At 34.4% G+C, this 288,358-nt stretch overlaps 1 protein-coding gene across 1 annotated transcript; it reads left to right on the top strand.

The window, feature by feature from the left end:
* Positions 1–19,114: 19,114 nt before the first annotated feature.
* Positions 19,115–21,247, top strand: LOC131668052 (mucin-2-like). Its single transcript, XM_058941886.1, has 2 exons — positions 19,115–20,395; positions 20,630–21,247. The coding sequence occupies exons 1-2, from the start codon at positions 19,115–19,117 to the stop codon at positions 21,245–21,247; spliced, it is 1,899 nt and encodes a 632-aa protein (XP_058797869.1).
* Positions 21,248–288,358: the final 267,111 nt, after the last annotated feature.

Genomic DNA, 288,358 nt, shown 5'->3' with positions numbered 1-288,358 from the left:
GGGGGTAAGTGAGTGAAGTTAATGAGGGAGTGTTGAGAGGTGAGTTGGTTAATCGGTGGGTATGCGAGTAGAATGAATCAGAGGATGGGGTTGATCACATGGTACGCGAGTGGGGTCAATCAGGGGGTGGGGTTGATCAGGGGGTATATGTACCAGGTTAATCAGGTGGTATGCGAGTGGGGCTAATCAGGGGATTAATCAGGAAGTCGATTAGGAGGTATGCATATGGAGTTAATCACTGGGTATTTAAGAGATACGAGGTGTGTTCAAAAAATAACGAGAATTTTCGTTTTATGAAAAAAATATTTATTTATTCATCTACATTAATGTTGTCGCTTTCAAAGTAGTCCCCTTCGGATACAATAAACTTATGCCAACGCTTTTTCCAATCCTCGAAATACTTTTGAAACTCGATCTTTGTAACAGCTTTTAGCTCTTTCAGCGATTCGCTTTTAATGTCATCTATGCTTGTAAAACGACGGCCTTTTAATGTTCTCTTTATTTTTGGAAATAGAAAAAAGTCACATGGAGCCATATCTGGCGAATATGGAGGCTGAGGCATCGTTACAGTTTCGTTTTTGGCCAAAAATTCACGAACAAGCAATGAAGTGTGAGCAGGCGCATTATCGTGATGCAAAAGCCATGACTTGTTTTGCCACAAATCCGGGCGTTTTTTTCGGATTGCTTCACGCAAACGACGTTGAACTTGTAGGTAGTACTGCTTATTGATTGTTTGACCTTGTGGCAAGAATTCATAATGCACTATGCCATTAAAATCGAAGAACACAGTGAGCATAACCTTCACATTCGACCGCACTTGTCGAGCCTTTTTCGGTCTTGGCGATCCAGAATGCCTCCACTGGGACGATTGAGCCTTAGTTTCGACATCATATCCATAGACCCATGTTTCGTCACCTGTTATAACACGTTTTAGTAGTTCTGCATCGTTATTGACTTCATTTAGCGACTCCTGAGCAACTTCCATTCGCCGCTGTTTTTGTTCGAAATTCAACAATTTTGGAACGAATTTTGCTGCCACACGTTTCATACCCAAAACATTCGAAAAAATTTGATGGTATGAGCCAACTGATATGCCAACATCATCAGCGACTTCTCTGATTGTGATTCGGCGATCGTTCATAACCATTTCTTTCACTTTTTTCACGTTTTCATCGGTTGTTGATGTGCTTGGGCGTCCGGGTCGTTCGTCATCTTCAACGTTTCCGTGGCCATCTTGGAAACGCTTATACCACTCATAAATCCTTGCTTTACTCATAGCAGACTCACTATATGCCTTTGTTAACATTTGACAAACTTTACTACACTTTATTTCATTTTTTACGCAAAATTTAATACAAATTCTTTGATCCATTTTTTTTCACAAACGAAAATCGCCGAGCTCGAAAAACACGTCTAACGTTAGCGGCTGCCACTTAAAAAGTAAGCAATGAATATTGCTGAAAATTTTATCGTACTTCAGGGGCATGTGTACCAACATAATAAAAAAAAATTTTATACAAGCGGACTCTCCAAACCCGCGAAATTTAAAAATTCTCGTTACTTTTTGAACACACCTTGTATACCGGAACGCTTTAAGTTTATTCGTATTATTTTTCACAAGATAGATCGTTTTATAATTTTTTTATGATTCGTCTTTGAATTCGACGGTAAAAATATATGCTGTAAAGACAGTTTTACCCCTGTAAAACGTAGGGCTGGCAAACCTTAGTGACAAAACCTGTATGGTTACGTTTCTCTTTTATATAGATTTTTTCACTAATTTGTTTGTCGAAAAACGGTCATAAATTCCAAAGATATTACTGTAACAATAATTTAGGGTGGCTTTTGAGGGTGGTTTCCAGATTCCAAATTCCTTTTCTATCACAACAACAGTATAATTCTTTCATCAATTTTTAAGCGTCATAACAAATGAAAAATCAGCGATATTGATGATTGACAACTATTAATATAGCAATACTAGGGTTTAGGGGTGGTCCACCCTCGAACTATTCAATAACGAAAAAACTCCGAAGCTGGTCAATATTATTTTATCATTTTCTAGATGAAAATTTATTTTTTAATTTTTATGGTAATTTCGTGATTTTTTACACGAAAAATCCAATCGAAAGGGATTGTTCTTTCCCTTTACATCGCAGGGGTTGCAAACCTTAGCAACAAAACCTATATAGTTAAATTCACTTTTTTATAACGAATTTTTCAAATATTTGTTGACGAAAAATATTAATATTGCTAACAGACTAACTAAAATATTGCTGTAACAGTGCTTTAGGGGTAGTTTTTGAGGCTGGTCTTCAGCCCTTACATTTTTTTTCCTATAGACTAACAGTGTCATAGTCTAGCCCACTTTTAATCGTCATAGCATTTGGAAAATCAGCAAAATTGGTGATCGGCAACTATTCATACAGTATTAATAGGGTTTAGGAACAGATCACCGTCAAAATACATAAAAATGAAAAAATGCCGAAACACGTAAATTTTGTTTTATCATTTCCTAGATAAAAATTTATTTTTCAATTTTTTTATGATAATTATGTGATTCCATGTACGAAAAATTTACGCAAATATGTAGTTTTTCTCCTGTACATCGTAAGGGTTGCAACCCTCGTGTTCCAAACTATGCGGTTTCGTTGTTTTTTAAGTAAGAAATTTTTTCCATTTTGTTTCATCAAAAAAGATTCATTACAACGGAAGTTACTGCTGTTTAACTGTTTTTAGGGGTGACATTTGAGGGTGGTTTTCACCTCCTAGATAGCTTTTTCCGCCGATAAAAATATAAGTATCTCTTATTTTTTTATAAAGTATAATATTGCAATGAATTTGAAGGCGGACGATTGAGAATGTTCCCTTGTTAGAAAAATTCTTCTCTTTTTTTCTTATTAAAGTTTAAAAAGGCATATATGAGTATAAAAATAAATAAGTTTATTATTAGTAAAATATTAAATAGTGGTTTAGAGCTTCGAACGACGTTTGTAGCTGATGTAAAATCTTGTATACTATCAATTGGAATTGGAAATTGGTATAATTCAGATAAAAGTGGGTTCCAATTAAAAATGCATGCTGAAAGTACATTAGCAGTTATTACTTGTTATTACTTGTTATTACTCGATCCGATACTGAATTGGATACTGAGAAAAAGTTGTAGAAGAAATTATGCCAAAAAAATAAAAATTGTTATAAGGAGACCCAATTGAAATACTAGCCTGGTGATAATTTATCGATGCGGGAATGATTGATATGGTTTTATAAGTAAAATTTCACGAGAAAGTCAATGGTGGAGTCCAAAAGAATCGAAAGATATTTTTCTTCGTTTTTTTTAAAAAACATTTTGGTTTTGAATTTTTATTTTTCGACCTAAATCAGTTACAGCTTCATCCAAACGTGATGTGGTTTATAATCATTCAAAGAACATGAAATATTAATAACTGCGGGACTAGTTCCATTTTTACTGCTGTCTTAATTGTCACTCTGCCGCGCTGTCCTATATGGACGCGGCTAACGATCGTGCGGCGCACCGAAGAATGTAGATAAATTTGTATTCTTCTTTCAAATACATTTATTTTCCAGATCAGATGACTAATGGGTTATGATGTACATTATATTTAAGAATTATAAAAATGCAATCTATAGTTTATAATCAGCTTTCTTCACCAAGACATAAAAATATGTTTGAATATTCCTGGTAGAAAAGCGATTACATTAATGAAAACCCGGATAAATTTGAAAATCCTGTTAGGTTCAGTTTTAAAGATTCTTGCAATATAAAGTACTAAATAGAAGGATGTAACAATATTGCTATTATATGATGAAGTTGGTATTATAACGAGTGTGAATGATACTCGTTATGTCACTCTTTCCCATATTCTAATTCATTAATATAAGTCATATGTATATTATATGTCATTTTAATTTCAGTAGACTGGTAGGTAACAGAGGGAGAGTAGGATGGCGAGAGAGAGAGACGGTTCGACTATCGAACGCGCGGACCGCGAGGAGGGCGCTAGATTCTCTTGGCGCGACAGATTCGGCTATCGTTCTTCACCGCGAGCGCACGCTTTGGCTGTCGATTTAATAGTCGAGTCCGTAAATCCTGGATAGCGTGATCTAGAGTGTGCAGTGTGAGAGTTTTTGAGCTGATTAATCGTGCGAGTGTGGAGCGTGTGAGTGACGGCCTACCGCCACCGGCGCCAGCCTATTCGGGCCTATTATTTAATTACAGTTTGTAATTCGAGCGCCTATTCAGGCATATTATTTAATTACAGTTTGTAATTCGAGCGCCTATTGCGAACCGATCTTCAAGGGGCAGCAACTTGTAAGTACTGCTGCGTACCTCACTCCCTCTCCCAATTCAGCTTCTTGCTTTCTCTCTCTCCTTTTTGCTTCGCCTCTCTTATATTATTTTTGTTAACGTTTATTCGTTATTCTAATAAATAACACGCCTATTTCTTAACGCACATCCGTTTTATTCCGTCCTTCCTTCTATCTTCTCGACCATTTACTCTCACGTTTAGGCGTGTGAGTCTTACGCCGCAACCTGGCATTGGAGCCACAACGCCCCGACAACACCTGACGTGCCGAGCTGTTCCTGCTTAACCGAGCCCGGATTCTTTGCCTGCGTTATCCGCAAATCCTCATATCTTAATTTTTATATCAACGGGACTGTTCCCCGTTACAGTGTGAAAACTTATCATGTTTTAAGCAATTTTTTAAAGATTTTATCATTGTTGTCAATGCTTTGTGGAATAAGATACTATGACTCAATTATGAAAAAAAATAATATAAAAAAATAATAATATAAAAGAATAATATAATATAAAAAAATAATAATAATATAAAAAATGATAATATAAGATATAATTGTTGATTTATTTTATTTAAAAATATTCATTAAATATCTGATTGTGATCCGAAGTGACCTATTAATACTACTATTGCAAAAAATATATAGTATGTTTAATTTTGATTTATTCTGTTATATTCTGTTCTTAATAAATCTTAAGAAAAAAATTAACATTTAATTACCAAATATGGTCACCACTTTCAGGGGTTAATAATGCTTGCAGGGATCTACTTCAAAAACCATAAAACGCGTTAACAATAGAGCAAATAGAAATGCTTTTCTTAATATTGTTGAGTTCGGCCTTTGGTTCTCGCAAAAAAAGTGAATACAATTCTAGTTTTAATAAAATATAAAATAAAGGTTGTAACCCTCTGGGTCATTAATACGCCTAATATTTTAGACTTCTTAGAACAAATATTCTCTACTTTGTTTTAGGAAAAAATATTCATTAGATACTGAATTATAATAAGAAAACGATTTTAAGGATAAGATTTAGGGATTTAGGAGTGGTTTTCTACCCTTAAAAGTGGATGTCGGCACAAAAAATGAAAAATACGAGTCTCTTGTTTTGTCGAGAACTACAACATATCGAAACATTATTGAAATCGGTACGGTCCGGGGGGAGTTTCCTTGTTAGTAACATAATATATAATTTGATGTAAATAATATAGAATAGTAGTAAAAAATATAGCAATTATTTTTAATATTCTCTTAATTTGTTTAATATATATTTTTTCCAAAAATCACTATGTAATTTAATGAAAAAATTATTGTTTCAGATGCCAAACTGTGTGGTGCACTAATGCTATAAATGTGTACTTAGATAAAAATATGAATGCTTATAGATGCTCCAAATGTAATAATTACTCTACTTTTACCAAAAAACATCAGAATATTTTAAAACAATGTATAATCCACTATGCTCGTGGTATTACTGTATATGACAGATGTAGAGGTCCAGAAGCGGCACATCATATTCTACTGGCACTTAAAATTTTTCATTACATTGCATTACCTCCGTTTCGATTTACTCATTTAGCCGAAATCGCTTTGCAATATAGTTTTATGAGAAATAAATATCTATGCACAGATTTATAAAAACAAATTATAAATTTTTTCATCTTGTATAAAATAAGTATTCATATTTATAGATCAAGAATAGAATAAATAAAATGTGAGGAATTTGAACAGCTTTTATTTTCTGCATTCAGATTTTGATTATTTTGAAAACTTTTTTTTTTAATTGAAAAAACCAAAAAAAACTACTTTTTTTTAAAAATCAAATTTCTCAAAAAACGAATCTTCGGTTTTTTTGAATTTTGGATATATTTTTCAGGACGTCATAAGCTATCTTTCTGGCAAATGGCAATATGACATTTTTCCGCGTCCCCGAGAGCCTTGCAAAAAAAATGACTACTTTCACGTGTTTCAGCCCTATTGTGGGCCATGTGCAAAATCTATATTATTCTTTCAAACAGATGCAATCATCTTAGAGTTTGCTAAATAAATGTTTAATACGTATACTTGAAAGTGTTGTCAACATTAATTGGAATTTAATCAGCTTGACTACTTTATTTTCACGAAGAGTTGCGTTATATCATTTTGAAATACGGGGATAAATCGGTGAACATGGCTCTATTTTGAAAATTGAATTCCTTAAATACATCATGATTAATTTCCTTGAATTTCGGATATATTGTTCAGGGCCTTATGAGCTATATGTCCACTGAACGGCACAATGCCATTTTGCCCCGTTCGTGAGAAACTGTCTGCTGATTTTTATATCATTCAGTGTTTTATGCGCTATGTAAAAGCATATTGTATTGTTGTATATTAAAATTTCAGCGCATATAAATTAATGGTCGAAGGTAAGTCAATAAGAAATGTGTTTAGAAATAAAATTGGCAAGTAATAGTTACATAAAATACATTATTTTATTTAAAACTGATATTTTACAATCATTTGAGAATTTTTACTTAAATGACGAGTAATAATGGAAATGTAAATAATATTATAACAATAACAGACCGCCAGACACGCTCATTATTGTTCAGCATATAACTTTAAGCCACTCATGCTTGTTCGTTTTTCTCATAGTTCGTTCAACATTGGTATTGCCTTCATTATCTGACTTGCGGATTACTCGCCAAATATTTATCGCGAATGCCATAAATTGATTGATCTTCTTTCCACTCCACAACCTTATCAGCTCGGAATTTCTGAAGTTTTTCAGTTTTCAAAAGCATTCTTCTTATTTTACTTGTATATTTATTTACATATGTTACAAAATCATTAGCATTTTTTATACATTCAGTCGGCGATGATGACAAGTTATGCGTTGTAGCGTAATGTTTTAATAAACCTCCTATGCCGTCATATGCTCCCTTTCCATACCCCGTCGCAGAAAAAATCCACTTGCCTGTATCGACATTGCTTCCTAATTCGCGAAACTGAAACCAATTTTTAAAATGCGCAGCTGCGCCGTCTGAAATTATTGTAATGTCTTTTTCGTCGCCCTTAATTAAGTCAATACATTCACGCTTTACCATTTCCATCGCTGCTATCGCAAAAGCCGTATCATGTTTCCTATCATTACTGATAATGCCGAAGCTTACAGTATTTTTTCCAATGTAACAAACAGATTTGAAAATAGAAATTTGTGTATTAGTCCAGAGATACCTCTGGGTTGCATCTTTCTGAATTACAGCCCAATTCTCTGCGAAATCCCTATGTAAAATTAAACGATTGATATTTGCAAGACCATCTTGGTTTTCTAATTTGATTTCATTTTGCTGGAGTTGCTTTATCCATCTGTGATTGCTAATGAGATTAGCGCAACTGTTTAGTTCTTTAAAAAATACGTTTAAAGTACACATTTTTTTTCACAAGATCATTTTTTGCCCATACTGCAAAAGTAATTTCATCATAAATTACATCGTCTTCTAATTGAAAATTTGCCTCTGTTATAATTTTATTATTACAATCTTGATATTCGTGAGAAACGCAGGTATCATTCATTTCAGAGCAAACAATCATTGATAAGAGCTCTTGTTTAAGAATCGAAAATTCAGAGCTTTTTTTTTAAAGCATTTTTTTAATGCAGTTGACATAAGGTCAAAATTTGCATAATAAACGCATAAACATGCATTATTATTTAAAGGTTGAGGCATAACCCATTTCGGTCGTAAATCATAAAACTTAAATCTTGAAATGGACATTTCCAGACGCTGTTTTTTGAATAGATCGTAAATTTCTTTGATACTGCGAGTAAGAAAACGTTTAACTTTCTTTTCGACAACTCCGTTGATCTTGACATTTACTACATCGTTTTTGTTAGAGCTTTGTCGTGAACAATCAAAATCGTCGTCTAGATAATATTTTTCTACTAGCTTGAAAGTTTCAGCGTCTAAAAGATTTCCAGAATACGGATCTGGTTTACCGTATATACCTTAACTTTCTACAAGCTGTCGCGAAGCTTTAATCATATGATCAGTAGTTCTATTTATGTTCGATATAATATACCTTTTTGAAAGACTACACGGTACTAAAGTTAACAAACGTACGTAAGTTAGATCCTCGTTTTTTAAAGCGAAACTGAAATTCTCATTCCATTCATCACGTACTTTACAAACGTTAAACGTTACTTTATCTCTTGTAACATCACGTAGTTTCATAATTTTACAATCGACTTCGTCATAAAAGGTGTTGAAAAGTTGCTTACGTTTACGATTGACGTAGTTCGGCAATGCTGACGGCTCGACGCTCGAAGAACGTTTGAATAGCGATAGAGCAAATTTGTTCGTAACAAGAATATCACATCCACTTCTTCATACAACTGGATACTGACAACTGATGCTTGCGAATCTGCCGGCAGTGAACTTTAACCCTAGCGTTTAGGTGGAAGCTTCTGTTGGTGTTAAATCTTGCACTTCTTGAAAATTTTTTTCAGATACGATCTTGAGTTTTTCATAGCAACCATATTAATTATGTAATAATAACATATTAATTATTTTTATGTAATGACATACATAGCTATCTTCAGTAACATCCTTGCCTCAATATTATTCAGACATTAGACTTTCAGACGCTTATGTTCTTCATAGACGACTTTTTTGTGGGTATCGCCAAAATCTGGACACTTTCTTCCTCTTCGTAAATCAAACGTCCCCTTTTCCTTATCGTTCAATTGAATCTGAAAATATGAAAAATGAGAAATTTCAAAGTTTTGTAATGCGGTGCATTACAAGGCCTTTTCAGAGAGCGTTGCGCTATTTGCAACACCTCAGAAAAGGCCATTCCTGTCCCTTGCCGCCCCGTAGCCAGCTGAAAATACGTAATTAAAACGCGCCTAATGCGAAAATCATATTTTCCCTTACATGCCAACCACGACTAAGTAAACAATGAAAACAGGCGAGCTGTCGCGATCCGACGGATGAAAAAAAAAAGAGAGCGCACGAGAGAGAGAACACATGCACACACTCCTGACCACGTGTTGCCGGCGGGCAAGAAAAACAAGAAAACTTGACAGAAAAGTGCAGCGGAGATGCACGTAACGACACGTACCGACCCGTTACACTCCCAGACACTGACACTGACACCCGGAGCACGCTGACATTCATGGGGCGAACAGAAAATCGCCGATGAAGCGGCAGCCGGCAATCAGCTGAGTCAGGCTGCTGCGCACCATCGACGACACCCTGAACGCCACACACACACTTGATATGAACTACTGCCGACACTCACACACAACACTCCGAAACCGCACACGACCGAAAAACGGAGCGCTCCAGGAGGCGCTACGATTACCGGCACCGAGACACGAGGTGCACGCGTTAAAGAGTAGGCGGCCATTTTGGAGCGCTAAGCTAGGTAGAACGGCAGCGCGGTAGACTAAGCGGGAGTGCGAGCGAGATAGACTAATTAAGGGGAAGAGAGAGCGAGATAGATAGATTACTAAAGGCGCGCCTATAGTTGACTCAAAATTACGATATTTATTTGTACGCGTATGCGAATTAATTGTAAATAAATGTAAAGCGATTTAAAACTTGTTTTAAATTTAGAACTGACTTAAATTAAATGTATTAATTATAATTGAACCGTATCGTACGGATTAAATAATGTATGTAATTTCGCACGCTCTTATATATACTTGAAAGCGATAAGCCGCGCATTTATTGAAATTAATAGCTAGCCGATGAAATTTGAAACTCTGACGAAATTTGTTGATGACGTCACGACCAATAGGCAAATCGTTAGGATATTTGATTTCCGTCCTCATCAAAATTCCGACAAGAGTAGGGATGAATCTCTCTCTTAGATTAAATGCTGACCGACCTAGTGGGGGGTGAGAGAGGGTAAAAATTGATGCGTAATAGATAAGACGAGGGGCGCTGTTACCTTCTTAATTTATATATTGACCAATAACGACACACTCGGAGGGCGCTACCGATATCCGAATTTACATATCGGCCAATAATAGTGTTTCTTCTCGGAAAGAGGAGAGAATGAGAGATCTTTGACCGCGGAGAACCGTTTCTCTTCCATTTTGCCACTGGATCTCGCCAAGGACAGTTCCGAGCGTAGATAGCAAATCGAGCATATTTCTTTGTGAAGGATTTATCGCCGCATTATTCCCAAGTAAGTAGTTGAAGTGTGACTGACCTTCGCGAATAGTTAGGGCACTAGGATACGGGTAGGCCGTAATTCGCCGAGGCGCGTGGATCCGTTGCGGTCGTGATTGCGAGTTCTGACCGAAGCGCGTTGACCTTCCGCCATTTCAGTGCGCGGTGTATGGCTTTACGAATAAATAAAGTTAACTTGATATTGCGTCCCGATAATTTCACCTAAGTTCCAATTTTCCTCTGCAAATTATATTCAGCCGCGGACGGAATCTTATAAGTAAAATTTGAATTAATTTTCTATTTACGGTAACGAAACGTACGATTCGACGAAACACGACCTGAAACAAAGGAGTGAGAACTAAGCGGCCGGATATCCTCTGTGGTTCTGCTGGAAGCAGGATATTGGATAAAGGATTGATTTGAACGAGAATGTCAGGACAAACATCGTCGGAGCTTTAAGTGATTTTTTTTTAAGTTTCGAACAGTTTTGAAATTTTGAAATTTCATCGCCCGCTCTGCGCAGTCGCACGGCGGGCAATTCTACCGACGAATTCGCCGTTGACTCGATTTTCCAACGATCACTGTAGGTAAGGGCGGTGATCTGACACCCTGCTACCAAAGTTAGGAAAATCACGTCCAACGAAAATTGGTGTTAGCGATTTTAGCTGGTGAGGCCTACGCCCCCCGAAATCCCCTTTCACAAATGGCGCCCAACTTAGTTTCGAAATTCGTCGAATCCGTTTCGTTTAGCTAGTGTAGCTGACCGTTTATATTGAAATTTAAATCTGACCGTTTATATTAAAATTTAAATTTAAAAAAATATTTATTCTGACCATTTTATTGATATTATTTGTATTTTATGTGGAAATTATATATTAATGCATGTTTATGTTATTTAAAGTTCTGATAATTCAGAACAATCATATATTTAATCAATTATTTTCAGCAAATTTTCTGACCATCAGTATACAATACTGATAATTAAATTTTCTGACCATCAGTATACAATACTGATAAGCAAATTTTCTGACCATCAGTATACAATACTGATAATTAAATTTTCTGACCATCAGTATACAATACTGATAAGCAAATTTTCTGACCATCAGTATTAACTGATAACCAGTATTTTCTGACAATCAGTATTAACTGATAACAGGTAATTTTCTGACCCTCAGTAAATTAAGTACAGAATACGAACAACTATATTCCAATTTAATAGTATTATGTAAATTAACTGATACAGTATCATAATAAAATCAAGATGAGATAAAATCTGACCGATCCTACAAAATTAAGTGAAATTCAAGTTCGAAACTTCGAAAACAGAGCTATATTGCAGATTCACAGCAAACTGAAAATTCAACTGTCAAGTGCTGACAATCCAGACTGTACAGTATGAATACGCGTCAGTAAACTCTAACAGTTTAGAGCCTGACCATTCAAGTTTGTGAATATTGCGTAGCTTGCATTTCAAAACCAGATTCTGACAGTTCAGATTTTGGAGAAGTTCGGATTGACTACTTCCAAATTCAGATAGATTAATTCAACAGTTTGAATTTAGTATTAAGAATTTGGAAAACTCGGATCTGGTAGGAGCGGACTGATAAAATATAGATTTACAAAGCACTTTGATATTGAAATAGACATTAATCAAAATGGTGGTAGTACATGATGACATTCCAACTAATACACCAATTAAACTGCCATTATCAAATGCTGACCTACTACACATATTAAAGAAGAATAAAATAGCCCGAGATGTGGCAAACAGGATAGCTGACAACACAGAGGAAGAAATTCGTAATGAATTACGCCAAGGAGGATGGCGAATATCGAACGATGACAATATAGACCGACTAGAGCTACTGAGATGGGTAATCCGAGAACAAAGACTCTCAGCTAACCCGTCCATGACTCGCAGCCAAAGAATTGATACTTTTCCGCCATTTGCAAGAATGCTTTGGAACGAAGACCAAGAAACTGACTCTAATAAAACGACCAACCAGCCTCCGAAAACAAATACAACAGAGGCAACCTCAACAGCAGGTGAAGAACTAGAAACTGACGAACGTCGGGTGGTAGATACAAATCAATTAATTGATTTACCACTCGAAATGGATGTTATTCGTCGACAAGCAACACCACCGAAACAACTCCACGCAACTTCGCCGACATTAACTTGGAATCAGACTAATGAGGCGGTATTAACTAATACCAATAGACGAACAACGAGGAATAGAGAAACGGAAATAGCTCAGATCACCTCAGAGGAAGATTATTCCCGAACACAGACATTGCATTCGCCGTCATACAACAGACCTCGTAAAATGCGTACCAGACAATCAAATTGGTCTGACAGCAACTCTGAATCACCATCAGAAATAGAACGGAAAAGACGCAGGAGACCGAAACCACTACTCAAAGAACGAGTAACCTGGGCTGTTTCCAGGGAAGCTCACGGTCCCTCGAGTATTAACAAGACCGATTACAGACCACAGTTAGCCACAGCCAAGCCGACCAGGGCCAAGCTTGCAACAATAGATGAGCCTGTAAAGAGGAATAAAACAGGTCCAGACAAAAATTATACTCCTACGATAAAGTCCATACAGAACACAGCAGAGATATATAAAGATCAGTCAATTCGTCATAACAAAAAGTATGCAGACGAAAAAGAATTTTCTGACGACGTTAAGAAGAAAATAAAAGTAAGAGATTCCCTCAGAAATTATTCACACCGACCAATTAGCCCCCTCGACTCATCAATGGAGACTTATAGGGATAAGAATAACCACAGACGAACTGAACAATCCGGAAGAAGGAAATATGTAAATAGACATTCAGACTCGTATAGTGAAAATGATACGTCTGATAACAGTTGTTACTCTAAAAAACAACAATTTCATCATTCAGACCGTAGACGATCACGAACTGTCCACCGGCATAGAAAAAATAGAAGGTACTCATCAGGAAGTGAATCTGACCTTGAACAACGGCATAGACGTTCACATCACCAAATAAACTATCACTCCCGATCACGATCACGATCACGGTCACGATCTGGATACAGGAACATACAATTAGGTCATCGTTACTCTCGTGAACAATGGCGAGAACCACCCAGACATTATTCTGACACGGAGAGCTCGGATTCATCATCCGAATCAGAATATGAGTCGAGGCATAGTTCGCGCAGGCTAAGAGAGCGAGACTACGACACGGCCCGACGAGATCTTCGTAATATTAAATTATTAGAGAGCCGTAAAATAAGATTTAATGGCACAGACGGCCCAGAAGAATTTATTAGCCAAATCGAAGACCAGAAAAGACGTGTTAGAATGACAAGTGAGGACCTGCTGCAAGCAATAACGGCCGTATTTTCCAAAGAAGTTAATTCATGGTACCGAGGGATATCCAAGGAAATTTACTCATGGCGAGACCTGAAAAGAGCCCTGCGAGACCACTATGGCAGACGTATGACCGATGATGATATTGAAGAAGAACTTAGACGACGGACACAAAATGAAGGTGAATCGATAACAGATTACCTGAACGCCTTCCGATACATAGCCAGCCATTTGAAGCGTCCTATTTCCTTGAGACAACAAATTAAAATCGCTAGACGAGGACTCCTTCCGACATACCGAAAATACATGTCTGATAAACGGATAGAAAAATTCAGGGATCTGACATATTACGGCCGAAAATGGGAAGATTTGGAGGAAATGGATGAACAATACCATCCGCCTTCAACAAAAACACATTTCCCAGCAGCAGCACCAAAAACCAATAAGAGGATAGCAAAAACCTCAACGGTACAGAAAAATGAAACAAAACCTGACAATACACGTGAAAATCCTCAAAATAATAACAGAAAAGACAAGACAAATAAAACAAAACAAAATAATACACAACAACAGACCAAGCAAGAAAAAATATATGCTACACCCATGATGGCACAAATTGCAGCATACCAAGGACCACACCAATACTTGGGCTTCCCACCAATCAAACAAGAACGACCATGGACAAGCCAAGAAAGATCACAGACAGCAAACAACAATCAGATAAATGACAGAATAAATTATCGGAACCAACAGAGACAAAGTTACAACCAAGGTCAACAAACACCGACATCAAATGGAGTGGAAACAAGATGGAATCTGCCCTCACTGATACCATTCCAAAACAATCAAACAGACAATGATAATACAGTGAATAATGATAATCAGACCGACAGACAAAACAGAGAACCATGCAAATGCTGCCAAGGTGATCATAACTACCGACAATGCCCAAAGAACCCTTGTTTCTTCTGTTACCAACCAGGTCATTATGCAGCATCCTGCCCAAAAAGAGAATCTTTATTCCCAAAAACAGGACCAAGAATAAGACAGACACATTGCCAAGTTTGTAAAAACATAGGCTCGCCTTTTGACTTTTGCAAATTTTGCCAACATATTCGTTCTGAGTTGTTGGGAAACGCGCTAGGTGGGGAGCAGACGAGCCCACTGCCTCCCCCCGATTCCCAATAATGGGCCAACATGACCATATAGAGGAAATAACCATGAAAATGGCCTCCCATATAGAAATTGATACGGACTCAGAAGAAAATACTCGCCCAATATGGGAAAGATCATCAGATGACGATAGAGGGATAAACAACCAGACATCAGAGGAAGATGAAAACTGCACTGACAGACATACCACTCCAATAAATGGGCAAGAATTATCCTGGATTGATGAGGAACCACTCAATAAGTTACTGAAACGCCTCAAGGATCAAGAGACGTTACTATTTGACATGGATGGGGAAATACAAAACAGTGAACAGTCAGTGGAAAACCTAACATTTCCACCAGCCGAAAAAGTAATAGTAATGAACGACATCGACCATCAGATTCCAACAATAACAGACCAAATAATAGAACTCCCAGACAAAATAGATACTGTTATACCTGAAGAAAAACCTGAAGGAACGCCTAAAAGAATAATAAAAACCGTGAAATTCCTAGACAAGGAAGAGATAATACAAACAATAGACGAAGAACCTACAATACCCTCACAATCAGACCTACCAACAGCTAAGGAACCTGATAAAAGACAACAGAAAGCTTTAGATGAGACTAAAGACAAAAGCAAGACAGCGACATTGACCGCACCTCCACAGTCGATAGGAGGGTTAAGCTCAGACAGCAGGTGTTTCATACCAATTAATATTGGTAATATAGCATATGACGCCCTAGTTGACTCAGGAGCAGAACTCTCACTAGTAGGACCGGAAATAACAGACAGATTCAAAGAAAGATTAACGCCTAGTTGCACTACAATCCAAGGAATCACGGGAAAAACCGAGAAAACCATAGGCGAACTTCCCCTACAGATTGATTTCGATGGACATACACAGAAATTTAGATTTAAGGCAATGAAAAACCTACCTGGACCGCCAATTATCTTAGGTCTAGATTTCCTGACACAGTGGAACATGCTTATACTCTTCCGAGAAAGAAAATGGAGAGTACATAATGGCAAATGGCATCATCTACAACCTAGACAACCGACACAACGAGAAGCTTTCTACGCAGAATGCGCTGGCCTAACAGAAATTACACCTGACCAAACTAAACGAATCAAAGAAATAACGGACCGTTTAATACCACCTATGACTGACAAACTAGGAAGAACACCGATAGTAAAGCACATAATAGATGTAGGTGATAGCCAACCAATAAGACAAGGTCTACGACGAATGTCACCAGCAATACAAAAAATAGTACGAACGGAAATAAGGAAAATGTACGAAATGGGCATTATCCGACCGTCCAAAAGTGCATGGCGTAGTGCCCCAGTAATGATAAGGAAACCTGACGGTTCCTGGAGATTCTGCATTGACTTTCGCGACTTGAATAAGGTTACAAGGAAAGACGCATATCCACTGCCTAACATGGATTCAATATTAGACAAATTACGACACGCCAAATATATTAGCAAAATTGACCTTAAACAGGCCTACTTCCAAGTAGCCCTAGATGAAAACAGCTGCGAATATACAGCTTTTGCAAGCCCAGGTGAAGGATTATGGGAGTTCATAGTTATGCCATTCGGACTCGTCAATGCCCCAGCGACCTTTCAACGATTAGCTGACGCATTATTTGGACCTGACTGGGAACCTCAAGTATTTCCATACCTTGATGACATTATTATAGCAACCAAGACCTTCGACGAACATACCAAATATTTAGAATTAGTACTACGCCGAATTAATGAAGCTGGACTGCAGATAAACGAGAAGAAATGTGAATTCGGCTGCACTCGTCTCAATTACTTAGGCTTTTTATTAGACCAAGAAGGATTACGACCTGATACAGACCGAACCAAGACAGTACTTGAGTTTCCAAGACCCAAAACAGTAAAGCAATTACGTAGCTTTCTAGGGATGGTCGAATGGTACTCTAGATTTATAAAAAATTGCTCAGAAATAAAAATACCGCTACAAAAGTTACTAAAGAAACATCAAGTATTTAATTGGGAAACTGACCAACAAGAAGCGTTTGACAAGCTAAAAAGAGCATTAACGGAAGCCCCAGTATTAGCAAGACCAGACTTTGCACGACCATTTACGGTTCAAACAGATGCAAGTGATTTTGCGATTGGAGCTGTGTTGACTCAAAACTTTGATGACGGCGAACACCCAATAGCATATATTAGCCGAACGCTGACTGGACCAGAACGAAATTACTCTGTGACTGAAAAGGAACTGCTGTCAATTATGTATGCCATCAAGAAATTGAGACCTTACCTTGAGGGGTATGATTATACAGTTATTACCGACCATTCAGCCCTAGTATATCTGTTTAATATAAAAGAACCGAAAGGTAGACTAGGAAGATGGATATGTGACCTTATGCAAGAACGAGTGACCTTCAAACATCGTAAAGGCACAATGCACAAAGTACCAGACGCCCTATCACGAATTAATGAAGAAGCTAATAAAATCTCAGCCTTTACAACAGTGCAAGATAATTGGTATTTAAAAAGACGTAAAGAGATAAAAGATAAGCCGGAAAAATATCCTGACTGGAAAATTGAAGATAACATGATATATTACAGTAGATCAGACCCAATTATGGACCCGGTAACTAATGGAGAAACAGAATGGAAACTAGTGGTACCTGACGAATATAAGATGGAAATATTGAGGAATGCACACTGCCTACCAGTAGCGGGACACCTAGGAATAGAGAAAACATATATGAGGATCGCTACGGAATATTACTGGCGAGGAATGTATACTGACACCTATAACTTTGTCACAAAGTGCCCATTATGTCAGAAATTTAAAACCAATCAACAAGGTCCACAAGGTCTCATGGGACGACGTAATGTAAACCGACCATGGGTCATAGTAGCAGCCGACACCATGGAATTCCCACGGAGCAAAACACAGAATAAATACCTATTAGTTTTCCAACATCTCTTCACACGTTGGATAGAAATGAAACCGGTACGTTCCGCAGATGGAAAAACCGTTGCAAAAGCACTGGAAGAGTTGATAATATTCAGATGGGAAACACCTGATTACTTATTGACCGACAACGGGAAAGAATATGTTAATAAGCACTTAGACAGCATGTTAAATGAATATGGGATTAAACACAACACGACAGTCCCGTACCATCCACAGGCCAATCCAGTCGAGAGAAGTAATAGGACAATAAAAACAATGATAGCGACGTACGTAGAAAATGACCACCGAAATTGGGATAAACATATCAACGAACTCAGACACGCCATAAATACAGCAATACAATCTACCACGAAAGCATCCCCAGCATTTCTAAATTATGGTAGACAACCAAGATTGATAAAAAGCTTACGAAGGAAGATAGAATCAAATGAAATAGAACCGACACTGACACCAAATGAATGGACGGAAAGGTTGAAGAGACTAAGAGACCTACATGAGTTTGTTGAGAAGATTATTGAAAATTCACACGATAAAATGGCTGACCGATTCAATACTGGAAGAAAGTTGACCGAATATAAAACCGGAGACCTAGTATTAATCAAAACACATCACCTATCGAATGCAGCGAATAAGTTTTCGCCCAAATTAAGCGAAAAATATGAAGGACCGTTTAAGTTACAACAAAAGCTCTCAGACACAGTATTTACTATCGAAACGATGACAAAGCGGAAAGTTGGCAAGGTACACGTGGAACAGCTAAAACCGTTTAAAAGCGCTGACAACAACAACTACGACATTAAACCCTGCCAAGAAAACAAGCAAACAGAAAAATACAAAACAGACAATAAGATATTGAATAAGAAGATTGAAACTGACCATAGAGACTAAAAGAAACCAACCCTAACCTTGACAGGATAACTTTTATCCTAATAACCTAGCAACAATTAACGACCACAATACCCACTAAAACCGTTATTAGACCGCATGTGTATCTCCAAGGTGATGGTTGTGTTGTCTGACAAGTCTGGACAGGCAAGCCTCTCCAGGCATAAGGGGGAGGTAAAGCCGGTGGCTATGACCCCCAGGAAAGATTCCAGTGACTGCATGCACTGTGCTGTCCCGACCCATGACCTATGACCTGGTACTAAATTTATTTTCTTTCAGAAAATGGCACCGAGCATTCTAATCGCCAAGAAGAAGGGTCTGAGCATGGTGGTGAAGATCCCGCTGACCGCAATCCCCAGGACCATCATGGGGACCAGGGCGCGGCAGATCAAGCCAGCTCAGACCCGGGAGACGGACGGCGAAGAGGAGAGCCTTCGCCTGCAGGCACTCTCCACCATGCCGGGGTACCAGGAGGGAGTGGGGGCTCAGGCCATCGAGCCCACCACAACCCACTCGACAGAAGACCCGTCGTCCTGGTACATCCAGGACATGGTGGACGAGATAGAGCGGGAGAAGGCTCGCCTGGAGGTCACGGAGGCGGAGGACCAGCGACCGCCGCGCCCCCTCCCGGTGGGACAAGAGCGGGAGCGCCTCCTCCGCTGGGCCCTCACGTTCCAGACCCGCGTTCCTGAAGCGGACTGGCGACGGGAGGAGCGTCAGCGGATGGAGGTTGTTCGGGCCATCCGCGAAGAGGCCGGTGCGGCGGTTGAGGAGGAGGACGGCGGAGCAGTCGAGACCCTATCTGAGCATGGGACCTCCAAGTCCCATTGCTCAGATACCTCTAAGGGTTCCCGGCTGTCATTGGATGGACAGGCGGAAAAAGAACTGGCGGACTACCTGGGCGGCGACGCGGAGTCGGTACCAGATGGGAAGGGGGAAGTCACCAACCCCCAACCTACTGGACCATCGACTCCGCCCCCAACACTCCGTCGCCCAAGAGTGGTACCATCACCACTCTCCACCGCCACCGCCTGGACCACCATCGCTGAGAACACCACCACCTCAGCCACCGCCGGAACCACCATCACCTCAACCTCCGCCCGGAACACCACCACCTCAGCCGCCGCCTGGACACCGACCACCCTGACCATGACCACCAGCGCCCGGAACACCACCACCTCAGCCACCGCCTGGATGACCACCACACTGACCACGACCACCACCTCACCGACCACTCTGACCACCAGACCAATTCCGACCACCACCTCACCGACCACACTGACCACCACCGCTCTAACCACTACAACCACCATCAATGCCCGACCACTGACCGACCCCGGAAAAACAATACAGCCAGCAATATCCAGAAACCGAGGTCACCCTGGCTGGCTGCCGGTGACCTCGGCAACTCCAAGGACCGACAGAGTACCGACCAACCCACGACAGACCACGCCCAGGGTGGACCCGGTCGACAGGCCGGAGATACAGAACCTGCACTACCGGACGGCCAGCGGGAAACGCCGCAAGTACAACCCGCGGCGGCATCTTGAACTGGACGACCTGGTGGGTGCGGGTGATGAATCCGGGGAGGGGTCCGATTACGATCTACCAGGACCCCCCATCGACCGGGTTAGGCAGACCACCGCCAAAATGCCATCCTGGGGCAGCCTGCCTCGTCGAACAGGGGCAGGCTTCGGACATCTGACGGAGATTCCGACGGACCCCACAGTTGACCCACCATTCCGTGCCTGCTTCAACTGATGGCAACTGGACCACAATTTTGGGAACTGCCCAAAGCCTAAAGATGGGCAGTTCTGCGGAAACTGTGGTCGCAGGGGTGTGGATGTGTTCAACTGCCCGAGGTGTGCCAAGGCTTATGAGCGGAGGCACACACCTTCGGGTAGGAACAATCCGGTGGACCCACCAGCTACCCCACCGAGGCATCCACACCCGCCTAGCGGCCGGAGGGGATGGGCGGACGAGGGCATAATACCATCCACCTCGTCCGGGTCCGGATGGGATAGACGACCACCGGACCACTATACGGAACAACATGCTAGCCGAGACCCCAACCGAAACACCGACCACGCTGACAATCGACCACTGACCGATCGACCCCGAGACCTGGAAGAATCGCCACCCTCCTACCAGGAAGCCACTCGAGGTCGATCACCGACCAGACGACCGACCTCCAGCACCGGGGCGATACCCCGCACCAGACTCCCTACCTCATCGGCCAGGCCATCGGCGGAGGAACGAGCGAGAGAACTGGTGCGGAGGCCCAGGAACCGGGCGTCAGAAGATGAGGCCGACGCTGACCTGCGCCTGAGGGAGCTACAACAGCTCCAACGCGCCCTCCAGGAACTGGAAGAGAGGGAGTGGCGCGATCGCTCCCGCAGGCGCGGGTATCACTGACTTGAAAAAAAAAAAAAAAAAAAAAATGGAGACCTGACCAAAATAAATGCCAGGGTTATACCCTGGCTTAACATATCCGACCGGCCATTTATTTAAAGACCTGACCTTTCTGACCAACCAATAGCTCGTAAAAATCCAGTGACATCAACGAAAGGATGCAGCCAAGCAGACCAATTCGACCAGGCGTCCAATGATAGCAGACCATGGTACCAGGGGGGGAAACCCTAACAGGTAAGATCCAGACATACGGGGTAAGCTGAGAACGTGGCGGCGAGAACAAGGGAAACGGCAAACGGACGGTACACCTGGTAGTGTACCGGCTTAGGGGGGGGTTCTGTAATGCGGTGCATTACAAGGCCTTTTCAGAGAGCGTTGCGCTATTTGCAACACCTCAGAAAAGGCCATTCCTGTCCCTTGCCGCCCCGTAGCCAGCTGAAAATACGTAATTAAAACGCGCCTAATGCGAAAATCATATTTTCCCTTACATGCCAACCACGACTAAGTAAACAATGAAAACAGGCGAGCTGTCGCGATCCGACGGATGAAAAAAAAAAGAGAGCGCACGAGAGAGAGAACACATGCACACACTCCTGACCACGTGTTGCCGGCGGGCAAGAAAAACAAGAAAACTTGACAGAAAAGTGCAGCGGAGATGCACGTAACGACACGTACCGACCCGTTACACTCCCAGACACTGACACTGACACCCGGAGCACGCTGACATTCATGGGGCGAACAGAAAATCGCCGATGAAGCGGCAGCCGGCAATCAGCTGAGTCAGGCTGCTGCGCACCATCGACGACACCCTGAACGCCACACACACACTTGATATGAACTACTGCCGACACTCACACACAACACTCCGAAACCGCACACGACCGAAAAACGGAGCGCTCCAGGAGGCGCTACGATTACCGGCACCGAGACACGAGGTGCACGCGTTAAAGAGTAGGCGGCCATTTTGGAGCGCTAAGCTAGGTAGAACGGCAGCGCGGTAGACTAAGCGGGAGTGCGAGCGAGATAGACTAATTAAGGGGAAGAGAGAGCGAGATAGATAGATTACTAAAGGCGCGCCTATAGTTGACTCAAAATTACGATATTTATTTGTACGCGTATGCGAATTAATTGTAAATAAATGTAAAGCGATTTAAAACTTGTTTTAAATTTAGAACTGACTTAAATTAAATGTATTAATTATAATTGAACCGTATCGTACGGATTAAATAATGTATGTAATTTCGCACGCTCTTATATATACTTGAAAGCGATAAGCCGCGCATTTATTGAAATTAATAGCTAGCCGATGAAATTTGAAACTCTGACGAAATTTGTTGATGACGTCACGACCAATAGGCAAATCGTTAGGATATTTGATTTCCGTCCTCATCAAAATTCCGACAAGAGTAGGGATGAATCTCTCTCTTAGATTAAATGCTGACCGACCTAGTGGGGGGTGAGAGAGGGTAAAAATTGATGCGTAATAGATAAGACGAGGGGCGCTGTTACCTTCTTAATTTATATATTGACCAATAACGACACACTCGGAGGGCGCTACCGATATCCGAATTTACATATCGGCCAATAATAGTGTTTCTTCTCGGAAAGAGGAGAGAATGAGAGATCTTTGACCGCGGAGAACCGTTTCTCTTCCATTTTGCCACTGGATCTCGCCAAGGACAGTTCCGAGCGTAGATAGCAAATCGAGCATATTTCTTTGTGAAGGATTTATCGCCGCATTATTCCCAAGTAAGTAGTTGAAGTGTGACTGACCTTCGCGAATAGTTAGGGCACTAGGATACGGGTAGGCCGTAATTCGCCGAGGCGCGTGGATCCGTCGCGGTCGTGATTGCGAGTTCTGACCGAAGCGCGTTGACCTTCCGCCATTTCAGTGCGCGGTGTATGGCTTTACGAATAAATAAAGTTAACTTGATATTGCGTCCCGATAATTTCACCTAAGTTCCAATTTTCCTCTGCAAATTATTTTCAGCCGCGGACGGAATCTTATAAGTAAAATTTGAATTAATTTTCTATTTACGGTAACGAAACGTACGATTCGACGAAACACGACCTGAAACAAAGGAGTGAGAACTAAGCGGCCGGATATCCTCTGTGGTTCTGCTGGAAGCAGGATATTGGATAAAGGATTGATTTGAACGAGAATGTCAGGACAAACATCGTCGGAGCTTTAAGTGATTTTTTTTTAAGTTTCGAACAGTTTTGAAATTTTGAAATTTCATCGCCCGCTCTGCGCAGTCGCACGGCGGGCAATTCTACCGACGAATTCGCCGTTGACTCGATTTTCCAACGATCACTGTAGGTAAGGGCGGTGATCTGACACCCTGCTACCAAAGTTAGGAAAATCACGTCCAACGAAAATTGGTGTTAGCGATTTTAGCTGGTGAGGCCTACGCCCCCCGAAATCCCCTTTCACAGTTTAATTATTTATAATCGTATTAATTTTAAGTATATGTAATTTTTATGCCATAATTTTGAAATAAACTGAAAATATAAGCACACAATAAATAAAATCATTAAGAAGAAATCTTTCCATTTTGGCGTATTTAAAAATATAAATTTTATTCGGAATAAATAATAATCAAAAATAAATTTATTCTTCAACTTCCGCGTATTATACGTAAAATATCATCAAACATCGATCGATATTCAAATTGTGAAATGAAAACTATCATTTACTTGTTATCACTAGAAAATCGATGTTGCAGAAGAATATTTATAACTTTATTCTACATTGACAAAATCACATAGACGAATTTGCGTCGATCATGCAAACTCCAAACACTTATAATAGAAACGTTACTATGCACCAGTCGTCAGAAATAATGTCTTGTTTGCATGAGAGCTGAGAGAAAAATGAAGAAGTATAAGAAACCATACTGGCTATTCCAAAATATTTATTTATCCCCACGCTCACCCTCGTTCGTCTCCTGGTTGCCAAATTTTGTTTTAAGGCCTGTAACCTTGTATAAAATGCATCGGTGCTACTGACGAACTAGAGCTCAGAAACTGCGAGTCATTAGGGAGTCTTAATCCCTCGAACGTGCTCGGGCCTGGATTTTTTTTATGGGCCCTTTGTCACAGCAGTTGTGAAGCGACGTGTCGGCACTAATTTCAATAATCTTAGGCATAATATTTTAAGATTTAGACAATTTCGAGGTGAGAGTAGTTGGCTATAAGCATATTGACTTTTGTACATAACGTACATATACATACACGGCTAAATCACATAAAAATCGCCATTTACTTTGCAAGACAGTTTCTCGCAAATGGGGCACAATGATATTGTGCCGTTCGGTGGACATTAGCTCATAAGGCAACATATTAAAAATTCAAGGAAATTATAGGTGATGTATTGCGGTCCTTCGGCTGGTAGACATTACGAATGAAAACACCTTGAAAATTTGCAATTTTTAGTATTTAAATATATTTTTTTATATTGTCATCAGTCATTGCTCGATTAGATAAAGCTACTTCAAGCTTTTTCTTTTTTTTTAAATCTTTTCCACTTTCATATGGTTTCAGATTATTATTACCTTTACCATGCGGTTTCGAAACAAGTCCTTTACCAATAGCTTCCATAGTTTTATGTGTCTATGACTTATAGAAATCTCTTTCAATTCATTTTGAGCTGTCTTAGCACTATTAATGACTTTTGAGTCAGCTTCTCCAGCTAGAGCTCCAGTGACGCGCAAAGCGACAAATAACGGAATTAAAAAAGGTAGAGCTACACCCACTTTATTTGGAATTGATACAATACAAAGCATATATACGAGGGTGGTCCGATAAGTACTTAGCCTCACCGCCCGATGGCGCCACTCTCGCAAAAGAAATATTCTATCACGTAGTACAACCTTCTCAATGGTTACTGCCAAGATTTCAGCGGGATCGGAGTTGTAGTTTATTTTTGAGAGCGTGTGAAAGCAAGTATGTCCGTTGATTTTTGAAAAATGGAAAAAGAGTAGTATCGCTCGGTGATTCGATTCTTGTTTTTGGAAGGGAAATCGCGCAGCGAAATCAAAAAGCGCTTGGATGCTGTGTACGGTGACTCTTCTCCTTCGATGGCGACCGTCAAAAATTGGTTTAACGAGTTTCAACGTGATCGCACGTCGATTTTTGAAGAGCCACGTCTAGGTGCACCGAAAACGGCTACCACGGAGCCGTGACAACGGATAACGTGACAAAAATTCACGATCTCGTATTGGCAGATCAACGATTGAAGGTGCACGAGATAGCTCAGATCGTAGACATCTCAAAAGACCGCGTGTGTCATGTCCTGCATGAAATTTTGAACATGAGAAAGCTGTCGGCGCGATGGATGCCGCGTTTGCTCACTCCAGACAACAAGCGCAACCGTGAAACAACTTCAGAGCAATGTCTGACGCTGTTTAAGCGCAATCCGAAGGAGTTTCTGCGTCGTTTCGTGACAGTCGACGAAACATGGAACCACTGGTATACACCAGAGACCAAGGAATAGTCGAAACAGTGGACTTTACCCGGCGAAAGTGCTCCGAAGAAGGCGAAGACTGCCCCATCGGCCGGAAAGGTGATGGCCACTGTTTTCTGGGATTCATAAGATGTGATCTACATCGACTACCTGGAGAGGGGCAAAATGGTCACAGGGCTGTACTATGCCGAATTATTGGACCGATTCAATGTCGAATTGCAGAAAAAACGGCCCCATTAGGCGAAGAATAAAGTGCTATTCCACCATGACAACGCACCGGCTCACACCTCCGCTACGCCATGGACAAATTGGTCGAATTAGGCTACGAACTGCTGCCCCATCCACCGTATTCTCCAGATTTAGCCCGAATGTATCGAACTAAAAGGAGACTATGTTGAAAAATATAACGCCACTTTTCCAAAATTTTCGTTTTTCTTTTGTAGGCTAAGTACTTATCGGACCGCCCTCGTATATATATTTTTTTGCCACCAGCTGCCTTCACAACTTTTTTAGCAGTTTTTATAGCCAAATAACAAACAACAAAGAGTGATCTGTTACTAGACACCACATTTCTCGAGGCAGCATTAATAATTTTTAATTTTCACATTTTTCTTTCCTCATGGTTGATAATTTCTCAGTACTGGCCTCGTTTCTTTCCTCGTTTTGCAATTTTAACACCTATACCAAGCTTACTTTTAACTGTCATTACGTTGGCTATAGCAAACAGCAATGTAGCTTTTTCCCCAAAACTACTATTTTTCTCTCGCACTCTATTATTAGCCTGTTAGCCAAAATTTTTTCGGCTTCATTTCTCGCAGTAATGTTCTTGTGAATATGAAACATATTTACAATGATCATATTAACTCAGATATGACTTTTGAGAAGTTTAAAGCAATTTGTTCAAAATGATGGATAGACGATAATCATGGGTTTTATCGATAGAGATAGATCAATCAATCATGGACGGTATAGAAAGGGATTTGATTCTTTCGCTATAAATATAGCGGAGTGAACGAATGAAGATTACTTAACTTTAGAAATTACAAGTGTTAACATGGCTGATTTTAAAAGAGAAAAGAAGGTGCTTGAGCAATTACCTGAGGCTCGTGATGCCATGAGACGTAAGTATCAACTAATAAAACGTGACAAAGGTAATTTAGAACAGACATTGAATAAAACTTTTAAACCTATGATTGAACCATTGACGAAGCTTGTAGAAATAGCTACTGATGAAACAAACGCTACTGCTGAACCGGCAACGAAAAAGGAGAAGAAAATCAGGGTCGACAAAGTTTTGAAGTCAAGAGCAATGGCTGACACTTCCGATAAATCTAGATATTCCAATAGTAATACTAATGAATTAAATTCTACATTGAAGTCGTTTGATTGTGAGTCCGCTATTTCTACTGATGATGAAGATGACGAATTTGATAATGTATAATCATCAGTCGATACAACTGCTATAAATTTAAACCAAACTACCTCAAATGTATCTATAGAACAGCAGCGTCAGCTATTGAATGATTCAATTGTAGGAAACTATGTTCGACATTTGCATGAACCTCAACAGAAAAGTAATTTAGACACGACATTTAGTTTCGGCCTACAAGAAAATACATATATCATAGAAAATTCTTCAATACTCCGGAAACGGTAACGTAATTCTGAATGATAAAACATACAACAAGACATATGGTTTAATGGAAATTCTCTTTTGTAAAGAATCCAATTCTAAATTAATCAGCTCATGAGATATTGAAAATTATATAAAAAATCGTAAGAGATATGAAGCAAATGGTAATAAGCATGTAAACAGATTCAAAAAGTACATTCCTCTAAATTTATCTTTGAGTAGGAGTACTAAGATGCAAAAATTGACTATTAATGGAAGATGTCTTTTAGCTAACTATAAAATAGCAAGAAAAAAAATATTATTTCGCTATGTGTGATGATCCAAACGAGCTCGTTGATCGAATATAATTGCTTATTGCCGAACAAACCGCTGGTAATTCTGTCATCTTAATGAAATTCATTCAAACATTGAAGAATTGCGTGAAGCTGTCTATATATATATTAAGAGAATCCTGAATATTTGTCAGTATTAAAATGAGTATCGATGTGTTTGATCATAAACTGAATAAAAAGGACGGTCATCGAGGTCCTGCTGGCGTAGTGATAAAATCTCAGAAGATAGTCAGTACGATGCAGACAACAAGACGATTTATAATATTGCTTATTCTTATAAAGTAAACGACGCAGTAAACTTAAACTTTGTTAACCCATTAACGACCAAAATGCTCAATTTTTTTGTCGAATTTCAACGCGTTTTTTTCGGTAGTCATAGGTCTAAGAAATTTTGGCAAACACGTATTTGGATGGAAAATTTAAGGCTCTTTCAGAATCTTTTTTCAAAATTGCGATTGATTGCGTTATAAAAAAGTTATAGCCAATTAAACAATAAAAACCTGAAAAATTTTGCGAAAAATAAAGTTTGCGATTTTTTTTAGCAATGTTAACGCTAAAAAATCATCAAACAAATATGATCAAAGGTGATCACGACTATTAAAGTATCTTCAGGAATTTTGATGCAATTTTTGAACCACTTCTTCCAACAAAATGGAGGCAAAATAAAAAAAATCCATAAAAAACATTTCTCATTTTTTATCTCGGAAACCATTCAGTTTAGATGAAAAGTTCATTGAACAAAAAAGTCTTAGAATTAAACGAGAAATACGCCTGAATTTTTTCAGAATTTTCCGAGGTGATTTTTGAATTTTCGGAGAATACGGAAAATCCATTTTTCCAAAATCATCTCCAAAAATTCTGAAAAAATTCATGCGTGTTCCTTGATAAATTCTAAGACTTTTTGTTCCATAAACTTTTTCTCCAAACTCAATAGTTTTCGAGATAAAAAACGTTCTACTCTTAGCATGACCCAGAGATAACGACGAGGACGTAGTAGAATTAGGTCTCCTTTGGGGTGCTTGATTTGAGTGAGTCCTCTTGCCTCTCACTTTTCGAGGTACTAGATTTAAGTGAGTCCCTTTGCCTCTCACTGCAATACGAATTTTTCAGTGTTCTTTTTGAAACATTCAACACAAATCGATAAATCACATTTTTCACAGATAATTCTCGTTCTTACGGGACAATAAGAACAAAGTTTGAGTTTTGTTTGTTTGGACATATTGTGTTTCTCTTTTTTGTATTGTCTCTGCGGCATGTAATTTTTAGTTATTAAAATTGCAAAATCTTTTGCTCCAATCAATCGAAACTCAACATAATACATTATCCAAACATCGAATTTCACGCTATGTACGAATCCGGGGACAAAAAGAGGGGTTTCCATTACAAAAAACACTTCAACCTTGAAATGACCTTCAAGGTGAGGTTAAAGGTCAAAGATTTTTGGTGCATTGGATGGCCTACTCTGTTCTGAACAAATTTTGTAGAGGTCATTTTTCGATATCTTAAAAATTAAAAAAACGTGTTAAGGCAGTTTATTAAACATTTGACCTTAAATCGACCTTCTCAAGGCCATGAAAAAAAAATTTTAAATATCTTTGTGGACGAAAAATTTCCCGCTCTTTTCGAATCCGATGTCAAAAATAGGGTTTGGGTTCCCATTTAAAAAAAACAATTCGACCTTCAAATGACCTTGAAAACGATGTTCAAGGTCAAAACTAATTATACAGATAGATGGCCCCCTTTGTCGTAAACAACTTTCATCTGAAACATTTTTCACAAAAATACGAATTTTCGATTTAAAAATGGCTGTATGGATGGTCTGGAACACCCGGTATATATATATATATATGTTATAGACGCTAATAGCCCTCGGAAAAGGTATTTCAACTTTTTTTCCTTCTTGCTTACTATATCTCTTTGAAAAGAATAATGGAGTTACCCCTGCAGCAGTAGAAATAATCGAAACTGGTTTTGAATCCATCACAGTGATGTAATTTATACCACTGTTCTTATCGTGCTTCACGGCATACTCACCTCTTTGAGTTTTTTTATTTAGAACATTTTTATCTTTGACTATCTTCTCTAATAGTACCTGTACATTTTAGCCCAAGCTTCTTCAAATGCACAGCGAGATCTAAGCTTGTGAAATAATTATCAAAATAAAGATGAAACATAGATATTTTGCCCGGAGGTATAACACGAAAAAATTTTTCTAGTAAATTCATGACACCGCGAGAACCTAATGCACACTAACTAAATTTACTTCCCGTTGTAGAATTTTTTCCGCAGTATAAGTCAATACCTAATACAAAACCATCGGAAGTACAAAGACCCCAGAATTTGAGACCAAATCGTATGGGTTTTTCTCGAATGAATTGTTTTAGAACCGTCCTCCCATAAGACTTAGCCATCATTTCATCGATGGAAAGAGCAGTTCTCCACACACCGAACTTCATAATATTAATTTCAAATAGGTTTAATAGTGACGGACATGCCAAGCATAGTCAGTTGGATTTTTATCTTTCGTTTGTGAATATTTTAATTTTGATTTGATCTCTTCAAACTTATTACGTGACATAGCAGAAGAAACAACGTTACAAGATAAAAAGGGATCACGTGACCAGTAATCCCTCTGAGATTTCCTTTTGTTGAATGAAGTCAAAATGATTATTCCCACGAATGAATTTATTTATTTTTGTCTTTTAACTTTAAATCAAAATTATTTTCTTTGTAAGCATCTATAATATATTGCTTCATTTCAGTTGAGAAAAATATTTCAAACAGTTCTACTGGCTCCATTTCTTGTATTTTATTTTTTACCGAGTCTTTCAATAAAATTTTGTCTTTCAAATTATCATTATACTTTTTTTCTCCTTCCATCCACTGGAGTTCATGCGGTCTTTCTAATTTAGTTTGAGTTTCAGTATATGTTTTAGAAGCTTCTGTGTATATTAGAAATATTATACTATATATATTAGAAATTACATCATCCAAACCAGTATCGAAATCTGATCCATCAGAACCAGAATTATCAGGATTTGGCAGGGTAACTATATCATCGTAAGTGTTCTTTGAAGTATCAATTTCGTACATTTCATGGGAGCGAGTGGAGCGTCTTTTACGTTTTTGCGACCTGTTATATAAAATAATAAAAATACCTAATGAAAATAATTACTACAGTTTTCAATGCTTCTTGTCAAACCTAGACAAGAAAAAAATAATCTAAAAAATAATCTTTTCGATTCTATTTAATGTATGGTCTCAAAATAACAAGAGACTAGTAAGTAATAAAAATGAGCTCACATACAATTTTCTGAATTGCTTTTTTGATATGTGTAGTATATTAGTATACGCTATAGAAACTGCACTTGTATACACATAAAAAGGCAAAACATTATTATATTATTGTTGAATGGCTGTGCTTCTTCTGTATCAAAAATATTAACGCTGCTAGGATTATATCCTAACTCACTTTTGATCTCGAAAATTATTGAGTTTAGAGGAAAAGTTTATAGAACAAAAAGTCTTAGAATTCATCAAGGAACATGCCTGAATTTTTTCAGAATTTTTGGAAATGATTTTCGAAAAATGGAGTTTCCGTATTCTCGAAAATTCAAAAATCGCCTCGGAAAATTCTGAAAAAATTCTGGCATATTTCTCGTTTAATCCTAAGACTTTTTTGTTCAATGAACTTTTTATCTAAAATTAATAGTTTTCGAGTAAAAAATGAGAAATGTTTTTTATGGATTTTTTTTATTTTGCCACTATTTTGTTGGAAGAAGTGGTTAAAAAATTCCACCAAAATTCCTGGAGATACTTTGATAGTCGTGATCACCTCTGATTATTTTTTTTATGATTTTTTAGCGGTAACATTGCTAAAAAAAATCGCAAACTTGATTTTTCGTAAAATTTTTCAGGTTTTTATTGTATCTTTCTATAACTTTTTTATAACGCAATCAATCGCAATTTTGAAAAAAGATTCTGAAAGAGCGTTAAATTTTCCATCCAAATACGTGTTTGCAAAAATTTCTTAGGCCTATGACTACCGAAAAAAACGCGTTGAAAATCGACAAAAAAATTGAGCATTTTGGTCGTTAATGGATTAATCAGTTGATTGAAACTGAAATAAATAGTTTCAAGAGTATGACAACTCAATTGCAGAAAAATTTTAGTGACTGAAAGCAACAGAATGATGAGTTTTTGCAATACATAAAAAGAGATTAACAGTATTTTAAGCAACAGTATCATCAGGAGCGTTGATGTATTTGGACGAGAATTAAAGGGCTCTTATAGCTATAAATCCACTGAAAATGATCAATACGATATTGATAACAAAAGTATTTATAAATTTGCTGATCCTCAGAAGAATAACATTGCAGTTATTATTTTTACAAAGGCTGTGTAAAACTAGCGAAGCTAAGATTACTGCGGTCATGAATGTAACAGGTAATCTTCAAAAATCTATAAATAAAATACATCAAGAAGCGAATGGAAAAATAGAAGACGATAAAGAAATTTTCCAATTTCTTCCTTTGCTTAATCTTCTTCAACATCCGTAATAAATATGGAACATAAAAGAGTAGTTCATGAGCTGCATAAACTAACACGTCGAACTATCTACGTGGAAAAGTCGAGATACGTGCAATAGATGAGATATGGCAAGCTGACCTTATCGAGATGCAACGTTATTCGAGAGAAAAAAAGGGCTTTCGTGTATTAACAGGAACAAGCGTCGGCGCTGCTATCAAACTTACCGACTTATGTCGCATCTAACGATCGCTCGATGAATTTTAAAACGGATTCTTAAAGATAAAATGTCAAGGAATACAAAAAAAAAAGAATTTTTAAAATAAAATAAAACTTTTTGAGATATGAGCAATCGTTTAAAAAAATGTTAATAACTTTTGGAAAAATTAATATTAAAGTATTGTTGGCATAATATCATTAAAGTACACCCTTTTATGCGTAATATAAAAAAAATTCGTTTCGATATTTTAATGGTTGCGGAGATATAAATTTTTGAAAATTTTTAGTCAAAAATTTTCAATTGTTTATACCTCTTAATATAATTATATATATATATATATATATATATATATATTTATTTATTTATTTATTTATTTATTTACAACATATGTTACATTTGGATGTTCTATATCTTACATTACTATTTGTGTCTCGTATCCAGTTTGTGTAGCTGATGATGTATGTGTTTTGTGTGTGTTTGTATGTATGTGTGTGTATGTATGTAGGTGTGTCTGCAACTCTTGTGTCTCCGTCTTCTGCGCCTGTTTGTTCCTGTTTTCTTCCTATTTTTCTGTTGATTACTCTTCTCTTCCTCTCTCTCTCCAAGATCTGCTTTTTCCACTCTTCTGTTTTTCTCTTTCTTGAATATTTTCTTTTCAACTTTTTACTTTGTTACTTTCTTTTGCTTTTTTTTTACCTTTCCCTTTCCTTTGCTTTTGCTCTCATTCTGCTATCATTTCATCTATCTTTCTCCTTGTTAGAGCTTTGACACCTTTTTCTTATTTCCTATTGCTCCCTCTGGCTTTCCTTTCCTCAACCTCACTTATTTTTCCTTAGTATCTTCTAATTTAACTTTTTCTTTCTCTTCTTCGATTCTTCTTCTTTTCCATTTTGGTCCATCCTCCAATACCTCCTTCCTCTCGCTTGTGTAGTTGATAGTACTTGTGTTTTGTGTGTGTGTGTGCATGTGTATGTTTATGTTTGCGTGTGTGTGCGTGTTTTGTGTGTATGTGTGTGTATGTGTGTGTATGTATGTGCCTGCGAGTCTTGCTTCTCTGTCTTCTGTTTCCGTCTCTTCTTAGGGTCTTGCAGTTTCGTCTTCTTGTTTTTCTTTTTCTTTCTTCTCTTCGTTTCTTCTTCTTTTCCATTTTATCTCCATCATCCACGCTATCTTTTCTTTGCTTCCTATTATTATTTCTTCCTATCCATCCCCTTCCTTTCTGCTTTTTTCATATTTTTCTACTATGTGCTTCCAATTTTCTTCCTCTTTCATGCACATTCTGCATCTCTTATTTTCTTTTTTTTTCCAATACCTGCTTCTTCTCGTTTCATTATCTAACTTAAACCTTTCCCTTATTTGTAGACCTTTTATTCTTCCATCTCCTTGAATTTCCTTTAACCTATACCTTTTCATTTCTTCTTTCAGTTCTTTCCACTCGTTTATGTATCTTGATTTTTCTAGTTTTTCTTCTAGTTCATTTTCTTCTTTTTTCTTTAGCTCATCTCCTATTTCTTCCCGAAACTCTTCCCTCATTTCATCTCCCTCTTCCCTCTCTCTGTATATTTTACTTTTTTCTAGCCTTTCCTCTCTCTCCTCCTTCTTACCCTTTTTATCTTTTTCATTTCTTTTCCTTTTCTTTAGTTCTCTCCATGCTTCTTTTTTTATTGAGCCATCTCTTTCCTCTCTTACTTTGTTTTCATACCTCATTGTTCTTTCTAATTCTGTTTCTTTCATTCTTTGTCTTCCTGTTTCCCATCGTATTAAGTAACTTGGCTTGTTTCTATCTAATCCCAATACCCACTTTATTTAGTATTTTAGTTGTAGTCTCTCTATTTCTTCATATCTCTTGCATCCCCAGATTTCTGCTCCATACATAATCACGCTTTTCACCAGTGCATAGAATAGGTTCATCCTTAGCTCCCAATTTTCTCTAAGTCTTCCGAGTCCCATATTTATTTTCCCTTCTACCTTCTTTATCTGCTTTTTATTTCCTTTATTTCTGATTATCAGATATCCTAAGTAGTTGTACTCTTTAACCATCTCTATCTTCTCACCTTCCCATTCGATATCTTCTTCCGTCCCCCTTCCTCCACCGCTTCTGCATTTCATCATCTTTGATTTTCCTACATTTAACTCTAATCCCCTTTCTTCCAGGTATCTTTTTAATTTTTTCAGCATTGCTTTCATTCCATTTTCACTCTTTGCCATCATCATTATATCATCTGCATATCCTAATTTCCATATTTTCTTCCTTCCTATCACTACCCCTCCTTCCTGCACCTGCTTGATCTTCTGTTCCTGGTCGGCGAAGGTAAGATTAAATAGCGTGGTGGTCAAAGGGCACCCTTGCCTTACGCCTTTGTAAGTCTCAAACTCTCCAATTATTTCTTCTCCAACTTTTACCTTACTCCCTGTTTTCTTGTATATTTCTTCTATTCTTTCCCTAATTTTTCTAATTATCCCTTTCTCTTTCATTGTTTCCCATATTTTCTTCCTCTTTATCTTATCAAAAGCGGCTTTCATGTCGGCAAAGAATACAAACAGTTTTCCTCCTTTTTCCCTTATTTCCTTCCCTATTATTGTTTTTAATATATATATATTGCGTCCATTGTTCCTCTTTTCTTCCTAAATCCCATCTGCGTATCGCTTGGCGTTTCTTTAGCTTCTAGTTCTCTTTCCAGCTTTTTCCTCAGTATTTCCGCACATATTTTATATCCCGTGTCCATCAGCGTTATTTCGCTATAATTTCCTACTTCTTCTTTTCTCCCTTTCTTTTTAATATATATTGGTATATTATTCCCTTCCTCAATTCTTCCGGATATCCTTCTCCGCTCCATATTCAGTTTAAGCATTTTGTCATATCTTTTATCAAGCCTTCCGTGCCTTCCACCCACGCTTCATTTGCTATACCATCTTCTGTCACCTTTTTCTTTTTCATTTTTCTTATTACCTCTTTTACTTCTCTTTCTTTGATTTCTTCACCTTCCTCTTCTTCGCTGTCTTCGGTTTCTTCCTCTTTGCTTTCTTCCTTTTCTTTCTCTCACAGTTGTTCCTTGAAGTACTTTAACCATTCTTCTTTTCCTATATTTTCATCTAACCCAATTCTTTTCTTCCTATTGCCATTCACTTTATCCCAGAATTTTCTTCTCGTCTTATCTTTTTTATTTCTTCTGCCACTCTTTTCCCCTCATCTTCTTTTGCTTTTCTTATTTCCTCTCTCTATTCTCTCTTTGCTTCTAGGTATTTGCCTCGGTCTCCTTCCCCTTTTCTTACCTTATTTAACTCTGCCATCACCCTATCCCTTTTTATCTTACATTCTTTTCTCCACCAGCTTTTTTTCGATCCTTTTTTTTTTCCTTATCTTTTTTCTGCAACTGCGTTCTTCACTCTATTTTTTATCTCTTTCCATTTTTCTGTTCCCTCTATTGCGTCTATCCATCTCTGATACTCCCTTATACTTTCTTCGCTCCAGTCGTCTATCATTCTTTCTTCCTCTTCTTTTCTTTCTTCCGCTATTTTGTCTCCCCATCCCACCTCTATTGGTAAGTGGTCCGACTTTACCCTCTCTTTTTTGTTTTTTTATTTTTTTTTATTTTTTATTTTATGGACGGACCCTTTTATTACCATTCAAACACTACATAAAGTCGGCCCGCGCGTTTGTTTACATTGACGCTCGCTCGTCGGCAACACGTATTGCCGGGACGCTCGCTGCTCTTTGTTATTAGAGCCGCTACATGCACGTTTCGAATATCGGAAATTAATTATTAATCATGCAACCGCGATCGCGAAATTAAGCTGGCCAGCTTACCTTATTATTGCAGGCGATCGAAGGAAACACGGATAAATCACACGGAGCGGAACAGTTTTTGAATGTTTGTCGCCGGTCGCGAACGCGCGCACACGGTTATGGTTTCGCCCTCGATGGCAAAACCTCCCACACACTTTCTTGACCTGGCTCCGAACTGGCAGTCGTATGGCACCTTGGTGGCAACGATCGTAGATGGCTGATACTGGTCCGGATATTCTTCTCCCAATCTAACTCAAGCGGCACTCGAATTGACAGCGGCGAAATAGAAAAGGCGAACGGGCGTGTTGACGGTTGACGCTTCACTTTTTCGGTTTCAATCGCGCGCGTTCCGTCTGCTCGCGTGCCGAATTCCTTCGTTACGAATTTCGTCCCCCTAGGCAGGTGCTGCCCTCACAGGCAACAATTAAGTTATATTATCAGCGCTAATTTGACGTTTACCGTCACAATATCTATATATATACATTTAACTATTTATTTAATTATTGCGAACTGTTTAATACAATTATTAATTATAATTTGTAATATAACATTTGTAATTTAATATATTGTTAATAATTCTTAGTAATGATTTTATTATAGAAAACCAATTTCCTCTCTGCATTCATAAGAGCTTGAGACCTTCATGTGAATAATATTTTGGTTTATATTAACATGGCTGCATTAGAATCGGTTTATTTACTTCAGTTTTTTCACTGTTTTATTTTATTTCATTGTAGAACAAAATGCGGATTGTTTAAAATATAAATCTATAAATAATCAATCAATTCTTTATTTTCATGATTAATATTTTCAATAATTATAATATTCAATAAATGTTAAAAGCAATCATTTAAAATAACTGAAATTTCTAGATTTATATCAATCTTAGTCCAACGACTTACTGTTTTTACAACTTTTAATTTTCAGATAGAAATCTGATTTTGTAGCTGAAACTGAATAGACCATGAGTTTGATGATTATATAAGTACTTTGGAAGTTTTATTTGATTTTAAAATATTTCCTACAAAGTTTACAAATAGATAATTCGTTTTCTCCTGGTTCATTTTCAATTTTTCTTTTTTTAAACCGCCTGTTAACTGCAACATTCTCTTCTTCATCTGTATCAATACTTGTGTACTGCAAACATCTTTTTTCACATTTCCGTCTGCAATATTTGCATTGGATTGAATCCGATTTTATATTAGAAAAGCAACACATACATACGAGGGTGGTCCGATAAGTACTTAGCCTCACCGCCCGATGGCGCCACTCTCGCAAAAGAAATATTCTATCACGAAGTACAACCTTCTCGATGGTTACTGTCAAGATTTCAGCCAGATCGGAGTTGTAGTTTATTTTTGAGAGCGTGTGAAAGCAAGTATGTCCGTTGATTTTTGAAAAATGGAAAAAGAGCAGTATCGGTCGGTGATTCTTCTCCTTCGATGGCGACTGTCAAAAATTGGTTTAACGAGTTTCAACGTGGTCGCAAGTCGAGTTTTGAAGAGCCACGTCCAGGTGCTCCGAAAACGGCGACTACGGAGGATAACGTAACAAAAATTCACGATCTCGTATTGGCAGATCGACGATTGAAGGTACGCGAGATAGCTAAGATCGTAGGCATCTCAAAAGACGGCGTGGGTCATGTTCTGCATGAAATTTTGGGTATGAGAAAGCTGTCGACTCGATGGGTGCCGCGTTTGCTCACTCCGGACAACAAGCGCAACCGTGAGACAACTTCAGAGCAATGTCTGACACTGTTTAAGCGCAATCCGAAGAAGTTTCTGCGTCGTTTCGTGATAGTCGACGAAACATGGATCCACTGGTATACACCAGAGACCAAGGAACAGTCGAAACAGTGGACTTTACTCGGCGAAAGTGCTCCGAAGAAGGCGAAGACTGCCCCATCGGCCCGAAAGGTGATGGCCACCGTTTTCTGGGATTCACAAGGTGTGATCTACATCGACTACCTGGAGAGGGGCAAAACGGTCACAGGGCTGTACTATGCCGAATAATTGGACCGATTCGACGTCGAATTGCAGAAAAAATGACTCCATTTGGCGAAGAAAAAAGTGCTCTTCCACCATGACTACGCACCGGCTCGCACCTCCGCCGTCGCTATGGCCAAATTGGTCGAATTAGGCTACGAACTGCTGCCCCATCCACCGTATTCTCCAGATTTAGCCCCGTGCGACTTCTTTTTGTTTCCAAACTTGAAAAAGTCACTCGCCGGGCAGAAATTTGAGTCCAATGAGGAGGTAATCGCTGCCACGGAAGCCTACTTTTCAGACATCGAGGAAACGTATTTTTCAGATGGGTTAAAGAAGTTGGGGCATCGCTGGGCCAAGTGTAATATTAACGATGTATTATCTGTAGATGTATAAGTTACACCTTTTCATTCATCTATACAGCTACATAAGAATTTATAACCATACCATTTATCCATATTATATTTTTTAGTGCATGAAATTCTTGAGCTCTTAATTTGTTCATTATTACTAATTTCTGACTTTTATATTTAGTTACAGCAACATTATAAGAACGAGAATTAAAGTAATAATTTGCATCTTTGACAACTTTATTTGGATACTTTTCTACAACTCTTTTTTCATTATTTTCATCGTGTTCCACGTATTCAGTACTATTTTTTTGTATATCTTCTTTCATCTGTTCTTCTGAATGATTATCAATATTCATATTATTAATTTTTACATCCTGTGTTGGAATTGTCTCACGCGTCATTTCTTTGTCTTTGTTAGTAAGATCTATTATGTCAAGATTTTGACAATCATCTCCTTCGAATTTTCTTCTGTTCGTTGATTTATCTAATTTCTTCTTTTTATCGGTCGCCGTCAGAGCACGCATTTGCAAATAATTTTCTGATGTTTTCTGTGCCATCAACTCTATTTTCGCCGCAGTTATACTACTTTTACTTATTTTTCTTTCATTAATCTGCACTTTCTGTAACTCTTTTGTTTCCAAATCATTCTTTAAGTTTTCTTCTACTTTACGTAATTTTTTTGCTTCATGAATAAAAATGATGATGATTCATTAAGATGGTTCTTTTTAGCATGCTTTTTGATATTTATATTAGTATCTGCTGATGACTTTCTATCCCACGTCTCTTGTAAGTACGGATTAGCAACATTTGCTGGATATTTAACTTTCTTATTCGATAATCTGGTTCCTTTTATATATGGGTTGAGTTTAATGAAAGCTGCCATTTCTTGTCTGCTTTTATCTAGTATGCGTATTACATCACCAATACAAGACCTAGTATTTCCATTCAGAACTTTATTTTTCATAACTTTTGTGGAACTTTCGATGTAAACATTGCTTACTTTTGAGATAGTGTTATCTACTAAATCCAAATCTAATCCACTCCACATTACTATATACGGAATCCATTTTTTTATAGCGTATTCAACAAATTCTGGAGCAAAGTATTTATTCGATACTGTTTTTGGAATTTCCTCTTCGCATTGTATTTTACTACCGTAGATTGCAATATATTTCTGGTAATAACGTTCATAAAATGGTGATTGTTTGTAGGTGGCACGGTTAAATAAATCTTCACTAGCCACTATCTCAAAATCTTCATTTGTGTTGACAACATCCCGTTCACTTTCTTTATAGTTGTCATCTTCAAGTTTCGGGATTAAATCTGATTTTTTAATCAATAATGACTGCAATGCATTGATACTATCATTCGCATTTTTTTCTTCTGTAGTCAGTAAAACGTTACAAATCTGTTGAAATATTTCGTCATTTTCAACAAGATTTCTGCACAAGATTAATAAACAAATGCAATCTAACAAGAAGCTATGTACGTTCCTTTTTTCTTTTTGGTCGTACATTTTATTATGTACAAAACGTGAAAAATTGACTTTCAAGGATCGTGAAACTGCGTGTGCGAAGTGAGCGCAGCATATTTTTACAATAAGAAATCCTTTAGGTCGTAATACACCTTCTGCACAGAAAGTATACAAAATGGCTATATACTTCGGTAATAGAATATTGTTCCATTCTAACAGCAATGAGTGAATGAAACCCATCACCAATCAGTAACTATACATCGTAAAATTGGCCATCTTTTTAATTTTTCCATTACAAAATTTCTGTATTCTTTTAGCTATTTACTAATTGATGAAACACCATGTTCAGATATGATCATATACGTTATTTTGACTATTGCTGCATCATGTCTTATTAATATATTATAGTAATAGATCTTCTTACAATTCAGGTCCTGTGGATTACGTATTACAGATCCCGTCGCATCTATATGAAGTATTGCATTTTTTATTTCTGCTAATACATTCAACTCTTGTTCTGCATGCGTGATAGCAGTTAATGGCAGTTGTACTATTCGCAAAAAAGGATCTTTTAGTTTTGCATGTTCCATCCACAATTGAAAAAGATCGGATAAATCCATTGACTCCGATTTACACCGATTTTTTGTTTTTAATTCAGATACGGCCTTATAGACTGTTGACGTTTAGACTCAGACAATTCAAAGTCGCTGTCTATACTTTCTGACTTACGAAAGAAATTTTTACGTGAAACTGGTTTTATTTCTCTCTTCCATTATTTTTACCTTCATTTCACCAGTCGGGAATTTCACAACACTTTCTATATTAATCTTATTATTTTTATATACAAAGGAATAAGGATCATCAATTTCCTTTTCACTTGTATATTTTTCTATTTGTATATCTTCTAAAATTGCTGCAGGATCATCTCTATTGTCTCAATAGTAAGGGGTGTCTTTCAATATTTTATCCAAGACAACCCAATGACTTTCCACCAGATTCCCAAGCAATAAAATATAGAAGCAAAGTTGATCTTCAGAGTCAGCTGTATTTTCATCTACTTTAGTTATATTCAAGTCACTTGGTTTTTTAATAAAAACTTTCATATTAACTCCATATAACTTGATGAAAACTCCTATTTCATACAAAGTCCCGTATTCTCCTAATTTTCCCATTACGTTGTTATAATGAGTAGCATCACTATATTTAACGATACTAGGATTAGAATAAATCACCGAGGATAATTCTGATTCCCAGATTTTCGTTGTGTAATCAACTATACATTGTCTCACTTTTTCATGATAAGATTGATCAACATACAAAAAGTCAGATAAATATCTAAATAAACAATTTCCAATACCAATAATATTTTTTTGTCTCTAATGGTGCAAGCCATCAGACTCAACGATATCTTCTAATTTATTTTCTATTTCTTCACTTGAAACTTCACTATTTTTTATAACTTCACTTGTATCTTCAGAAAGTTTTTGCTCCTTATTAATATTATTAAATGAGTTAAGCTCATTGTTAGATGAATACTGTAATTTACAGTTATCATTAAACTCTTTTTTTTGATCTTCAGTTACTATCCGTCTTTACTTTTTATTAAACAAACCGATTCTTTATTATTAACTGTACTACATTTACCTACCATAAGATGTTCGACCTCAGCGTAGTTCTGAGTTTGGTTTTGTCCATAGATACTTAATTTTTTTCACAAACCCGCTGTCATCTTTCTTCTTTGTACTCTTACAAATCTACAGAGAAACGAAATTAAATTAACATAAAAAATTTTTATGGACATCTACATTTAGTCGGATGTCTATCTACATAAAATTGTTTAATAAAAGAATTTCTAGTTATAATATAAAATTAATCACATATTGACTGGCTGTCGAGTATCTATAATTATATAGTAAGAATGTAGGAAGAGATAATTAATGAAAATAATTTGGACAATTTTGTATCTATTAACGAGAACCTGAAGAAACAGAAATATGAAACAAGCTTTTACTTCGTGGAAGGAAAATATATTAAGTAACGTTCAACATTCTATCTAAAAACATATTTGAAATCTCAAATGATTTTAATTTGTGGATTGAGGGATCACGTGATGTGACGACGTAGAATTAGCGAGATATTTGAAGTTTTTCATTAAATTTTTCAATTCCAATTTAAAGTAAATTACATGACAATGAAGATTGTCTAAATATACCATTACGTTGTTTGCTTACAGTTTCAGCAATTATTATTAAAAATATTTTAGCACACTTATTCGTGAAAAAAAACATAATAACGTCTGTTAATGTGCGGTATTGTCAACTAAAAATATTGATTGATTAAGACATGAATTGATATAGGCGACATGAAAATAAAAAATACCAGTTTGTAAATATGACAAATGAGTGTTTATAAAGTACAGTTGATGCTATATTAAATATAATGATGATGAAAAATATGAACTTTGAATATTATTCCAGAATCCAAATTCGGGATAAAAAACAGGGGTTTCCATTTAAAAAAAACAAAGTTGACATTCAAATAACCTTGAAACTAAAGATTAAAGTCAAGTTGGAGGTCACCATCGGCAGTCCCCCTCCGAATCCTAAAACTTTTATCCGAACTTTTTTTCGCTATCATGCTTCCGAAATGAAATAATTGGCCACCTCAATTAAAATAATTCACCCTGTATAACAATAATATCTACTTGCACGGCAAGTTTCGTTTGTCGCACTCCCTAAGAACCACTCCTCTAGCTACTTCAAACGGCGAATTCCAAAGTATTATTTATAGCATTACCTAGCAACACAATTTTTTTTTCTAAAGATGGTTTTTCCAATAGATATTGGTTAGATCTATATGCATGCCAAGATTCGTTTGTCGCACGTCCTAATACTTACCCCTACAGCCTTTAGGAATGTTCAGCTTCGTCTTCTTGCTTTTCTTTTTCTTTCTTCTCTTCGTTTCTTCTTCTTTTCCATTTTATCTCCATCATCCACGCTATCTTTTCTTTGCTTCCTATTATTATTTCTTCCCATTCTTCCCCTTCCTTTCTGCTTTTTTCATATTTTTCTACTATGTGCTTCCAATTTTCTTCCTCTTTCATGCACATTCTGCATCTCTTATTTTCTTTTTTTTTCCAATACCTGCTTCTTCTCGTTTCATTATCTAACTTAAACCTTTCCCTTATTTGTAGACCTTTTATTCTTCCCTCTCCTTGAATTTCCTTTAACCTATACCTTTTCATTTCTTCTTTCAGTTCTTTACACTCGTTTATGTATCTTGATTTTTCTAGTTTTTCTTCTAGTTCTTTTTCTTCTTTTTTCTTTAGCTCATCTCCTATTTCTTCCCAAAACTCTTCGCTCATTTCATCTCCCTCTTCCCTCTCTCTGTATATTTTATTTTTTTCTAGCCTTTCCTCTCTCTCCTCCTTCTTACCCTTTTTATCTTTTTCATTTCTTTCCCTTTTCTTTAGTTCTCTCCATGCTTCTTTTTTTATTGAGCCATCTCTTTCCTCTCTTACTTTGTTTTCATACCTCATTGTTCTTTCTAATTCTGTTTCTTTCATTCTTTGTCTTCCTGTTTCCCATCGTATTAAGTAACTTGGCTTGTTTCTATCTAATCCCAATACCCACTTTATTTAGTATTTTAGTTGTAGTCTCTCTATTTCTTCATATCTCTTCCATCCCCAGATTTCTGCTCCATACATAATCACGCTTTTCACCAGTGCATAGAATAGGTTCATCCTTAGCTCCCAATTTTCTCTAAGTCTTCCGAGTCCCATATTTATTTTCCCTTCTACCTTCTTTATCTGCTTTCTATTTCCTTTATTTCTGATTATCAGATATCCCAGGTAGTTGTACTCTAACCATCTCTATCTTTTCACCCTCCCATTCGAATTCTTCTTCCTCCCTCCTTCCTCCTCCTCTCCTGCATTACATCATCTTTGATTTTCCTAAATTTAACTCTAATCCCCTTTCTTCCAGGTACTTTTTTAATTTTTTCAGCATTGCTTTAATTCCACTTTCACTCTTTGCCATCATCACTATATCATCTGCATATCCTAATGTCCATATTTTCTTCCTTTCTATCACTACCCCTCCTTCTTGCACTTGTTTGATCTTGACTTCCAGGTCGGCAAAGGTAAGATTAAATAGCGTAGTGCTCAAAGGGCACCCTTGCCTTATGCCTTTGTAAGTCTCAAACTCCCCAATTATTTCTCCACCAACTTTTACCTTACTCCCTGTTTTCTTGTATATTTCTTCTATTCTTTTCCTATTTTTTCTATTTATCCCTTTCTGTTTCATTGTTTCCCATATTTTCTTCCTCATTATCTTGTCAAAAGCGATCTTCATGTCGGCAAAGAATACAAACAGTTTTCCTCCTTTTACCCTTATTTCCTTCCCTATTATTGTTTTTAATATATATTGTGACGGTAAACGTCAAATTAGCGCTGATTATTTAGCTTAGTTGCTGCCTGTGAGGGCAGCACCTGCCGGGGGGACGAAATTCGTAACTAAGGAATTCGGCACGCGAGGAGACGGAACGCGTGCGATTGAATTCGAACCAGTGAAGCTTAGACCATCGTTGTGTCCGCCCGCTTTCGCTATCGTTATCGCCGATTCACGAGCCATCAACGTCAACGCATCAAAACAGCAGCAGCCAATTAACCGAGATTGCAGCCGCCAAGGTGCCATTCAGCTACCAGTTCGAGGCCAGGACGAGTGTGTGTGTGAGGTTTAACTATAAAATTAACTATACTTCAGATTATCTACAACCCAAGAAAAATGTAAGAATATGCCAAATTTGTGAAGAACACGGACATGAAGCTTTAAACTGCAACACGTTCGTGAACAAACAAAAATTATGTAATTTTTGTAATAAAACAGGTCACGATACAAATAGTTGCTTTGCTAAAATTAGGTTAGATAACCTAACTTGTCAAATATGCGGAAAAAAAGGACATAATGCACGCGAATGTAAATCGAGATTACAATGCCAAATTTGTAATAAGATGGGACACGCTGCTAAAGAGTGTAGGAATAGAATTAGGACACAGGCTAAACATGAAATAAAATGCCAATTATGCAATAATTTGGGACACAGTGCTCAAAGTTGTCGAGATATAGAAAGGATACAAGTAAATAGCGAAATCGTATGACAACTTTGCAATAACAGAGGACATACTGCAAAAGATTGTAAAACTAAAACTCCTAATTTTAACAATAATCAATTTCTAGCTAGTCAACCTCCTTTTAATAGATTTGATAAATCTAAAATAGAATGCCTTTTCTGTAAAAATGTGGGCACATAATGGCTGATTGCTATAAGAAGAAATGGGTAGATGGTCAGAACCAGGGAAACGACAAGCCGTCCTCTGTAATTCCGACACAGAGGACGAATATGACTCGGATAGACAACAACGAAGAATCAGAGGATGTTCGACTATTCCCATAGAAAGTCAACCTCGATTTGCCGCCAAAGTACCCATAATAAGTGTCAGTTTTTTTGGAACTATATATGATACCATGTTAGACAGCGGATCAGAAGTTAATATTATGAAGATTGAAGTATTACAACAATATTTAGAATACGTGGACATGACTAAGCGACACACATTGAAAGGTATTGGTCTAGAAAGTTTTCAAACCGTAGGAATAATTACTCTCTATGTGTATGGAAGGGAAACTGAATTTTTAATAGTTAAGAATGATTTCCTAATTCTCTGTGATATAGTAATAGGAGCAAGTTATCTTTCATCCAACAAAATAATTCTTTATTTCGAAACCAGACAGTTCATCCTACCAGATAGAACAATAAATTTCAAAAAAGTCAAAGATTTAGTTTATACTGGTATCTGCTGCATGTATAATGTCAAAGATGAATCAAAAATAGACCGAGTTATTCCAAGAATCGAGGTAAAGAATCCACCCACTGGCTCGAAGGAATATTTTCTAATAGACACAGGATCAGAATGTAATTTGATTAAAAAGGGTAATAGTATTAACCTGGTAATAGTATTGACGATTCACTCATCATTAACCTAAAAGGAATAGGTAGAAATATGTAACTAACTCTGGGAATAACAGAAATTAAACTTTTCGATACGGATACAATTTTCCATGTAGTCGAAGATAGTTTTGAAATGATTCATCCTGGAATATTAAGTGCCGTATTTTTTGAAGACAGTAAAGCAAGAATAAACTTCAAAGATAATACTTTTGAAGTTAAAAATTTCCTAGTACCTTTAATCATAGAAACATTGGACAAGAAACTTACACAGGAAGAATTCGATAAACTATTACAGGAATTAATCCCTATGGAAGTACCTAGTTTCACAGTACGCCATGTATTTAATATATCTCAGAGTGAAATCTTTCAAGACCTTAACATTGAGGAATTTGACGATGTCGATTTTAACATAGCCGAGTTATACATCGAAGAAGAAACAAACGATGTTGAGAAAAAAATAGAAGATCATCTGGAATTGGGTCATTTAGATAACACAGAAAAAGAATATGTAATAGACTTGGTCAATAAAGTCGCCGATGTTTTTTACTTGCCTGGAGACAAACTACCAGGTACTGAATTAGTAATGCATGAAATACATACTGTTGATGACATACCCGTGAATTGTAAACAATACCAGTTCCCACATGCAATGAAAGATAAGCTTAATTATCATATTGACAAATTATTGAAAGCTGGTATCATTAAAGAATCTAATTCACCGTATAATATACCTGTGTGGATAGTTCCAAAAGCTACAGATCCGAACGGCAGAATGGTGCTCGACATGAGAGGGCTTAACGAAAAAACCGTAGCAGATTCTTATCCTATTCCAAATATCACACAGATATTTAACCAAGTAGAAGGAGCTAAGTTTTATTCCGTGCTCGATCTCGCAATAGGATTCTATCAAATTAAGATGCACCCAAAAGACGTTCATAAAACAGCGTTTAGTACCCCCTTCGGTCATTACGAATTTGTCCGCATGCCATTTGGTTTAAAGAATGCACCTACAACCTTCCAACGGCTTATGGATACTTTATTACGCGGACTACAAGGTCTCGATTTGTTTGTTTACCTAGATGACATAGTCATTTATGCTAACAATATTGAAGAACACGATCGGAAATTTAAGTTACTAGTCGAACGGTTAATAGAAGCAAGACTGAAATTACAAATTAATAAATGTAAATTCCTCATGCGAAAAGTCAGCTACTTAGGGCACCTTATAAGTGAAGATGGTCTAGAAGTAGATCCCAAAAAGGTTGAATCCGTACAAAAATTCCAAAGACCAAAAACCGTTAAAAACGTCCGCCAATTCTTAGGACTAGCTGGGTACTATAGACGCTTCATCAAAGAATTTGCCAAGATAGCTAAACCATTAACTAAATTATTACAAAAAGATATGAAGTTCGAATGGAATGAGAAAGCCGAAAAAGCATTTATTGAATTGAAAGAGATGTTAAGTAATGCACCTCTTTTACAATTCCCTGATTTGTCCAAAGGGTATAACATACGTACCGATGCCTCTGGCACTGCTATCGCTGGAATATTATCACAAGGCCCGATCGGATCCGGCCGTCCTATTGCATATTTTTCTAGAGTTCTGCGTGAACTATGAAGTATATGAAAAGGAAGCCTTAGCGATCATACAGAGTGTCAAAGCTTTCAAATCCTATGTATATGACCGGCCTATCCAAATTATTACCGACCATTAGCCATTAGTTTGGTTTGAAACAGCAGATTTAAATACGCGAGTACAAAAATGGCGATTTTGGTTATCACAATTTAAGTACAAAATAATTTACACCAAAGGAAAATTTAATGCCGCAGCAGATGCACTCTCAATAAATCCAGCAGATGTAAATATTATTGAAAAAGCGCCCCCTTTTCAAGAGATTTTACCCGAAATCGAATTAGGAAATCTAGTAGTGAACATCACCAATAGTTTGATCGAAAAAGAATTCGAATTTCTTATCGATACAATCTCCAGTGTAAATATAATCAAAATCAGTTCTATACCCAATGGATTATTAATTAAGCTGAATAAAGAAATATTACTACAAGGACTTTTTTCAGATAATATCGTAGTAACACACTATACAGAATTGGCCATATTAGGACGCACTTTTGAATTTTATGCAGTAGAAGATAAATATGATTTGCCGTATCATGGAATCCTTGGCTCCAAATTTTTATATGAAATACGAAGTAGAATAGATTTTGATAAATTATAGTTAACACACTCAGGAATAGTCACACCGCTTAAGTCAGTATATAGCAAAAACAATGAAACAGAATTCAGGGCAATGCGTAATATCAATTTACACATTGTCAAAGATGATTTGATGTTAGTGGATTCATACATTCGTAATCTCGAATGTCGGATACAACTCTCAATTAATACAATATGTGAACAAAGTATAATTAAGAAACAATATGTAACTGAAACGGAGAAGATAGATGAAAGCGACCGAATTATCTTACAAGATATTAGTGGGAAAACCTATCAAACACTTGGTACCATACAAATAGAAATCTTTTCCATAATAAATAAATTTTGCATAGTACCCAATGACTTTCCTATAAATTCCGAAGGATTACTAGGAATTGATTATCTCATCAGGAGTAAAGCGGCACTAAATTTCAACACCAGAACAATGCGCCTTGGAAGTATGATTATCCCATTTCGTATACGGAATATTATAAATGACAATCAAGACTCTTGTAAAAACTTACTCCCACAAACAAGCCGTGAAATCACGGAAATAAATATAATGACACGAGGACAAAAACAAAGATTAGAAAATTTACCATCTTTTATACCTACCCCACCGACTGTTAACGAAATGATGAGTCCTGAGATACGACCCCGAGGAAGGCCTCGCAAAAATCCACTCCAAATTCCCGAAAACACAGAACCAGCGCCAATCGAATCATCTCAGCCACCGGAAAGCCATTCTAAAAAACCTCGAGGCAGACCAAAGAAGATACAATCATCTTCGACAAGTGAAGAAGAACGGGATCATGCCAATGCTTCTACCAATCTGACAATGAATCGATTCTTAGTGACTTCGATGAATCCTCAACTGGGCACACTAAACTGGTTAAGATCAAGGATTCAATCCATATGCGTACCGACAACGTAGTTTATTTTATTGATAGTAATGGCGCACCATGCGACGAAGGCGCCAAAATGATGATCGAAAACAATCAGATAGAAGGTAAACAGATTATTAACGTAGGAGAAGTTGTGAAAGAAAGAAAAGGAAAAAAATACTATCGTTTCGGACTCTGTATATGCGGAGAACGCCCGGAGTCATTGAGTCATTTAAGAGACAATATGCTTACAACTTTGAATATATTGAGAGATATGTTGATTAACCTAAAGCTAACGGAAATTTGTATCGCCAAAAGTAAAGAGATAAGAAATCTAGAATGGGAAGAAGTAGTAAATTTATTGGATACTGTCTTCAGAAATACAGGAATAACGATCTTAATATGTATGAATTGCCTTGAGTATGTGCCTTTAGAGAGACGTAATATAGTATTTTACGAATGTCATCAATCTCCGATCGGAGGACATCGTGGTGTTTCTAAAACATTTTATCGAATACGACAGAATTTATATTGGGAGAATTTGAAGGAAGATATTCAAAGACGAATACAACAATGCCTTGAGTGTCAGTTAAAGAAATTAAATCGCCTACAGACCAAACAACCTATGGTAATCACCGATACCTGTGCCGCTACTTTTGATAAAATAGCAATGGATATTGTAGGACCCTTGAAGAAAACCCCGAAGAACAATGAATACATTTTAACTATGCAAGACCAATTAAGTAAGTTTTGCCTAGCCGTACCTCTAGTCGACACTTCATCCACAACGATCGCCGATGCATTCATAAAGAAATTCATTTGTATATTTGGTTGTCCAAAATCCATTTTAACTGATCAAGGAAGAAATTTCTTGAGTAATTTGATGAGCCGTATAGCTAAACGTTTCAAGATTAAGAAATTAAAGACCACAGCTTTTCATCCACAATCTAATGGTTCGCTTGAACGCTCCCATCATGTTTTGGCAGAATTTCTGAAACAATATACCAACAGCGATAACAATTGGGACGAATGGTTAGACTTAGCCATACTGAATTATAATACTTGTGTTCAAGAGAGTACCAAACACACTCCTTATGAAGTCGTTTTTGGCAGATTAGCTAGACTGCCCTCAAGTTATCCGTTACAAGAAGGAGATTTATTGCCTACTTATAAAGGGTACATTACAGAGTTAGTCACCCGAATAACAGGAATTCAAAAGTTGGCATACGACAATTTAATAGCATCAAAAGAAAAATCAAAGAAATATTATGACAGACACCTTAATCCAAAAAATTTTAAGCTTGGGGATTTTGTATTTTTGAAAAGTGGTCCAAAACCCGGTAAATTAAATCATTATTCAGGCCCTTTTAAAATAATAGGAATTTTACCGAAAAACAATGTCAAAATACAAATGAAAAAAGGAACCAAAGTAGTTCACGCGAATAGGCTTAGAATATCGTATATTAATAATAATAATAACAATAATAATAACAATTCATAAAAAGGAGGAAAGGTATAAAACTAGAAAAAAAAATTTATAAATAAATCATATAGATATAATGAACAATATCATTTCCAGTAAAATAATAATAGTAAAATAATAGTAATAAAATAATAGTAAGAATAAATAGAAATAAATATACCGAATTAATCATTGGTTTTCCGTTCCAGCAATTAATAGTTAACATAAGAATTAACATTATTTATTTTTCAGAAAATGGATATGAATAAATTTGGATTTTACATATTAATCTTATCTACCATTCCATATCAAGGCCAAGCCATCATAGGATACGATTGCGGAGCGAGATCATTAAATATTACCACTGTTTCTTTGCTTGGCGTAGAAGAATGCGATATACCTCCCGGAAAAATTAATAGCACTCAGATCCATGTAGTTATTACAGTTGAACCAATTCGAGGAAGTACACGTGATACAATGCAAGATACAACTACAACGTCACATTTATCATTGTGGAATGCACTTTCATAGTTCGGCTGTCAAAGATGGAATACACGAATATATGATCGAGATCAGCCAAAAACGTTGTTCAGACTTGTATAATACCGGCACATTATATTTCGATGAAATACGTGTACTACGCGATATTAAAATTAACCAAACCACAATCTGACCCTTAACACTAGCTGGTAGTTTAAAAATCGATGGTAGTTGCAACGGTGGTGTGTATTCTGATGCATATGGTACTTGGGAGAATGTTGTAGTTCAAGGTTTAGTAAAAATAACCGTGCAAGATTATACTGCACCAGTTGACTTAAATAACGATCAAGTTAGACTACGCTCAGCTATCAAATGCACATGAACTGAAGAAACCTGTATAGACCCGGAAGGACGTAATACTTTCTGGAAAACGATACCACGAGACATATGTAAATTCAATCATTACGGGATATTATATGAAGGAATAGCTAACAAAATAATAGACGAGCACCAAAACCGTATAACAAAAGATAACAAAAGATCTTGATAACAAAAGATATTACCTTCGCCTTAATGGCCAAAGGGAAAAGACAAATGGATATGACTGTGGATATGAAATAGTTCAAACAGAACAATCCAAAATTATTCATTTTTGAATCCACTAAAGGAGTCTCAACCTTTGCCGTAGCAAAGAAATTATCATTAAGTAATTTAGACATATTTGCGTACGTTAATTCTAAATTTGTATTCGTCGAGCGTTATATCAAAAATCAAATAGATAGTTTGTATAGAGATGTAGTTGTACAGCGTTGTAGACAAGAACGCGAAATTTTAAAAAATGCTTTAGCAATAGCCACGTATTCACCTGATCAATTCGCGTATAATTTGATGAAAGGACCTGGATATATGGCGGTAACGGCTGGCGAAGTAGTTCACGTCGTCAAATGTATCCCGGTAGACGTAAAGATTTCGCCGGGGACCGAATGTTATGAAGAATTAAATGTAGTCCATAACAATATCACCAAATTTATGACACCTAAAACACATATTCTCAAGACTCAAGGAACAATAGTGGATTGTAACGCTTTACTGTCCACTCACTTTTATGTCAACGAAAATTGGTATAAGTTCATGCCACGTCCTGTAGACGCCAGAACACCAGAGATTTTGAAGCCTTTTGCCCAAATGACATGGAAATATCAAGATATTCCAACTCTCGCTACAAGTGGTGAACTGAAATACTGAAATACTGAACAAGATCTGCAGGATCTTCTAAATCGAATCATGTATCCTCTCGAACAATCAGCTGTCATCAATGATGTTGCTCGAGAAATCAAAGGGCATGAGATGAAAGATCAAGAAGGAGTAATTCATAAATTGCTCAATGAGAACACTTTAGAACGCTTAGTTCATACCACTTGGAACCGAATGTGGGGTAAATTCATGACGTTTGGAACGTTCAGTGCAGGAGTGATAGCTATCCTTTTTATTATACAAATAATTAAAAAGGTGATAGAAATCTTTATCAACGGCATGGCTCTGCATAGTATTTATGGGTGGTTCTACCAACTTTTTGGAGCCATATGGAATAGCCTCACAACTTTCCTTATCCACTTAGGCCATTCAATGCAGAAGGAAAATGAAAAATCCCAGGAAGAAGCAAATAGAGTTCCTATGCCAATACAGATACCCCATTACATACCAGTTAAGGCTCAAGAAACAGATGCCAACGTACCAAAAGAATCTCCAGTGTCATCAATCCAAACTAACAATAGTTTCTTTTCTCGACAATAAATGTTAATAAATCTTGGTTGCCATGCTCTACAATTACATCTTAATTAGCGATTACTTTGCCTCGCTGCGCTCCTTAAGTAACCGTTTAAGTGGGGGGGTGTAACGTCGGGCCGTTTATTATCAATAAATTATTTTTCCCTCATGTACTTTTGCGTAGCTTAAATTTTAACTCCGTAAATGAGCAAAGGGAGAGCATTCAGCTGAAGCGGCTGGAGGACACGTGTAAATAGCCGTCCCTTTGTCGCGCGCTTTCCAAATTTTACCTCGAAAGATCGTAAAGTTTTTTTGAGTAGGTTTAGATATAGAGTAAAGGAGCCGCGGAATTCCGCCTGCATCCTGTTATTCGATTTCTCCCAAAAGTTTCCCACTTTTAGAAGATAAAACTTTTGCTATATAAAAAAAAATCTTAATAATTAATTTTACACAAATGAATCGGGAAAATAACAGCATGATAGGAAAATTTCGCAGCTTCTTGAAACCTCCCATACTCTTTTTGATTAGAAACATAGTTACCGCGCAATCATCGAAAATATCTCAAAGTTTTGAAATTATAAATTAGAAAATGAGATAAATAAACGAAAAACAGTTACTTGAATGAATTTTAGCAAATCAGTTATACAGTCCACAATTAAATAATGCCCCTTTTGTCTTAATAACTAAACTAGCCGTGCCGGCCTGTGAGAGCCTGGCACAGCGTACAAGCCGCGAGTAGCCGTAAGATGAGAATTCAAGAGAGAGAGATTAGAGAATGACCTGACGATTGTGGATTTCCTTCGATGCAGTGCCTTGCCGATGACGGAGATATGGCCCTGCAGGCTAATCTGTGGTTGGAAGGGCTAGCTGAAGTGATAGGCTGGATCCGGGCAGATTACTAATGCCGTCACGGTCTCCTCGCCTTATCTTGCTGACTGCAGGGGGGGTCTATGCACCTCTCTCTGCTGTGGGCAACTTTTTACTGGCCAGTATAATTCCGAGTGCGTGAGAGACTGCTCCTCACGCTCTCCCCACTCACTTGCCTAATCGGCGGCACGCGGCACCGTCGAGCGCGGGCAGTGTCACGCGCCTGCCTGCACTATAGCCGCATTCTTTTCATTCTGTCTTTTCTCTCTCTTTTTCTCTCTCTCCTTTTCTCTCTTACAAGAGCGCATATTACTGCGCGCTCTTGTTGACCAATGCTGCTGCCTCTCCATATCTTTCCTCTTCTTTCTTGTTGCGGCAGCAATGCTGAAAATACAAAGGCTGGCATCAGGCACGTAAACTATGCGCCAGAGGTCTGCCACGAGTCCTTGCCGATGGTAGAGAGATAAGCGACGCACGGTGCAGGTCAAATGAACCAGCACCGTTACAGCCCCTCCGAAGGCCGAAGTTCTGCTCAAGACAACAAGGCCTTACTCCAACCTCAAGACTCTCCCTATCATCCTTTCGGCACAGACTCACGACTTGGCCCGGCGCAACAGTAGCTTAGCTTATAGTAATTTGATAAACATAAGACTAGCTTAATTCTAGGTCAACATAAGAACAAACTAAGGTTTAGTTTAATAACAACGACTAAATTTACAAGGGTTAATCACAAGGGCAAACGCGGAGTCCACATAGTTTTAAAGAAAATAAATTAAATCATCGGGTCGACAACGCGCCAAGGCGAACCGTGCACGTGTTCCCCTCCTAAGAATACTATACCTTAAAGCTCGACGACTATTTCTTAACCTCCAGGTACTTAAGCCTGAGGGCCCTAAGCTCCTCGGCTACAGGTGCGAGAGCGCCAACACCGCTGAGCCGATGACCAACCGCAGCAGTCTCCGTCACCGGGGGCGCCTCCGACGTATCCACCGGAGCAGTCTTCGATATATCCATCGGGGCGACCCCCAACGAAAACGGATCGGAATCATCCCGCGACCGCGGCTCCGCGTCGTTCGTTTGTTGACGAGCGCTTTTGCGTGCCAGCCTTCCGATAAGCTTTTCCCGATCGATGACGCGGTTTTCGCGGGACCTCAGGAGTAGTGACCGAGGAGGCCGCTCGTCCCGTCGTTACAGGCTCCTGACCTTGAGGAACCTGCTGTAGCGCCGGTCTGTCTTGTGGGACAGACGGCTCACTCAAAGCCGGAGCCAGGGCATCCCGGTTAGAGCTAATCTTTGCCTGCTCCGGCGAATATGCTAGGCGACACCGCGGGCAATCACTGACGATTGTGTCCAACCGCCCGCAGTTGCGGCAGTAATCGCGCCTGAGCGGCGGCTGCACGCAGTCGGCCCTGCGATGGGAGCACGTCCGGCAATTGAAGCACCTGAACGGTGGGAGATCTAAACGATCATCCCACGGCACAGGCGCCAGCCCCCGGAGGAAGGATCCCCTCGCAAACCCGAACCCCACACCTGGAACGCCAGCCCTATCCGGCACTCTCGCCGGGGCCGACTCGACTGGGCGCCTTTCCCCGCGCCTTACAGGCTGGGCAGCCTCGGATGATGTTGAGGCATGCTTAGTTGTCGGCACGGGGAGGATGGGTAACGAGGCCGGAGAAGACGACGGCTGACTTGCCAACCGACTCGCACCGGCTACAGAAAGTTGGCCGATTTCCAATGACGCAACGTCTGCAGCCAAGGGAGCCAATAGCGGGGGCACCGGGTTTCCCGAGTGCAACGGCGACTCGATGTTGCAAGAAGACATGTCGAACCGCGCTCGTCGTCGCCTCCTCCCCGCGTTCACGCGTTCCTCGTGTTCACGTCTCCGCTCATCAGCTGAGTAACCAGCAGGCGCAAAACCACCCAGTCTACCAGTTCTTACGAACTGATAGGCCGGATCTAGTCTCTGGAGCGCAAGAGGCTTCCATGGCAAGGGTTCATGCACGTGCCTTTGAGGTGCCAATCGAGGCACCTCAGAGGCCCGCGGAATCTCCCTTGTCGAATCACCATCCTCGTCCAATATCTCTAGTACCCCGTTGGTGCCTAAGGAACCCAACAAAGGGCTAAGGTGTCCGACTCGTCCCCGCGAATTCGCGCGCGTCCTGATGACCCTCCCGAAAGTCGGTCTTGGGGCGTGACCGATCGAAACATGTCGTCGATCCGGTGACGGTCCCAAACGGGCATCAGCAACGACCGGTGGCTGATACAGGCCTTCTGCGGCGGAGGCCACGCGCGATCTCTCCGCTGCTTCACGTATCGCGAGAGACGTGAGGCGATAAGACGCGCACTTGCGTACGGCCTCTCCTCAGTACCGTACTAGAGCGGCCAAACGCAACGTCGTAGAAGTGGCCTTGCCCTTTTTAAGGCTCACCAAGCCTGACGCCTCGTAGGGAAGTGGACTCACTGGTAACGGTGGCGGAGTCGGCACTCCTCGCGACCCGAGGCTGGCACTAACAACCGTTTCACTCAAGACGCCAGGAAGCTGTGGCGGAGCCTCGACCAGAGCGGCCGCCTGCTCTTCCTGTGAAGGAAAAGCGGCTAGCCCCTCGGTCTGGCTCAACTCCTCAGCTTCCCACTCTGTCGACTGCCGCGACACGTCATGGGTGTTCATCCCGATCGCGGTAGATGACTGTGCGGCTCAGTCAGGCTCAAAGGGTGCTGTGGCTGCTAGATCCATCGTCCTTTTTGTGCAACGTCGTTACCGACACCTTCAAATGAAACAACGGACATTTAAGTTATTACATCTCTAAACTACATACCTCATTATTTTCAGCGTGAACGTTATGCCTAATCTCCTTTAACCTTTCGAGGTGTAAGGTATCGCTTTAATTCGGATACATGCACTCGCGCACTACGATGTTTGCTATCCGTTTGCAAATCGTATACTTTCGGTGATAGCACTCTAACGATTTCATACGGACCGTCATACTTAGCGTTTTTACCCGCGGCAGCGTTAGAGAGCGAATGGACTTTCCGCCAGACTAAGTCTCCGACTTGGAAAAGTACTTGCTTTCTACCTCTATCATATTGACGCTTTTGCTTTTCTTGAGCTTCTTCAATATGTTTCGCCACTAGGTCTCGAAGCGCGTTCAATCGCGTTAGCCTATCCGTCCACTCTTGCGTATCAATTTTCGTAATAGGCAACTTCTTTTCTAACTCCCTTTTAAGACTTTTAACCGGCCAAAGATCTCTACCAAAGTTTAAGAACGCCGGCGATACCTTAGTCGACGACTGCGTCGCGGTATTTAAAGCGTGCCTAAACTCGTGCAATTAACGGTCCCAGCTTCTGTGGTCTTTATCAACGAACATAGCAATCATAGTTTTCAGCGTCTTATTGACGCGTTCAACCGGATTGCTCTGCTGATGATATGCGGGGCACAACACGTGCTCGATGCCATGCTCCCGCAATATACCCTGGAAGATCACGCTCTTATATGCTTTCGCATTGTCGCGTTTCCCATCTAAATAGAATTAATTCTTCCAAGGCAGCGGCGAGAGCAGGCCCGTCTGCCGACCTAAGCGGTTTCAATTCTATCCACTTAGTGAATAGATCTTGAAACACGACCATATATACCGAAACCTGTTTTTGCTGCGCGGTAGCTCGACTACGTCCGTGGCTACTACGGCCCAGGGGCGTTCTACTGCACGTTTTCCCATTAGACCGAGCGGTGCCTGTTGTACAGTCTTGTACTCCTGGCACTTTTTACACTCGGAAATGAAGGTACTAACGTCGTACCAAACGCCCGGCCAGTAATACTCACGTGCTATCCTATCGTAAGTCTTTTCCCGGCCTAAATGTCCAGAGGAAGGCTCGAGCTGAAACTCGAGTACCCACCTCTCTAACCGACCCGTAAGTTCTCTTTTATTCAAAATTTTCGTGAGCGCGCTATGATCAGTAACTACAATAAAGTGTGACCCTTATAGAATATAACCCGTATACAGATACGGTCTAAACTTCTTTACCGCGAATAGGACGGCTAAAAACTCTATCTCACTAACCGTGTAGTTACGCTCATGAGTGTTAAGCATTCGGCTGGCATAGCATATCGGATGCTCGCCATCGTCGAATATTTGGACTAAACACGCGCCAACCGCAAAAGATGAACCATCGCAACGTAAAGTCTGGGCGCGCAAGAACAGGCGCCTCAGTCAATGCGCGCTTCAATCTTTCAAATGCAACTTGCTGGGCTTCACCCCAATCTTACGGTTGATCTTTACGAATTAATTTTGTTATAGGAACTTTGATATCACTTTCGTGTTCAATAAACCTAGCGTACCAGCCCTCCATTCCGAGAAAGCGACGCAACTGAGCTACGTTGTTCGGGGCCGGATAGTCTACAATCGGTTGCACCTTATTATCGTCCGGACGTAAACCCTCACTGTCTAAGCGATAGCCCAAGTATGTCACTTCTGTACAAAAGAATTCCGACTTCTCGAGATTAATTTCCAAACCTACACTTACTAGTCTTTTCAGCACCTTTTCTAACCAGAACACATGACTTTGAAAATCAGCGCTAACTATCAATAAATCATCGAGGTACCAGAAAACATGCGGTTCGTATTCAGGTCCGAAAAGTGCATCCATGACTCTCATGAATGTTGCCGGCGCGTTTACCAAACCGAACGGCATCCTTTCAAACTCCCAGAGACCTAATCCCGGTACTGCAAAAGCTGTATACTGCTTGCTCGATTGCGAGAGCGGAATTTGCCAGAATGCTAACTTTAGATCGATTTTCGAAAGATGAACCGCGCCAACACGACCTATCCAAAATTGAGTTCATGCCCGGCATTAGATACGCATCAATCTTCGTTACTTTATTGACCGGCCTAAAGTCTAAACAAAGTCTGTAACCTCCGTCTTGTTTCCGTACAACTACTGGCGCACTACTTCATTGGCTGTTCGACGGCCTAATTATCTTTGCTTTCCACAAGCGCATCGTTTCCTCCTGTGTAAAAGCCAAGATTTTCGGTGACATTCGACGCATTGGGGTTTTAATCGGGCGCACATCACCTACATCGATAATATGCTCGATAACATTTGTGACAGCCGGCGAGTCTCCGGGCTCAGGGACGATCCGGCGAACGAGCGCCATGATCGTCTCGCGCTGAGTTTCCTCGTACCTATTTAAACCTGCCCATTCAGCGTACACGTCAACTGCCTCGCTATTCGTATCGGCTAGTTGACACCAATCGTTTTGATCGCCTGACCGCCAGGCACGATTTCCGAAATTAATGTTAATATCCCATTTATTTCAAAAATCCGCGCCTAATATAAGATCGTGTTTTAGAGTTGACACGGCCGTTGCGGTAAGCCAAGCGAATCTACCACCGATTTCAAAACACAGTCTAAGGTCGCCCAATATTCGTGGCTTTTCACCTGAAATACCTTGAATAAATATCGTAGGTGGCTTTAAACGTTCCTCATACCTTTGTGCAAGCCTCGGTCCTATAACTGATACTTGAGCATCCGAGTCTAACAGCGCGGTATAGACTTCGTTGCCTATTTCTACCTTCAAGAAAAACCTATTCTCGACCACGGCTACTAGTGCTTCATCCGACTCTCCCGTTTTTAGTAAAAGTACTGAGCTATCCTCAGTCTCCCCCCTCACCGAAACGGACGGTGCGTCTGTACAGACAACCGGACGCTTACCCAAAACTGTAGTGTTAGCGGGTTCGTTAAATATCTGTGTATTTTCTATACGCGAATTTATTGAGTCCGCTACGTCATTAGATGTGTAGGAGTCCACATTCAGCTGAGTTTTGTTCTTTCCGACCGCATCCCACGCGTCGTACTTGAACAAAGTTCCGCTTGTCGTCTCGTCCCGCTGTTCATGACCGGCCCTAGCACTAACACGTTGAACTGAGGCTTTTCCGCCGTGTGAAATGCTCGATTCTTGGTTCTCTGGCTTTAGGGGCCCGTCCAACGCGGAGGAAATGAACTCTCCACTAATCGCGAGGTTCGGTCTCTCCAGCTTCTCGTCAGCTTCATCGTAAACGACTCCACTACCCGGCCTACAAACGACATGCTTACTTTCGTTTGCATCCGACTTCTCACCTAATACACTACTTTCAACGCGATCGAAATTCCTTATTTTCGACGCGCCAACCCAGCTACCTTGTTTTTTTAACTGCTCCTCTATGCATACCGCCCGTTCGATTTGCTTTAAGCAGGAGTCGCTGAGCGGTCGGCGGCTCCCGCACCCGAGTTTTCCTGTTTTACTTGACTACAAGTCGGACAATTTCGGAAGACAAACCCAACGGTCCCACAAACCTGACACTCCGGCTTGGCCTCCGTCGGTCTCAGCGGGCAATTGTTTGCATAGTGCCCTGGTTGTCGGCACTTATAGCAAACAATCGGCTGCGAATTCTACGCAGCCGGGCACTGAGACCTCTGATGGCCAACCAGGCCACACGAGAAACACGCGCCTGCAAAAAGACGTTGTCCTCTCGCAGCACCTGTTTGAGCGCCATTAGCTTGTCCACGCTGTTGTGGAATCAAACTCGGCGCAGAAAACATCGGCAGTAGGGCGGCCGGCGGCTGCGCTGCAACGTTCGGTTGCGCAGCCTGCTGCGAAGAGCGGTTCGTCGCCTACGGCTTCGTGTTTTGGGCATTAGCCGCGGCAACCTCGCTCTTCGGCCCTTTGCCCTTGGCCTTTGCCTTTTTTTTGTTAGCGCGCGTTTCTTTAGCCGGTTCTACTGTTAAAACCTCATCTAATTCGCTCGCGACCTGTTGTACCGCAACGACTGCTTTTTTTCCGGCCAGTTTCTTAGGCTCGGTATAAGCAGACTCCGGCACGAGCGTAACGTCTGCACCTGGTGGACGCTGCCACCTTTTCCAGCCCGCCATACGGTCTTCTAGAGCTAATCCTGCCTCTTTAAATTGACTTAAATTTTTAAAGCTTTTTGTCTCTAGAAAGCGCTTGTACTGAGGGTATAGCCCTTCCACAATGATAGATACTTGTCTTTTATCGGATACCGGAGGATCGAAGCGTCTTAAAATCAATTGGAAAGCAGCTACATAATCCTAAATACGTTCGCGCTCTCCTTGCGACCTCTGTCTCAGCTCTCTGTACAGCTGTTCGCGAGTAAGCCGACGACAAAAGTTAGCCGAAAAACACTTTCTAAATTCGATGAAATTTGCCTACTGTTTACGATTAAGTTCATACCATGAACGCGCCTTGCCCCGAAAGGTAGTGCCAATAGCGTTTAGCATTTCTTCGTCCGAAATACTATAGTAGCGCTGACAGTCTTATAGCCCTGATAAATAGCTCATCGCGTTCATGTCGTCATCGCCCGAGAAACGAAGCGACCATGCTGTCAGCGCACTAACACCATCGGCCGGCACGCCATTTATATACTTAACGCGTTTCCGGCTTTTTTCTCTTCTTTTAGTTTTGATCGGCCTGTCGCCATGATGCAACACGCTTTCCTTGCGATCCCCATCTCTGACTCGAGGGAGCTCGAGAGGTCAACCGTGCTGCCATGGTCCGGCAAAATTTTTGTTTTCGCCTTGACCGGCCTGCTCTTTGACACTCTCGTGGAAGCTCTAGACTCCGAGCTCGAGCCTACTTTGTCTAATTCTGATGCGCGTGCGCGTTCACTACAGGGTGCGCGTACAGCCCTTTCCCATTCACGAACCCAGGTCTCTGTGTCAGGTTGCGGGGGCGATCTATAAATAGTTTCGAGAAGAGCTGTTTGGGAATAATATCTGATTCGTCGGCCTTTCTCCTCGCGGAAGAACGCCTGGGTGAATCTGATAGACGGGGCCGGCGGCCGGTGGCACATTCAGCGCCGCGCGGCCGGCCGACGGTTCGGCCTGGAACGGCCGTTGAGCCTGTTGCACAGCCTGATTCGCTCCTCCATGCACTGCTTCTCTCTCTACCCTATATAATGCCTTAGTACCGTTAGTGATACCTTGTTGCACCTCCCGCCGGTAAATCCATCGTGGGACTGCTGTTATTGCGTCCGAAACCTGACTAAAAGTACCATTGCTGCGTCTTTCTAACTCGGGCGCAGTCGCAACGCGTCCGCCTACCTCTGGTGTTATCGCACTAGCGGTAGCGGTGGCGGGTAGAATTTCTTCCTCTGGGATGGGAGTGATAGCCCTTTCACCCGGCGGCCGAATTGGCTCAGGCAGAACGGCAACGCGTTCAGGTGATCGCGTCGCCTGTCCTGCTGATCGCCATTCTGCCGCCTTTGGCGGCGCAATCCTAACCGATTCGACCGTCCTATTCTCGCTCTCTTCGCTATTAATTGCCTTATGCATCGGCTCGTCGCGCGTTATATCAGGCACGCGACCCGACGCAAAATCGCTCAGCTGTAAAGGCGACCCAAGTTCTGTCCTCTCCGACGCGATCGTGAAGAGCAAGTACCTCTCCCTAAGTTCGTCCATGTCGCCGTGTAACGCTAACACACGGTAACGCATTAACTCAAGTAGGGAAACCGGCTCCGTCGAATCGATGCGGCGATTGACTTCCTTAACGCGGAAATCGCGAAGCAACCTACGCATCGCAAGCCAGTCGAGCGCGGCCAGTGTCACGCGTCTGCCTGCACTATAGCCGCATTCTTTGCTTTCTCTCTTTTCTCTCTCTTTTTCTCTCTCTCCTTTTCTCTCTTACAAGAGCGCATATTACTGCGCGCTCTTGTTGAACAATGCTACTGCCTCTCTCTATATTTCCTCTTCTTTCTTGTTACGGCAGCGATGCTGAAAATACAAAGGCTGGCATCAGGCACGTAAACTATGCGCCAGAGGTCTGCCACGAGTCCTTGCCGATGGTAGAGAGAGATAAGGGACGCACGGTGCAGGTCAAATCAACCGGCACCGTTACAATTAGCCACTCCTTATTTTAATTTTTTTGCATAACATTATTGAATATCATATAAAGAACTGGTATACAAAGTTTCAGCGAGCGGAACGATACACAATTACCACTAAGTTAATTTAACAACAACTAATCAAATATAGGGAAAAGCAAGTTTTTAGGTTACCAATTGTTATTAGCCACACCTTTTTCTAGTTTTTTTGCATAACATTATTGAATGTCATAAAGAACTGGTGTACAGAGTTTGAGCGAGCGGAACGATACAAATTTCCCCTAAGTTAATTTAACAACTAATCAAATATAGGGAATGCGCAGGTTTTAGACTGCCAATTGTTATTAGCCACTCCTTTTTTAACTGTTTTTGAATAACATTATTGAATGTCACATAAAAGAACTGGTGTACAATATTTGATGGCGCGGATCGATACACAACGATCCTTAAGTTAATTTAACAACTAATCAAATATAGGGAATGCTCAGGTTTTAGGCTGCCAATTGTTATTAGCCATTCCTTTTTCTAGTTTTTTTGCATAACATTATTTAATTATTGAATGTTATTGAATGTCACATAAAGAACTGGTGTACAAAATTTGATGGCGCGGAACAATACACAATTATCCCTAAGTTAATTTAGCAACTAATCAAATATAGGGAATACGCAGGTTCTAGGCTACCAATGGTTATCAGCCACTCCTTTTTCTAGTTTTTCTGCATAACATTATTGAATGTTACATAAAGAACTGGTGTACAAGGTTTGAGCCAGCGGAACGATACACATTTACCCTTAAGTTAATGTAACAACTAATCAAATATAGGGAATGCGCAGGTTTCAGGCTGCCAATTGTTATTAGCCTTTCCTTTTTTTAATTTTTTTGTATAACATTATTGAATGTCACATAAAGAACTGGTGTACAAAATTTGATGGCGCGGAACGATACACAATTACCCCAAAGTTAATTTAGCAACTAATCAAATATAGGGAATGCTCAGGTTTTAGGCTGCCAATTGTTATTAGCCACTCCTTTTTCTAGTTTTTTTGCATAACATTATTTAATTATTGAATGTTATTGAATGTCACATAAAGAACTGGTGTACAAAATTTGATGGCGCGGAACAATATGCAACTATCCTTAAGTTAATTTAGCAACTAATCAAATATAGGGAATGCGCAGGTTTTAGGTTACCAATTGTTATTAGCCACACCTTTTTCTAGTTTTTTGCATAACATTATTGAATGTCATAAAGAACTGGTGTACAGAGTTTGAGCGAGCGGAACGATACACAATTTCCCCTAAGTTAATTTAGCAACTAATCAAATATAGGGAATGCGCAGGTTTTAGGCTACCAATGGTTATCAGCAACTCCTTTTTCTAGTTTTTCTGCATAACATTATTGATTGTTACATAAAGAACTGGTGTACAGAGTTAGAGAGAGCGGAACAATATGCAACTATCCTTAAGTTAATTTAACAACTAATCAAATATAGGGAATGCGCAGGTTTTAGGCTGCGAATTGTTATTAGCCACTCCTTTTTTTAATTTTTTGCATAACTTTATTTAATTATTGAATATTATTGAATGTCATATAAAGAACTGGTGTACAGAGTTAGAGAGAGCGGAACAATATGCAACTATCCTTAAGTTAATTTAGCAACTAATCAAATATAGGGAATGCGCAGGTTTTAGGTTACCAATTGTTATTAGCCACACCTTTTTCTAGTTTTTTTGCATAACATTATTGAATGTCATAAAGAACTGGTGTACAGAGTTTGAGCGAGCGGAACAATACACAATTTCCCCTAAGTTAATTTAACAACTAATCAAATATAGGGAATGCGCAGGTTTTAGACTGCCAATTGTTATTAGCCATTCCTTTTTCTAGTTTTTTTGCATAAAATTATTTAATTATTGAATGTTATTGAATGTCACATAAAGAACTGGTGTACAAAATTTGATGGCGGGGAACAATAAACAATTACCCCTAAGTTAATTTAGCAACTAATCAAATATAGGGAATACGCAGGTTCTAGGCTACCAGTGGTTATCAGCCACTCCTTTTTTAAATTTTTTTGCATAACATTATTTAATTATTGAATGTTATTGAATGTCATATAAAGAACTGGTGTACAGAGTTAGAGAGAGCGGAACAATATGCAACTATCCTTAAGTTAATTTAGCAACTAATCAAATATAGGGAATGCGCAGGTTTTAGGTTACCAATTGTTATTAGCCACACCTTTTTCTAGTTTTTTTGCATAACATTATTGAATGTCATAAAGAACTGGTGTACAGAGTTTGAGCGAGCGGAACAATACACAATTTCCCCTAAGTTAATTTAACAACTAATCAAATATAGGGAATGCGCAGGTTTTAGACTGCCAATTGTTATTAGCCATTCCTTTTTCTAGTTTTTTTGCATAAAATTATTTAATTATTGAATGTTATTGAATGTCACATAAAGAACTTGTGTACAAAATTTGATGGCGCGGAACAATACACAATTACCCCTAAGTTAATTTAGCAACTAATCAAATATAGGGAATGCGCAGGTTTTAGGCTGCCAGTTGTTATCAGCCACTCCTTTTTCTAGTTTTTTTGCATAAAATTATTTAATTATTGAATGTTATTGAATGTTACATAAAGAACTGGTGTACAAAATTTGATGGCGGGGAACGATACACATTTACCCTTAAGTTAATGTAACAACTAATCAAATATAGGGAATGCGCAGGTTTTAAGCTGCCAATTGTTATCAGCCACTCCTTTATCTAGTTTTTTTGCATATCATTATTGATAGTCATATAGAGGACTGATGTAGAAAGTTTGAACTAGCGGAACGATACACAATAACCCGTAAGTTAATTTAACAACTAATAAAATATAGGGAATAGCAAGTTTTTAGGTTACCAATTGTTATTAGCCAATACTTTTTCTAGTTTTTTTGCATAACATTATAGAAAGTCATATATAGGACTGGTGTAGAAAATTTGAGGTAGCGGAACGATACACAATTACCCTTAAGTTAATTTAACAACAACTCATCAAATATAGCGAATAGCAAGTTTTTAGATTACCAATTGTTATTAGCCAATCTTTTTTCTAGTTTTTTTGCAAAACATTTTTGAAAGTCATATAGAGGAGTGGTGTAGAAAGTTTGAGCTAGCGGTACGATACACTATTAATTCTAATCTTTAACAACTAATCAAATATAGAGCATAGCAAGTTTTTATGTTACCAATTGTTATTAGCCACTCCTTTTTTTAATTTTTTGCATAACATTATTGAATATCATATAAAGAACTGGTATACAAAGTTTCAGCGAGCGGAACGATACACAATTACCACTAAGTTAATTTAACAACAACTAATCAAATATAGGGAAAAGCAAGTTTTTAGGTTACCAATTGTTATTAGCCACACCTTTTTCTAGTTTTTTTGCATAACATTATTGAATGTCATAAAGAACTGGTGTACAGAGTTTGAGCGAGCGGAACGATACAAATTTCCCCTAAGTTAATTTAACAACTAATCAAATATAGGGAATGCGCAGGTTTTAGACTGCCAATTGTTATTAGCCACTCCTTTTTTAACTGTTTTTGAATAACATTATTGAATGTCACATAAAAGAACTGGTGTACAATATTTGATGGCGCGGATCGATACACAACTATCCTTAAGTTAATTTAACAACTAATCAAATATAGGGAATGCTCAGGTTTTAGGCTGCCAATTGTTATTAGCCATTCCTTTTTCTAGTTTTTTTGCATAACATTATTTAATTATTGAATGTTATTGAATGTCACATAAAGAACTGGTGTACAAAATTTGATGGCGCGGAACAATACACAATTATCCCTAAGTTAATTTAGCAACTAATCAAATATAGGGAATACGCAGGTTCTAGGCTACCAATGGTTATCAGCCACTCCTTTTTCTAGTTTTTCTGCATAACATTATTGAATGTTACATAAAGAACTGGTGTACAAGGTTTGAGCCAGCGGAACGATACACATTTACCCTTAAGTTAATGTAACAACTAATCAAATATAGGGAATGCGCAGGTTTCAGGCTGCCAATTGTTATTAGCCTTTCCTTTTTTTAATTTTTTTGTATAACATTATTGAATGTCACATAAAGAACTGGTGTACAAAATTTGATGGCGCGGAACGATACACAATTACCCCAAAGTTAATTTAGCAACTAATCAAATATAGGGAATGCTCAGGTTTTAGGCTGCCAATTGTTATTAGCCACTCCTTTTTCTAGTTTTTTTGCATAACATTATTTAATTATTGAATGTTATTGAATGTCACATAAAGAACTGGTGTACAAAATTTGATGGCGCGGAACAATATGCAACTATCCTTAAGTTAATTTAGCAACTAATCAAATATAGGGAATGCGCAGGTTTTAGGTTACCAATTGTTATTAGCCACACCTTTTTCTAGTTTTTTGCATAACATTATTGAATGTCATAAAGAACTGGTGTACAGAGTTTGAGCGAGCGGAACGATACACAATTTCCCCTAAGTTAATTTAGCAACTAATCAAATATAGGGAATGCGCAGGTTTTAGGCTACCAATGGTTATCAGCAACTCCTTTTTCTAGTTTTTCTGCATAACATTATTGATTGTTACATAAAGAACTGGTGTACAGAGTTAGAGAGAGCGGAACAATATGCAACTATCCTTAAGTTAATTTAACAACTAATCAAATATAGGGAATGCGCAGGTTTTAGGCTGCGAATTGTTATTAGCCACTCCTTTTTTTAATTTTTTGCATAACTTTATTTAATTATTGAATATTATTGAATGTCATATAAAGAACTGGTGTACAGAGTTAGAGAGAGCGGAACAATATGCAACTATCCTTAAGTTAATTTAGCAACTAATCAAATATAGGGAATGCGCAGGTTTTAGGTTACCAATTGTTATTAGCCACACCTTTTTCTAGTTTTTTTGCATAACATTATTGAATGTCATAAAGAACTGGTGTACAGAGTTAGAGCGAGCGGAACAATACACAATTTCCCCTAAGTTAATTTAACAACTAATCAAATATAGGGAATGCGCAGGTTTTAGACTGCCAATTGTTATTAGCCATTCCTTTTTCTAGTTTTTTTGCATAAAATTATTTAATTATTGAATGTTATTGAATGTCACATAAAGAACTGGTGTACAAAATTTGATGGCGGGGAACAATAAACAATTACCCCTAAGTTAATTTAGCAACTAATCAAATATAGGGAATACGCAGGTTCTAGGCTACCAGTGGTTATCAGCCACTCCTTTTTTTAATTTTTTTGCATAACATTATTTAATTATTGAATGTTATTGAATGTCATATAAAGAACTGGTGTACAGAGTTAGAGAGAGCGGAACAATATGCAACTATCCTTAAGTTAATTTAGCAACTAATCAAATATAGGGAATGCGCAGGTTTTAGGTTACCAATTGTTATTAGCCACACCTTTTTCTAGTTTTTTTGCATAACATTATTGAATGTCATAAAGAACTGGTGTACAGAGTTTGAGCGAGCGGAACAATACACAATTTCCCCTAAGTTAATTTAACAACTAATCAAATATAGGGAATGCGCAGGTTTTAGACTGCCAATTGTTATTAGCCATTCCTTTTTCTAGTTTTTTTGCATAAAATTATTTAATTATTGAATGTTATTGAATGTCACATAAAGAACTTGTGTACAAAATTTGATGGCGCGGAACAATACACAATTACCCCTAAGTTAATTTAGCAACTAATCAAATATAGGGAATGCGCAGGTTTTAGGCTGCCAGTTGTTATCAGCCACTCCTTTTTCTAGTTTTTTTGCATAAAATTATTTAATTATTGAATGTTATTGAATGTTACATAAAGAACTGGTGTACAAAATTTGATGGCGGGGAACGATACACATTTACCCTTAAGTTAATGTAACAACTAATCAAATATAGGGAATGCGCAGGTTTTAAGCTGCCAATTGTTATCAGCCACTCCTTTATCTAGTTTTTTTGCATATCATTATTGATAGTCATATAGAGGACTGATGTAGAAAGTTTGAACTAGCGGAACGATACACAATAACCCGTAAGTTAATTTAACAACTAATAAAATATAGGGAATAGCAAGTTTTTAGGTTACCAATTGTTATTAGCCAATACTTTTTCTAGTTTTTTTGCATAACATTATAGAAAGTCATATATAGGACTGGTGTAGAAAATTTGAGGTAGCGGAACGATACACAATTACCCTTAAGTTAATTTAACAACAACTCATCAAATATAGCGAATAGCAAGTTTTTAGATTACCAATTGTTATTAGCCAATCTTTTTTCTAGTTTTTTTGCAAAACATTTTTGAAAGTCATATAGAGGAGTGGTGTAGAAAGTTTGAGCTAGCGGTACGATACACTATTAATTCTAATCTTTAACAACTAATCAAATATAGAGCATAGCAAGTTTTTATGTTACCAATTGTTATTAGCCACTCCTTTTTTTAATTTTTTGCATAACATTATTGAATGTCACATAAAGAACAGGTGTACAGAGTTTGAGCGAGCGGAACAATACACAATTACCCCTAAGTTAATTTAACAACTAATCAAATATAGGGAATGCTCAGGTTTTAGGCTACCAATGGTTATCAGCCACTCCTTTTTCTAGTTTTTCTGCATAACATTATTGAATATTACATAAAGAACTGGTGTACAAGGTTTGAGCTAGCGGAACGATACGCAATTACCCCTAAGTTAATTTAACAACTAATCAAATATAGGGAATGCGCAGGTTTTAGGCTGCGAATTGTTATTAGCCACTCCTTTTTTTAATTTTTTTGCATAACTTTATTTAATTATTGAATATTATTGAATGTCATATAAAGAACTGGTGTACAGAGTTAGAGAGAGCGGAACAATATGCAACTATCCTTAAGTTAATTTAGCAACTAATCAAATATAGGGAATGCGCAGGTTTTAGGCTGCCAGTTGTTATCAGCCACTCCTTTTTCTAGTTTTTTTGCATAACATTATTGATAGTCATATAAAGAACTGGTGTACAAGGTTTGAGCCAGCGTAACGATACACAATTATCCCTATGTTAATTTAACAACTACTCATCAAATATAGCGAATAGCAAGTTTTTAGATTACCAATTGTTATTAGCCACTCCTTTTTCTAGTTTTTCTGCATAACATTATTGAATGTTACATAAAGAACTGGTGTACAAGGTTTGAGCCAGCGGAACGATACACATTTACCCTTAAGTTAATGTAACAACTAATCAAATATAGGGAATGCGCAGGTTTCAGGCTGCCAATTGTTATTAGCCATTCCTTTTTCTAGTTTTTTTGCATAAAATTATTTAATTATTGAATGTTATTGAATGTCACATAAAGAACTGGTGTACAAAATTTGATGGCGCGGAACGATACACAATTTCCCCTAAGTTAATTTAACAACTAATCAAATATAGGGAATGCGCAGGTTTTAGACTGCCAATTGTTATTAGCCATTCCTTTTTCTAGTTTTTTTGCATAAAATTATTTAATTATTGAATGTTATTGAATGTCACATAAAGAACTTGTGTACAAAATTTGATGGCGCGGAACAATACACAATTACCCCTAAGTTAATTTAGCAACTAATCAAATATAGGGAATGCGCAGGTTTTAGGCTGCCAGTTGTTATCAGCCACTCCTTTTTCTAGTTTTTTTGCATAAAATTATTTAATTATTGAATGTTATTGAATGTTACATAAAGAACTGGTGTACAAAATTTGATGGCGGGGAACGATACACATTTACCCTTAAGTTAATGTGACAACTAATCAAATATAGGGAATGCGGAGGTTTTAAGCTGCCAATTGTTATCAGCCACTCCTTTATCTAGTTTTTTTGCATATCATTATTGATAGTCATATAGAGGACTGATGTAGAAAGTTTGAACTAGCGGAACGATACACAATAACCCGTAAGTTAATTTAACAACTAATAAAATATAGGGAATAGCAAGTTTTTAGGTTACCAATTGTTATTAGCCAATACTTTTTCTAGTTTTTTTGCATAACATTATAGAAAGTCATATATAGGACTGGTGTAGAAAATTTGAGGTAGCGGAACGATACACAATTACCCTTAAGTTAATTTAACAACAACTCATCAAATATAGCGAATAGCAAGTTTTTAGATTACCAATTGTTATTAGCCAATCTTTTTTCTAGTTTTTTTGCAAAACATTTTTGAAAGTCATATAGAGGAGTGGTGTAGAAAGTTTGAGCTAGCGGTACGATACACTATTAATTCTAATCTTTAACAACTAATCAAATATAGAGCATAGCAAGTTTTTATGTTACCAATTGTTATTAGCCACTCCTTTTTTTAATTTTTTGCATAACATTATTGAATGTCACATAAAGAACAGGTGTACAGAGTTTGAGCGAGCGGAACAATACACAATTACCCCTAAGTTAATTTAACAACTAATCAAATATAGGGAATGCTCAGGTTTTAGGCTACCAATGGTTATCAGCCACTCCTTTTTCTAGTTTTTCTGCATAACATTATTGAATATTACATAAAGAACTGGTGTACAAGGTTTGAGCTAGCGGAACGATACGCAATTACCCCTAAGTTAATTTAACAACTAATCAAATATAGGGAATGCGCAGGTTTTAGGCTGCGAATTGTTATTAGCCACTCCTTTTTTTAATTTTTTTGCATAACTTTATTTAATTATTGAATATTATTGAATGTCATATAAAGAACTGGTGTACAGAGTTAGAGAGAGCGGAACAATATGCAACTATCCTTAAGTTAATTTAGCAACTAATCAAATATAGGGAATGCGCAGGTTTTAGGCTGCCAGTTGTTATCAGCCACTCCTTTTTCTAGTTTTTTTGCATAACATTATTGATAGTCATATAAAGAACTGGTGTACAAGGTTTGAGCCAGCGTAACGATACACAATTATCCCTATGTTAATTTAACAACTACTCATCAAATATAGCGAATAGCAAGTTTTTAGATTACCAATTGTTATTAGCCACTCCTTTTTCTAGTTTTTCTGCATAACATTATTGAATGTTACATAAAGAACTGGTGTACAAGGTTTGAGCCAGCGGAACGATACACATTTACCCTTAAGTTAATGTAACAACTAATCAAATATAGGGAATGCGCAGGTTTCAGGCTGTCAATTGTTATTAGCCTTTCCTTTTTTTAATTTTTTTGTATAACATTATTGAATGTCACATAAAGAACTGGTGTACAAAATTTGATGGCGCGGAACGATACACAATTACCCCAAAGTTAATTTAGCAACTAATCAAATATAGGGAATGCTCAGGTTTTAGGCTGCCAATTGTTATTAGCCACTCCTTTTTCTAGTTTTTTTGCATAACATTATTTAATTATTGAATGTTATTGAATGTCACATAAAGAACTGGTGTACAAAATTTGATGGCGCGGAACAATATGCAACTATCCTTAAGTTAATTTAGCAACTAATCAAATATAGGGAATGCGCAGGTTTTAGGTTACCAATTGTTATTAGCCACAACTTTTTCTAGTTTTTTTGCATAACATTATTGAATGTCATAAAGAACTGGTGTACAGAGTTTGAGCGAGCGGAACGATACACAATTTCCCCTAAGTTAATTTAGCAACTAATCAAATATAGGGAATGCGCAGGTTTTAGGCTACCAATGGTTATCAGCCACTCCTTTTTCTAGTTTTTCTGCATAACATTATTGATTGTTACATAAAGAACTGGTGTACAGAGTTAGAGAGAGCGGAACAATATGCAACTATCCTTAAGTTAATTTAACAACTAATCAAATATAGGGAATGCGCAGGTTTTAGGCTGCGAATTGTTATTAGCCACTCCTTTTTTTAATTTTTTGCATAACTTTATTTAATTATTGAATATTATTGAATGTCATATAAAGAACTGGTGTACAGAGTTAGAGAGAGCCGATCAATATGCAACTGTCCTTAAGTTAATTTAGCAACTAATCAAATATAGGAAATGCGCAGGTTTTAGGCTGCGAATTGTTATTAGCCACACCTTTTTCTAGTTTTTTTGCATAACATTATTGAATGTCATAAAGAACTGGTGTACAGAGTTTGAGCGAGCGGAACAATACACAATTTCCCCTAAGTTAATTTAACAACTAATCAAATATAGGGAATGCGCAGGTTTTAGACTGCCAATTGTTATTAGCCATTCCTTTTTCTAGTTTTTTTGCATAAAATTATTTAATTATTGAATGTTATTGAATGTCACATAAAGAACTGGTGTACAAAATTTGATGGCGGGGAACAATACACAATTACCCCTAAGTTAATTTAGCAACTAATCAAATATAGGGAATGCGCAGGTTTTAGGCTGCCAGTTGTTATCAGCCACTCCTTTTTCTAGTTTTTTTGCATAACATTATTGATAGTCATATAAAGAACTGGTGTACAAGGTTTGAGCCAGCGTAACGATACACAATTATCCCTATGTTAATTTAACAACTACTCATCAAATATAGCGAATAGCAAGTTTTTAGATTACCAATTGTTATTAGCCACTCCTTTTTTTAATTTTTTTGCATAACTTTATTTAATTATTGAATATTATTGAATGTCATATAAAGAACTGGTGTACAGAGTTAGAGAGAGCCGATCAATATGCAACTGTCCTTAAGTTAATTTAGCAACTAATCAAATATAGGAAATGCGCAGGTTTTAGGCTGCGAATTGTTATTAGGCACTCCTTTTTTTAATTTTTTTGCAATACATCATTTAATTATTGAATGTTATTGAATGTCACATAAAGAACTGCTGTACAAAATTTGATGGCGCGGAACGATACACAATTACCCCGAAGTTAATTTAGCAACTAATCAAATATCGGGAATGCTCAGGTTTAAGGCTGCCAATTGTTATTAGCCATTCCTTTTTCTAGTTTTTTTGCATAAAATTATTTAATTATTGAATGTTATTGAATGTTACATAAAGAACTGGTGTACAAAATTTGATGGCGGGGAACGATACACATTTACCCTTAAGTTAATGTAACAACTAATCAAATATAGGGAATGCGCAGGTTTTAAGCTGCCAATTGTTATCAGCCACTCCTTTATCTAGTTTTTTTGCATATCATTATTGATAGTCATATAGAGGACTGATGTAGAAAGTTTGAACTAGCGGAACGATACACAATAACCCGTAAGTTAATTTAACAACTAATAAAATATAGGGAATAGCAAGTTTTTAGGTTACCAATTGTTATTAGCCAATACTTTTTCTAGTTTTTTTGCATAACATTATAGAAAGTCATATATAGGACTGGTGTAGAAAATTTGAGGTAGCGGAACGATACACAATTACCCTTAAGTTAATTTAACAACAACTCATCAAATATAGCGAATAGCAAGTTTTTAGATTACCAATTGTTATTAGCCAATCTTTTTTCTAGTTTTTTTGCATAACATTTTTGAAAGTCATATAGAGGAGTGGTGTAGAAAGTTTGAGCTAGCGGTACGATACACTATTAATTCTAATCTTTAACAACTAATCAAATATAGAGCATAGCAAGTTTTTATGTTACCAATTGTTATTAGCCACTCCTTTTTTTAATTTTTTGCATAACATTATTGAATGTCACATAAAGAACAGGTGTACAGAGTTTGAGCGAGCGGAACAATACACAATTACCCCTAAGTTAATTTAACAACTAATCAAATATAGGGAATGCTCAGGTTTTAGGCTACCAATGGTTATCAGCCACTCCTTTTTCTAGTTTTTCTGCATAACATTATTGAATATTACATAAAGAACTGGTGTACAAGGTTTGAGCTAGCGGAACGATACGCAATTACCCCTAAGTTAATTTAACAACTAATCAAATATAGGGAATGCGCAGGTTTTAGGCTGCGAATTGTTATCAGCCACTCCTTTTTTTAATTTTTTTGCATAACTTTATTTAATTATTGAATATTATTGAATGTCATATAAAGAACTGGTGTACAGAGTTAGAGAGAGCGGAACAATATGCAACTATCCTTAAGTTAATTTAGCAACTAATCAAATATAGGGAATGCGCAGGTTTTAGGCTGCCAGTTGTTATCAGCCACTCCTTTTTCTAGTTTTTTTGCATAACATTATTGATAGTCATATAAAGAACTGGTGTACAAGGTTTGAGCCAGCGGAACAATACACAATTACCCCTAAGTTAATTTAACAACTAATCAAATATAGGGAATGCTCAGGTTTTAGGCTACCAATGGTTATCAGCCACTCCTTTTTCTAGTTTTTCTGCATAACATTATTGAATATTACATAAAGAACTGGTGTACAAGGTTTGAGCTAGCGGAACGATACGCAATTACCCCTAAGTTAATTTAACAACTAATCAAATATAGGGAATGCGCAGGTTTTAGGCTGCGAATTGTTATCAGCCACTCCTTTTTCTAGTTTTTTTGCATAACATTATTGATAGTCATATAAAGAACTGGTGTACAAGGTTTGAGCCAGCGTAACGATACACAATTATCCCTATGTTAATTTAACAACTACTCATCAAATATAGCGAATAGCAAGTTTTTAGATTACCAATTGTTATTAGCCACTCCTTTTTTTAATTTTTTTGCATAACATTATTTAATTATTGATCTTTATTGAATGTCATATAAAGAACTGGTGTACAGAGTTTGAGCGAGCGGATCGATACACCATTACCCCTAAGTTAATTTAACAACTAATCAAATATAGGGAATGCGCAGGTTTTAGACTGCGAATTGTTATTAGGCACTCCTTTTTTTAATTTTTTTGCAATACATCATTTAATTATTGAATGTTATTGAATGTCACATAAAGAACTGCTGTACAAAATTTGATGGCGCGGAACGATACACAATTACCCCTAAGTTAATTTAGCAACTAATCAAATATAGGGAATACGCAGGTTCTAGGCTACCAATGGTTATCAGCCACTCCTTTTTCTAGTTTTTCTGCATAACATTATTTAATTATTGAATGTTATTGAATGTCATATAAAGAACTGGTGTACAGAGTTAGAGAGAGCGGAACAATATGCAACTATCCTTAAGTTAATTTAGCAACTAATCAAATATAGGGAATGCGCAGGTTTTAGGTTACCAATTGTTATTAGCCACACCTTTTTCTAGTTTTTTTGCATAACATTATTGAATGTCATAAAGAACTGGTGTACAGAGTTTGAGCGAGCGGAACAATACACAATTTCCCCTAAGTTAATTTAACAACTAATCAAATATAGGGAATGCGCAGGTTTTAGACTGCCAATTGTTATTAGGCACTCCTTTTTTTAATTTTTTTGCAATACATCATTTAATTATTGAATGTTATTGAATGTCACATAAAGAACTGCTGTACAAAATTTGATGGCGCGGAACGATACACAATTACCCCTAAGTTAATTTAGCAACTAATCAAATATAGGGAATACGCAGGTTCTAGGCTACCAATGGTTATCAGCCACTCCTTTTTCTAGTTTTTCTGCATAACATTATTTAATTATTGAATGTTATTGAATGTCATATAAAGAACTGGTGTACAGAGTTAGAGAGAGCGGAACAATATGCAACTATCCTTAAGTTAATTTAGCAACTAATCAAATATAGGGAATGCGCAGGTTTTAGGTTACCAATTGTTATTAGCCACACCTTTTTCTAGTTTTTTTGCATAACATTATTGAATGTCATAAAGAACTGGTGTACAGAGTTTGAGCGAGCGGAACAATACACAATTTCCCCTAAGTTAATTTAACAACTAATCAAATATAGGGAATGCGCAGGTTTTAGACTGCCAATTGTTATTAGCCATTCCTTTTTCTAGTTTTTTTGCATAAAATTATTTAATTATTGAATGTTATTGAATGTCACATAAAGAACTTGTGTACAAAATTTGATGGCGCGGAACAATACACAATTACCCCTAAGTTAATTTAGCAACTAATCAAATATAGGGAATGCGCAGGTTTTAGGCTGCCAGTTGTTATCAGCCACTCCTTTTTCTAGTTTTTTTGCATAAAATTATTTAATTATTGAATGTTATTGAATGTTACATAAAGAACTGGTGTACAAAATTTGATGGCGGGGAACGATACACATTTACCCTTAAGTTAATGTAACAACTAATCAAATATAGGGAATGCGCAGGTTTTAAGCTGCCAATTGTTATCAGCCACTCCTTTATCTAGTTTTTTTGCATATCATTATTGATAGTCATATAGAGGACTGATGTAGAAAGTTTGAACTAGCGGAACGATACACAATAACCCGTAAGTTAATTTAACAACTAATAAAATATAGGGAATAGCAAGTTTTTAGGTTACCAATTGTTATTAGCCAATACTTTTTCTAGTTTTTTTGCATAACATTATAGAAAGTCATATATAGGACTGGTGTAGAAAATTTGAGGTAGCGGAACGATACACAATTACCCTTAAGTTAATTTAACAACAACTCATCAAATATAGCGAATAGCAAGTTTTTAGATTACCAATTGTTATTAGCCAATCTTTTTTCTAGTTTTTTTGCAAAACATTTTTGAAAGTCATATAGAGGAGTGGTGTAGAAAGTTTGAGCTAGCGGTACGATACACTATTAATTCTAATCTTTAACAACTAATCAAATATAGAGCATAGCAAGTTTTTATGTTACCAATTGTTATTAGCCACTCCTTTTTTTAATTTTTTGCATAACATTATTGAATGTCACATAAAGAACAGGTGTACAGAGTTTGAGCGAGCGGAACAATACACAATTACCCCTAAGTTAATTTAACAACTAATCAAATATAGGGAATGCTCAGGTTTTAGGCTACCAATGGTTATCAGCCACTCCTTTTTCTAGTTTTTCTGCATAACATTATTGAATATTACATAAAGAACTGGTGTACAAGGTTTGAGCTAGCGGAACGATACGCAATTACCCCTAAGTTAATTTAACAACTAATCAAATATAGGGAATGCGCAGGTTTTAGGCTGCGAATTGTTATTAGCCACTCCTTTTTTTAATTTTTTTGCATAACTTTATTTAATTATTGAATATTATTGAATGTCATATAAAGAACTGGTGTACAGAGTTAGAGAGAGCGGAACAATATGCAACTATCCTTAAGTTAATTTAGCAACTAATCAAATATAGGGAATGCGCAGGTTTTAGGCTGCCAGTTGTTATCAGCCACTCCTTTTTCTAGTTTTTTTGCATAACATTATTGATAGTCATATAAAGAACTGGTGTACAAGGTTTGAGCCAGCGTAACGATACACAATTATCCCTATGTTAATTTAACAACTACTCATCAAATATAGCGAATAGCAAGTTTTTAGATTACCAATTGTTATTAGCCACTCCTTTTTCTAGTTTTTCTGCATAACATTATTGAATGTTACATAAAGAACTGGTGTACAAGGTTTGAGCCAGCGGAACGATACACATTTACCCTTAAGTTAATGTAACAACTAATCAAATATAGGGAATGCGCAGGTTTCAGGCTGCCAATTGTTATTAGCCATTCCTTTTTCTAGTTTTTTTGCATAAAATTATTTAATTATTGAATGTTATTGAATGTCACATAAAGAACTGGTGTACAAAATTTGATGGCGCGGAACGATACACAATTTCCCCTAAGTTAATTTAACAACTAATCAAATATAGGGAATGCGCAGGTTTTAGACTGCCAATTGTTATTAGCCATTCCTTTTTCTAGTTTTTTTGCATAAAATTATTTAATTATTGAATGTTATTGAATGTCACATAAAGAACTTGTGTACAAAATTTGATGGCGCGGAACAATACACAATTACCCCTAAGTTAATTTAGCAACTAATCAAATATAGGGAATGCGCAGGTTTTAGGCTGCCAGTTGTTATCAGCCACTCCTTTTTCTAGTTTTTTTGCATAAAATTATTTAATTATTGAATGTTATTGAATGTTACATAAAGAACTGGTGTACAAAATTTGATGGCGGGGAACGATACACATTTACCCTTAAGTTAATGTGACAACTAATCAAATATAGGGAATGCGGAGGTTTTAAGCTGCCAATTGTTATCAGCCACTCCTTTATCTAGTTTTTTTGCATATCATTATTGATAGTCATATAGAGGACTGATGTAGAAAGTTTGAACTAGCGGAACGATACACAATAACCCGTAAGTTAATTTAACAACTAATAAAATATAGGGAATAGCAAGTTTTTAGGTTACCAATTGTTATTAGCCAATACTTTTTCTAGTTTTTTTGCATAACATTATAGAAAGTCATATATAGGACTGGTGTAGAAAATTTGAGGTAGCGGAACGATACACAATTACCCTTAAGTTAATTTAACAACAACTCATCAAATATAGCGAATAGCAAGTTTTTAGATTACCAATTGTTATTAGCCAATCTTTTTTCTAGTTTTTTTGCAAAACATTTTTGAAAGTCATATAGAGGAGTGGTGTAGAAAGTTTGAGCTAGCGGTACGATACACTATTAATTCTAATCTTTAACAACTAATCAAATATAGAGCATAGCAAGTTTTTATGTTACCAATTGTTATTAGCCACTCCTTTTTTTAATTTTTTGCATAACATTATTGAATGTCACATAAAGAACAGGTGTACAGAGTTTGAGCGAGCGGAACAATACACAATTACCCCTAAGTTAATTTAACAACTAATCAAATATAGGGAATGCTCAGGTTTTAGGCTACCAATGGTTATCAGCCACTCCTTTTTCTAGTTTTTCTGCATAACATTATTGAATATTACATAAAGAACTGGTGTACAAGGTTTGAGCTAGCGGAACGATACGCAATTACCCCTAAGTTAATTTAACAACTAATCAAATATAGGGAATGCGCAGGTTTTAGGCTGCGAATTGTTATTAGCCACTCCTTTTTTTAATTTTTTTGCATAACTTTATTTAATTATTGAATATTATTGAATGTCATATAAAGAACTGGTGTACAGAGTTAGAGAGAGCGGAACAATATGCAACTATCCTTAAGTTAATTTAGCAACTAATCAAATATAGGGAATGCGCAGGTTTTAGGCTGCCAGTTGTTATCAGCCACTCCTTTTTCTAGTTTTTTTGCATAACATTATTGATAGTCATATAAAGAACTGGTGTACAAGGTTTGAGCCAGCGTAACGATACACAATTATCCCTATGTTAATTTAACAACTACTCATCAAATATAGCGAATAGCAAGTTTTTAGATTACCAATTGTTATTAGCCACTCCTTTTTCTAGTTTTTCTGCATAACATTATTGAATGTTACATAAAGAACTGGTGTACAAGGTTTGAGCCAGCGGAACGATACACATTTACCCTTAAGTTAATGTAACAACTAATCAAATATAGGGAATGCGCAGGTTTCAGGCTGTCAATTGTTATTAGCCTTTCCTTTTTTTAATTTTTTTGTATAACATTATTGAATGTCACATAAAGAACTGGTGTACAAAATTTGATGGCGCGGAACGATACACAATTACCCCAAAGTTAATTTAGCAACTAATCAAATATAGGGAATGCTCAGGTTTTAGGCTGCCAATTGTTATTAGCCACTCCTTTTTCTAGTTTTTTTGCATAACATTATTTAATTATTGAATGTTATTGAATGTCACATAAAGAACTGGTGTACAAAATTTGATGGCGCGGAACAATATGCAACTATCCTTAAGTTAATTTAGCAACTAATCAAATATAGGGAATGCGCAGGTTTTAGGTTACCAATTGTTATTAGCCACAACTTTTTCTAGTTTTTTTGCATAACATTATTGAATGTCATAAAGAACTGGTGTACAGAGTTTGAGCGAGCGGAACGATACACAATTTCCCCTAAGTTAATTTAGCAACTAATCAAATATAGGGAATGCGCAGGTTTTAGGCTACCAATGGTTATCAGCCACTCCTTTTTCTAGTTTTTCTGCATAACATTATTGATTGTTACATAAAGAACTGGTGTACAGAGTTAGAGAGAGCGGAACAATATGCAACTATCCTTAAGTTAATTTAACAACTAATCAAATATAGGGAATGCGCAGGTTTTAGGCTGCGAATTGTTATTAGCCACTCCTTTTTTTAATTTTTTGCATAACTTTATTTAATTATTGAATATTATTGAATGTCATATAAAGAACTGGTGTACAGAGTTAGAGAGAGCCGATCAATATGCAACTGTCCTTAAGTTAATTTAGCAACTAATCAAATATAGGAAATGCGCAGGTTTTAGGCTGCGAATTGTTATTAGCCACACCTTTTTCTAGTTTTTTTGCATAACATTATTGAATGTCATAAAGAACTGGTGTACAGAGTTTGAGCGAGCGGAACAATACACAATTTCCCCTAAGTTAATTTAACAACTAATCAAATATAGGGAATGCGCAGGTTTTAGACTGCCAATTGTTATTAGCCATTCCTTTTTCTAGTTTTTTTGCATAAAATTATTTAATTATTGAATGTTATTGAATGTCACATAAAGAACTGGTGTACAAAATTTGATGGCGGGGAACAATACACAATTACCCCTAAGTTAATTTAGCAACTAATCAAATATAGGGAATGCGCAGGTTTTAGGCTGCCAGTTGTTATCAGCCACTCCTTTTTCTAGTTTTTTTGCATAACATTATTGATAGTCATATAAAGAACTGGTGTACAAGGTTTGAGCCAGCGTAACGATACACAATTATCCCTATGTTAATTTAACAACTACTCATCAAATATAGCGAATAGCAAGTTTTTAGATTACCAATTGTTATTAGCCACTCCTTTTTTTAATTTTTTTGCATAACTTTATTTAATTATTGAATATTATTGAATGTCATATAAAGAACTGGTGTACAGAGTTAGAGAGAGCCGATCAATATGCAACTGTCCTTAAGTTAATTTAGCAACTAATCAAATATAGGAAATGCGCAGGTTTTAGGCTGCGAATTGTTATTAGGCACTCCTTTTTTTAATTTTTTTGCAATACATCATTTAATTATTGAATGTTATTGAATGTCACATAAAGAACTGCTGTACAAAATTTGATGGCGCGGAACGATACACAATTACCCCGAAGTTAATTTAGCAACTAATCAAATATCGGGAATGCTCAGGTTTAAGGCTGCCAATTGTTATTAGCCATTCCTTTTTCTAGTTTTTTTGCATAAAATTATTTAATTATTGAATGTTATTGAATGTTACATAAAGAACTGGTGTACAAAATTTGATGGCGGGGAACGATACACATTTACCCTTAAGTTAATGTAACAACTAATCAAATATAGGGAATGCGCAGGTTTTAAGCTGCCAATTGTTATCAGCCACTCCTTTATCTAGTTTTTTTGCATATCATTATTGATAGTCATATAGAGGACTGATGTAGAAAGTTTGAACTAGCGGAACGATACACAATAACCCGTAAGTTAATTTAACAACTAATAAAATATAGGGAATAGCAAGTTTTTAGGTTACCAATTGTTATTAGCCAATACTTTTTCTAGTTTTTTTGCATAACATTATAGAAAGTCATATATAGGACTGGTGTAGAAAATTTGAGGTAGCGGAACGATACACAATTACCCTTAAGTTAATTTAACAACAACTCATCAAATATAGCGAATAGCAAGTTTTTAGATTACCAATTGTTATTAGCCAATCTTTTTTCTAGTTTTTTTGCATAACATTTTTGAAAGTCATATAGAGGAGTGGTGTAGAAAGTTTGAGCTAGCGGTACGATACACTATTAATTCTAATCTTTAACAACTAATCAAATATAGAGCATAGCAAGTTTTTATGTTACCAATTGTTATTAGCCACTCCTTTTTTTAATTTTTTGCATAACATTATTGAATGTCACATAAAGAACAGGTGTACAGAGTTTGAGCGAGCGGAACAATACACAATTACCCCTAAGTTAATTTAACAACTAATCAAATATAGGGAATGCTCAGGTTTTAGGCTACCAATGGTTATCAGCCACTCCTTTTTCTAGTTTTTCTGCATAACATTATTGAATATTACATAAAGAACTGGTGTACAAGGTTTGAGCTAGCGGAACGATACGCAATTACCCCTAAGTTAATTTAACAACTAATCAAATATAGGGAATGCGCAGGTTTTAGGCTGCGAATTGTTATCAGCCACTCCTTTTTTTAATTTTTTTGCATAACTTTATTTAATTATTGAATATTATTGAATGTCATATAAAGAACTGGTGTACAGAGTTAGAGAGAGCGGAACAATATGCAACTATCCTTAAGTTAATTTAGCAACTAATCAAATATAGGGAATGCGCAGGTTTTAGGCTGCCAGTTGTTATCAGCCACTCCTTTTTCTAGTTTTTTTGCATAACATTATTGATAGTCATATAAAGAACTGGTGTACAAGGTTTGAGCCAGCGGAACAATACACAATTACCCCTAAGTTAATTTAACAACTAATCAAATATAGGGAATGCTCAGGTTTTAGGCTACCAATGGTTATCAGCCACTCCTTTTTCTAGTTTTTCTGCATAACATTATTGAATATTACATAAAGAACTGGTGTACAAGGTTTGAGCTAGCGGAACGATACGCAATTACCCCTAAGTTAATTTAACAACTAATCAAATATAGGGAATGCGCAGGTTTTAGGCTGCGAATTGTTATCAGCCACTCCTTTTTCTAGTTTTTTTGCATAACATTATTGATAGTCATATAAAGAACTGGTGTACAAGGTTTGAGCCAGCGTAACGATACACAATTATCCCTATGTTAATTTAACAACTACTCATCAAATATAGCGAATAGCAAGTTTTTAGATTACCAATTGTTATTAGCCACTCCTTTTTTTAATTTTTTTGCATAACATTATTTAATTATTGATCTTTATTGAATGTCATATAAAGAACTGGTGTACAGAGTTTGAGCGAGCGGATCGATACACCATTACCCCTAAGTTAATTTAACAACTAATCAAATATAGGGAATGCGCAGGTTTTAGACTGCGAATTGTTATTAGGCACTCCTTTTTTTAATTTTTTTGCAATACATCATTTAATTATTGAATGTTATTGAATGTCACATAAAGAACTGCTGTACAAAATTTGATGGCGCGGAACGATACACAATTACCCCTAAGTTAATTTAGCAACTAATCAAATATAGGGAATACGCAGGTTCTAGGCTACCAATGGTTATCAGCCACTCCTTTTTCTAGTTTTTCTGCATAACATTATTGAATGTTACATAAAGAACTGGTGTACAGAGTTAGAGAGAGCGGAACAATATGCAATTACCCCTAAGTTAATTTAACAACTCATCAAATATAGCGAACAGCAAGTTTTTAGATTACCAATTGTTATTAGCCACTCCTTTATCTAGTTTTTTTGCATAACATTATTTAATGTTACATGAAGAACTTGTGTACAAAATTTGATGGCGCGGAACAATACACAATTACCCCTAAGTTAATTTAGCAACTAATCAAATATAGGGAATGCGCAGGTTTTAGGCTGCGAATTGTTATTAGCGACTCCTTTTTTTAATTTTTTTGCATAACTTTATTTAATTATTGAATATTATTGAATGTCACATAAAGAACTGGTGTACAATTTTGATGACGCGAATCGATATGCAACTATCCTTAAGTTAATTTAGCAACTAATCAAATATAGGGAATGCTCAGGTTTTAGGCTACCAATGGTTATCAGCCACTCCTTTTTCTAGTTTTTCTGCATAACATTATTGAATATTACATAAAGAACTGGTGTACAAGGTTTGAGCTAGCGGAACGATACGCAATTACCCCTAAGTTAATTTAACAACTAATCAAATATAGGGAATGCGCAGGTTTTAGGCTGCGAATTGTTATCAGCCACTCCTTTTTCTAGTTTTTTTGCATAACATTATTGATAGTCATATAAAGAACTGGTGTACAAGGTTTGAGCCAGCGTAACGATACACAATTATCCCTATGTTAATTTAACAACTACTCATCAAATATAGCGAATAGCAAGTTTTTAGATTACCAATTGTTATTAGCCACTCCTTTTTTTAATTTTTTTGCATAACATTATTTAATTATTGATCTTTATTGAATGTCATATAAAGAACTGGTGTACAGAGTTTGAGCGAGCGGATTGATACACCATTACCCCTAAGTTAATTTAACAACTAATCAAATATAGGGAATGCGCAGGTTTTAGGCTGCGAATTGTTATTAGGCACTCCTTTTTTTAATTTTTTTGCAATACATCATTTAATTATTGAATGTTATTGAATGTCACATAAAGAACTGCTGTACAAAATTTGATGGCGCGGAACGATACACAATTACCCCTAAGTTAATTTAGCAACTAATCAAATCTAGGGAATACGCAGGTTTTAGGCTACCAATGGTTATCAGCCACTCCTTTTTCTAGTTTTTCTGCATAACATTATTGAATGTTACATAAAGAACTGGTGTACAGAGTTAGAGAGAGCGGAACAATATGCAATTACCCCTAAGTTAATTTAACAACTCATCAAATATAGCGAACAGCAAGTTTTTAGATTACCAATTGTTATTAGCCACTCCTTTATCTAGTTTTTTTGCATAACATTATTTAATGTTACATGAAGAACTTGTGTACAAAATTTGATGGCGCGGAACAATACACAATTACCCCTAAGTTAATTTAGCAACTAATCAAATATAGGGAATGCGCAGGTTTTAGGCTGCGAATTGTTATTAGCGACTCCTTTTTTTAATTTTTTTGCATAACTTTATTTAATTATTGAATATTATTGAATGTCACATAAAGAACTGGTGTACAATTTTGATGACGCGAATCGATATGCAACTATCCTTAAGTTAATTTAGCAACTAATCAAATATAGGGAATGCGCAGGTTTTAGGCTGCCAGTTGTTATCAGCCACTCCTTTTTCTAGTTTTTTTGCATAACATTATTGATAGTCATATAAAGAACTGGTGTACAAGGTTTGAGCCAGCGTAACGATACACAATTATCCCTATGTTAATTTAACAACTACTCATCAAATATAGCGAATAGCAAGTTTTTAGATTACCAATTGTTATTAGCCACTCCTTTTTCTAGTTTTTCTGCATAACATTATTGAATGTTACATAAAGAACTGGTGTACAAGGTTTGAGCCAGCGGAACGATACACATTTACCCTTAAGTTAATGTAACAACTAATCAAATATAGGGAATGCGCAGGTTTTAGGCTGCGAATTGTTATCAGCCACTCCTTTTTCTAGTTTTTTTGCATAACATTATTGATAGTCATATAAAGAACTGGTGTACAAGGTTTGAGCCAGCGTAACGATACACAATTATCCCTATGTTAATTTAACAACTACTCATCAAATATAGCGAATAGCAAGTTTTTAGATTACCAATTGTTATTAGCCACTCCTTTTTTTAATTTTTTTGCATAACATTATTTAATTATTGATCTTTATTGAATGTCATATAAAGAACTGGTGTACAGAGTTTGAGCGAGCGGATTGATACACCATTACCCCTAAGTTAATTTAACAACTAATCAAATATAGGGAATGCGCAGGTTTTAGGCTGCGAATTGTTATTAGGCACTCCTTTTTTTAATTTTTTTGCAATACATCATTTAATTATTGAATGTTATTGAATGTCACATAAAGAACTGCTGTACAAAATTTGATGGCGCGGAACGATACACAATTACCCCTAAGTTAATTTAGCAACTAATCAAATCTAGGGAATACGCAGGTTTTAGGCTACCAATGGTTATCAGCCACTCCTTTTTCTAGTTTTTCTGCATAACATTATTGAATGTTACATAAAGAACTGGTGTACAGAGTTAGAGAGAGCGGAACAATATGCAATTACCCCTAAGTTAATTTAACAACTCATCAAATATAGCGAACAGCAAGTTTTTAGATTACCAATTGTTATTAGCCACTCCTTTATCTAGTTTTTTTGCATAACATTATTTAATGTTACATGAAGAACTTGTGTACAAAATTTGATGGCGCGGAACAATACACAATTACCCCTAAGTTAATTTAGCAACTAATCAAATATAGGGAATGCGCAGGTTTTAGGCTGCGAATTGTTATTAGCCACTCCTTTTTCTAGTTTTTTTGCATAACATTATTTAATTATTGAATGTTATTGAATGTCACATAAAGAACTGGTGTACAAAATTTGATGGCGCGGAACAATATGCAACTATCCTTAAGTTAATTTAGCAACTAATCAAATATAGGGAATGCGCAGGTTTTAGGTTACCAATTGTTATTAGCCACACCTTTTTCTAGTTTTTTTGCATAACATTATTGAATGTCATAAAGAACTGGTGTACAGAGTTTGAGCGAGCGGAACGATACACAATTTCCCCTAAGTTAATTTAGCAACTAATCAAATATAGGGAATGCGCAGGTTTTAGGCTACCAATGGTTATCAGCCACTCCTTTTTCTAGTTTTTCTGCATAACATTATTGATTGTTACATAAAGAACTGGTGTACAGTGTTAGAGAGAGCGGAACAATATGCAACTATCCTTAAGTTAATTTAACAACTAATCAAATATAGGGAATGCGCAGGTTTTAGGCTGCGAATTGTTATTAGCCACTCCTTTTTTTAATTTTTTGCATAACTTTATTTAATTATTGAATATTATTGAATGTCATATAAAGAACTGGTGTACAGAGTTAGAGAGAGCGGAACAATATGCAACTATCCTTAAGTTAATTTAGCAACTAATCAAATATAGGGAATGCGCAGGTTTTAGGTTACCAATTGTTATTAGCCACACCTTTTTCTAGTTTTTTTGCATAACATTATTGAATGTCATAAAGAACTGGTGTACAGAGTTTGAGCGAGCGGAACAATACACAATTTCCCCTAAGTTAATTTAACAACTAATCAAATATAGGGAATGCGCAGGTTTTAGACTGCCAATTGTTATTAGCCATTCCTTTTTCACGTTTTTTTGCATAAAATTATTTAATTATTGAATGTTATTGAATGTCACATAAAGAACTGGTGTACAAAATTTGATGGCGGGGAACAATACACAATTACCCCTAAGTTAATTTAGCAACTAATCAAATATAGGGAATGCGCAGGTTTTAGGCTGCCAGTTGTTATCAGCCACTCCTTTTTCTAGTTTTTTTGCATAACATTATTGATAGTCATATAAAGAACTGGTGTACAAGGTTTGAGCCAGCGTAACGATACACAATTATCCCTATGTTAATTTAACAACTACTCATCAAATATAGCGAATAGCAAGTTTTTAGATTACCAATTGTTATTAGCCACTCCTTTTTTTAATTTTTTTGCATAACTTTATTTAATTATTGAATATTATTGAATGTCATATAAAGAACTGGTGTACAGAGTTAGAGAGAGCCGATCAATATGCAACTGTCTTTAAGTTAATTTAGCAACTAATCAAATATAGGAAATGCGCAGGTTTTAGGCTGCGAATTGTTATTAGGCACTCCTTTTTTTAATTTTTTTGCAATACATCATTTAATTATTGAATGTTATTGAATGTCACATAAAGAACTGCTGTACAAAATTTGATGGCGCGGAACGATACACAATTACCCCGAAGTTAATTTAGCAACTAATCAAATATCGGGAATGCTCAGGTTTAAGGCTGCCAATTGTTATTAGCCATTCCTTTTTCTAGTTTTTTTGCATAAAATTATTTAATTATTGAATGTTATTGAATGTTACATAAAGAACTGGTGTACAAAATTTGATGGCGGGGAACGATACACATTTACCCTTAAGTTAATGTAACAACTAATCAAATATAGGGAATGCGCAGGTTTTAAGCTGCCAATTGTTATCAGCCACTCCTTTATCTAGTTTTTTTGCATATCATTATTGATAGTCATATAGAGGACTGATGTAGAAAGTTTGAACTAGCGGAACGATACACAATAACCCGTAAGTTAATTTAACAACTAATAAAATATAGGGAATAGCAAGTTTTTAGGTTACCAATTGTTATTAGCCAATACTTTTTCTAGTTTTTTTGCATAACATTATAGAAAGTCATATATAGGACTGGTGTAGAAAATTTGAGGTAGCGGAACGATACACAATTACCCTTAAGTTAATTTAACAACAACTCATCAAATATAGCGAATAGCAAGTTTTTAGATTACCAATTGTTATTAGCCAATCTTTTTTCTAGTTTTTTTGCATAACATTTTTGAAAGTCATATAGAGGAGTGGTGTAGAAAGTTTGAGCTAGCGGTACGATACACTATTAATTCTAATCTTTAACAACTAATCAAATATAGAGCATAGCAAGTTTTTATGTTACCAATTGTTATTAGCCACTCCTTTTTTTAATTTTTTGCATAACATTATTGAATGTCACATAAAGAACAGGTGTACAGAGTTTGAGCGAGCGGAACAATACACAATTACCCCTAAGTTAATTTAACAACTAATCAAATATAGGGAATGCTCAGGTTTTAGGCTACCAATGGTTATCAGCCACTCCTTTTTCTAGTTTTTCTGCATAACATTATTGAATATTACATAAAGAACTGGTGTACAAGGTTTGAGCTAGCGGAACGATACGCAATTACCCCTAAGTTAATTTAACAACTAATCAAATATAGGGAATGCGCAGGTTTTAGGCTGCGAATTGTTATCAGCCACTCCTTTTTTTAATGTTTTTGCATAACTTTATTTAATTATTGAATATTATTGAATGTCATATAAAGAACTGGTGTACAGAGTTAGAGAGAGCGGAACAATATGCAACTATCCTTAAGTTAATTTAGCAACTAATCAAATATAGGGAATGCGCAGGTTTTAGGCTGCCAGTTGTTATCAGCCACTCCTTTTTCTAGTTTTTTTGCCAGCGTAACGATACACAATTATCCCTATGTTAATTTAACAACTACTCATCAAATATAGCGAATAGCAAGTTTTTAGATTACCAATTGTTATTTCCTTTTTCTAGTTTTTCTGCATAACATTATTGAATATTACATAAAGAACTGGTGTACAAGGTTTGAGCTAGCGGAACGATACGCAATTACCCCTAAGTTAATTTAGCAACTAATCAAATATAGGGAATGCGCAGGTTTTAGGCTACCAATGGTTATCAGCCACTCCTTTTTCTAGTTTTTCTGCATAACATTATTGATTGTTACATAAAGAACTGGTGTACAGAGTTAGAGAGAGCGGAACAATATGCAACTATCCTTAAGTTAATTTAACAACTAATCAAATATAGGGAATGCGCAGGTTTTAGGCTGCGAATTGTTATTAGCCACTCCTTTTTTTAATTTTTTGCATAACTTTATTTAATTATTGAATATTATTGAATGTCATATAAAGAACTGGTGTACAGAGTTAGAGAGAGCGGAACAATATGCAACTATCCTTAAGTTAATTTAGCAACTAATCAAATATAGGGAATGCGCAGGTTTTAGGTTACCAATTGTTATTAGCCACACCTTTTTCTAGTTTTTTTGCATAACATTATTGAATGTCATAAAGAACTGGTGTACAGAGTTTGAGCGAGCGGAACAATACACAATTTCCCCTAAGTTAATTTAACAACTAATCAAATATAGGGAATGCGCAGGTTTTAGACTGCCAATTGTTATTAGCCATTCCTTTTTCTAGTTTTTTTGCATAAAATTATTTAATTATTGAATGTTATTGAATGTCACATAAAGAACTGGTGTACAAAATTTGATGGCGGGGAACAATACACAATTACCCCTAAGTTAATTTAGCAACTAATCAAATATAGGGAATACGCAGGTTCTAGGCTACCATTGGTTATCAGCCACTCCTTTTTTTAATTTTTTTGCATAACATTATTTAATTATTGAATGTTATTGAATGTCATATAAAGAACTGGTGTACAGAGTTAGAGAGAGCGGAACAATATGCAACTATCCTTAAGTTAATTTAGCAACTAATCAAATATAGGGAATGCGCAGGTTTTAGGTTACCAATTGTTATTAGCCACTCCTTTTTTTAATTTTTTGCATAACATTATTGAATGTCACATAAAGAACAGGTGTACAGAGTTTGAGCGAGCGGAACAATACACAATTACCCCTAAGTTAATTTAACAACTAATCAAATATAGGGAATGCTCAGGTTTTAGGCTACCAATGGTTATCAGCCACTCCTTTTTCTAGTTTTTCTGCATAACATTATTGAATATTACATAAAGAACTGGTGTACAAGGTTTGAGCTAGCGGAACGATACGCAATTACCCCTAAGTTAATTTAACAACTAATCAAATATAGGGAATGCGCAGGTTTTAGGCTGCGAATTGTTATCAGCCACTCCTTTTTCTAGTTTTTTTGCATAACATTATTGATAGTCATATAAAGAACTGGTGTACAAGGTTTGAGCCAGCGTAACGATACACAATTATCCCTATGTTAATTTAACAACTACTCATCAAATATAGCGAATAGCAAGTTTTTAGATTACCAATTGTTATTAGCCACTCCTTTTTTTAATTTTTTTGCATAACATTATTTAATTATTGATCTTTATTGAATGTCATATAAAGAACTGGTGTACAGAGTTTGAGCGAGCGGATCGATACACCATTACCCCTAAGTTAATTTAACAACTAATCAAATATAGGGAATGCGCAGGTTTTAGGCTGCGAATTGTTATTAGGCACTCCTTTTTTTAATTTTTTTGCAATACATCATTTAATTATTGAATGTTATTGAATGTCACATAAAGAACTGCTGTACAAAATTTGATGGCGCGGAACGATACACAATTACCCCTAAGTTAATTTAGCAACTAATCAAATATAGGGAATACGCAGGTTCTAGGCTACCAATGGTTATCAGCCACTCCTTTTTCTAGTTTTTCTGCATAACATTATTGAATGTTACATAAAGAACTGGTGTACAGAGTTAGAGAGAGCGGAACAATATGCAATTACCCCTAAGTTAATTTAACAACTCATCAAATATAGCGAACAGCAAGTTTTTAGATTACCAATTGTTATTAGCCACTCCTTTATCTAGTTTTTTTGCATAACATTATTTAATGTTACATGAAGAACTTGTGTACAAAATTTGATGGCGCGGAACAATACACAATTACCCCTAAGTTAATTTAGCAACTAATCAAATATAGGGAATGCGCAGGTTTTAGACTGCCAATTGTTATTAGCCATTCCTTTTTCACGTTTTTTTGCATAAAATTATTTAATTATTGAATGTTATTGAATGTCACATAAAGAACTGGTGTACAAAATTTGATGGCGGGGAACAATACACAATTACCCCTAAGTTAATTTAGCAACTAATCAAATATAGGGAATGCGCAGGTTTTAGGCTGCCAGTTGTTATCAGCCACTCCTTTTTCTAGTTTTTTTGCATAACATTATTGATAGTCATATAAAGAACTGGTGTACAAGGTTTGAGCCAGCGTAACGATACACAATTATCCCTATGTTAATTTAACAACTACTCATCAAATATAGCGAATAGCAAGTTTTTAGATTACCAATTGTTATTAGCCACTCCTTTTTTTAATTTTTTTGCATAACTTTATTTAATTATTGAATATTATTGAATGTCATATAAAGAACTGGTGTACAGAGTTAGAGAGAGCCGATCAATATGCAACTGTCTTTAAGTTAATTTAGCAACTAATCAAATATAGGAAATGCGCAGGTTTTAGGCTGCGAATTGTTATTAGGCACTCCTTTTTTTAATTTTTTTGCAATACATCATTTAATTATTGAATGTTATTGAATGTCACATAAAGAACTGCTGTACAAAATTTGATGGCGCGGAACGATACACAATTACCCCGAAGTTAATTTAGCAACTAATCAAATATCGGGAATGCTCAGGTTTAAGGCTGCCAATTGTTATTAGCCATTCCTTTTTCTAGTTTTTTTGCATAAAATTATTTAATTATTGAATGTTATTGAATGTTACATAAAGAACTGGTGTACAAAATTTGATGGCGGGGAACGATACACATTTACCCTTAAGTTAATGTAACAACTAATCAAATATAGGGAATGCGCAGGTTTTAAGCTGCCAATTGTTATCAGCCACTCCTTTATCTAGTTTTTTTGCATATCATTATTGATAGTCATATAGAGGACTGATGTAGAAAGTTTGAACTAGCGGAACGATACACAATAACCCGTAAGTTAATTTAACAACTAATAAAATATAGGGAATAGCAAGTTTTTAGGTTACCAATTGTTATTAGCCAATACTTTTTCTAGTTTTTTTGCATAACATTATAGAAAGTCATATATAGGACTGGTGTAGAAAATTTGAGGTAGCGGAACGATACACAATTACCCTTAAGTTAATTTAACAACAACTCATCAAATATAGCGAATAGCAAGTTTTTAGATTACCAATTGTTATTAGCCAATCTTTTTTCTAGTTTTTTTGCATAACATTTTTGAAAGTCATATAGAGGAGTGGTGTAGAAAGTTTGAGCTAGCGGTACGATACACTATTAATTCTAATCTTTAACAACTAATCAAATATAGAGCATAGCAAGTTTTTATGTTACCAATTGTTATTAGCCACTCCTTTTTTTAATTTTTTGCATAACATTATTGAATGTCACATAAAGAACAGGTGTACAGAGTTTGAGCGAGCGGAACAATACACAATTACCCCTAAGTTAATTTAACAACTAATCAAATATAGGGAATGCTCAGGTTTTAGGCTACCAATGGTTATCAGCCACTCCTTTTTCTAGTTTTTCTGCATAACATTATTGAATATTACATAAAGAACTGGTGTACAAGGTTTGAGCTAGCGGAACGATACGCAATTACCCCTAAGTTAATTTAACAACTAATCAAATATAGGGAATGCGCAGGTTTTAGGCTGCGAATTGTTATCAGCCACTCCTTTTTTTAATGTTTTTGCATAACTTTATTTAATTATTGAATATTATTGAATGTCATATAAAGAACTGGTGTACAGAGTTAGAGAGAGCGGAACAATATGCAACTATCCTTAAGTTAATTTAGCAACTAATCAAATATAGGGAATGCGCAGGTTTTAGGCTGCCAGTTGTTATCAGCCACTCCTTTTTCTAGTTTTTTTGCCAGCGTAACGATACACAATTATCCCTATGTTAATTTAACAACTACTCATCAAATATAGCGAATAGCAAGTTTTTAGATTACCAATTGTTATTTCCTTTTTCTAGTTTTTCTGCATAACATTATTGAATATTACATAAAGAACTGGTGTACAAGGTTTGAGCTAGCGGAACGATACGCAATTACCCCTAAGTTAATTTAGCAACTAATCAAATATAGGGAATGCGCAGGTTTTAGGCTACCAATGGTTATCAGCCACTCCTTTTTCTAGTTTTTCTGCATAACATTATTGATTGTTACATAAAGAACTGGTGTACAGAGTTAGAGAGAGCGGAACAATATGCAACTATCCTTAAGTTAATTTAACAACTAATCAAATATAGGGAATGCGCAGGTTTTAGGCTGCGAATTGTTATTAGCCACTCCTTTTTTTAATTTTTTGCATAACTTTATTTAATTATTGAATATTATTGAATGTCATATAAAGAACTGGTGTACAGAGTTAGAGAGAGCGGAACAATATGCAACTATCCTTAAGTTAATTTAGCAACTAATCAAATATAGGGAATGCGCAGGTTTTAGGTTACCAATTGTTATTAGCCACACCTTTTTCTAGTTTTTTTGCATAACATTATTGAATGTCATAAAGAACTGGTGTACAGAGTTTGAGCGAGCGGAACAATACACAATTTCCCCTAAGTTAATTTAACAACTAATCAAATATAGGGAATGCGCAGGTTTTAGACTGCCAATTGTTATTAGCCATTCCTTTTTCTAGTTTTTTTGCATAAAATTATTTAATTATTGAATGTTATTGAATGTCACATAAAGAACTGGTGTACAAAATTTGATGGCGGGGAACAATACACAATTACCCCTAAGTTAATTTAGCAACTAATCAAATATAGGGAATACGCAGGTTCTAGGCTACCATTGGTTATCAGCCACTCCTTTTTTTAATTTTTTTGCATAACATTATTTAATTATTGAATGTTATTGAATGTCATATAAAGAACTGGTGTACAGAGTTAGAGAGAGCGGAACAATATGCAACTATCCTTAAGTTAATTTAGCAACTAATCAAATATAGGGAATGCGCAGGTTTTAGGTTACCAATTGTTATTAGCCACTCCTTTTTTTAATTTTTTGCATAACATTATTGAATGTCACATAAAGAACAGGTGTACAGAGTTTGAGCGAGCGGAACAATACACAATTACCCCTAAGTTAATTTAACAACTAATCAAATATAGGGAATGCTCAGGTTTTAGGCTACCAATGGTTATCAGCCACTCCTTTTTCTAGTTTTTCTGCATAACATTATTGAATATTACATAAAGAACTGGTGTACAAGGTTTGAGCTAGCGGAACGATACGCAATTACCCCTAAGTTAATTTAACAACTAATCAAATATAGGGAATGCGCAGGTTTTAGGCTGCGAATTGTTATCAGCCACTCCTTTTTCTAGTTTTTTTGCATAACATTATTGATAGTCATATAAAGAACTGGTGTACAAGGTTTGAGCCAGCGTAACGATACACAATTATCCCTATGTTAATTTAACAACTACTCATCAAATATAGCGAATAGCAAGTTTTTAGATTACCAATTGTTATTAGCCACTCCTTTTTTTAATTTTTTTGCATAACATTATTTAATTATTGATCTTTATTGAATGTCATATAAAGAACTGGTGTACAGAGTTTGAGCGAGCGGATCGATACACCATTACCCCTAAGTTAATTTAACAACTAATCAAATATAGGGAATGCGCAGGTTTTAGGCTGCGAATTGTTATTAGGCACTCCTTTTTTTAATTTTTTTGCAATACATCATTTAATTATTGAATGTTATTGAATGTCACATAAAGAACTGCTGTACAAAATTTGATGGCGCGGAACGATACACAATTACCCCTAAGTTAATTTAGCAACTAATCAAATATAGGGAATACGCAGGTTCTAGGCTACCAATGGTTATCAGCCACTCCTTTTTCTAGTTTTTCTGCATAACATTATTGAATGTTACATAAAGAACTGGTGTACAGAGTTAGAGAGAGCGGAACAATATGCAATTACCCCTAAGTTAATTTAACAACTCATCAAATATAGCGAACAGCAAGTTTTTAGATTACCAATTGTTATTAGCCACTCCTTTATCTAGTTTTTTTGCATAACATTATTTAATGTTACATGAAGAACTTGTGTACAAAATTTGATGGCGCGGAACAATACACAATTACCCCTAAGTTAATTTAGCAACTAATCAAATATAGGGAATGCGCAGGTTTTAGGCTGCGAATTGTTATTAGCGACTCCTTTTTTTAATTTTTTTGCATAACTTTATTTAATTATTGAATATTATTGAATGTCACATAAAGAACTGGTGTACAATTTTGATGACGCGAATCGATATGCAACTATCCTTAAGTTAATTTAGCAACTAATCAAATATAGGGAATGCTCAGGTTTTAGGCTACCAATGGTTATCAGCCACTCCTTTTTCTAGTTTTTCTGCATAACATTATTGAATATTACATAAAGAACTGGTGTACAAGGTTTGAGCTAGCGGAACGATACGCAATTACCCCTAAGTTAATTTAACAACTAATCAAATATAGGGAATGCGCAGGTTTTAGGCTGCGAATTGTTATCAGCCACTCCTTTTTCTAGTTTTTTTGCATAACATTATTGATAGTCATATAAAGAACTGGTGTACAAGGTTTGAGCCAGCGTAACGATACACAATTATCCCTATGTTAATTTAACAACTACTCATCAAATATAGCGAATAGCAAGTTTTTAGATTACCAATTGTTATTAGCCACTCCTTTTTTTAATTTTTTTGCATAACATTATTTAATTATTGATCTTTATTGAATGTCATATAAAGAACTGGTGTACAGAGTTTGAGCGAGCGGATTGATACACCATTACCCCTAAGTTAATTTAACAACTAATCAAATATAGGGAATGCGCAGGTTTTAGGCTGCGAATTGTTATTAGGCACTCCTTTTTTTAATTTTTTTGCAATACATCATTTAATTATTGAATGTTATTGAATGTCACATAAAGAACTGCTGTACAAAATTTGATGGCGCGGAACGATACACAATTACCCCTAAGTTAATTTAGCAACTAATCAAATCTAGGGAATACGCAGGTTTTAGGCTACCAATGGTTATCAGCCACTCCTTTTTCTAGTTTTTCTGCATAACATTATTGAATGTTACATAAAGAACTGGTGTACAGAGTTAGAGAGAGCGGAACAATATGCAATTACCCCTAAGTTAATTTAACAACTCATCAAATATAGCGAACAGCAAGTTTTTAGATTACCAATTGTTATTAGCCACTCCTTTATCTAGTTTTTTTGCATAACATTATTTAATGTTACATGAAGAACTTGTGTACAAAATTTGATGGCGCGGAACAATACACAATTACCCCTAAGTTAATTTAGCAACTAATCAAATATAGGGAATGCGCAGGTTTTAGGCTGCGAATTGTTATTAGCGACTCCTTTTTTTAATTTTTTTGCATAACTTTATTTAATTATTGAATATTATTGAATGTCACATAAAGAACTGGTGTACAATTTTGATGACGCGAATCGATATGCAACTATCCTTAAGTTAATTTAGCAACTAATCAAATATAGGGAATGCGCAGGTTTTAGGCTACCAATGGTTATCAGCCACTCCTTTTTTTAATTTTTTTGCATATCATTTTTGAAAGTCACATGAAGAACTGGTGTAGAAAGTTTGAGCTAGCGGTACGATATTTACATTTACCCCTAAGTTAATTTAACAACTAAGCAAATATAGGGAATACGCAGGTTTAAGGCTGCGAATTGTTATTAGCCACTCCTTTTTCTAGTTTTTCTGCATAACATAATTGAATGTTACATAAAGAACTGGTGTACAGAGTTAGAGAGAGCGGAACAATATGCAACTATTCTTAAGTTAATTTAACAACTACTCAAATATAGGGAATGCGCAGGTTTTAGGCTGCGAATTGTTATTAGCCACTCCTTGTTTAATTTTTTTGGATAACTTTATTTAATTATTGAATATTATTGAATGTCACATAAAGAACTGGTGTACAATTTTGATGACGCGGAACAATATGCAACAATCCTTAAGTTAATTTAACAACTAATCAAATATAGGGAATGCGCAGGTTTTAGGCTGCGATTTGTTATTAGCCACTACTTTTTCTTGTTTTTCTGCATAACATTATTGAATGTTACATAAAGAACTGGTGTACAGAGTTAGAGAGAGCGGAACAATATGCAACTATTCTTAAGTTAATTTAACAACTAATCAAATATAGGGAATGCGCAGGTTTTAGGCTGCGAATTGTTATTAGCCACTCCTTCCTTTAATTTTTTTGCATAACATTATTTTATTATTGATTATTATTGAATGTCACATATAGAACTGGTGTACAATTTTGATGACGCGAATCGATATGCAACTATCCTTAATTTGATTTAACAATAATCAAATATAGGGAATACGCAGGTTTTAGGCTACGAATTGTTATTAGCCTCTCCTTTTTTTAATTTTTTTGCATAACATTATTTAATTATTGAATGTTATTGAATGTCACATAGAGAACTGGTGTACAAAATTTGATTGCGCGGAACAAAACACAATTACCCCTAAGTTAATTTAGCAACTAATCAAATATAGGGAATGCGCAGGTTTTACGCTGCGAATTGTTATTAGCCACTCTTTTTTCTAGTTTTTTTGCATAACATTATTGAATGTTACATAAAGAACTGGTGTTCAGAGTTAGAGAGAGCGGAATAATATGCAACTATCCTTAAGTTAATTTAACAACTAATCAAATATAGGGAATGCGCAGGTTTTAGGCTGCGAATTGTTATTAGCCACTCCTTTTTTTAATTTTTTTGCATATCATTTTTGAAAGTCACATGAAGAACTGGTGTAGAAAGTTTGAGCTAGCGGAACGATATTTACATTTACCCCTAAGTTAATTTAACAACTAAGCAAATATAGGGAATACGCAGGTTTAAGGCTGCGAATTGTTATTAGCCACTCCTTTTTCTAGTTCCTCTGCATAACATTATTGAATGTTACATAAAGAACTGGTGTACAGAGTTAGACAGAGCGGAACAATGTGCAACTATCCTTAAGTTAATTTAACATCTAATCAAATATAGGGAATGCGCATGTTTTAGGCTGCGAATTGTTATTAGCCACTCTTTTTTTTAATTTTTTTGCAGAACATTATTTAATTATTGCATATTATTCAATGTCACATAAAGAACTGGTGTACAATTTTGATGACGCGAATCGATATGCAACTATCCTTAAGTTAATTTAACATCTAATCAAATATAGGGAATGCGCAGGTTTTAGGCTGCGAATTGTTATTAGCCACTCCTTGTTTAATTTTTTTGGATAACTTTATTTAATTATTGAATATTATTGAATGTCACATAAAGAACTGGTGTACAATTTTGATGACGCGAATCGATATGCAACTATCCTTTAGTTAATTTAGCAACTAATCAAATATAGGGAACGCGCAGGTTTTAGGCTGCGATTTGTTATTAGCCACTCTTTTTTTTAATTTTTTTGCATAACATTATTGAATGTTACATAAAGATCTGGTGTACAGAGTTAGAGAGAGCGGAACAATATGCAACAAATCTTAAGTTAATTTAACAACTAATCAAATATAGGGAATGCGCTGGTTTTAGGCTGCGAATTGTTATTAGCCACTCCTTTTTCTAGTTTTTCTGCATAACATAATTTTATTATTGCATATTATTCAATGTCACATAAAGAACTGGTGTGCAATTTTGATGACGCGGAACAATATGCAACAATCCTTAAGTTAATTTGACAACTAATCAAATATAGGGAATGCGCAGGTTTTAGGCTGCGATTTGTTATTAGCCACTCTTTTTTTTAATTTTTTTGCATAACATTATTGAATGTTACATAAAGAACTGGTGTACAGAGTTAGACAGAGCGGAACAATGTGCAACTATCCTTAAGTTAATTTAACATCTAATCAAATATAGGGAATGCGCAGGTTTTAGGCTACCAATGGTTATCAGCCACTACTTTTTCTAGTTTTTCTGCATAACATTATTGAATGTTACATAAAGAACTGGTGTACAGAGTTAGACAGAGCGGAACAATGTGCAACTATCCTTAAGTTAATTTAACATCTAATCAAATATAGGGAATGCGCAGGTTTTAGGCTGCGAATTGTTATTAGCCACTCCTTGTTTAATTTTTTTGGATAACTTTATTTAATTATTGAATATTATTGAATGTCACATAAAGAACTGGTGTACAATTTTGATGACGCGGAACAATATGCAACAATCCTTAAGTTAATTTAACAACTAATCAAATATAGGGAATGCGCAGGTTTTAGGCTGCGATTTGTTATTAGCCACTACTTTTTCTTGTTTTTCTGCATAACATTATTGAATGTTACATAAAGAACTGGTGTACAGAGTTAGAGAGAGCGGAACAATATGCAACTATTCTTAAGTTAATTTAACAACTAATCAAATATAGGGAATGCGCATGTTTTAGGCTGCGAATTGTTATTAGCCACTCTTTTTTTTAATTTTTTTGCAGAACATTATTTAATTATTGCATATTATTCAATGTCACATAAAGAACTGGTGTACAATTTTGATGACGCGGAACAATATGCAACAATCCTTAAGTTAATTTAACAACTAATCAAATATAGGGAATGCGCAGGTTTTAGGCTGCGATTTGTTATTAGCCACTCTTTTTTTTAATTTTTTTGCATAACATTATTGAATGTTACATAAAGAACTGGTGTACAGAGTTAGACAGAGCGGAACAATGTGCAACTATCCTTAAGTTAATTTAACAACTAATCAAATATAGGGAATGCGCTGGTTTTAAGCTGCGAATTGTTATTAGCCACTCCTTGTTTAATTTTTTTGGATAACTTTATTTAATTATTGAATATTATTGAATGTCACATAAAGAACTGGTGTACAATTTTGATGACGCGGAACAATATGCAACAATCCTTAAGTTAATTCAGCAACTAATCAAATATAGGGAACGCGCAGGTTTTAGGCTGCGATTTGTTATAGCCACTCCTTGTTTAATTTTTTTGGATAACTTTATTTAATTATTGAATATTATTGAATGTCACATAAAGAACTGGTGTACAATTTTGATGACGCGAATCGATATGCAACTATCCTTTAGTTAATTCAGCAACTAATCAAATATAGGGAACGCGCAGGTTTTAGGCTGCGATTTGTTATAGCCACTCTTTTTTTTAATTTTTTTGCATAACATTATTGAATGTTACATAAAGAACTGGTGTACAGAGTTAGAGAGAGCGGAACAATATGCAACAATTCTTAAGTTAATTTAACAACTAATCAAATATAGGGAATGCGCTGGTTTTAGGCTGCGAATTGTTATTAGCCACTCCTTTTTCTAGTTTTTCTGCATAACATAATTTTATTATTGCATATTATTCAATGTCACATAAAGAACTGGTGTACAATTTTGATGACGCGGAACAATATGCAACAATCCTTAAGTTAATTTAACAACTAATCAAATATAGGGAATGCGCAGGTTTTAGGCTGCGATTTGTTATTAGCCACTCTTTTTTTTAATTTTTTTGCATAACATTATTGAATGTTACATAAAGAACTGGTGTACAGAGTTAGAGAGAGCGGAACAATATGCAACTATTCTTAAGTTAATTTAACAACTAATCAAATATAGGGAATGCGCATGTTTTAGGCTGCGAATTGTTATTAGCCACTCTTTTTTTTAATTTTTTTGCAGAACATTATTTAATTATTGCATATTATTCAATGTCACATAAAGAACTGGTGTACAAAATTTGATAGGGCGGATCGATACACAACTATGCAACTATCCTTAAGTTAATTTAGCAACTAATCAAATATAGGGAATGCGCAGGTTTTAGGCTGCGAATTGTTATTAGCCACTCCTTGTTTAATTTTTTTGGATAACTTTATTTAATTATTGAATATTATTGAATGTCACATAAAGAACTGGTGTACAATTTTGATGACGCGAATCGATATGCAACTATCCTTTAGTTAATTCAGCAACTAATCAAATATAGGGAACGCGCAGGTTTTAGGCTGCGATTTGTTATAGCCACTCTTTTTTTTAATTTTTTTGCATAACATTATTGAATGTTACATAAAGAACTGGTGTACAGAGTTAGAGAGAGCGGAACAATATGCAACAATTCTTAAGTTAATTTAACAACTAATCAAATATAGGGAATGCGCTGGTTTTAGGCTGCGAATTGTTATTAGCCACTCCTTTTTCTAGTTTTTCTGCATAACATAATTTTATTATTGCATATTATTCAATGTCACATAAAGAACTGGTGTACAATTTTGATGACGCGGAACAATATGCAACAATCCTTAAGTTAATTTAACAACTAATCAAATATAGGGAATGCGCAGGTTTTAGGCTGCGATTTGTTATTAGCCACTCTTTTTTTTAATTTTTTTGCATAACATTATTGAATGTTACATAAAGAACTGGTGTACAGAGTTAGACAGAGCGGAACAATGTGCAACTATCCTTAAGTTAATTTAACAACTAATCAAATATAGGGAATGCGCTGGTTTTAGGCTGCGAATTGTTATTAGCCACTCCTTTTTCTAGTTTTACTGCATAACATAATTTTATTATTGCATATTATTCAATGTCACATAAAGAACTGGTGTACAATTTTGATGACGCGGAACAATATGCAACAATCCTTAAGTTAATTTAACAACTAATCAAATATAGGGAATGCGCAGGTTTTAGGCTGCGATTTGTTATTAGCCACTACTTTTTCTTGTTTTTCTGCATAACATTATTGAATGTTACATAAAGAACTGGTGTACAGAGTTAGAGAGAGCGGAACAATATGCAACTATTCTTAAGTTAATATAACAACTAATCAAATATAGGGAATGCGCATGTTTTAGGCTGCGAATTGTTATTAGCCACTCTTTTTTTTAATTTTTTTGCAGAACATTATTTTATTATTGATTATTATTGAATGTCACATATAGAACTGGTGTACAAAATTTGATAGGGCGGATCGATACACAACTATGCAACTATCCTTAAGTTAATTTAGCAACTAATCAAATATAGGGAATGCGCAGGTTTTAGGCTGCGAATTGTTATTAGCCACTCCTTCTTTTAATTTTTTTGCATAACATTATTTTATTATTGATTATTATTGAATGTCACATATAGAACTGGTGTACAAAATTTGATAGGGCGGATCGATACACAACTATGCAACTATCCTTTAGTTAATTCAGCAACTAATCAAATATAGGGAACGCGCAGGTTTTAGGCTGCGATTTGTTATAGCCACTCTTTTTTTTAATTTTTTTGCATAACATTATTGAATGTTACATAAAGAACTGGTGCACAGAGTTAGAGAGAGCGGAACAATATGCAACAATTCTTAAGTTAATTTAACAACTAATCAAATATAGGGAATGCGCTGGTTTTAGGCTGCGAATTGTTATTAGCCACTCCTTTTTCTAGTTTTTCTGCATAACATAATTTTATTATTGCATATTATTCAATGTCACATAAAGAACTGGTGTACAATTTTGATGACGCGGAACAATATGCAACAATCCTTAAGTTAATTTAACAACTAATCAAATATAGGGAATGCGCAGGTTTTAGGCTGCGATTTGTTATTAGCCACTCTTTTTTTTAATTTTTTTGCATAACATTATTGAATGTTACATAAAGAACTGGTGTACAGAGTTAGAGAGAGCGGAACAATATGCAACTATTCTTAAGTTAATTTAACAACTAATCAAATATAGGGAATGCGCATGTTTTAGGCTGCGAATTGTTATTAGCCACTCTTTTTTTTATTTTTTTTGCAGAACATTATTTAATTATTGCATATTATTCAATGTCACATAAAGAACTGGTGTACAATTTTGATGACGCGGAACAATATGCAACAATCCTTAAGTTAATTTAACAACTAATCAAATATAGGGAATGCGCAGGTTTTAGGCTGCGATTTGTTATAGCCACTCTTTTTTTTAATTTTTTTGCATAACATTATTGAATGTTACATAAAGAACTGGTGTACAGAGTTAGAGAGAGCGGAACAATATGCAACAATTCTTAAGTTAATTTAACAACTAATCAAATATAGGGAATGCGCAGATTTTAGGCTGCGAATTGTTATTAGCCACTCCTTGTTTAATTTTTTTGGATAACTTTATTTAATTATTGAATATTATTGAATGTCACATAAAGAACTGGTGTAAAATTTTGATGACGCGGAACAATATGCAACAATCCTTAAGTTAATTTAACAACTAATCAAATATAGGGAATGCGCAGGTTTTAGGCTGCGATTTGTTATTAGCCACTCTTTTTTTTAATTTTTTTGCATAACATTATTGAATGTTACATAAAGAACTGGTGTACAGAGTTAGAGAGAGCGGAACAATATGCAACAATTCTTAAGTTAATTTAACAACTAATCAAATATAGGGAATGCGCAGGTTTTAGGCTGCGAATTGTTATTAGCCACTCCTTCTTTTAATTTTTTTGCATAACATTATTTTATTATTGATTATTATTGAATGTCACATATAGAACTGGTGTACAAAATTTGATAGGGCGGATCGATACACAACTATGCAACTATCCTTAAGTTAATTTAGCAACTAATCAAATATAGGGAATGCGCAGGTTTTAGGCTGCGAATTGTTATTAGCCACTCCTTGTTTAATTTTTTTGGATAACATTATTGAATGTTACATAAAGAACTGGTGTACAGAGTTAGAGAGAGCGGAACAATATGCAACAATTCTTAAGTTAATTTAACAACTAATCAAATATAGGGAATGCGCTGGTTTTAGGCTGCGAATTGTTATTAGCCACTCCATTTTCTAGTTTTTCTGCATAACATAATTTTATTATTGCATATTATTCAATGTCACATAAAGAACTGGTGTACAATTTTGATGACGCGGAACAATATGCAACAATCCTTAAGTTAATTTAACAACTAATCAAATATAGGGAATGCGCAGGTTTTAGGCTGCGATTTGTTATTAGCCACTCTTTTTTTTAATTTTTTTGAATAACATTATTGAATGTTACATAAAGAACTGGTGTACAGAGTTATACAGAGCGGAACAATGTGCAACTATTCTTAAGTTAATTTAACAACTAATCAAATATAGGGAATGCGCTGGTTTTAGGCTGCGATTTGTTATTAGCCACTCTTTTTTTTAATTTTTTTGCATAACATTATTGAATGTTACATAAAGAACTGGTGTACAGAGTTAGACAGAGCGGAACAATGTGCAACTATCCTTAAGTTAATTTAACAACTAATCAAATATAGGGAATGCGCTGGTTTTAGGCTGCGATTTGTTATTAGCCACTCTTTTTTTTAATTTTTTTGAATAACATTATTGAATGTTACATAAAGAACTGGTGTACAGAGTTAGACAGAGCGGAACAATGTGCAACTATTCTTAAGTTAATTTAACAACTAATCAAATATAGGGAATGCGCTGGTTTTAGGCTGCGATTTGTTATTAGCCACTCTTTTTTTTAATTTTTTTGCATAACATTATTGAATGTTACATAAAGAACTGGTGTACAGAGTTAGACAGAGCGGAACAATGTGCAACTATCCTTAAGTTAATTTAACAACTAATCAAATATAGGGAATGCGCTGGTTTTAGGCTGCGAATTGTTATTAGCCACTCCTTTTTCTAGTTTTTCTGCATAACATAATTTTATTATTGCATATTATTCAATGTCACATAAAGAACTGGTGTACAATTTTGATGACGCGGAACAATATGCAACAATCCTTAAGTTAATTTAACAACTAATCAAATATAGGGAATGCGCAGGTTTTAGGCTGCGATTTGTTATTAGCCACTCTTTTTTTTAATTTTTTTGCATAACATTATTGAATGTTACATAAAGAACTGGTGTACAGAGTTAGACAGAGCGGAACAATGTGCAACTATCCTTAAGTTAATTTAACAACTAATCAAATATAGGGAATGCGCTGGTTTTAGGCTGCGAATTGTTATTAGCCACTCCTTTTTCTAGTTTTTCTGCATAACATAATTTTATTATTGCATATTATTCAATGTCACATAAAGAACTGGTGTACAATTTTGATGACGCGGAACAATATGCAACAATCCTTAAGTTAATTTAACAACTAATCAAATATAGGGAATGCGCAGGTTTTAGGCTGCGATTTGTTATTAGCCACTACTTTTTCTTGTTTTTCTGCATAACATTATTGAATGTTACATAAAGAACTGGTGTACAGAGTTAGAGAGAGCGGAACAATATGCAACTATTCTTAAGTTAATTTAACAACTAATCAAATATAGGGAATGCGCATGTTTTAGGCTGCGAATTGTTATTAGCCACTCTTTTTTTTAATTTTTTTGCAGAACATTATTTAATTATTGCATATTATTCAATGTCACATAAAGAACTGGTGTACAATTTTGATGACGCGGAACAATATGCAACAATCCTTAAGTTAATTTAACAACTAATCAAATATAGGGAATGCGCAGGTTTTAGGCTGCGATTTGTTATAGCCATTCTTTTTTTTAATTTTTTTGCATAACATTATTGAATGTTACATAAAGAACTGGTGTACAGAGTTAGAGAGAGCGGAACAATATGCAACAATTCTTAAGTTAATTTAACAACTAATCAAATATAGGGAATGCGCAGGTTTTAGGCTGCGAATTGTTATTAGCCACTCCTTCTTTTAATTTTTTTGCATAACATTATTTTATTATTGATTATTATTGAATGTCACATATAGAACTGGTGTACAAAATTTGATAGGGCGGATCGATACACAACTATGCAACTATCCTTAAGTTAATTTAGCAACTAATCAAATATAGGGAATGCGCAGGTTTTAGGCTGCGAATTGTTATTAGCCACTCCTTGTTTAATTTTTTTGGATAACTTTATTTAATTATTGAATATTATTGAATGTCACATAAAGAACTGGTGTACAATTTTGATGACGCGAATCGATATGCAACTATCCTTTAGTTAATTCAGCAACTAATCAAATATAGGGAACGCGCAGGTTTTAGGCTACGATTTGTAATAGCCACTCTTTTTTTTAATTTTTTTGCATAACATTATTGAATGTTACATAAAGAACTGGTGTACAGAGTTAGAGAGAGCGGAACAATATGCAACAATTCTTAAGTTAATTTAACAACTAATCAAATATAGGGAATGCGCTGGTTTTAGGCTGCGAATTGTTATTAGCCACTCCTTTTTCTAGTTTTTCTGCATAACATAATTTTATTATTGCATATTATTCAATGTCACATAAAGAACTGGTGTACAATTTTGATGACGCGGAACAATATGCAACAATCCTTAAGTTAATTTAACAACTAATCAAATATAGGGAATGCGCAGGTTTTAGGCTGCGATTTGTTATTAGCCACTCTTTTTTTTAATTTTTTTGCATAACATTATTGAATGTTACATAAAGAACTGGTGTACAGAGTTAGACAGAGCGGAACAATGTGCAACTATCCTTAAGTTAATTTAACAACTAATCAAATATAGGGAATGCGCTGGTTTTAGGCTGCGAATTGTTATTAGCCACTCCTTTTTTTAATTTTTTTGCATATCATTTTTGAAAGTCACATGAAGAACTGGTGTAGAAAGTTTGAGCTAGCGGAACGATATTTACATTTACCCCTAAGTTAATTTAACAACTAAGCAAATATAGGGAATACGCAGGTTTAAGGCTGCGAATTGTTATTAGCCACTCCTTTTTCTAGTTCCTCTGCATAACATTATTGAATGTTACATAAAGAACTGGTGTACAGAGTTAGACAGAGCGGAACAATGTGCAACTATCCTTAAGTTAATTTAACATCTAATCAAATATAGGGAATGCGCATGTTTTAGGCTGCGAATTGTTATTAGCCACTCTTTTTTTTAATTTTTTTGCAGAACATTATTTAATTATTGCATATTATTCAATGTCACATAAAGAACTGGTGTACAATTTTGATGACGCGAATCGATATGCAACTATCCTTAAGTTAATTTAACATCTAATCAAATATAGGGAATGCGCAGGTTTTAGGCTGCGAATTGTTATTAGCCACTCCTTGTTTAATTTTTTTGGATAACTTTATTTAATTATTGAATATTATTGAATGTCACATAAAGAACTGGTGTACAATTTTGATGACGCGAATCGATATGCAACTATCCTTTAGTTAATTTAGCAACTAATCAAATATAGGGAACGCGCAGGTTTTAGGCTGCGATTTGTTATTAGCCACTCTTTTTTTTAATTTTTTTGCATAACATTATTGAATGTTACATAAAGAACTGGTGTACAGAGTTAGACAGAGCGGAACAATGTGCAACTATCCTTAAGTTAATTTAACAACTAATCAAATATAGGGAATGCGCTGGTTTTAAGCTGCGAATTGTTATTAGCCACTCCTTGTTTAATTTTTTTGGATAACTTTATTTAATTATTGAATATTATTGAATGTCACATAAAGAACTGGTGTACAATTTTGATGACGCGGAACAATATGCAACAATCCTTAAGTTAATTCAGCAACTAATCAAATATAGGGAACGCGCAGGTTTTAGGCTGCGATTTGTTATAGCCACTCCTTGTTTAATTTTTTTGGATAACTTTATTTAATTATTGAATATTATTGAATGTCACATAAAGAACTGGTGTACAATTTTGATGACGCGAATCGATATGCAACTATCCTTTAGTTAATTCAGCAACTAATCAAATATAGGGAACGCGCAGGTTTTAGGCTGCGATTTGTTATAGCCACTCTTTTTTTTAATTTTTTTGCATAACATTATTGAATGTTACATAAAGAACTGGTGTACAGAGTTAGAGAGAGCGGAACAATATGCAACAATTCTTAAGTTAATTTAACAACTAATCAAATATAGGGAATGCGCTGGTTTTAGGCTGCGAATTGTTATTAGCCACTCCTTTTTCTAGTTTTTCTGCATAACATAATTTTATTATTGCATATTATTCAATGTCACATAAAGAACTGGTGTACAATTTTGATGACGCGGAACAATATGCAACAATCCTTAAGTTAATTTAACAACTAATCAAATATAGGGAATGCGCAGGTTTTAGGCTGCGATTTGTTATTAGCCACTCTTTTTTTTAATTTTTTTGCATAACATTATTGAATGTTACATAAAGAACTGGTGTACAGAGTTAGAGAGAGCGGAACAATATGCAACTATTCTTAAGTTAATTTAACAACTAATCAAATATAGGGAATGCGCATGTTTTAGGCTGCGAATTGTTATTAGCCACTCTTTTTTTTAATTTTTTTGCAGAACATTATTTAATTATTGCATATTATTCAATGTCACATAAAGAACTGGTGTACAATTTTGACGACGCGGAACAATATGCAACAATCCTTAAGTTAATTTAACAACTAATCAAATATAGGGAGATCGCAGGTTTTAGGCTGCGATTTGTTATAGCCATTCTTTTTTTTAATTTTTTTGCATAACATTATTGAATGTTACATAAAGAACTGGTGTACAGAGTTAGAGAGAGCGGAACAATATGCAACAATTCTTAAGTTAATTTAACAACTAATCAAATATAGGGAATGCGCAGGTTTTAGGCTGCGAATTGTTATTAGCCACTCCTTCTTTTAATTTTTTTGCATAACATTATTTTATTATTGATTATTATTGAATGTCACATATAGAACTGGTGTACAAAATTTGATAGGGCGGTTCGATACACAACTATGCAACTATCCTTAAGTTAATTTAGCAACTAATCAAATATAGGGAATGCGCAGGTTTTAGGCTGCGAATTGTTATTAGCCACTCCTTGTTTAATTTTTTTGGATAACTTTATTTAATTATTGAATATTATTGAATGTCACATAAAGAACTGGTGTACAATTTTGATGACGCGAATCGATATGCAACTATCCTTTAGTTAATTCAGCAACTAATCAAATATAGGGAACGCGCAGGTTTTAGGCTGCGATTTGTTATAGCCACTCTTTTTTTTAATTTTTTTGCATAACATTATTGAATGTTACATAAAGAACTGGTGTACAGAGTTAGAGAGAGCGGAACAATATGCAACAATTCTTAAGTTAATTTAACAACTAATCAAATATAGGGAATGCGCTGGTTTTAGGCTGCGAATTGTTATTAGCCACTCCTTTTTCTAGTTTTTCTGCATAACATAATTTTATTATTGCATATTATTCAATGTCACATAAAGAACTGGTGTACAATTTTGATGACGCGAATCGATATGCAACTATCCTTTAGTTAATTCAGCAACTAATCAAATATAGGGAACGCGCAGGTTTTAGGCTGCGATTTGTTATAGCCACTCTTTTTTTTAATTTTTTTGCATAACATTATTGAATGTTACATAAAGAACTGGTGTACAGAGTTAGAGAGAGCGGAACAATATGCAACAATTCTTAAGTTAATTTAACAACTAATCAAATATAGGGAATGCGCTGGTTTTAGGCTGCGAATTGTTATTAGCCACTCCTTTTTCTAGTTTTTCTGCATAACATAATTTTATTATTGCATATTATTCAATGTCACATAAAGAACTGGTGTACAATTTTGATGACGCGGAACAATATGCAACAATCCTTAAGTTAATTTAACAACTAATCAAATATAGGGAATGCGCAGGTTTTAGGCTGCGATTTGTTATTAGCCACTCTTTTTTTTAATTTTTTTGCATAACATTATTGAATGTTACATAAAGAACTGGTGTACAGAGTTAGAGAGAGCGGAACAATATGCAACTATTCTTAAGTTAATTTAACAACTAATCAAATATAGGGAATGCGCATGTTTTAGGCTGCGAATTGTTATTAGCCACTCTTTTTTTTAATTTTTTTGCAGAACATTATTTAATTATTGCATATTATTCAATGTCACATAAAGAACTGGTGTACAATTTTGACGACGCGGAACAATATGCAACAATCCTTAAGTTAATTTAACAACTAATCAAATATAGGGAATGCGCAGGTTTTAGGCTGCGATTTGTTATAGCCATTCTTTTTTTTAATTTTTTTGCATAACATTATTGAATGTTACATAAAGAACTGGTGTACAGAGTTAGAGAGAGCGGAACAATATGCAACAATTCTTAAGTTAATTTAACAACTAATCAAATATAGGGAATGCGCAGGTTTTAGGCTGCGAATTGTTATTAGCCACTCCTTCTTTTAATTTTTTTGCATAACATTATTTTATTATTGATTATTATTGAATGTCACATATAGAACTGGTGTACAAAATTTGATAGGGCGGTTCGATACACAACTATGCAACTATCCTTAAGTTAATTTAGCAACTAATCAAATATAGGGAATGCGCAGGTTTTAGGCTGCGAATTGTTATTAGCCACTCCTTGTTTAATTTTTTTGGATAACTTTATTTAATTATTGAATATTATTGAATGTCACATAAAGAACTGGTGTACAATTTTGATGACGCGAATCGATATGCAACTATCCTTTAGTTAATTCAGCAACTAATCAAATATAGGGAACGCGCAGGTTTTAGGCTGCGATTTGTTATAGCCACTCTTTTTTTTAATTTTTTTGCATAACATTATTGAATGTTACATAAAGAACTGGTGTACAGAGTTAGAGAGAGCGGAACAATATGCAACAATTCTTAAGTTAATTTAACAACTAATCAAATATAGGGAATGCGCTGGTTTTAGGCTGCGAATTGTTATTAGCCACTCCTTTTTCTAGTTTTTCTGCATAACATAATTTTATTATTGCATATTATTCAATGTCACATAAAGAACTGGTGTACAATTTTGATGACGCGGAACAATATGCAACAATCCTTAAGTTAATTTAACAACTAATCAAATATAGGGAATGCGCAGGTTTTAGGCTGCGATTTGTTATTAGCCACTACTTTTTCTTGTTTTTCTGCATAACATAATTTTATTATTGCATATTATTCAACGTCACATAAAGAACTGGTGTACAATTTTGATGACGCGGAACAATATGCAACAATCCTTAAGTTAATTTAACAACTAATCAAATATAGGGAATGCGCAGGTTTTAGGCTGCGATTTGTTATTAGCCACTACTTTTTCTTGTTTTTCTGCATAACATTATTGAATGTTACATAAAGAACTGGTGTACAGAGTTAGAGAGAGCGGAACAATATGCAACTATTCTTAAGTTAATATAACAACTAATCAAATATAGGGAATGCGCATGTTTTAGGCTGCGAATTGTTATTAGCCACTCTTTTTTTTAATTTTTTTGCAGAACATTATTTTATTATTGATTATTATTGAATGTCACATATAGAACTGGTGTACAAAATTTGATAGGGCGGATCGATACACAACTATGCAACTATCCTTAAGTTAATTTAGCAACTAATCAAATATAGGGAATGCGCAGGTTTTAGGCTGCGAATTGTTATTAGCCACTCCTTCTTTTAATTTTTTTGCATAACATTATTTTATTATTGATTATTATTGAATGTCACATATAGAACTGGTGTACAAAATTTGATAGGGCGGATCGATACACAACTATGCAACTATCCTTTAGTTAATTCAGCAACTAATCAAATATAGGGAACGCGCAGGTTTTAGGCTGCGATTTGTTATAGCCACTCTTTTTTTTAATTTTTTTGCATAACATTATTGAATGTTACATAAAGAACTGGTGCACAGAGTTAGAGAGAGCGGAACAATATGCAACAATTCTTAAGTTAATTTAACAACTAATCAAATATAGGGAATGCGCTGGTTTTAGGCTGCGAATTGTTATTAGCCACTCTTTTTTTTAATTTTTTTGCAGAACATTATTTAATTATTGCATATTATTCAATGTCACATAAAGAACTGGTGTACAATTTTGATGACGCGAATCGATATGCAACTATCCTTAAGTTAATTTAACATCTAATCAAATATAGGGAATGCGCAGGTTTTAGGCTGCGAATTGTTATTAGCCACTCCTTGTTTAATTTTTTTGGATAACTTTATTTAATTATTGAATATTATTGAATGTCACATAAAGAACTGGTGTACAATTTTGATGACGCGAATCGATATGCAACTATCCTTTAGTTAATTTAGCAACTAATCAAATATAGGGAACGCGCAGGTTTTAGGCTGCGATTTGTTATTAGCCACTCTTTTTTTTAATTTTTTTGCATAACATTATTGAATGTTACATAAAGAACTGGTGTACAGAGTTAGACAGAGCGGAACAATGTGCAACTATCCTTAAGTTAATTTAACAACTAATCAAATATAGGGAATGCGCTGGTTTTAAGCTGCGAATTGTTATTAGCCACTCCTTGTTTAATTTTTTTGGATAACTTTATTTAATTATTGAATATTATTGAATGTCACATAAAGAACTGGTGTACAATTTTGATGACGCGGAACAATATGCAACAATCCTTAAGTTAATTCAGCAACTAATCAAATATAGGGAACGCGCAGGTTTTAGGCTGCGATTTGTTATAGCCACTCCTTGTTTAATTTTTTTGGATAACTTTATTTAATTATTGAATATTATTGAATGTCACATAAAGAACTGGTGTACAATTTTGATGACGCGAATCGATATGCAACTATCCTTTAGTTAATTCAGCAACTAATCAAATATAGGGAACGCGCAGGTTTTAGGCTGCGATTTGTTATAGCCACTCTTTTTTTTAATTTTTTTGCATAACATTATTGAATGTTACATAAAGAACTGGTGTACAGAGTTAGAGAGAGCGGAACAATATGCAACAATTCTTAAGTTAATTTAACAACTAATCAAATATAGGGAATGCGCTGGTTTTAGGCTGCGAATTGTTATTAGCCACTCCTTTTTCTAGTTTTTCTGCATAACATAATTTTATTATTGCATATTATTCAATGTCACATAAAGAACTGGTGTACAATTTTGATGACGCGGAACAATATGCAACAATCCTTAAGTTAATTTAACAACTAATCAAATATAGGGAATGCGCAGGTTTTAGGCTGCGATTTGTTATTAGCCACTCTTTTTTTTAATTTTTTTGCATAACATTATTGAATGTTACATAAAGAACTGGTGTACAGAGTTAGAGAGAGCGGAACAATATGCAACTATTCTTAAGTTAATTTAACAACTAATCAAATATAGGGAATGCGCATGTTTTAGGCTGCGAATTGTTATTAGCCACTCTTTTTTTTAATTTTTTTGCAGAACATTATTTAATTATTGCATATTATTCAATGTCACATAAAGAACTGGTGTACAATTTTGACGACGCGGAACAATATGCAACAATCCTTAAGTTAATTTAACAACTAATCAAATATAGGGAGATCGCAGGTTTTAGGCTGCGATTTGTTATAGCCATTCTTTTTTTTAATTTTTTTGCATCACATTATTGAATGTTACATAAAGAACTGGTGTACAGAGTTAGAGAGAGCGGAACAATATGCAACAATTCTTAAGTTAATTTAACAACTAATCAAATATAGGGAATGCGCAGGTTTTAGGCTGCGAATTGTTATTAGCCACTCCTTCTTTTAATTTTTTTGCATAACATTATTTTATTATTGATTATTATTGAATGTCACATATAGAACTGGTGTACAAAATTTGATAGGGCGGTTCGATACACAACTATGCAACTATCCTTAAGTTAATTTAGCAACTAATCAAATATAGGGAATGCGCAGGTTTTAGGCTGCGAATTGTTATTAGCCACTCCTTGTTTAATTTTTTTGGATAACTTTATTTAATTATTGAATATTATTGAATGTCACATAAAGAACTGGTGTACAATTTTGATGACGCGAATCGATATGCAACTATCCTTTAGTTAATTCAGCAACTAATCAAATATAGGGAACGCGCAGGTTTTAGGCTGCGATTTGTTATAGCCACTCTTTTTTTTAATTTTTTTGCATAACATTATTGAATGTTACATAAAGAACTGGTGTACAGAGTTAGAGAGAGCGGAACAATATGCAACAATTCTTAAGTTAATTTAACAACTAATCAAATATAGGGAATGCGCTGGTTTTAGGCTGCGAATTGTTATTAGCCACTCCTTTTTCTAGTTTTTCTGCATAACATAATTTTATTATTGCATATTATTCAATGTCACATAAAGAACTGGTGTACAATTTTGATGACGCGAATCGATATGCAACTATCCTTTAGTTAATTCAGCAACTAATCAAATATAGGGAACGCGCAGGTTTTAGGCTGCGATTTGTTATAGCCACTCTTTTTTTTAATTTTTTTGCATAACATTATTGAATGTTACATAAAGAACTGGTGTACAGAGTTAGAGAGAGCGGAACAATATGCAACAATTCTTAAGTTAATTTAACAACTAATCAAATATAGGGAATGCGCTGGTTTTAGGCTGCGAATTGTTATTAGCCACTCCTTTTTCTAGTTTTTCTGCATAACATAATTTTATTATTGCATATTATTCAATGTCACATAAAGAACTGGTGTACAATTTTGATGACGCGGAACAATATGCAACAATCCTTAAGTTAATTTAACAACTAATCAAATATAGGGAATGCGCAGGTTTTAGGCTGCGATTTGTTATTAGCCACTCTTTTTTTTAATTTTTTTGCATAACATTATTGAATGTTACATAAAGAACTGGTGTACAGAGTTAGAGAGAGCGGAACAATATGCAACTATTCTTAAGTTAATTTAACAACTAATCAAATATAGGGAATGCGCATGTTTTAGGCTGCGAATTGTTATTAGCCACTCTTTTTTTTAATTTTTTTGCAGAACATTATTTAATTATTGCATATTATTCAATGTCACATAAAGAACTGGTGTACAATTTTGACGACGCGGAACAATATGCAACAATCCTTAAGTTAATTTAACAACTAATCAAATATAGGGAATGCGCAGGTTTTAGGCTGCGATTTGTTATAGCCATTCTTTTTTTTAATTTTTTTGCATAACATTATTGAATGTTACATAAAGAACTGGTGTACAGAGTTAGAGAGAGCGGAACAATATGCAACAATTCTTAAGTTAATTTAACAACTAATCAAATATAGGGAATGCGCAGGTTTTAGGCTGCGAATTGTTATTAGCCACTCCTTCTTTTAATTTTTTTGCATAACATTATTTTATTATTGATTATTATTGAATGTCACATATAGAACTGGTGTACAAAATTTGATAGGGCGGTTCGATACACAACTATGCAACTATCCTTAAGTTAATTTAGCAACTAATCAAATATAGGGAATGCGCAGGTTTTAGGCTGCGAATTGTTATTAGCCACTCCTTGTTTAATTTTTTTGGATAACTTTATTTAATTATTGAATATTATTGAATGTCACATAAAGAACTGGTGTACAATTTTGATGACGCGAATCGATATGCAACTATCCTTTAGTTAATTCAGCAACTAATCAAATATAGGGAACGCGCAGGTTTTAGGCTGCGATTTGTTATAGCCACTCTTTTTTTTAATTTTTTTGCATAACATTATTGAATGTTACATAAAGAACTGGTGTACAGAGTTAGAGAGAGCGGAACAATATGCAACAATTCTTAAGTTAATTTAACAACTAATCAAATATAGGGAATGCGCTGGTTTTAGGCTGCGAATTGTTATTAGCCACTCCTTTTTCTAGTTTTTCTGCATAACATAATTTTATTATTGCATATTATTCAATGTCACATAAAGAACTGGTGTACAATTTTGATGACGCGGAACAATATGCAACAATCCTTAAGTTAATTTAACAACTAATCAAATATAGGGAATGCGCAGGTTTTAGGCTGCGATTTGTTATTAGCCACTACTTTTTCTTGTTTTTCTGCATAACATAATTTTATTATTGCATATTATTCAACGTCACATAAAGAACTGGTGTACAATTTTGATGACGCGGAACAATATGCAACAATCCTTAAGTTAATTTAACAACTAATCAAATATAGGGAATGCGCAGGTTTTAGGCTGCGATTTGTTATTAGCCACTACTTTTTCTTGTTTTTCTGCATAACATTATTGAATGTTACATAAAGAACTGGTGTACAGAGTTAGAGAGAGCGGAACAATATGCAACTATTCTTAAGTTAATATAACAACTAATCAAATATAGGGAATGCGCATGTTTTAGGCTGCGAATTGTTATTAGCCACTCTTTTTTTTAATTTTTTTGCAGAACATTATTTTATTATTGATTATTATTGAATGTCACATATAGAACTGGTGTACAAAATTTGATAGGGCGGATCGATACACAACTATGCAACTATCCTTAAGTTAATTTAGCAACTAATCAAATATAGGGAATGCGCAGGTTTTAGGCTGCGAATTGTTATTAGCCACTCCTTCTTTTAATTTTTTTGCATAACATTATTTTATTATTGATTATTATTGAATGTCACATATAGAACTGGTGTACAAAATTTGATAGGGCGGATCGATACACAACTATGCAACTATCCTTTAGTTAATTCAGCAACTAATCAAATATAGGGAACGCGCAGGTTTTAGGCTGCGATTTGTTATAGCCACTCTTTTTTTTAATTTTTTTGCATAACATTATTGAATGTTACATAAAGAACTGGTGCACAGAGTTAGAGAGAGCGGAACAATATGCAACAATTCTTAAGTTAATTTAACAACTAATCAAATATAGGGAATGCGCTGGTTTTAGGCTGCGAATTGTTATTAGCCACTCCTTTTTCTAGTTTTTCTGCATAACATAATTTTATTATTGCATATTATTCAATGTCACATAAAGAACTGGTGTACAATTTTGATGACGCGGAACAATATGCAACAATCCTTAAGTTAATTTAACAACTAATCAAATATAGGGAATGCGCAGGTTTTAGGCTGCGATTTGTTATTAGCCACTCTTTTTTTTAATTTTTTTGCATAACATTATTGAATGTTACATAAAGAACTGGTGTACAGAGTTAGAGAGAGCGGAACAATATGCAACAATTCTTAAGTTAATTTAACAACTAATCAAATATAGGGAATGCGCTGGTTTTAGGCTGCGAATTGTTATTAGCCACTCCTTTTTCTAGTTTTTCTGCATAACATAATTTTATTATTGCATATTATTCAATGTCACATAAAGAACTGGTGTACAATTTTGATGACGCGGAACAATATGCAACAATCCTTAAGTTAATTTAACAACTAATCAAATATAGGGAATGCGCAGGTTTTAGGCTGCGATTTGTTATTAGCCACTCTTTTTTTTAATTTTTTTGCATAACATTATTGAATGTTACATAAAGAACTGGTGTACAGAGTTAGACAGAGCGGAACAATGTGCAACTATCCTTAAGTTAATTTAACAACTAATCAAATATAGGGAATGCGCTGGTTTTAGGCTGCGAATTGTTATTAGCCACTCCTTTTTCTAGTTTTTCTGCATAACATAATTTTATTATTGCATATTATTCAATGTCACATAAAGAACTGGTGTACAATTTTGATGACGCGGAACAATATGCAACAATCCTTAAGTTAATTTAACAACTAATCAAATATAGGGAATGCGCAGGTTTTAGGCTGCGATTTGTTATTAGCCACTACTTTTTCTTGTTTTTCTGCATAACATTATTGAATGTTACATAAAGAACTGGTGTACAGAGTTAGAGAGAGCGGAACAATATGCAACTATTCTTAAGTTAATTTAACAACTAATCAAATATAGGGAATGCGCATGTTTTAGGCTGCGAATTGTTATTAGCCACTCTTTTTTTTAATTTTTTTGCAGAACATTATTTAATTATTGCATATTATTCAATGTCACATAAAGAACTGGTGTACAATTTTGATGACGCGGAACAATATGCAACAATCCTTAAGTTAATTTAACAACTAATCAAATATAGGGAATGCGCAGGTTTTAGGCTGCGATTTGTTATAGCCACTCTTTTTTTTAATTTTTTTGCATAACATTATTGAATGTTACATAAAGAACTGGTGTACAGAGTTAGAGAGAGCGGAACAATATGCAACAATTCTTAAGTTAATTTAACAACTAATCAAATATAGGGAATGCGCAGATTTTAGGCTGCGAATTGTTATTAGCCACTCCTTGTTTAATTTTTTTGGATAACTTTATTTAATTATTGAATATTATTGAATGTCACATAAAGAACTGGTGTACAATTTTGATGACGCGGAACAATATGCAACAATCCTTAAGTTAATTTAACAACTAATCAAATATAGGGAATGCGCAGGTTTTAGGCTGCGATTTGTTATTAGCCACTCTTTTTTTTAATTTTTTTGCATAACATTATTGAATGTTACATAAAGAACTGGTGTACAGAGTTAGAGAGAGCGGAACAATATGCAACAATTCTTAAGTTAATTTAACAACTAATCAAATATAGGGAATGCGCAGGTTTTAGGCTGCGAATTGTTATTAGCCACTCCTTCTTTTAATTTTTTTGCATAACATTATTTTATTATTGATTATTATTGAATGTCACATATAGAACTGGTGTACAAAATTTGATAGGGCGGATCGATACACAACTATGCAACTATCCTTAAGTTAATTTAGCAACTAATCAAATATAGGGAATGCGCAGGTTTTAGGCTGCGAATTGTTATTAGCCACTCCTTGTTTAATTTTTTTGGATAACATTATTGAATGTTACATAAAGAACTGGTGTACAGAGTTAGAGAGAGCGGAACAATATGCAACAATTCTTAAGTTAATTTAACAACTAATCAAATATAGGGAATGCGCTGGTTTTAGGCTGCGAATTGTTATTAGCCACTCCTTTTTCTAGTTTTTCTGCATAACATAATTTTATTATTGCATATTATTCAATGTCACATAAAGAACTGGTGTACAATTTTGATGACGCGGAACAATATGCAACAATCCTTAAGTTAATTTAACAACTAATCAAATATAGGGAATGCGCAGGTTTTAGGCTGCGATTTGTTATTAGCCACTCTTTTTTTTAATTTTTTTGCATAACATTATTGAATGTTACATAAAGAACTGGTGTACAGAGTTAGACAGAGCGGAACAATGTGCAACTATTCTTAAGTTAATTTAACAACTAATCAAATATAGGGAATGCGCTGGTTTTAGGCTGCGATTTGTTATTAGCCACTCTTTTTTTTAATTTTTTTGCATAACATTATTGAATGTTACATAAAGAACTGGTGTACAGAGTTAGACAGAGCGGAACAATGTGCAACTATCCTTAAGTTAATTTATCAACTAATCAAATATAGGGAATGCGCTGGTTTTAGGCTGCGAATTGTTATTAGCCACTCCTTTTTCTAGTTTTTCTGCATAACATAATTTTATTATTGCATATTATTCAATGTCACATAAAGAACTGGTGTACAATTTTGATGACGCGGAACAATATGCAACAATCCTTAAGTTAATTTAACAACTAATCAAATATAGGGAATGCGCAGGTTTTAGGCTGCGATTTGTTATTAGCCACTCTTTTTTTTAATTTTTTTGCATAACATTATTGAATGTTACATAAAGAACTGGTGTACAGAGTTAGACAGAGCGGAACAATGTGCAACTATCCTTAAGTTAATTTAACAACTAATCAAATATAGGGAATGCGCTGGTTTTAGGCTGCGAATTGTTATTAGCCACTCCTTTTTCTAGTTTTTCTGCATAACATAATTTTATTATTGCATATTATTCAATGTCACATAAAGAACTGGTGTACAATTTTGATGACGCGGAACAATATGCAACAATCCTTAAGTTAATTTAACAACTAATCAAATATAGGGAATGCGCAGGTTTTAGGCTGCGATTTGTTATTAGCCACTACTTTTTCTTGTTTTTCTGCATAACATTATTGAATGTTACATAAAGAACTGGTGTACAGAGTTAGAGAGAGCGGAACAATATGCAACTATTCTTAAGTTAATTTAACAACTAATCAAATATAGGGAATGCGCATGTTTTAGGCTGCGAATTGTTATTAGCCACTCTTTTTTTTAATTTTTTTGCAGAACATTATTTAATTATTGCATATTATTCAATGTCACATAAAGAACTGGTGTACAATTTTGATGACGCGGAACAATATGCAACAATCCTTAAGTTAATTTAACAACTAATCAAATATAGGGAATGCGCAGGTTTTAGGCTGCGATTTGTTATAGCCATTCTTTTTTTTAATTTTTTTGCATAACATTATTGAATGTTACATAAAGAACTGGTGTACAGAGTTAGAGAGAGCGGAACAATATGCAACAATTCTTAAGTTAATTTAACAACTAATCAAATATAGGGAATGCGCAGGTTTTAGGCTGCGAATTGTTATTAGCCACTCCTTCTTTTAATTTTTTTGCATAACATTATTTTATTATTGATTATTATTGAATGTCACATATAGAACTGGTGTACAAAATTTGATAGGGCGGATCGATACACAACTATGCAACTATCCTTAAGTTAATTTAGCAACTAATCAAATATAGGGAATGCGCAGGTTTTAGGCTGCGAATTGTTATTAGCCACTCCTTGTTTAATTTTTTTGGATAACTTTATTTAATTATTGAATATTATTGAATGTCACATAAAGAACTGGTGTACAATTTTGATGACGCGGAACAATATGCAACAATCCTTAAGTTAATTTAACAACTAATCAAATATAGGGAATGCGCTGGTTTTAGGCTGCGATTTGTTATTAGCCACTCTTTTTTTTAATTTTTTTGCATAACATTATTGAATGTTACATAAAGAACTGGTGTACAGAGTTAGACAGAGCGGAACAATGTGCAACTATCCTTAAGTTAATTTAACAACTAATCAAATATAGGGAATGCGCTGGTTTTAGGCTGCGAATTGTTATTAGCCACTCCTTTTTCTAGTTTTTCTGCATAACATAATTTTATTATTGCATATTATTCAATGTCACATAAAGAACTGGTGTACAATTTTGATGACGCGGAACAATATGCAACAATCCTTAAGTTAATTTAACAACTAATCAAATATAGGGAATGCGCAGGTTTTAGGCTGCGATTTGTTATTAGCCACTCTTTTTTTTAATTTTTTTGCATAACATTATTGAATGTTACATAAAGAACTGGTGTACAGAGTTAGACAGAGCGGAACAATGTGCAACTATCCTTAAGTTAATTTAACAACTAATCAAATATAGGGAATGCGCTGGTTTTAGGCTGCGAATTGTTATTAGCCACTCCTTTTTCTAGTTTTTCTGCATAACATAATTTTATTATTGCATATTATTCAATGTCACATAAAGAACTGGTGTACAATTTTGATGACGCGGAACAATATGCAACAATCCTTAAGTTAATTTAACAACTAATCAAATATAGGGAATGCGCAGGTTTTAGGCTGCGATTTGTTATTAGCCACTACTTTTTCTTGTTTTTCTGCATAACATTATTGAATGTTACATAAAGAACTGGTGTACAGAGTTAGAGAGAGCGGAACAATATGCAACTATTCTTAAGTTAATTTAACAACTAATCAAATATAGGGAATGCGCATGTTTTAGGCTGCGAATTGTTATTAGCCACTCTTTTTTTTAATTTTTTTGCAGAACATTATTTAATTATTGCATATTATTCAATGTCACATAAAGAACTGGTGTACAATTTTGATGACGCGGAACAATATGCAACAATCCTTAAGTTCATTTAACAACTAATCAAATATAGGGAATGCGCAGGTTTTAGGCTGCGATTTGTTATAGCCATTCTTTTTTTTAATTTTTTTGCATAACATTATTGAATGTTACATAAAGAACTGGTGTACAGAGTTAGAGAGAGCGGAACAATATGCAACAATTCTTAAGTTAATTTAACAACTAATCAAATATAGGGAATGCGCAGGTTTTAGGCTGCGAATTGTTATTAGCCACTCCTTCTTTTAATTTTTTTGCATAACATTATTTTATTATTGATTATTATTGAATGTCACATAAAGAACTGGTGTACAATTTTGATGACGCGAATCGATATGCAACTATCCTTTAGTTAATTCAGCAACTAATCAAATATAGGGAACGCGCAGGTTTTAGGCTGCGATTTGTAATAGCCACTCTTTTTTTTAATTTTTTTGCATAACATTATTGAATGATACATAAAGAACTGGTGTACAGAGTTAGAGAGAGCGGAACAATATGCAACAATTCTTAAGTTAATTTAACAACTAATCAAATATAGGGAATGCGCTGGTTTTAGGCTGCGAATTGTTATTAGCCACTCCTTTTTCTAGTTTTTCTGCATAACATAATTTTATTATTGCATATTATTCAATGTCACATAAAGAACTGGTGTACAATTTTGATGACGCGGAACAATATGCAACAATCCTTAAGTTAATTTAACAACTAATCAAATATAGGGAATGCGCAGGTTTTAGGCTGCGATTTGTTATTAGCCACTCTTTTTTTTAATTTTTTTGCATAACATTATTGAATGTTACATAAAGAACTGGTGTACAGAGTTAGACAGAGCGGAACAATGTGCAACTATCCTTAAGTTAATTTAACAACTAATCAAATATAGGGAATGCGCTGGTTTTAGGCTGCGAATTGTTATTAGCCACTCCTTTTTCTAGTTTTACTGCATAACATAATTTTATTATTGCATATTATTCAATGTCACATAAAGAACTGGTGTACAATTTTGATGACGCGGAACAATATGCAACAATCCTTAAGTTAATTTAACAACTAATCAAATATAGGGAATGCGCAGGTTTTAGGCTGCGATTTGTTATTAGCCACTACTTTTTCTTGTTTTTCTGCATAACATTATTGAATGTTACATAAAGAACTGGTGTACAGAGTTAGAGAGAGCGGAACAATATGCAACTATTCTTAAGTTAATTTAACAACTAATCAAATATAGGGAATGCGCATGTTTTAGGCTGCGAATTGTTATTAGCCACTCTTTTTTTTAATTTTTTTGCAGAACATTATTTAATTATTGCATATTATTCAATGTCACATAAAGAACTGGTGTACAATTTTGATGACGCGGAACAATATGCAACAATCCTTAAGTTAATTTAATAACTAATCAAATATAGGGAATGCGCAGGTTTTAGGCTGCGATTTGTTATAGCCACTCTTTTTTTTAATTTTTTTGCATAACATTATTGAATGTTACATAATGAACTGGTGTACAGAGTTAGAGAGAGCGGAACAATATGCAACTATTCTTAAGTTAATTTAACAACTAATCAAATATAGGGAATGCGCATGTTTTAGGCTGCGAATTGTTATTAGCCACTCTTTTTTTTAATTTTTTTGCAGAACATTATTTTATTATTGATTATTATTGAATGTCACATATAGAACTGGTGTACAAAATTTGATAGGGCGGATCGATACACAACTATGCAACTATCCTTAAGTTAATTTAGCAACTAATCAAATATAGGGAATGCGCAGGTTTTAGGCTGCGAATTGTTATTAGCCACTCCTTCTTTTAATTTTTTTGCATAACATTATTTTATTATTGATTATTATTGAATGTCACATATAGAACTGGTGTACAAAATTTGATAGGGCGGATCGATACACAACTATGCAACTATCCTTTAGTTAATTCAGCAACTAATCAAATATAGGGAACGCGCAGGTTTTAGGCTGCGATTTGTTATAGCCACTCTTTTTTTTAATTTTTTTGCATAACATTATTGAATGTTACATAAAGAACTGGTGTACAGAGTTAGAGAGAGCGGAACAATATGCAACAATTCTTAAGTTAATTTAACAACTAATCAAATATAGGGAATGCGCTGGTTTTAGGCTGCGAATTGTTATTAGCCACTCCTTTTTCTAGTTTTTCTGCATAACATAATTTTATTATTGCATATTATTCAATGTCACATAAAGAACTGGTGTACAATTTTGATGACGCGGAACAATATGCAACAATCCTTAAGTTAATTTAACAACTAATCAAATATAGGGAATGCGCAGGTTTTAGGCTGCGATTTGTTATTAGCCACTCTTTTTTTTAATTTTTTTGCATAACATTATTGAATGTTACATAAAGAACTGGTGTACAGAGTTAGAGAGAGCGGAACAATATGCAACAATTCTTAAGTTAATTTAACAACTAATCAAATATAGGGAATGCGCTGGTTTTAGGCTGCGAATTGTTATTAGCCACTCCTTTTTCTAGTTTTTCTGCATAACATAATTTTATTATTGCATATTATTCAATGTCACATAAAGAACTGGTGTACAATTTTGATGACGCGGAACAATATGCAACAATCCTTAAGTTAATTTAACAACTAATCAAATATAGGGAATGCGCAGGTTTTAGGCTGCGATTTGTTATTAGCCACTCTTTTTTTTAATTTTTTTGCATAACATTATTGAATGTTACATAAAGAACTGGTGTACAATTTTGATGACGCGAATCGATATGCAACTATCCTTTAGTTAATTCAGCAACTAATCAAATATAGGGAACGCGCAGGTTTTAGGCTGCGATTTGTTATAGCCACTCTTTTTTTTAATTTTTTTGCATAACATTATTGAATGTTACATAAAGAACTGGTGTACAGAGTTAGAGAGAGCGGAACAATATGCAACAATTCTTAAGTTAATTTAACAACTAATCAAATATAGGGAATGCGCTGGTTTTAGGCTGCGAATTGTTATTAGCCACTCCTTTTTCTAGTTTTTCTGCATAACATAATTTTATTATTGCATATTATTCAATGTCACATAAAGAACTGGTGTACAATTTTGATGACGCGGAACAATATGCAACAATCCTTAAGTTAATTTAACAACTAATCAAATATAGGGAATGCGCAGGTTTTAGGCTGCGATTTGTTATTAGCCACTCTTTTTTTTAATTTTTTTGCATAACATTATTGAATGTTACATAAAGAACTGGTGTACAGAGTTAGACAGAGCGGAACAATTGCAACTATCCTTAAGTTAATTTAACAACTAATCAAATATAGGGAATGCGCTGGTTTTAGGCTGCGAATTGTTATTAGCCACTCCTTTTTCTAGTTTTACTGCATAACATAATTTTATTATTGCATATTATTCAACGTCACATAAAGAACTGGTGTACAATTTTGATGACGCGGAACAATATGCAACAATCCTTAAGTTAATTTAACAACTAATCAAATATAGGGAATGCGCAGGTTTTAGGCTGCGATTTGTTATTAGCCACTACTTTTTCTTGTTTTTCTGCATAACATTATTGAATGTTACATAAAGAACTGGTGTACAGAGTTAGAGAGAGCGGAACAATATGCAACTATTCTTAAGTTAATATAACAACTAATCAAATATAGGGAATGCGCATGTTTTAGGCTGCGAATTGTTATTAGCCACTCTTTTTTTTAATTTTTTTGCAGAACATTATTTTATTATTGATTATTATTGAATGTCACATATAGAACTGGTGTACAAAATTTGATAGGGCGGATCGATACACAACTATGCAACTATCCTTAAGTTAATTTAGCAACTAATCAAATATAGGGAATGCGCAGGTTTTAGGCTGCGAATTGTTATTAGCCACTCCTTCTTTTAATTTTTTTGCATAACATTATTTTATTATTGATTATTATTGAATGTCACATATAGAACTGGTGTACAAAATTTGATAGGGCGGATCGATACGCAACTATGCAACTATCCTTTAGTTAATTCAGCAACTAATCAAATATAGGGAACGCGCAGGTTTTAGGCTGCGATTTGTTATAGCCACTCTTTTTTTTAATTTTTTTGCATAACATTATTGAATGTTACATAAAGAACTGGTGCACAGAGTTAGAGAGAGCGGAACAATATGCAACAATTCTTAAGTTAATTTAACAACTAATCAAATATAGGGAATGCGCTGGTTTTAGGCTGCGAATTGTTATTAGCCACTCTTTTTTTTAATTTTTTTGCATAACATTATTGAATGTTACATAAAGAACTGGTGTACAGAGTTAGAGAGAGCGGAACAATATGCAACAATTCTTAAGTTAATTTAACAACTAATCAAATATAGGGAATGCGCTGGTTTTAGGCTGCGAATTGTTATTAGCCACTCCTTTTTCTAGTTTTTCTGCATAACATAATTTTATTATTGCATATTATTCAATGTCACATAAAGAACTGGTGTACAATTTTGATGACGCGGAACAATATGCAACAATCCTTAAGTTAATTTAACAACTAATCAAATATAGGGAATGCGCAGGTTTTAGGCTGCGATTTGTTATTAGCCACTCTTTTTTTTAATTTTTTTGCATAACATTATTGAATGTTACATAAAGAACTGGTGTACAGAGTTAGAGAGAGCGGAACAATATGCAACAATTCTTAAGTTAATTTAACAACTAATCAAATATAGGGAATGCGCTGGTTTTAGGCTGCGAATTGTTATTAGCCACTCCTTTTTCTAGTTTTTCTGCATAACATAATTTTATTATTGCATATTATTCAATGTCACATAAAGAACTGGTGTACATTTTTGATGACGCGGAACAATATGCAACAATCCTTAAGTTAATTTAACAACTAATCAAATATAGGGAATGCGCAGGTTTTAGGCTGCGATTTGTTATTAGCCACTCTTTTTTTTAATTTTTTTGCATAACATTATTGAATGTTACATAAAGAACTGGTGTACAGAGTTAGACAGAGCGGAACAATGTGCAACTATCCTTAAGTTAATTTAACAACTAATCAAATATAGGGAATGCGCTGGTTTTAGGCTGCGAATTGTTATTAGCCACTCCTTTTTCTAGTTTTTCTGCATAACATAATTTTATTATTGCATATTATTCAATGTCACATAAAGAACTGGTGTACAATTTTGATGACGCGGAACAATATGCAACAATCCTTAAGTTAATTTAACAACTAATCAAATATAGGGAATGCGCAGGTTTTAGGCTGCGATTTGTTATTAGCCACTACTTTTTCTTGTTTTTCTGCATAACATTATTGAATGTTACATAAAGAACTGGTGTACAGAGTTAGAGAGAGCGGAACAATATGCAACTATTCTTAAGTTAATTTAACAACTAATCAAATATAGGGAATGCGCATGTTTTAGGCTGCGAATTGTTATTAGCCACTCTTTTTTTTAATTTTTTTGCAGAACATTATTTAATTATTGCATATTATTCAATGTCACATAAAGAACTGGTGTACAATTTTGATGACGCGGAACAATATGCAACAATCCTTAAGTTAATTTAACAACTAATCAAATATAGGGAATGCGCAGGTTTTAGGCTGCGATTTGTTATAGCCACTCTTTTTTTTAATTTTTTTGCATAACATTATTGAATGTTACATAAAGAACTGGTGTACAGAGTTAGAGAGAGCGGAACAATATGCAACAATTCTTAAGTTAATTTAACAACTAATCAAATATAGGGAATGCGCAGATTTTAGGCTGCGAATTGTTATTAGCCACTCCTTGTTTAATTTTTTTGGATAACTTTATTTAATTATTGAATATTATTGAATGTCACATAAAGAACTGGTGTACAATTTTGATGACGCGGAACAATATGCAACAATCCTTAAGTTAATTTAACAACTAATCAAATATAGGGAATGCGCAGGTTTTAGGCTGCGATTTGTTATTAGCCACTCTTTTTTTTAATTTTTTTGCATAACATTATTGAATGTTACATAAAGAACTGGTGTACAATTTTGATGACGCGAATCGATATGCAACTATCCTTTAGTTAATTCAGCAACTAATCAAATATAGGGAACGCGCAGGTTTTAGGCTGCGATTTGTTATAGCCACTCTTTTTTTTAATTTTTTTGCATAACATTATTGAATGTTACATAAAGAACTGGTGTACAGAGTTAGAGAGAGCGGAACAATATGCAACAATTCTTAAGTTAATTTAACAACTAATCAAATATAGGGAATGCGCTGGTTTTAGGCTGCGAATTGTTATTAGCCACTCCTTTTTCTAGTTTTTCTGCATAACATAATTTTATTATTGCATATTATTCAATGTCACATAAAGAACTGGTGTACAATTTTGATGACGCGGAACAATATGCAACAATCCTTAAGTTAATTTAACAACTAATCAAATATAGGGAATGCGCAGGTTTTAGGCTGCGATTTGTTATTAGCCACTCTTTTTTTTAATTTTTTTGCATAACATTATTGAATGTTACATAAAGAACTGGTGTACAGAGTTAGAGAGAGCGGAACAATATGCAACAATTCTTAAGTTAATTTAACAACTAATCAAATATAGGGAATGCGCTGGTTTTAGGCTGCGAATTGTTATTAGCCACTCCTTTTTCTAGTTTTTCTGCATAACATAATTTTATTATTGCATATTATTCAATGTCACATAAAGAACTGGTGTACAATTTTGATGACGCGGAACAATATGCAACAATCCTTAAGTTAATTTAACAACTAATCAAATATAGGGAATGCGCAGGTTTTAGGCTGCGATTTGTTATTAGCCACTCTTTTTTTTAATTTTTTTGCATAACATTATTGAATGTTACATAAAGAACTGGTGTACAGAGTTAGACAGAGCGGAACAATGTGCAACTATCCTTAAGTTAATTTAACAACTAATCAAATATAGGGAATGCGCTGGTTTTAGGCTGCGAATTGTTATTAGCCACTCCTTTTTCTAGTTTTTCTGCATAACATAATTTTATTATTGCATATTATTCAATGTCACATAAAGAACTGGTGTACAATTTTGATGACGCGGAACAATATGCAACAATCCTTAAGTTAATTTAACAACTAATCAAATATAGGGAATGCGCAGGTTTTAGGCTGCGATTTGTTATTAGCCACTACTTTTTCTTGTTTTTCTGCATAACATTATTGAATGTTACATAAAGAACTGGTGTACAGAGTTAGAGAGAGCGGAACAATATGCAACTATTCTTAAGTTAATTTAACAACTAATCAAATATAGGGAATGCGCATGTTTTAGGCTGCGAATTGTTATTAGCCACTCTTTTTTTTAATTTTTTTGCAGAACATTATTTAATTATTGCATATTATTCAATGTCACATAAAGAACTGGTGTACAATTTTGATGACCCGGAACAATATGCAACAATCCTTAAGTTAATTTAACAACTAATCAAATATAGGGAATGCGCAGGTTTTAGGCTGCGATTTGTTATAGCCACTCTTTTTTTTAATTTTTTTGCATAACATTATTGAATGTTACATAAAGAACTGGTGTACAGAGTTAGAGAGAGCGGAACAATATGCAACAATTCTTAAGTTAATTTAACAACTAATCAAATATAGGGAATGCGCAGATTTTAGGCTGCGAATTGTTATTAGCCACTCCTTGTTTAATTTTTTTGGATAACTTTATTTAATTATTGAATATTATTGAATGTCACATAAAGAACTGGTGTACAATTTTGATGACGCGGAACAATATGCAACAATCCTTAAGTTAATTTAACAACTAATCAAATATAGGGAATGCGCAGGTTTTAGGCTGCGATTTGTTATTAGCCACTCTTTTTTTTAATTTTTTTGCATAACATTATTGAATGTTACATAAAGAACTGGTGTACAGAGTTAGAGAGAGCGGAACAATATGCAACAATTCTTAAGTTAATTTAACAACTAATCAAATATAGGGAATGCGCAGGTTTTAGGCTGCGAATTGTTATTAGCCACTCCTTCTTTTAATTTTTTTGCATAACATTATTTTATTATTGATTATTATTGAATGTCACATATAGAACTGGTGTACAAAATTTGATAGGGCGGATCGATACACAACTATGCAACTATCCTTAAGTTAATTTAGCAACTAATCAAATATAGGGAATGCGCAGGTTTTAGGCTGCGAATTGTTATTAGCCACTCCTTGTTTAATTTTTTTGGATAACATTATTGAATGTTACATAAAGAACTGGTGTACAGAGTTAGAGAGAGCGGAACAATATGCAACAATTCTTAAGTTAATTTAACAACTAATCAAATATAGGGAATGCGCTGGTTTTAGGCTGCGAATTGTTATTAGCCACTCCTTTTTCTAGTTTTTCTGCATAACATAATTTTATTATTGCATATTATTCAATGTCACATAAAGAACTGGTGTACAATTTTGATGACGCGGAACAATATGCAACAATCCTTAAGTTAATTTAACAACTAATCAAATATAGGGAATGCGCAGGTTTTAGGCTGCGATTTGTTATTAGCCACTCTTTTTTTTAATTTTTTTGCATAACATTATTGAATGTTACATAAAGAACTGGTGTACAGAGTTAGACAGAGCGGAACAATGTGCAACTATTCTTAAGTTAATTTAACAACTAATCAAATATAGGGAATGCGCTGGTTTTAGGCTGCGATTTGTTATTAGCCACTCTTTTTTTTAATTTTTTTGCATAACATTATTGAATGTTACATAAAGAACTGGTGTACAGAGTTAGACAGAGCGGAACAATGTGCAACTATCCTTAAGTTAATTTAACAACTAATCAAATATAGGGAATGCGCTGGTTTTAGGCTGCGAATTGTTATTAGCCACTCCTTTTTCTAGTTTTTCTGCATAACATAATTTTATTATTGCATATTATTCAATGTCACATAAAGAACTGGTGTACAATTTTGATGACGCGGAACAATATGCAACAATCCTTAAGTTAATTTAACAACTAATCAAATATAGGGAATGCGCAGGTTTTAGGCTGCGATTTGTTATTAGCCACTCTTTTTTTTAATTTTTTTGCATAACATTATTGAATGTTACATAAAGAACTGGTGTACAGAGTTAGACAGAGCGGAACAATGTGCAACTATCCTTAAGTTAATTTAACAACTAATCAAATATAGGGAATGCGCTGGTTTTAGGCTGCGAATTGTTATTAGCCACTCCTTTTTCTAGTTTTTCTGCATAACATAATTTTATTATTGCATATTATTCAATGTCACATAAAGAACTGGTGTACAATTTTGATGACGCGGAACAATATGCAACAATCCTTAAGTTAATTTAACAACTAATCAAATATAGGGAATGCGCAGGTTTTAGGCTGCGATTTGTTATTAGCCACTACTTTTTCTTGTTTTTCTGCATAACATTATTGAATGTTACATAAAGAACTGGTGTACAGAGTTAGAGAGAGCGGAACAATATGCAACTATTCTTAAGTTAATTTAACAACTAATCAAATATAGGGAATGCGCATGTTTTAGGCTGCGAATTGTTATTAGCCACTCTTTTTTTTAATTTTTTTGCAGAACATTATTTAATTATTGCATATTATTCAATGTCACATAAAGAACTGGTGTACAATTTTGATGACGCGGAACAATATGCAACAATCCTTAAGTTAATTTAACAACTAATCAAATATAGGGAATGCGCAGGTTTTAGGCTGCGATTTGTTATAGCCATTCTTTTTTTTAATTTTTTTGCATAACATTATTGAATGTTACATAAAGAACTGGTGTACAGAGTTAGAGAGAGCGGAACAATATGCAACAATTCTTAAGTTAATTTAACAACTAATCAAATATAGGGAATGCGCAGGTTTTAGGCTGCGAATTGTTATTAGCCACTCCTTCTTTTAATTTTTTTGCATAACATTATTTTATTATTGATTATTATTGAATGTCACATATAGAACTGGTGTACAAAATTTGATAGGGCGGATCGATACACAACTATGCAACTATCCTTAAGTTAATTTAGCAACTAATCAAATATAGGGAATGCGCAGGTTTTAGGCTGCGAATTGTTATTAGCCACTCCTTGTTTAATTTTTTTGGATAACTTTATTTAATTATTGAATATTATTGAATGTCACATAAAGAACTGGTGTACAATTTTGATGACGCGAATCGATATGCAACTATCCTTTAGTTAATTCAGCAACTAATCAAATATAGGGAACGCGCAGGTTTTAGGCTGCGATTTGTAATAGCCACTCTTTTTTTTAATTTTTTTGCATAACATTATTGAATGTTACATAAAGAACTGGTGTACAGAGTTAGAGAGAGCGGAACAATATGCAACAATTCTTAAGTTAATTTAACAACTAATCAAATATAGGGAATGCGCTGGTTTTAGGCTGCGAATTGTTATTAGCCACTCCTTTTTCTAGTTTTTCTGCATAACATAATTTTATTATTGCATATTATTCAATGTCACATAAAGAACTGGTGTACAATTTTGATGACGCGGAACAATATGCAACAATCCTTAAGTTAATTTAACAACTAATCAAATATAGGGAATGCGCAGGTTTTAGGCTGCGATTTGTTATTAGCCACTACTTTTTCTTGTTTTTCTGCATAACATTATTGAATGTTACATAAAGAACTGGTGTACAGAGTTAGAGAGAGCGGAACAATATGCAACTATTCTTAAGTTAATTTAACAACTAATCAAATATAGGGAATGCGCATGTTTTAGGCTGCGAATTGTTATTAGCCACTCTTTTTTTTAATTTTTTTGCAGAACATTATTTAATTATTGCATATTATTCAATGTCACATAAAGAACTGGTGTACAATTTTGATGACGCGGAACAATATGCAACAATCCTTAAGTTAATTTAACAACTAATCAAATATAGGGAATGCGCAGGTTTTAGGCTGCGATTTGTTATAGCCACTCTTTTTTTTAATTTTTTTGCATAACATTATTGAATGTTACATAAAGAACTGGTGTACAGAGTTAGAGAGAGCGGAACAATATGCAACAATTCTTAAGTTAATTTAACAACTAATCAAATATAGGGAATGCGCAGATTTTAGGCTGCGAATTGTTATTAGCCACTCCTTGTTTAATTTTTTTGGATAACTTTATTTAATTATTGAATATTATTGAATGTCACATAAAGAACTGGTGTACAATTTTGATGACGCGGAACAATATGCAACAATCCTTAAGTTAATTTAACAACTAGTCAAATATAGGGAATGCGCAGGTTTTAGGCTGCGATTTGTTATTAGCCACTCTTTTTTTTAATTTTTTTGCATAACATTATTGAATGTTACATAAAGAACTGGTGTACAGAGTTAGAGAGAGCGGAACAATATGCAACAATTCTTAAGTTAATTTAACAACTAATCAAATATAGGGAATGCGCAGGTTTTAGGCTGCGAATTGTTATTAGCCACTCCTTCTTTTAATTTTTTTGCATAACATTATTTTATTATTGATTATTATTGAATGTTACATATAGAACTGGTGTACAAAATTTGATAGGGCGGATCGATACACAACTATGCAACTATCCTTAAGTTAATTTAGCAACTAATCAAATATAGGGAATGCGCAGGTTTTAGGCTGCGAATTGTTATTAGCCACTCCTTGTTTAATTTTTTTGGATAACATTATTGAATGTTACATAAAGAACTGGTGTACAGAGTTAGAGAGAGCGGAACAATATGCAACAATTCTTAAGTTAATTTAACAACTAATCAAATATAGGGAATGCGCTGGTTTTAGGCTGCGAATTGTTATTAGCCACTCCTTTTTCTAGTTTTTCTGCATAACATAATTTTATTATTGCATATTATTCAATGTCACATAAAGAACTGGTGTACAATTTTGATGACGCGGAACAATATGCAACAATCCTTAAGTTAATTTAACAACTAATCAAATATAGGGAATGCGCAGGTTTTAGGCTGCGATTTGTTATTAGCCACTCTTTTTTTTAATTTTTTTGCATAACATTATTGAATGTTACATAAAGAACTGGTGTACAGAGTTAGACAGAGCGGAACAATGTGCAACTATTCTTAAGTTAATTTAACAACTAATCAAATATAGGGAATGCGCTGGTTTTAGGCTGCGATTTGTTATTAGCCACTCTTTTTTTTAATTTTTTTGCATAACATTATTGAATGTTACATAAAGAACTGGTGTACAGAGTTAGACAGAGCGGAACAATGTGCAACTATCCTTAAGTTAATTTAACAACTAATCAAATATAGGGAATGCGCTGGTTTTAGGCTGCGAATTGTTATTAGCCACTCCTTTTTCTAGTTTTTCTGCATAACATAATTTTATTATTGCATATTATTCAATGTCACATAAAGAACTGGTGTACAATTTTGATGACGCGGAACAATATGCAACAATCCTTAAGTTAATTTAACAACTAATCAAATATAGGGAATGCGCAGGTTTTAGGCTGCGATTTGTTATTAGCCACTCTTTTTTTTAATTTTTTTGCATAACATTATTGAATGTTACATAAAGAACTGGTGTACAGAGTTAGACAGAGCGGAACAATGTGCAACTATCCTTAAGTTAATTTAACAACTAATCAAATATAGGGAATGCGCTGGTTTTAGGCTGCGAATTGTTATTAGCCACTCCTTTTTCTAGTTTTTCTGCATAACATAATTTTATTATTGCATATTATTCAATGTCACATAAAGAACTGGTGTACAATTTTGATGACGCGGAACAATATGCAACAATCCTTAAGTTAATTTAACAACTAATCAAATATAGGGAATGCGCAGGTTTTAGGCTGCGATTTGTTATTAGCCACTACTTTTTCTTGTTTTTCTGCATAACATTATTGAATGTTACATAAAGAACTGGTGTACAGAGTTAGAGAGAGCGGAACAATATGCAACTATTCTTAAGTTAATTTAACAACTAATCAAATATAGGGAATGCGCATGTTTTAGGCTGCGAATTGTTATTAGCCACTCTTTTTTTTAATTTTTTTGCAGAACATTATTTAATTATTGCATATTATTCAATGTCACATAAAGAACTGGTGTACAATTTTGATGACGCGGAACAATATGCAACAATCCTTAAGTTAATTTAACAACTAATCAAATATAGGGAATGCGCAGGTTTTAGGCTGCGATTTGTTATAGCCATTCTTTTTTTTAATTTTTTTGCATAACATTATTGAATGTTACATAAAGAACTGGTGTACAGAGTTAGAGAGAGCGGAACAATATGCAACAATTCTTAAGTTAATTTAACAACTAATCAAATATAGGGAATGCGCAGGTTTTAGGCTGCGAATTGTTATTAGCCACTCCTTCTTTTAATTTTTTTGCATAACATTATTTTATTATTGCATATTATTCAATGTCACATAAAGAACTGGTGTACAATTTTGATGACGCGGAACAATATGCAACAATCCTTAAGTTAATTTAACAACTAATCAAATATAGGGAATGCGCAGGTTTTAGGCTGCGATTTGTTATTAGCCACTACTTTTTCTTGTTTTTCTGCATAACATTATTGAATGTTACATAAAGAACTGGTGTACAGAGTTAGAGAGAGCGGAACAATATGCAACTATTCTTAAGTTAATTTAACAACTAATCAAATATAGGGAATGCGCATGTTTTAGGCTGCGAATTGTTATTAGCCACTCTTTTTTTTAATTTTTTTGCAGAACATTATTTAATTATTGCATATTATTCAATGTCACATAAAGAACTGGTGTACAATTTTGATGACGCGGAACAATATGCAACAATCCTTAAGTTAATTTAACAACTAATCAAATATAGGGAATGCGCAGGTTTTAGGCTGCGATTTGTTATAGCCATTCTTTTTTTTAATTTTTTTGCATAACATTATTGAATGTTACATAAAGAACTGGTGTACAGAGTTAGAGAGAGCGGAACAATATGCAACAATTCTTAAGTTAATTTAACAACTAATCAAATATAGGGAATGCGCAGGTTTTAGGCTGCGAATTGTTATTAGCCACTCCTTCTTTTAATTTTTTTGCATAACATTATTTTATTATTGATTATTATTGAATGTCACATATAGAACTGGTGTACAAAATTTGATAGGGCGGATCGATACACAACTATGCAACTATCCTTAAGTTAATTTAGCAACTAATCAAATATAGGGAATGCGCAGGTTTTAGGCTGCGAATTGTTATTAGCCACTCCTTGTTTAATTTTTTTGGATAACTTTATTTAATTATTGAATATTATTGAATGTCACATAAAGAACTGGTGTACAATTTTGATGACGCGAATCGATATGCAACTATCCTTTAGTTAATTCAGCAACTAATCAAATATAGGGAACGCGCAGGTTTTAGGCTGCGATTTGTAATAGCCACTCTTTTTTTTAATTTTTTTGCATAACATTATTGAATGATACATAAAGAACTGGTGTACAGAGTTAGAGAGAGCGGAACAATATGCAACAATTCTTAAGTTAATTTAACAACTAATCAAATATAGGGAATGCGCTGGTTTTAGGCTGCGAATTGTTATTAGCCACTCCTTTTTCTAGTTTTTCTGCATAACATAATTTTATTATTGCATATTATTCAATGTCACATAAAGAACTGGTGTACAATTTTGATGACGCGGAACAATATGCAACAATCCTTAAGTTAATTTAACAACTAATCAAATATAGGGAATGCGCAGGTTTTAGGCTGCGATTTGTTATTAGCCACTCTTTTTTTTAATTTTTTTGCATAACATTATTGAATGTTACATAAAGAACTGGTGTACAGAGTTAGACAGAGCGGAACAATGTGCAACTATCCTTAAGTTAATTTAACAACTAATCAAATATAGGGAATGCGCTGGTTTTAGGCTGCGAATTGTTATTAGCCACTCCTTTTTCTAGTTTTACTGCATAACATAATTTTATTATTGCATATTATTCAATGTCACATAAAGAACTGGTGTACAATTTTGATGACGCGGAACAATATGCAACAATCCTTAAGTTAATTTAACAACTAATCAAATATAGGGAATGCGCAGGTTTTAGGCTGCGATTTGTTATTAGCCACTACTTTTTCTTGTTTTTCTGCATAACATTATTGAATGTTACATAAAGAACTGGTGTACAGAGTTAGAGAGAGCGGAACAATATGCAACTATTCTTAAGTTAATTTAACAACTAATCAAATATAGGGAATGCGCATGTTTTAGGCTGCGAATTGTTATTAGCCACTCTTTTTTTTAATTTTTTTGCAGAACATTATTTAATTATTGCATATTATTCAATGTCACATAAAGAACTGGTGTACAATTTTGATGACGCGGAACAATATGCAACAATCCTTAAGTTAATTTAATAACTAATCAAATATAGGGAATGCGCAGGTTTTAGGCTGCGATTTGTTATAGCCACTCTTTTTTTTAATTTTTTTGCATAACATTATTGAATGTTACATAATGAACTGGTGTACAGAGTTAGAGAGAGCGGAACAATATGCAACTATTCTTAAGTTAATTTAACAACTAATCAAATATAGGGAATGCGCATGTTTTAGGCTGCGAATTGTTATTAGCCACTCTTTTTTTTAATTTTTTTGCAGAACATTATTTTATTATTGATTATTATTGAATGTCACATATAGAACTGGTGTACAAAATTTGATAGGGCGGATCGATACACAACTATGCAACTATCCTTAAGTTAATTTAGCAACTAATCAAATATAGGGAATGCGCAGGTTTTAGGCTGCGAATTGTTATTAGCCACTCCTTCTTTTAATTTTTTTGCATAACATTATTTTATTATTGATTATTATTGAATGTCACATATAGAACTGGTGTACAAAATTTGATAGGGCGGATCGATACACAACTATGCAACTATCCTTTAGTTAATTCAGCAACTAATCAAATATAGGGAACGCGCAGGTTTTAGGCTGCGATTTGTTATAGCCACTCTTTTTTTTAATTTTTTTGCATAACATTATTGAATGTTACATAAAGAACTGGTGTACAGAGTTAGAGAGAGCGGAACAATATGCAACAATTCTTAAGTTAATTTAACAACTAATCAAATATAGGGAATGCGCTGGTTTTAGGCTGCGAATTGTTATTAGCCACTCCTTTTTCTAGTTTTTCTGCATAACATAATTTTATTATTGCATATTATTCAATGTCACATAAAGAACTGGTGTACAATTTTGATGACGCGGAACAATATGCAACAATCCTTAAGTTAATTTAACAACTAATCAAATATAGGGAATGCGCAGGTTTTAGGCTGCGATTTGTTATTAGCCACTCTTTTTTTTAATTTTTTTGCATAACATTATTGAATGTTACATAAAGAACTGGTGTACAGAGTTAGAGAGAGCGGAACAATATGCAACTATTCTTAAGTTAATTTAACAACTAATCAAATATAGGGAATGCGCATGTTTTAGGCTGCGAATTGTTATTAGCCACTCTTTTTTTTAATTTTTTTGCAGAACATTATTTAATTATTGCATATTATTCAATGTCACATAAAGAACTGGTGTACAATTTTGATGACGCGGAACAATATGCAACAATCCTTAAGTTAATTTAACAACTAATCAAATATAGGGAATGCGCAGGTTTTAGGCTGCGATTTGTTATAGCCACTCTTTTTTTTAATTTTTTTGCATAACATTATTGAATGTTACATAAAGAACTGGTGTACAGAGTTAGAGAGAGCGGAACAATATGCAACTATTCTTAAGTTAATTTAACAACTAATCAAATATAGGGAATGCGCATGTTTTAGGCTGCGAATTGTTATTAGCCACTCTTTTTTTTAATTTTTTTGCAGAACATTATTTAATTATTGCATATTATTCAATGTCACATAAAGAACTGGTGTACAATTTTGATGACGCGGAACAATATGCAACAATTCTTAAGTTAATTTAACAACTAATCAAATATAGGGAATGCGCAGGTTTTAGGCTGCGAATTGTTATTAGCCACTCCTTCTTTTAATTTTTTTGCATAACATTATTTTATTATTGATTATTATTGAATGTCACATATAGAACTGGTGTACAAAATTTGATAGGGCGGATCGATACACAACTATGCAACTATCCTTAAGTTAATTTAGCAACTAATCAAATATAGGGAATGCGCAGGTTTTAGGCTGCGAATTGTTATTAGCCACTCCTTGTTTAATTTTTTTGGATAACTTTATTTAATTATTGAATATTATTGAATGTCACATAAAGAACTGGTGTACACTTTTGATGACGCGGAACAATATGCAACAATTCTTAAGTTAATTTAACAACTAATCAAATATAGGGAATGCGCAGGTTTTAGGCTGCGAATTGTTATTAGCCACTCCTTCTTTTAATTTTTTTGCATAACATTATTTTATTATTGATTATTATTGAATGTCACATATAGAGCTGGTGTACAAAATTTGATAGGGCGGATCGATACACAACTATGCAACTATCCTTAAGTTAATTTAGCAACTAATCAAATATAGGGAATGCGCAGGTTTTAGGCTGCGAATTGTTATTAGCCACTCCTTCTTTTAATTTTTTTGCATAACATTATTTTATTATTGATTATTATTGAATGTCACATATAGAACTGGTGTACAAAATTTGATAGGGCGGATCGATACACAACTATGCAACTATCCTTTAGTTAATTCAGCAACTAATCAAATATAGGGAACGCGCAGGTTTTAGGCTGCGATTTGTTATAGCCACTCTTTTTTTTAATTTTTTTGCATAACATTATTGAATGTTACATAAAGAACTGGTGTACAGAGTTAGACAGAGCGGAACAATGTGCAACTATCCTTAAGTTAATTTAACAACTAATCAAATATAGGGAATGCGCTGGTTTTAGGCTGCGAATTGTTATTAGCCACTCCTTTTTCTAGTTTTTCTGCATAACATAATTTTATTATTGCATATTATTCAATGTCACATAAAGAACTGGTGTACAATTTTGATGACGCGGAACAATATGCAACAATCCTTAAGTTAATTTAACAACTAATCAAATATAGGGAATGCGCAGGTTTTAGGCTGCGATTTGTTATTAGCCACTCTTTTTTTTAATTTTTTTGCATAACATTATTGAATGTTACATAAAGAACTGGTGTACAGAGTTAGAGAGAGCGGAACAATATGCAACTATTCTTAAGTTAATTTAACAACTAATCAAATATAGGGAATGCGCATGTTTTAGGCTGCGAATTGTTATTAGCCACTCTTTTTTTTAATTTTTTTGCAGAACATTATTTAATTATTGCATATTATTCAATGTCACATAAAGAACTGGTGTACAATTTTGATGACGCGGAACAATATGCAACAATCCTTAAGTTAATTTAACAACTAATCAAATATAGGGAATGCGCAGGTTTTAGGCTGCGATTTGTTATAGCCACTCTTTTTTTTAATTTTTTTGCATAACATTATTGAATGTTACATAAAGAACTGGTGTACAGAGTTAGAGAGAGCGGAACAATATGCAACTATTCTTAAGTTAATTTAACAACTAATCAAATATAGGGAATGCGCATGTTTTAGGCTGCGAATTGTTATTAGCCACTCTTTTTTTTAATTTTTTTGCAGAACATTATTTAATTATTGCATATTATTCAATGTCACATAAAGAACTGGTGTACAATTTTGATGACGCGGAACAATATGCAACAATTCTTAAGTTAATTTAACAACTAATCAAATATAGGGAATGCGCAGGTTTTAGGCTGCGAATTGTTATTAGCCACTCCTTCTTTTAATTTTTTTGCATAACATTATTTTATTATTGATTATTATTGAATGTCACATATAGAACTGGTGTACAAAATTTGATAGGGCGGATCGATACACAACTATGCAACTATCCTTAAGTTAATTTAGCAACTAATCAAATATAGGGAATGCGCAGGTTTTAGGCTGCGAATTGTTATTAGCCACTCCTTGTTTAATTTTTTTGGATAACTTTATTTAATTATTGAATATTATTGAATGTCACATAAAGAACTGGTGTACACTTTTGATGACGCGGAACAATATGCAACAATTCTTAAGTTAATTTAACAACTAATCAAATATAGGGAATGCGCAGGTTTTAGGCTGCGAATTGTTATTAGCCACTCCTTCTTTTAATTTTTTTGCATAACATTATTTTATTATTGATTATTATTGAATGTCACATATAGAGCTGGTGTACAAAATTTGATAGGGCGGATCGATACACAACTATGCAACTATCCTTAAGTTAATTTAGCAACTAATCAAATATAGGGAATGCGCAGGTTTTAGGCTGCGAATTGTTATTAGCCACTCCTTCTTTTAATTTTTTTGCATAACATTATTTTATTATTGATTATTATTGAATGTCACATATAGAACTGGTGTACAAAATTTGATAGGGCGGATCGATACACAACTATGCAACTATCCTTTAGTTAATTCAGCAACTAATCAAATATAGGGAACGCGCAGGTTTTAGGCTGCGATTTGTTATAGCCACTCTTTTTTTTAATTTTTTTGCATAACATTATTGAATGTTACATAAAGAACTGGTGTACAGAGTTAGAGAGTGCGGAACAATATGCAACAATTCTTAAGTTAATTTAACAACTAATCAAATATAGGGAATGCGCTGGTTTTAGGCTGCGAATTGTTATTAGCCACTCCTTTTTCTAGTTTTACTGCATAACATAATTTTATTATTGCATATTATTCAATGTCACATAAAGAACTGGTGTACAATTTTGATGACGCGGAACAATATGCAACAATCCTTAAGTTAATTTAACAACTAATCAAATATAGGGAATGCGCAGGTTTTAGGCTGCGATTTGTTATTAGCCACTACTTTTTCTTGTTTTTCTGCATAACATTATTGAATGTTACATAAAGAACTGGTGTACAGAGATAGAGAGAGCGGAACAATATGCAACTATTCTTAAGTTAATTTAACAACTAATCAAATATAGGGAATGCGCATGTTTTAGGCTGCGAATTGTTATTAGCCACTCTTTTTTTTAATTTTTTTGCATAACATTATTGAATGTTACATAAAGAACTGGTGTACAGAGTTAGAGAGAGCGGAACAATATGCAACAATTCTTAAGTTAATTTAACAACTAATCAAATATAGGGAATGCGCAGATTTTAGGCTGCGAATTGTTATTAGCCACTCCTTGTTTAATTTTTTTGGATAACTTTATTTAATTATTGAATATTATTGAATGTCACATAAAGAACTGGTGTACAATTTTGATGACGCGGAACAATATGCAACAATCCTTAAGTTAATTTAACAACTAATCAAATATAGGGAATGCGCAGGTTTTAGGCTGCGATTTGTTATAGCCACTCTTTTTTTTAATTTTTTTGCATAACATTATTGAATGTTACATAAAGAACTGGTGTACAGAGTTAGAGAGAGCGGAACAATATGCAACAATTCTTAAGTTAATTTAACAACTAATCAAATATAGGGAATGCGCAGATTTTAGGCTGCGAATTGTTATTAGCCACTCCTTGTTTAATTTTTTTGGATAACTTTATTTAATTATTGAATATTATTGAATGTCACATAAAGAACTGGTGTACAATTTTGATGACGCGAATCGATATGCAACTATCCTTTAGTTAATTCAGCAACTAATCAAATATAGGGAACGCGCAGGTTTTAGGCTGCGATTTGTTATAGCCACTCTTTTTTTTAATTTTTTTGCATAACATTATTGAATGTTACATAAAGAACTGGTGTACAGAGTTAGAGAGAGCGGAACAATATGCAACAATTCTTAAGTTAATTTAACAACTAATCAAATATAGGGAATGCGCTGGTTTTAGGCTGCGAATTGTTATTAGCCACTCCTTTTTCTAGTTTTTCTGCATAACATAATTTTATTATTGCATATTATTCAATGTCACATAAAGAACTGGTGTACAATTTTGATGACGCGGAACAATATGCAACAATCCTTAAGTTAATTTAACAACTAATCAAATATAGGGAATGCGCAGGTTTTAGGCTGCGATTTGTTATTAGCCACTCTTTTTTTTAATTTTTTTGCATAACATTATTGAATGTTACATAAAGAACTGGTGTACAGAGTTAGAGAGAGCGGAACAATATGCAACAATTCTTAAGTTAATTTAACAACTAATCAAATATAGGGAATGCGCTGGTTTTAGGCTGCGAATTGTTATTAGCCACTCCTTTTTCTAGTTTTTCTGCATAACATAATTTTATTATTGCATATTATTCAATGTCACATAAAGAACTGGTAAACAATTTTGATGACGCGGAACAATATGCAACAATCCTTAAGTTAATTTAACAACTAATCAAATATAGGGAATGCGCAGGTTTTAGGCTGCGATTTGTTATTAGCCACTCTTTTTTTTAATTTTTTTGCATAACATTATTGAATGTTACATAAAGAACTGGTGTACAGAGTTAGACAGAGCGGAACAATGTGCAACTATCCTTAAGTTAATTTAACAACTAATCAAATATAGGGAATGCGCTGGTTTTAGGCTGCGAATTGTTATTAGCCACTCCTTTTTCTAGTTTTACTGCATAACATAATTTTATTATTGCATATTATTCAATGTCACATAAAGAACTGGTGTACAATTTTGATTACGCGGAACAATATGCAACAATCCTTAAGTTAATTTAACAACTAATCAAATATAGGGAATGCGCAGGTTTTAGGCTGCGATTTGTTATTAGCCACTACTTTTTCTTGTTTTTCTGCATAACATAATTTTATTATTGCATATTATTCAATGTCACATAAAGAACTGGTGTACAATTTTGATGACGCGGAACAATATGCAACAATCCTTAAGTTAATTTAACAACTAATCAAATATAGGGAATGCGCAGGTTTTAGGCTGCGATTTGTTATAGCCATTCTTTTTTTTAATTTTTTTGCATAACATTATTGAATGTTACATAAAGAACTGGTGTACAGAGTTAGAGAGAGCGGAACAATATGCAACAATTCTTAAGTTAATTTAACAACTAATCAAATATAGGGAATGCGCAGGTTTTAGGCTGCGAATTGTTATTAGCCACTCCTTCTTTTAATTTTTTTGCATAACATTATTTTATTATTGATTATTATTGAATGTCACATATAGAACTGGTGTACAAAATTTGATACGGCGGATCGATACACAACTATGCAACTATCCTTAAGTTAATTTAGCAACTAATCAAATATAGGGAATGCGCAGGTTTTAGGCTGCGAATTGTTATTAGCCACTCCTTGTTTAATTTTTTTGGATAACTTTATTTAATTATTGAATATTATTGAATGTCACATAAAGAACTGGTGTACAATTTTGATGACGCGAATCGATATGCAACTATCCTTTAGTTAATTCAGCAACTAATCAAATATAGGGAACGCGCAGGTTTTAGGCTGCGATTTGTTATAGCCACTCTTTTTTTTAATTTTTTTGCATAACATTATTGAATGTTACATAAAGAACTGGTGTACAGAGTTAGAGAGAGCGGAACAATATGCAACAATTCTTAAGTTAATTTAACAACTAATCAAATATAGGGAATGCGCTGGTTTTAGGCTGCGAATTGTTATTAGCCACTCCTTTTTCTAGTTTTTCTGCATAACATAATTTTATTATTGCATATTATTCAATGTCACATAAAGAACTGGTGTACAATTTTGATGACGCGGAACAATATGCAACAATCCTTAAGTTAATTTAACAACTAATCAAATATAGGGAATGCGCAGGTTTTAGGCTGCGATTTGTTATTAGCCACTCTTTTTTTTAATTTTTTTGCATAACATTATTGAATGTTACATAAAGAACTGGTGTACAGAGTTAGACAGAGCGGAACAATGTGCAACTATCCTTAAGTTAATTTAACAACTAATCAAATATAGGGAATGCGCTGGTTTTAGGCTGCGAATTGTTATTAGCCACTCCTTTTTCTAGTTTTACTGCATAACATAATTTTATTATTGCATATTATTCAATGTCACATAAAGAACTGGTGTACAATTTTGATGACGCGGAACAATATGCAACAATCCTTAAGTTAATTTAACAACTAATCAAATATAGGGAATGCGCAGGTTTTAGGCTGCGATTTGTTATTAGCCACTACTTTTTCTTGTTTTTCTGCATAACATTATTGAATGTTACATAAAGAACTGGTGTACAGAGTTAGAGAGAGCGGAACAATATGCAACTATTCTTAAGTTAATTTAACAACTAATCAAATATAGGGAATGCGCATGTTTTAGGCTGCGAATTGTTATTAGCCACTCTTTTTTTTAATTTTTTTGCAGAACATTATTTAATTATTGCATATTATTCAATGTCACATAAAGAACTGGTGTACAATTTTGATGACGCGGAACAATATGCAACAATCCTTAAGTTAATTTAACAACTAATCAAATATAGGGAATGCGCAGGTTTTAGGCTGCGATTTGTTATAGCCACTCTTTTTTTTAATTTTTTTGCATAACATTATTGAATGTTACATAAAGAACTGGTGTACAGAGTTAGAGAGAGCGGAACAATATGCAACTATTCTTAAGTTAATTTAACAACTAATCAAATATAGGGAATACGCATGTTTTAGGCTGCGAATTGTTATTAGCCACTCTTTTTTTTAATTTTTTTGCAGAACATTATTTTATTATTGATTATTATTGAATGTCACATATAGAACTGGTGTACAAAATTTGATAGGGCGGATCGATACACAACTATGCAACTATCCTTAAGTTAATTTAGCAACTAATCAAATATAGGGAATGCGCAGGTTTTAGGCTGCGAATTGTTATTAGCCACTCCTTGTTTAATTTTTTTGGATAACTTTATTTAATTATTGAATATTATTGAATGTCACATAAAGAACTGGTGTACAATTTTGATGACGCGGAACAATATGCAACAATTCTTAAGTTAATTTAACAACTAATCAAATATAGGGAATGCGCAGGTTTTAGGCTGCGAATTGTTATTAGCCACTCCTTCTTTTAATTTTTTTGCATAACATTATTTTATTATTGATTATTATTGAATGTCACATATAGAGCTGGTGTACAAAATTTGATAGGGCGGGTCGATACACAACTATGCAACTATCCTTAAGTTAATTTAGCAACTAATCAAATATAGGGAATGCGCAGGTTTTAGGCTGCGAATTGTTATTAGCCACTCCTTCTTTTAATTTTTTTGCATAACATTATTTTATTATTGATTATTATTGAATGTCACATATAGAACTGGTGTACAAAATTTGATAGGGCGGATCGATACACAACTCTGCAACTATCCTTTAGTTAATTCAGCAACTAATCAAATATAGGGAACGCGCAGGTTTTAGGCTGCGATTTGTTATAGCCACTCTTTTTTTTAATTTTTTTGCATAACATTATTGAATGTTACATAAAGAACTGGTGTACAGAGTTAGAGAGAGCGGAACAATATGCAACAATTCTTAAGTTAATTTAACAACTAATCAAATATAGGGAATGCGCTGGTTTTAGGCTGCGAATTGTTATTAGCCACTCCTTTTTCTAGTTTTTCTGCATAACATAATTTTAGTATTGCATATTATTCAATGTCACATAAAGAACTGGTGTACAATTTTGATGACGCGGAACAATATGCAACAATCCTTAAGTTAATTTAACAACTAATCAAATATAGGGAATGCGCAGGTTTTAGGCTGCGATTTGTTATTAGCCACTCTTTTTTTTAATTTTTTTGCATAACATTATTGAATGTTACATAAAGAACTGGTGTACAGAGTTAGAGAGAGCGGAACAATATGCAACAATTCTTAAGTTAATTTAACAACTAATCAAATATAGGGAATGCGCTGGTTTTAGGCTGCGAATTGTTATTAGCCACTCCTTTTTCTAGTTTTTCTGCATAACATAATTTTATTATTGCATATTATTCAATGTCACATAAAGAACTGGTGTACAATTTTGATGACGCGGAACAATATGCAACAATCCTTAAGTTAATTTAACAACTAATCAAATATAGGGAATGCGCAGGTTTTAGGCTGCGATTTGTTATTAGCCACTCTTTTTTTTAATTTTTTTGCATAACATTATTGAATGTTACATAAAGAACTGGTGTACAGAGTTAGACAGAGCGGAACAATGTGCAACTATCCTTAAGTTAATTTAACAACTAATCAAATATAGGGAATGCGCTGGTTTTAGGCTGCGAATTGTTATTAGCCACTCCTTTTTCTAGTTTTACTGCATAACATAATTTTATTATTGCATATTATTCAATGTCACATAAAGAACTGGTGTACAATTTTGATGACGCGGAACAATATGCAACAATCCTTAAGTTAATTTAACAACTAATCAAATATAGGGAATGCGCAGGTTTTAGGCTGCGATTTGTTATTAGCCACTACTTTTTCTTGTTTTTCTGCATAACATTATTGAATGTTACATAAAGAACTGGTGTACAGAGTTAGAGAGAGCGGAACAATATGCAACTATTCTTAAGTTAATTTAACAACTAATCAAATATAGGGAATGCGCATGTTTTAGGCTGCGAATTGTTATTAGCCACTCTTTTTTTTAATTTTTTTGCAGACCATTATTTAATTATTGCATATTATTCAATGTCACATAAAGAACTGGTGTACAATTTTGATGACGCGGAACAATATGCAACAATCCTTAAGTTAATTTAACAACTAATCAAATATAGGGAATGCGCAGGTTTTAGGCTGCGAGTTGTTATAGCCACTCTTTTTTTTAATTTTTTTGCATAACATTATTGAATGTTACATAAAGAACTGGTGTACAGAGTTAGAGAGAGCGGAACAATATGCAACTATTCTTAAGTTAATTTAACAACTAATCAAATATAGGGAATGCGCATGTTTTAGGCTGCGAATTGTTATTAGCCACTCTTTTTTTTAATTTTTTTGCAGAACATTATTTTATTATTGATTATTATTGAATGTCACATATAGAACTGGTGTACAAAATTTGATAGGGCGGATCGATACACAACTATGCAACTATCCTTAAGTTAATTTAGCAACTAATCAAATATAGGGAATGCGCAGGTTTTAGGCTGCGAATTGTTATTAGCCACTCCTTCTTTTAATTTTTTTGCATAACATTATTTTATTATTGATTATTATTGAATGTCACATATAGAACTGGTGTACAAAATTTGATAGGGCGGATCGATACACAACTCTGCAACTATCCTTTAGTTAATTCAGCAACTAATCAAATATAGGGAACGCGCAGGTTTTAGGCTGCGATTTGTTATAGCCACTCTTTTTTTTAATTTTTTTGCATAACATTATTGAATGTTACATAAAGAACTGGTGTACAGAGTTAGAGAGAGCGGAACAATATGCAACAATTCTTAAGTTAATTTAACAACTAATCAAATATAGGGAATGCGCTGGTTTTAGGCTGCGAATTGTTATTAGCCACTCCTTTTTCTAGTTTTTCTGCATAACATAATTTTAGTATTGCATATTATTCAATGTCACATAAAGAACTGGTGTACAATTTTGATGACGCGGAACAATATGCAACAATCCTTAAGTTAATTTAACAACTAATCAAATATAGGGAATGCGCAGGTTTTAGGCTGCGATTTGTTATTAGCCACTCTTTTTTTTAATTTTTTTGCATAACATTATTGAATGTTACATAAAGAACTGGTGTACAGAGTTAGAGAGAGCGGAACAATATGCAACAATTCTTAAGTTAATTTAACAACTAATCAAATATAGGGAATGCGCTGGTTTTAGGCTGCGAATTGTTATTAGCCACTCCTTTTTCTAGTTTTTCTGCATAACATAATTTTATTATTGCATATTATTCAATGTCACATAAAGAACTGGTGTACAATTTTGATGACGCGGAACAATATGCAACAATCCTTAAGTTAATTTAACAACTAATCAAATATAGGGAATGCGCAGGTTTTAGGCTGCGATTTGTTATTAGCCACTCTTTTTTTTAATTTTTTTGCATAACATTATTGAATGTTACATAAAGAACTGGTGTACAGAGTTAGACAGAGCGGAACAATGTGCAACTATCCTTAAGTTAATTTAACAACTAATCAAATATAGGGAATGCGCTGGTTTTAGGCTGCGAATTGTTATTAGCCACTCCTTTTTCTAGTTTTACTGCATAACATAATTTTATTATTGCATATTATTCAATGTCACATAAAGAACTGGTGTACAATTTTGATGACGCGGAACAATATGCAACAATCCTTAAGTTAATTTAACAACTAATCAAATATAGGGAATGCGCAGGTTTTAGGCTGCGATTTGTTATTAGCCACTACTTTTTCTTGTTTTTCTGCATAACATTATTGAATGTTACATAAAGAACTGGTGTACAGAGTTAGAGAGAGCGGAACAATATGCAACTATTCTTAAGTTAATTTAACAACTAATCAAATATAGGGAATGCGCATGTTTTAGGCTGCGAATTGTTATTAGCCACTCTTTTTTTTAATTTTTTTGCAGACCATTATTTAATTATTGCATATTATTCAATGTCACATAAAGAACTGGTGTACAATTTTGATGACGCGGAACAATATGCAACAATCCTTAAGTTAATTTAACAACTAATCAAATATAGGGAATGCGCAGGTTTTAGGCTGCGATTTGTTATAGCCACTCTTTTTTTTAATTTTTTTGCATAACATTATTGAATGTTACATAAAGAACTGGTGTACAGAGTTAGAGAGAGCGGAACAATATGCAACTATTCTTAAGTTAATTTAACAACTAATCAAATATAGGGAATGCGCATGTTTTAGGCTGCGAATTGTTATTAGCCACTCTTTTTTTTAATTTTTTTGCAGAACATTATTTTATTATTGATTATTATTGAATGTCACATATAGAACTGGTGTACAAAATTTGATAGGGCGGATCGATACACAACTATGCAACTATCCTTAAGTTAATTTAGCAACTAATCAAATATAGGGAATGCGCAGGTTTTAGGCTGCGAATTGTTATTAGCCACTCCTTCTTTTAATTTTTTTGCATAACATTATTTTATTATTGATTATTATTGAATGTCACATATAGAACTGGTGTACAAAATTTGATAGGGCGGATCGATACACAACTCTGCAACTATCCTTTAGTTAATTCAGCAACTAATCAAATATAGGGAACGCGCAGGTTTTAGGCTGCGATTTGTTATAGCCACTCTTTTTTTTAATTTTTTTGCATAACATTATTGAATGTTACATAAAGAACTGGTGTACAGAGTTAGAGAGAGCGGAACAATATGCAACAATTCTTAAGTTAATTTAACAACTAATCAAATATAGGGAATGCGCTGGTTTTAGGCTGCGAATTGTTATTAGCCACTTCTTTTTCTAGTTTTTCTGCATAACATAATTTTATTATTGCATATTATTCAATGTCACATAAAGAACTGGTGTACAATTTTGATGACGCGGAACAATATGCAACAATCCTTAAGTTAATTTAACAACTAATCAAATATAGGGAATGCGCAGGTTTTAGGCTGCGATTTGTTATTAGCCACTCTTTTTTTTAATTTTTTTGCATAACATTATTGAATGTTACATAAAGAACTGGTGTACAGAGTTAGAGAGAGCGGAACAATATGCAACAATTCTTAAGTTAATTTAACAACTAATCAAATATAGGGAATGCGCTGGTTTCAGGCTGCGAATTGTTATTAGCCACTCCTTTTTCTAGTTTTTCTGCATAACATAATTTTATTATTGCATATTATTCAATGTCACATAAAGAACTGGTGTACAATTTTGATGACGCGGAACAATATGCAACAATCCTTAAGTTAATTTAACAACTAATCAAATATAGGGAATGCGCAGGTTTTAGGCTGCGATTTGTTATTAGCCACTCTTTTTTTTAATTTTTTTGCATAACATTATTGAATGTTACATAAAGAACTGGTGTACAGAGTTAGACAGAGCGGAACAATGTGCAACTATCCTTAAGTTAATTTAACAACTAATCAAATATAGGGAATGCGCTGGTTTTAGGCTGCGAATTGTTATTAGCCACTCCTTTTTCTAGTTTTTCTGCATAACATAATTTTATTATTGCATATTATTCAATGTCACATAAAGAACTGGTGTACAATTTTGATGACGCGGAACAATATGCAACAATCCTTAAGTTAATTTAACAACTAATCAAATATAGGGAATGCGCAGGTTTTAGGCTGCGATTTGTTATTAGCCACTCTTTTTTTTAATTTTTTTGCATAACATTATTGAATGTTACATAAAGAACTGGTGTACAGAGTTAGAGAGAGCGGAACAATATGCAACTATTCTTAAGTTAATTTAACAACTAATCAAATATAGGGAATGCGCATGTTTTAGGCTGCGAATTGTTATTAGCCACTCTTTTTTTTAATTTTTTTGCAGAACATTATTTAATTATTGCATATTATTCAATGTCACATAAAGAACTGGTGTACAATTTTGATGACGCGGAACAATATGCAACAATCCTTAAGTTAATTTAACAACTAATCAAATATAGGGAATGCGCAGGTTTTAGGCTGCGAATTGTTATTAGCCACTCCTTCTTTTAATTTTTTTGCATAACATTATTTTATTATTGATTATTATTGAATGTCACATATAGAACTGGTGTACAAAATTTGATAGGGCGGATCGATACACAACTATGCAACTATCCTTAAGTTAATTTAGCAACTAATCAAATATAGGGAATGCGCAGGTTTTAGGCTGCGAATTGTTATTAGCCACTCCTTGTTTAATTTTTTTGGATAACTTTATTTAATTATTGAATATTATTGAATGTCACATAAAGAACTGGTGTACAATTTTGATGACGCGGAACAATATGCAACAATTCTTAAGTTAATTTAACAACTAATCAAATATAGGGAATGCGCAGGTTTTAGGCTGCGAATTGTTATTAGCCACTCCTTCTTTTAATTTTTTTGCATAACATTATTTTATTATTGATTATTATTGAATGTCACATATAGAGCTGGTGTACAAAATTTGATAGGGCGGATCGATACACAACTATGCAACTATCCTTAAGTTAATTTAGCAACTAATCAAATATAGGGAATGCGCAGGTTTTAGGCTGCGAATTGTTATTAGCCACTCCTTCTTTTAATTTTTTTGCATAACATTATTTTATTATTGATTATTATTGAATGTCACATATAGAACTGGTGTACAAAATTTGATAGGGCGGATCGATACACAACTATGCAACTATCCTTTAGTTAATTCAGCAACTAATCAAATATAGGGAACGCGCAGGTTTTAGGCTGCGATTTGTTATAGCCACTCTTTTTTTTAATTTTTTTGCATAACATTATTGAATGTTACATAAAGAACTGGTGTACAGAGTTAGAGAGAGCGGAACAATATGCAACAATTCTTAAGTTAATTTAACAACTAATCAAATATAGGGAATGCGCTGGTTTTAAGCTGCGAATTGTTATTAGCCACTCCTTTTTCTAGTTTTTCTGCATAACATAATTTTATTATTGCATATTATTCAATGTCACATAAAGAACTGGTGTACAATTTTGATGACGCGGAACAATATGCAACAATCCTTAAGTTAATTTAACAACTAATCAAATATAGGGAATGCGCAGGTTTTAGGCTGCGATTTGTTATTAGCCACTACTTTTTCTTGTTTTTCTGCATAACATTATTGAATGTTACATAAAGAACTGGTGTACAGAGTTAGAGAGAGCGGAACAATATGCAACAATTCTTAAGTTAATTTAACAACTAATCAAATATAGGGAATGCGCAGATTTTAGGCTGCGAATTGTTATTAGCCACTCCTTGTTTAATTTTTTTGGATAACTTTATTTAATTATTGAATATTATTGAATGTCACATAAAGAACTGGTGTACAATTTTGATGACGCGAATCGATATGCAACTATCCTTTAGTTAATTCAGCAACTAATCAAATATAGGGAACGCGCAGGTTTTAGGCTGCGATTTGTTATAGCCACTCTTTTTTTTAATTTTTTTGCATAACATTATTGAATGTTACATAAAGAACTGGTGTACAGAGTTAGAGAGAGCGGAACAATATGCAACAATTCTTAAGTTAATTTAACAACTAATCAAATATAGGGAATGCGCTGGTTTTAGGCTGCGAATTGTTATTAGCCACTCCTTTTTCTAGTTTTTCTGCATAACATAATTTTATTATTGCATATTATTCAATGTCACATAAAGAACTGGTGTACAATTTTGATGACGCGGAACAATATGCAACAATCCTTAAGTTAATTTAACAACTAATCAAATATAGGGAATGCGCAGGTTTTAGGCTGCGATTTGTTATTAGCCACTCTTTTTTTTAATTTTTTTGCATAACATTATTTTATTATTGATTATTATTGAATGTCACATATAGAACTGGTGTACAAAATTTGATAGGGCGGATCGATACACAACTATGCAACTATCCTTAAGTTAATTTAGCAACTAATCAAATATAGGGAATGCGCAGGTTTTAGGCTGCGAATTGTTATTAGCCACTCCTTGTTTAATTTTTTTGGATAACTTTATTTAATTATTGAATATTATTGAATGTCACATAAAGAACTGGTGTACAATTTTGATGACGCGGAACAATATGCAACAATTCTTAAGTTAATTTAACAACTAATCAAATATAGGGAATGCGCAGGTTTTAGGCTGCGAATTGTTATTAGCCACTCCTTCTTTTAATTTTTTTGCATAACATTATTTTATTATTGATTATTATTGAATGTCACATATAGAACTGGTGTACAAAATTTGATAGGGCGGATCGATACACAACTATGCAACTATCCTTTAGTTAATTCAGCAACTAATCAAATATAGGGAACGCGCAGGTTTTAGGCTGCGATTTGTTATAGCCACTCTTTTTTTTAATTTTTTTGCATAACATTATTGAATGTTACATAAAGAACTGGTGTACAGAGTTAGAGAGAGCGGAACAATATGCAACAATTCTTAAGTTAATTTAACAACTAATCAAATATAGGGAATGCGCTGGTTTTAGGCTGCGAATTGTTATTAGCCACTCCTTTTTCTAGTTTTTCTGCATAACATAATTTTATTATTGCATATTATTCAATGTCACATAAAGAACTGGTGTACAATTTTGATGACGCGGAACAATATGCAACAATCCTTAAGTTAATTTAACAACTAATCAAATATAGGGAATGCGCAGGTTTTAGGCTGCGATTTGTTATTAGCCACTCTTTTTTTTAATTATTTGCATAACATTATTGAATGTTACATAAAGAACTGGTGTACAGAGTTAGACAGAGCGGAACAATGTGCAACTATCCTTAAGTTAATTTAACAACTAATCAAATATAGGGAATGCGCTGGTTTTAGGCTGCGAATTGTTATTAGCCACTCCTTTTTCTAGTTTTACTGCATAACATAATTTTATTATTGCATATTATTCAATGTCACATAAAGAACTGGTGTACAATTTTGATGACGCGGAACAATATGCAACAATCCTTAAGTTAATTTAACAACTAATCAAATATAGGGAATGCGCAGGTTTTAGGCTGCGATTTATTATTAGCCACTACTTTTTCTTGTTTTTCTGCATAACATTATTGAATGTTACATAAAGAACTGGTGTACAGAGTTAGAGAGAGCGGAACAATATGCAACTATTCTTAAGTTAATTTAACAACTAATCAAATATAGGGAATGCGCAGGTTTTAGGCTGCGAATTGTTATTAGCCACTCCTTCTTTTAATTTTTTTGCATAACATTATTTTATTATTGATTATTATTGAATGTCACATATAGAACTGGTGTACAAAATTTGATAGGGCGGATCGATACACAACTATGCAACTATCCTTAAGTTAATTTAACAACTAATCAAATATAGGGAATGCGCAGGTTTTAGGCTGCGATTTGTTATAGCCACTCTTTTTTTTAATTTTTTTGCATAACATTATTGAATGTTACATAAAGAACTGGTGTACAGAGTTAGAGAGAGCGGAACAATATGCAACTATTCTTAAGTTAATTTAACAACTAATCAAATATAGGGAATGCGCAGGTTTTAGGCTGCGAATTGTTATTAGCCACTCCTTCTTTTAATTTTTTTGCATAACATTATTTTATTATTGATTATTATTGAATGTCACATATAGAACTGGTGTACAAAATTTGATAGGGCGGATCGATACACAACTATGCAACTATCCTTAAGTTAATTTAGCAACTAATCAAATATAGGGAATGCGCAGGTTTTAGGCTGCGAATTGTTATTAGCCACTCCTTGTTTAATTTTTTTGGATAACTTTATTTAATTATTGAATATTATTGAATGTCACATAAAGAACTGGTGTACAATTTTGACGACGCGAATCGATATGCAACTATCCTTTAGTTAATTCAGCAACTAATCAAATATAGGGAACGCGCAGGTTTTAGGCTGCGATTTGTTATAGCCACTCTTTTTTTTAATTTTTTTGCATAACATTATTGAATGTTACATAAAGAACTGGTGTACAGAGTTAGACAGAGCGGAACAATGTGCAACTATCCTTAAGTTAATTTAACAACTAATCAAATATAGGGAATGCGCTGGTTTTAGGCTGCGAATTGTTATTAGCCACTCCTTCTTTTAATTTTTTTGCATAACATTATTTTATTATTGATTATTATTGAATGTCACATATAGAACTGGTGTACAAAATTTGATAGGGCGGATCGATACACAACTATGCAACTATCCTTAAGTTAATTTAACAACTAATCAAATATAGGGAATGCGCTGGTTTTAGGCTGCGAATTGTTATTAGCCACTCCTTTTTCTAGTTTTTCTGCATAACATAATTTTATTATTGCATATTATTCAATGTCACATAAAGAACTGGTGTACAATTTTGATGACGCGGAACAATATGCAACAATCCTTAAGTTAATTTAACAACTAATCAAATATAGGGAATGCGCAGGTTTTAGGCTGCGATTTGTTATTAGCCACTCTTTTTTTTAATTTTTTTGCATAACATTATTGAATGTTACATAAAGAACTGGTGTACAGAGTTAGACAGAGCGGAACAATGTGCAACTATCCTTAAGTTAATTTAACAACTAATCAAATATAGGGAATGCGCAGGTTTTAGGCTGCGATTTGTTATTAGCCACTACTTTTTCTTGTTTTTCTGCATAACATTATTGAATGTTACATAAAGAACTGGTGTACAGAGTTAGAGAGAGCGGAACAATATGCAACTATTCTTAAGTTAATTTAACAACTAATCAAATATAGGGAATGCGCATGTTTTAGGCTGCGAATTGTTATTAGCCACTCTTTTTTTTAATTTTTTTGCAGAACATTATTTAATTATTGCATATTATTCAATGTCACATAAAGAACTGGTGTACAATTTTGATGACGCGGAACAATATGCAACAATCCTTAAGTTAATTTAACAACTAATCAAATATAGGGAATGCGCAGTTTTTAGGCTGCGATTTGTTATAGCCACTCTTTTTTTTAATTTTTTTGCATAACATTATTGAATGTTACATAAAGAACTGGTGTACAGAGTTAGAGAGAGCGGAACAATATGCAACAATTCTTAAGTTAATTTAACAACTAATCAAATATAGGGAATGCGCAGATTTTAGGCTGCGAATTGTTATTAGCCACTCCTTGTTTAATTTTTTTGGATAACTTTATTTAATTATTGAATATTATTGAATGTCACATAAAGAACTGGTGTACAATTTTGATGACGCGAATCGATATGCAACTATCCTTTAGTTAATTCAGCAACTAATCAAATATAGGGAACGCCCAGGTTTTAGGCTGCGATTTGTTATAGCCACTCTTTTTTTTAATTTTTTTGCATAACATTATTGAATGTTACATAAAGAACTGGTGTACAGAGTTAGAGAGAGCGGAACAATATGCAACAATTCTTAAGTTAATTTAACAACTAATCAAATATAGGGAATGCGCTGGTTTTAGGGTGCGAATTGTTATTAGCCACTCCTTTTTCTAGTTTTTCTGCATAACATAATTTTATTATTGCATATTATTCAATGTCACATAAAGAACTGGTGTACAATTTTGATGACGCGGAACAATATGCAACAATCCTTAAGTTAATTTAACAACTAATCAAATATAGGGAATGCGCAGGTTTTAGGCTGCGATTTGTTATTAGCCACTCTTTTTTTTAATTTTTTTGCATAACATTATTGAATGTTACATAAAGAACTGGTGTACAGAGTTAGAGAGAGCGGAACAATATGCAACAATTCTTAAGTTAATTTAACAACTAATCAAATATAGGGAATGCGCTGGTTTTAGGCTGCGAATTGTTATTAGCCACTCCTTTTTCTAGTTTTTCTGCATAACATAATTTTATTATTGCATATTATTCAATGTCACATAAAGAACTGGTGTACAATTTTGATGACGCGGAACAATATGCAACAATCCTTAAGTTAATTTAACAACTAATCAAATATAGGGAATGCGCAGGTTTTAGGCTGCGATTTGTTATTAGCCACTCTTTTTTTTAATTTTTTTGCATAACATTATTGAATGTTACATAAAGAACTGGTGTACAGAGTTAGACAGAGCGGAACAATGTGCAACTATCCTTAAGTTAATTTAACAACTAATCAAATATAGGGAATGCGCTGGTTTTGGGCTGCGAATTGTTATTAGCCACTCCTTTCCTAGTTTTACTGCATAACATAATTTTATTATTGCATATTATTCAATGTCACATAAAGAACTGGTGTACAATTTTGATGACGCGGAACAATATGCAACAATCCTTAAGTTAATTTAACAACTAATCAAATATAGGGAATGCGCAGGTTTTAGGCTGCGATTTGTTATTAGCCACTACTTTTTCTTGTTTTTCTGCATAACATTATTGAATGTTACATAAAGAACTGGTGTACAGAGTTAGAGAGAGCGGAACAATATGCAACTATTCTTAAGTTAATTTAACAACTAATCAAATATAGGGAATGCGCATGTTTTAGGCTGCGAATTGTTATTAGCCACTCTTTTTTTTAATTTTTTTGCAGAACATTATTTAATTATTGCATATTATTCAATGTCACATAAAGAACTGGTGTACAATTTTGATGACGCGGAACAATATGCAACAATCCTTAAGTTAATTTAACAACTAATCAAATATAGGGAATGCGCAGGTTTTAGGCTGCGATTTGTTATAGCCACTCTTTTTTTTAATTTTTTTGCATAACATTATTTTATTATTGATTATTATTGAATGTCACATATAGAACTGGTGTACAAAATTTGATAGGGCGGATCGATACACAACTATGCAACTATCCTTAAGTTAATTTAGCAACTAATCAAATATAGGGAATGCGCAGGTTTTAGGCTGCGAATTGTTATTAGCCACTCCTTGTTTAATTTTTTTGGATAACTTTATTTAATTATTGTATATTATTGAATGTCACATAAAGAACTGGTGTACAATTTTGATGACGCGGAACAATATGCAACAATTCTTAAGTTAATTTAACAACTAATCAAATATAGGGAATGCGCAGGTTTTAGGCTGCGAATTGTTATTAGCCACTCCTTCTTTTAATTTTTTTGCATAACATTATTTTATTATTGATTATTATTGAATGTCACATATAGAACTGGTGTACAAAATTTGATAGGGCGGATCGATACACAACTATGCAACTATCCTTTAGTTAATTCAGCAACTAATCAAATATAGGGAACGCGCAGGTTTTAGGCTGCGATTTGTTATAGCCACTCTTTTTTTTAATTTTTTTGCATAACATTATTGAATGTTACATAAAGAACTGGTGTACAGAGTTAGAGAGAGCGGAACAATATGCAACAATTCTTAAGTTAATTTAACAACTAATCAAATATAGGGAATGCGCTGGTTTTAGGCTGCGAATTGTTATTAGCCACTCCTTTTTCTAGTTTTTCTGCATAACATAATTTTATTATTGCATATTATTCAATGTCACATAAAGAACTGGTGTACAATTTTGATGACGCGGAACAATATGCACCAATCCTTAAGTTAATTTAACAACTAATCAAATATAGGGAATGCGCAGGTTTTAGGCTGCGATTTGTTATTAGCCACTCTTTTTTTTAATTATTTGCATAACATTATTGAATGTTACATAAAGAACTGGTGTACAGAGTTAGACAGAGCGGAACAATGTGCAACTATCCTTAAGTTAATTTAACAACTAATCAAATATAGGGAATGCGCTGGTTTTAGGCTGCGAATTGTTATTAGCCACTCCTTTTTCTAGTTTTACTGCATAACATAATTTTATTATTGCATATTATTCAATGTCACATAAAGAACTGGTGTACAATTTTGATGACGCGGAACAATATGCAACAATCCTTAAGTTAATTTAACAACTAATCAAATATAGGGAATGCGCAGGTTTTAGGCTGCGATTTATTATTAGCCACTACTTTTTCTTGTTTTTCTGCATAACATTATTGAATGTTACATAAAGAACTGGTGTACAGAGTTAGAGAGAGCGGAACAATATGCAACTATTCTTAAGTTAATTTAACAACTAATCAAATATAGGGAATGCGCAGGTTTTAGGCTGCGAATTGTTATTAGCCACTCCTTCTTTTAATTTTTTTGCATAACATTATTTTATTATTGATTATTATTGAATGTCACATATAGAACTGGTGTACAAAATTTGATAGGGCGGATCGATACACAACTATGCAACTATCCTTAAGTTAATTTAGCAACTAATCAAATATAGGGAATGCGCAGGTTTTAGGCTGCGAATTGTTATTAGCCACTCCTTGTTTAATTTTTTTGGATAACTTTATTTAATTATTGAATATTATTGAATGTCACATAAAGAACTGGTGTACAATTTTGACGACGCGAATCGATATGCAACTATCCTTTAGTTAATTCAGCAACTAATCAAATATAGGGAACGCGCAGGTTTTAGGCTGCGATTTGTTATAGCCACTCTTTTTTTTAATTTTTTTGCATAACATTATTGAATGTTACATAAAGAACTCGTGTACAGAGTTAGAGAGAGCGGAACAATATGCAACAATTCTTAAGTTAATTTAACAACTAATCAAATATAGGGAATGCGCTGGTTTTAGGCTGCGAATTGTTATTAGCCACTCCTTGTTTAATTTTTTTGGATAACTTTATTTAATTATTGAATATTATTGAATGTCACATAAAGAACTGGTGTACAATTTTGATGACGCGAATCGATATGCAACTATCCTTTAGTTAATTCAGCAACTAATCAAATATAGGGAACGCGCAGGTTTTAGGCTGCGATTTGTTATAGCCACTCTTTTTTTTAATTTTTTTGCATAACATTATTGAATGTTACATAAAGAACTGGTGTACAGAGTTAGAGAGAGCGGAACAATATGCAACAATTCTTAAGTTAATTTAACAACTAATCAAATATAGGGAATGCGCTGGTTTTAGGCTGCGAATTGTTATTAGCCACTCCTTTTTCTAGTTTTTCTGCATAACATAATTTTATTATTGCATATTATTCAATGTCACATAAAGAACTGGTGTACAATTTTGATGACGCGGAACAATATGCAACAATCCTTAAGTTAATTTAACAACTAATCAAATATAGGGAATGCGCAGGTTTTAGGCTGCGATTTGTTATAGCCACTCTTTTTTTTAATTTTTTTGCATAACATTATTGAATGTTACATAAAGAACTGGTGTACAGAGTTAGAGAGAGCGGAACAATATGCAACTATTCTTAAGTTAATTTAACAACTAATCAAATATAGGGAATGCGCAGGTTTTAGGCTGCGAATTGTTATTAGCCACTCCTTCTTTTAATTTTTTTGCATAACATTATTTTATTATTGATTATTATTGAATGTCACATATAGAACTGGTGTACAAAATTTGATAGGGCGGATCGATACACAACTATGCAACTATCCTTAAGTTAATTTAGCAACTAATCAAATATAGGGAATGCGCAGGTTTTAGGCTGCGAATTGTTATTAGCCACTCCTTTTTCTAGTTTTTCTGCATAACATAATTTTATTATTGCATATTATTCAATGTCACATAAAGAACTGGTGTACAATTTTGATGACGCGGAACAATATGCAACAATCCTTAAGTTAATTTAACAACTAATCAAATATAGGGAATGCGCAGGTTTTAGGCTGCGATTTGTTATTAGCCACTCTTTTTTTTAATTTTTTTGCATAACATTATTGAATGTTACATAAAGAACTGGTGTACAGAGTTAGACAGAGCGGAACAATGTGCAACTATCCTTAAGTTAATTTAACAACTAATCAAATATAGGGAATGCGCTGGTTTTAGGCTGCGAATTGTTATTAGCCACTCCTTTTTCTAGTTTTACTGCATAACATAATTTTATTATTGCATATTATTCAATGTCACATAAAGAACTGGTGTACAATTTTGATGACGCGGAACAATATGCAACAATCCTTAAGTTAATTTAACAACTAATCAAATATAGGGAATGCGCAGGTTTTAGGCTGCGATTTGTTATAGCCACTCTTTTTTTTAATTTTTTTGCATAACATTATTGAATGTTACATAAAGAACTGGTGTACAGAGTTAGAGAGAGCGGAACAATATGCAACTATTCTTAAGTTAATTTAACAACTAATCAAATATAGGGAATGCGCATGTTTTAGGCTGCGAATTGTTATTAGCCACTCTTTTTTTTAATTTTTTTGCAGAACATTATTTAATTATTGCATATTATTCAATGTCACATAAAGAACTGGTGTACAATTTTGATGACGCGGAACAATATGCAACAATTCTTAAGTTAATTTAACAACTAATCAAATATAGGGAATGCGCAGGTTTTAGGCTGCGAATTGTTATTAGCCACTCCTTCTTTTAATTTTTTTGCATAACATTATTTTATTATTGATTATTATTGAATGTCACATATAGAACTGGTGTACAAAATTTGATAGGGCGGATCGATACACAACTATGCAACTATCCTTAAGTTAATTTAGCAACTAATCAAATATAGGGAATGCGCAGGTTTTAGGCTGCGAATTGTTATTAGCCACTCCTTGTTCAATTTTTTTGGATAACTTTATTTAATTATTGAATATTATTGAATGTCACATAAAGAACTGGTGTACAATTTTGATGACGCGGAACAATATGCAAGTATTCTTAAGTTAATTTAACAACTAATCAAATATAGGGAATGCGCATGTTTTAGGCTGCGAATTGTTATTAGCCACTCTTTTTTTTAATTTTTTTGCAGAACATTATTTAATTATTGCATATTATTCAATGTCACATAAAGAACTGGTGTACAATTTTGATGACGCGGAACAATATGCAACAATCCTTAAGTTAATTTAACAACTAATCAAATATAGGGAATGCGCAGGTTTTAGGCTGCGATTTGTTATAGCCACTCTTTTTTTTAATTTTTTTGCATAACATTATTGAATGTTACATAAAGAACTGGTGTACAGAGTTAGAGAGAGCGGAACAATATGCAACAATTCTTAAGTTAATTTAACAACTAATCAAATATAGGGAATGCGCAGGTTTTAGGCTGCGAATTGTTATTAGCCACTCCTTCTTTTAATTTTTTTGCATAACATTATTTTATTATTGATTATTATTGAATGTCACATATAGAACTGGTGTACAAAATTTGATAGGGCGGATCGATACACAACTATGCAACTATCCTTAAGTTAATTTAGCAACTAATCAAATATAGGGAATGCGCAGGTTTTAGGCTGCGAATTGTTATTAGCCACTCCTTGTTTAATTTTTTTGGATAACTTTATTTAATTATTGAATATTATTGAATGTCACATAAAGAACTGGTGTACAATTTTGATGACGCGGAATAATATGCAACAATCCTTAAGTTAATTTAACAACTAATCAAATATAGGGAATGCGCAGGTTTTAGGCTCCGATTTGTTATTAGCCACTCTTTTTTTTAATTTTTTTGCATAACATTATTGAATGTTACATAAAGAACTGGTGTACAGAGTTAGAGAGAGCGGAACAATATGCAACAATTCTTAAGTTAATTTAACAACTAATCAAATATAGGGAATGCGCTGGTTTTAGGCTGCGAATTGTTATTAGCCACTCCTTTTTCTAGTTTTTCTGCATAACATAATTTTATTATTGCATATTATTCAATGTCACATAAAGAACTGGTGTACAATTTTGATGACGCGGAACAATATGCAACAATCCTTAAGTTAATTTAACAACTAATCAAATATAGGGAATGCGCAGGTTTTAGGCTGCGATTTGTTATTAGCCACTCTTTTTTTTAATTTTTTTGCATAACATTATTGAATGTTACATAAAGAACTGGTGTACAGAGTTAGAGAGAGCGGAACAATATGCAACAATTCTTAAGTTAATTTAACAACTAATCAAATATAGGGAATGCGCTGGTTTTAGGCTGCGAATTGTTATTAGCCACTCCTTTTTCTAGTTTTACTGCATAACATAATTTTATTATTGCATATTATTCAATGTCACATAAAGAACTGGTGTACAATTTTGATGACGCGGAACAATATGCAACAATCCTTAAGTTAATTTAACAACTAATCAAATATAGGGAATGCGCAGGTTTTAGGCTGCGATTTGTTATAGCCACTCTTTTTTTTAATTTTTTTGCATAACATTATTGAATGTTACATAAAGAACTGGTGTACAGAGTTAGAGAGAGCGGAACAATATGCAACTATTCTTAAGTTAATTTAACAACTAATCAAATATAGGGAATGCGCATGTTTTAGGCTGCGAATTGTTATTAGCCACTCTTTTTTTTAATTTTTTTGCAGAACATTATTTAATTATTGCATATTATTCAATGTCACATAAAGAACTGGTGTACAATTTTGATGACGCGGAACAATATGCAACAATTCTTAAGTTAATTTAACAACTAATCAAATATAGGGAATGCGCAGGTTTTAGGCTGCGAATTGTTATTAGCCACTCCTTCTTTTAATTTTTTTGCATAACATTATTTTATTATTGATTATTATTGAATGTCACATATAGAACTGGTGTACAAAATTTGATAGGGCGGATCGATACACAACTATGCAACTATCCTTAAGTTAATTTAGCAACTAATCAAATATAGGGAATGCGCAGGTTTTAGGCTGCGAATTGTTATTAGCCACTCCTTGTTTAATTTTTTTGGATAACTTTATTTAATTATTGAATATTATTGAATGTCACATAAAGAACTGGTGTACAATTTTGATGACGCGGAACAATATGCAACAATCCTTAAGTTAATTTAACAAATAATCAAATATAGGGAATGCGCAGGTTTTAGGCTCCGATTTGTTATTAGCCACTCTTTTTTTTAATTTTTTTGCATAACATTATTGAATGTTACATAAAGAACTGGTGTACAGAGTTAGAGAGAGCGGAACAATATGCAACAATTCTTAAGTTAATTTAACAACTAATCAAATATAGGGAATGCGCTGGTTTTAGGCTGCGAATTGTTATTAGCCACTCCTTTTTCTAGTTTTTCTGCATAACATAATTTTATTATTGCATATTATTCAATGTCACATAAAGAACTGGTGTACAATTTTGATGACGCGGAACAATATGCAACAATCCTTAAGTTAATTTAACAACTAATCAAATATAGGGAATGCGCAGGTTTTAGGCTGCGATTTGTTATTAGCCAATCTTTTTTTTAATTTTTTTGCATAACATTATTGAATGTTACATAAAGAACTGGTGTACAGAGTTAGAGAGAGCGGAACAATATGCAACAATTCTTAAGTTAATTTAACAACTAATCAAATATAGGGAATGCGCTGGTTTTAGGCTGCGAATTGTTATTAGCCACTCCTTTTTCTAGTTTTTCTGCATAACATAATTTTATTATTGCATATTATTCAATGTCACATAAAGAACTGGTGTACAATTTTGATGACGCGGAACAATATGCAACAATCCTTAAGTTAATTTAACAACTAATCAAATATAGGGAATGCGCAGGTTTTAGGCTGCGATTTGTTATTAGCCACTCTTTTTTTTAATTTTTTTGCATAACATTATTGAATGTTACATAAAGAACTGGTGTACAGAGTTAGAGAGAGCGGAACAATATGCAACAATTCTTAAGTTAATTTAACAACTAATCAAATATAGGGAATGCGCTGGTTTTAGGCTGCGAATTGTTATTAGCCACTCCTTTTTCTAGTTTTACTGCATAACATAATTTTATTATTGCATATTATTCAATGTCACATAAAGAACTGGTGTACAATTTTGATGACGCGGAACAATATGCAACAATCCTTAAGTTAATTTAACAACTAATCAAATATAGGGAATGCGCAGGTTTTAGGCTGCGATTTGTTATAGCCACTCTTTTTTTTAATTTTTTTGCATAACATTATTGAATGTTACATAAAGAACTGGTGTACAGAGTTAGAGAGAGCGGAACAATATGCAACTATTCTTAAGTTAATTTAACAACTAATCAAATATAGGGAATGCGCATGTTTTAGGCTGCGAATTGTTATTAGCCACTCTTTTTTTTAATTTTTTTGCAGAACATTATTTAATTATTGCATATTATTCAATGTCACATAAAGAACTGGTGTACAATTTTGATGACGCGGAACAATATGCAACAATTCTTAAGTTAATTTAACAACTAATCAAATATAGGGAATGCGCAGGTTTTAGGCTGCGAATTGTTATTAGCCACTCCTTCTTTTAATTTTTTTGCATAACATTATTTTATTATTGATTATTATTGAATGTCACATATAGAACTGGTGTACAAAATTTGATAGGGCGGATCGATACACAACTATGCAACTATCCTTAAGTTAATTTAGCAACTAATCAAATATAGGGAATGCGCAGGTTTTAGGCTGCGAATTGTTATTAGCCACTCCTTGTTTAATTTTTTTGGATAACTTTATTTAATTATTGAATATTATTGAATGTCACATAAAGAACTGGTGTACAATTTTGATGACGCGGAACAATATGCAACAATTCTTAAGTTAATTTAACAACTAATCAAATATAGGGAATGCGCATGTTTTAGGCTGCGAATTGTTATTAGCCACTTTTTTTTTTAATTTTTTTGCAGAACATTGTTTAATTATTGCATATTATTCAATGTCACATAAAGAACTGGTGTACAATTTTGATGACGCGGAACAATATGCAACAATCCTTAAGTTAATTTAACAACTAATCAAATATAGGGAATGCGCAGGTTTTAGGCTGCGATTTGTTATAGCCACTCTTTTTTTTAATTTTTTTGCATAACATTATTGAATGTTACATAAAGAACTGGTGTACAGAGTTAGAGAGAGCGGAACAATATGCAACAATTCTTAAGTTAATTTAACAACTAATCAAATATAGGGAATGCGCTGGTTTTAGGCTGCGAATTGTTATTAGCCACTCCTTTTTCTAGTTTTACTGCATAACATAATTTTATTATTGCATATTATTCAATGTCACATAAAGAACTGGTGTACAATTTTGATGACGCGGAATAATATGCAACAATCCTTAAGTTAATTTAACAACTAATCAAATATAGGGAATGCGCAGGTTTTAGGCTGCGATTTGTTATAGCCACTCTTTTTTTTAATTTTTTTGCATAACATTATTGAATGTTACATAAAGAACTGGTGTACAGAGTTAGAGAGAGCGGAACAATATGCAACTATTCTTAAGTTAATTTAACAACTAATCAAATATAGGGAATGCGCATGTTTTAGGCTGCGAATTGTTATTAGCCACTCTTTTTTTTAATTTTTTTGCAGAACATTATTTAATTATTGCATATTATTCAATGTCACATAAAGAACTGGTGTACAATTTTGATGACGCGGAACAATATGCAACAATTCTTAAGTTAATTTAACAACTAATCAAATATAGGGAATGCGCAGGTTTTAGGCTGCGAATTGTTATTAGCCACTCCTTCTTTTAATTTTTTTGCATAACATTATTTTATTATTGATTATTATTGAATGTCACATATAGAACTGGTGTACAAAATTTGATAGGGCGGATCGATACACAACTATGCAACTATCCTTAAGTTAATTTAGCAACTAATCAAATATAGGGAATGCGCAGGTTTTAGGCTGCGAATTGTTATTAGCCACTCCTTGTTTAATTTTTTTGGATAACTTTATTTAATTATTGAATATTATTGAATGTCACATAAAGAACTGGTGTACAATTTTGATGACGCGGAACAATATGCAACAATCCTTAAGTTAATTTAACAAATAATCAAATATAGGGAATGCGCAGGTTTTAGGCTCCGATTTGTTATTAGCCACTCTTTTTTTTAATTTTTTTGCATAACATTATTGAATGTTACATAAAGAACTGGTGTACAGAGTTAGAGAGAGCGGAACAATATGCAACAATTCTTAAGTTAATTTAACAACTAATCAAATATAGGGAATGCGCTGGTTTTAGGCTGCGAATTGTTATTAGCCACTCCTTTTTCTAGTTTTTCTGCATAACATAATTTTATTATTGCATATTATTCAATGTCACATAAAGAACTGGTGTACAATTTTGATGACGCGGAACAATATGCAACAATCCTTAAGTTAATTTAACAACTAATCAAATATAGGGAATGCGCAGGTTTTAGGCTGCGATTTGTTATTAGCCAATCTTTTTTTTAATTTTTTTGCATAACATTATTGAATGTTACATAAAGAACTGGTGTACAGAGTTAGAGAGAGCGGAACAATATGCAACAATTCTTAAGTTAATTTAACAACTAATCAAATATAGGGAATGCGCTGGTTTTAGGCTGCGAATTGTTATTAGCCACTCCTTTTTCTAGTTTTTCTGCATAACATAATTTTATTATTGCATATTATTCAATGTCACATAAAGAACTGGTGTACAATTTTGATGACGCGGAACAATATGCAACAATCCTTAAGTTAATTTAACAACTAATCAAATATAGGGAATGCGCAGGTTTTAGGCTGCGATTTGTTATTAGCCACTCTTTTTTTTAATTTTTTTGCATAACATTATTGAATGTTACATAAAGAACTGGTGTACAGAGTTAGAGAGAGCGGAACAATATGCAACAATTCTTAAGTTAATTTAACAACTAATCAAATATAGGGAATGCGCTGGTTTTAGGCTGCGAATTGTTATTAGCCACTCCTTTTTCTAGTTTTACTGCATAACATAATTTTATTATTGCATATTATTCAATGTCACATAAAGAACTGGTGTACAATTTTGATGACGCGGAACAATATGCAACAATCCTTAAGTTAATTTAACAACTAATCAAATATAGGGAATGCGCAGGTTTTAGGCTGCGATTTGTTATAGCCACTCTTTTTTTTAATTTTTTTGCATAACATTATTGAATGTTACATAAAGAACTGGTGTACAGAGTTAGAGAGAGCGGAACAATATGCAACTATTCTTAAGTTAATTTAACAACTAATCAAATATAGGGAATGCGCATGTTTTAGGCTGCGAATTGTTATTAGCCACTCTTTTTTTTAATTTTTTTGCAGAACATTATTTAATTATTGCATATTATTCAATGTCACATAAAGAACTGGTGTACAATTTTGATGACGCGGAACAATATGCAACAATTCTTAAGTTAATTTAACAACTAATCAAATATAGGGAATGCGCAGGTTTTAGGCTGCGAATTGTTATTAGCCACTCCTTCTTTTAATTTTTTTGCATAACATTATTTTATTATTGATTATTATTGAATGTCACATATAGAACTGGTGTACAAAATTTGATAGGGCGGATCGATACACAACTATGCAACTATCCTTAAGTTAATTTAGCAACTAATCAAATATAGGGAATGCGCAGGTTTTAGGCTGCGAATTGTTATTAGCCACTCCTTGTTTAATTTTTTTGGATAACTTTATTTAATTATTGAATATTATTGAATGTCACATAAAGAACTGGTGTACAATTTTGATGACGCGGAACAATATGCAACAATTCTTAAGTTAATTTAACAACTAATCAAATATAGGGAATGCGCATGTTTTAGGCTGCGAATTGTTATTAGCGACTTTTTTTTTTAATTTTTTTGCAGAACATTGTTTAATTATTGCATATTATTCAATGTCACATAAAGAACTGGTGTACAATTTTGATGACGCGGAACAATATGCAACAATCCTTAAGTTAATTTAACAACTAATCAAATATAGGGAATGCGCAGGTTTTAGGCTGCGATTTGTTATAGCCACTCTTTTTTTTAATTTTTTTGCATAACATTATTGAATGTTACATAAAGAACTGGTGTACAGAGTTAGAGAGAGCGGAACAATATGCAACAATTCTTAAGTTAATTTAACAACTAATCAAATATAGGGAATGCGCAGGTTTTAGGCTGCGAATTGTTATTAGCCACTCCTTCTTTTAATTTTTTTGCATAACATTATTTTATTATTGATTATTATTGAATGTCACATATAGAACTGGTGTACAAAATTTGATAGGGCGGATCGATACACAACTATGCAACTATCCTTTAGTTAATTCAGCAACTAATCAAATATAGGGAACGCGCAGGTTTTAGGCTGCGATTTGTTATAGCCACTCTTTTTTTTAATTTTTTTGCATAACATTATTGAATGTTACATAAAGAACTGGTGTACAGAGTTAGAGAGAGCGGAACAATATGCAACAATTCTTAAGTTAATTTAACAACTAATCAAATATAGGGAATGCGCTGGTTTTAGGCTGCGAATTGTTATTAGCCACTCCTTTTTCTAGTTTTTCTGCATAACATAATTTTATTATTGCATATTATTCAATGTCACATAAAGAACTGGTGTACAATTTTGATGACGCGGAACAATATGCAACAATCCTTAAGTTAATTTAACAACTAATCAAATATAGGGAATGCGCAGGTTTTAGGCTGCGATTTGTTATTAGCCACTCTTTTTTTTAATTTTTTTGCATAACATTATTGAATGTTACATAAAGAACTGGTGTACAGAGTTAGACAGAGCGGAACAATGTGCAACTATCCTTAAGTTAATTTAACAACTAATCAAATATAGGGAATGCGCTGGTTTTAGGCTGCGAATTGTTATTAGCCACTCCTTTTTCTAGTTTTACTGCATAACATAATTTTATTATTGCATATTATTCAATGTCACATAAAGAACTGGTGTACAATTTTGATGACGCGGAACAATATGCAACAATCCTTAAGTTAATTTAACAACTAATCAAATATAGGGAATGCGCTGGTTTTAGGCTGCGAATTGTTATTAGCCACTCCTTTTTCTAGTTTTTCTGCATAACATAATTTTATTATTGCATATTATTCAATGTCACATAAAGAACTGGTGTACAATTTTGATGACGCGGAACAATATGCAACAATCCTTAAGTTAATTTAACAACTAATCAAATATAGGGAATGCGCAGGTTTTAGGCTGCGATTTGTTATTAGCCACTCTTTTTTTTAATTTTTTTGCATAACATTATTGAATGTTACATAAAGAACTGGTGTACAGAGTTAGAGAGAGCGGAACAATATGCAACAATTCTTAAGTTAATTTAACAACTAATCAAATAAAGGGAATGCGCTGGTTTTAGGCTGCGAATTGTTATTAGCCACTCCTTTTTCTAGTTTTACTGCATAACATAATTTTATTATTGCATATTATTCAATGTCACATAAAGAACTGGTGTACAATTTTGATGACGCGGAACAATATGCAACAATCCTTAAGTTAATTTAACAACTAATCAAATATAGGGAATGCGCAGGTTTTAGGCTGCGATTTGTTATTAGCCACTCTTTTTTTTAATTTTTTTGCATAACATTATTGAATGTTACATAAAGAACTGGTGTACAGAGTTAGACAGAGCGGAACAATGTGCAACTATCCTTAAGTTAATTTAACAACTAATCAAATATAGGGAATGCGCTGGTTTTAGGCTGCGAATTGTTATTAGCCACTCCTTTTTCTAGTTTTACTGCATAACATAATTTTATTATTGCATATTATTCAATGTCACATAAAGAACTGGTGTACAATTTTGATGACGCGGAACAATATGCAACAATCCTTAAGTTAATTTAACAACTAATCAAATATAGGGAATGCGCAGGTTTTAGGCTGCGATTTGTTATAGCCACTCTTTTTTTTAATTTTTTTGCATAACATTATTGAATGTTACATAAAGAACTGGTGTACAGAGTTAGAGAGAGCGGAACAATATGCAACAATTCTTATGTTAATTTAACAACTAATCAAATATAGGGAATGCGCAGGTTTTAGGCTGCGAATTGTTATTAGCCACTCCTTCTTTTAATTTTTTTGCATAACATTATTTTATTATTGATTATTATTGAATGTCACATATAGAACTGGTGTACAAAATTTGATAGGGCGGATCGATACACAACTATGCAACTATCCTTAAGTTAATTTAGCAACTAATCAAATATAGGGAATGCGCAGGTTTTAGGCTGCGAATTGTTATTAGCCACTCCTTGTTTAATTTTTTTGGATAACTTTATTTAATTATTGAATATTATTGAATGTCACATAAAGAACTGGTGTACAATTTTGATGACGCGGAACAATATGCAACAATCCTTAAGTTAATTTAACAACTAATCAAATATAGGGAATGCGCAGGTTTTAGGCTGCGATTTGTTATTAGCCACTCTTTTTTTTAATTTTTTTGCATAACATTATTGAATGTTACATAAAGAACTGGTGTACAGAGTTAGAGAGAGCGGAACAATATGCAACAATTCTTAAGTTAATTTAACAACTAATCAAATATAGGGAATGCGCTGGTTTTAGGCTGCGAATTGTTATTAGCCACTCCTTTTTCTAGTTTTTCTGCATAACATAATTTTATTATTGCATATTATTCAATGTCACATAAAGAACTGGTGTACAATTTTGATGACGCGGAACAATATGCAACAATCCTTAAGTTAATTTATCAACTAATCAAATATAGGGAATGCGCAGGTTTTAGGCTGCGATTTGTTATTAGCCAATCTTTTTTTTAATTTTTTTGCATAACATTATTGAATGTTACATAAAGAACTGGTGTACAGAGTTAGAGAGAGCGGAACAATATGCAACAATTCTTAAGTTAATTTAACAACTAATCAAATATAGGGAATGCGCAGGTTTTAGGCTGCGATTTGTTATTAGCCACTCTTTTTTTTAATTTTTTTGCATAACATTATTGAATGTTACATAAAGAACTGGTGTACAGAGTTAGAGAGAGCGGAACAATATGCAACAATTCTTAAGTTAATTTAACAACTAATCAAATATAGGGAATGCGCTGGTTTTAGGCTGCGAATTGTTATTAGCCACTCCTTTTTCTAGTTTTACTGCATAACATAATTTTATTATTGCATATTATTCAATGTCACATAAAGAACTGGTGTACAATTTTGATGACGGGGAACAATATGCAACAATCCTTAAGTTAATTTAACAACTAATCAAATATAGGGAATGCGCAGGTTTTAGGCTGCGATTTGTTATTAGCCACTCTTTTTTTTAATTTTTTTGCATAACATTATTGAATGTTACATAAAGAACTGGTGTACAGAGTTAGACAGAGCGGAACAATGTGCAACTATCCTTAAGTTAATTTAACAACTAATCAAATATAGGGAATGCGCTGGTTTTAGGCTGCGAATTGTTATTAGCCACTCCTTTTTCTAGTTTTACTGCATAACATAATTTTATTATTGCATATTATTCAATGTCACATAAAGAACTGGTGTACAATTTTGATGACGCGGAACAATATGCAACAATCCTTAAGTTAATTTAACAACTAATCAAATATAGGGAATGCGCTGGTTTTAGGCTGCGAATTGTTATTAGCCACTCCTTTTTCTAGTTTTTCTGCATAACATAATTTTATTATTGCATATTATTCAATGTCACATAAAGAACTGGTGTACAATTTTGATGACGCGGAACAATATGCAACAATCCTTAAGTTAATTTAACAACTAATCAAATATAGGGAATGCGCAGGTTTTAGGCTGCGATTTGTTATTAGCCACTCTTTTTTTTAATTTTTTTGCATAACATTATTGAATGTTACATAAAGAACTGGTGTACAGAGTTAGAGAGAGCGGAACAATATGCAACAATTCTTAAGTTAATTTAACAACTAATCAAATATAGGGAATGCGCTGGTTTTAGGCTGCGAATTGTTATTAGCCACTCCTTTTTCTAGTTTTACTGCATAACATAATTTTATTATTGCATATTATTCAATGTCACATAAAGAACTGGTGTACAATTTTGATGACGCGGAACAATATGCAACAATCCTTAAGTTAATTTAACAACTAATCAAATATAGGGAATGCGCAGGTTTTAGGCTGCGATTTGTTATTAGCCACTCTTTTTTTTAATTTTTTTGCATAACATTATTGAATGTTACATAAAGAACTGGTGTACAGAGTTAGACAGAGCGGAACAATGTGCAACTATCCTTAAGTTAATTTAACAACTAATCAAATATAGGGAATGCGCTGGTTTTAGGCTGCGAATTGTTATTAGCCACTCCTTTTTCTAGTTTTTCTGCATAACATAATTTTATTATTGCATATTATTCAATGTCACATAAAGAACTGGTGTACAATTTTGATGACGCGGAACAATATGCAACAATCCTTAAGTTAATTTAACAACTAATCAAATATAGGGAATGCGCAGGTTTTGGGCTGCGATTTGTTATTAGCCACTCTTTTTTTTTAATTTTTTTGCATAACATTATTGAATGTTACATAAAGAACTGGTGTACAGAGTTAGACAGAGCGGAACAATATGCAACTATTCTTAAGTTAATTTAACAACTAATCAAATATAGGGAATGCGCATGTTTTAGGCTGCGAATTGTTATTAGCCACTCCTTCTTTTAATTTTTTTGCATAACATTATTTTATTATTGATTATTATTGAATGTCACATATAGAACTGGTGTACAAAATTTGATAGGGCGGATCGATACACAACTATGCGACTATCCTTAAGTTAATTTAGCAACTAATCAAATATAGGGAATGCGCAGGTTTTAGGCTGCGAATTGTTATTAGCCACTCCTTGTTTAATTTTTTTGGATAACATTATTTAATTATTGAATATTATTGAATGTCACATAAAGAACTGGTGTACAATTTTGATGACGCGAATCGATATGCAACTATCCTTAAGTTAATTTAACAACTAATCAAATATAGGGAATGCGCAGGTTTTAGGCTGCGATTTGTTATTAGCCACTCTTTTTTTTAATTTTTTTGCATAACATTATTGAATGTTACATAAAGAACTGGTGTACAGAGTTAGACAGAGCGGAACAATGTGCAACTATCCTTAAGTTAATTTAACAACTAATCAAATATAGGGAATGCGCTGGTTTTAAGCTGCGAATTGTTATTAGCCACTCCTTGTTTAATTTTTTTGGATAACTTTATTTAATTATTGAATATTATTGAATGTCACATATAGAACTGGTGTACAAAATTTGATAGGGCGGATCGATACACAACTATGCAACTATCCTTTAGTTAATTCAGCAACTAATCAAATATAGGGAACGCGCAGGTTTTAGGCTGCGATTTGTTATAGCCACTCTTTTTTTTAATTTTTTTGCATAACATTATTGAATGTTACATAAAGAACTGGTGTACAGAGTTAGAGAGAGCGGAACAATATGCAACAATTCTTAAGTTAATTTAACAACTAATCAAATATAGGGAATGCGCTGGTTTTAGGCTGCGAATTGTTATTAGCCACTCCTTTTTCTAGTTTTTCTGCATAACATAATTTTATTATTGCATATTATTCAATGTCACATAAAGAACTGGTGTACAATTTTGATGACGCGGAACAATATGCAACAATCCTTAAGTTAATTTAACAACTAATCAAATATAGGGAATGCGCAGGTTTTAGGCTGCGATTTGTTATTAGCCACTCTTTTTTTTAATTTTTTTGCATAACATTATTGAATGTTACATTAAGAACTGGTGTACAGAGTTAGAGAGAGCGGAACAATATGCAACTATCCTTAAGTTAATTTAACAACTAATCAAATATAGGGAATGCGCTGGTTTTAGGCTGCGAATTGTTATTAGCCACTCCTTTTTCTAGTTTTTCTGCATAACATAATTTTATTATTGCATATTATTCAATGTCACATAAAGAACTGGTGTACAATTTTGATGACGCGGAACAATATGCAACAATCCTTAAGTTAATTTAACAACTAATCAAATATAGGGAATGCGCAGGTTTTGGGCTGCGATTTGTTATTAGCCACTCTTTTTTTTAATTTTTTTGCATAACATTATTGAATGTTACATAAAGAACTGGTGTACAGAGTTAGACAGAGCGGAACAATATGCAACTATTCTTAAGTTAATTTAACAACTAATCAAATATAGGGAATGCGCATGTTTTAGGCTGCGAATTGTTATTAGCCACTCCTTCTTTTAATTTTTTTGCATAACATTATTTTATTATTGATTATTATTGAATGTCACATATAGAACTGGTGTACAAAATTTGATAGGGCGGATCGATACACAACTATGCAACTATCCTTAAGTTAATTTAGCAACTAATCAAATATAGGGAATGCGCAGGTTTTAGGCTGCGAATTGTTATTAGCCACTCCTTGTTTAATTTTTTTGGATAACATTATTTAATTATTGAATATTATTGAATGTCACATAAAGAACTGGTGTACAATTTTGATGACGCGAATCGATATGCAACTATCCTTAAGTTAATTTAACAACTAATCGAATATAGGGAATGCGCAGGTTTTAGGCTGCGATTTGTTATTAGCCACTCTTTTTTTTAATTTTTTTGCATAACATTATTGAATGTTACATAAAGAACTGGTGTACAGAGTTAGACAGAGCGGAACAATGTGCAACTATCCTTAAGTTAATTTAACAACTAATCAAATATAGGGAATGCGCTGGTTTTAAGCTGCGAATTGTTATTAGCCACTCCTTGTTTAATTTTTTTGGATAACTTTATTTAATTATTGAATATTATTGAATGTCACATATAGAACTGGTGTACAAAATTTGATAGGGCGGATCGATACACAACTATGCAACTATCCTTTAGTTAATTCAGCAACTAATCAAATATAGGGAACGCGCAGGTTTTAGGCTGCGATTTGTTATAGCCACTCTTTTTTTTAATTTTTTTGCATAACATTATTGAATGTTACATAAAGAACTGGTGTACAGAGTTAGAGAGAGCGGAACAATATGCAACAATTCTTAAGTTAATTTAACAACTAATCAAATATAGGGAATGCGCTGGTTTTAGGCTGCGAATTGTTATTAGCCACTCCTTTTTCTAGTTTTTCTGCATAACATAATTTTATTATTGCATATTATTCAATGTCACATAAAGAACTGGTGTACAATTTTGATGACGCGGAACAATGTGCAACTATCCTTAAGTTAATTTAACAACTAATCAAATATAGGGAATGCGCTGGTTTTAGGCTGCGAATTGTTATTAGCCACTCCTTTTTCTAGTTTTACTGCATAACATAATTTTATTATTGCATATTATTCAATGTCACATAAAGAACTGGTGTACAATTTTGATGACGCGGAACAATATGCAACAATCCTTAAGTTAATTTAACAACTAATCAAATATAGGGAATGCGCAGGTTTTAGGCTGCGATTTGTTATAGCCACTCTTTTTTTTAATTTTTTTGCATAACATTATTGAATGTTACATAAAGAACTGGTGTACAGAGTTAGAGAGAGCGGAACAATATGCAACTATTCTTAAGTTAATTTAACAACTAATCAAATATAGGGAATGCGCATGTTTTAGGCTGCGAATTGTTATTAGCCACTCTTTTTTTTAATTTTTTTGCAGAACATTATTTAATTATTGCATATTATTCAATGTCACATAAAGAACTGGTGTACAATTTTGATGACGCGGAACAATATGCAACAATTCTTAAGTTAATTTAACAACTAATCAAATATAGGGAATGCGCAGGTTTTAGGCTGCGAATTGTTATTAGCCACTCCTTCTTTTAATTTTTTTGCATAACATTATTTTATTATTGATTATTATTGAATGTCACATATAGAACTGGTGTACAAAATTTGATAGGGCGGATCGATACACAACTATGCAACTATCCTTTAGTTAATTCAGCAACTAATCAAATATAGGGAACGCGCAGGTTTTAGGCTGCGATTTGTTATAGCCACTCTTTATTTAATTTTTTTGCATAACATTATTGAATGTTACATAAAGAACTGGTGTACAGAGTTAGAGAGAGCGGAACAATATGCAACAATTCTTAAGTTAATTTAACAACTAATCAAATATAGGGAATGCGCTGGTTTTAGGCTGCGAATTGTTATTAGCCACTCCTTTTTCTAGTTTTTCTGCATAACATAATTTTATTATTGCATATTATTCAATGTCACATAAAGAACTGGTGTACAATTTTGATGACGCGGAACAATATGCAACAATCCTTAAGTTAATTTAACAACTAATCAAATATAGGGAATGCGCAGGTTTTAGGCTGCGATTTGTTATTAGCCACTCTTTTTTTTAATTTTTTTGGATAACTTTATTTAATTATTGAATATTATTGAATGTCACATATAGAACTGGTGTACAAAATTTGATAGGGCGGATCGATACACAACTATGCAACTATCCTTTAGTTAATTCAGCAACTAATCAAATATAGGGAACGCGCAGGTTTTAGGCTGCGATTTGTTATAGCCACTCTTTTTTTTAATTTTTTTGCATAACATTATTGAATGTTACATAAAGAACTGGTGTACAGAGTTAGAGAGAGCGGAACAATATGCAACAATTCTTAAGTTAATTTAACAACTAATCAAATATAGGGAATGCGCTGGTTTTAGGCTGCGAATTGTTATTAGCCACTCCTTTTTCTAGTTTTTCTGCATAACATAATTTTATTATTGCATATTATTCAATGTCACATAAAGAACTGGTGTACAATTTTGATGACGCGGAACAATATGCAACAATCCTTAAGTTAATTTAACAACTAATCAAATATAGGGAATGCGCAGGTTTTAGGCTGCGATTTGTTATTAGCGACTCTTTTTTTTAATTTTTTTGCATAACATTATTGAATGTTACATAAAGAACTGGTGTACAGAGTTAGAGAGAGCGGAACAATATGCAACTATCCTTAAGTTAATTTAACAACTAATCAAATATAGGGAATGCGCTGGTTTTAGGCTGCGAATTGTTATTAGCCACTCCTTTTTCTAGTTTTTCTGCATAACATAATTTTATTATTGCATATTATTCAATGTCACATAAAGAACTGGTGTACAATTTTGATGACGCGGAACAATATGCAACAATCCTTAAGTTAATTTAACAACTAATCAAATATAGGGAATGCGCAGGTTTTAGGCTGCGATTTATTATTAGCCACTCTTTTTTTTAATTTTTTTGCATAACATTATTGAATGTTACATAAAGAACTGGTGTACAGAGTTAGACAGAGCGGAACAATGTGCAACTATCCTTAAGTTAATTTAACAACTAATCAAATATAGGGAATGCGCTGGTTTTAGGCTGCGAATTGTTATTAGCCACTCCTTTTTCTAGTTTTACTGCATAACATAATTTTATTATTGCATATTATTCAATGTCACATAAAGAACTGGTGTACAATTTTGATGACGCGGAACAATATGCAACAATCCTTAAGTTAATTTAACAACTAATCAAATATAGGGAATGCGCTGGTTTTAGCCTGCGAATTGTTATTAGCCACTCCTTTTTCTAGTTTTACTGCATAACATAATTTTATTATTGCATATTATTCAATGTCACATAAAGAACTGGTGTACAATTTTGATGACGCGGAACAATATGCAACAATCCTTAAGTTAATTTAACAACTAATCAAATATAACGAATGCGCAGGTTTTAGGCTGCGATTTGTTATAGCCACTCTTTTTTTTAATTTTTTTGCATAACATTATTGAATGTTACATAAAGAACTGGTGTACAGAGTTAGAGAGAGCGGAACAATATGCAACAATCCTTAAGTTAATTTAACAACTAATCAAATATAGGGAATGCGCATGTTTTAGGCTGCGAATTGTTATTAGCCACTCTTTTTTTTAATTTTTTTGCAGAACATTATTTAATTATTGCATATTATTCAATGTCACATAAAGAACTGGTGTACAATTTTGATGACGCGGAACAATATGCAACAATTCTTAAGTTAATTTAACAACTAATCAAATATAGGGAATGCGCAGGTTTTAGGCTGCGAATTATTATTAGCCACTCCTTCTTTTAATTTTTTTGCATAACATTATTTTATTATTGATTATTATTGAATGTCACATATAGAACTGGTGTACAAAATTTGATAGGGCGGATCGATACACAACTATGCAACTATCCTTAAGTTAATTTAGCAACTAATCAAATATAGGGAATGCGCAGGTTTTAGGCTGCGAATTGTTATTAGCCACTCCTTGTTTAATTTTTTTGGATAACTTTATTTAATTATTGATATATTATTGAATGTCACATAAAGAACTGGTGTACAATTTTGATGACGCGGAACAATATGCAACAATCCTTAAGTTAATTTAACAACTAATCAAATATAGGGAATGCGCAGGTTTTAGGCTGCGATTTGTTATAGCCACTCTTTTTTTTAATTTTTTTGCATAACATTATTGAATGTTACATAAAGAACTGGTGTACAGAGTTAGAGAGAGCGGAACAATATGCAACAATTCTTAAGTTAATTTAACAACTAATCAAATATAGGGAATGCGCAGGTTTTAGGCTGCGAATTGTTATTAGCCACTCCTTCTTTTAATTTTTTTGCATAACATTATTTTATTATTGATTATTATTGAATGTCACATATAGAACTGCTGTACAAAATTTGATAGGGCGGATCGATACACAACTATGCAACTATCCTTAAGTTAATTTAGCAACTAATCAAATATAGGGAATGCGCAGGTTTTAGGCTGCGAATTGTTATTAGCCACTCCTTGTTCAATTTTTTTGGATAACTTTATTTAATTATTGAATATTATTGAATGTCACATAAAGAACTGGTGTACAATTTTGATGACGCGGAACAATATGCAAGTATTCTTAAGTTAATTTAACAACTAATCAAATATAGGGAATGCGCTGGTTTTAGGCTGCGAATTGTTATTAGCCACTCCTTTTTCTAGTTTTTCTGCATAACATAATTTTATTATTGCATATTATTCAATGTCACATAAAGAACTGGTGTACAATTTTGATGACGCGGAACAATATGCAACAATCCTTAAGTTAATTTAACAACTAATCAAATATAGGGAATGCGCAGGTTTTGGGCTGCGATTTGTTATTAGCCACTCTTTTTTTTAATTTTTTTGCATAACATTATTGAATGTTACATAAAGAACTGGTGTACAGAGTTAGACAGAGCGGAACAATGTGCAACTATCCTTAAGTTAATTTAACAACTAATCAAATATAGGGAATGCGCTGGTTTTAGGCTGCGAATTGTTATTAGCCACTCCTTTTTCTAGTTTTACTGCATAACATAATTTTATTATTGCATATTATTCAATGTCACATAAAGAACTGGTGTACAATTTTGATGACGCGGAACAATATGCAACAATCCTTAAGTTAATTTAACAACTAATCAAATATAGGGAATGCGCTGGTTTTAGCCTGCGAATTGTTATTAGCCACTCCTTTTTCTAGTTTTACTGCATAACATAATTTTATTATTGCATATTATTCAATGTCACATAAAGAACTGGTGTACAATTTTGATGACGCGGAACAATATGCAACAATCCTTAAGTTAATTTAACAACTAATCAAATATAGGGAATGCGCAGGTTTTGGGCTGCGATTTGTTATTAGCCACTCTTTTTTTTAATTTTTTTGCATAACATTATTGAATGTTACATAAAGAACTGGTGTACAGAGTTAGAGAGAGCGGAACAATATGCAACAATCCTTAAGTTAATTTAACAACTAATCAAATATAGGGAATGCGCATGTTTTAGGCTGCGAATTGTTATTAGCCACTCTTTTTTTTAATTTTTTTGCAGAACATTATTTAATTATTGCATATTATTCAATGTCACATAAAGAACTGGTGTACAATTTTGATGACGCGGAACAATATGCAACAATTCTTAAGTTAATTTAACAACTAATCAAATATAGGGAATGCGCAGGTTTTAGGCTGCGAATTGTTATTAGCCACTCCTTCTTTTAATTTTTTTGCATAACATTATTTTATTATTGATTATTATTGAATGTCACATATAGAACTGGTGTACAAAATTTGATAGGGCGGATCGATACACAACTATGCAACTATCCTTAAGTTAATTTAGCAACTAATCAAATATAGGGAATGCGCAGGTTTTAGGCTGCGAATTGTTATTAGCCACTCCTTGTTTAATTTTTTTGGATAACTTTATTTAATTATTGAATATTATTGAATGTCACATAAAGAACTGGTGTACAATTTTGACGACGCGAATCGATATGCAACTATCCTTTAGTTAATTCAGCAACTAATCAAATATAGGGAACGCGCAGGTTTTAGGCTGCGATTTGTTATTAGCCACTCTTTTTTTTAATTATTTGCATAACATTATTGAATGTTACATAAAGAACTGGTGTACAGAGTTAGAGAGAGCGGAACAATATGCAACAATTCTTAAGTTAATTTAACAACTAATCAAATATAGGGAATGCGCTGGTTTTAGGCTGCGAATTGTTATTAGCCACTCCTTTTTCTAGTTTTTCTGCATAACATAATTTTATTATTGCATATTATTCAATGTCACATAAAGAACTGGTGTACAATTTTGATGACGTGGAACAATATGCAACAATCCTTAAGTTAATTTAACAACTAATCAAATATAGGGAATGCGCAGGTTTTGGGCTGCGAATTGTTATTAGCCACTCCTTTTTCTAGTTTTTCTGCATAACATAATTTTATTATTGCATATTATTCAATGTCACATAAAGAACTGGTGTACAATTTTGATGACGCGGAACAATATGCAACAATCCTTAAGTTAATTTAACAACTAATCAAATATAGGGAATGCGCAGGTTTTGGGCTGCGATTTGTTATTAGCCACTCTTTTTTTTAATTTTTTTGCATAACATTATTGAATGTTACATAAAGAACTGGTGTACAGAGTTAGACAGAGCGGAACAATATGCAACTATTCTTAAGTTAATTTAACAACTAATCAAATATAGGGAATGCGCATGTTTTAGGCTGCGAATTGTTATTAGCCACTCCTTCTTTTAATTTTTTTGCATAACATTATTTTATTATTGATTATTATTGAATGTCACATATAGAACTGGTGTACAAAATTTGATAGGGCGGATCGATACACAACTATGCAACTATCCTTAAGTTAATTTAGCAACTAATCAAATATAGGGAATGCGCAGGTTTTAGGCTGCGAATTGTTATTAGCCACTCCTTGTTTAATTTTTTTGGATAACATTATTTAATTATTGAATATTATTGAATGTCACATAAAGAACTGGTGTACAATTTTGATGACGCGAATCGATATGCAACTATCCTTAAGTTAATTTAACAACTAATCAAATATAGGGAATGCGCAGGTTTTGGGCTGCGATTTGTTATTAGCCACTCTTTTTTTTAATTTTTTTGCATAACATTATTGAATGTTACATAAAGAACTGGTGTACAGAGTTAGACAGAGCGGAACAATATGCAACTATTCTTAAGTTAATTTAACAACTAATCAAATATAGGGAATGCGCATGTTTTAGGCTGCGAATTGTTATTAGCCACTCCTTCTTTTAATTTTTTTGCATAACATTATTTTATTATTGATTATTATTGAATGTCACATATAGAACTGGTGTACAAAATTTGATAGGGCGGATCGATACACAACTATGCAACTATCCTTAAGTTAATTTAGCAACTAATCAAATATAGGGAATGCGCAGGTTTTAGGCTGCGAATTGTTATTAGCCACTCCTTGTTTAATTTTTTTGGATAACTTTATTTAATTATTGAATATTTTTGAATGTCACATAAAGAACTGGTGTACAATTTTGATGACGCGGAACAATATGCAACAATACTTAAGTTAATTCAGCAACTAATCAAATATAGGGAACGCGCAGGTTTTAGGCTGCGATTTGTTATAGCCACTCCTTGTTTAATTTTTTTGGATAACTTTATTTAATTATTGAATATTATTGAATGTCACATAAAGAACTGGTGTACAATTTTGATGACGCGAATCGATATGCAACTATCCTTTAGTTAATTCAGCAACTAATCAAATATAGGGAACGCGCAGGTTTTAGGCTGCGATTTGTTATAGCCACTCTTTTTTTTAATTTTTTTGCATAACATTATTGAATGTTACATAAAGAACTGGTGTACAGAGTTAGAGAGAGCGGAACAATATGCAACAATTCTTAAGTTAATTTAACAACTAATCAAATATAGGGAATGCGCTGGTTTTAGGCTGCGAATTGTTATTAGCCACTCCTTTTTCTAGTTTTTCTGCATAACATAATTTTATTATTGCATATTATTCAATGTCACATAAAGAACTGGTGTACAATTTTGATGACGCGGAACAATATGCAACAATCCTTAAGTTAATTTAACAACTAATCAAATATAGGGAATGCGCAGGTTTTAGGCTGCGATTTGTTATTAGCCACTCTTTTTTTTAATTTTTTTGCATAACATTATTGAATGTTACATAAAGAACTGGTGTACAGAGTTAGAGAGAGCGGAACAATATGCAACAATTCTTAAGTTAATTTAACAACTAATCAAATATAGGGAATGCGCTGGTTTTAGGCTGCGAATTGTTATTAGCCACTCCTTTTTCTAGTTTTTCTGCATAACATAATTTTATTATTGCATATTATTCAATGTCACATAAAGAACTGGTGTACAATTTTGATGACGCGGAACAATATGCAACAATCCTTAAGTTAATTTAACAACTAATCAAATATAGGGAATGCGCAGGTTTTAGGCTGCGATTTGTTATTAGCCACTCTTTTTTTTAATTTTTTTGCATAACATTATTGAATGTTACATAAAGAACTGGTGTACAGAGTTAGAGAGAGCGGAACAATATGCAACAATTCTTAAGTTAATTTAACAACTAATCAAATATAGGGAATGCGCAGGTTTTAGGCTGCGAATTGTTATTAGCCACTCCTTCTTTTAATTTTTTTGCATAACATTATTTTATTATTGATTATTATTGAATGTCACATATAGAACTGCTGTACAAAATTTGATAGGGCGGATCGATACACAACTATGCAACTATCCTTAAGTTAATTTAGCAACTAATCAAATATAGGGAATGCGCAGGTTTTAGGCTGCGAATTGTTATTAGCCACTCCTTGTTCAATTTTTTTGGATAACTTTATTTAATTATTGAATATTATTGAATGTCACATAAAGAACTGGTGTACAATTTTGATGACGCGGAACAATATGCAAGTATTCTTAAGTTAATTTAACAACTAATCAAATATAGGGAATGCGCTGGTTTTAGGCTGCGAATTGTTATTAGCCACTCCTTTTTCTAGTTTTTCTGCATAACATAATTTTATTATTGCATATTATTCAATGTCACATAAAGAACTGGTGTACAATTTTGATGACGCGGAACAATATGCAACAATCCTTAAGTTAATTTAACAACTAATCAAATATAGGGAATGCGCAGGTTTTGGGCTGCGATTTGTTATTAGCCACTCTTTTTTTTAATTTTTTTGCATAACATTATTGAATGTTACATAAAGAACTGGTGTACAGAGTTAGACAGAGCGGAACAATGTGCAACTATCCTTAAGTTAATTTAACAACTAATCAAATATAGGGAATGCGCTGGTTTTAGGCTGCGAATTGTTATTAGCCACTCCTTTTTCTAGTTTTACTGCATAACATAATTTTATTATTGCATATTATTCAATGTCACATAAAGAACTGGTGTACAATTTTGATGACGCGGAACAATATGCAACAATCCTTAAGTTAATTTAACAACTAATCAAATATAGGGAATGCGCTGGTTTTAGCCTGCGAATTGTTATTAGCCACTCCTTTTTCTAGTTTTACTGCATAACATAATTTTATTATTGCATATTATTCAATGTCACATAAAGAACTGGTGTACAATTTTGATGACGCGGAACAATATGCAACAATCCTTAAGTTAATTTAACAACTAATCAAATATAGGGAATGCGCAGGTTTTGGGCTGCGATTTGTTATTAGCCACTCTTTTTTTTAATTTTTTTGCATAACATTATTGAATGTTACATAAAGAACTGGTGTACAGAGTTAGAGAGAGCGGAACAATATGCAACAATCCTTAAGTTAATTTAACAACTAATCAAATATAGGGAATGCGCATGTTTTAGGCTGCGAATTGTTATTAGCCACTCTTTTTTTTAATTTTTTTGCAGAACATTATTTAATTATTGCATATTATTCAATGTCACATAAAGAACTGGTGTACAATTTTGATGACGCGGAACAATATGCAACAATTCTTAAGTTAATTTAACAACTAATCAAATATAGGGAATGCGCAGGTTTTAGGCTGCGAATTGTTATTAGCCACTCCTTCTTTTAATTTTTTTGCATAACATTATTTTATTATTGATTATTATTGAATGTCACATATAGAACTGGTGTACAAAATTTGATAGGGCGGATCGATACACAACTATGCAACTATCCTTAAGTTAATTTAGCAACTAATCAAATATAGGGAATGCGCAGGTTTTAGGCTGCGAATTGTTATTAGCCACTCCTTGTTTAATTTTTTTGGATAACTTTATTTAATTATTGAATATTATTGAATGTCACATAAAGAACTGGTGTACAATTTTGACGACGCGAATCGATATGCAACTATCCTTTAGTTAATTCAGCAACTAATCAAATATAGGGAACGCGCAGGTTTTAGGCTGCGATTTGTTATTAGCCACTCTTTTTTTTAATTATTTGCATAACATTATTGAATGTTACATAAAGAACTGGTGTACAGAGTTAGAGAGAGCGGAACAATATGCAACAATTCTTAAGTTAATTTAACAACTAATCAAATATAGGGAATGCGCTGGTTTTAGGCTGCGAATTGTTATTAGCCACTCCTTTTTCTAGTTTTTCTGCATAACATAATTTTATTATTGCATATTATTCAATGTCACATAAAGAACTGGTGTACAATTTTGATGACGTGGAACAATATGCAACAATCCTTAAGTTAATTTAACAACTAATCAAATATAGGGAATGCGCAGGTTTTGGGCTGCGAATTGTTATTAGCCACTCCTTTTTCTAGTTTTTCTGCATAACATAATTTTATTATTGCATATTATTCAATGTCACATAAAGAACTGGTGTACAATTTTGATGACGCGGAACAATATGCAACAATCCTTAAGTTAATTTAACAACTAATCAAATATAGGGAATGCGCAGGTTTTGGGCTGCGATTTGTTATTAGCCACTCTTTTTTTTAATTTTTTTGCATAACATTATTGAATGTTACATAAAGAACTGGTGTACAGAGTTAGACAGAGCGGAACAATATGCAACTATTCTTAAGTTAATTTAACAACTAATCAAATATAGGGAATGCGCATGTTTTAGGCTGCGAATTGTTATTAGCCACTCCTTCTTTTAATTTTTTTGCATAACATTATTTTATTATTGATTATTATTGAATGTCACATATAGAACTGGTGTACAAAATTTGATAGGGCGGATCGATACACAACTATGCAACTATCCTTAAGTTAATTTAGCAACTAATCAAATATAGGGAATGCGCAGGTTTTAGGCTGCGAATTGTTATTAGCCACTCCTTGTTTAATTTTTTTGGATAACATTATTTAATTATTGAATATTATTGAATGTCACATAAAGAACTGGTGTACAATTTTGATGACGCGAATCGATATGCAACTATCCTTAAGTTAATTTAACAACTAATCAAATATAGGGAATGCGCAGGTTTTGGGCTGCGATTTGTTATTAGCCACTCTTTTTTTTAATTTTTTTGCATAACATTATTGAATGTTACATAAAGAACTGGTGTACAGAGTTAGACAGAGCGGAACAATATGCAACTATTCTTAAGTTAATTTAACAACTAATCAAATATAGGGAATGCGCATGTTTTAGGCTGCGAATTGTTATTAGCCACTCCTTCTTTTAATTTTTTTGCATAACATTATTTTATTATTGATTATTATTGAATGTCACATATAGAACTGGTGTACAAAATTTGATAGGGCGGATCGATACACAACTATGCAACTATCCTTAAGTTAATTTAGCAACTAATCAAATATAGGGAATGCGCAGGTTTTAGGCTGCGAATTGTTATTAGCCACTCCTTGTTTAATTTTTTTGGATAACTTTATTTAATTATTGAATATTTTTGAATGTCACATAAAGAACTGGTGTACAATTTTGATGACGCGGAACAATATGCAACAATACTTAAGTTAATTCAGCAACTAATCAAATATAGGGAACGCGCAGGTTTTAGGCTGCGATTTGTTATAGCCACTCCTTGTTTAATTTTTTTGGATAACTTTATTTAATTATTGAATATTATTGAATGTCACATAAAGAACTGGTGTACAATTTTGATGACGCGAATCGATATGCAACTATCCTTTAGTTAATTCAGCAACTAATCAAATATAGGGAACGCGCAGGTTTTAGGCTGCGATTTGTTATAGCCACTCTTTTTTTTAATTTTTTTGCATAACATTATTGAATGTTACATAAAGAACTGGTGTACAGAGTTAGAGAGAGCGGAACAATATGCAACAATTCTTAAGTTAATTTAACAACTAATCAAATATAGGGAATGCGCTGGTTTTAGGCTGCGAATTGTTATTAGCCACTCCTTTTTCTAGTTTTTCTGCATAACATAATTTTATTATTGCATATTATTCAATGTCACATAAAGAACTGGTGTACAATTTTGATGACGCGGAACAATATGCAACAATCCTTAAGTTAATTTAACAACTAATCAAATATAGGGAATGCGCAGGTTTTAGGCTGCGATTTGTTATTAGCCACTCTTTTTTTTAATTTTTTTGCATAACATTATTGAATGTTACATAAAGAACTGGTGTACAGAGTTAGAGAGAGCGGAACAATATGCAACAATTCTTAAGTTAATTTAACAACTAATCAAATATAGGGAATGCGCTGGTTTTAGGCTGCGAATTGTTATTAGCCACTCCTTTTTCTAGTTTTTCTGCATAACATAATTTTATTATTGCATATTATTCAATGTCACATAAAGAACTGGTGTACAATTTTGATGACGCGGAACAATATGCAACAATCCTTAAGTTAATTTAACAACTAATCAAATATAGGGAATGCGCAGGTTTTAGGCTGCGATTTATTATTAGCCACTCTTTTTTTTAATTTTTTTGCATAACATTATTGAATGTTACATAAAGAACTGGTGTACAGAGTTAGACAGAGCGGAACAATGTGCAACTATCCTTAAGTTAATTTAACAACTAATCAAATATAGGGAATGCGCTGGTTTTAGGCTGCGAATTGTTATTAGCCACTCCTTTTTCTAGTTTTACTGCATAACATAATTTTATTATTGCATATTATTCAATGTCACATAAAGAACTGGTGTACAATTTTGATGACGCGGAACAATATGCAACAATCCTTAAGTTAATTTAACAACTAATCAAATATAGGGAATGCGCTGGTTTTAGCCTGCGAATTGTTATTAGCCACTCCTTTTTCTAGTTTTACTGCATAACATAATTTTATTATTGCATATTATTCAATGTCACATAAAGAACTGGTGTACAATTTTGATGACGCGGAACAATATGCAACAATCCTTAAGTTAATTTAACAACTAATCAAATATAACGAATGCGCAGGTTTTAGGCTGCGATTTGTTATAGCCACTCTTTTTTTTAATTTTTTTGCATAACATTATTGAATGTTACATAAAGAACTGGTGTACAGAGTTAGAGAGAGCGGAACAATATGCAACAATCCTTAAGTTAATTTAACAACTAATCAAATATAGGGAATGCGCATGTTTTAGGCTGCGAATTGTTATTAGCCACTCTTTTTTTTAATTTTTTTGCAGAACATTATTTAATTATTGCATATTATTCAATGTCACATAAAGAACTGGTGTACAATTTTGATGACGCGGAACAATATGCAACAATCCTTAAGTTAATTTAACAACTAATCAAATATAACGAATGCGCAGGTTTTAGGCTGCGATTTGTTATAGCCACTCTTTTTTTTAATTTTTTTGCATAACATTATTGAATGTTACATAAAGAACTGGTGTACAGAGTTAGAGAGAGCGGAACAATATGCAACAATCCTTAAGTTAATTTAACAACTAATCAAATATAGGGAATGCGCAGGTTTTAGGCTGCGAATTATTATTAGCCACTCCTTCTTTTAATTTTTTTGCATAACATTATTTTATTATTGATTATTATTGAATGTCACATATAGAACTGGTGTACAAAATTTGATAGGGCGGATCGATACACAACTATGCAACTATCCTTAAGTTAATTTAGCAACTAATCAAATATAGGGAATGCGCAGGTTTTAGGCTGCGAATTGTTATTAGCCACTCCTTGTTTAATTTTTTTGGATAACTTTATTTAATTATTGATATATTATTGAATGTCACATAAAGAACTGGTGTACAATTTTGATGACGCGGAACAATATGCAACAATCCTTAAGTTAATTTAACAACTAATCAAATATAGGGAATGCGCAGGTTTTAGGCTGCGATTTGTTATAGCCACTCTTTTTTTTAATTTTTTTGCATAACATTATTGAATGTTACATAAAGAACTGGTGTACAGAGTTAGAGAGAGCGGAACAATATGCAACAATTCTTAAGTTAATTTAACAACTAATCAAATATAGGGAATGCGCAGGTTTTAGGCTGCGAATTGTTATTAGCCACTCCTTCTTTTAATTTTTTTGCATAACATTATTTTATTATTGATTATTATTGAATGTCACATATAGAACTGCTGTACAAAATTTGATAGGGCGGATCGATACACAACTATGCAACTATCCTTAAGTTAATTTAGCAACTAATCAAATATAGGGAATGCGCAGGTTTTAGGCTGCGAATTGTTATTAGCCACTCCTTGTTCAATTTTTTTGGATAACTTTATTTAATTATTGAATATTATTGAATGTCACATAAAGAACTGGTGTACAATTTTGATGACGCGGAACAATATGCAAGTATTCTTAAGTTAATTTAACAACTAATCAAATATAGGGAATGCGCTGGTTTTAGGCTGCGAATTGTTATTAGCCACTCCTTTTTCTAGTTTTACTGCATAACATAATTTTATTATTGCATATTATTCAATGTCACATAAAGAACTGGTGTACAATTTTGATGACGCGGAACAATATGCAACAATCCTTAAGTTAATTTAACAACTAATCAAATATAGGGAATGCGCTGGTTTTAGCCTGCGAATTGTTATTAGCCACTCCTTTTTCTAGTTTTACTGCATAACATAATTTTATTATTGCATATTATTCAATGTCACATAAAGAACTGGTGTACAATTTTGATGACGCGGAACAATATGCAACAATCCTTAAGTTAATTTAACAACTAATCAAATATAACGAATGCGCAGGTTTTAGGCTGCGATTTGTTATAGCCACTCTTTTTTTTAATTTTTTTGCATAACATTATTGAATGTTACATAAAGAACTGGTGTACAGAGTTAGAGAGAGCGGAACAATATGCAACAATCCTTAAGTTAATTTAACAACTAATCAAATATAGGGAATGCGCATGTTTTAGGCTGCGAATTGTTATTAGCCACTCTTTTTTTTAATTTTTTTGCAGAACATTATTTAATTATTGCATATTATTCAATGTCACATAAAGAACTGGTGTACAATTTTGATGACGCGGAACAATATGCAACAATCCTTAAGTTAATTTAACAACTAATCAAATATAACGAATGCGCAGGTTTTAGGCTGCGATTTGTTATAGCCACTCTTTTTTTTAATTTTTTTGCATAACATTATTGAATGTTACATAAAGAACTGGTGTACAGAGTTAGAGAGAGCGGAACAATATGCAACAATCCTTAAGTTAATTTAACAACTAATCAAATATAGGGAATGCGCAGGTTTTAGGCTGCGAATTATTATTAGCCACTCCTTCTTTTAATTTTTTTGCATAACATTATTTTATTATTGATTATTATTGAATGTCACATATAGAACTGGTGTACAAAATTTGATAGGGCGGATCGATACACAACTATGCAACTATCCTTAAGTTAATTTAGCAACTAATCAAATATAGGGAATGCGCAGGTTTTAGGCTGCGAATTGTTATTAGCCACTCCTTGTTTAATTTTTTTGGATAACTTTATTTAATTATTGATATATTATTGAATGTCACATAAAGAACTGGTGTACAATTTTGATGACGCGGAACAATATGCAACAATCCTTAAGTTAATTTAACAACTAATCAAATATAGGGAATGCGCAGGTTTTAGGCTGCGATTTGTTATAGCCACTCTTTTTTTTAATTTTTTTGCATAACATTATTGAATGTTACATAAAGAACTGGTGTACAGAGTTAGAGAGAGCGGAACAATATGCAACAATTCTTAAGTTAATTTAACAACTAATCAAATATAGGGAATGCGCAGGTTTTAGGCTGCGAATTGTTATTAGCCACTCCTTCTTTTAATTTTTTTGCATAACATTATTTTATTATTGATTATTATTGAATGTCACATATAGAACTACTGTACAAAATTTGATAGGGCGGATCGATACACAACTATGCAACTATCCTTAAGTTAATTTAGCAACTAATCAAATATAGGGAATGCGCAGGTTTTAGGCTGCGAATTGTTATTAGCCACTCCTTGTTCAATTTTTTTGGATAACTTTATTTAATTATTGAATATTATTGAATGTCACATAAAGAACTGGTGTACAATTTTGATGACGCGGAACAATATGCAAGTATTCTTAAGTTAATTTAACAACTAATCAAATATAGGGAATGCGCTGGTTTTAGGCTGCGAATTGTTATTAGCCACTCCTTTTTCTAGTTTTTCTGCATAACATAATTTTATTATTGCATATTATTCAATGTCACATAAAGAACTGGTGTACAATTTTGATGACGCGGAACAATATGCAACAATCCTTAAGTTAATTTAACAACTAATCAAATATAGGGAATGCGCAGGTTTTGGGCTGCGATTTGTTATTAGCCACTCTTTTTTTTAATTTTTTTGCATAACATTATTGAATGTTACATAAAGAACTGGTGTACAGAGTTAGACAGAGCGGAACAATGTGCAACTATCCTTAAGTTAATTTAACAACTAATCAAATATAGGGAATGCGCTGGTTTTAGGCTGCGAATTGTTATTAGCCACTCCTTTTTCTAGTTTTACTGCATAACATAATTTTATTATTGCATATTATTCAATGTCACATAAAGAACTGGTGTACAATTTTGATGACGCGGAACAATATGCAACAATCCTTAAGTTAATTTAACAACTAATCAAATATAGGGAATGCGCTGGTTTTAGCCTGCGAATTGTTATTAGCCACTCCTTTTTCTAGTTTTACTGCATAACATAATTTTATTATTGCATATTATTCAATGTCACATAAAGAACTGGTGTACAATTTTGATGACGCGGAACAATATGCAACAATCCTTAAGTTAATTTAACAACTAATCAAATATAACGAATGCGCAGGTTTTAGGCTGCGATTTGTTATAGCCACTCTTTTTTTTAATTTTTTTGCATAACATTATTGAATGTTACATAAAGAACTGGTGTACAGAGTTAGAGAGAGCGGAACAATATGCAACAATCCTTAAGTTAATTTAACAACTAATCAAATATAGGGAATGCGCAGGTTTTAGGCTGCGAATTGTTATTAGCCACTCTTTTTTTTAATTTTTTTGCAGAACATTATTTAATTATTGCATATTATTCAATGTCACATAAAGAACTGGTGTACAATTTTGATGACGCGGAACAATATGCAACAATTCTTAAGTTAATTTAACAACTAATCAAATATAGGGAATGCGCAGGTTTTAGGCTGCGAATTATTATTAGCCACTCCTTCTTTTAATTTTTTTGCATAACATTATTTTATTATTGATTATTATTGAATGTCACATATAGAACTGGTGTACAAAATTTGATAGGGCGGATCGATACACAACTATGCAACTATCCTTAAGTTAATTTAGCAACTAATCAAATATAGGGAATGCGCAGGTTTTAGGCTGCGAATTGTTATTAGCCACTCCTTGTTTAATTTTTTTGGATAACTTTATTTAATTATTGATATATTATTGAATGTCACATAAAGAACTGGTGTACAATTTTGATGACGCGGAACAATATGCAACAATCCTTAAGTTAATTTAACAACTAATCAAATATAGGGAATGCGCAGGTTTTAGGCTGCGATTTGTTATAGCCACTCTTTTTTTTAATTTTTTTGCATAACATTATTGAATGTTACATAAAGAACTGGTGTACAGAGTTAGAGAGAGCGGAACAATATGCAACAATTCTTAAGTTAATTTAACAACTAATCAAATATAGGGAATGCGCAGGTTTTAGGCTGCGAATTGTTATTAGCCACTCCTTCTTTTAATTTTTTTGCATAACATTATTTTATTATTGATTATTATTGAATGTCACATATAGAACTGCTGTACAAAATTTGATAGGGCGGATCGATACACAACTATGCAACTATCCTTAAGTTAATTTAGCAACTAATCAAATATAGGGAATGCGCAGGTTTTAGGCTGCGAATTGTTATTAGCCACTCCTTGTTCAATTTTTTTGGATAACTTTATTTAATTATTGAATATTATTGAATGTCACATAAAGAACTGGTGTACAATTTTGATGACGCGGAACAATATGCAAGTATTCTTAAGTTAATTTAACAACTAATCAAATATAGGGAATGCGCTGGTTTTAGGCTGCGAATTGTTATTAGCCACTCCTTTTTCTAGTTTTTCTGCATAACATAATTTTATTATTGCATATTATTCAATGTCACATAAAGAACTGGTGTACAATTTTGATGACGCGGAACAATATGCAACAATCCTTAAGTTAATTTAACAACTAATCAAATATAGGGAATGCGCTGGTTTTAGCCTGCGAATTGTTATTAGCCACTCCTTTTTCTAGTTTTACTGCATAACATAATTTTATTATTGCATATTATTCAATGTCACATAAAGAACTGGTGTACAATTTTGATGACGCGGAACAATATGCAACAATCCTTAAGTTAATTTAACAACTAATCAAATATAACGAATGCGCAGGTTTTAGGCTGCGATTTGTTATAGCCACTCTTTTTTTTAATTTTTTTGCATAACATTATTGAATGTTACATAAAGAACTGGTGTACAGAGTTAGAGAGAGCGGAACAATATGCAACAATCCTTAAGTTAATTTAACAACTAATCAAATATAGGGAATGCGCAGGTTTTAGGCTGCGAATTGTTATTAGCCACTCTTTTTTTTAATTTTTTTGCAGAACATTATTTAATTATTGCATATTATTCAATGTCACATAAAGAACTGGTGTACAATTTTGATGACGCGGAACAATATGCAACAATTCTTAAGTTAATTTAACAACTAATCAAATATAGGGAATGCGCAGGTTTTAGGCTGCGAATTATTATTAGCCACTCCTTCTTTTAATTTTTTTGCATAACATTATTTTATTATTGATTATTATTGAATGTCACATATAGAACTGGTGTACAAAATTTGATAGGGCGGATCGATACACAACTATGCAACTATCCTTAAGTTAATTTAGCAACTAATCAAATATAGGGAATGCGCAGGTTTTAGGCTGCGAATTGTTATTAGCCACTCCTTGTTTAATTTTTTTGGATAACTTTATTTAATTATTGATATATTATTGAATGTCACATAAAGAACTGGTGTACAATTTTGATGACGCGGAACAATATGCAACAATCCTTAAGTTAATTTAACAACTAATCAAATATAGGGAATGCGCAGGTTTTAGGCTGCGATTTGTTATAGCCACTCTTTTTTTTAATTTTTTTGCATAACATTATTGAATGTTACATAAAGAACTGGTGTACAGAGTTAGAGAGAGCGGAACAATATGCAACAATTCTTAAGTTAATTTAACAACTAATCAAATATAGGGAATGCGCAGGTTTTAGGCTGCGAATTGTTATTAGCCACTCCTTCTTTTAATTTTTTTGCATAACATTATTTTATTATTGATTATTATTGAATGTCACATATAGAACTGCTGTACAAAATTTGATAGGGCGGATCGATACACAACTATGCAACTATCCTTAAGTTAATTTAGCAACTAATCAAATATAGGGAATGCGCAGGTTTTAGGCTGCGAATTGTTATTAGCCACTCCTTGTTCAATTTTTTTGGATAACTTTATTTAATTATTGAATATTATTGAATGTCACATAAAGAACTGGTGTACAATTTTGATGACGCGGAACAATATGCAAGTATTCTTAAGTTAATTTAACAACTAATCAAATATAGGGAATGCGCTGGTTTTAGGCTGCGAATTGTTATTAGCCACTCCTTTTTCTAGTTTTTCTGCATAACATAATTTTATTATTGCATATTATTCAATGTCACATAAAGAACTGGTGTACAATTTTGATGACGCGGAACAATATGCAACAATCCTTAAGTTAATTTAACAACTAATCAAATATAGGGAATGCGCAGGTTTTGGGCTGCGATTTGTTATTAGCCACTCTTTTTTTTAATTTTTTTGCATAACATTATTGAATGTTACATAAAGAACTGGTGTACCGAGTTAGACAGAGCGGAACAATATGCAACTATTCTTAAGTTAATTTAACAACTAATCAAATATAGGGAATGCGCATGTTTTAGGCTGCGAATTGTTATTAGCCACTCTTTTTTTTAATTTTTTTGCAGAACATTATTTTATTATTGATTATTATTGAATGTCACATATAGAACTGGTGTACAAAATTTGATAGGGCGGATCGATACACAACTATGCAACTATCCTTAAGTTAATTTAGCAACTAATCAAATATAGGGAATGCGCAGGTTTTAGGCTGCGAATTGTTATTAGCCACTCCTTGTTTAATTTTTTTGGATAACATTATTTAATTATTGCATATTATTCAATGTCACATAAAGAACTGGTGTACAATTTTGATGACGCGGAACAATATGCAACAATTCTTAAGTTAATTTAACAACTAATCAAATATAGGGAATGCGCAGGTTTTAGGCTGCGATTTGTTATTAGCCACTCTTTTTTTTAATTTTTTTGCATAACATTATTTTATTATTGATTATTATTGAATGTCACATATAGAACTGGTGTACAAAATTTGATAGGGCGGATCGATACACAACTATGCAACTATCCTTAAGTTAATTTAGCAACTAATCAAATATAGGGAATGCGCAGGTTTTAGGCTGCGAATTGTTATTAGCCACTCCTTGTTTAATTTTTTTGGATAACATTATTTAATTATTGAATATTATTGAATGTCACATAAAGAACTGGTGTACAATTTTGATGACGCGAATCGATATGCAACTATCCTTAAGTTAATTTAACAACTAATCAAATATAGGGAATGCGCAGGTTTTAGGCTGCGATTTGTTATTAGCCACTCTTTTTTTTAATTTTTTTGCATAACATTATTGAATGTTACATAAAGAACTGGTGTACAGAGTTAGACAGAGCGGAACAATGTGCAACTATCCTTAAGTTAATTTAACAACTAATCAAATATAGGGAATGCGCTGGTTTTAAGCTGCGAATTGTTATTAGCCACTCCTTGTTTAATTTTTTTGGATAACTTTATTTAATTATTGAATATTTTTGAATGTCACATAAAGAACTGGTGTACAATTTTGATGACGCGAATCGATATGCAACTATCCTTTAGTTAATTCAGCAACTAATCAAATATAGGGAACGCGCAGGTTTTAGGCTGCGATTTGTTATAGCCACTCTTTTTTTTAATTTTTTTGCATAACATTATTGAATGTTACATAAAGAACTGGTGTACAGAGTTAGAGAGAGCGGAACAATATGCAACAATTCTTAAGTTAATTTAACAACTAATCAAATATAGGGAATGCGCTGGTTTTAGGCTGCGAATTGTTATTAGCCACTCCTTTTTCTAGTTTTTCTGCATAACATAATTTTATTATTGCATATTATTCAATGTCACATAAAGAACTGGTGTACAATTTTGATGACGCGGAACAATATGCAACAATCCTTAAGTTAATTTAACAACTAATCAAATATAGGGAATGCGCAGGTTTTAGGCTGCGATTTGTTATTAGCCACTCTTTTTTTTAATTTTTTTGCATAACATTATTGAATGTTACATAAAGAACTGGTGTACAGAGTTAGAGAGAGCGGAACAATATGCAACAATTCTTAAGTTAATTTAACAACTAATCAAATATAGGGAATGCGCTGGTTTTAGGCTGCGAATTGTTATTAGCCACTCCTTTTTCTAGTTTTTCTGCATAACATAATTTTATTATTGCATATTATTCAATGTCACATAAAGAACTGGTGTACAATTTTGATGACGCGGAACAATATGCAACAATCCTTAAGTTAATTTAACAACTAATCAAATATAGGGAATGCGCAGGTTTTAGGCTGCGATTTATTATTAGCCACTCTTTTTTTTAATTTTTTTGCATAACATTATTGAATGTTACATAAAGAACTGGTGTACAGAGTTAGACAGAGCGGAACAATGTGCAACTATCCTTAAGTTAATTTAACAACTAATCAAATATAGGGAATGCGCTGGTTTTAGGCTGCGAATTGTTATTAGCCACTCCTTTTTCTAGTTTTACTGCATAACATAATTTTATTATTGCATATTATTCAATGTCACATAAAGAACTGGTGTACAATTTTGATGACGCGGAACAATATGCAACAATCCTTAAGTTAATTTAACAACTAATCAAATATAGGGAATGCGCTGGTTTTAGCCTGCGAATTGTTATTAGCCACTCCTTTTTCTAGTTTTACTGCATAACATAATTTTATTATTGCATATTATTCAATGTCACATAAAGAACTGGTGTACAATTTTGATGACGCGGAACAATATGCAACAATCCTTAAGTTAATTTAACAACTAATCAAATATAACGAATGCGCAGGTTTTAGGCTGCGATTTGTTATAGCCACTCTTTTTTTTAATTTTTTTGCATAACATTATTGAATGTTACATAAAGAACTGGTGTACAGAGTTAGAGAGAGCGGAACAATATGCAACAATCCTTAAGTTAATTTAACAACTAATCAAATATAGGGAATGCGCATGTTTTAGGCTGCGAATTGTTATTAGCCACTCTTTTTTTTAATTTTTTTGCAGAACATTATTTAATTATTGCATATTATTCAATGTCACATAAAGAACTGGTGTACAATTTTGATGACGCGGAACAATATGCAACAATCCTTAAGTTAATTTAACAACTAATCAAATATAACGAATGCGCAGGTTTTAGGCTGCGATTTGTTATAGCCACTCTTTTTTTTAATTTTTTTGCATAACATTATTGAATGTTACATAAAGAACTGGTGTACAGAGTTAGAGAGAGCGGAACAATATGCAACAATCCTTAAGTTAATTTAACAACTAATCAAATATAGGGAATGCGCAGGTTTTAGGCTGCGAATTATTATTAGCCACTCCTTCTTTTAATTTTTTTGCATAACATTATTTTATTATTGATTATTATTGAATGTCACATATAGAACTGGTGTACAAAATTTGATAGGGCGGATCGATACACAACTATGCAACTATCCTTAAGTTAATTTAGCAACTAATCAAATATAGGGAATGCGCAGGTTTTAGGCTGCGAATTGTTATTAGCCACTCCTTGTTTAATTTTTTTGGATAACTTTATTTAATTATTGATATATTATTGAATGTCACATAAAGAACTGGTGTACAATTTTGATGACGCGGAACAATATGCAACAATCCTTAAGTTAATTTAACAACTAATCAAATATAGGGAATGCGCAGGTTTTAGGCTGCGATTTGTTATAGCCACTCTTTTTTTTAATTTTTTTGCATAACATTATTGAATGTTACATAAAGAACTGGTGTACAGAGTTAGAGAGAGCGGAACAATATGCAACAATTCTTAAGTTAATTTAACAACTAATCAAATATAGGGAATGCGCAGGTTTTAGGCTGCGAATTGTTATTAGCCACTCCTTCTTTTAATTTTTTTGCATAACATTATTTTATTATTGATTATTATTGAATGTCACATATAGAACTGCTGTACAAAATTTGATAGGGCGGATCGATACACAACTATGCAACTATCCTTAAGTTAATTTAGCAACTAATCAAATATAGGGAATGCGCAGGTTTTAGGCTGCGAATTGTTATTAGCCACTCCTTGTTCAATTTTTTTGGATAACTTTATTTAATTATTGAATATTATTGAATGTCACATAAAGAACTGGTGTACAATTTTGATGACGCGGAACAATATGCAAGTATTCTTAAGTTAATTTAACAACTAATCAAATATAGGGAATGCGCTGGTTTTAGGCTGCGAATTGTTATTAGCCACTCCTTTTTCTAGTTTTTCTGCATAACATAATTTTATTATTGCATATTATTCAATGTCACATAAAGAACTGGTGTACAATTTTGATGACGCGGAACAATATGCAACAATCCTTAAGTTAATTTAACAACTAATCAAATATAGGGAATGCGCAGGTTTTGGGCTGCGATTTGTTATTAGCCACTCTTTTTTTTAATTTTTTTGCATAACATTATTGAATGTTACATAAAGAACTGGTGTACAGAGTTAGACAGAGCGGAACAATGTGCAACTATCCTTAAGTTAATTTAACAACTAATCAAATATAGGGAATGCGCTGGTTTTAGGCTGCGAATTGTTATTAGCCACTCCTTTTTCTAGTTTTACTGCATAACATAATTTTATTATTGCATATTATTCAATGTCACATAAAGAACTGGTGTACAATTTTGATGACGCGGAACAATATGCAACAATCCTTAAGTTAATTTAACAACTAATCAAATATAGGGAATGCGCTGGTTTTAGCCTGCGAATTGTTATTAGCCACTCCTTTTTCTAGTTTTACTGCATAACATAATTTTATTATTGCATATTATTCAATGTCACATAAAGAACTGGTGTACAATTTTGATGACGCGGAACAATATGCAACAATCCTTAAGTTAATTTAACAACTAATCAAATATAACGAATGCGCAGGTTTTAGGCTGCGATTTGTTATAGCCACTCTTTTTTTTAATTTTTTTGCATAACATTATTGAATGTTACATAAAGAACTGGTGTACAGAGTTAGAGAGAGCGGAACAATATGCAACAATCCTTAAGTTAATTTAACAACTAATCAAATATAGGGAATGCGCAGGTTTTAGGCTGCGAATTGTTATTAGCCACTCTTTTTTTTAATTTTTTTGCAGAACATTATTTAATTATTGCATATTATTCAATGTCACATAAAGAACTGGTGTACAATTTTGATGACGCGGAACAATATGCAACAATTCTTAAGTTAATTTAACAACTAATCAAATATAGGGAATGCGCAGGTTTTAGGCTGCGAATTATTATTAGCCACTCCTTCTTTTAATTTTTTTGCATAACATTATTTTATTATTGATTATTATTGAATGTCACATATAGAACTGGTGTACAAAATTTGATAGGGCGGATCGATACACAACTATGCAACTATCCTTAAGTTAATTTAGCAACTAATCAAATATAGGGAATGCGCAGGTTTTAGGCTGCGAATTGTTATTAGCCACTCCTTGTTTAATTTTTTTGGATAACTTTATTTAATTATTGATATATTATTGAATGTCACATAAAGAACTGGTGTACAATTTTGATGACGCGGAACAATATGCAACAATCCTTAAGTTAATTTAACAACTAATCAAATATAGGGAATGCGCAGGTTTTAGGCTGCGATTTGTTATAGCCACTCTTTTTTTTAATTTTTTTGCATAACATTATTGAATGTTACATAAAGAACTGGTGTACAGAGTTAGAGAGAGCGGAACAATATGCAACAATTCTTAAGTTAATTTAACAACTAATCAAATATAGGGAATGCGCAGGTTTTAGGCTGCGAATTGTTATTAGCCACTCCTTCTTTTAATTTTTTTGCATAACATTATTTTATTATTGATTATTATTGAATGTCACATATAGAACTGGTGTACAATTTTGATGACGCGGAACAATATGCAACAATTCTTAAGTTAATTTAACAACTAATCAAATATAGGGAATGCGCAGGTTTTAGGCTGCGAATTATTATTAGCCACTCCTTCTTTTAATTTTTTTGCATAACATTATTTTATTATTGATTATTATTGAATGTCACATATAGAACTGGTGTACAAAATTTGATAGGGCGGATCGATACACAACTATGCAACTATCCTTAAGTTAATTTAGCAACTAATCAAATATAGGGAATGCGCAGGTTTTAGGCTGCGAATTGTTATTAGCCACTCCTTGTTTAATTTTTTTGGATAACTTTATTTAATTATTGATATATTATTGAATGTCACATAAAGAACTGGTGTACAATTTTGATGACGCGGAACAATATGCAACAATCCTTAAGTTAATTTAACAACTAATCAAATATAGGGAATGCGCAGGTTTTAGGCTGCGATTTGTTATAGCCACTCTTTTTTTTAATTTTTTTGCATAACATTATTGAATGTTACATAAAGAACTGGTGTACAGAGTTAGAGAGAGCGGAACAATATGCAACAATTCTTAAGTTAATTTAACAACTAATCAAATATAGGGAATGCGCAGGTTTTAGGCTGCGAATTGTTATTAGCCACTCCTTCTTTTAATTTTTTTGCATAACATTATTTTATTATTGATTATTATTGAATGTCACATATAGAACTGCTGTACAAAATTTGATAGGGCGGATCGATACACAACTATGCAACTATCCTTAAGTTAATTTAGCAACTAATCAAATATAGGGAATGCGCAGGTTTTAGGCTGCGAATTGTTATTAGCCACTCCTTGTTCAATTTTTTTGGATAACTTTATTTAATTATTGAATATTATTGAATGTCACATAAAGAACTGGTGTACAATTTTGATGACGCGGAACAATATGCAAGTATTCTTAAGTTAATTTAACAACTAATCAAATATAGGGAATGCGCTGGTTTTAGGCTGCGAATTGTTATTAGCCACTCCTTTTTCTAGTTTTTCTGCATAACATAATTTTATTATTGCATATTATTCAATGTCACATAAAGAACTGGTGTACAATTTTGATGACGCGGAACAATATGCAACAATCCTTAAGTTAATTTAACAACTAATCAAATATAGGGAATGCGCTGGTTTTAGCCTGCGAATTGTTATTAGCCACTCCTTTTTCTAGTTTTACTGCATAACATAATTTTATTATTGCATATTATTCAATGTCACATAAAGAACTGGTGTACAATTTTGATGACGCGGAACAATATGCAACAATCCTTAAGTTAATTTAACAACTAATCAAATATAACGAATGCGCAGGTTTTAGGCTGCGATTTGTTATAGCCACTCTTTTTTTTAATTTTTTTGCATAACATTATTGAATGTTACATAAAGAACTGGTGTCCAGAGTTAGAGAGAGCGGAACAATATGCAACAATCCTTAAGTTAATTTAACAACTAATCAAATATAGGGAATGCGCAGGTTTTAGGCTGCGAATTGTTATTAGCCACTCTTTTTTTTAATTTTTTTGCAGAACATTATTTAATTATTGCATATTATTCAATGTCACATAAAGAACTGGTGTACAATTTTGATGACGCGGAACAATATGCAACAATTCTTAAGTTAATTTAACAACTAATCAAATATAGGGAATGCGCAGGTTTTAGGCTGCGAATTATTATTAGCCACTCCTTCTTTTAATTTTTTTGCATAACATTATTTTATTATTGATTATTATTGAATGTCACATATAGAACTGGTGTACAAAATTTGATAGGGCGGATCGATACACAACTATGCAACTATCCTTAAGTTAATTTAGCAACTAATCAAATATAGGGAATGCGCAGGTTTTAGGCTGCGAATTGTTATTAGCCACTCCTTGTTTAATTTTTTTGGATAACTTTATTTAATTATTGATATATTATTGAATGTCACATAAAGAACTGGTGTACAATTTTGATGACGCGGAACAATATGCAACAATCCTTAAGTTAATTTAACAACTAATCAAATATAGGGAATGCGCAGGTTTTAGGCTGCGATTTGTTATAGCCACTCTTTTTTTTAATTTTTTTGCATAACATTATTGAATGTTACATAAAGAACTGGTGTACAGAGTTAGAGAGAGCGGAACAATATGCAACAATTCTTAAGTTAATTTAACAACTAATCAAATATAGGGAATGCGCAGGTTTTAGGCTGCGAATTGTTATTAGCCACTCCTTCTTTTAATTTTTTTGCATAACATTATTTTATTATTGATTATTATTGAATGTCACATATAGAACTGCTGTACAAAATTTGATAGGGCGGATCGATACACAACTATGCAACTATCCTTAAGTTAATTTAGCAACTAATCAAATATAGGGAATGCGCAGGTTTTAGGCTGCGAATTGTTATTAGCCACTCCTTGTTCAATTTTTTTGGATAACTTTATTTAATTATTGAATATTATTGAATGTCACATAAAGAACTGGTGTACAATTTTGATGACGCGGAACAATATGCAAGTATTCTTAAGTTAATTTAACAACTAATCAAATATAGGGAATGCGCTGGTTTTAGGCTGCGAATTGTTATTAGCCACTCCTTTTTCTAGTTTTTCTGCATAACATAATTTTATTATTGCATATTATTCAATGTCACATAAAGAACTGGTGTACAATTTTGATGACGCGGAACAATATGCAACAATCCTTAAGTTAATTTAACAACTAATCAAATATAGGGAATGCGCAGGTTTTGGGCTGCGATTTGTTATTAGCCACTCTTTTTTTTAATTTTTTTGCATAACATTATTGAATGTTACATAAAGAACTGGTGTACAGAGTTAGACAGAGCGGAACAATGTGCAACTATCCTTAAGTTAATTTAACAACTAATCAAATATAGGGAATGCGCTGGTTTTAGGCTGCGAATTGTTATTAGCCACTCCTTTTTCTAGTTTTACTGCATAACATAATTTTATTATTGCATATTATTCAATGTCACATAAAGACCTGGTGTACAATTTTGATGACGCGGAACAATATGCAACAATCCTTAAGTTAATTTAACAACTAATCAAATATAGGGAATGCGCTGGTTTTAGCCTGCGAATTGTTATTAGCCACTCCTTTTTCTAGTTTTACTGCATAACATAATTTTATTATTGCATATTATTCAATGTCACATAAAGAACTGGTGTACAATTTTGATGACGCGGAACAATATGCAACAATCCTTAAGTTAATTTAACAACTAATCAAATATAGGGAATGCGCAGGTTTTGGGCTGCGATTTGTTATTAGCCACTCTTTTTTTTAATTTTTTTGCATAACATTATTGAATGTTACATAAAGAACTGGTGTACAGAGTTAGACAGAGCGGAACAATATGCAACTATTCTTAAGTTAATTTAACAACTAATCAAATATAGGGAATGCGCATGTTTTAGGCTGCGAATTGTTATTAGCCACTCTTTTTTTTAATTTTTTTGCAGAACATTATTTTATTATTGATTATTATTGAATGTCACATATAGAACTGGTGTACAAAATTTGATAGGGCGGATCGATACACAACTATGCAACTATCCTTAAGTTAATTTAGCAACTAATCAAATATAGGGAATGCGCAGGTTTTAGGCTGCGAATTGTTATTAGCCACTCCTTGTTTAATTTTTTTGGATAACATTATTTAATTATTGCATATTATTCAATGTCACATAAAGAACTGGTGTACAATTTTGATGACGCGGAACAATATGCAACAATTCTTAAGTTAATTTAACAACTAATCAAATATAGGGAATGCGCAGGTTTTAGGCTGCGATTTGTTATTAGCCACTCTTTTTTTTAATTTTTTTGCATAACATTATTTTATTATTGATTATTATTGAATGTCACATATAGAACTGGTGTACAAAATTTGATAGGGCGGATCGATACACAACTATGCAACTATCCTTAAGTTAATTTAGCAACTAATCAAATATAGGGAATGCGCAGGTTTTAGGCTGCGAATTGTTATTAGCCACTCCTTGTTTAATTTTTTTGGATAACATTATTTAATTATTGAATATTATTGAATGTCACATAAAGAACTGGTGTACAATTTTGATGACGCGAATCGATATGCAACTATCCTTAAGTTAATTTAACAACTAATCAAATATAGGGAATGCGCAGGTTTTAGGCTGCGATTTGTTATTAGCCACTCTTTTTTTTAATTTTTTTGCATAACATTATTGAATGTTACATAAAGAACTGGTGTACAGAGTTAGACAGAGCGGAACAATGTGCAACTATCCTTAAGTTAATTTAACAACTAATCAAATATAGGGAATGCGCTGGTTTTAAGCTGCGAATTGTTATTAGCCACTCCTTGTTTAATTTTTTTGGATAACTTTATTTAATTATTGAATATTTTTGAATGTCACATAAAGAACTGGTGTACAATTTTGATGACGCGGAACAATATGCAACAATACTTAAGTTAATTCAGCAACTAATCAAATATAGGGAACGCGCAGGTTTTAGGCTGCGATTTGTTATAGCCACTCCTTGTTTAATTTTTTTGGATAACATTATTGAATGTTACATAAAGAACTGGTGTACAGAGTTAGAGAGAGCGGAACAATATGCAACAATTCTTAAGTTAATTTAACAACTAATCAAATATAGGGAATGCGCTGGTTTTAGGCTGCGAATTGTTATTAGCCACTCCTTTTTCTAGTTTTTCTGCATAACATAATTTTATTATTGCATATTATTCAATGTCACATAAAGAACTGGTGTACAATTTTGATGACGCGGAACAATATGCAACAATCCTTAAGTTAATTTAACAACTAATCAAATATAGGGAATGCGCAGGTTTTAGGCTGCGATTTGTTATTAGCCACTACTTTTTCTTGTTTTTCTGCATAACATTATTGAATGTTACATAAAGAACTGGTGTACAGAGTTAGAGAGAGCGGAACAATATGCAACTATTCTTAAGTTAATTTAGCAACTAATCAAATATAGGGAATGCGCAGGTTTTAGGCTGCGAATTGTTATTAGCCACTCTTTTTTCTAGTTTTTTTGCATATCATTATTGAAAGTCATATAGAAGACTGGTGTAGAAAGTTTGATCGAGCGGAACGATACACATTTTTTGCATACTTCAATACAATTTGGGTTGCTTCAAGTTTGTAAGGACCATACTCATTACCTTCGAATTCCTGACGTTGTTACGTCCCGAGCGTAGAGATAATAATTAAATATGTTAATGGTTGGGTAGAGCTGTAGATTTTCGATGCAGGCAACATTACCCGTAGTTCGGCGAAATTCGCAGAAAGGGCAGTGGTGGAGCTCCGTGACTCCAATTTTATCCGCCGTTGCTCGTGCTTGGCAGGAAAACTCGGTTGCTGCTTTACCGGATACGCTCCGAGTTCTGCTGTATGCTGCTGTCATCACTCCTATTTGTTAGACTGGGCAGTAGTACCAGTAGATGGTCCGATTGTCCGAAATAAAAGGATCGCACACGCGAATAAATTTATCACAAGTTAAAGTAGAACACACCTTTATTTGAACTAAGACTGAATCGGTAACGTCTCATAGACGTAAAGACCATCGTTATATCAATCACTGCGTATAATCGTCGTAAAAACTATCGTGATATCCATCAGTGCGTATCATCGTCGTAAAAACCTGCGTTATATCCATCGGTGCATATCACCGTCATTAAAACCAGCGTTATTTCCTTAGATGCGCTTTAAACTTCGTGAGGCTTGTCCCCATTATTTTGATGCGCTTCATCTCCGTAAAAACCTTCCGACGACGAACCTCGTTCTGGATGCACATCAACAACTGATGAGAATGTTGAAGAAGTGAAGAAAATAGTGTTGGGAAATCGTCGAATTACCATTAGAGAAATTGCTGATGATATTGGCATCTCATTTGGTTCGTGCCAATCAATTTTGACGAGTGTTTTAGATGTGAGACGTGTGTCAGCGAAGTTTGTTCCGAAATTGCTCAATTTCGACCAAAAGAAACGTCGCATGAGCATCGCCCAAGAGCTACTGAATGACGTCAACGATAATCCAGATTTACTCAACAGGGTTATAACAGGTGACGAAACATGGGTATACGGTTATGACGTCGAGACTAAGACTCAATCGTCCCAGTGGAGGCATTCTGGATCACCAAGACCAAAAAAAGCACGCCAAGTTCGGTCAATCGTATTAGGTAACTTGGCGTGTTTCTATCCAATCCTAATACCTACTTTATATATTTTAGTTGTAGTCTCTCTATTTCCTCATATCTCTTCCATCCCCAGATTTCTGCTCCATACATAATCACGCTTCTCGCCGGAGCATCGAACAGGTATATCGAACATCCTTAGCTCCTTTTTTTAACAGGTATATCGAACATCCTTAGCTCCTTTTTTTAACAGTTTCTTCCTCTTTATTTTATCAAAAGCAGCTTTCATATCTGCAAAGAATACGAACAGTTTTCCTCCTTGTTCCCTTATTTCCTTTTCTATTTATTATTTTTAATATAAAAATAGCGTCCATTGTTCCTCTTTTCAGCCTAAATCCCATCTGCGTATCACTAGCGTTTCTTTGGCTTCTAGTTCTCTTTCCAGCTTTTTTCGCAGTATTCAGCGCAGTATTGAGCGCTTTAACGCAGTCATCAGCGTTATTCCTCTACATTTCCTACTTCTTTATTCCTCCCTTTCTTATATATTAGTACTATTATTCCGAGCGTAGAGATAATAATTAAATAAGTAAAGGGACTTGCTGTAGGTTTTTGAAGCAGGCAACGTGACCCGTAGTTCGGTGAAATTCGCAGAAAGGGCAGTGGTGGAGCTCGGAGACTCCAATTGTATCCGCCGTTGCTCGTTCTTGGTAGGAAGGTTTTTACGGAGAAGAAGCGCATCGATGGATATAACGCTGGCTTTTACGACGATGAAGTGTACCGATGGATATAACGATGGTTTTTACGGCAATGATACGAACTAATGGATATAACGCAGGTTTTTACGACGATTATACGCACTGATTGATATAACGATGGTTTTTACGACGATGAAGCGCACCAGAGTATATAATGAAGGTTTTTACGGAGAAGAAGCGCATCAAAATAATGGGAACAAACCTCACGAAGTTTGAAGCGCATCTAAGGATGGTTTTTACAATGATGAAGCGCAAGGATATAACGATGGTCTTTACGGAGATGAAGCGCATCGAGGATATAACGCAGGTTTATACAAAGATGAACGCACCGATGGATATAACGATGGTTTTTACGACGATTATACGCACTGATTGATATAACGATGGTCTTTACATCTATGAAGCGCACCAGAGAATATAGGGTTTTTACGGAGAAGAAGCGCATCGATGGATATAACGATGGTTTTTACGTCTATGAAGCGCACCAGAGAATATAATGAAGGGTTTTACGGAGATGAAGCGCATCAAAATAATGAGGACAAACCTCACGTAGTTTGAAGGGCATCTAAGGATATAACGATGGTCTTTACGGAGATGAAGAGTACCGATGGATATAACAATGGTTTTTACGGAGAGGAAGCTCATCAAAATAATGGGAACAAACCTCACGAAGTTTGAAGCGCATCGATGGATATAACGCTGGCTTTTACGATGATGAAGTGTACCGATGGATATAACGCAGGTTTTTACGACGATGATATGCCCTAATGGATATAACGATGGTCTTTACGTCTATGAAGTGCACCAGAGAATATAAGGAAGGTTTTTACGGAGATGAAGCGCACTACAGAATATAATGAAGGTTTTTACGGAGAAGAAGCGCACTGATTGATATAACGATGGTTTTTACGACGATGAAGCGCACCAGAGTATATAATGAAGGTTTTTACGGAGAGGAAGCGCATCAAAATAATGGGAACAAACCTCACGAAGTTTGAAGCGCATCGAGGATATAACGCAGGTTTATACAAAGATGAACGCACCGATGGATATAACGATGGTGTTTACGGCAATGAAACGCACTGGTGGATATAACGATTATACGCACTGATTGATAAAACGATGGTTTTTATGACGATAAAGAGCACTAGAAAATATAATGAAGGTTTTTACGGAGATGAAGCGCATCAAAACAATGGGAACAAACCTCACGAAGTTTGAAGCGCATCGATGGATATAACGATGGTTTTTACGGTATATAACAATATATAATATTATCGATGATATAACCATGCTTTTTACGACGATGAAGCGCACCAGAATTCTCTAGGATATAAAAGTATAAAAGATATAAAAGATGAAGTGTACCGATGGATATAACGCAGGTTTTTACGACCATTATACGCACTGATTGATATAACGATGGTCTTTACATCTATGAAGCGCACCAGAAAATATAGGGAAGGTTTTTACGGAGAAGAAGCGCATCGATGGATATAACGCTGGCTTTTACGATGATGAAGTGTACCGATGGATATAACGCTGGCTTTTACGACGATGATACGCACTAATGGATATAACGATGGTCTTTACGTCTATGAAGCGCACCAGAGAATATAATGAAGGTTTTTACGGAGAAGAAGCGCATCGATGGATATAACGCTGGCTTTTACGATGATGAAGTGTACCGATGGATATAACGCTGGCTTTTACGACGATGATACGCACTAATGGATATAACGATGGTCTTTACATCTATGAAGCGCACCAGAAAATATAGGGAAGGTTTTTACGGAGAAGAAGCGCATCGATGGATATAACGTTGGCTTTTACGATGATGAAGTGTACCGATGGATATAACGATGGTTTTTACGGCAATGAAACGCACTAATGGATATAACGATGGTCTTTACATCTATGAAGCGCACCAGAAAATATAGGGAAGGTTTTTACGGTGAAGAAGCGCATCGATGGATATAACGCTGGTTTTTACGACGATGAAGTGTACGATGGATATAAGGATGTCTTTACGTCTATGAAGCGCACCAGAGAATATAATGAAGGGTTTTACGGAGCTGAAGCGCATCGATGGATATAACGATGGTTTTTACGACGATTATACGCACTGATTGATATATAACGCTCGTTTCTACGACGATGAAGTGTACCGATGGATATAACGCTGGCTTTTACGATGATGAACGCATCGATGGATATAACGCTGGCTTTTACGACGATGAAGTGTACCGATGGATATAACGCTGGCTTTTACAACGATGAAGTGTACCGATGGATATAACGATGGTTTTTACGACGATTATACGCACTGATTGATATAACCATGCTTTTTACGACGATGAAGTGTACCGATGGATATAACGATGGTGTTTACGGCAATGAAACGCACTGGTGGAATAACGATTATACGCACTGATTGATAAAACGATGGTTTTTACGACGATGAAGTGCACTAGAAAATATAATGAAGGTTTTTACGAAGATGAAGCGCATCAAAACAATGGGAACAAACCTCACGAAGTTTGAAGCGCAACGATGGATATAACGCTGGCTTTTACGACGATGAAGTGTACCGATGGATATAACGATGGTTTTTACGGCAATGAAACGCACTAATGGATATAACGATGGTCTTTACGTCTATGAAGCGCACCAGAGAATATAATGAAGGGTTTTACGGAGATGAAGCGCATCGATGGATATAACACTGGTTTTTACGACGATGAAGTGTACGATGGATATAACGATGTGTTTACGTCTATGAAGCGCACCAGAAAATATAGGGAAGGTTTTTACGGAGAAGAAGCGCATCGATGGATATAACGCTGACTTTTACGATGATGAAGTGTACCGATGGATATAACGATGGTTTTTACGGCAATGAAACGCACTGATTGATAAAACGATGGTTTTTATGACGATAAAGTGCACTAGAAAATATAATGAAGGTTTTTACGGAGATGAAGCGCTTCAAAACAATGGGAACAAACCTCACGAAGTTTGAAGCGCATCGATGGATATAACGCTGGCTTTTACGGAGATGAAGCGCATCGATGGATAAACGATGGTTTTTACGGTATATAAGAATATATAATATTATCGATGATATAACCATGCTTTTTACGACGATGAAGCGCACCAGAATTCTTTAGGATATAAAAGTATAAAAGATATAAAAGATGAAGTGTACCGATGGATATAACGCAGGTTTTTACGACGATGATACGCACTAATGGATATAACGCTGGTTTTTACGTCTATGAAGCGCACCAGAGAATATAATGAAGGGTTTTACGGAGATGAAGCGCATCAAAATAATGAGGACAAACCTCACGTAGTTTGAAGGGCATCCTAGGATATAACGATGGTCTTTACGGAGATGAAGTGTACCGATGGATATAACGCAGGTTTTTACGACGATGATATGCACTTATGGATATAACGCTGGTTTTTACGTCTATGAAGCGCACCAGAGAATATAGGGAAGGTTTTTACGGAGAAGAAGCGTATCGATGGATATAATGCTGGCTTTTACGACGATGAAGTGTACCGATGGATATAACGATGGTTTTTACGACGATTATACGCACTGATTGATATAACGCTCGTTTCTACGACGATGAAGTGTACCGATGGATATAACGATGGTGTTTACGGCAATGAAACGCACTGGTGGATATAACGATTATACGCACTGATTGATAAAACGATGGTTTTTACGACGATGAAGTGCACTAGAAAATATAATGAAGGTTTTTACGGAGATGAAGCGCATCAAAACAATGGGAACAAACCTCACGAAGTTTGAAGCGCATCGATGGATATAACGCTGGCTTTTTCGACGATGAAATGTACCGATGGATATAACGCTGGCTTTTACGACGATGAAGTGTACCGATGGATATAACGATGGTTTTTACGGCAATGATACGCACTAATGGATATAACGATGGTCTTTACGTCTATGAAGCGCACCAGAGAATATAATGAAGGTTTTTACGGAGATGAAGGGCATCGATGGAAATAATATAACTAAAATAATAATGGAAATAATATAAATTAATTTTATAACGATGTTGTTTACGGTAATGATACGCACTAATGGATATAACGATGGTGTTTACGGCAATGAAACACACTGGTGGATATAACGATTATACGCACTGATTGATAAAACGATGGTTTTTACGACGATGAAGAGCACTAGAAAATATAATGAAGGTTTTTACGGAGATGAAGCGCATCAAAACAATGGGAACAAACCTCACGAAGTTTGAAGCGCATCGATGGATATAACGCTGGCTTTTTCGACGATGAAATGTACCGATGGATATAACGCTGGCTTTTACGACGATGAAGTGTACCGATGGATATAACGCTGGCTTTTACGACGATTATACGCACTAATGGATATAACGATGGTCTTTACGTCTATGAAGTGCACTAGAAAATATAATGAAGGTTTTTACGAAGATGAAGCGCATCAAAACAATGGGAACCAACCTCACGAAGTTTGAAGTGCAACGATGGATATAACGCTGGCTTTTACGACGATGAAGTGTACCGATGGATATAACGCTGGTTTTTACGGCAATGAAACGCACTGGTGGATATAACGATTATACGCACTGATTGATATAACGCTCGTTTCTACGACGATGAAGTGTACCGATGGATATAACGATGGTGTTTACGGCAATGAAACGCACTGGTGGATATAACGATGGTCTTTACATCTATGAAGCGCACCAGAGAATATAGGGAAGGTTTTTACGGAGAAGAAGCGCATCAAAACAATGGGAACAAACCTCACGAAGTTTGAAGCGCATCGATGGATATAACGCTGGCTTTTTCGACGATGAAATGTACCGATGGATATAACGCTGGCTTTTACGACGATGAAGTGTACCGATGGATATAACGCTGGCTTTTACGGAGATGAAGCGCATCGATGGATATAACGATGGTTTTTACGGTATATAACAATATATAATATTATCGATGATATAACCATGCTTTTTACGACGATGAAGCGCACCAGAATTCTCTAGGATATAAAAGTATAAAAGATATAAAAGATGAAGTGTACCGATGGATATAACGCAGGTTTTTACGACCATTATACGCACTGATTGATATAACGATGGTCTTTACATCTATGAAGCGCACCAGAAAATATAGGGAAGGTTTTTACGGAGAAGAAGCGCATCGATGGATATAACGCTGGCTTTTACGATGATGAAGTGTACCGATGGATATAACGCTGGCTTTTACGACGATGATACGCACTAATGGATATAACGATGGTCTTTACATCTATGAAGCGCACCAGAAAATATAGGGAAGGTTTTTACGGAGAAGAAGCGCATCGATGGATATAACGTTGGCTTTTACGATGATGAAGTGTACCGATGGATATAACGATGGTTTTTACGGCAATGAAACGCACTAATGGATATAACGATGGTCTTTACATCTATGAAGCGCACCAGAAAATATAGGGAAGGTTTTTACGGTGAAGAAGCGCATCGATGGATATAACGCTGGTTTTTACGACGATGAAGTGTACGATGGATATAAGGATGTCTTTACGTCTATGAAGCGCACCAGAGAATATAATGAAGGGTTTTACGGAGCTGAAGCGCATCGATGGATATAACGATGGTTTTTACGACGATTATACGCACTGATTGATATATAACGCTCGTTTCTACGACGATGAAGTGTACCGATGGATATAACGCTGGCTTTTACGATGATGAACGCATCGATGGATATAACGCTGGCTTTTACGACGATGAAGTGTACCGATGGATATAACGCTGGCTTTAATGACGATGAAGTGAACCGATGGATATAACGCTGGCTTTTACGACGATTATACGCACTGATTGATATAACCATGCTTTTTACGACGATGAAGCGCACCAGAGAATATAATTTAAGAATATAGGTTTTTACGACGATGAATGAAGGGTTTTACGGAGATGAAGCTCATCGATGGATATAACGCTGGTTTTTACGACGATGAAGTGTACGATGGATATAACGATGTCTTTACGTCTATGAAGCGCACCAGAGAATATAAGGAAGGTTTTTACCGAGAAGAAGCGCATCGATGGATATAACGCTGGCTTTTACGATGATGAAGCGTACCGATGGATATAACGCAGGTTTTTACGACGATGATACGCACTTATGGATATAACGATGGTCTTTACATCTATGAAGCGCACCAGAGAATATAGGGAAGGTTTTTACGGAGAAGAAGCGCATCGATGGATATAATGCTGGCTTTTACGACGATGAAGTGTACCGATGGATATAACGATGGTTTTTACGACGATTATACGCACTGATTGATATAACGCTCGTTTCTACGACGATGAAGTGTACCGATGGATATAACGATGGTGTTTACGGCAATGAAACGCACTGGTGGATATAACGATTATACGCACTGATTGATAAAACGATGGTTTTTACGACGATGAAGTGCACTAGAAAATATAATGAAGGTTTTTACGAAGATGAAGCGCATCAAAACAATGGGAACAAACCTCACGAAGTTTGAAGCGCAACGATGGATATAACGCTGGCTTTTACGACGATGAAGTGTACCGATGGATATAACGATGGTCTTTACGTCTATGAAGCGCACCAGAGAATATAATGAAGGTTTTTACGGAGATGAAGCGCATCAAAACAATGGGAACAAACCTCACGAAGTTTGAAGCGCATCGATGGATATAACGCTGGCTTTTTCGACGATGAAATGTACCGATGGATATAACGCTGGCTTTTACGACGATGAAGTGTACCGATGGATATAACGCTGGCTTTTACGGAGATGAAGCGCATCGATGGATATAACGATGGTTTTTACGGTATATAACAATATATAATATTATCGATGATATAACCATGCTTTTTACGACGATGAAGCGCACCAGAATTCTCTAGGATATAAAAGTATAAAAGATATAAAAGATGAAGTGTACCGATGGATATAACGCAGGTTTTTACGACCATTATACGCACTGATTGATATAACGATGGTCTTTACATCTATGAAGCGCACCAGAAAATATAGGGAAGGTTTTTACGGAGAAGAAGCGCATCGATGGATATAACGCTGGCTTTTACGATGATGAAGTGTACCGATGGATATAACGCTGGCTTTTACGACGATGATACGCACTAATGGATATAACGATGGTCTTTACATCTATGAAGCGCACCAGAAAATATAGGGAAGGTTTTTACGGAGAAGAAGCGCATCGATGGATATAACGTTGGCTTTTACGATGATGAAGTGTACCGATGGATATAACGATGGTTTTTACGGCAATGAAACGCACTAATGGATATAACGATGGTCTTTACATCTATGAAGCGCACCAGAAAATATAGGGAAGGTTTTTACGGTGAAGAAGCGCATCGATGGATATAACGCTGGTTTTTACGACGATGAAGTGTACGATGGATATAAGGATGTCTTTACGTCTATGAAGCGCACCAGAGAATATAATGAAGGGTTTTACGGAGCTGAAGCGCATCGATGGATATAACGATGGTTTTTACGACGATTATACGCACTGATTGATATATAACGCTCGTTTCTACGACGATGAAGTGTACCGATGGATATAACGCTGGCTTTTACGATGATGAACGCATCGATGGATATAACGCTGGCTTTTACGACGATGAAGTGTACCGATGGATATAACGCTGGCTTTTATGACGATGAAGTGAACCGATGGATATAACGCTGGCTTTTACGACGATTATACGCACTGATTGATATAACCATGCTTTTTACGACGATGAAGCGCACCAGAGAATATAATTTAAGAATATAGGTTTTTACGACGATGAATGAAGGGTTTTACGGAGATGAAGCTCATCGATGGATATAACGCTGGTTTTTACGACGATGAAGTGTACGATGGATATAACGATGTCTTTACGTCTATGAAGCGCACCAGAGAATATAAGGAAGGTTTTTACCGAGAAGAAGCGCATCGATGGATATAACGCTGGCTTTTACGATGATGAAGCGTACCGATGGATATAACGCAGGTTTTTACGACGATGATACGCACTTATGGATATAACGATGGTCTTTACATCTATGAAGCGCACCAGAGAATATAGGGAAGGTTTTTACGGAGAAGAAGCGCATCGATGGATATAATGCTGGCTTTTACGACGATGAAGTGTACCGATGGATATAACGATGGTTTTTACGACGATTATACGCACTGATTGATATAACGCTCGTTTCTACGACGATGAAGTGTACCGATGGATATAACGATGGTGTTTACGGCAATGAAACGCACTGGTGGATATAACGATTATACGCACTGATTGATAAAACGATGGTTTTTACGACGATGAAGTGCACTAGAAAATATAATGAAGGTTTTTACGAAGATGAAGCGCATCAAAACAATGGGAACAAACCTCACGAAGTTTGAAGCGCAACGATGGATATAACGCTGGCTTTTACGACGATGAAGTGTACCGATGGATATAACGATGGTCTTTACGTCTATGAAGCGCACCAGAGAATATAATGAAGGGTTTTACGGAGATGAAGCGCATCGATGGATATAACGCTGGTTTTTACGACGATGAAGTGTACGATGGATATAACGATGTCTTTACGTCTATGAAGCGCACCAGAAAATATAGGGAAGGTTTTTACGGAGAAGAAGCGCATCGATGGATATAACGATGGTTTTTACGGCAATGAAACGCACTAATGGATATAACGATGATCTTTACGTCTATGAAGCGCACCAGAGAATATAATGAAGGGTTTACGGAGATGAAGCGCATCAAAATAATGAGGACAAACCTCACGTAGTTTGAAGGGCATCCTAGGATAATAACGATGGTCTTTACGGAGATGAAGTGTACCGATGGATATAACGATGGTTTTTACGGCAATGATACGCACTTATGGATATAACGATGGTCTTTACATCTATGAAGCGCACCAGAGAATATAGGGAAGGTTTTTACGGAGAAGCGCATCGATGGATATAATGCTGGCTTTTACGACGATGAAGTGTACCGATGGATATAACGATGGTTTTTACGACGATTATACGCACTGATTGATATAACGCTCGTTTCTACGACGATGAAGTGTACCGATGGATATAACGATGGTGTTTACGGCAATGAAACGCACTGGTGGATATAACGATTATACGCACTGATTGATAAAACGATGGTTTTTACGACGATGAAGTGCACTAGAAAATATAATGAAGGTTTTTACGAAGATGAAGCGCATCAAAACAATGGGAACAAACCTCACGAAGTTTGAAGCGCAACGATGGATATAACGCTGGCTTTTACGACGATGAAGTGTACCGATGGATATAACGATGGTTTTTACGGCAATGAAACGCACTAATGGATATAACGATGGTCTTTACGTCTATGAAGCGCACCAGAGAATATAATGAAGGGTTTTACGGAGATGAAGCGCATCGATGGATATAACACTGGTTTTTACGACGATGAAGTGTACGATGGATATAACGATGTGTTTACGTCTATGAAGCGCACCAGAAAATATAGGGAAGGTTTTTACGGAGAAGAAGCGCATCGATGGATATAACGCTGACTTTTACGATGATGAAGTGTACCGATGGATATAACGCAGGTTTTTACGACGATGATATGCACTTATGGATATAACGCTGGTTTTTACGTCTATGAAGCGCACCAGAGAATATAATGAAGGGTTTTACGGAGATGAAGCGCATCAAAATAATGAGGACAAACCTCACGTAGTTTGAAGGGCATCCTAGGATATAACGATGGTCTTTACGGAGATGAAGTGTACCGATGGATAGCAGGTTTTTACGACGATGAAGCGCACCAGAATTCTTTAGGATATAAAAGTATAAAAGATATAAAAGATGAAGTGTACCGATGGATATAACGCAGGTTTATACAAAGATGAACGCACCGATGGATATAACGATGGTTTTTACGACGATTATACGCACTGATTGTATAACGATGGTTTTTACGTCTATGAAGCGCACCAGAGAATATATAATGAAGGTTTTTACGGAGATGAAGCGCATCGATGGATATAACGATGGTTTTTACGGTATATAACAATATATAATATTATCGATGATATAACCATGCTTTTTACGACGATGAAGCGCACCAGAATTCTTTAGGATATAAAAGTATAAAAGATATAAAAGATGAAGTGTACCGATGGATATAACGCAGGTTTTTACGATGATGATACGCACTAATGGATATAACGCAGGTTTTTACGACGATTATACGCACTGATTGATATAACGATGGTCTTTACATCTATGAAGTGCACCAGAAAATATAGGGAAGGTTTTTACGGAGAAGAAGCGCATCGATGGATATAACGCTGACTTTTACGATGATGAAGTGTACCGATGGATATAACGATGGTTTTTACGGCAATGAAACGCACTAATGGATATAACGATGGTCTTTACGACAATTATACGCAGTGATTGATATAACGATGGTCTTTACGTCTATGAAGCGCACCAGAAAATATAGGGAAGGTTTTTACGGAGAAGAAGCGCATCGATGGATATAACGCTGGCTTTTACGATGATGAAGTGTACCGATGGATATAACGCAGGTTTTTACGACGATGATATGCACTTATGGATATAACGCTGGTTTTTACGTCTATGAAGCGCACCAGAGAATATAATGAAGGGTTTTACGGAGATGAAGCGCATCAAAATAATGAGGACAAACCTCACGTAGTTTGAAGGGCATCCTAGGATATAACGATGGTCTTTACGGAGATGAAGTGTACCGATGGATAGCAGGTTTTTACGACGATGATATGCACTTATGGATATAACGCTGGTTTTTACGTCTATGAAGCGCACCAGAGAATATAGGGAAGGTTTTTACGGAGAAGAAGCGCATCGATGGATATAATGCTGGCTTTTACGACGATGAAGTGTACCGATGGATATAACGATGGTTTTTACGACGATTATACGCACTGATTGATATAACGCTCGTTTCTACGACGATGAAGTGTACCGATGGATATAACGATGGTGTTTACGGCAATGAAACGCACTGGTGGATATAACGATTATACGCACTGATTGATAAAACGATGGTTTTTACGACGATGAAGTGCACTAGAAAATATAATGAAGGTTTTTACGGAGATGAAGCGCATCAAAACAATGGGAACAAACCTCACGAAGTTTGAAGCGCATCGATGGATATAACGCTGGCTTTTTCGACGATGAAATGTACCGATGGATATAACGCTGGCTTTTACGACGATGAAGTGTACCGATGGATATAACGATGGTTTTTACGGCAATGATACGCACTAATGGATATAACGATGGTCTTTACGTCTATGAAGTGCACTAGAAAATATAATGAAGGTTTTTACGGAGATATGAAGAGCATCAAAATAATGAGGACAAACCTCAAGAAGTTTGAAGGGCATCTAAGGATATAACGCTCGTTTCTATGACGATGAAGTGTACCGATGGATATACCGATGGTTTTACGGCAATGAAACGCACTGGTGGATATAACGATTATACGCACTGATTGATAAAACGATGGTTTTTATGACGATAAAGTGCACTAGAAAATATAATGAAGGGTTTTACGGAGATGAAGCGCTTCAAAACAATGGGAACAAACCTCACGAAGTTTGAAGCGCATCGATGGATATAACGCTGGCTTTTACGGAGATGAAGCGCATCGATGGATATAACGATGGTTTTTACGGTATATAACAATATATAATATTATCGATGATATAACCATGCTTTTTACGACGATGAAGCGCACCAGAATTCTTTAGGATATAAAAGTATAAAAGATATAAAAGATGAAGTGTACCGATGGATATAACGCAGGTTTTTACGACGATGATACGCACTAATGGATATAACGCAGGTTTTTACGACAATTATACGCAGTGATTGATATAACGATGGTCTTTACGTCTATGAAGCGCACCAGAAAATATAGGGAAGGTTTTTACGGAGAAGAAGCGCATCGATGGATATAACGCTGGCTTTTACGATGATGAAGTGTACCGATGGATATAACGCAGGTTTTTACGACGATGATATGCACTTATGGATATAACGCTGGTTTTTACGTCTATGAAGCGCACCAGAGAATATAATGAAGGGTTTTACGGAGATGAAGCGCATCAAAATAATGAGGACAAACCTCACGTAGTTTGAAGGGCATCCTAGGATATAACGATGGTCTTTACGGAGATGAAGTGTACCGATGGATAGCAGGTTTTTACGACGATGATATGCACTTATGGATATAACGCTGGTTTTTACGTCTATGAAGCGCACCAGAGAATATAGGGAAGGTTTTTACGGAGAAGAAGCGCATCGATGGATATAATGCTGGCTTTTACGACGATGAAGTGTACCGATGGATATAACGATGGTTTTTACGACGATTATACGCACTGATTGATATAACGCTCGTTTCTACGACGATGAAGTGTACCGATGGATATAACGATGGTGTTTACGGCAATGAAACGCACTGGTGGATATAACGATTATACGCACTGATTGATAAAACGATGGTTTTTACGACGATGAAGTGTACTAGAAAATATAATGAAGGTTTTTACGGAGATGAAGCGCATCAAAACAATGGGAACAAACCTCACGAAGTTTGAAGCGCATCGATGGATATAACGCTCGTTTCTACGACGATGAAGTGTACCGATGGATATAACGCTGGCTTTTACGACGATGAAGTGTACCGATGGATATAACGATGGTTTTTACGGCAATGATACGCACTAATGGATATAACGATGGTCTTTACGTCTATGAAGTGCACTAGAAAATATAATGAAGGTTTTTACGGAGATATGAAGAGCATCAAAATAATGAGGACAAACCTCAAGAAGTTTGAAGGGCATCTAAGGATATAACGCTCGTTTCTATGACGATGAAGTGTACCGATGGATATACCGATGGTTTTACGGCAATGAAACACACTGGTGGATATAACGATTATACGCACTGATTGATAAAACGATGGTTTTTATGACGATAAAGTGCACTAGAAAATATAATGAAGGGTTTTACGGAGATGAAGCGCTTCAAAACAATGGGAACAAACCTCACGAAGTTTGAAGCGCATCGATGGATATAACGCTGGCTTTTACGGAGATGAAGCGCATCGATGGATATAACGATGGTTTTTACGGTATATAACAATATATAATATTATCGATGATATAACCATGCTTTTTACGACGATGAAGCGCACCAGAATTCTTTAGGATATAAAAGTATAAAAGATATAAAAGATGAAGTGTACCGATGGATATAACGCAGGTTTTTACGACGATGATACGCACTAATGGATATAACGCAGGTTTTTACGACAATTATACGCAGTGATTGATATAACGATGGTCTTTACGTCTATGAAGCGCACCAGAAAATATAGGGAAGGTTTTTACGGAGAAGAAGCGCATCGATGGATATAACGCTGGCTTTTACGATGATGAAGTGTACCGATGGATATAACGCAGGTTTTTACGACGATGATATGCACTTATGGATATAACGCTGGTTTTTACGTCTATGAAGCGCACCAGAGAAGATAATGAAGGGTTTTACGGAGATGAAGCGCATCAAAATAATGAGGACAAACCTCACGTAGTTTGAAGGGCATCCTAGGATATAACGATGGTCTTTACGGAGATGAAGTGTACCGATGGATAGCAGGTTTTTACGACGATGATATGCACTTATGGATATAACGCTGGTTTTTACGTCTATGAAGCGCACCAGAGAATATAGGGAAGGTTTTTACGGAGAAGAAGCGCATCGATGGATATAATGCTGGCTTTTACGACGATGAAGTGTACCGATGGATATAACGATGGTTTTTACGACGATTATACGCACTGATTGATATAACGCTCGTTTCTACGACGATGAAGTGTACCGATGGATATAACGATGGTGTTTACGGCAATGAAACGCACTGGTGGATATAACGATTATACGCACTGATTGATAAAACGATGGTTTTTACGACGATGAAGTGCACTAGAAAATATAATGAAGGTTTTTACGGAGATGAAGCGCATCAAAACAATGGGAACAAACCTCACGAAGTTTGAAGCGCATCGATGGATATAACGCTGGCTTTTTCGACGATGAAATGTACCGATGGATATAACGCTGGCTTTTACGACGATGAAGTGTACCGATGGATATAACGATGGTTTTTACGGCAATGATACGCACTAATGGATATAACGATGGTCTTTACGTCTATGAAGTGCACTAGAAAATATAATGAAGGTTTTTACGGAGATATGAAGAGCATCAAAATAATGAGGACAAACCTCAAGAAGTTTGAAGGGCATCTAAGGATATAACGCTCGTTTCTATGACGATGAAGTGTACCGATGGATATACCGATGGTTTTACGGCAATGAAACGCACTGGTGGATATAACGATTATACGCACTGATTGATAAAACGATGGTTTTTATGACGATAAAGTGCACTAGAAAATATAATGAAGGGTTTTACGGAGATGAAGCGCTTCAAAACAATGGGAACAAACCTCACGAAGTTTGAAGCGCATCGATGGATATAACGCTGGCTTTTACGGAGATGAAGCGCATCGATGGATATAACGATGGTTTTTACAGTATATAACAATATATAATATTATCGATGATATAACCATGCTTTTTACGACGATGAAGCGCACCAGAATTCTTTAGGATATAAAAGTATAAAAGATATAAAAGATGAAGTGTACCGATGGATATAACGCAGGTTTTTACGACGATGATACGCACTAATGGATATAACGCAGGTTTTTACGACAATTATACGCAGTGATTGATATAACGATGGTCTTTACGTCTATGAAGCGCACCAGAAAATATAGGGAAGGTTTTTACGGAGAAGAAGCGCATCGATGGATATAACGCTGGCTTTTACGATGATGAAGTGTACCGATGGATATAACGCAGGTTTTTACGACGATGATATGCACTTATGGATATAACGCTGGTTTTTACGTCTATGAAGCGCACCAGAGAATATAATGAAGGGTTTTACGGAGATGAAGCGCATCAAAATAATGAGGACAAACCTCACGTAGTTTGAAGGGCATCCTAGGATATAACGATGGTCTTTACGGAGATGAAGTGTACCGATGGATATAACGATGGTTTTTACGGCAATGATACGCACTTATGGATATAACGATGGTCTTTACATCTATGAAGCGCACCAGAGAATATAGGGAAGGTTTTTACGGAGAAGAAGCGCATCGATGGATATAATGCTGGCTTTTACGACGATGAAGTGTACCGATGGATATAACGATGGTTTTTACGACGATTATACGCACTGATTGATATAACGCTCGTTTCTACGACGATGAAGTGTACCGATGGATATAACGATGGTGTTTACGGCAATGAAACGCACTGGTGGATATAACGATTATACGCACTGATTGATAAAACGATGGTTTTTACGACGATGAAGCGCACTAGAAAATTTATATTTTCTACAAAGGTTTTTACGAAGATGAAGCGCATCAAAACAATGGGAACAAACCTCACGAAGTTTGAAGCGCAACGATGGATATAACGCTGACTTTTACGACGATGAAGTGTACCGATGGATATAACGATGGTTTTTACGGCAATGATACGCACTAATGGATATAACGATGGTCTTTACGTCTATGAAGCGCACCAGAGAATATAATGAAGGTTTTTACGGAGATGAAGGGCATCGATGGAAATAATATAACTAATAATAATGGAAATAATATAAATTAATTTTATAACGATGTTGTTTACGGTAATGATACGCACTAATGGATATAACGATGGTTTTTACGACGATTATACGCACTGATTGATATATAACGCTCGTTTCTACGACGATGAAGTGTACCGATGGATATAACGATGGTGTTTACGGCTATGAAACACACTGGTGGATATAACGATTATACGCACTGATTGATAAAACGATGGTTTTTACGACGATGAAGAGCACTAGAAAATATAATGAAGGTTTTTACGGAGATGAAGCGCATCAAAACAATGGGAACAAACCTCACGAAGTTTGAAGCGCATCGATGGATATAACGCTGACTTTTTCGACGATGAAGTGTACCGATGGATATAACGCTGGCTTTTACGACGATGAAGTGTACCGATGGATATAACGCTGGCTTTTACGACGATGACGTGTACCGATGGATATAACGCTGGCTTTTACGACGATTATACGCACTAATGGATATATAACGCTCGTTTCTACGACGATGAAGTGTACCGATGGATATAACGATGGTGTTTACGGCAATGAAACGCACTGGTGGATATAACGATTATACGCACTGATTGATAAAACGATGGTTTTTACGACGATGAAGTGCACTAGAAAATATAATGAAGGTTTTTACGGAGATGAAGCGCATCAAAACAATGGGAACAAACCTACGATGATACGCACTAATGGATATAACGCAGGTTTTTACAAAGATGAACGCACCGATGGATATAACGATGGTTTTTACGACGATTATACGCACTGATTGTATAACGATGGTTTTTACGTCTATGAAGCGCACCAGAGAATATAATGAAGGTTTTTACGGAGATGAAGCGCATCGATGGATATAACGATGGTTTTTACGGTATATAAGAATATATAATATTATCGATGATATAACCATGCTTTTTACGACGATGAAGCGCACCAGAATTCTTTAGGATATAAAAGTATAAAAGATATAAAAGATGAAGTGTACCGATGGATATAACGCAGGTTTTTACGATGATGATACGCACTAATGGATATAACGCAGGTTTTTACGACGATTATACGCACTGATTGATATAACGATGGTCTTTACATCTATGAAGCGCACCAGAAAATATAGGGAAGGTTTTTACGGAGAAGAAGCGCATCGATGGATATAACGCTGACTTTTACGACGATGAAGCGCACCAGAATTCTTTAGGATATAAAAGTATAAAAGATATAAAAGATGAAGTGTACCGATGGATATAACGCAGGTTTTTACGATGATGATACGCACTAATGGATATAACGATGGTCTTTACGTCTATGAAGCGCACCAGAGAATATAATGAAGGTTTTCACGGAGATATGAAGAGCATCAAAATAATGAGGACAAACCTCACGAAGTTTGAAGGGCATCTAAGGATATAACGCTGGTTTTTACGACGATGAAGTGTACCGTTGGATATAACGCAGGTTTTTACGACGATGATACGCACTAATGGATATAACGATGGTTTTTACGACGATTATACGCACTGATTGATATAACGCTCGTTTCTACGACGATGAAGTGTACCGATGGATATAACGATGGTGTTTACGACAATGAAACGCACTGGTGGATATAACGATTATACGCACTGATTGATAAAACGATGTCTTTACGTCTATGAAGCGCACCAGAGAATATAAGGAAGGTTTTTACCGAGAAGAAGCGCATCGATGGATATAACGCTGGCTTTTACGATGATGAAGTGTACCGATGGATATAACGCAGGTTTTTACGACGATGATATGCATTGATATAACGCTGGTTTTTACGTCTATGAAGCGCACCAGAGAATATAATGAAGGTTTTCACGGAGATATGAAGAGCATCAAAATAATGAGGACAAACCTCAAGAAGTTTGAAGGGCATCTAAGGATATAACGCTCGTTTCTATGACGATGAAGTGTACCGATGGATATACCGATGGTTTTACGGCAATGAAACGCACTGGTGGATATAACGCTTATACGCACTGATTGATAAAACGATGGTTTTTATGACGATAAAGTGCACTAGAAAATATAATGAAGGTTTTTACGGAGATGAAGCGCTTCAAAACAATGGGAACAAACCTCACGAAGTTTGAAGCGCATCGATGGATATAACGCTGGCTTTTACGGAGATGAAGCGCATCGATGGATATAACGATGGTTTTTACGGTATATAACAATATATAATATTATCGATGATATAACCATGCTTTTTACGACGATGAAGCGCACCAGAATTCTTTAGGATATAAAAGTATAAAAGATATAAAAGATGAAGTGTACCGATGGATATAACGCAGGTTTATACAAAGATGAACGCACCGATGGATATAACGATGGTTTTTACGACGATTATACGCACTGATTGTATAACGATGGTTTTTACGTCTATGAAGCGCACCAGAGAATATATAATGAAGGTTTTTACGGAGATGAAGCGCATCGATGGATATAACGATGGTTTTTACGGTATATAACAATATATAATATTATCGATGATATAACCATGCTTTTTACGACGATGAAGCGCACCAGAATTCTTTAGGATATAAAAGTATAAAAGATATAAAAGATGAAGTGTACCGATGGATATAACGCAGGTTTTTACGATGATGATACGCACTAATGGATATAACGCAGGTTTTTACGACGATTATACGCACTGATTGATATAACGATGGTCTTTACATCTATGAAGTGCACCAGAAAATATAGGGAAGGTTTTTACGGAGAAGAAGCGCATCGATGGATATAACGCTGACTTTTACGATGATGAAGTGTACCGATGGATATAACGATGGTTTTTACGGCAATGAAACGCACTAATGGATATAACGATGGTCTTTACGACAATTATACGCAGTGATTGATATAACGATGGTCTTTACGTCTATGAAGCGCACCAGAAAATATAGGGAAGGTTTTTACGGAGAAGAAGCGCATCGATGGATATAACGCTGGCTTTTACGATGATGAAGTGTACCGATGGATATAACGATGGTTTTTACGACGATTATACGCACTGATTGATAAAACGATGGTTTTTACGACGATGAAGTGCACTAGAAAATATAATGAAGGTTTTTACGGAGATGAAGCGCATCAAAACAATGGGAACAAACCTACGATGATACGCACTAATGGATATAACGCAGGTTTTTACAAAGATGAACGCACCGATGGATATAACGATGGTTTTTACGACGATTATACGCACTGATTGTATAACGATGGTTTTTACGTCTATGAAGCGCACCAGAGAATATAATGAAGGTTTTTACGGAGATGAAGCGCATCGATGGATATAACGATGGTTTTTACGGTATATAACAATATATAATATTATCGATGATATAACCATGCTTTTTACGACGATGAAGCGCACCAGAATTCTTTAGGATATAAAAGTATAAAAGATATAAAAGATGAAGTGTACCGATGGATATAACGCAGGTTTTTACGATGATGATACGCACTAATGGATATAACGCAGGTTTTTACGACGATTATACGCACTGATTGATATAACGATGGTCTTTACATCTATGAAGCGCACCAGAAAATATAGGGAAGGTTTTTACGGAGAAGAAGCGCATCGATGGATATAACGCTGACTTTTACGACGATGAAGTGTACCGATGGATATAACGCTGGCTTTTACGACGATTATACGCACTAATGGATATATAACGCTCGTTTCTACGACGATGAAGTGTACCGATGGATATAACGATGGTGTTTACGGCAATGAAACACTGGTGGATATAACGATTATACGCACTGATTGATAAAACGATGGTCTTTAGGTCTATGAAGCGCACCAGAGAATATAATGAAGGGTTTTACGGAGATGAAGCGCATCAAAATAATGAGGACAAACCTCACGTAGTTTGAAGGGCATCTAAGGATATAACGATGGTCTTTACGGAGATGAAGTGTACCGATGGATATAACGATGGTGTTTACGGCAATGAAACGCACTGGTGGATATAACGATTATACGCACTGATTGATAAAACGATGGTCTTTAGGTCTATGAAGCGCACCAGAGAATATAATGAAGGGTTTTACGGAGATGAAGCGCATCAAAATAATGAGGACAAACCTCACGTAGTTTGAAGGGCATCTAAGGATATAACGATGGTCTTTACGGAGATGAAGTGTACCGATGGATATAACGATGGTGTTTACGGCAATGAAACGCACTGGTGGATATAACGATTATACGCACTGATTGATAAAACGATGGTTTTTACGACGATGAAGTGCACTAGAAAATATAATGAAGGTTTTTACGGAGATGAAGCGCATCAAAACAATGGGAACAAACCTCACGAAGTTTGAAGCGCATCGATGGATATAACGCTCGTTTCTACGACGATGAAGTGTACCGATGGATATAACGCTGGCTTTTACGACGATGAAGTGTACCGATGGATATAACGATGGTTTTTACGGCAATGATACGCACTAATGGATATAACGATGGTCTTTACGTCTATGAAGTGCACTAGAAAATATAATGAAGGTTTTTACGGAGATATGAAGAGCATCAAAATAATGAGGACAAACCTCAAGAAGTTTGAAGGGCATCTAAGGATATAACGCTCGTTTCTATGACGATGAAGTGTACCGATGGATATACCGATGGTTTTACGGCAATGAAACACACTGGTGGATATAACGATTATACGCACTGATTGATAAAACGATGGTTTTTATGACGATAAAGTGCACTAGAAAATATAATGAAGGGTTTTACGGAGATGAAGCGCTTCAAAACAATGGGAACAAACCTCACGAAGTTTGAAGCGCATCGATGGATATAACGCTGGCTTTTACGGAGATGAAGCGCATCGATGGATATAACGATGGTTTTTACGGTATATAACAATATATAATATTATCGATGATATAACCATGCTTTTTACGACGATGAAGCGCACCAGAATTCTTTAGGATATAAAAGTATAAAAGATATAAAAGATGAAGTGTACCGATGGATATAACGCAGGTTTTTACGACGATGATACGCACTAATGGATATAACGCAGGTTTTTACGACAATTATACGCAGTGATTGATATAACGATGGTCTTTACGTCTATGAAGCGCACCAGAAAATATAGGGAAGGTTTTTACGGAGAAGAAGCGCATCGATGGATATAACGCTGGCTTTTACGATGATGAAGTGTACCGATGGATATAACGCAGGTTTTTACGACGATGATATGCACTTATGGATATAACGCTGGTTTTTACGTCTATGAAGCGCACCAGAGAAGATAATGAAGGGTTTTACGGAGATGAAGCGCATCAAAATAATGAGGACAAACCTCACGTAGTTTGAAGGGCATCCTAGGATATAACGATGGTCTTTACGGAGATGAAGTGTACCGATGGATAGCAGGTTTTTACGACGATGATATGCACTTATGGATATAACGCTGGTTTTTACGTCTATGAAGCGCACCAGAGAATATAGGGAAGGTTTTTACGGAGAAGAAGCGCATCGATGGATATAATGCTGGCTTTTACGACGATGAAGTGTACCGATGGATATAACGATGGTTTTTACGACGATTATACGCACTGATTGATATAACGCTCGTTTCTACGACGATGAAGTGTACCGATGGATATAACGATGGTGTTTACGGCAATGAAACGCACTGGTGGATATAACGATTATACGCACTGATTGATAAAACGATGGTTTTTACGACGATGAAGTGCACTAGAAAATATAATGAAGGTTTTTACGGAGATGAAGCGCATCAAAACAATGGGAACAAACCTCACGAAGTTTGAAGCGCATCGATGGATATAACGCTGGCTTTTTCGACGATGAAATGTACCGATGGATATAACGCTGGCTTTTTCGACGATGAAATGTACCGATGGATATAACGCTGGCTTTTACGACGATGAAGTGTACCGATGGATATAACGCTGGCTTTTACGACGATGAAGTGTACCGATGGATATAACGCTGGCTTTTACGACGATTATACGCACTAATGGATATAACGATGGTCTTTACGTCTATGAAGTGCACTAGAAAATATAATGAAGGTTTTTACGAAGATGAAGCGCATCAAAACAATGGGAACAAACCTCACGAAGTTTGAACCGCAACGATGGATATAACGCTGGCTTTTTCGACGATGAAATGTACCGATGGATATAACGCTGGCTTTTACGACGATGAAGTGTACCGATGGATATAACGATGGTTTTTACGGCAATGATACGCACTAATGGATATAACGATGGTCTTTACGTCTATGAAGTGCACTAGAAAATATAATGAAGGTTTTTACGGAGATATGAAGAGCATCAAAATAATGAGGACAAACCTCAAGAAGTTTGAAGGGCATCTAAGGATATAACGCTCGTTTCTATGACGATGAAGTGTACCGATGGATATACCGATGGTTTTACGGCAATGAAACGCACTGGTGGATATAACGATTATACGCACTGATTGATAAAACGATGGTTTTTATGACGATAAAGTGCACTAGAAAATATAATGAAGGGTTTTACGGAGATGAAGCGCTTCAAAACAATGGGAACAAACCTCACGAAGTTTGAAGCGCATCGATGGATATAACGCTGGCTTTTACGGAGATGAAGCGCATCGATGGATATAACGATGGTTTTTACGGTATATAACAATATATAATATTATCGATGATATAACCATGCTTTTTACGACGATGAAGCGCACCAGAATTCTTTAGGATATAAAAGTATAAAAGATATAAAAGATGAAGTGTACCGATGGATATAACGCAGGTTTTTACGACGATGATACGCACTAATGGATATAACGCAGGTTTTTACGGTATATAACAATATATAATATTATCGATGATATAACCATGCTTTTTACGACGATGAAGCGCACCAGAATTCTTTAGGATATAAAAGTATAAAAGATATAAAAGATGAAGTGTACCGATGGATATAACGCAGGTTTTTACGACGATGATACGCACTAATGGATATAACGCAGGTTTTTACGACAATTATACGCAGTGATTGATATAACGATGGTCTTTACGTCTATGAAGCGCACCAGAAAATATAGGGAAGGTTTTTACGGAGAAGAAGCGCATCGATGGATATAACGATGGTTTTTACGGCAATGAAACGCACTAATGGATATAACGATGGTCTTTACGTCTATGAAGCGCACCAGAGAATATAATGAAGGGTTTACGGAGATGAAGCGCATCAAAATAATGAGGACAAACCTCACGTAGTTTGAAGGGCATCCTAGGATAATAACGATGGTCTTTACGGAGATGAAGTGTACCGATGGATATAACGATGGTTTTTACGGCAATGATACGCACTTATGGATATAACGATGGTCTTTACATCTATGAAGCGCACCAGAGAATATAGGGAAGGTTTTTACGGAGAAGAAGCGCATCGATGGATATAATGCTGGCTTTTACGACGATGAAGTGTACCGATGGATATAACGCTGGTTTTTACGACGATGAAGTGTACGATGGATATAACGATGTCTTTACGTCTATGAAGCGCACCAGAAAATATAGGGAAGGTTTTTACGGAGAAGAAGCGCATCGATGGATATAAAACTGACTTTTACGATGATGAAGTGTACCGATGGATATAACGATGGTTTTTACGGCAATGAAACGCACTAATGGATATAACGATGGTCTTTACGTCTATGAAGCGCACCAGAGAATATAATGAAGGGTTTACGGAGATGAAGCGCATCAAAATAATGAGGACAAACCTCACGTAGTTTGAAGGGCATCCTAGGATAATAACGATGGTCTTTACGGAGATGAAGTGTACCGATGGATATAACGATGGTTTTTACGGCAATGATACGCACTTATGGATATAACGATGGTCTTTACATCTATGAAGCGCACCAGAGAATATAGGGAAGGTTTTTACGGAGAAGAAGCGCATCGATGGATATAATGCTGGCTTTTACGACGATGAAGTGTACCGATGGATATAACGATGGTTTTTACGACGATTATACGCACTGATTGATATAACGCTCGTTTCTACGACGATGAAGTGTACCGATGGATATAACGATGGTGTTTACGGCAATGAAACGCACTGGTGGATATAACGATTATACGCACTGATTGATAAAACGATGGTTTTTACGACGATGAAGTGCACTAGAAAATATAATGAAGGTTTTTACGAAGATGAAGCGCATCAAAACAATAGGAACAAACCTCACGAAGTTTGAAGCGCAACGATGGATATAACGCTGGCTTTTACGACGATGAAGTGTACCGATGGATATAACGATGGTTTTTACGGCAATGAAACGCACTAATGGATATAACGATGGTTTTTACGGCAATGATACGCACTAATGGATATATCGATGGTCTTTACGTCTATGAAGTGCACTAGAAAATATAATGAAGGTTTTTACGGAGATATGAAGAGCATCAAAATAATGAGGACAAACCTCAAGAAGTTTGAAGGGCATCTAAGGATATAACGCTCGTTTCTATGACGATGAAGTGTACCGATGGATATACCGATGGTTTTACGGCAATGAAACGCACTGGTGGATATAACGATTATAAGCACTGATTGATAAAACGATGGTTTTTATGACGATAAAGTGCACTAGAAAATATAATGAAGGGTTTTACGGAGATGAAGCGCTTCAAAACAATGGGAACAAACCTCACGAAGTTTGAAGCGCATCGATGGATATAACGCTGGCTTTTACGGAGATGAAGCGCATCGATGGATATAACGATGGTTTTTACGGTATATAACAATATATAATATTATCGATGATATAACCATGCTTTTTACGACGATGAAGCGCACCAGAATTCTTTAGGATATAAAAGTATAAAAGATATAAAAGATGAAGTGTACCGATGGATATAACGCAGGTTTTTACGACGATGATACGCACTAATGGATATAACGCAGGTTTTTACGACAATTATACGCAGTGATTGATATAACGATGGTCTTTACGTCTATGAAGCGCACCAGAAAATATAGGGAAGGTTTTTACGGAGAAGAAGCGCATCGATGGATATAACGCTGGCTTTTACGATGATGAAGTGTACCGATGGATATAACGCAGGTTTTTACGACGATGATATGCACTTATGGATATAACGCTGGTTTTTACGTCTATGAAGCGCACCAGAGAATATAATGAAGGGTTTTACGGAGATGAAGCGCATCAAAATAATGAGGACAAACCTCACGTAGTTTGAAGGGCATCCTAGGATATAACGATGGTCTTTACGGAGATGAAGTGTACCGATGGATATAACGATGGTTTTTACGGCAATGATACGCACTTATGGATATAACGATGGTCTTTACATCTATGAAGCGCACCAGAGAATATAGGGAAGGTTTTTACGGAGAAGAAGAGCATCGATGGATATAATGCTGGCTTTTACGACGATGAAGTGTACCGATGGATATAACGATGGTTTTTACGACGATTATACGCACTGATTGATATAACGCTCGTTTCTACGACGATGAAGTGTACCGATGGATATAACGATGGTGTTTACGGCAATGAAACGCACTGGTGGATATAACGATTATACGCACTGATTGATAAAACGATGGTTTTTACGACGATGAAGCGCACTAGAAAATTTATATTTTCTACAAAGGTTTTTACGAAGATGAAGCGCATCAAAACAATGGGAACAAACCTCACGAAGTTTGAAGCGCAACGATGGATATAACGCTGACTTTTACGACGATGAAGTGTACCGATGGATATAACGATGGTTTTTACGGCAATGATACGCACTAATGGATATAACGATGGTCTTTACGTCTATGAAGCGCACCAGAGAATATAATGAAGGTTTTTACGGAGATGAAGGGCATCGATGGAAATAATATAACTAATAATAATGGAAATAATATAAATTAATTTTATAACGATGTTGTTTACGGTAATGATACGCACTAATGGATATAACGATGGTTTTTACGACGATTATACGCACTGATTGATATATAACGCTCGTTTCTACGACGATGAAGTGTACCGATGGATATAACGATGGTGTTTACGGCTATGAAACACACTGGTGGATATAACGATTATACGCACTGATTGATAAAACGATGGTTTTTACGACGATGAAGAGCACTAGAAAATATAATGAAGGTTTTTACGGAGATGAAGCGCATCAAAACAATGGGAACAAACCTCACGAAGTTTGAAGCGCATCGATGGATATAACGCTGACTTTTTCGACGATGAAGTGTACCGATGGATATAACGCTGGCTTTTACGACGATGAAGTGTACCGATGGATATAACGCTGGCTTTTACGACGATGACGTGTACCGATGGATATAACGCTGGCTTTTACGACGATTATACGCACTAATGGATATATAACGCTCGTTTCTACGACGATGAAGTGTACCGATGGATATAACGATGGTGTTTACGGCAATGAAACGCACTGGTGGATATAACGATTATACGCACTGATTGATAAAACGATGGTTTTTACGACGATGAAGTGCACTAGAAAATATAATGAAGGTTTTTACGGAGATGAAGCGCATCAAAACAATGGGAACAAACCTACGATGATACGCACTAATGGATATAACGCAGGTTTTTACAAAGATGAACGCACCGATGGATATAACGATGGTTTTTACGACGATTATACGCACTGATTGTATAACGATGGTTTTTACGTCTATGAAGCGCACCAGAGAATATAATGAAGGTTTTTACGGAGATGAAGCGCATCGATGGATATAACGATGGTTTTTACGGTATATAACAATATATAATATTATCGATGATATAACCATGCTTTTTACGACGATGAAGCGCACCAGAATTCTTTAGGATATAAAAGTATAAAAGATATAAAAGATGAAGTGTACCGATGGATATAACGCAGGTTTTTACGATGATGATACGCACTAATGGATATAACGCAGGTTTTTACGACGATTATACGCACTGATTGATATAACGATGGTCTTTACATCTATGAAGCGCACCAGAAAATATAGGGAAGGTTTTTACGGAGAAGAAGCGCATCGATGGATATAACGCTGACTTTTACGACGATGAAGCGCACCAGAATTCTTTAGGATATAAAAGTATAAAAGATATAAAAAGATGAAGTGTACCGATGGATATAACGCAGGTTTTTACGATGATGATACGCACTAATGGATATAACGATGGTCTTTACGTCTATGAAGCGCACCAGAGAATATAATGAAGGTTTTCACGGAGATATGAAGAGCATCAAAATAATGAGGACAAACCTCACGAAGTTTGAAGGGCATCTAAGGATATAACGCTGGTTTTTACGACGATGAAGTGTACCGTTGGATATAACGCAGGTTTTTACGACGATGATACGCACTAATGGATATAACGATGGTTTTTACGACGATTATACGCACTGATTGATATAACGCTCGTTTCTACGACGATGAAGTGTACCGATGGATATAACGATGGTGTTTACGACAATGAAACGCACTGGTGGATATAACGATTATACGCACTGATTGATAAAACGATGTCTTTACGTCTATGAAGCGCACCAGAGAATATAAGGAAGGTTTTTACCGAGAAGAAGCGCATCGATGGATATAACGCTGGCTTTTACGATGATGAAGTGTACCGATGGATATAACGCAGGTTTTTACGACGATGATATGCATTGATATAACGCTGGTTTTTACGTCTATGAAGCGCACCAGAGAATATAATGAAGGGTTTTACGGAGATGAAGCGCATCAAAACAATGGGAACAAACCTACGATGATACGCACTAATGGATATAACGATGGTTTTTACGACGATTATACGCACTGATTGATATATAACGCTCGTTTCTACGACGATGAAGTGTACCGATGGATATAACGATGGTTTTTACGGCAATGAAACGCACTAATGGATATAACGATGGTCTTTACGTCTATGAAGCGCACCAGAGAATATAATGAAGGTTTTCACGGAGATATGAAGAGCATCAAAATAATGAGGACAAACCTCAAGAAGTTTGAAGGGCATCTAAGGATATAACGCTCGTTTCTACGACGATGAAGTGTACCGATGGATATACCGATGGTTTTACGGCAATGAAACGCACTGGTGGATATAACGATTATACGCACTGATTGATAAAACGATGGTTTTTATGACGATAAAGTGCACTAGAAAATATAATGAAGGGTTTTACGGAGATGAAGCGCATCGATGGATATAACGCTGGTTTTTACGACGATGAAGTGTACGATGGATATAACGATGTCTTTACGTCTATGAAGCGCACCAGAAAATATAGGGAAGGTTTTTACGGAGAAGAAGCGCATCGATGGATATAACGCTGACTTTTACGATGATGAAGTGTACCGATGGATATAACGATGGTTTTTACGGCAATGAAACGCACTAATGGATATAACGATGGTCTTTACGTCTATGAAGCGCACCAGAGAATATATTGAAGGTTTTCACGGAGATATGAAGAGCATCAAAATAATGAGGACAAACCTCAAGAAGTTTGAAGGGCATCTAAGGATATAACGCTCGTTTCTATGACGATGAAGTGTACCGATGGATATACCGATGGTTTTACGGCAATGAAACGCACTGGTGGATATAACGCTTATACGCACTGATTGATAAAACGATGGTTTTTATGACGATAAAGTGCACTAGAAAATATAATGAAGGTTTTTACGGAGATGAAGCGCTTCAAAACAATGGGAACAAACCTCACGAAGTTTGAAGCGCATCGATGGATATAACGCTGGCTTTTACGGAGATGAAGCGCATCGATGGATATAACGATGGTTTTTACGGTATATAACAATATATAATATTATCGATGATATAACCATGCTTTTTACGACGATGAAGCGCACCAGAATTCTTTAGGATATAAAAGTATAAAAGATATAAAAGATGAAGTGTACCGATGGATATAACGCAGGTTTTTACGATGATGATACGCACTAATGGATATAACGCAGGTTTTTACGACGATTATACGCACTGATTGATATAACGATGGTCTTTACATCTATGAAGCGCACCAGAAAATATAGGGAAGGTTTTTACGGAGAAGAAGCGCATCGATGGATATAACGCTGACTTTTACGACGATGAAGTGTACCGATGGATATAACGCTGGCTTTTACGACGATTATACGCACTAATGGATATATAACGCTCGTTTCTACGACGATGAAGTGTACCGATGGATATAACGATGGTGTTTACGGCAATGAAACACTGGTGGATATAACGATTATACGCACTGATTGATAAAACGATGGTCTTTAGGTCTATGAAGCGCACCAGAGAATATAATGAAGGGTTTTACGGAGATGAAGCGCATCAAAATAATGAGGACAAACCTCACGTAGTTTGAAGGGCATCTAAGGATATAACGATGGTCTTTACGGAGATGAAGTGTACCGATGGATATAACGATGGTGTTTACGGCAATGAAACGCACTGGTGGATATAACGATTATACGCACTGATTGATAAAACGATGGTTTTTACGACGATGAAGTGCACTAGAAAATATAATGAAGGTTTTTACAGAGATGAAGCGCATCAAAACAATGGGAACAAACCTACGATGATACGCACTAATGGATATAACGCAGGTTTTTACAAAGATGAACGCACCGATGGATATAACGATGGTTTTTACGACGATTATACGCACTGATTGTATAACGATGGTTTTTACGTCTATGAAGCGCACCAGAGAATATAATGAAGGTTTTTACGGAGATGAAGCGCATCGATGGATATAACGATGGTTTTTACGGTATATAACAATATATAATATTATCGATGATATAACCATGCTTTTTACGACGATGAAGCGCACCAGAATTCTTTAGGATATAAAAGTATAAAAGATATAAAAGATGAAGTGTACCGATGGATATAACGCAGGTTTTTACGATGATGATACGCACTAATGGATATAACGCAGGTTTTTACGGCAATGAAACGCACTAATGGATATAACGATGGTCTTTACGTCTATGAAGCGCACCAGAGAATATAATGAAGGTTTTCACGGAGATATGAAGAGCATCAAAATAATGAGGACAAACCTCACGAAGTTTGAAGGGCATCTAAGGATATAACGCTGGTTTTTACGACGATGAAGTGTACCGTTGGATATAACGCAGGTTTTTACGACGATGATACGCACTAATGGATATAACGATGGTTTTTACGACGATTATACGCACTGATTGATATAACGCTCGTTTCTACGACGATGAAGTGTACCGATGGATATAACGATGGTGTTTACGGCAATGAAACACACTGGTGGATATAACGATTATACGCACTGATTGATAAAACGATGGTCTTTAGGTCTATGAAGCGCACCAGAGAATATAATGAAGGGTTTTACGGAGATGAAGCGCATCAAAATAATGAGGACAAACCTCACGTAGTTTGAAGGGCATCTAAGGATATAACGATGGTCTTTACGGAGATGAAGTGTACCGATGGATATAACGATGGTGTTTACGGCAATGAAACGCACTGGTGGATATAACGATTATACGCACTGATTGATAAAACGATGGTTTTTACGACGATGAAGTGCACTAGAAAATATAATGAAGGTTTTTACGGAGATGAAGCGCATCAAAATAATGAGGACAAACCTCACGTAGTTTGAAGGGCATCTAAGGATATAACGATGGTCTTTACGGAGATGAAGTGTACCGATGGATATAACGATGGTGTTTACGGCAATGAAACGCACTGGTGGATATAACGATTATACGCACTGATTGATAAAACGATGGTTTTTACGACGATGAAGTGCACTAGAAAATATAATGAAGGTTTTTACAGAGATGAAGCGCATCAAAACAATGGGAACAAACCTACGATGATACGCACTAATGGATATAACGCAGGTTTTTACAAAGATGAACGCACCGATGGATATAACGATGGTTTTTACGACGATTATACGCACTGATTGTATAACGATGGTTTTTACGTCTATGAAGCGCACCAGAGAATATAATGAAGGTTTTTACGGAGATGAAGCGCATCGATGGATATAACGATGGTTTTTACGGTATATAACAATATATAATATTATCGATGATATAACCATGCTTTTTACGACGATGAAGCGCACCAGAATTCTTTAGGATATAAAAGTATAAAAGATATAAAAGATGAAGTGTACCGATGGATATAACGCAGGTTTTTACGATGATGATACGCACTAATGGATATAACGCAGGTTTTTACGGCAATGAAACGCACTAATGGATATAACGATGGTCTTTACGTCTATGAAGCGCACCAGAGAATATAATGAAGGTTTTCACGGAGATATGAAGAGCATCAAAATAATGAGGACAAACCTCACGTAGTTTGAAGGGCATCTAAGGATATAACGCTGGTTTTTACGACGATGAAGTGTACCGTTGGATATAACGCAGGTTTTTACGACGATGATACGCACTAATGGATATAACGATGGTTTTTACGACGATTATACGCACTGATTGATATAACGCTCGTTTCTACGACGATGAAGTGTACCGATGGATATAACGATGGTGTTTACGGCAATGAAACGCACTGGTGGATATAACGATTATACGCACTGATTGATATAACGCTCGTTTCTACGACGATGAAGTATACCGATGGATATAACGATGGTGTTTACGGCAATGAAACGCACTGGTGGATATAACGATTATACGCACTGATTGATAAAACGATGGTTTTTACGACGATGAAGAGCACTAGAAAATATAATGAAGGTTTTTACGGAGATGAAGCGCATCAAAACAATGGGAACGAACCTCACGAAGTTTGAAGCGCATCGATGGATTTAACGCTGGCTTTTACGACGATGAAGTGTACCGATGGATATAACGCAGGTTTTTACGACGATGATTCGCACTAATGGATATAACGATGCTTTTTATGACGATGAAGCGCACCAGAGAATATAAGGATGGTTTTTACGGAGTATGAAGAGATCCAAAATAATGAGGACAAACCTCACGAAGTTTGAAGGGCATCTAAGGATATAACGCTGGTTTTTACGACGATGAAGTGTACCGATGGATATAACGCAGGTTTTTACGACGATGATACGCACTGGTGGATATAACGATTATACGCACTGATTGATAAAACGATGGTTTTTACGACGATGAAGCGCACTAGAGAATATAATGAAGGTTTTTACGGAGATGAAGCGCATCGATGGATTTAACGCTGGCTTTTACGACGATGAAGTGTACCGATGGATATAACGCAGGTTTTTACGACGATGATTCGCACTAATGGATATAACGATGCTTTTTATGACGATGAAGCGCACCAGAGAATATAAGGATGGTTTTTACGGAGATATGAAGAGCATCAAAATAATGAGGACAAACCTCACGAAGTTTGAAGGGCATCTAAGGATATAACGCTGGTTTTTACGACGACGAAGTGTACGTGGATATAACGATGATTTTTACGACGATGAAGCGCACCAGATTATATAAGGAAGGTTTTTACGGAGAGGAAGCGCACCGAAGTTATGAAGATAAGCCGCACGAAGCACATCTAAGGATATAGCTGGTTTTACGAAGATGAAGCGCACCGTGTTACGTTTCGAGCTTAGAGATAATAATAAAATAAGTAAAGGGACTTATGTAGGTTTTCGATGCAGGCAACGTGACCCGTAGTTCGGCGAAATTCGCAGAAAGGGCAGTGGTGGAGCTCGGTGACTCCAATTGTATCGGCCGTTGCTCGTACTTGGCAGGAAAACTCGGTTGCTGCTTTTTCAGGACGGCTCCGAGTCTTGCTGTATGCTGCTGTCACCACTCCTGGTTGTTAGACTGGGCAGGAGTTCCAGTAGATGGTCCAAATGTCCGAAATAAAAGGGTCGCACCACCGAATAAATGCAACTTAAGTTAAAGTAGAACACACCTTTATTTGAACTAAGACTTAATCGGTAGTACCAAGAATTGAGACGGTTTAAGACTACTCCCCCTCCAGAATAACTTCATAGTGGCTCGATGCGTGGGTCTCTGTCTATCCGCTGATTGGTTGTAAGCGTCGTATGACATTGGTAGGGCGTTGTCTGGCTGTGGTAGGGGCTCGTGACGTAGCGCTGACATGTTTGCCCATGACGTGGTGCTTGTGAGGCATGGTTCAGGAACAGACTTCTTCTCTGCCTACAGTGATGTGGCAAACAAAGTGATTCACCATAAAGGTATGAATCTAAACGCATAGAGAAAGAGCATTATGCTCTGTATACTTATATAGAAGGAGTAAATATGAAATTTTATACGAAGAAATATATTTCTATAGAAAATAGTCGCAATGCTAATAGGAGAACATAGGTGGTAAAGATCATAGCCGCTTGCTATGGTACAGATTCTATATGTTATAATTAGAGTATTAGAGTTACCAGGTACCATAAGGTAGGTGGAGCACAACCACTTTCGTGTTACACCTCCTTCATGATTCTGTATCGTGGATACCGTAGGTTAAGGGAAAATGTGTAACAGGGGAACATGAGGTTTAAGGAGCCTGCGACTGGTATTATAATATTATATAGACTAGCTATATAATAGTATGTGTATTATTATAATATAATATAATAGTGAATGTTAAACATAGAAAAATATAATATGGAATAGGAGAACATGATATAAGAGCATGTCTATTTGTAGCAGCGCATAAGTAGTTTATATATGTACCCCAGATGGATTTCTACATCTAAAACATGCGTATTCCCTAATTTGATTAGTTGTTAAATTCACTAAGGGGTAGTTGCGTATCGTTCCATGCACTCAAACTTCGTGCACAAGTTCATAATGTTACATTTAACAACAATATGAAAAAAAATGTAAATATAGAGTGGCTAATAACAAATGGCAGCCTAAAACCTGAGTATTCCTATATTTCATTAGTTGTTAATTTAACTTAAGGGTAGTTACATATCGTTCCATGCACTCAAACTTCGTGCACAAGTTCATAATGTTACATTTAACAACAATATGAAAAGAAATTTAAATATAGAGTGGCTAATAACAAATGACAGCCCAAATCCTGCGTATTCCCTAATTCGATTGGCTGTTAATTTAACTTAGGGGTAGTTACGTATCGTTCCATGCACTCAAACTTCGTGCACAAGTTCATAATGTTACATTTAACAACAATATGAAAAGAAATTTAAATATAGAGTGGCTAATAACAAATGACAGCCCAAATCCTGCGTATTCCCTAATTCGATTGGCTGTTAATTTAACTTAGGGGTAGTTACGTATCGTTCCATGCACTCAAACTTAGTACACAAGTTTATAATGTTACATTTAACAATGTTATGTAAACAAATTTAAATATAGAGTGGCTAATAACGAATGGCAGCCTCAAACCTGCGTATTCCCTATATTTGATTAGTTGTTAAATTCACTAAGTGGTAGTTGCGTATCGTTCCATGCACTCACAATTCGTGCACAAGTTCATAATGTTACATTTAACAACAATATGAAAAGAAATTTAAATATAGAGTGGCTAATAACAAATGGCAGCCCAAATCCTGCGTATTCCCTAATTCGATTGGCTGTTAATTTAACTTAGGGGTAGTTGCGTATCGTTCCGCGATCTCAAACTTTGAACACCAGTTCTTGATATGACATTCAATAATGTTATGAAAAAAAATTTAATAATAGAGTGGCTAATAACGAATGGCAGCCTCAAACCTGCGTATTTCCTATATTTGATTAGTTGTTAAATTCACTAAGGGGTAGTTGCGTATCGTTCCATGCACTCATACTTCGTGCACAAGTTCATAATGTTACATTTAACAACAATATGAAAAGAAATTTAAATATAGAGTGGCTAATAACAAATGGCAGCCCAAATCCTGCGTATTCCCTATATTTGATTGGTTGTTAATTTAACTTAGGGGTAGTTGCGTATCGTTCGGCGCCCTCATATTTTGTACACAAGTTCTATATATGACATTCAATAATGTTATGAAAAAAAATTTAATTATAGAGTGGCTAATAACGAATGGCAGCCTCAAACCTGCGTATTCCCTAAATTTGATTAGTTGTTAAATTCACTAAGGGGTAGTTGCGTATCGTTCCATGCTCTCAAACTTAGTACACAAGTTTTTAATGTTACATTTAACAATGTTATGTAAACAAATTTAAATATAGAGTGGCTAATAACAAATGGCAGCCTCAAACCTGCGTATTCCATATATTTGATTAGTTGTTAAATTCACTAAGTGGTAGTTGCGTATCGTTCCATGCACTCACGATTCGTACACAAGTTCATAATGTTACATTTAACAACAATATGAAAAGAAAGTTAAATATAGAGTGGCTAATAACAAATGGCAGCCCAAAACCTCCGTATTCCCTAATTTGATTTGTTGTTATTTTAACTTAGGGGTAGTTACATATCGTTCCGCGATCTCAAACTTTAAACACCAGTTCTTGATATGACATTCAATAATGTTATGAAAAAAAATTTAATTATAGAGTGGCTAATAACAAATGGCAGCCCAAAACCTGCGTATTCCCTAATTTGATTTGTTGTTAATTTAACTTAGGGGTAGGTAGTTACATATCCTTCCGCGATCTCAAACTTTAAACACCAGTTCTTGATATGACATTCAATAATGTTATGAAAAAAAATTTAATTATAGAGTGGCTAATAACGAATGGCAGCCCAAAACCTGCGTATTCCCTATATTTGATTGGTTGTTAATTTAACTTAGGGGTAGTTGCGTATCGTTCGGCGCCCTCATATTTTGTACACAAGTTCTATATATGACATTCAATAATGTTATGAAAAAAAATTTAATTATAGAGTGGCTAATAACGAATGGCAGCCTCAAACCTGCGTATTCCCTAAATTTGATTAGTTGTTAAATTCACTAAGGGGTAGTTGCGTATCGTTCCATGCACTCACAATTCGTACACAAGTTCATAATGTTACATTTAACAACAATATGAAAAAAAATTTAATTATAGAGTGGCTAATAACAAATGGCAGCCTAAAACCTGCCTATTCCCTAAATTTGATTAGTTGTTAATTTAACTTAGGGGTAGTTGCGTATCGTTCCATGCACTCAAACTTAGTACACAAGTTTTTAATGTTACATTGAACAATGTTATGTAAACAAATTTAATTATAGAGTGGCTAATAACGAATGGGAGCCTCAAACCTGCGTATTCTCTATATTTGATTAGTTGTTAAATTCACTAAGGGGTAGTTGCGTATCGTTCCATGCACTCAAACTTCGTACACAAGTTTATAATGTTCCATTTAACAATGTTATGTAAACAAATTTAAATATAGAGTGGCAATAACAAATGGCAGCCCAAAACATGCGGATTCCCTATATTTGATTGGTTGTTAAATTCACTAAGGGTTAGTTGCGTATCGTTCCATGCACTCAAACTTCGTACACAAGTTTATAATGTTACATTTAACAATGTTATGTAAACAAATTTAAATATAGAGTGGCTAATAACAAATGGCAGCCTCAAACCTGCGTATTCCCTATATTTGATTAGTTGTTAAATTCACTAAGTGGTAGTTGCGTATCGTTCCATGCACTCACGATTCGTACACAAGTTCATAATGTTACATTTAACAACAATATGAAAAGAAATTTAAATATAGAGTGGCTAATAACAAATGGCAGCCCAAAACCTGCGTATTCCCTAATTTGATTTGTTGTTAATTTAACTTAGGGGTAGTTGCGTATCGTTCCATGCACTCAAACTTCGTACACAAGTTTATAATGTTCCATTTAACAATGTTATGTAAACAAATTTAATTATAGAGTGGCTAATAACGAATGGGAGCCTCAAACCTGCGTATTCTCTATATTTGATTAGTTGTTAAATTCACTAAGGGTTAGTTGCGTATCGTTCCATGCACTCAAACTTAGTACACAAGTTTTTAATGTTACATTTAACAATGTTATGTAAACAAATTTAATTATAGAGTGGATAATAACGAATGGCAGCCTCAAACCTGCGTATTCCCTAAATTTGATTAGTTGTTAAATTCACTAAGGGGTAGTTGCGTATCGTTCCATGCACTCAAACTTCGTACACAAGTTCATAATGTTACATTTAACAACAATATGAAAAGAAATTTAAATATAGAATGGCTAATAACGAATGGCAGCCTCAAACCTGCGTATTCCCTAAATTTGATTAGTTGTTAAATTCACTAAGGGGTAGTTGCGTATCGTTCCATGCACTAAAAATTAGTACACAAGTTTATAATGTTACATTTAACAATGTTATGTAAACAAATTTAAATATAGAGTGGCTAATAACGAATGGCAGCCTCAAACCTGCGTATTCCCTATATTTGATTAGTTGTTAAATTCACTAAGTGGTAGTTGCGTATCGTTCCATGCACTCACAATTCGTGCACAAGTTCATAATGTTACATTTAACAACAATATGAAAAGAAATTTAAATATAGAGTGGCTAATAACAAATGGCAGCCCAAATCCTGCGTATTCCCTAATTCGATTGTCTGTTAATTTAACTTAGGGGTAGTTACATATCGTTCCGCGATCTCAAACTTTAAACACCAGTTCTTGATATGACATTCAATAATGTTATGAAAAAAAATTTAATTATAGAGTGGCTAATAACAAATGGCAGCCCAAAACCTGCGTATTCCCTAATTTGATTTGTTGTTAATTTAACTTAGGGGTAGGTAGTTACATATCCTTCCGCGATCTCAAACTTTAAACACCAGTTCTTGATATGACATTCAATAATGTTATGAAAAAAAATTTAATTATAGAGTGGCTAATAACGAATGGCAGCCCAAAACCTGCGTATTCCCTATATTTGATTGGTTGTTAATTTAACTTAGGGGTAGTTGCGTATCGTTCGGCGCCCTCATATTTTGTACACAAGTTCTATATATGACATTCAATAATGTTATGAAAAAAAATTTAATTATAGAGTGGCTAATAACGAATGGCAGCCTCAAACCTGCGTATTCCCTAAATTTGATTAGTTGTTAAATTCACTAAGGGGTAGTTGCGTATCGTTCCATGCACTCACAATTCGTACACAAGTTCATAATGTTACATTTAACAACAATATGAAAAAAAATTTAATTATAGAGTGGCTAATAACAAATGGCAGCCTAAAACCTGCCTATTCCCTAAATTTGATTAGTTGTTAATTTAACTTAGGGGTAGTTGCGTATCGTTCCATGCACTCAAACTTAGTACACAAGTTTTTAATGTTACATTGAACAATGTTATGTAAACAAATTTAATTATAGAGTGGCTAATAACGAATGGGAGCCTCAAACCTGCGTATTCTCTATATTTGATTAGTTGTTAAATTCACTAAGGGGTAGTTGCGTATCGTTCCATGCACTCAAACTTCGTACACAAGTTTATAATGTTCCATTTAACAATGTTATGTAAACAAATTTAAATATAGAGTGGCAATAACAAATGGCAGCCCAAAACATGCGGATTCCCTATATTTGATTGGTTGTTAAATTCACTAAGGGTTAGTTGCGTATCGTTCCATGCACTCAAACTTCGTACACAAGTTCATAATGTTACATTTAACAACAATATGAAAAGAAATTTAAATATAGAGTGGCTAATAACAAATGGCAGCCCAAAACCTGCGTATTCCCTAATTTGATTTGTTGTTAATTTAACTTAGGGGTAGTTGCGTATCGTTCCATGCACTCAAACTTCGTACTCAAGTTTATAATGTTCCATTTAACAATGTTATGTAAACAAATTTAAATATAGAGTGGCTAATAACAAATGGCAGCCCAAAACCTGCGTATTCCCTAATTTGATTTGTTGTTAATTTAACTTAGGGGTAGTTGCGTATCGTTCCATGCACTCAAACTTCGTACACAAGTTTATAATGTTCCATTTAACAATGTTATGTAAACAAATTTAATTATAGAGTGGCTAATAACGAATGGGAGCCTCAAACCTGCGTATTCTCTATATTTGATTAGTTGTTAAATTCACTAAGGGTTAGTTGCGTATCGTTCCATGCACTCAAACTTAGTACACAAGTTTTTAATGTTACATTTAACAATGTTATGTAAACAAATTTAATTATAGAGTGGATAATAACGAATGGCAGCCTCAAACCTGCGTATTCCCTAAATTTGATTAGTTGTTAAATTCACTAAGGGGTAGTTGCGTATCGTTCCATGCACTCAAACTTCGTACACAAGTTCATAATGTTACATTTAACAACAATATGAAAAGAAATTTAAATATAGAATGGCTAATAACGAATGGCAGCCTCAAACCTGCGTATTCCCTAAATTTGATTAGTTGTTAAATTCACTAAGGGGTAGTTGCGTATCGTTCCATGCACTAAAAATTAGTACACAAGTTTATAATGTTACATTTAACAATGTTATGTAAACAAATTTAAATATAGAGTGGCTAATAACGAATGGCAGCCTCAAACCTGCGTATTCCCTATATTTGATTAGTTGTTAAATTCACTAAGTGGTAGTTGCGTATCGTTCCATGCACTCACAATTCGTGCACAAGTTCATAATGTTACATTTAACAACAATATGAAAAGAAATTTAAATATAGAGTGGCTAATAACAAATGGCAGCCCAAATCCTGCGTATTCCCTAATTCGATTGTCTGTTAATTTAACTTAGGGGTAGTTGCGTATCGTTCCGCGATCTCAAACTTTGAACACCAGTTCTTGATATGACATTCAATAATGTTATGAAAAAAAATTTAATAATAGAGTGGCTAATAACGAATGGCAGCCTCAAACCTGCGTATTTCCTATATTTGATTAGTTGTTAAATTCACTAAGGGGTAGTTGCGTATCGTTCCATGCACTCATACTTCGTGCACAAGTTCATAATGTTACATTTAACAACAATATGAAAAGAAATTTAAATATAGAGTGGCTAATAACAAATGGCAGCCCAAATCCTGCGTATTCCCTATATTTGATTGGTTGTTAATTTAACTTAGGGGTAGTTGCGTATCGTTCGGCGCCCTCATATTTTGTACACAAGTTCTATATATGACATTCAATAATGTTATGAAAAAAAATTTAATTATAGAGTGGCTAATAACGAATGGCAGCCTCAAACCTGCGTATTCCCTAAATTTGATTAGTTGTTAAATTCACTAAGGGGTAGTTGCGTATCGTTCCATGCTCTCAAACTTAGTACACAAGTTTTTAATGTTACATTTAACAATGTTATGTAAACAAATTTAAATATAGAGTGGCTAATAACAAATGGCAGCCTCAAACCTGCGTATTCCATATATTTGATTAGTTGTTAAATTCACTAAGTGGTAGTTGCGTATCGTTCCATGCACTCACGATTCGTACACAAGTTCATAATGTTACATTTAACAACAATATGAAAAGAAAGTTAAATATAGAGTGGCTAATAACAAATGGCAGCCCAAAACCTCCGTATTCCCTAATTTGATTTGTTGTTAATTTAACTTAGGGGTAGTTACATATCGTTCCGCGATCTCAAACTTTAAACACCAGTTCTTGATATGACATTCAATAATGTTATGAAAAAAAATTTAATTATAGAGTGGCTAATAACAAATGGCAGCCCAAAACCTGCGTATTCCCTAATTTGATTTGTTGTTAATTTAACTTAGGGGTAGGTAGTTACATATCCTTCCGCGATCTCAAACTTTAAACACCAGTTCTTGATATGACATTCAATAATGTTATGAAAAAAAATTTAATTATAGAGTGGCTAATAACGAATGGCAGCCCAAAACCTGCGTATTCCCTATATTTGATTGGTTGTTAATTTAACTTAGGGGTAGTTGCGTATCGTTCGGCGCCCTCATATTTTGTACACAAGTTCTATATATGACATTCAATAATGTTATGAAAAAAAATTTAATTATAGAGTTGCTAATAACGAATGGCAGCCTCAAACCTGCGTATTCCCTAAATTTGATTAGTTGTTAAATTCACTAAGGGGTAGTTGCGTATCGTTCCATGCACTCACAATTCGTACACAAGTTCATAATGTTACATTTAACAACAATATGAAAAAAAATTTAATTATAGAGTGGCTAATAACAAATGGCAGCCTAAAACCTGCCTATTCCCTAAATTTGATTAGTTGTTAATTTAACTTAGGGGTAGTTGCGTATCGTTCCATGCACTCAAACTTAGTACACAAGTTTTTAATGTTACATTGAACAATGTTATGTAAACAAATTTAATTATAGAGTGGCTAATAACAAATGGCAGCCCAAAACCTGCGTATTCCCTAATTTGATTTGTTGTTAATTTAACTTAGGGGTAGGTAGTTACATATTGTTCCACGATCTCAAACTTTAAACACCAGTTCTTGATATGACATTCAATAATGTTATGAAAAAAAATTTAATTATAGAGTGGCTAATAACGAATGGCAGCCCAAAACCTCCGTATTCCCTAATTTGATTTGTTGTTAATTTAACTTAGGGGTAGTTACATATCGTTCCGCGATCTCAAACTTTAAACACCAGTTCTTGATATGACATTCAATAATGTTATGAAAAAAAATTTAATTATAGAGTGGCTAATAACAAATGGCAGCCCAAAACCTGCGTATTCCCTAATTTGATTTGTTGTTAATTTAACTTAGGGGTAGGTAGTTACATATCCTTCCGCGATCTCAAACTTTAAACACCAGTTCTTGATATGACATTCAATAATGTTATGAAAAAAAATTTAATTATAGAGTGGCTAATAACGAATGGCAGCCCAAAACCTGCGTATTCCCTATATTTGATTGGTTGTTAATTTAACTTAGGGGTAGTTGCGTATCGTTCGGCGCCCTCATATTTTGTACACAAGTTCTATATATGACATTCAATAATGTTATGAAAAAAAATTTAATTATAGAGTTGCTAATAACGAATGGCAGCCTCAAACCTGCGTATTCCCTAAATTTGATTAGTTGTTAAATTCACTAAGGGGTAGTTGCGTATCGTTCCATGCACTCACAATTCGTACACAAGTTCATAATGTTACATTTAACAACAATATGAAAAAAAATTTAATTATAGAGTGGCTAATAACAAATGGCAGCCTAAAACCTGCCTATTCCCTAAATTTGATTAGTTGTTAATTTAACTTAGGGGTAGTTGCGTATCGTTCCATGCACTCAAACTTAGTACACAAGTTTTTAATGTTACATTGAACAATGTTATGTAAACAAATTTAATTATAGAGTGGCTAATAACGAATGGGAGCCTCAAACCTGCGTATTCTCTATATTTGATTAGTTGTTAAATTCACTAAGGGGTAGTTGCGTATCGTTCCATGCACTCAAACTTCGTACACAAGTTTATAATGTTCCATTTAACAATGTTATGTAAACAAATTTAAATATAGAGTGGCAATAACAAATGGCAGCCCAAAACATGCGGATTCCCTATATTTGATTGGTTGTTAAATTCACTAAGGGTTAGTTGCGTATCGTTCCATGCACTCAAACTTCGTACACAAGTTCATAATGTTACATTTAACAACAATATGAAAAGAAATTTAAATATAGAGTGGCTAATAACAAATGGCAGCCCAAAACCTGCGTATTCCCTAATTTGATTTGTTGTTAATTTAACTTAGGGGTAGTTGCGTATCGTTCCATGCACTCAAACTTCGTACACAAGTTTATAATGTTCCATTTAACAATGTTATGTAAACAAATTTAATTATAGAGTGGCTAATAACGAATGGGAGCCTCAAACCTGCGTATTCTCTATATTTGATTAGTTGTTAAATTCACTAAGGGTTAGTTGCGTATCGTTCCATGCACTCAAACTTAGTACACAAGTTTTTAATGTTACATTTAACAATGTTATGTAAACAAATTTAATTATAGAGTGGATAATAACGAATGGCAGCCTCAAACCTGCGTATTCCCTAAATTTGATTAGTTGTTAAATTCACTAAGGGGTAGTTGCGTATCGTTCCATGCACTCACGATTCGTACACAAGTTCATAATGTTACATTTAACAACAATATGAAAAGAAAGTTAAATATAGAGTGGCTAATAACAAATGGCAGCCCAAAACCTCCGTATTCCCTAATTTGATTTGTTGTTAATTTAACTTAGGGGTAGTTACATATCGTTCCGCGATCTCAAACTTTAAACACCAGTTCTTGATATGACATTCAATAATGTTATGAAAAAAAATTTAATTATAGAGTGGCTAATAACAAATGGCAGCCCAAAACCTGCGTATTCCCTAATTTGATTTGTTGTTAATTTAACTTAGGGGTAGTTACATATCGTTCCGCGATCTCAAACTTTAAACACCAGTTCTTGATATGACATTCAATAATGTTATGAAAAAAAATTTAATTATATAGTGGCTAATAACGAATGGCAGCCTAAAACCTGCGTATTCCCTATATTTGATTAGTTGTTAAATTCACTAAGGGGTAGTTGCGTATCGTTCCATGCACTCAAACTTAGTACACAAGTTTATAATGTTACATTTAACAACAATATGAAAAGAAATTTAAATATAGAGTGGCTAATAACAAATGGCAGCCTAAAACCTGCGTATTCCCTAATATTTGATTAGTTGTTAAATTCACTAAGGGGTAGTTGCGTATCGTTCCATGCACTCAAACTTAGTACACAAGTTTTTAATGTTACATTGAACAATGTTATGTAAACAAATTTAAATATAGAGTGGCTAATAACGAATGGCAGCCTAAAACCTGCGTATTCCCTATATTTGATTAGTTGTTAAATTCACTAAGGGGTAGTTGCGTATCGTTCCATGCACTCACGATTCGTACACAAGTTCATAATGTTACATTTAACAACAATATGAAAAGAAAGTTAAATATAGAGTGGCTAATAACAAATGGCAGCCCAAAACCTCCGTATTCCCTAATTTGATTTGTTGTTAATTTAACTTAGGGGTAGTTACATATCGTTCCGCGATCTCAAACTTTAAACACCAGTTCTTGATATGACATTCAATAATGTTATGAAAAAAAATTTAATTATAGAGTGGCTAATAACAAATGGCAGCCCAAAACCTGCGTATTCCCTAATTTGATTTGTTGTTAATTTAACTTAGGGGTAGGTAGTTACATATCGTTCCGCGATCTCAAACTTTAAACACCAGTTCTTGATATGACATTCAATAATGTTATGAAAAAAAATTTAATTATAGAGTGGCTAATAACGAATGGCAGCCCAAAACCTGCGTATTCCCTATATTTGATTGGTTGTTAATTTAACTTAGGGGTAGTTGCGTATCGTTCGGCGCCCTCATATTTTGTACACAAGTTCTATATATGACATTCAATAATGTTATGAAAAAAAATTTAATTATAGAGTGGCTAATAACGAATGGCAGCCTCAAACCTGCGTATTCCCTAAATTTGATTAGTTGTTAAATTCACTAAGGGGTAGTTGCGTATCGTTCCATGCACTCACAATTCGTACACAAGTTCATAATGTTACATTTAACAACAATATGAAAAAAAATTTAATTATAGAGTGGCTAATAACAAATGGCAGCCTAAAACCTGCCTATTCCCTAAATTTGATTAGTTGTTAAATTCACTAAGGGTTAGTTGCGTATCGTTCCATGCACTCAAACTTCGTACACAAGTTTATAATGTTACATTTAACAATGTTATGTAAACAAATTTAAATATAGAGTGGCTAATAACAAATGGCAGCCTCAAACCTGCGTATTCCCTATATTTGATTAGTTGTTAAATTCACTAAGTGGTAGTTGCGTATCGTTCCATGCACTCACAATTCGTACACAAGTTCATAATGTTACATTTAACAACAATATGAAAAAAAATTTAATTATAGAGTGGCTAATAACAAATGGCAGCCTCAAACCTGCGTATTCCCTAAATTTGATTAGTTGTTAAATTCACTAAGGGGTAGTTGCGTATCGTTCCATGCACTCAAACTTCGTACACAAGTTTATAATGTTACATTTAACAATGTAAACAAATTTAATTATAGAGTGGCTAATAACGAATGGGAGCCTCAAACCTGCGTATTCTCTATATTTGATTAGTTGTTAAATTCACTAAGGGTTAGTTGCGTATCGTTCCATGCACTCAAACTTAGTACACAAGTTTTTAATGTTACATTTAACAATGTTATGTAAACAAATTTAATTATAGAGTGGATAATAACGAATGGCAGCCTCAAACCTGCGTATTCCCTAAATTTGATTAGTTGTTAAATTCACTAAGGGGTAGTTGCGTATCGTTCCATGCACTCAAACTTCGTACACAAGTTTATAATGTTACATTTAACAATGTAAACAAATTTAATTATAGAGTGGCTAATAACGAATGGGAGCCTCAAACCTGCGGATTCCCTATATTTGATTGGTTGTTAAATTCACTAAGGGATAGTTGCGTATCGTTCCATGCACTCAAACTTAGTACACAAGTTTTTAATGTTACATTTAACAATGTTATGTAAACAAATTTAAATATAGAGTGGCTAATAACAAATGGCAGCCCAAAACCTGCGGATTCCCTATATTTGATTGGTTGTTAAATTCACTAAGGGTTAGTTGCGTATCGTTCCATGCACTCACGATTCGTACACAAGTTCATAATGTTACATTTAACAACAATATGAAAAGAAATTTAAATATAGAGTGGCTAATAACAAATGGCAGCCCAAAACCTGCGTATTCCCTAATTTGATTTGTTGTTAATTTAACTTAGGGGTAGTTGCGTATCGTTCGGCGCCCTCATATTTTGTACACAAGTCCTATATATGACATTCAATAATGTTATGAAAAAAAATTTAATTATAGAGTGGCTAATAACGAATGGCAGCCTCAAACCTGCGTATTCCCTAAATTTGATTAGTTGTTAAATTCACTAAGGGGTAGTTGCGTATCGTTCCATGCACTCACGATTCGTACACAAGTTCATAATGTTACATTTAACAACAATATGAAAAGAAAGTTAAATATAGAGTGGCTAATAACAAATGGCAGCCCAAAACCTCCGTATTCCCTAATTTGATTTGTTGTTAATTTAACTTAGGGGTAGTTACATATCGTTCCGCGATCTCAAACTTTAAACACCAGTTCTTGATATGACATTCAATAATGTTATGAAAAAAAATTTAATTATAGAGTGGCTAATAACAAATGGCAGCCCAAAACCTGCGTATTCCCTAATTTGATTTGTTGTTAATTTAACTTAGGGGTAGTTACATATCGTTCCGCGATCTCAAACTTTAAACACCAGTTCTTGATATGACATTCAATAATGTTATGAAAAAAAATTTAATTATATAGTGGCTAATAACGAATGGCAGCCTAAAACCTGCGTATTCCCTATATTTGATTAGTTGTTAAATTCACTAAGGGGTAGTTGCGTATCGTTCCATGCACTCAAACTTAGTACACAAGTTTATAATGTTACATTTAACAACAATATGAAAAAAAATTTAATTATAGAGTGGCTAATAACAAATGGCAGCCCAAAACCTGCGTATTCCCTAATTTGATTTGTTGTTAATTTAACTTAGGGGTAGTTACATATCGTTCCGCGATCTCAAACTTTAAACACCAGTTCTTGATATGACATTCAATAATGTTATGAAAAAAAATTTAATTATATAGTGGCTAATAACGAATGGCAGCCTAAAACCTGCGTATTCCCTAAATTTGATTAGTTGTTAAATTCACTAAGGGGTAGTTGCGTATCGTTCCATGCACTCACGATTCGTACACAAGTTCATAATGTTACATTTAACAACAATATGAAAAGAAAGTTAAATATAGAGTGGCTAATAACAAATGGCAGCCCAAAACCTCCGTATTCCCTAATTTGATTTGTTGTTAATTTAACTTAGGGGTAGTTACATATCGTTCCGCGATCTCAAACTTTAAACACCAGTTCTTGATATGACATTCAATAATGTTATGAAAAAAAATTTAATTATAGAGTGGCTAATAACAAATGGCAGCCCAAAACCTGCGTATTCCCTAATTTGATTTGTTGTTAATTTAACTTAGGGGTAGGTAGTTACATATCGTTCCGCGATCTCAAACTTTAAACACCAGTTCTTGATATGACATTCAATAATGTTATGAAAAAAAATTTAATTATAGGGTGGCTAATAACGAATGGCAGCCCAAAACCTGCGTATTCCCTATATTTGATTGGTTGTTAATTTAACTTAGGGGTAGTTGCGTATCGTTCGGCGCCCTCATATTTTGTACACAAGTTCTATATATGACATTCAATAATGTTATGAAAAAAAATTTAATTATAGAGTGGCTAATAACGAATGGCAGCCTCAAACCTGCGTATTCCCTAAATTTGATTAGTTGTTAAATTCACTAAGGGGTAGTTGCGTATCGTTCCATGCACTCACAATTCGTACACAAGTTCATAATGTTACATTTAACAACAATATGAAAAAAAATTTAATTATAGAGTGGCTAATAACAAATGGCAGCCTAAAACCTGCCTATTCCCTAAATTTGATTAGTTGTTAAATTCACTAAGGGTTAGTTGCGTATCGTTCCATGCACTCAAACTTCGTACACAAGTTTATAATGTTACATTTAACAATGTTATGTAAACAAATTTAAATATAGAGTGGCTAATAACAAATGGCAGCCTCAAACCTGCGTATTCCCTATATTTGATTAGTTGTTAAATTCACTAAGTGGTAGTTGCGTATCGTTCCATGCACTCACAATTCGTACACAAGTTCATAATGTTACATTTAACAACAATATGAAAAAAAATTTAATTATAAAGTGGCTAATAACAAATGGCAGCCTCAAACCTGCGTATTCCCTAAATTTGATTAGTTGTTAAATTCACTAAGGGGTAGTTGCGTATCGTTCCATGCACTCAAACTTCGTACACAAGTTTATAATGTTACATTTAACAATGTAAACAAATTTAATTATAGAGTGGCTAATAACGAATGGGAGCCTCAAACCTGCGTATTCTCTATATTTGATTAGTTGTTAAATTCACTAAGGGTTAGTTGCGTATCGTTCCATGCACTCAAACTTAGTACACAAGTTTTTAATGTTACATTTAACAATGTTATGTAAACAAATTTAATTATAGAGTGGATAATAACGAATGGCAGCCTCAAACCTGCGTATTCCCTAAATTTGATTAGTTGTTAAATTCACTAAGGGGTAGTTGCGTATCGTTCCATGCACTCAAACTTCGTACACAAGTTTATAATGTTACATTTAACAATGTAAACAAATTTAATTATAGAGTGGCTAATAACGAATGGGAGCCTCAAACCTGCGGATTCCCTATATTTGATTGGTTGTAAAATTCACTAAGGGATAGTTGCGTATCGTTCCATGCACTCAAACTTAGTACACAAGTTTTTAATGTTACATTTAACAATGTTATGTAAACAAATTTAAATATAGAGTGGCTAATAACAAATGGCAGCCCAAAACCTGCGGATTCCCTATATTTGATTGGTTGTTAAATTCACTAAGGGTTAGTTGCGTATCGTTCCATGCACTCACGATTCGTACACAAGTTCATAATGTTACATTTAACAACAATATGAAAAGAAATTTAAATATAGAGTGGCTAATAACAAATGGCAGCCCAAAACCTGCGTATTCCCTAATTTGATTTGTTGTTAATTTAACTTAGGGGTAGTTGCGTATCGTTCGGCGCCCTCATATTTTGTACACAAGTCCTATATATGACATTCAATAATGTTATGAAAAAAAATTTAATTATAGAGTGGCTAATAACGAATGGCAGCCTCAAACCTGCGTATTCCCTAAATTTGATTAGTTGTTAAATTCACTAAGGGGTAGTTGCGTATCGTTCCATGCACTCACGATTCGTACACAAGTTCATAATGTTACATTTAACAACAATATGAAAAGAAAGTTAAATATAGAGTGGCTAATAACAAATGGCAGCCCAAAACCTCCGTATTCCCTAATTTGATTTGTTGTTAATTTAACTTAGGGGTAGTTACATATCGTTCCGCGATCTCAAACTTTAAACACCAGTTCTTGATATGACATTCAATAATGTTATGAAAAAAAATTTAATTATAGAGTGGCTAATAACAAATGGCAGCCCAAAACCTGCGTATTCCCTAATTTGATTTGTTGTTAATTTAACTTAGGGGTAGTTACATATCGTTCCGCGATCTCAAACTTTAAACACCAGTTCTTGATATGACATTCAATAATGTTATGAAAAAAAATTTAATTATATAGTGGCTAATAACGAATGGCAGCCTAAAACCTGCGTATTCCCTATATTTGATTAGTTGTTAAATTCACTAAGGGGTAGTTGCGTATCGTTCCATGCACTCAAACTTAGTACACAAGTTTTTAATGTTACATTTAACAATGTTATGTAAACAAATTTAAATATAGAGTGGCTAATAACAAATGGCAGCGTCAAACCTGCATATTCCCTAATTTGATTTGTTGTTAATTTAACTTAGGGGTAGGTAGTTACATATCGTTCCGCGATCTCAAACTTTAAACACCAGTTCTTGATATGACATTCAATAATGTTATGAAAAAAAATTTAATTATAGAGTGGCTAATAACGAATGGCAGCCCAAAACCTGCGTATTCCCTATATTTGATTGGTTGTTAATTTAACTTAGGGGTAGTTGCGTATCGTTCGGCGCCCTCATATTTTGTACACAAGTCCTATATATGACATTCAATAATGTTATGAAAAAAAATTTAATTATAGAGTGGCTAATAACGAATGGCAGCCTCAAACCTGCGTATTCCCTAAATTTGATTAGTTGTTAAATTCACTAAGGGGTAGTTGCGTATCGTTCCATGCACTCACGATTCGTACACAAGTTCATAATGTTACATTTAACAACAATATGAAAAGAAAGTTAAATATAGAGTGGCTAATAACAAATGGCAGCCCAAAACCTCCGTATTCCCTAATTTGATTTGTTGTTAATTTAACTTAGGGGTAGTTACATATCGTTCCGCGATCTCAAACTTTAAACACCAGTTCTTGATATGACATTCAATAATGTTATGAAAAAAAATTTAATTATAGAGTGGCTAATAACAAATGGCAGCCCAAAACCTGCGTATTCCCTAATTTGATTTGTTGTTAATTTAACTTAGGGGTAGTTACATATCGTTCCGCGATCTCAAACTTTAAACACCAGTTCTTGATATGACATTCAATAATGTTATGAAAAAAAATTTAATTATATAGTGGCTAATAACGAATGGCAGCCTCAAACCTGCTGATTCCCTATATTTGATTAGTTGTTAAATTCACTAAGGGGTAGTTGCGTATCGTTCCATGCACTCAAACTTCGTACACAAGTTTATAATGTTACATTTAACAATGTAAACAAATTTAAATATAGAATGGCTAATAACGAATGGCAGCCTCAAACCTGCGTATTCCCTAAATTTGATTAGTTGTTAAATTCACTAAGGGGTAGTTGCGTATCTTTCCATGCACTAAAAATTAGTACACAAGTTTATAATGTTACAATTAACAACAATATGAAAAGAAATTTAAATATAGAGTGGCTAATAACAAATGGCAGCCTAAAACCTGCGTATTCCCTATATTTGATTAGTTGTTAAATTCACTAAGGGGTAGTTGCGTATCGTTCCATGCACTCAAACTTAGTACACAAGTTTTTAATGTTACATTTAACAATGTTATGTAAACAAATTTAAATATAGAGTTGCTAATAACGAATGGCAGCCTAAAACCTGCGTATTCCCTATATTTGATTAGTTGTTAAATTCACTAAGGGGTAGTTGCGTATCGTTCCATGCACTCAAACTTAGTACACAAGTTTTTAATGTTACATTTAACAATGTTATGTAAACAAATTTAAATATAGAGTGGCTAATAACAAATGGCAGCCTCAAACCTGCGTATTCCCTATATTTGATTAGTTGTTAAATTCACTAAGTGGTAGTTGCGTATCGTTCCATGCACTCACGATTCGTACACAAGTTCATAATGTTACATTTAACAACAATATGAAAAGAAAGTTAAATATAGAGTGGCTAATAACAAATGGCAGCCCAAAACCTCCGTATTCCCTAATTTGATTTGTTGTTAATTTAACTTAGGGGTAGTTACATATCGTTCCGCGATCTCAAACTTTAAACACCAGTTCTTGATATGACATTCAATAATGTTATGAAAAAAAATTTAATTATAGAGTGGCTAATAACAAATGGCAGCCCAAAACCTGCGTATTCCCTAATTTGATTTGTTGTTAATTTAACTTAGGGGTAGGTAGTTACATATTGTTCCACGATCTCAAACTTTAAACACCAGTTCTTGATATGACATTCAATAATGTTATGAAAAAAAATTTAATTATAGAGTGGCTAATAACGAATGGCAGCCCAAAACCTGCGTATTCCCTATATTTGATTGGTTGTTAATTTAACTTAGGGGTAGTTGCGTATCGTTCGGCGCCCTCATATTTTGTACACAAGTTCTATATATGACATTCAATAATGTTATGAAAAAAAATTTAATTATAGAGTGGCTAATAACGAATGGCAGCCTCAAACCTGCGTATTCCCTAAATTTGATTAGTTGTTAAATTCACTAAGGGGTAGTTGCGTATCGTTCCATGCACTCACAATTCGTACACAAGTTCATAATGTTCCATTTAACAATGTTATGTAAACAAATTTAAATATAGAGTGGCAATAACAAATGGCAGCCCAAAACATGCGGATTCCCTATATTTGATTGGTTGTTAAATTCACTAAGGGTTAGTTGCGTATCGTTCCATGCACTCAAACTTCGTACACAAGTTTATAATGTTACATTTAACAATGTTATGTAAACAAATTTAAATATAGAGTGGCTAATAACGAATGGCAGCCTCAAACCTGCTGATTCCCTATATTTGATTAGTTGTTAAATTCACTAAGGGGTAGTTGCGTATCGTTCCATGCACTCAAACTTCGTACACAAGTTTATAATGTTACATTTAACAATGTAAACAAATTTAAATATAGAATGGCTAATAACGAATGGCAGCCTCAAACCTGCGTATTCCCTAAATTTGATTAGTTGTTAAATTCACTAAGGGGTAGTTGCGTATCTTTCCATGCACTAAAAATTAGTACACAAGTTTATAATGTTACATTTAACAACAATATGAAAAGAAATTTAAATATAGAGTGGCTAATAACAAATGGCAGCCTAAAACCTGCGTATTCCCTATATTTGATTAGTTGTTAAATTCACTAAGGGGTAGTTGCGTATCGTTCCATGCACTCAAACTTAGTACACAAGTTTTTAATGTTACATTTAACAATGTTATGTAAACAAATTTAAATATAGAGTTGCTAATAACGAATGGCAGCCTAAAACCTGCGTATTCCCTATATTTGATTAGTTGTTAAATTCACTAAGGGGTAGTTGCGTATCGTTCCATGCACTCAAACTTAGTACACAAGTTTTTAATGTTACATTTAACAATGTTATGTAAACAAATTTAAATATAGAGTGGCTAATAACAAATGGCAGCCTCAAACCTGCGTATTCCCTATATTTGATTAGTTGTTAAATTCACTAAGTGGTAGTTGCGTATCGTTCCATGCACTCACGATTCGTACACAAGTTCATAATGTTACATTTAACAACAATATGAAAAGAAAGTTAAATATAGAGTGGCTAATAACAAATGGCAGCCCAAAACCTCCGTATTCCCTAATTTGATTTGTTGTTAATTTAACTTAGGGGTAGTTACATATCGTTCCGCGATCTCAAACTTTAAACACCAGTTCTTGATATGACATTCAATAATGTTATGAAAAAAAATTTAATTATAGAGTGGCTAATAACAAATGGCAGCCCAAAACCTGCGTATTCCCTAATTTGATTTGTTGTTAATTTAACTTAGGGGTAGGTAGTTACATATTGTTCCACGATCTCAAACTTTAAACACCAGTTCTTGATATGACATTCAATAATGTTATGAAAAAAAATTTAATTATAGAGTGGCTAATAACGAATGGCAGCCCAAAACCTGCGTATTCCCTATATTTGATTGGTTGTTAATTTAACTTAGGGGTAGTTGCGTATCGTTCGGCGCCCTCATATTTTGTACACAAGTTCTATATATGACATTCAATAATGTTATGAAAAAAAATTTAATTATAGAGTGGCTAATAACGAATGGCAGCCTCAAACCTGCGTATTCCCTAAATTTGATTAGTTGTTAAATTCACTAAGGGGTAGTTGCGTATCGTTCCATGCACTCACAATTCGTACACAAGTTCATAATGTTCCATTTAACAATGTTATGTAAACAAATTTAAATATAGAGTGGCAATAACAAATGGCAGCCCAAAACATGCGGATTCCCTATATTTGATTGGTTGTTAAATTCACTAAGGGTTAGTTGCGTATCGTTCCATGCACTCAAACTTCGTACACAAGTTTATAATGTTACATTTAACAATGTTATGTAAACAAATTTAAATATAGAGTGGCTAATAACGAATGGCAGCCTCAAACCTGCTGATTCCCTATATTTGATTAGTTGTTAAATTCACTAAGGGGTAGTTGCGTATCGTTCCATGCACTCAAACTTCGTACACAAGTTTATAATGTTACATTTAACAATGTAAACAAATTTAAATATAGAATGGCTAATAACGAATGGCAGCCTCAAACCTGCGTATTCCCTAAATTTGATTAGTTGTTAAATTCACTAAGGGGTAGTTGCGTATCGTTCCATGCACTCAAACTTAGTACACAAGTTTTTAATGTTACATTTAACAATGTTATGTAAACAAATTTAAATATAGAGTGGCTAATAACAAATGGCAGCCTCAAACCTGCGTATTCCCTATATTTGATTAGTTGTTAAATTCACTAAGTGGTAGTTGCGTATCGTTCCATGCACTCACGATTCGTACACAAGTTCATAATGTTACATTTAACAACAATATGAAATGAAAGTTAAATATAGAGTGGCTAATAACAAATGGCAGCCCAAAACCTCCGTATTCCCTAATTTGATTTGTTGTTAATTTAACTTAGGGGTAGTTACATATCGTTCCGCGATCACAAACTTTAAACACCAGTTCTTGATATGACATTCAATAATGTTATGAAAAAAAATTTAATTATAGAGTGGCTAATAACAAATGGGAGCCCAAAACCTGCGTATTCCCTAATTTGATTTGTTGTTAATTTAACTTAGGGGTAGTTACATATCGTTCCGCGATCTCAAACTTTAAACACCAGTTCTTGATATGACATTCAATAATGTTATCAAAAAAAATTTAATTATAGAGTGGCTAATAACGAATGGCAGCCCAAAACCTGCGTATTCCCTAAATTTGATTAGTTGTTAAATTCACTAAGGGGTAGTTGCGTATCGTTCCATGCACTCAAACTTAGTACACAAGTTTTTAATGTTACATTTAACAATGTTATGTAAACAAATTTAAATATAGAGTGGCTAATAACAAATGGCAGCCTCAAACCTGCGTATTCCCTATATTTGATTAGTTGTTAAATTCACTAAGTGGTAGTTGCGTATCGTTCCATGCACTCACGATTCGTACACAAGTTCATAATGTTACATTTAACAACAATATGAAATGAAAGTTAAATATAGAGTGGCTAATAACAAATGGCAGCCCAAAACCTCCGTATTCCCTAATTTGATTTGTTGTTAATTTAACTTAGGGGTAGTTACATATCGTTCCGCGATCACAAACTTTAAACACCAGTTCTTGATATGACATTCAATAATGTTATGAAAAAAAATTTAATTATAGAGTGGCTAATAACAAATGGGAGCCCAAAACCTGCGTATTCCCTAATTTGATTTGTTGTTAATTTAACTTAGGGGTAGTTACATATCGTTCCGCGATCTCAAACTTTAAACACCAGTTCTTGATATGACATTCAATAATGTTATCAAAAAAAATTTAATTATAGAGTGGCTAATAACGAATGGCAGCCCAAAACCTGCGTATTCCCTAAATTTGATTAGTTGTTAAATTCACTAAGGGGTAGTTGCGTATCGTTCCATGCACTCAAACTTAGTACACAAGTTTTTAATGTTACATTTAACAATGTTATGTAAACAAATTTAAATATAGAGTGGCTAATAACAAATGGCAGCCTAAAACCTGCGTATTCCCTATATTTGATTGGTTGTTAAATTCACTAAGGGGTAGTTGCGTATCGTTCCATGCACTCAAACTTAGTACACAAATTTTTAATGTTACATTTAACAATGTTATGTAAACAAATTTAAATATAGAGTGGCTAATAACAAATGGCAGCCCAAAACCTGCGTATTCCCTAATTTGATTTGTTGTTAATTTAACTTAGGGCTAGTTACATATCGTTCCGCGATCTCAAACTTTAAACACCAGTTCTTGATATGACATTCAATAATGTTATGAAAAAAAATTTAATTATAGAGTGGCTAATAACGAATGGCAGCCTCAAACCTGCGTATTCCCTAAATTTGATTAGTTGTTAAATTCACTAAGGGGTAGTTGCGTATCGTTCCATGCACTCAAACTTCGTACACAAGTTTATAATGTTACATTTAACAATGTAAACAAATTTAAATATAGAGTGGCTAATAACAAATGGCAGCCCAAAACCTGCGGATTCCCTATATTTGATTGGTTGTTAAATTCACTAAGGGGTAGTTGCGTATCGTTCCGTGCACTCAAACTTCGTATACAAGTTCATAATGTTACATTTAACAACAATATGAAAAGAAATTTAAATATAGAGTGGCTAATAACAAATGGCAGCCTAAAACCTGCGTATTCCCTATATTTGATTAGTTGTTAAATTCACTAAGGGGTAGTTGCGTATCGTTCCATGCACTCAAACTTAGTACACAAGTTTTTAATGTTACATTTAACAATGTTATGTAAACAAATTTAAATATAGAGTGGCTAATAACGAATGGCAGCCTAAAACCTGCGTATTCCCTAATTTGATTTGTTGTTAATTTAACTTAGGGGTAGTTACATATCGTTCCGCGATCTCAAACTTTAAACACCAGTTCTTGATATGACATTCAATAATGTTATGAAAAAAAATTTAATTATAGAGTGGCTAATAATGAATGGCAGCCTCAAACCTGCGTATTCCCTAAATTTGATTAGTTGTTAAATTCACTAAGGGGTAGTTGCGTATCGTTCCATGCTCTCAAAATTAGTACACAAGTTTATAATGTTACATTTAACAACAATATGAAAAGAAATTTAATTATAGAGTGGCTTATAACGAATGGCAGCCTCAAACCTGCGTATTCCCTATATTTGATTAGTTGTTAAATTCACTAAGGGATAGTTGCGTATCGTTCCATGCACTCACAATTCGTACACAAGTTCATAATGTTACATTTAACAACAATATGAAAAGAAAGTTAAATATAGAGTGGCTAATAACAAATGGCAGCCTAAAACCTGCCTATTCCCTATATTTGATTAGTTGTTAATTTGACTTAGGGGTAGTTGCGTATCGTTCCATGCATTCAAACTTAGTACACAAGTTCTTTATATGACATTCAATAATGTTATGAAAAAAAATTTAATTATAGAGTGGCTAATAACGAATGGCAGCCTCAAACCTGCGTATTCCCTAAATTTGATTAGTTGTTAAATTCACTAAGGGGTAGTTGCGTATCGTTCCATGCACTCACAATTCGTACACAAGTTCATAATGTTACATTTAACAACAATATGAAAAGAAATTTAAATATAGAATGGCTAATAACGAATGGCAGCCTCAAACCTGCGTATTCCCTAAATTTGATTAGTTGTTAAATTCACTAAGGGGTAGTTGCGTATCGTTCCATGCACTCAAAATTAGTACACAAGTTTATAATGTTACATTTAACAACAATATGAAAAGAAATTTAAATATAGAGTGGCTAATAACAAATGGCAGCCTAAAACCTGCGTATTCCCTATATTTGATTGGTTGTTAAATTCACTAAGGGGTAGTTGCGTATCGTTCCATGCACTCAAACTTAGTACACAAGTTTTTAATGTTACATTTAACAATGTTATGTAAACAAATTTAAATATAGAGTGGCTAATAACAAATGGCAGCCCAAAACCTGCGTATTCCCTAATTTGATTTGTTGTTAATTTAACTTAGGGGTAGTTACATATCGTGCCGCGATCTCAAACTTTAAACACCAGTTCTTGATATGACATTCAATAATGTTATGAAAAAAAATTTAATTATAGAGTGGCTAATAACGAATGGCAGCCTCAAACCTGCGTATTCCCTAAATTTGATTAGTTGTTAAATTCACTAAGGGGTAGTTGCGTATCGTTCCATGCATTCAAACTTAGTACACAAGTTCTTTATATGACATTCAATAATGTTATGAAAAAAAATTTAATTATAGAGTGGCTAATAACGAATGGCAGCCTCAAACCTGCGTATTCCCTAAATTTGATTAGTTGTTAAATTCACTAAGGGGTAGTTGCGTATCGTTCCATGCACTCACATTTCGTACACAAGTTCATAATGTTACATTTAACAACAATATGAAAAGAAATTTAAATATAGAATGGCTAATAACGAATGGCAGCCTCAAACCTGCGTATTCCCTAAATTTGATTAGTTGTTAAATTCACTAAGGGGTAGTTGCGTATCGTTCCATGCACTCAAACTTCGTACACAAGTTTATAATGTTACATTTAACAATGTAAACAAATTTAAATATAGAGTGGCTAATAACAAATGGCAGCCCAAAACCTGCGGATTCCCTAAATTTGATTAGTTGTTAAATTCACTAAGGGGTAGTTGCGTATCGTTCCATGCACTCACGATTCGTACACAAGTTCATAATGTTACATTTAACAACAATATGAAAAGAAAGTTAAATATAGAGTGGCTAATAACAAATGGCAGCCCAAAACCTCCGTATTCCCTAATTTGATTTGTTGTTAATTTAACTTAGGGGTAGTTACATATCGTTCCGCGATCTCAAACTTTAAACACCAGTTCTTGATATGACATTCAATAATGTTATGAAAAAAAATTTAATTATAGAGTGGCTAATAACAAATGGCAGCCCAAAACCTGCGTATTCCCTAATTTGATTTGTTGTTAATTTAACTTAGGGGTAGTTACATATCGTTCCGCGATCTCAAACTTTAAACACCAGTTCTTGATATGACATTCAATAATGTTATGAAAAAAAATTTAATTATATAGTGGCTAATAACGAATGGCAGCCTAAAACCTGCGTATTCCCTATATTTGATTAGTTGTTAAATTCACTAAGGGGTAGTTGCGTATCGTTCCATGCACTCAAACTTAGTACACAAGTTTTTAATGTTACATTTAACAATGTTATGTAAACAAATTTAAATATAGAGTGGCTAATAACAAATGGCAGCGTCAAACCTGCATATTCCCTAATTTGATTTGTTGTTAATTTAACTTAGGGGTAGGTAGTTACATATCGTTCCGCGATCTCAAACTTTAAACACCAGTTCTTGATATGACATTCAATAATGTTATGAAAAAAAATTTAATTATAGAGTGGCTAATAACGAATGGCAGCCCAAAACCTGCGTATTCCCTATATTTGATTGGTTGTTAATTTAACTTAGGGGTAGTTGCGTATCGTTCGGCGCCCTCATATTTTGTACACAAGTCCTATATATGACATTCAATAATGTTATGAAAAAAAATTTAATTATAGAGTGGCTAATAACGAATGGCAGCCTCAAACCTGCGTATTCCCTAAATTTGATTAGTTGTTAAATTCACTAAGGGGTAGTTGCGTATCGTTCCATGCACTCACGATTCGTACACAAGTTCATAATGTTACATTTAACAACAATATGAAAAGAAAGTTAAATATAGAGTGGCTAATAACAAATGGCAGCCCAAAACCTCCGTATTCCCTAATTTGATTTGTTGTTAATTTAACTTAGGGGTAGTTACATATCGTTCCGCGATCTCAAACTTTAAACACCAGTTCTTGATATGACATTCAATAATGTTATGAAAAAAAATTTAATTATAGAGTGGCTAATAACAAATGGCAGCCCAAAACCTGCGTATTCCCTAATTTGATTTGTTGTTAATTTAACTTAGGGGTAGTTACATATCGTTCCGCGATCTCAAACTTTAAACACCAGTTCTTGATATGACATTCAATAATGTTATGAAAAAAAATTTAATTATATAGTGGCTAATAACGAATGGCAGCCTCAAACCTGCTGATTCCCTATATTTGATTAGTTGTTAAATTCACTAAGGGGTAGTTGCGTATCGTTCCATGCACTCAAACTTCGTACACAAGTTTATAATGTTACATTTAACAATGTAAACAAATTTAAATATAGAATGGCTAATAACGAATGGCAGCCTCAAACCTGCGTATTCCCTAAATTTGATTAGTTGTTAAATTCACTAAGGGGTAGTTGCGTATCTTTCCATGCACTAAAAATTAGTACACAAGTTTATAATGTTACATTTAACAACAATATGAAAAGAAATTTAAATATAGAGTGGCTAATAACAAATGGCAGCCTAAAACCTGCGTATTCCCTATATTTGATTAGTTGTTAAATTCACTAAGGGGTAGTTGCGTATCGTTCCATGCACTCAAACTTAGTACACAAGTTTTTAATGTTACATTTAACAATGTTATGTAAACAAATTTAAATATAGAGTTGCTAATAACGAATGGCAGCCTAAAACCTGCGTATTCCCTATATTTGATTAGTTGTTAAATTCACTAAGGGGTAGTTGCGTATCGTTCCATGCACTCAAACTTAGTACACAAGTTTTTAATGTTACATTTAACAATGTTATGTAAACAAATTTAAATATAGAGTGGCTAATAACAAATGGCAGCCTCAAACCTGCGTATTCCCTATATTTGATTAGTTGGTAAATTCACTAAGTGGTAGTTGCGTATCGTTCCATGCACTCACGATTCGTACACAAGTTCATAATGTTACATTTAACAACAATATGAAAAGAAAGTTAAATATAGAGTGGCTAATAACAAATGGCAGCCCAAAACCTCCGTATTCCCTAATTTGATTTGTTGTTAATTTAACTTAGGGGTAGTTACATATCGTTCCGCGATCTCAAACTTTAAACACCAGTTCTTGATATGACATTCAATAATGTTATGAAAAAAAATTTAATTATAGAGTGGCTAATAACAAATGGCAGCCCAAAACCTGCGTATTCCCTAATTTGATTTGTTGTTAATTTAACTTAGGGGTAGGTAGTTACATATTGTTCCACGATCTCAAACTTTAAACACCAGTTCTTGATATGACATTCAATAATGTTATGAAAAAAAATTTAATTATAGAGTGGCTAATAACGAATGGCAGCCCAAAACCTGCGTATTCCCTATATTTGATTGGTTGTTAATTTAACTTAGGGGTAGTTGCGTATCGTTCGGCGCCCTCATATTTTGTACACAAGTTCTATATATGACATTCAATAATGTTATGAAAAAAAATTTAATTATAGAGTGGCTAATAACGAATGGCAGCCTCAAACCTGCGTATTCCCTAAATTTGATTAGTTGTTAAATTCACTAAGGGGTAGTTGCGTATCGTTCCATGCACTCACAATTCGTACACAAGTTCATAATGTTCCATTTAACAATGTTATGTAAACAAATTTAAATATAGAGTGGCAATAACAAATGGCAGCCCAAAACATGCGGATTCCCTATATTTGATTGGTTGTTAAATTCACTAAGGGTTAGTTGCGTATCGTTCCATGCACTCAAACTTCGTACACAAGTTTATAATGTTACATTTAACAATGTTATGTAAACAAATTTAAATATAGAGTGGCTAATAACGAATGGCAGCCTCAAACCTGCTGATTCCCTATATTTGATTAGTTGTTAAATTCACTAAGGGGTAGTTGCGTATCGTTCCATGCACTCAAACTTCGTACACAAGTTTATAATGTTACATTTAACAATGTAAACAAATTTAAATATAGAATGGCTAATAACGAATGGCAGCCTCAAACCTGCGTATTCCCTAAATTTGATTAGTTGTTAAATTCACTAAGGGGTAGTTGCGTATCGTTCCATGCACTCAAACTTAGTACACAAGTTTTTAATGTTACATTTAACAATGTTATGTAAACAAATTTAAATATAGAGTGGCTAATAACAAATGGCAGCCTCAAACCTGCGTATTCCCTATATTTGATTAGTTGTTAAATTCACTAAGTGGTAGTTGCGTATCGTTCCATGCACTCACGATTCGTACACAAGTTCATAATGTTACATTTAACAACAATATGAAATGAAAGTTAAATATAGAGTGGCTAATAACAAATGGCAGCCCAAAACCTCCGTATTCCCTAATTTGATTTGTTGTTAATTTAACTTAGGGGTAGTTACATATCGTTCCGCGATCACAAACTTTAAACACCAGTTCTTGATATGACATTCAATAATGTTATGAAAAAAAATTTAATTATAGAGTGGCTAATAACAAATGGGAGCCCAAAACCTGCGTATTCCCTAATTTGATTTGTTGTTAATTTAACTTAGGGGTAGTTACATATCGTTCCGCGATCTCAAACTTTAAACACCAGTTCTTGATATGACATTCAATAATGTTATCAAAAAAAATTTAATTATAGAGTGGCTAATAACGAATGGCAGCCCAAAACCTGCGTATTCCCTAAATTTGATTAGTTGTTAAATTCACTAAGGGGTAGTTGCGTATCGTTCCATGCACTCAAACTTAGTACACAAGTTTTTAATGTTACATTTAACAATGTTATGTAAACAAATTTAAATATAGAGTGGCTAATAACAAATGGCAGCGTCAAACCTGCATATTCCCTAATTTGATTAGTTGTTAAATTCACTAAGGGGTAGTTGCGTATCGTTCCATGCACTCAAACTTAGTACACAAGTTTTTAATGTTACATTTAACAATGTTATGTAAACAAATTTAAATATAGAGTGGCTAATAACAAATGGCAGCGTCAAACCTGCATATTCCCTAATTTGATTTGTTGTTAATTTAACTTAGGGGTAGGTAGTTACATATCGTTCCGCGATCTCAAACTTTAAACACCAGTTCTTGATATGACATTCAATAATGTTATGAAAAAAAATTTAATTATAGAGTGGCTAATAACGAATGGCAGCCCAAAACCTGCGTATTCCCTATATTTGATTGGTTGTTAATTTAACTTAGGGGTAGTTGCGTATCGTTCGGCGCCCTCATATTTTGTACACAAGTCCTATATATGACATTCAATAATGTTATGAAAAAAAATTTAATTATAGAGTGGCTAATAACGAATGGCAGCCTCAAACCTGCGTATTCCCTAAATTTGATTAGTTGTTAAATTCACTAAGGGGTAGTTGCGTATCGTTCCATGCACTCACGATTCGTACACAAGTTCATAATGTTACATTTAACAACAATATGAAAAGAAAGTTAAATATAGAGTGGCTAATAACAAATGGCAGCCCAAAACCTCCGTATTCCCTAATTTGATTTGTTGTTAATTTAACTTAGGGGTAGTTACATATCGTTCCGCGATCTCAAACTTTAAACACCAGTTCTTGATATGACATTCAATAATGTTATGAAAAAAAATTTAATTATAGAGTGGCTAATAACAAATGGCAGCCCAAAACCTGCGTATTCCCTAATTTGATTTGTTGTTAATTTAACTTAGGGGTAGTTACATATCGTTCCGCGATCTCAAACTTTAAACACCAGTTCTTGATATGACATTCAATAATGTTATGAAAAAAAATTTAATTATATAGTGGCTAATAACGAATGGCAGCCTCAAACCTGCTGATTCCCTATATTTGATTAGTTGTTAAATTCACTAAGGGGTAGTTGCGTATCGTTCCATGCACTCAAACTTCGTACACAAGTTTATAATGTTACATTTAACAATGTAAACAAATTTAAATATAGAATGGCTAATAACGAATGGCAGCCTCAAACCTGCGTATTCCCTAAATTTGATTAGTTGTTAAATTCACTAAGGGGTAGTTGCGTATCTTTCCATGCACTAAAAATTAGTACACAAGTTTATAATGTTACATTTAACAACAATATGAAAAGAAATTTAAATATAGAGTGGCTAATAACAAATGGCAGCCTAAAACCTGCGTATTCCCTATATTTGATTAGTTGTTAAATTCACTAAGGGGTAGTTGCGTATCGTTCCATGCACTCAAACTTAGTACACAAGTTTTTAATGTTACATTTAACAATGTTATGTAAACAAATTTAAATATAGAGTTGCTAATAACGAATGGCAGCCTAAAACCTGCGTATTCCCTATATTTGATTAGTTGTTAAATTCACTAAGGGGTAGTTGCGTATCGTTCCATGCACTCAAACTTAGTACACAAGTTTTTAATGTTACATTTAACAATGTTATGTAAACAAATTTAAATATAGAGTGGCTAATAACAAATGGCAGCCTCAAACCTGCGTATTCCCTATATTTGATTAGTTGGTAAATTCACTAAGTGGTAGTTGCGTATCGTTCCATGCACTCACGATTCGTACACAAGTTCATAATGTTACATTTAACAACAATATGAAAAGAAAGTTAAATATAGAGTGGCTAATAACAAATGGCAGCCCAAAACCTCCGTATTCCCTAATTTGATTTGTTGTTAATTTAACTTAGGGGTAGTTACATATCGTTCCGCGATCTCAAACTTTAAACACCAGTTCTTGATATGACATTCAATAATGTTATGAAAAAAAATTTAATTATAGAGTGGCTAATAACAAATGGCAGCCCAAAACCTGCGTATTCCCTAATTTGATTTGTTGTTAATTTAACTTAGGGGTAGTTACATATCGTTCCGCGATCTCAAACTTTAAACACCAGTTCTTGATATGACATTCAATAATGTTATGAAAAAAAATTTAATTATATAGTGGCTAATAACGAATGGCAGCCTAAAACCTGCGTATTCCCTATATTTGATTAGTTGTTAAATTCACTAAGGGGTAGTTGCGTATCGTTCCATGCACTCAAACTTAGTACACAAGTTTTTAATGTTACATTTAACAATGTTATGTAAACAAATTTAAATATAGAGTGGCTAATAACAAATGGCAGCGTCAAACCTGCATATTCCCTAATTTGATTTGTTGTTAATTTAACTTAGGGGTAGGTAGTTACATATCGTTCCGCGATCTCAAACTTTAAACACCAGTTCTTGATATGACATTCAATAATGTTATGAAAAAAAATTTAATTATAGAGTGGCTAATAACGAATGGCAGCCCAAAACCTGCGTATTCCCTATATTTGATTGGTTGTTAATTTAACTTAGGGGTAGTTGCGTATCGTTCGGCGCCCTCATATTTTGTACACAAGTCCTATATATGACATTCAATAATGTTATGAAAAAAAATTTAATTATAGAGTGGCTAATAACGAATGGCAGCCTCAAACCTGCGTATTCCCTAAATTTGATTAGTTGTTAAATTCACTAAGGGGTAGTTGCGTATCGTTCCATGCACTCACGATTCGTACACAAGTTCATAATGTTACATTTAACAACAATATGAAAAGAAAGTTAAATATAGAGTGGCTAATAACAAATGGCAGCCCAAAACCTCCGTATTCCCTAATTTGATTTGTTGTTAATTTAACTTAGGGGTAGTTACATATCGTTCCGCGATCTCAAACTTTAAACACCAGTTCTTGATATGACATTCAATAATGTTATGAAAAAAAATTTAATTATAGAGTGGCTAATAACAAATGGCAGCCCAAAACCTGCGTATTCCCTAATTTGATTTGTTGTTAATTTAACTTAGGGGTAGTTACATATCGTTCCGCGATCTCAAACTTTAAACACCAGTTCTTGATATGACATTCAATAATGTTATGAAAAAAAATTTAATTATATAGTGGCTAATAACGAATGGCAGCCTCAAACCTGCTGATTCCCTATATTTGATTAGTTGTTAAATTCACTAAGGGGTAGTTGCGTATCGTTCCATGCACTCAAACTTCGTACACAAGTTTATAATGTTACATTTAACAATGTAAACAAATTTAAATATAGAATGGCTAATAACGAATGGCAGCCTCAAACCTGCGTATTCCCTAAATTTGATTAGTTGTTAAATTCACTAAGGGGTAGTTGCGTATCTTTCCATGCACTAAAAATTAGTACACAAGTTTATAATGTTACATTTAACAACAATATGAAAAGAAATTTAAATATAGAGTGGCTAATAACAAATGGCAGCCTAAAACCTGCGTATTCCCTATATTTGATTAGTTGTTAAATTCACTAAGGGGTAGTTGCGTATCGTTCCATGCACTCAAACTTAGTACACAAGTTTTTAATGTTACATTTAACAATGTTATGTAAACAAATTTAAATATAGAGTTGCTAATAACGAATGGCAGCCTAAAACCTGCGTATTCCCTATATTTGATTAGTTGTTAAATTCACTAAGGGGTAGTTGCGTATCGTTCCATGCACTCAAACTTAGTACACAAGTTTTTAATGTTACATTTAACAATGTTATGTAAACAAATTTAAATATAGAGTGGCTAATAACAAATGGCAGCCTCAAACCTGCGTATTCCCTATATTTGATTAGTTGGTAAATTCACTAAGTGGTAGTTGCGTATCGTTCCATGCACTCACGATTCGTACACAAGTTCATAATGTTACATTTAACAACAATATGAAAAGAAAGTTAAATATAGAGTGGCTAATAACAAATGGCAGCCCAAAACCTCCGTATTCCCTAATTTGATTTGTTGTTAATTTAACTTAGGGTTAGTTACATATCGTTCCGCGATCTCAAACTTTAAACACCAGTTCTTGATATGACATTCAATAATGTTATGAAAAAAAATTTAATTATAGAGTGGCTAATAACAAATGGCAGCCCAAAACCTGCGTATTCCCTAATTTGATTTGTTGTTAATTTAACTTAGGGGTAGGTAGTTACATATTGTTCCACGATCTCAAACTTTAAACACCAGTTCTTGATATGACATTCAATAATGTTATGAAAAAAAATTTAATTATAGAGTGGCTAATAACGAATGGCAGCCCAAAACCTGCGTATTCCCTATATTTGATTGGTTGTTAATTTAACTTAGGGGTAGTTGCGTATCGTTCGGCGCCCTCATATTTTGTACACAAGTTCTATATATGACATTCAATAATGTTATGAAAAAAAATTTAATTATAGAGTGGCTAATAACGAATGGCAGCCTCAAACCTGCGTATTCCCTAAATTTGATTAGTTGTTAAATTCACTAAGGGGTAGTTGCGTATCGTTCCATGCACTCACAATTCGTACACAAGTTCATAATGTTCCATTTAACAATGTTATGTAAACAAATTTAAATATAGAGTGGCAATAACAAATGGCAGCCCAAAACATGCGGATTCCCTATATTTGATTGGTTGTTAAATTCACTAAGGGTTAGTTGCGTATCGTTCCATGCACTCAAACTTCGTACACAAGTTTATAATGTTACATTTAACAATGTTATGTAAACAAATTTAAATATAGAGTGGCTAATAACGAATGGCAGCCTCAAACCTGCTGATTCCCTATATTTGATTAGTTGTTAAATTCACTAAGGGGTAGTTGCGTATCGTTCCATGCACTCAAACTTCGTACACAAGTTTATAATGTTACATTTAACAATGTAAACAAATTTAAATATAGAATGGCTAATAACGAATGGCAGCCTCAAACCTGCGTATTCCCTAAATTTGATTAGTTGTTAAATTCACTAAGGGGTAGTTGCGTATCGTTCCATGCACTCAAACTTAGTACACAAGTTTTTAATGTTACATTTAACAATGTTATGTAAACAAATTTAAATATAGAGTGGCTAATAACAAATGGCAGCCTCAAACCTGCGTATTCCCTATATTTGATTAGTTGTTAAATTCACTAAGTGGTAGTTGCGTATCGTTCCATGCACTCACGATTCGTACACAAGTTCATAATGTTACATTTAACAACAATATGAAATGAAAGTTAAATATAGAGTGGCTAATAACAAATGGCAGCCCAAAACCTCCGTATTCCCTAATTTGATTTGTTGTTAATTTAACTTAGGGGTAGTTACATATCGTTCCGCGATCACAAACTTTAAACACCAGTTCTTGATATGACATTCAATAATGTTATGAAAAAAAATTTAATTATAGAGTGGCTAATAACAAATGGGAGCCCAAAACCTGCGTATTCCCTAATTTGATTTGTTGTTAATTTAACTTAGGGGTAGTTACATATCGTTCCGCGATCTCAAACTTTAAACACCAGTTCTTGATATGACATTCAATAATGTTATCAAAAAAAATTTAATTATAGAGTGGCTAATAACGAATGGCAGCCCAAAACCTGCGTATTCCCTAAATTTGATTAGTTGTTAAATTCACTAAGGGGTAGTTGCGTATCGTTCCATGCACTCAAACTTAGTACACAAGTTTTTAATGTTACATTTAACAATGTTATGTAAACAAATTTAAATATAGAGTGGCTAATAACAAATGGCAGCCTCAAACCTGCGTATTCCCTATATTTGATTAGTTGTTAAATTCACTAAGTGGTAGTTGCGTATCGTTCCATGCACTCACGATTCGTACACAAGTTCATAATGTTACATTTAACAACAATATGAAATGAAAGTTAAATATAGAGTGGCTAATAACAAATGGCAGCCCAAAACCTCCGTATTCCCTAATTTGATTTGTTGTTAATTTAACTTAGGGGTAGTTACATATCGTTCCGCGATCACAAACTTTAAACACCAGTTCTTGATATGACATTCAATAATGTTATGAAAAAAAATTTAATTATAGAGTGGCTAATAACAAATGGGAGCCCAAAACCTGCGTATTCCCTAATTTGATTTGTTGTTAATTTAACTTAGGGGTAGTTACATATCGTTCCGCGATCTCAAACTTTAAACACCAGTTCTTGATATGACATTCAATAATGTTATCAAAAAAAATTTAATTATAGAGTGGCTAATAACGAATGGCAGCCCAAAACCTGCGTATTCCCTAAATTTGATTAGTTGTTAAATTCACTAAGGGGTAGTTGCGTATCGTTCCATGCACTCAAACTTAGTACACAAGTTTTTAATGTTACATTTAACAATGTTATGTAAACAAATTTAAATATAGAGTGGCTAATAACAAATGGCAGCCTAAAACCTGCGTATTCCCTATATTTGATTGGTTGTTAAATTCACTAAGGGGTAGTTGCGTATCGTTCCATGCACTCAAACTTAGTACACAAGTTTTTAATGTTACATTTAACAATGTTATGTAAACAAATTTAAATATAGAGTGGCTAATAACAAATGGCAGCCCAAAACCTGCGTATTCTCTAATTTGATTTGTTGTTAATTTAACTTAGGGCTAGTTACATATCGTTCCGCGATCTCAAACTTTAAACACCAGTTCTTGATATGACATTCAATAATGTTATGAAAAAAAATTTAATTATAGAGTGGCTAATAACGAATGGCAGCCTCAAACCTGCGTATTCCCTAAATTTGATTAGTTGTTAAATTCACTAAGGGGTAGTTGCGTATCGTTCCATGCACTCAAACTTCGTACACAAGTTTATAATGTTACATTTAACAATGTAAACAAATTTAAATATAGAGTGGCTAATAACAAATGGCAGCCCAAAACCTGCGGATTCCCTATATTTGATTGGTTGTTAAATTCACTAAGGGGTAGTTGCGTATCGTTCCGTGCACTCAAACTTCGTATACAAGTTCATAATGTTACATTTAACAACAATATGAAAAGAAATTTAAATATAGAATGGCTAATAACGAATGGCAGCCTCAAACCTGCGTATTCCCTAAATTTGATTAGTTGTTAAATTCACTAAGGGGTAGTTGCGTATCGTTCCATGCACTCAAAATTAGTACACAAGTTTATAATGTTACATTTAACAACAATATGAAAAGAAACTTAAATATAGAGTGGCTAATAACAAATGGCAGCCTAAAACCTGCGTATTCCCTATATTTGATTAGTTGTTAAATTCACTAAGGGGTAGTTGCGTATCGTTCCATGCACTCAAACTTAGTACACAAGTTTTTAATGTTACATTTAACAATGTTATGTAAACAAATTTAAATATAGAGTGGCTAATAACGAATGGCAGCCTAAAACCTGCGTATTCCCTAATTTGATTTGTTGTTAATTTAACTTAGGGGTAGTTACATATCGTTCCGCGATCTCAAACTTTAAACACCAGTTCTTGATATGACATTCAATAATGTTATGAAAAAAAATTTAATTATAGAGTGGCTTATAACGAATGGCAGCCTCAAACCTGCGTATTCCCTATATTTGATTAGTTGTTAAATTCACTAAGGGATAGTTGCGTATCGTTCCATGCACTCACAATTCGTACACAAGTTCATAATGTTACATTTAACAACAATATGAAAAGAAAGTTAAATATAGAGTGGCTAATAACAAATGGCAGCCTAAAACCTGCCTATTCCCTATATTTGATTAGTTGTTAATTTGACTTAGGGGTAGTTGCGTATCGTTCCATGCATTCAAACTTAGTACACAAGTTCTTTATATGACATTCAATAATGTTATGAAAAAAAATTTAATTATAGAGTGGCTAATAACGAATGGCAGCCTCAAACCTGCGTATTCCCTAAATTTGATTAGTTGTTAAATTCACTAAGGGGTAGTTGCGTATCGTTCCATGCACTCACAATTCGTACACAAGTTCATAATGTTACATTTAACAACAATATGAAAAGAAATTTAAATATAGAATGGCTAATAACGAATGGCAGCCTCAAACCTGCGTATTCCCTAAATTTGATTAGTTGTTAAATTCACTAAGGGGTAGTTGCGTATCGTTCCATGCACTCAAAATTAGTACACAAGTTTATAATGTTACATTTAACAACAATATGAAAAGAAATTTAAATATAGAGTGGCTAATAACAAATGGCAGCCTAAAACCTGCGTATTCCCTATATTTGATTGGTTGTTAAATTCACTAAGGGGTAGTTGCGTATCGTTCCATGCACTCAAACTTAGTACACAAGTTTTTAATGTTACATTTAACAATGTTATGTAAACAAATTTAAATATAGAGTGGCTAATAACAAATGGCAGCCCAAAACCTGCGTATTCCCTAATTTGATTTGTTGTTAATTTAACTTAGGGGTAGTTACATATCGTGCCGCGATCTCAAACTTTAAACACCAGTTCTTGATATGACATTCAATAATGTTATGAAAAAAAATTTAATTATAGAGTGGCTAATAACGAATGGCAGCCTCAAACCTGCGTATTCCCTAAATTTGATTAGTTGTTAAATTCACTAAGGGGTAGTTGCGTATCGTTCCATGCACTCACATTTCGTACACAAGTTCATAATGTTACATTTAACAACAATATGAAAAGAAATTTAAATATAGAATGGCTAATAACGAATGGCAGCCTCAAACCTGCGTATTCCCTAAATTTGATTAGTTGTTAAATTCACTAAGGGGTAGTTGCGTATCGTTCCATGCACTCAAACTTCGTACACAAGTTTATAATGTTACATTTAACAATGTAAACAAATTTAAATATAGAGTGGCTAATAACAAATGGCAGCCCAAAACCTGCGGATTCCCTATATTTGATTGGTTGTTAAATTCACTAAGGGGTAGTTGCGTATCGTTCCATGCACTCAAACTTCGTATACAAGTTCATAATGTTACATTTAACAACAATATGAAAAGAAATTTAAATATAGAATGGCTAATAACGAATGGCAGCCTCAAACCTGCGTATTCCCTAAATTTGATTAGTTGTTAAATTCACTAAGGGGTAGTTGCGTATCGTTCCATGCACTCAAAATTAGTACACAAGTTTATAATGTTACATTTAACAACAATATGAAAAGAAACTTAAATATAGAGTGGCTAATAACAAATGGCAGCCTAAAACCTGCGTATTCCCTATATTTGATTAGTTGTTAAATTCACTAAGGGGTAGTTGCGTATCGTTCCATGCACTCAAACTTAGTACACAAGTTTTTAATGTTACATTTAACAATGTTATGTAAACAAATTTAAATATAGAGTGGCTAATAACGAATGGCAGCCTAAAACCTGCGTATTCCCTAATTTGATTTGTTGTTAATTTAACTTAGGGGTAGTTACATATCGTTCCGCGATCTCAAACTTTAAACACCAGTTCTTGATATGACATTCAATAATGTTATGAAAAAAAATTTAATTATAGAGTGGCTAATAATGAATGGCAGCCTCAAACCTGCGTATTCCCTAAATTTGATTAGTTGTTAAATTCACTAAGGGGTAGTTGCGTATCGTTCCATGCTCTCAAAATTAGTACACAAGTTTATAATGTTACATTTAACAACAATATGAAAAGAAATTTAATTATAGAGTGGCTTATAACGAATGGCAGCCTCAAACCTGCGTATTCCCGATATTTGATTAGTTGTTAAATTCACTAAGGGATAGTTGCGTATCGTTCCATGCACTCACAATTCGTACACAAGTTCATAATGTTACATTTAACAACAATATGAAAAGAAAGTTAAATATAGAGTGGCTAATAACAAATGGCAGCCTAAAACCTGCCTATTCCCTATATTTGATTAGTTGTTAATTTAACTTAGGGGTAGTTGCGTATCGTTCCATGCATTCAAACTTAGTACACAAGTTCTTTATATGACATTCAATAATGTTATGAAAAAAAATTTAATTATAGAGTGGCTAATAACGAATGGCAGCCTCAAACCTGCGGATTCCCTATATTTGATTGGTTGTTAAATTCACTAAGGGATAGTTGCGTATCGTTCCATGCACTCAAACTTCGTACACAAGTTTATAATGTTACATTTAACAATGATATGTAATCAAATTTAAATATAGAGTGGCTAATAACGAATGGCAGCCTAAAACCTGCGTATTCCCCATATTTGATTAGTTGTTAAATTCACTAAGGGGTAGTTGCGTATCGTTCCATGCACTCAGACTTGGTACACAAGTTTTTAATGTTACATTTAACAATGTTATGTAAACAAATTTAAATATAGAGTGGCTAATAACAAATGGCAGCCTCAAACCTGCGTATTCCCTATATTTGATTAGTTGTTAAATTCACTAAGTGGTAGTTGCGTATCGTTCCATGCACTCACGATTCGTACACAAGTTCATAATGTTACATTTAAGAACAATATGAAAAGAAATTTAAATATAGAGTGGCTAATAACAAATGGCAGCCCAAAACCTGCGTATTCCCTAATTTGATTTGTTGTTAATTTAACTTAGGGGTAGTTACATATCGTTCCTCGATCTCAAACTTTAAACACCAGTTCTTGATATGACATTCAATAATGTTATGAAAAAAAATTTAATTATAGAGTGGCTAATAACGAATGGCAGCCTCAAACCTGCGGATTCCCTATATTTGATTGGTTGTTAAATTCACTAAGGGATAGTTGCGTATCGTTCCATGCACTCAAACTTCGTACACAAGTTTATAATGTTACATTTAACAATGTTATGTAATCAAATTTAAATATAGAGTGGCTAATAACGAATGGCAGCCTCAAACCTGCGTATTCCCTAAATTTGATTAGTTGTTAAATTCACTAAGGGGTAGTTGCGTATCGTTCCATGCACTCAAACTTCGTACACAAGTTTATAATGTTACATTTAACAATGTTATGTAAACTAATTTAAATATAGAGTGGCAATAACAAATGGCAGCCCAAAACATGCGGATTCCCTATATTTGATTGGTTGTTAAATTCACTAAGGGATAGTTGCGTATCGTTCCATGCACTCAAACTTCGTACACAAGTTTATAATGTTACATTTAACAATGTTATGTAAACTAATTTAAATATAGAGTGGCAATAACAAATGGCAGCCCAAAACATGCGGATTCCCTATATTTGATTGGTTGTTAAATTCACTAAGGGGTAGTTGCGTATCGTTCCATGCACTCAAACTTCGTACACAAGTTTATAATGTTACATTTAACAATGTTATGTAAACAAATTTAAATATAGAGTGGCTAATAACAAATGGCAGCCTCAAACCTGCGTATTCCCTATATTTGATTAGTTGTTAAATTCACTAAGTGGTAGTTGCGTATCGTTCCATGCACTCACGATTCGTACACAAGTTCATAATGTTACATTTAAGAACAATATGAAAAGAAATTTAAATATAGAGTGGCTAATAACAAATGGCAGCCCAAAACCTGCGTATTCCCTAATTTGATTTGTTGTTAAATTCACTAAGGGGTAGTTGCGTATCGTTCCATGCACTCAAACTTAGTACACAAGTTTTTAATGTTACATTTAACAATGTTATGTAAACAAATTTAAATATAGAGTGGCTAATAACAAATGGCAGCCTCAAACCTGCGTATTCCCTATATTTGATTAGTTGTTAAATTCACTAAGTGGTAGTTGCATATCGTTCCATGCACTCACGATTCGTACACAAGTTCATAATGTTACATTTAACAACAATATGAAAAGAAATTTAAATATAGAGTGGCTAATAACAAATGGCTGCCTCAAACCTGCGTATTCCCTATATTTGATTAGTTGTTAAATTCACTAAGTGGTAGTTACATATCGTTCCGCGATCTCAAACTTTAAACACCAGTTCTTTATATGACATTCAATAATGTTATGTAAAAAAATTTAATTATAGAGTGTCTAATAACGAATGGCAGCCTCAAACCTGCGTATTCCCTAAATTTGATTAGTTGTTAAATTCACTAAGGGGTAGTTGCGTATCGTTCCATGCACTCAAACTTCGTACACAAGTTTATAATGTTACATTTAACAATGTTATGTAAACTAATTTAAATATAGAGTGGCAATAACAAATGGCAGCCCAAAACATGCGTATTCCCTATATTTGATTAGTTGTTAAATTCACTAAGGGGTAGTTGCGTATCGTTCCATGCACTCAAACTTAGTACACAAGTTTTTAATGTTACATTTAACAATGTTATGTAAACAAATTTAAATATAGAGTGGCTAATAACGAATGGCAGCCTAAAACCTGCGTATTCCCTAATTTGATTTGTTGTTAATTTAAATTAGGGGTAGTTACATATCGTTCCGCGATCTCAAACTTTAAACACCAGTTCTTGATATGACATTCAATAATGTTATGAAAAAAAATTTAATTATAGAGTGGCTAATAATGAATGGCAGCCTCAAACCTGCGTATTCCCTAAATTTGATTAGTTGTTAAATTCACTAAGGGGTAGTTGCGTATCGTTCCATGCTCTCAAAATTAGTACACAAGTTTATAATGTTACATTTAACAACAATATGAAAAGAAATTTAATTATAGAGTGGCTTATAACGAATGGCAGCCTCAAACCTGCGTATTCCCGATATTTGATTAGTTGTTAAATTCACTAAGGGATAGTTGCGTATCGTTCCATGCACTCACAATTCGTACACAAGTTCATAATGTTACATTTAACAACAATATGAAAAGAAAGTTAAATATAGAGTGGCTAATAACAAATGGCAGCCTAAAACCTGCCTATTCCCTATATTTGATTAGTTGTTAATTTAACTTAGGGGTAGTTGCGTATCGTTCCATGCATTCAAACTTAGTACACAAGTTCTTTATATGACATTCAATAATGTTATGAAAAAAAATTTAATTATAGAGTGGCTAATAACGAATGGCAGCCTCAAACCTGCGGATTCCCTATATTTGATTGGTTGTTAAATTCACTAAGGGATAGTTGCGTATCGTTCCATGCACTCAAACTTCGTACACAAGTTTATAATGTTACATTTAACAATGTTATGTAATCAAATTTAAATATAGAGTGGCTAATAACGAATGGCAGCCTAAAACCTGCGTATTCCCCATATTTGATTAGTTGTTAAATTCACTAAGGGGTAGTTGCGTATCGTTCCATGCACTCAGACTTGGTACACAAGTTTTTAATGTTACATTTAACAATGTTATGTAAACAAATTTAATTATAGAGTGGCTAATAACAAATGGCAGCCTCAAACCTGCGTATTCCCTATATTTGATTAGTTGTTAAATTCACTAAGTGGTAGTTGCGTATCGTTCCATGCACTCACGATTCGTACACAAGTTCATAATGTTACATTTAATAACAATATGAAAAGAAATTTAAATATAGAGTGGCTAATAACAAATGGCAGCCCAAAACCTGCGTATTCCCTAATTTGATTTGTTGTTAATTTAACTTAGGGGTAGTTACATATCGTTCCTCGATCTCAAACTTTAAACACCAGTTCTTGATATGACATTCAATAATGTTATGAAAAAAAATTTAATTATAGAGTGGCTAATAACGAATGGCAGCCTCAAACCTGCGGATTCCCTATATTTGATTGGTTGTTAAATTCACTAAGGGATAGTTGCGTATCGTTCCATGCACTCAAACTTCGTACACAAGTTTATAATGTTACATTTAACAATGTTATGTAATCAAATTTAAATATAGAGTGGCTAATAACGAATGGCAGCCTCAAACCTGCGTATTCCCTAAATTTGATTAGTTGTTAAATTCACTAAGGGGTAGTTGCGTATCGTTCCATGCACTCAAACTTCGTACACAAGTTTATAATGTTACATTTAACAATGTTATGTAAACTAATTTAAATATAGAGTGGCAATAACAAATGGCAGCCCAAAACATGCGGATTCCCTATATTTGATTGGTTGTTAAATTCACTAAGGGATAGTTGCGTATCGTTCCATGCACTCAAACTTCGTACACAAGTTTATAATGTTACATTTAACAATGTTATGTAAACTAATTTAAATATAGAGTGGCAATAACAAATGGCAGCCCAAAACATGCGGATTCCCTATATTTGATTGGTTGTTAAATTCACTAAGGGGTAGTTGCGTATCGTTCCATGCACTCAAACTTCGTACACAAGTTTATAATGTTACATTTAACAATGTTATGTAAACAAATTTAAATATAGAGTGGCTAATAACAAATGGCAGCCTCAAACCTGCGTATTCCCTATATTTGATTAGTTGTTAAATTCACTAAGTGGTAGTTGCGTATCGTTCCATGCACTCACGATTCGTACACAAGTTCATAATGTTACATTTAAGAACAATATGAAAAGAAATTTAAATATAGAGTGGCTAATAACAAATGGCAGCCCAAAACCTGCGTATTCCCTAATTTGATTTGTTGTTAAATTCACTAAGGGGTAGTTGCGTATCGTTCCATGCACTCAAACTTAGTACACAAGTTTTTAATGTTACATTTAACAATGTTATGTAAACAAATTTAAATATAGAGTGGCTAATAACAAATGGCAGCCTCAAACCTGCGTATTCCCTATATTTGATTAGTTGTTAAATTCACTAAGTGGTAGTTGCATATCGTTCCATGCACTCACGATTCGTACACAAGTTCATAATGTTACATTTAACAACAATATGAAAAGAAATTTAAATATAGAGTGGCTAATAACAAATGGCTGCCTCAAACCTGCGTATTCCCTATATTTGATTAGTTGTTAAATTCACTAAGTGGTAGTTACATATCGTTCCGCGATCTCAAACTTTAAACACCAGTTCTTTATATGACATTCAATAATGTTATGTAAAAAAATTTAATTATAGAGTGGCTAATAACGAATGGCAGCCTCAAACCTGCGTATTCCCTAAATTTGATTAGTTGTTAAATTCACTAAGGGGTAGTTGCGTATCGTTCCATGCACTCAAACTTCGTACACAAGTTTATAATGTTACATTTAACAATGTTATGTAAACTAATTTAAATATAGAGTGGCAATAACAAATGGCAGCCCAAAACATGCGGATTCCCTATATTTGATTGGTTGTTAAATTCACTAAGGGGTAGTTGCGTATCGTTCCATGCACTCAAACTTAGTACACAAGTTTATAATGTTACATTTAACAATGTTATGTAAACAAATTTAAATATAGAGTGGCTAATAACGAATATTCGTACACAAGTTCATAATGTTACATTTAACAACAATATGAAAAAAAATGTAAATATAGAGTGGCTAATAACAAATGGCAGCCTAAAACCTGAGTATTCCTATATTTCATTAGTTGTTAATTTATCTTAAGGGTAGTTACATATCGTTCCGCGATCTCAAACGTTGTCCACCAGTTCTTTATATGACATTCAATAATGTTATGAAAAAAAATTTAATTATAGAGTGGCTAATAACGAATGGGAGCCTCAAACCTGCGTATTCTCTATATTTGATTAGTTGTTAAATTCACTAAGGGGTAGTTGCGTATCGTTCCATGCACTCAAACTTCGTACACAAGTTTATAATGTTACATTTAACAATGTTATGTAAACAAATTTAAATATAGAGTGGCTAATAACAAATGGCAGCCTCAAACCTGCGTATTCCCTATATTTGATTAGTTGTTAAATTCACTAAGTGGTAGTTGCGTATCGTTCCATGCACTCACGATTCGTACACAAGTTCATAATGTTACATTTAAGAACAATATGAAAAGAAATTTAAATATAGAGTGGCTAATAACAAATGGCAGCCCAAAACCTGCGTATTCCCTAATTTGATTTGTTGTTAAATTCACTAAGGGGTAGTTGCGTATCGTTCCATGCACTCAAACTTAGTACACAAGTTTTTAATGTTACATTTAACAATGTTATGTAAACAAATTTAAATATAGAGTGGCTAATAACAAATGGCAGCCAAAAACCTGCGTATTCCCTAATTTGATTGTTGTTAATTTAACTTAGGGGTAGTTGCGTATCGTTCCATGCACTCAAACTTCGTACACAAGTTTATAATGTTACATTTAACAATGTTATGTAAACAAATTTCAATATAGAGTGGCTAATAACAAATGGCAGCCCAAAACCTGCGGATTCCCTATATTTGATTGGTTGTTAAATTCACTAAGGGATAGTTGCGTATCGTTCCATGCACTCAAACTTCGTACACAAGTTTATAGTGTTATATTTAACAATGTTATGTAAACAAATTTAAATATAGAGTGGCTAATAACAAATGGCAGCCTCAAACCTGCGTATTCCCTATATTTGATTAGTTGTTAAATTCACTAAGTGGTAGTTGCGTATCGTTCCATGCACTCACGATTCGTACACAAGTTCATAATGTTACATTTAAGAACAATATGAAAAGAAATTTAAATATAGAGTGGCTAATAACAAATGGCAGCCCAAAACCTGCGTATTCCCTAATTTGATTTGTTGTTAATTTAACTTAAAGGTAGTTACATATCGTTCCGCGATCTCAAACTTTAAACACCAGTTCTTGATATGACATTCAATAATGTTATGAAAAAAAATTTAATTATAGAGTGGCTAATAACAAATGGCAGCCCAAAACCTGCGTATTCCCTAATTTGATTTGTTGTTAATTTAACTTAGGGGTAGTTGCGTATTGTTCCATGCACTCAAACTTCGTACACAAGTTTATAATGTTACATTTAACAATGTTATGTAAACAAATTTCAATATAGAGTGGCTAATAACAAATGGCAGCCCAAAACCTGCGGATTCCCTATATTTGATTGGTTGTTAAATTCACTAAGGGATAGTTGCGTATCGTTCCATGCACTCAAACTTCGTACACAAGTTTATAGTGTTACATTTAACAATGTTATGTAAACAAATTTAAATATAGAGTGGCTAATAACAAATGGCAGCCTCAAACCTGCGTATTCCCTATATTTGATTAGTTGTTAAATTCACTAAGTGGTAGTTGCGTATCGTTCCATGCACTCACGATTCGTACACAAGTTCATAATGTTACATTTAAGAACAATATGAAAAGAAATTTAAATATAGAGTGGCTAATAACAAATGGCAGCCCAAAACCTGCGTATTCCCTAATTTGATTTGTTGTTAATTTAACTTAAAGGTAGTTACATATCGTTCCGCGATCTCAAACTTTAAACACCAGTTCTTGATATGACATTCAATAATGTTATGAAAAAAAATTTAATTATAGAGTGGCTAATAACAAAT

Source organism: Phymastichus coffea, unplaced genomic scaffold (genome assembly GCF_024137745.1).
Source record: "Phymastichus coffea isolate CEN01 unplaced genomic scaffold, Cenicafe_Pcof_1.1 PCOF00073, whole genome shotgun sequence".
NCBI lineage: Eukaryota > Metazoa > Arthropoda > Insecta > Hymenoptera > Eulophidae > Phymastichus > Phymastichus coffea.
Note: the sequence above shows the minus strand (reverse complement) of the source record. Positions and strands in the feature narration are given on the sequence as shown.

Bases quoted from the DNA above. Each gene is read 5' to 3' on its own strand.
- LOC131668052 (XM_058941886.1), top strand. From the start codon at position 19,115: ATGGCACCGAGCATTCTAATCGCCAAGAAGAAGGGTCTGAGCATGGTG. The intron at 20,396-20,629 runs GTGGGTGCGGGT...AACTGCCCAAAG, and splicing joins ATCTTGAACTGGACGACCTG to CCTAAAGATGGGCAGTTCTG.